We start from the raw sequence: 288358 nt of genomic DNA on the forward strand, positions 1-288358 counted from the left end.
TAATTTTTCTCTGGTTTGTTTGAAGAACCTCTGCAAGGGTCACTGTTTGATCCTCGGTAACTAACCCCCTCAAACACTCAATCTTCGTGTGAGAGGGGACTGCAGTTTGCCAGCACCCAGGGTGTGAGTCAGTAGACTGCTTAATCCTATATGAGTGGGACTTTCTTCCTTCCATCTACACCAAGCACTCCAAGGGCTGACACCTAGGCATCACCAATCATTACTCATGATAACTGATCATTACTCATCGCCTTTAGCACCCTCAATGCTTCCCTATAGCGTTCTCAGGAAAACCGTCAGGCCAAATGGGGCCTGAAACAACTGGTGAGATGGTGATGATCTTAGTGATGTTGGAGGCTGAGAAAACTGAGAAAAATCTTCTTTTGCATGGAAGCGTGGGGTTTGAACTGAGGACTTGGAGCTTGTACGGTGGGCAAGTTCCCACCATAATTTAAAAAATTAAAATACATATTTACTTTACAAAACTAGATAATTCCAGTAAAAGATTTCTAAAATCTCTGACAGTTCCATTACTAAGAGATAACAATTATTAATATTTTGGCATTATTCTTTTTACATATATATTACATGTGTCTGAATATCCAAATATCACCAAATATAAAGCAGTTATCACTTTCTCAATAAAAGATTAAAGTAAAATTTTTGGGCCAATTTGATTATTTGAGGGATGTAGTATAGATAATCAATGCCTAAGAGTGATTTTTAATTTATAATTTAGTTAAGATATGTGTTTAACTCTTCTAAAATAACATACTGATTAAGAAACATTGCTTTTTTGAGTATATAGTCCATAAAATAGTTTAACTGAACTGTTGTCTTAGCTCCAGCTGCTGCTATAACAAATTACTATAGACTGAGTAGCTTAGACAAGAAACATTTATATCTCAGAGTTCTGGAGTCTCGGAAGACCAAGATCAAAGTGCTGGCCAATTTGGTTCCTGGTGAGAACCCTCTTCCTGTTTGTAGACGGCCTTCACCTTTTATCTTCACATGGCAGGGAGAGAGAGAAAAGAAGTAAGCTCTCTCTAGTATCTTCTTATAAGGGCACTAATCCTATCATGAGAACTCCACCCTTAGGACATAATTACCTCCCAAAGGCCTCATCTCCAAATACTGTCACATTGGGGATTTAGAGTTTCAACATATAATTTTTTTCCCAGCTTTATTGAGATATCATTGACACATGAGTTAAGTTGATTTGATCATTTATAAGTTGCAAAATGATTACCACCATAGTATTAGCTACCACCTCCATCCCGTCACATAGTTACCATTTCCTTTTTGTGGTGAGAACCTTTAAGATCTACTCTCTTAGCAACATTCAAGTATATGATACAGTATTATTAGCTATAATCACCATGCTGTACATTAGATCCCAAAACTTATTAATCTTATACCTGGAAGTTTGTACCCTTTGACTCGACATGGTATCTACATACAGTGGAATATTATTCAGCCATGAGAAAGAAGGAAATCCTGCCATTTGGGACAACTTGGACAGATGTTCAGGGCATTAGGCTAAGTGAAATAAGCCAGGCAGAGAAGGACAAATACTGTGTGATATCACTTATATGTGGGATCTAAAAAAACAAACTTAAAGTAACAGAGTGGCGGTCAATATAAATTTTGAAGGTCTCACTCAGTTCATAGCAACTGTCATTGAAATTTTCATTTCCAGATCCACTTTCTGTGTTACCTAACACAATTTCTGGAGCACATAATTTTGCTTTCTAAGTAGTTCTAGGTATGAGACTTTTTAAAGTTCTATCCGATATCATCACTGAAAATTTCATCCTAACTGCATGTATTCATTCAAGTAACATTAAAGTTGCCATTCTGTCTTCAATTGTCCAATAGGTATATATTTGGGATTTGTACAATATACCCTTGTATACAATACAACTTGATTCTAGTTTTTCAATTTATATTTTAAAATAAAATGTCTATTCTGTTAATATCAGGTAGGGTAAATTGCAGAAATGCAACAGATTCTTCTCATCTTTGAATTTACTCAATTTTTCAATGTAATTTTGTAGCTCCTCCCTGAAGAGGTAGAGTTTATTTCTCCATTCTTAGAAGCTGGACTTGCTATGTGGCTTATTTTGGCTGATGTGTCATTAGCAGATAGCACACAAGAAAAGGCTTGAAATTGGGGTTTGCTCTGTTACTGCTCTTGGAAGCCCTGTGGCTACCACTATGTAAACAAGCCCAGGCGAGCCTGCCAGATGAGGAGGGCCAGAGGGCCAGCTGCCTCCATTGACCAGCCTGACAGCCAGCCAACTGCCAAATGCACGTGTGAAGCCATCCAGTGTCAGCTGACCACAAACACGTGAACGAACCCAGCTGGCACCATATGGAGCAGAGATAAAACATCCCGTCTAAGCTCAGACGAAATTGTCACCCCACAAATTCTTGAGCAAATAAAATCTTTCTTGTTCTAAGCCACTAACATTTGCAGTAGTTTGTTATGCAGCAAAAAGTAACAGATTTGTCAACTTTAGACACTGTTTATTGACTTCCTTTTATGTTGATGGGGATTTGGCTCTCTCATACTCCGATCTCTCCTATAGCTTCACCTCTCCACTGTCCTCTCAGTTCATTTATATTACATCTCTTGGTTAATCTGAAGTCAGTGATCATACTGTTATGACTTTTAAATATTGTTTACATTAGCACTAAATCATCTGTCAGAACAATGCTTCCTTTTGAATTTTTCCTGGGGAGAATTATTGTCTATCTGTTTAAAATTTACTTAGCTTTCTATGTACCTTTTCTTTTTTCAAAACTCTCCTTCTGATCCATTGACAACAAACAAATATTCTTTTATCAACGACGAACGTATCAGATAATTTATCATTTTGGTTTTATTATTGTCTTGGAGCCTCTTTGCTGGAGTAGACTGTCCTCTTGATTTTGTCTGGTCTGGTTGCTCCCCAGTCTGGCAATGTAGTTGACACTGCCACTCTTCAATGCTGGATCCTCTGATTCTTGTATTTTGATGTCTGTCTCTTCTTTGGTTATCTCCATCCAGCTCCTTCAAGTACTTTCTCGTTGACCTTGAGCAAATCACTTTACTTTTCTCATTCTCGGTTTCTTCACCAGTGAAATGAAAACAATGCCTTCCGCGCTTTCTCTCATAAAATTTCTTTGTGAAGGGCAATAAGATAATGTGTATGGTTGCACTTTGTAACTTGTGAAGTTGAGTATAAAGTAATGTTATTATGTAAGAAAATTAGAAACCTACATCAGGAATGAGAAGCTGTTACAATGAATTCAAATCTACTTAAAATTTAAGGCCCAAGTCAGACTTCTGGGTGGGGAGCAGAGCAATGGAGGTCAGGGAGAACTAAACTGAATCTGGAGAACTGAGTCTTAGTCCTGGATTTACCTCTAATATAGTCGTGTGACTTTGGATAAGCCACTAAGCCTCTGTGGGTTTAGATTTGCTCATCTGTGAAATGGGAAATGAAGGGGGATCTCTATATATCTTCCAGCATTAAAATTCTATGAGGTCAGCCACCTCTAATTCAAAAGAGGGCATTGTGTATTTTAGACTGAATGTACAATACAGAGTTTGCCAGGGTGGAGAGATGGTTAAATGAGTCTGTGATAACAAAGTCAAGTAACACTCAGTAATAGAACTCTCTGACTTCCTTTTCTTCCCGAGTCCTCTGAAATGCTGTCCCTCCTGAACACGACGGTAGACCTGCATTGTCACTCCTTGCCTGGCTGCCTCTTGGAAGTGATGTCCAGACACGTTGGCCTCTAGACAGTAAGCTTCCCCTTGTGCCCGAGTTTGGGGCCACCTGCAGCACGTCTGCTCACCTCATCCCCCACGGCACTTGCTAGAGCAGAGAAGATTAACTTTCCAAAAATGAAAAGGACAGAGAGAAGACGATCTGCTTATCAAATATGCACATTTCAGATGGAACTTCACACTCAGTAGAAAGATGTTAGATTGCTGTTAGCTCTCTGGAGCGCTCCTGACAATGTGTTATCAGGTCATGTTTGCATGACAGAGGCAGCCCAAGCAGGAAACATTAAGTCATATGACTTCTAAGACGGAATCAATCAAGTGAGCAGTACAGCTCCTGAAAACTAATTTCACCTTCATGAGGTCTGGTTATCTGTGCGGCAGACATGAGGTTTGTCAGCCCCATTTCAGTCTGACCAGGTTCAGCACAGCATCAAGAATTTTAATGAACCGACACTGTAATATGTATGAAAGATGACACTGAGATGAATTCGTGAAAAGCCAAGTCCCCATGAAATATGAACAATTACTTGCAGGCTCCTCTGCCTACTTAGCTCATTTGAAATGTCCATTTCAAAAGCCTTTGTCTTTCTGTGGTTCATTTGCAAGTTTGTGCACAGATTTTCATCATATTTAACCAGTTTAAAAATCAAAGAAGCTACTCACAATCAACGGTTCAGTGAGCTCTGGTTTGATGGGCAGAGCCAAGGCCAGCCAGAGCTGAAATCTTCATTTGGCTACAGATTCACAGATGTCCTGTGTGGGGAGGAAAGGACTTGAAAAGACTGAATGTTTGTTCGGACTTGGTCGTAGGCATTCAGTGTGGTCCTAAGCAAGGTCTTAATTTTTGATCCTAATGACATCATATTCTCTCTGGTAGTAATAACTTTTATTAGTTTTCAGCTTCAAAACAGCACTATCAGGGTTAACCTTATTTGGGAAACTTTTTAAATTTGTCGCTAGATACGTGTTGAAATTACAAATAGCCTTTTCCAAAAAATTTTGGCTTTTTTTGTACATGGCATCGCAATCCACTCTCCAGATCCTGTACCCTTTTTGTGAATTCTACTGCTGCCATAGATATGCATTTTGTATGCTGCTCTATATAACTTAGGATGTTTCATATACATTAACCACAGTTCTTACCTTGCTCTCAGAGGCTATGGGCCGTGTATTACCATACTCACTTGGCCACACTTCCACTTCAAGCTCTTCCTACCTTGCAGACATTGCTCCCCATTTTACAGATGCTCTGTACTCCCCTAGTTCAAGGACAAGGTAAATCCCTTTCTTGTATCTTTTTTTCTATTTCTTTATCTTAAATATATTTCAAACATACAGAAAATACAGAACATTCATATATTTGCTATCCATGCAACTATAATAAATTTCAGTATTTTGTCATCTTTGACTCAGATCTTTTATTTAAATAAACAAAAACATCTATGATATGTACAGTGGAAGAGTTCCCTGTTGTCTCCAATCTTTTCTTACCTCTCCCAACAAAGGTAATTACTAGCCTGAACCTGGTAAATAAAACCCCTGTGCATGCTTTGTTACCAATAAAATGTTTATGTGTTTCATTAAACAGTATGTAGCATTGTTTTCATGTTATGTAAGGGGTATCATGATGGATACACACTTTTGTAACATGATTTTTTTCTTACTATTGTACTTATGATAATCCATGTTGTTGCATATAGCTTTATTTCATTCATCTTTATTATTACACAGTACTCCACGAATATTCTATAATTATTTAACTGATTCCTTTTTGAAGAGAATTAAGAGTTTTTATTTAAAATATTCATTAGGGGGGCCAGCCCGATGGTGCAAGTGGTTTAGTGTGTGCACTCCGCTGCGGCGGCCCAGGGTTCGCCGGTTCGGATCCCGGGGGCGCATTGATGCACTGCTTGTTAAGCCATGCTGTGGCGGTGTCCCATATAAAGTAGAGGAAGATGGGTATGGATGTTAGCCCAGGGCCAGTCTTCTTCAACAAAAAAAAAAAAAAAAGAGGAGGAATGGCAGATGTTAGCACAGGCTGATCTCCTCACAAAAAAAATTAAAATAATATAAATAAAATATTCATTAAGGACAATGTTGCAGTGAATATTCTTCAACATATGCAGAAGAATATCATCAAGGTGTGTAACTAGAAGTGGATGAACTCGGTTGAATGGCATGCACAACTTCCAATTTCATTAGAATATTCTCTAATGTAATTGCATCAATTTTTAGATTATTTGAGTAAAAGAGAAATTTGTTTTCTCCACGCTTACCAGTATCGAGTATTTATTTAATCATTTAAGGAATATTTATTGAGTGGCTTCCATGCGCCGGGTACTGTTCTAGGTGCTGAAGGTGCAGCAAGGAAAACACAAAGATTGCTGGCCTCATGGGGTAGTTTCATTAGATTTTAATTTTTTTGCTATTTTGATAAGTGAAACAGTAGCTCTTAATTGTTTTAACTTGTATTTCCCAGATTATTTGTGAGGTTAAATATCTTTTCATGGTTTTTGGTCCATTCTGTGAATTGCTTATTTGTAGCTTTGACCAATTTTCAAATATTGGTAGTCATTTTCTTATTGATATGTAAATTTATTTATTCTGTATTCTAAACCTTGAAATCAGTTATATACTTTGCAAATATTTTCTCCCAGTCAATAACTCACCTTAAACTTTATTTATGGTGCTATTATTGAATAGAAAAATTTGATATTCATTTAGTTGAGTTTATCAGCCTAGTCTTTTAAGGTTTGTGCTTACTGTGTTTAAGAAATTCTTCAAAGGAGTAGCTTTTGGTGAGTGAACTATTTGTTTTTTGTTTTCAATTTTTATTAATTTCTGCTCTTATCTCAATTTTTTTCATTCTTTTTATATTACTTAGGTTTAGTTTTTAAGTTGAATTTCTAACCAACTGAGTTGAGCAATCAACTCATTCACTTTTAATCTCTCTAACTTTTCAAATAAATGTATTCATCTGTAAGGTCTTTCCATCTTAGCTCTGCTTCAGTTGCATCTACAAGCTTTATAAACATTTAGAAATTTTCGCTGTAATTTCCCCACTAAAATTATAAGTCATTTAGGAATTCATTTTATTTATGAACCGTATAGGGTATTTTCAACTATGTGTTTATTCTTATTTACATTGCCTTATGATTGATGACAATGTTTTCTACAAAATCCATTCTACGAAATCTATTAAAACTTCCTTTGTGACCTAGCATATGGTAATTTTTTTCAATGTTGTAAGTATATATGAAAACAATATATTTTTATTTGTATTTCTACTTTATAATTCTTAGTCTTTGTGTATCTTAAAGTCTCTTTCTTGTGTCTTTATTCATGAAAGAAAGTGTACTTTGGTATAAAATTCTAAGCTATTGTTTTTTCCCCTCTGCACTTGGAAGCAATTACTCTATTAATTTCAGACATCTATTGCTGCTGTTAAGTTGCTGTTAGTTTATCAATCCTTCATGGGAAATGTGCCTTCTTTCTAGTAGCTTTTAATATTGTCTTTTTATGCTTCATGTTTATTATACAATATATCTAGAAGTAGAGTTATATTTGTTCATTTTTCTTGATTCTCAGGATACACTATTGATCTGAAAACAATTTTTGTTGTTTCAAATTGGAAAATTCTCAGTTTTTACCTTTTCAAATACAGCTTCTTTATATTCTCTTGCTAGAATTTCTATTAGTTGTATATTTGAGCCTCACGATTTCTCCTCCATTTTGCTTTTTTCCATATATGTAAATTTTTTCTTTAGTGTTCTCTCATTAGCTTCATTATTATTTTTATCTGTTCATTTATTTTTCCATCTTTTTATCAATTATTTTGAACATATTAGTCATACCTACTTTAAAATCCTTATCCACTAATCTGGATTATGTTTGGTCTAGATTATCCATCATTTGGGTTATCTGTTGGTCTGCCTCTATTGTCTATTTTTTCTTTTGGTTATTAATCATGTGGTTATGTATTTTTGTATGTCTAGTAATATTTTTCTTATATATTAGGCATTGTGTATAAAAGAAACAGAGAATCTATATAAAGTTGTCTTCCATTAGTGAGGATTCGCCTTTTCTCTATTAGGCAGGTAGAGTTCAGGCTGATCACCTTAATTCAATCAGAGATTAAGCTGGGTCTGGAATGAGTCACAGTTTTGGTAAGACTCAGTATACCTCTCTTTAGCCCATATTCCTAGTGCATGGCACTCCAGAGCTTTCAACTGAGAGCCTGATGGGTCTTTGTCTCCTAGACCCTTGAAGATGGAGAAGGATAAGAAGATTCAGCTCTGCCCTCCAGAGGTTTTCAGTTTAGTGCTTTAACTTCCTGCCCCTCGACATTTTTGAGGGAGAAACTAGCCACATGTGAAGCCCTTGAAGTCTCCTATTTTGTCATTCCTGACCTTCATGAATGATAATCTTTGGGCTGGCTTTTCTGTCTCTCAGTAACACACTTCTGGCAGGTACCAACCTGAATTCTGAAAAACTCCCATAATCCCTTTACAATGATTTTTTTCTCAACTACAAATAATTTTCATCATCATCAAACAATTGCTGATAATTTTTAAAAGCTTATTATATGTTGTGCTCCAAGCTAAATTCTATATTTATACTGTCTCATTTAATCCTAACGACTGTTGTGAGAATTAGGTACTATTATTCCCATTCTGTATTTGAGGAAAAATGAGTTAAATGATTTCCCCAAGTCTTACCTACTAAGACATAGAGCTAGGATTTGAAACAATGAATGTCCGATTCCCAATTATGTATCATGTAGTCTTGGTATCTCCAGTGATTTTTTAAGTACTATTACATCCTTGACTCTTACCCCATGTTTTACTGTGTTATTTCAGGTACTTCTTGAAAAAGTTACTTATATTTGCTATTACAATTGACTACTGTCTTACTCTTCATGATGTGCTTCCATTCATGTCATTCTATTGAACTAGTCTCAAAAAAGCTCACCCATAGCTTCTTCTTTTGTTTTGTTTTTGTGCTATATATTTAAAAAGTTTTTTAATTGAAGTATAATGCACTAAAGCATTATACTTCAAAGCATGCAAAACAAACATAAATATTCAATTCAATGAATTGTTGCAAATTAAACACCCCTGTGAATACCACTGCATTCAAGAAATAGAATATTTTCACCTCCTGAGAGGTTCCCCTCATGCTCCTTCCCAAACTCTACCTCTACTTTTCTTCCTGACATTTATCACTGTTGTAACTCAGTGTAGATTAATTTGCCTGCTCTTAAACTTCATATTAAATGAAATCAAACTCTCTGTATTTTTTATTGTCTGGCTTTTTTTACCTAGTGCTTTAAGACTCATTTATATTGCCACATAGAGCTGTAATTTGTTTATTTTCATTTCTGTTTAATGTTCTATTGTACGAATATACACAATTTAATTATTTCAATAGGTTTTTTAGGGCATAATTGACACACTATGAACGGTACATGTTTTAAGTATACAATTTGGTGTGTTAACATTAATTCATAAAACTGTCACCACAGTCAAGATTATGAACATATTCACCACCCCAAAAAGTTTCCTAGTGTGCCTTTATAATTCTCTCCTTCCATCCTGCCTCCTTTATCCCCAAACAACTGCTGATCTGCTTTCTATTACTAAGTTTTCATTAAAATTTTTTAAATTTAAGTGGGATCACACAGCAAGTTTACTTTTTGGACCTGGCTTCCGTCCCAACATAATTATTTTAAGATACATTCAACAAATGAACAAAAAAGTTCATTCCTTTTTATTTTTGAGTTACATTTCAGATCATGGATATATCAGATGTATCTATTCATCTGCTGATGAACATTTTAGTGGTTTCCAGCTGTTGGCTAGTACAAGTAAAGTTACTATAAGCATTTATGTATAAGATTTTGTAAGGAAATGAAATTTTATTTCTCTTGGGTAAATACCAAGGAGGAGAATGGCTAGGGCACATGGTAGGTATATATTTAACTATTTAAGAAACTGCAAACTTCTTTCCATAGTGGTTACATGGTGTTCACATTCTCACCAGTAATGTATGAAAGTTCCAGTTGTTCAACTGGACCAACACTTGGCGTGGTCAATTGTTCCAATTTCAGACATTTTAACAGGTGTACACACTTTATTTTTATCCAGTTTCTATAGCTGGTGGACAGCTGTATTCCAAGTAGATTTTGTGAATATCAAAACAATAAAGCTTCTAAAAACAATATGCAAGAATTTCTTCATGAACTTGAGGGATGGAAAGATTTCTTCAACAGAACACAAAATCCATTATCTGTAAAGAAAGATTGGTACATTGGACTACATTAAAACTAAGATTCTGTTCGTGAAAAGAAATTCTGTTCATCAAAATTGAAGTATGTTAAAACTAAGAAAATCTGTCATTATGTGGGGCCAGCCTGGTGGTGTGGTGGTGAAGTTTGCATGCTCCACTTAGGTGGCCTGGAGTTTGCAGGTTCGAATCCAGGGTGTGGACCTATGCACTGCTCATCAAGCCATGCTGTGGTGGCATTCCACATACAAAATAGAGGAAGATGGGCACAGAAGTCAGCTCATGGCCAATCTTCCTCAGCAAAAAGAGGAAGATTGGCAAGGGATGTTGGCTCAAGGCTGATCTTCCTCAACATAAAAAAAAAAAAGACAGCATTATGTAAGGAATATTTGTGGGGTGATAGAACTATTCTGTATCTTGATTATGGTGGTTCCTAAGTGTGTATATAACTGTCAAAATTCATCAAAATGTATCTTCTAACTAGACCTGGTTTTTGTATGTAAATTATCCTTCAATAAAATTGATTAAAGAAAAACAAAAATAAATCAATAATGACACCAGTAGGAGAATGAAAAGACCTTTTAATTGCTGAATTTAGCAGTCTTTCTCTAGTCTTCATTTTTCTTGCAGTCTCTGTGGCATTGGATGCTATTGACTACCTTTTGTTTGAGGCTCTCTTGGTTGCTGTGATGCTACTCCATGATTTTTATCATTGTCCTAATAGTTTTTCAAAGTATCATTGGTTTTCAAATATAACTAGACCCTTACAATGTGTTTGGCACCATCCTAGGTGCTGGGAGTAGAAGAATGAGAAATAAAGGTTTTGCTTTGTGATCACATTCACTGGCTCTGACTTTGATATGATGGGTAAAGGATTTCCCAAGGTTTTGTGAAGATTATTTTCCTTCTTGTTTTAAGTTCTAACCCTCAATGATCTTTGTACGCCCCCAAAACAGGCTAGTAGACAAACACAGGGACAAATCCTGCCTTTTCAGCTTACTAAATACAAAACTTTGAGTAAGTTATTTGTTAACCTATTGAGGCTTTAGTTATCTTATCTATAAACTGCAGATTATAATAATGCCTTCTTTCTCCGACTCTTATGAACAGAAAATGAAGCAATTCATGTAGAGTGTCTAGTTCAGTGTCTTCCATGTATAATATACTCAAAAAATTTTAATTGTCTCCCCTCCTTCTCTTCCCAGCCCTCTCCACCATTCTTCTCCCCTTTCCATCCTTCTCCTTCATGTCCTTTTACTTAACCTCCTCTTTTTTCTTCCCTCTTCTCTTCCCTACTCCTACTCTCTCTCTTCCCTCTTTTACTCCTTTGTCTCCTCTTCATATAGGATTAAATTAGACTACACAAGTAAGGTTGTTGTATATATAATTCCTTTCTATAATGCAGCCCCACCTTATAGTACTCACTTACCCAAATCTTTTTTCTTTTTTTTTTTTTCTGGGTCTTGCATCATTTTATTTTATTTTAATTTTTGTTTATTGCAGTAACATTGGTTTATAACATTGTATAAATTTCAAGTGTACATCATTATACTTCTATTTCTGCATTGGAGGAAGATCGGCCCTGCACTAACATCGGTTACCAATCTTCCTCTTTTTTCTTTTTTTTCTGCCCAAAGCCCCAGTACATAGTTGTGGGAGTTGTAGCTCTTCTATATGGGACACTGCCTCAGCATGGCTTGATGAACAGTGAGTAGGTACGTGCCCAGGATCCAAACTGGTAAACTCTGGGACGCCGAAGTGGAACTTGCAAACTTAACTGCTATGCCACCAGGCCGGCCCCTCCAAATCTTGACCATACAATCTCAACTTCAATTCCATCACTTCTATGAGTATAGCTGGATGCGATTGCTCATCTCTAAAATTGTTTGGCATTTTGTTTGTGGTTTATCCTATACTATCTAGTAGTATTGTGCTTTGACTATATAGCTCTCATTTTTAAATGTAAGCCATTTGAGGTCTGGACCATGTTTTAATCAGCACTTAGCATAGGCCTTGATTCTGTAATTCTTTAGTAAATATAATTAAATGAGTTAATAGACAATGTGTATGTATATACAACAATTACGTTCATAACAAATGTCAGCCTATTCCTTTGTTCACTATCTTAATCAGATTAAAATTTTCTCAAAGACAAAATAAGATCTTTAATAATTATTTTTCTTCTTCAAACTTTGGACCAGTGCTAAGCATAAAAACAGTGAGCTCCAAGAAGGCGTGGATCTTTGCCTGGTTTGTGCACTGATGTATCTCAAGCACCTATAGTAGTACCTGGTATATAAAAAATGATCAATAAATGTTTGTTGCCTGAATAAAAATATAGGAAGTGGTTTCATATTTATAGCTATATTTTTGCATAGGAAATGTCCCTATTAGTTGACAACGAGGAGGTATATGAGAAACAGAGATAGAAAGATACAAAATTCCTTGCAAGTATAACATAACTACTGTAGAGCTGTGAAGAATGCCTTTGACATGGCTGTAGTGTCCTCGAATTAACTAATGGTATTGTCCTAAAAACACATTGCTTTAATCACAATGAACCATTACAAAATGAAATTAAGAGAATAATTCCACCTACAATAACAATAAAATAATACGATATTTAGGAATAAATTTAACAAATAGGTGCAAGACTTGTATACTGAAAACTACAAAACATCACTGAGAGAAATTAAAGAAGACCTAATAAATGGAAAGACTTCTTATATTCATGGATTGGAGGACTTATATTAAGATGACAATACTCCCCAAATTGTAATACAGAGTTAATGCAACCCCTATCTAAATCTCAGCTGTGATTTTTGCAAAGATTGACAAGTTGATCCCAAAATTCATATGGAAATGCAAGGGACCCAGAATAGCCAAAACAATCTTGAAAAAGAACAAACTTGGAGGACTCACATTTCCCTATTCAAAACTTACCACAAAGCTAGTGTAATCAACACAGTGTGGTACTGGCATAAGGATATACATATTCATCAATGGAACAGAATTGAGAGTCCAGAAATAAACCCGTATACTTATGCTCAACTGATTTTTGATAAAGGTGCCAAGACAATTCAACAGTAAAGAATAGTATTTTCAACAAGTCGTGCTGAGACAAGTGGATATCCACATGCAAAAGATTGACATTGGACCCCTACTTCATATCATATACAAAAATTAACTAAAAATGGATCATAGACCTAAATATAAGAGCTAAAGCTATGAAGTTTTTAAAGAAAACATAGGCAGAAATTGTTACGACTTTAGATTAGTCAATGGTTTCTTACACAAGACACCAAAAGTACAAGCAACAAAAGAAAAATATAGATAAATTGGACATCTTCAAAGTTAAAAACTTTTGTGCATTAAAAAATAAAAAAGCAATTCACAGAATGGGAGAAAATATTTTCAAATCATATTTATCTGATAAGGGACTTATATCCAGAATATATAGAACTCATACAGTTCAACAATAAAAAGACAAATAACACAATTAACAAATGGGCAAAGGATTGGGATAGGCATTTATCCAAAGAAGATATACAAACAGACAATAAGCACATGAAAATATGTTCAACATCATTAGTAATTAGGGAAACATAAATTAAAACCATAATGGGGTAATAATTCATACCCTCTAGAATATCTAGAAAGAAGATAGATAATAACAAGTGTTAGTGAGGGCCAGCCCCGTGGCTTGGCGGTTAAGTGAGCGGACTCCGCTACTGGAAGCCTGGGTTCGGATCCCTGGCACGCACTGACGCACCGCCTCTCTGGCCGTGCTGAGGCCGCGTCCCACATACAGCAACTAGAGGGATGTGCAGCTATGACATACAACTATCTACTGGGGCTTTGGGGGGAAAAAAAAGGAGGAGGATTGGCAATAGATGTTAGCTCAGAGCCGGTCTTCCTCAGCCAAAAGAGGAGGATTAGCACGGATGTTAGCTCAGGGCTGATCTTCCTCACACACACACAAAAAAAACCAAAAAGAAAACAAGTGTTAGTGAGTATACGGAGAAATTGGAAAACTTATACATTGTTGGTCAGATTTTAAAATGATGCAACTACTTTGGAAAACAATTTTGTAGTTCCTCAAAATGTTAAACATGGAATTACGATATGGTCCAACAAGTGAAAACATAGATCCACACAAAAACTTGTACAAGAATGTTTCTAGCAGGATTATTCATCATAGCCAAAAAGTAGAAACAACCCAAATGTCCATCAACTGATGAATAGATAAACAAAAGGTGGTATATCCATACAATGGGACATTATTTGGTCTTAGGATGGAATAAAGTACTGATTATGCTATGGCATAGACGAAAATATTATACTTGAAAATATATACTAAGAAGTCAGACACAAAAAGCCACATATTTTATGATTTCATTTATATGAAATATCCAGAATAGGCAAATCCATAAAGATAGAAAGTAAATTAGAGGTTGCCAGGGGCTGGGAGGAGGAGGGAATGGGGAGTGACTGCTAACGGGTACAGGGTTTCTTTATGATGCAAATGTTCTAAAATTAGACAGTGGTGATGATCGCACAACTCTGTGGATATACTAAACACTACTGAATTTTACACTTTGAAAAGGTGAATTTTATTTTATGATATTTTAACTATATCTCAATAAAGGTGTTATTAAAAAGCAGATGCTTTTACTATAAAACAAAACAAAACACACACACATTATTTATAAAGGGATCAGTTATTTAGGTCGTAGGTAAAAAGCAAATAGACCACAGCAAGCTCCCCCTACCCCCTAAATTCTTCTGTGAAGCACGAAGTGATGACAAGTGACAGGCAGCCTTCTGGGCTGAACCTACATAAACACTTAGGTTTTTGTGACAACTCTATTAGGGATGCTTCATGTTCAGTAATATGGCTTACCTTTAAGGCAATTTAATTGTACTTAATTTTTTTATTTTTATTTTTTTAATATTCTCAAATATTTCATATACATAATTATAGCTACAGTATATCAAACACTTACAAAGTGTAACACATTCTACTAGGCACTTTTAGATATAATGTCTAATTTAATCTTCATGACAATCCATCAGATGAGAATTGCAATAATAAAGTTATTTATTAGTTCTTAAAGTTTAAAAAAAAAAATTAATTGTACTTTTAAATGACAGTCTATCCGTGGTTTCAGCTTCACAAAGATTGCTGTAACATCTTAATCTGCAGGAACACTCATTAAATGAAAACACACAGTTGTGTGCCTTCGCGTGTTTGTCAATATCAGGCTGCCTCTTGGGGTCTCTGTGTGGGAGTCTGATGGAGATATCCCTTTTAACAAAGCAGCATCCACTGTGTGAGTTGAAACCTTATCCTTTCTGTGACTTTCACAAATGTGATGTGGGCTGATGCAAAATTGCGTTTTTCTCTCCCTCCCTTTGTCTGTGAATGACACCATTCTGGAGAGTACAATCATTTACACCCTCAGTCTAGTGGATGCTTCCAACAAAACAAAATTCCGGCAATCGGCTTCATGAAGTGTCTATTCAGACTTTTTAAAATAAGAAACTTGATGGTTTGAGTGGAAACAGGCTCCTTTCATGGAAGAACATACACTGACAGAGCATATGGGTACTCTTGGCGGAACTCTGGTTCTATTAAAAAATCTTTCTTCACCTCAATGTCTTTAAATACTAGGTATGTCCGGTTAATATTGAATCTTGTATCTAAAGGTTTGCCAGAGAAACACTAATATTGTGCCAAAACCTCAACGATGTATCTCCATAACATCTGGAATGAAAAATATAAGGGTGAAAAGTCTTACATATGCAACGCTCACACGTTTTCTTTCCAGCTGTATTATTTTTCTATTGCTGCATAACAAATTACTATAAACTTAGTGTCACAAACAACAGAAATTTGTTGTCTCACATCTTTTGTAGGTCAAGTATCTGGCACGGTATGACTGGATTTCCTGCTTGGGTTCTCACCGGGCTAATATTAGGGTGTCAGCCAGGTCAACAGTTTCTATCTGGGCTTAGAATCTTCTTCCAAAATTACCGTTTAGAGGCAGAATTTATTTCTTGTGATTGCAGGACTCTAGGTACCCATTTTCCTTCTAGCTGTTGGCTGGGGACCCCTCTCAGCGGCTAGACACCATCTGCAGTTCTTTCCCGTGTGGCCCCCATGTACAGTTCACATGTGGATGTTGGCCTTCATCCGGCCAGTGGGAACACATCTCTCTGACCTCCTTTCCTGTGACAGCTGGAGAAGAATCTTATCTTTTAAAGGGCTCATGTGATTGGGTCAGGCCCACCTGCATAATCTCTTTATTTTAACATAATTAATTATGGGGTAAAAATCCATCATACTCACAGTCTAGGGATTATGCAAACCATATATACCAGGAAGGTGGGAAATCTTGCAGGCCATTTTAGAATTCTGCCTACCATATCATGCTTCTAGTTTTGAAGAAATGAGACTTCTTATTATTTAACAGCAAGCAAAGGCTCTGGGGTGATGCTCAAATGAAGGACTGTGTTTTGTGTGTAATAAAAGTCCTAAAGGTTGGGGCCAGGAAAGGGTGGGTTAGGTGAAAGATGAGAGAGACAGAGTAGCCCTGCTTTAATCACATGTAATCTTAGGTCCAGTTCTATCTGTATCTGTCTTTAAGGAATCTGAATCTTCGTGACATTTCTGGAATAAGGAAGATCATAGGCACTTGATTATCTTGCCTTTAAAAGGATACATATATATTTTCATGACTGACAGTCATTGAATCAGATCACTCGGAATTTAGGTAACTTCTTTATCCATGAAAGTTTTATTTACTTTCTTCCTTTTGAACAGTCTTTAAAAGTATGTGCTAAGAAGAAGATCGGAAACTGGTGTGGGATTCAACCTACATTCTCCAAAATAACACATCAGCGATGAATTATGGAATCTACATACCACTATAAACACTGAATACACGAGAGGACAGAGACGATTTTCCCCCTCGGTATCTTTTTGTCAGTCAAAGAGGGTGACTGGTATATTTTGAAGACTTTAGTGAGTTCGGATCCCTGGAACTCTTTACTTTCATGATTAGAATTTAAATTCAGAACAGCTAGGAAGCTGAGGCACTTTTCTGCTAGAAATAAAGGAGAGGTGTTGTGCAGAGAAAAGGAAAGGGTTGAGAAAAGGAACAAGAACAGGGTCTCTTCCTTGGAGAATTTTAAAGCTGTTTTTAGAAAAATAACAAATGTGAAAATAAATTATACTAATCTATCCATTAATTCCTTAAATTGAGAGCCCATTAAAACATGCCTCAAAGAACGCTTGGGATGACCTGTTCTGCCCAATTAATTTTGAAGTATTGGAAATCAATTAGTTACAATAAACAGATCCGTTCTCATTATTTTAAGCAGCTTGCCATTAGCTCCATAGAAAGATGGTTACAGTCAGGGCTTTAAATGTACAGACATGCTGGCATTGACAAAGAGTACCGTGTACCCCTTCTTTCTAAAACTACATCTCTTTTGTCCTACCAAAACCAACTTCTGATAGGGAATTCAAACTTTTACCAAGTGTTCTGCTTTTTATAGAACTGATTTAAATATTGAAACATTGGATTTTTCCTTCACAGTATGTGCAACAGAAACTGAAATTCTTCTGTGAATGTACACATAACATGGCACCAGTTTTTGTTTGCTATGCTTTCAGGCTGCAAGCAGCATAGAATGAAGTGTGTTTAAACCTTTTCTCATTCCTTTTAGCCACCAAGACACTTGGCTTGCCAAGGTACCCTTCTAACCACAGCCAAAAAGGACTCACCCTTCCTAACTCATTAAATGCAGTAGATCTGCTTGATAGGATCTGTTTGCTTGCCTGCCTATCTGTCTGGTGTGCTATTTTGCATCTGCAGTTTTCCAGGTATTCATTTGCGCACCAGAAAAAAATGATGAGGGAAACAGCACGATCTGCACATTTCCTATGTTAGTACATTGATTCATTACGTCATTTCTAAAAGAGGGACAATATTATGACTCATGAGAATGGAGGGAAAAAAATGGAACATTTTATTTCTTTGTTGGTTCAATAAGCGCACATTTGGTAGTGACACGAACTAATTGCATAGTTACCATCAAATAACATGTTTTATTTTTCTGTAATAATGTAGTAACTACACAGTAACTTCTTAGGAAACAATGGTAATTATATGGTAAGGCGATAATAGTGCTGTTTTATTTTTCTCAACAACTATGCAATTAACTGTACATAAAGTACAAAATACACTATTTGTGAACTAATGTGCACACGTGCCTGAAGGATTTCTTCCTTGGTTTTCTGGCTTCCAACTGCTTCTCTCCTGCGTCAAGCCCCTTACATTATTTAAAAGTCTAAACCTAAATGCTTTTCACAATCTCTCTTCTTCAAACCCAACAAGATATTCATCCTTTAGAGTTCTACCACGAGGTTTAGAACTGAAGCATAAAATGGAAATACTGTATAGGGCTTTATGTTAAGTAACGCAGAAGTCACTTAGAATGGCAAAAATAGCAAAGCCAGAGGATGGCTTCAGGAGACTGGCTCCAGACTAACTGACTATGGTGAAGATCTGAGACCCTCCCGGGAGGATCACACTGGGCTAAGCCAAGTCTGAAGGAAGGGCATACATGTGGCTTCCAGGGTGAAGAGGTGGAGAAAGCACTGGTCTCCCTTCCTCTGCTGGATGATCCATGAAATACATGCATAGCTTTGGAGAGAGGGGAGGAAAAAGAGCTTCTCCTAGTCTCAGAAGGCAGAGGGGGTTGCAGGCCTCTCCAGCAACAGCATCTCTATAAAAAAGGAATATATTAAAATGGAATTGCTGTAAACACTGTTCAAAGAGAGAAAGAGTGTCTGTTATGGGAACAAAGAAAGATTCACGTAGTAAAAGAGACTTAGATATGTGGCCAAAAAAAGACAGACAGGAATAAAGAAAGGCAGAGAGACACAGAAGCATACAGACCAAGAGACAGCAAGAGAACAAGAGAATGAACAGGACAAGAGAAAGTAAGTGACAAAGAGAGATACAGAGAAGGAGGCATAGACAAAATCAGAGAAAACAAGATAAAGTAACAGAGAGCAGAGACAAAACAGAGACAGAGAGAAAGGGAGTGAGAAGCAGAAAAAATGATACAAAGAGACAAAGAGAGACCAGAGATGGAGAGAGTCAGAGGGAGAGAGGGAGGGGGGAAGAGACAGAGATAGAGAGAGAGAAATAGAGAGAGAATTATATATATATATATGTGTGTGTGTGTGTATATATATGCATAAGACCCTTCTGATTTTTGGTCAGCCTTGTTCTGACTATTTTTGGAGTTGTATGAGGGCCAGAGGCAATGCTTCTGTTCATTATAAAATTGCATTGCATTTTCAACTTTTCTGGTTTGGTACCAAGAAATGAATCATACAGCCTCAGAGGAGTACTGTAATTTTTCTCTGTGGTCTAATTTAAATTCTCTATCAAATACCATTGCAACAGTGACTTTTAACATTTTGCATGATTTATACTGTTAATGAGCAAAGAACCAGAGCAGGCTGGGGTGTTCTCTATAAAGGGAATGGAGTAAAATAAAATTCTTCACACAAGCCTTGCAGAGGTATACCAATTTTGATGAGTCTCATCCAAACTGATCACTTGAAACATTTGCTCTTACTTATTGCAAATGAAATGGTATTTCTCAGTGACTAGGGCACCTAGATAAAATTCTTGCCCACAGAAGAGAACTAACTGAATGGAGAAGAAATACTCCAAAGGTAGAGGAAAGCCACAACGTCATCTGAATGACGCTAAAAGACAAACATGCTAGTCCAAAGGAAGACAGGGGATATATGAAAAGCTTCAAATATATGGGTTCATTGAAGCTAGTGCACTGGATTTGATAGTCTAGAGGTCTAAATTATAGACTGCAAGTTCTGAATTTTCTAAACTATGTCTTGGATTATTTGAAAAGTATATTGCCATGTGTTGAAAGAGTACTTTGCAATGGATTAAGAAAGACAAGTCCCTCAAATTAACCATGTGATCCTGTGTAATATGTTTTGACCTGAGCTGTGTCACTTATAACCCTAGACTTCTCTTCATCACTCCATCCTACTTTTCTCTTTGGATATAGGGATCCTGATTCTAAACTTATTTTCCATGTGAAATGTTAATAAAGTAACATTGACAGTTGATTCAAGGAGAATTTGAAAGACAATGGAGAGGTGGTTCAAAATGTGCTGGGTAGGGAGCATGGTTGCATGTGACACAGTGTGCTCACAGTTCTTCACTACGGGTTGGAGCTTTATCAGTGTTATTGGCTGAGTTATGTCCTTCCCAATTTTGTATGTTGAAGCCCTAACCCCTAGTACTTCAAAAAATGACTATATTTGGAGATAGAATCTTTAAAGAGGTAATTAAATAAAAGTGAAGTCATTAGTCTGGGCCCTAATCCAATATGACTGGTGTCCTTCTAAGAAGAGGAGATTAGGATATAGACATGTACATGTGAAGATACAGAGAGAAGACAACCATTTACAAGCCAAAGAGAGCAGTCTCAGAAGAAACCAGCCCTGCTGACACCTTCATCTAGCCAGTAGAACGATGAGAAAATAAATTTCTGTTGTATAAGCTATCTAGTCTGTGGTACTTTGCTATGGCAGAACTAGCAAATGAATATAATCAGTTATCATCATCTATACCAAGAATCATTTTCAGAGTGTAGGTATTCCTTAACTAACGAAAACTATACTTGTGCAGTGATAAAAGTCTTTAGTATGATATCTGAGTATAAATTCTAGGGGCTGGCCCCGTGGCGTAGCGGTTAAGTGCGCACGCTCCGCCGCTGGCGGCCTGGCTTCGGATCCCGGGCGCGCACCGACGCACTGCTTGTCAGGTCATGCTGTGGCGGCGTCTCACATAAAGTAGAGGAAGATGGGCACGGATGTTAGCCCAGGGCCAATCTTCCTCAGCAAAAAGGGAAGCATTGGCATAGATGTTAGCTCAAGGCTGATCTTCCTCACCAAAAAAAATAAATAAATAAAATTATATTAACAAATCACCTTGAAATTGACATTTAGAACAATAGTTTACTCTAAAAATATACTTTGTAGCCTTCTCAATAGTCCTCAAATTTTCCCTTACCAACTCATCCTGAAGGGGAGAGGCCCTTCTTTCCAGTCTGCACTAGCCACTTTGGGTAATAGTCAAAGGCCCAGGTACCCTCTCTCCCAGCAATGACATCCTCTCTCCTGTTCCATCTGCATGCTCCCTACACGAGCAGAGAGTCTATTGTCCCTCTCCTCTGTCTCTCCTTCAGTGTCCTCTCTCTGTCCCTTTCTCCTAATGACATTACTTCCTTTGTAACATCCTTCTATGGAAGCTGTGTCTTCCCTCCTGCCTAGGCGTTGATGTCCTTTGCTCTCTACTGAGCACTCTGCTTGTCCTTTCAGACTTTTGTTGACGATCTCTTTTCTTTTCGAGGTTAAACCAGTCCTATACAACACGCGTTCCCCAGAACTGTTTGTTACTAGCTTTATCAGCCCACGAGAAGATAAGGAGCCTTCAACAGAACTCACAGTTTAGTGTGGCTATTATATTATTCAGTATATATTGTTATTATTTAAATAGTAGGAGTAGCAGTAATAGCAAAACTTTCTCAAAGAAGGAAACAGTGTACTGATTTACATTCTGGCACAAGCTACTTATCTCGTCGAGGTGTGTACTTGGAGCAGCAGTGACTACACCTTCTCTTGACGTCCTTTATCCTGTGACTTTGCCTTACCTTTGGAACTCCCATAATCTTATTTCCTTTGTTTTGCTTTGTTTCTCGCAGTTCCTAAATAGGTGTTTCCTTGGTTTCTTCATTTAACTTTGTCCCTGTGAGCATCTCCTCCACTCTCTTGAATCCTTTTCCAACTTGGAACATTATTCTGCATATTGATGGCTGCCCATGAAACACTGTTTGGTGGTCCCATAATTTACCCTGGAAGAGATGCTGTGTTGAGCCTTTTGCTAGGTATAGCTTTTACTGCTCTTAAAACATGTAGTAGATGATCAAATTCTTCTCCCCCTCAGTAATTCGATTTCACATTTTACTCCCTGGGACTTGCCTGAACTTGTTCACTGCTGTCACTAAAATGGTAAGCATATTGCACTATGCTACTATATGTCTTTTCATAATGTTTTAATTTGTAAAAAAATTTTAAAAAGATGGAAAGAGTGCTTGGGTATCAGCATCTCCAATCGAAAAAACAGAGTTATTTCTGTTGTTTTCTGAATCCTTATGGAGTTCTTTCTAGAATTCCATGACCAACATCCATACGTGGATTAGAAAATAATATTGATAACTTAGCATGCAGGTATTTGAGAAAGAGCATCCTTGGACTCACTCCCTACCTGTGCCTACATCTATAGTCAAGTGGCTACTTGCTTCTCCCTGAGAGTGATCTTTGCAGGGAAATGTCTAAACTTATTTCTCAGCCTGAAATAACCTGGATGCTTTATGATATGCTGACAGTCAATTTCTTACTGCTTTTTCAATTCTAGTTAATGTTGGATAATGTCTCATTAATTTTATAATACTTCACTGTTGTTAAGCAGAGGATCTTACCCTGGAGTCTAGGGCCGTTGAGCACAGGAACTCAGGACTTGGGCTTTAAAGCAGAACGAATTGCATTCTAAATCCTGCTTTACTACACATGAGCTGTGTGGACAAAGGCAAGTTATTCAGCCTCTCTGGGCTTTGCTTCTCATTATATCAAATGGGGATAATAATGTCTTCTTTCAGGGTTCTAAGGACCCAAACTCTACAAATAAACCAGTTTCTGAACTTTCTGCTGGAAAAAAGAATAGCTTCAGGAATATATTTGGTGTGGTTCCAAAGAAAGCCAGGTTATATGGTAGACACAGAAATCATTTTGGGAAACTTTGGGGGAAATACAGACTCAGCCAGTCTTTCTCCAGAGCAGCTGTTACTGAGATTCAGTGAACAGGCCTATCGGACTCCCTGTAGAGAGAAATACGTTATATATATTAAGGTGGTGGGAGCAATGAAAAAAAATCAGTAATTTAAAATAGAAGCCCTAAATTAAAGATACAATGGCAGCCACTCCTACTTTCAAGGTACTTGTTTGTGCTTGAGTAGCTTGTCACAAGAGCAATTTTAAGTGACTTCCTCAAGAGTGAGTGGCCTAGAGCTTTTAATTTAATGATTCATCCCAGTAGGGCTGAAGAGGCCGGGCTAGATGGCATGACATCTCTAAGGTATTAGCACGGTGTCCAGCATATAGAAAATGCTCAAAAAAATAATAGCTATGATTACGATTAATAATGTAAGGGCTTCAAGGAATCCATGAATCCCGTCTGAAACTGCATGCTGATTTTTATGCATCATATGCATTTTTCTAAGCGTTACACCACATATTTACTCATATTCTTACATGGTTCACAATCATTAAATGTGTAGAGATATTTTGGCTTCTGTCTTAAATGTGGAAGCAACCCAGAGTCTCTGTTTATCTTTGAAGGTGTCTTGGGACTCATATTAAACCCATGGAACTTCATTTCAGATTCAGAGTAAAGAAAGGTCGGATACATGTTGTGATAAATCATTGTAAAAATCCAGAAACTGGCCTGGAACTGAAGAGATGTTTAGGTGTGAAGACGTGATACATCTGCTAGCTTTGGGTCCACCTAATATGCTCCTCCTTGTGCATCAAGAAACCCATTAAATTGTTCTGTGGACTAAGTCCAGGTTCTTTCCTTCCTTGATGATCCTTGAAGTTGCCCTCAGAGAGATGCTGGCAATTGCCAATGGTGACATGGTGAGACTTATAACTTTCTTGGTGTCCTCCCATACCATAAATCAATGCTTTGGGACATTGTATAATGACTCCAGGATGCGGGACCTTCCTTATCTTTAAAAGCTCAAATTATAGTTCATTTATCAGTGGCCATGGCCATGCCCACACTGCCAGATGGCTTCATTTCATCAGACAAATATGTATCTGGCACTTTGTACTATAACACTATTTCTGAATGGTGATGTTTATTTCCTACAGTGGTTAAACGCTTTTTTTTTCTCTAAAAGTCAGTTAACTTCAGAATTATATTTTCTACTCTGTTGAGCACAGGCCTCACTAAACCGTCTGACTGGTTGGGTTTTTGAACAGTGTTGCAGTCCAAGAGTTTTGTTTTTTACTCATTTCCTCTTTTTTCATCTTTCACCAGTAATTTTGTGACATGACACATTTGCTGGCGCCTTGGCTAACTATGTTCATGCATTCCTTTACACCTTCTAAAAGTGTAAATGTAATCCAACACACGGCTGTTGGAGGGAGCCCGGGCAGTGGGATACTGCAAATCAGAGGTGTGATAGGGGAGATGAGTGTGCGCAGCAGATAACTGTACTTGATTAGCTAGATTTAAATAGTGTCGGATGAATTTGCCAGGTGAAAATAAAAATTGTCAGTTCAGTTTAATTTCATGGTGAATCAAACAAGGAAATTAGATTCTGCTACTCTGTCAGTTTGACATCCCCAGCAAGTGACAATTAGACATGATGAGAGAACTTATATTTACTTTGAAACTCTTGATTTTCTGATAAGCATGTAACTTTTATTTACCCTTGCATTGCAGAAAAATGTGGCATAACAGTAGTATTAGTAGAGGTGGCTAGAACATTCAGGATAGGCTGAAGAGGCAGAAGGGGCAGGTAGAGAGGCCAGAGCTCACTTCCACAGCGTGGCATAATCAGATTGAGAGGTACGCTGGAGAAGGAGAGCCCCTGTGCTGTTAGGCCAGAGGAGTTTAGAGCTGAAATGCAGATGATAACACAGTGGTCACACCTCTTGCTTCAGCAGACAAGATTACATTAGAGCAAGCCAAGGCTGGAAGGCAAGGAATGAAAGTGACTCTGACTTGTGCTGTGGCAGCCAGGCCGCTCAAGTTGATTTTCATTTTCTTCATAAGCACACAATCAAAGCATTGAGGAACTTGGAGGGCTCACATTTAAACACAAACACATTTCCAGACATTCTCCCCCAGCACTCCTAGTACAAGAAAGTAGAATCTCAATTCCAAATTAGGGTTCAAAGAGCACAGAAAATTCGGTAGAACTGAAGCATGAAATGATCACATGGAAAGTTGCTTTCTTGAATTGCAGCAAAAGTTCTTGGCAAGAGGTAGGTCTCAATAGCATGAGGAAATCATTTCCACCTGAATTTGCTTCCAAAGAAAGAGTTTCAGGGTTGACTGACTGTCTTTGGATAGCAAAGACAGCATTGGGAGATATAAACAGAATGAGAGGCAAAATATGTTTTGATTCAAGGAGAGTGATAGAAACTAAGATTTTCTTATCTTTGATTTAATGGATTTATAGTCATTTTTAAAGCATCCTACATCTTGGGGGTACAAAGGTCACAAGAGGGCCTGGATAAGTTAACTCACACCTTTCTCCAAAACTTCTCATGGGTCTGGACATTCTTAGATCTCACTCCCTAAAAGGGCTCCTCTCCTTTTTTCTTTCTAGTTGGTTAAGGAGGCACACAATTCTGACTCCAACTAGATATTTATTTTCCAGCCAGAACAATGTGTCAGCATTTAGTACAAGTTTCTTATTTGCCTTTTCCCGTAGTAACCTAGAAATTTTTATTATAGTATAACCAGCACATACTAAAATGATGGTAGGAGAGTCAATGAATAAAAGTGCATGAATGGATACTTTTGTATTCTAATATTTTGGAACTGGGACACCTACCTGGGAGGTTTACAAACGGAAAACTAAAATCTCGGATTAAGAAAGTTTGGTAGCCACATGGAGCGTATCTTTATAGTCACTGGTGATTTTGAATTTATTTCTTTAATCTAGCATGATCAAATTTGGGCTTAAAAGGAGAAAAAAGAATCATGCATAATGTGAAGTTGACGATTTCAACTGCTAATCAAATAGGACATATGAGACTGTATCCTAATTATTTGGAAATGTGATAATTCATGCAGGTTGAAGAGTGGAGAAATGAAAATGAATCAATTATTTCTTATCTATTTCCCACCTTTCCTGGTACAAATTTAAAACCAGAAATGGGAGCAATGTGCATTTCCTCAGCTACATAAAATTCTCAACAATTTGATTAGTGCTTATACCAGAATTCTAGTATAAGTGGAGTACATTCATTGTAGGGTGCTTGTTACATATAAATTCGAAAAGCATCTATTTAAAACCGTCTTCAACCTTTTAAAAATGAGGTATCATAATGGTAAACAACTTGAACTAGAAATGAATTAGCAGCACACAGCTCTACAGCCTTACATAAATCCTCACATTTCTACAGCTTGTCTTTTACTGGGAGGCTAATTGATGCTTGAGTGTATCATCTGAATCATACAAGCAGGATACATATTTATAAGTGAAAAATTGTGTAACATTTGAGAAATCCAGAAAGTGACTCCCTTACTTGGTCTTAATCCTCACTGTATTCGTTAACCACTCAACAGCTACTGCCTACTTATGCAAAGTGTAAGGTTATTTATCTCCACCTCTCTTTTCTTTTCCTTTCACTTCATTTCATTTTATTTCTTTTTCTTTTTTGCCAAAGTTTCTTTAGGCCAGTTAAATCCTTAGCAGACCATAACCTGCAGCTCTATTTTATTGATGGCAATTACTTGAAACTGAAATTTAATATATATTCTTTAGTTAATATTTTTGAGGAGTCCCTGAAGGAAAATACAGCCATAAGGCTATATGAGCTGCCTTTAAAGAGTTACTCACTATAAAATACTAGAGGGCATTTATCTTTGATGCTATCCTGTCCCCCCTTGAAATCCTTTGTGAAGATCTATTGGCAAAATATGATATAAATAGGATCTATCTGTGATTTATTAAAAAGTTTCAAATTATGATTCCAACTTTCCCTAAAATAAATTCATTTCACTGCTAGCATATTAATTGCCAATTGGAACATTCTCTAGCTTGACTATAACACAATGCCATGGTTCATTACCTGCAGATACTCCATTCAGAGAGCCACTGGTTACATGCAGATATTCCAAATGACTTCATAAACACAGGAGCACATACTGTTAAGCAGTGATTAATTCCTACAAGACCATGTGATGTCCTGTAATTCTCTAATGATGCCAAAGTGATCTATAGCATGAGTGCATACTTTGGCTAGCTCAGCAAATGCCCAGGGGAAGCATCAGGAACATCTCTCCTTGCAGGCATTTTGTGGGGATTTTATTCACCTTGAAAAAGGACCTACAGCTTGCACAGAAAAGATGCTTTAAGAAACTTGCACGTGCAGTTTCTCAGGGGGAATAAAAGGACATTTATTTCCTCTTAAAGATATATTATTCTTTTATGGAGTCCACATGATCATTACATCCAACAAAAGAAAGTGGGATAGCTGTCCTTTCTCTGTTTCTTTGGCACCATTGCTGGCAGAGACAGTGGGCCCTTTTCATATATTTTGAGATTTTTTATTCATTATACAAAAAGGTTCCTCTAAGGATACACACCAGTAGCCAGTTCCATCAACAGCAGAGCATGAACAGAATGCATTTAGAAACCAGCGAGGTTACAACAGCAATCAACGATTTTCAGCCATGCACTCCCATTTTAAATGAGAATTCTGGTGACTCTGTGATGTCAGACAGCGTATTTTGATTAAAACATTTCTTGATTGAATTTTTTATGGGCCCATTACTAGAGTCCCTGGGTACGTATAAACATTTTTCAGGACAATGCAATCCAGCAGAGAGGTGGGACTGGGCCTGGAGTTGTAAAAGAGGAAACATTAAACCCAATAGCTGGGGAGTGCACAGTGCCCTAAACATCGGTGACCCAGACTCTCCCTCAGGCCCAAGCCACTCACTGAAGTAAATTAGGTGCTTAGGGAAGAATATGAATAATTGTGGGCACTGAAGACGTAGTTAGCACTGGGAGGGTCTTATTTCTAAATACCATTTAATAGTTGAAGCAAGCAAACTTGTCCACACTTGTTTATGTAGAAGGAGTGGACTCGGCCAAGCCCTGGATTGGAGGCAGACATCCCAGGTTTCAGTCCTTGTTGAACGCTTACTCTCTAGGTGATTTTGACGAATCAACTGAAATATCTGAGGTTCAGAAGCCTTTGTAGATGAAGAGATAACAGTATCTGCTGGGCCCGCGCATATCCCCCAAGGTCAATCAAATGAGGGGAAAAAGTGTATCTAGAAAGCCCTCTATAAGCCTAAAAGTGCATAGCGAGAAATTGTCATTTTTTATTTGATGATGAGGACTTCGTAAGAGGCCTTCAAAATCTTTAAAAAGAAAACTCAAAATCCAAGGCTTTAGAAAACTACCCCTTTCTAAGCTGAGCCGTTTGTTTAAAGGCCTAGCTGCCCTTTACCTTACTTGAATCGGTTCTGGAAGTGAGGAAATGGGCTTGGGAGAAATTCCCCAAAACGTACGCTCTCCTGCTAAGTTGGGGGCTTGTTGGGCCCTGGAGTCATGGCTTGGTGGTGAGAGCTGGGGGTGTTCTTTGTGCTATTTCTCTAGGCTCTAACTTGGGAAAGTTGCTCACAATGAACATAGTTGTAAATGCAGAGTTACACGCAGTTCATGTTTTATAGGAGAGGAAATCATAACTTTCATCTTTTTTTTGGTTTATTGAGATGATTTAGATGGTTTTAAAGATGTGGGATGGCACTAAAGCCAAATAACTCATGTGAATTTTGAAGGAATCTCAGCTATCTTACTTTAGAATAGCTCCTATTTCTGTGTGATGTGTGAGTGTGTGTGTGCGTGCTTTATGGTTTAGATGGAAATGGGTAATTCTGGAACAAGACTACATAAAGGATCCAAAGTAATGAGAAATCCTAAAGATAAAATAGATGGTTTGCCCGAGTCATCAACTGTTCAGGAAAATATACTTAGCTGATATTAACTCTTCAGCATTCAAGGGCAAGATTCTCATAAATAGTGAAGGGGTAGATGCCATCTCAGATCATAAAATATTGTTTTAAAATCACCACAATTTCTAAAGTGGTTGTTAAAGATGATTGGAATTGATACTGATGTGTTCTGTAGTTCTTTAGTAAGGTATGGTGGCTAAGATGTGGAACTTTTCCATATGCAGAAGCACACACACATAAATGGGTATATAACATTTTTTTCTGAAGTGACTTCTAATTGGAGGAGGTTATGATCTTCCTGATAAACAAACCCATTGGCATTCAGTCTTTTCACACTTTAAAGGATTAAAAGGCTATCCTGAATTGAATTTGAAGAAGAAAATCCGTGCTCACATATTACATATCCTTATTATTGAATCGGCAGGCATTTTAGATGTTTATTCCAATTCACAACCTAAATCATAAAACAAATTGAGAAGTTTGACTTCATTGTATAAATTGAGCCAGAAAGATTTATTCATTCTCAGGAAGATTTTTTTTCTGTGTTTCATTTAAAAAGCCAATAAACTTTTGGTTAACACTTATTGTGGTTCTGGCTAGGAATGAAAGTTGAAGGAAATGCGGTTCTTACTTTCAAGTTGCGTAGAGTGGGAGGAGAAAAACTTTAACTCTGCAATGACCAAGTTGAGGGATCGGGACTTGGAAAGAAGTGGGCTGCAGCATTAATGTGGAGACCACCCCACATGCTGGAGGGACCAGGAGATGCTTGGTGAGATGCATTGCTATGATTCTGAGATCCGTTATTAATACAGAAAAAAGAAAAAGAAAGAATGGGTGAAAATGAAGAAAAGTTGTGGATGGCCAAGCAGGTAGCCGAAGGAACTTGACTTGAAAATATTTAGAGTATTGCGTGCGTGACGAATCTTGTGTCTTCAAGCACAGGCAGTTATAATGTTGAGGTGCTTTTCAGTTTTTTAGATGTTTTCATTTCCAATTTTTACTTCCATTCTTGACTCCTCTCAAGTCAGGCAGACAAAGTTTGTTTTTTTGTATCAGTCAAGCTTTGCATCAACATACTGAAATAGCCCCAACTTCTCTCAGACTGAAGACGTTTGGTGATCTAATTTATTTGGGACATGGGACCACTGCTGTGTTTGGTTGTCTAGGCTATTTGAAAATAAAATGCATAAAGTATCCTTTGTTAGCTGTGTTAATAGGTGGCCAGGATAAGTATCTTGCAATCCTTGAATACTGACCAGTCACTTACTGCTACATTAGGTGCTGCAAATGTATGAGCACAATTCAGAAAGAGCACCCTCTGTGTTATTTGCTTTGCTCCAAATATTTATAGGCTGTCTGACTCAAATGAGCTTAGAAGACTCCTCCAGCCTGTTTAGTACAAGGCTTAGAGGTGTAATCAGCCTAGTTCTTGCCTCCTTGTCCCTGGGCTGCAACTTGCTGGCTGTTGGCCTTCTATGGGTATAGTTGTCTCCTCTCATGATGGAAGGTTTCCCCAGCCTATTTCACATTATTTGGCTGCCTTAGATGATAGACAGACAGATAGATGATAGATAGATGGATGAATAGATAGATAGATCGATAGATAGATAGATAGATAGATAGATAGATAGATAGATAGAATACACTATCGTATGGTAGAATACAGTATATCATATGGTAGACAGAAAGACATGGTCTACCCAGTTCAATTCCACAAACCCCTTTGTTTCCTCCTAGACCTCCAATCCCAATTAAGTTGGCTTAACTGTGTGGTTTTAAATACTCCATTGGATCCTTAATCCAAAAGAGCTAACCTTTGTCAGTCTAGAGATGGCTTTTCTGATGGAGACTATTCTCAGGGGGATTTAGAGTTTTAGAGGTCCTTGGTAGTATCCTAGTGCCTCATGGCCAAATGTCCATTGCTTAATCAATTCAAGCCTACTAGAGGACTCTTCCATTTTTCTGTCATACATTTCTTAGTGTCACTCTAATGACAAATGGGCAAATGACCATATCTTTGGGAAACATTTTCTTTAAACTTCATTTTAAAAATCTAACATTACGCTGTTACTCTATAAGATTGGGAGTAAGGGAGAGGGAGGAGGTGTGCTGTTGCCAAGTTCAGTGTGTAAAGGTCTTTCGTTGAAGCTCCTTTGCAATGTAGTAGTTTGAACAGCGTTTTGGTATATAAGGTCTAAGAAACAATGATGCAGGGATTCACTGGGGTAACTGTAAAGCATCAAATTACTTTCAATGTGTTAGGCTATTTTGCTTTGAAAAACTTCTTTTTTGGTGTGTTATTGTACTTCGTTTTTCTTACATGGCAGAGTTCCTTTCAGTACTGAATGTTTTGAAATAACATGAAGATTGAGGAAAATTTGCTCTTTTTTCCCACAGGAAATAATAGAACAGAAACCCCTTTTTCACTAATTGTATCTGTCATACAACTTTAGAACTCATGCAGAATTGTTTTCTTTAGAATGTCGATGCATGAATACCTATGATTCACAGTGTTTTTTTTTTGGGGTTTTGGAATGATGAGCTAACAAACAAAAGAAAAGAATGTACTGTGTCAGCTCATCCTGTCTCATTATACAATTAACTATGTGCAATTAATGTGATGGGGAGGCAGAAACAACCATTTTTTTTCTTCTGTCTGGTCTCTTTATATGGACATACAATAGCAAAGGTACAACACAACTTCTTATGGATAGATGAAAATTTTCCCCAAATATTAAGAAAGAAATAGCATAGAAGCTCTTAATCCTTCTTTTGATATAGATTTTGAAAAGTCCTGGTGTAATTCTCTCCCTAGCTGAGTAAAATTTTGAGGTTAGTGCCTGAAGGAGTGTATAATTCCCTTTCCTCACATCAGTGTTAGAAAAGGATTTAGTTTGACTGTAAGGGCCTGTGTAATTTAATTGTACCTGTTTTAAGATTTTAGTCTGTATAATATAACTAACTTTATAATGACCAAGAAAACTGCAAGAGACCCTGAGCTTTAAAATTTCATTTTTTTTTTTTTTTTCTTTTAAGTGTGCTATTTAGTTTTGAGATGGCTTTATCAGTTTTGGTCTTCTCCATAAGATGGGAGTGCCAGCGCTGAACCACTGCTATTTTTCCTGGAATTGAGCCTTTGAAACTGAAACCACACAACTCCAGTTGTGTGAGTCATGATTTTTCCACTTAACCAACCACGTTGACCAAATCATGTAAACGCAAAGAATATCCTTTATTTACATTTTAGAATATCTCTCAGGCTATATTTACCTCTCTCTCTCTCTCTCTCCCTCCCATATCTCTAGCTCTATCTTTATTTCTTTATCACAGCCAAAAAAGAGATCTTTTTTTATGTAATTGTACGTGGAATAGAAGTGGTATAACATCCATTCTGTCGCCTTCACGTTTTCTCTGAAAAGTGTAGCATAGATCACTTTTACTTTTAGAAAAACATAAGAAACCAAACTCACCAAATTGTATATATTAATTAAGGCCGATATTTTGTATACCAATTATACCTCATTAAAGCTAGAAAAACAGGAAACCTTAAGAAAGACAAAATGCATATTTTTTTTCAGAATTTATAATTCTCAATCCATAAATTAAAATAATTTATTTTTTTCTTCTAATTATATCTAAGAAATACATGTTAATCATTACCCAAGATTATATACTGGCTTTTAGTATTTTATAAAATAAGTTGATTAAATGGTAGCAGAATCCTTGAGGATTATTACAGAAAAGTCCCCTGGCCTGTACAGATTTCACTTGTATTCAGTTTTCACCAGACACTTCTCTGCGAATAGTGTCTTAAAGATTATACATCTGATGGCAGAGAAAGCCATAATCTAAAAAAATAGTGCTGTGGATAGTGTTCAGATTTGTATTTTAATTCTCACTTTCAGGAAGCCAAATTAAAAATAAAATTAAAAATAACTTAATTCTAAATCTTTGGCCACTGGGTCCATAATAATTTATCTATACTGTTTCTTCTGAGAAGAAAGAATGACCAGTTAATTGTCACTTCCAGTTTGCACTATTTAAGGCATTTCCTTTCTCTTTGTCATTATTCAAGTTATCTGTTGCTGTATAACAAATCACTCCCAAATATATTGGTTTAAAACATGTTTATTATTAACATCTCTCCTTGTGGGTTGACCGGGAGGGTTTTGCACATGTTCTCTCATGAGGCTGCAGTCATCCGAATGGCCAAGATGGCCATTCACATGGCAGGCAGTTGATGCTGGCTGCAGCTGGACCTCATCTGGACTGCTCATCAGATCACCCACACATGTTTCTTCCTGTATAGAAATCTATGGAAAGTTCTTACTCTTTGTGGCTACTGCCTTTCTGAGCTCACATCTAAGTGGTGGTGATAGGCTTGGGGTCACTATTGATTATTATGGCCAACAGGAAGGAAAGCTGATTGCTGAGTAGGAAAGAAAGACAAATTAGAACCCACGAGTACATTGATAGAGATATCCTTGCCTCCAACCAAGATTGATATCCAGTGTATAATGGCTGTTATTTCACTTCAGCTCTCAAATCTCATGCAACTTCACCTTTAGCCAACTCTAAGCTGAAACCATACAGAGCAGGGGATTCTGGGAAACTATGCTTCCAATGTAAACAAATTGATGAAAGAATGATCAAGCACATTCCATTCCTTGTCAACTTGGTATCTATCCACAGTTCTTTTCATCATATTTAAGTTTCCAATATAGACAGTAAAATCATGCTTCTAATATGGATCTGTCTCCTTTACAACTGAAAATGTGCTTTCTCCCTAATTGAGGATTTACAAAGCCCCACTACATTTATTTTATTTATGATTGATGTTTATTCCTTCCCCAAGGCTAAGCTTATAAAAACTGCCTTCTCCTAAACTTCTCCTCTAAAAACAATAACAATTATAAAGAGCTTAGAATATAGAGGGAAATTGTTCATAATCCCATTATTAAAACTACACAGCTTTGTAAATTCTGTATACTCCTTTCCAATAATTTCTCAGTGTGATATATTGTCATATATCATGAATTAATAATAGGCATGCAATTTTAATTTACCATTCAATTTGTTACTAAACTATCACTATGTTTTCAGGTTGTAACATAGCCTTCATAATAATGGCTACATAATATTCTACTCAGTGATTGTGGCATCAATTAATTTGCTCCCATTCTACTGATGCATATTTAGATTGCTTACAATTTTTCATAGATACAAATAGTTTTATGTAGTCAAATATAATGCACTCTCAGACAGGTCTATGAAAGTGAAAAGCATGAAATTTGTACAATATACTTACAAGTTATAAGAAAAATTTCATTCCCCAAAGCTAAAAAATTTATGAAATCCATAACTATTCTTCTTTTAAGACAATGTTTCCAACAGTTATTCACAGAAAACTTTTGTTCTTTTATTCACAGATCAGCACTGTTGAATAGTTTAATTCTAGTGAGTGACTGACTGAAGCTAAACATTTCCTGATTTCTTCTTTTTTTGCAATTTTATTACATTTGCAGAACCAATGTTTTTATTTGTATCAGCAATTTAATTTTTATCCTTTCTGCTAATGTTTACATTATTTATAAAATAAATAGAACATTCAATAATATATCAAAATAATTGCACAAACATTGCTGAAGAGAAAAAATGATGGCAACACTGCCAAATCTGAATGTTTCCAAGAGGGAAACTATAGGGTAAAATGTTAATTCTTCAGCTGTCGTACAGAGGTAAAAAAATTGAGGTAATGAAGTGATTTGGGTTGTTCTTGTATGATGAGTATAGAAGTCTGACAGAAGTTGAATGTATGAAAAATTGGATGTTTTCCTAGAATATGCCAATGACATTTCATGCTTGTCACCTTTCCCATATTGTGGAACTTTTTAGGATAAATAAATGGATTGAATGGTATGAACATTTTATGACTCTTGACAAATGGAAATACAGTGGGAGGGCGTATAAATCAGACTGTGATTAGAGGGACAGAGAAATGTATTCTGGAAAATGTGATGTATGAGCTGAATTTTGGAAAGAAAAAAGAAATTAACTATCTAAAGGTAATCGAGATAAGGAATAAATTACATTCCAGGCAGTTTGAAAGACAGAAACCACATGATAAGCTTGGGGAATTTTTAGTAGCTCAGCATGGCTAGAGTGAAGGTTGCATATTGCTAAAGAGTAGGTGGGTAGAAGCATGAGTCAGCAAAGTGGCTAGAAGCAAAGATCATGAAAGGTCGTTTGAACTGAGCGAATGGTTGCTCTTGATCCTGAAAGCTCTGGCAAGTTCTTCATGGAGGCACAGGATCAACATGACTAGATTTGTTTTCAGAAATATTTTTGGGCAGCTATGAGCAGTAGAAATTGGAGAAACTAAAGAGAAACCAGTTAAAAAAATATTACCATAACCTAGGAAAGATAAAACAAAAGGGATGAGGAAGGCAGTGGCAGTAGGGATCTAGAGGACGGTGATAGACAATATTATGGAGGTTAAATCTACCAGAACTGTGGCCTGTGTATTTAGATGTGGAGGGTGGGCAATGAGTAGGAAGAGTCTAAAATGACTTCTAGACTTTCTCCTTGGGTAACTGAATTCATGGTGATGTCATTCTCTATGAGAGGGAGAACAGATGATGAAGCAGTTTTATTGGTATGTATGGTGGCTTCAGTTTTACCCGTAGAGTTAGACCCACCTATATGATATCTAAGAAGAAATATTTAGTAGATAGTTGGAGATATGAATATATGGATATAATTGGAGAAATAAACTTGGATAGTGTTGATAATAAGGAAATTAATCCTGAAAAGAATATTTGGAAGAGATAGAGATAAAATGTAAAGAAGAGCAGAAGGCTTAGGGCAAATCCTTGGTGGTGCATAGACATTGTGTGGCCATGAAAGGAGTAGAAAATATCAAAGAAGGCAGAGAAAAAGCATGAGAGCTGTAAAACCCCTTAAGTGTTTTAGATAATTTATGTGAGAAGGCTTTCTAGCTCTGAGTCAGATAGTCTGCGGTCCTGTCCTGTTTCTAGGTCTGTGGCCTTGGCTATACCACTTAACATCACTGAATTTTTATTTTATTTTCTCAAGATAAAGCTATGGCTCCTGCTGCCTGGCTTATAGATTTACATCAGATGAGGTGATAGATGCGAAAACAACTTGGGAACACTCCCAAGCACTATATAAATGTAAAATTTTACTATTATTTTCTAATCAATGAATTCTCTTAACTACTTTTGCCCTTTCTTTCCTCATTTCCACTAACTGAAATATTAGGTGGGCTTATATTTTCAGCCTTCTGTTATTGTGTCATCCTTGCATTGAAAGAAAAATTACTAAAAAATTTAGAAGACTGCCAGAGAGTCTAGGGCGAGACCCTCTAAAATATAGAACGGAGGACACACTACATTTTTAAAGATTTACTATAATATACACTAAAGATCAGGCTGACACTGGACTAGTACTAAGAAATTCAGTCTTTGGAAATTTGGTTATGTGTTTGGTATCACTATAAATGCAAGCGGAGGGAAATGAAGTTTCTAATTCAAATTGGATGGCTGAGTATAACTATAGTCTTAAAAGTATGTCCCAGTGTCAAGCATGCCTGAAGGCAAATTTAAACAGTTAGTGGAATTTGTCTTACTACCTGCTTCTACTTTTTACAGATTTTCCTATTTCAGTCTTGTCTACCACATTTTCCCTACTTACCTTCATTCTAAAGAATTTTTCTGAACCTGGGGAATATAATATCATTCATTCACTCATTTTCAAGTATTAGAATATGAATATATTATTTCTTAAAGGCAGTGTTTCTCAAAGCGTGGATTGTGAACCACCCAGACTAACTGAGTCAGATGATTTTGACTCCTAATCCCATTTGAGAAACACTGCTTTAAGCATATCTGTCTCTTTAAACAGAAGTGTAAGAAGGATTTGATATTATTACAAAAGAAATGAATGAAATATTATTATAGGTTAATGGGAATAGTGCTTGGAATAAAAAAAACCTTGATTTTTTTTCCTCACTAACTAGATGTGCAGTGTTCTTAGCTAAGTCATTTAACATCTTTGAAATTCCATTTGGCCATCTTTACAATGGATACAATAGTTATAATAAAACCAGTAACTAAAAAAAAAAAACCTACTCAATCTCACAGAGTGGTTTTGAGCATGGAGAGAGGGAGAGAGGTTGTTGATGAAAGTAGTTTAACAACTCTGCAGTAATGTACCCATTGATCATTATCTTTATTTTAGCTAACAATGAAATATTTTGAGAGACACATTTTAACACTTTTTATATTAAATTATGTATTATAGTAATTCTCAGAAAGCCTGACCCATAGATATCTGGAACATATAAGCGCAAGTGCAAACATAACATATTAATTACACATAGCTGAAACTATTTAGAGATTTAGGTTTTCATTATAATGGGTATATTTCAAGAAAAAGCTTAATATTGTGTCAGAATTCCTGGGTTGGTGCTCACTAAATATTTATTGAATGGGCAAATGCATTTGGAATAGATTTACTTTATATTGTTAGCACAGAGCTATTTCTTTTTATTATATTTTCTAAAAATTTCTCATAAGAGAAAATATGAAAACTTTGTTAATACTTTATTGATGTAACATTGTGCAAGAGTATTAATATCAGTGTGACAGGATATCAATAGTAATATGACTAATGTGGAGAAATTCTGCCTTGAGGTTCATGCAAGAATCCACTAAGCTTTATTCTTATGATTGAAAGGGTCATTACCTATCAATTCAATTATAATTTTATTTCAACGAAATGAGCATATGTCTGTCAATAACATTGTTTATTAATTCTCTTAAACAAACTCATAATATACTTAAGGAGACTAGATCTATAACCATTACATTCCCAAGGGAACAGTTATTTTTCACTCCTACAATTGATGTTTTATTTAAATGTTTTCTAAAATATAAGAGTTACTAAATATGGTTTTGCATTAAGGAGTGAGTTTTCACATGTTTGGTTTCTAGTATTGAATATTAGCTAGTCTCTCAGTTTAGACTTGAAATTATCTGCCAATGAATATTAGAAAATCTTTTTGTTCCTGATTCCCTCCGTCTTTCTCTCCTTCTTACCTTTTCTTCCTTCCTTTCACCCATTCTTCATTCCTGTCACAATTGTCATAAGTTGATTGTTTTCTATGTGCTATGGAGTATATCAGGTGACAGAATGGACTTAAAATCCATGGTTCTCAACCGAGGGTGATTTTGCATCACAGGGGACATTTGACAATATCTGAAGACATTTTTGCTTGTCACAACTGGGGTAATGTTTATGGCATCTACTGCGTAAAGCTAGGGATGCTGTTAAGCATCCTGCAATAAAAAGAACAGCTCCCCACAACAGAATTATGTGTTCCAAAATCTCAGGAGTGCTATGGTGGAGAAACCCCACCTTAGATAATTTCTAGCTTTACTGCTTACTCAGTGTTGGCATTTTCTCTACAACGTCCCTGCCAGCTGCTTTCTGCCTGATCCCTCATGACTTCTAATGTGGAATTTAAGATGATAAGTATGCACAATCTCCCTCCATATGTAGGAAGCATTGGAGTTTTTGTATTACCGCTTGGAAGTTTCTATTTCTTCTGAGGTCATCTTAACCATCTTGTGACAAAACATTGTTTTCTCTGCGTGTGATTATTGCTATTTATTAACCACACTACTACAGCCACACTTTGTATTATACATGAACACAAACAGGATGTCTTATATTTCTTTTCAGTAAGTGTGATCTTATGAGAGGAGTGAGATGGCTGGTTTGGACTCTGCAATGTTGTTTGAGAAGTATTGTGGATAGTGACTGAGAGCACACAAACTTGGAATCCATACTCTCTGGGTTTGAAAACTGGCACTGATGCTTATTTGCTGTGTGAACGTGGGTAAGAGTATTAACATCTCTGTAAACCGGGGATTTTAAACGGATTGTATAGACACTTATATTGATCTAAGTACTGAATGAATTACTACTATATTTCATCAATACAAAGATGTTCTTGATTTAAAGGCTCAGCGTTATTTTATGTACAATAAGAAAGAGAAAATGCCACCAATTAAATTATTATATACCATCATGTATAAGGCATGTAAGTTGTTAAAATGTGAAAAAAAATTGCATGTTAGAATCAATGAAATACAGTGTATATAAAGCATTTAGAACCGTGCCTGACACCGAGTGTGATCTAAATATCCATTAGCACTTAAATCAATATATGTATAATAAACTTTCAGTATGAAAACAAACAATAGTGTTCGGAAAACACTCCAGAACTGCAGCACTGCCGATATTCTTCAGGAAGAGGATTTTTGCTTTTCTTTTTTTTACTAACAATACTTCCATTCGTACGTGTTTTAAACAGCCATTAATGATTTAAACAAGAATACTGATTACGCTATTAGGTAAAGAACCCATTGAAAAAATAACTGCAGCCAAGTAACTGTAAACATTTAATAGAATAAGGAATTTGGGTTTGGAATGTTCTTTATCTACTTTTCTAACTGATTTTGTTCCACGTTCTGCGTCCTAGCCTGGTACACTGTCTTGACCACCCTGTGTAAGAGTGAATCCTTCTCTTGGGCTTTTACACCATTCTCTGTGAACATCTGTTTATGTTCCTCTCTTTAGACTATATCTCAGTTTTTCTGGTATGCCTTCTCCATATTAATACCAACACCCAGAGGATGGGGACCAGGTGTTAACTGTCCCTAGATACCTAGTATCCGGCACGATTTCAGGTACAGACTGTGTGTAAATTTATACTCTCCATCTTGCGAGCCTCTTTTGTGCCGTAAGATGTAGAAAGCATAGATGTGCCAGGACTAGAGAGTAGACTAAGTCAATTGGTGAAATAGCCTCTAAAAGACTTATGTGAGGTCAGAGTTCAGTGTGTCACTTTGGAGCACAGAAAGCATCCCTGTTCAGAAAGAGTAAGAATTGTCGACAATATTTCCATTAGTCCCATATTCTTATAAACTATCGAGTCTAGAGGAAACCTTAGCATTTGACTCTTCCTTTGCTCCAGCGTGGAGCTGGCTCCTGGCTTGTCCTTTTTCTTTCCCTTCTATGTCTCATTTTGACATGCCTGACGAAACTGGAGGACGAAGACAATGTCAGAGGCCTAAGAGTTTTGTCAGAGATGGTGATTAGATGTGTAAGCCTACCAGGGGTGCGCTTAGAGTCATGTCTGTGGAATATAAGATTATGTCCTGGGTTCTGCGGCAGACCGACAACAGCACAGGTGGGAGATAACAGGTAGGACTCTGCTTCCCGATGATCAAGCCCAGAAGGAAGAACCATGCATTCCAAGAACAGCATGTTCAACCAAGGGATTTGAAAACAAACCAAACCAACCTGTTCTGGTGTTTGGGGAATGTAAAAATGCACTCCTGAAATGGAGCTTAAACCATTGTATATAAGCTTTGGTCTCCTTTTACCTATGAGAGGTGAGACTAATGTCCACAGTCACAAAAGTCTTATGAGATGTGCTATTAGACTGGATGAAGCTCTTTCCCCATATCGGGTCACATGTCAAGGACAATAGCAGGCTGCTAGTTGCCATGTGGCTTATTGAACCCAATATACTATCAAACATAATCTAGGAGTATAGCTCATGGGTTCAGTGTTTTCCTGTTTATGCTAGTAGCTTTCAGAAACTTGGGCCTCTACCTGGAAACAGTAGTAAGAAAGCCAAAATATAACCGTAGTAGAAGAAAAGATTTTATTAAGCTAGTTATCGAATTTTGGAAAAGGGCTCAGGAGTTTTACATCCTAATTTATCTCCCTCTCTGAAAGGATACTTATTTTAATACCTCCTGATCCCAGTTTTTATTTAGGCAGATGATGGGAACATTAAGATAATATATTAACAGCAGATGCACACTTTTCCCTGGACTTCACGGTGGGGAGACTGCTGTCTCAAGAAATCATTAATAGAATTTAAAGACTCTCACTTTCAGGTCATAGGTTTGAAAAATGCTGCCTTTGCTGTATCCAAAAATCATTACTATCTGATTGTGTCATCATCATCAACTTAGTTCAGATATCACATTGGTATTAATAAGTAACAATTGTAAGCAGGCAGGAAGTGACTTCTTTTTAAAAGTTGCCACTTGAATTACTATTCTGGGTGATGTTTGAAGTCACCCATAGACAGAGGCAGTGTGATTTTGACTGAGGTTAACCAAATTCCTTGGAGATCTATATCATCTTCCACAAACATTTCTTTTGAGACAGGGAAAAATACATAGCTTCAGTAATAATTAGTTTTCCAATGATTAGTTTACTTTTAAGTATGCCTTTCAAATGTTATTTGATGCTCAGCAACACCTTGACTAGAAAGAAAGAATTTGAAGTATGGAAGAACTTGATGCATGGATTATATTCTTGCATTCTGAAAGGTTACCTGCCTAGAAAATATTATTAATGGAAGATTTTGGGGGCTTGGGGAGAAATACAGTGTAAAGCCATTTCTTAAAGTTCTTTTTTAAGACTATCTAAAGTTGCTCGAGGGAGAACAATAAAGCTGATGTTTGATTGTGTTGGGGGCATCTTGTTTTGAAAAGTGATTTTAATTACTCCCACAATTTCCTACACGTATACTTAAAAATATTATAATAGAGTGAAATTAATATTTTGGTGGGCAATCTAGGAATTTTAATGTATATATTTGTATTACCACCATCACAATCAGAATACAGATGATCCCATCACCCCTAAAACCTCCCTTGTGTTACCACTTTATAGCCACATCGTCCCCCTATTCCCAAGCCCTGGCAACTACTAATCTGTTTTCTGTCACTACAGTTTTATCTTTTTGGGAAGGTCTTATGAATAGAATTATACAGTGTGTAATCTTTTGAGAGTGGCTTCTTTTACTCAGCAGAATGACTTTGAGATCTACCCAAGTTTGTTGTGAGGATCTATAGTTTGTTCCTTTTGTCTTGCTGAGTATTTTCCATTGTATAAATGTAACACAGTTTGTTTATTCATTCATTCATTGAAGGTCACTCGAGTTATGCCTAGATTTTTTGGCAATTATGGATAAGGATGCTATAAACATTCATGTACAGATTTTTGTGTGAACATAAGTTTTAAATTCTCTAGGGTAAATAACTAGGAGCAGGATTGCTGGGTCATGCGGTAGGTGTACACTTAACTTTACAAGAGAGGCTTTGCCATTTTGCATTGCCATCACTGCTTTGTATGTGAGTTCCAGTTGCTCTGCTTCCTTGTCAGCACTTGGTATTGTTCATAAGTTTTTATTTTAGCCTTTCTGATAGGGGCGTGGTAATAGCACATCGTTGTTTTAATTTGCATTTAATGGCTAATGATGTTTAACATCTTTACATAGGCTCATTTGCCATCTGTTTATCTTCTTTGGTGAAGTGTCTGTTCAAGATTTTTGCCCAATTTTTCACCGGGTTGTTTGTTTTCCTTTTTTATGAGGAAGATTAGCCCTGAGCTAACACCTGTTTCCAATCCTCTTCTTTTTTGCTGAGGAAGATTGGCTCTGGGCTAACATCTGTGCCCATCTTCCTCTACTTTATATGGGACGCCACCACAGCATCGCTTGACAAGAAGTGCGTTGGTCTGTGCCTGGGATTGAAACCTATGAACCCCAGGCCACCAAAGCAGAGCACTGGAACTTAAGTGCTATGCCACTAGGCCAGCAGGGTTGTTTGTTTTCTTACTGTTGAGTTTTGAAGTTCAGAATCCAAAGGATTTGTAATTGACTTTTTGCAGTCTGTAGCTTCTCTTTACGTTCCCTTAGTAGTATCTTTCACGGAATAAAGGGTTTTGTTTTTTGTGCTGAGGAAGATTCACCCTGAGCTAACATCTGTTGCCAATCCTCCCCCTTTTTTGCTTGAGGAAGATTAGCCCTGAGCTAACATCTGCGCCAGTCTCCCTCAATTTTGTATGTGGGTTGCCACCACAGCATGGCTGACAAGTGGTGTAGGTCTGTACCCGGGATCTGAACCTGTGAACCTGGGCCACCAAAGTGGAGCATGCTGAACTTTAACCACTATGCCATGGGGCAGGCTCCTAAAGGTTTTTAGTTTTGATGAAGGTCAGCTTATCAATTTTTTTCTTTTATGGATGATGCTTTTGGTGTTATATCTAAGAAGTATTTGCTCAATCTTAGATAATAAAGATTTTCTCCTAAAAGTTTTATAGTTTAACATTTTTCATTTAAATCTATGACCCATCTTGAGTTAATTTTTGTGGAAGGCCTGAAGGTTAGGTTGAGATCCATTTTATTGCATATGGGTGTCTCAACACCATTTGTTGTAAGGCCATCCTTTCTCCATTGAATTGCTTCTGCATTTTTGTCAGAAATTAATTGGCATGTTTGTGTGGGTCTATTTCTGGACTTTCTTTTCTGTTCCATTGATTTATGTGTCTATCCCATTACTAACACCACAATGTTTTAGTCATTGAAGTTTTATAATAAGTCTTAAAATTGAGAAGTATCAGTCCTCCAACTCACTTCTCTTCCAGAACTGTTTTGTCTATTCGAGTTTCTTTGCCATTGCAGATACCTTGTAGAATAAGTTTGTCTAAAACTACAAAAAACAATCCAGCTGGGATTTTGATTGGAATTGTATTAAATCAACATATCAATTTGGGGAGCATTGATATTTTTACTGTGTTGAATCTTCCAATGCATTAACACAATGTCCCTCCAAATATTTTGGTCTCCTTTGAGTTTATCACTATTTTTTAGTTTTCAGCATATAGATACTATATATGTTTTGTTAGGTTTATACCTAAATGTGTCAATTTTTGCAGCTGTTTAAAAATATTCGTATATATCATTATAAATATAATCGTATTTATGTATATAGTGTAATTCAGTTTTCAATTGTTCATTGCTAGTAAATAGAGTGCAGTTGATCTATGTGTGCTGACCTCACTACTCAGTTATTTGTTCTAGAAGTTGAGATATTCTCCATAAACAGTCATGTTGTCTGTAAATAGAGACAGTATTATTTTTTCTTTCCAATATGTATTCCTCTTATTTTTTTGGCCTTATTTCACCAGCGGGGACTTCTATTCGAGTGTTGAATAGGTGAGGTGAGAGTAGACATCCCTGCCCTGTGTCTAGTCTTAGGTAAAAAGCATTCAGTCTTTTGCCTTTATTCTATTTTTTTTTTTTTAATGGGGAATTCTTTCTTTCTTTCTTTCTTTTTTGTGAGGAAGATCAGCCCTGAGCTAATATCCATGCTAATCTTCCTCTTTTTGCTGAGGAAGACCGGCTCTGAGCTAACATCTATTGCCAATCTTCCTCCTTTTTTTTTTTTCCCAAAGCCCCAGTAGATAGTTGTATGTCATACTTGCACATCCTTCTAGTTGCTGTATGTGGGACTCGGCCTCAGCATGGCCGGAGAGGCCGTGCGTTGGTGTGCGCCCAGGATCTGAACCCGGCGCCAGGAGCAGAGCACGTGCACTTAACTGCTAAGCCACGGGGCCGGCCTCAGTCTTTTGCTTTTAAATAACATGTATTATACAGGGGTTTTGTGTATGCCCTTTATCAGGCCGAGCAAATTCTTTCTATCCTAGTTTGCTTAGAGTTTTTAACTTAAACAGATGTTTAATTTTGTCAAATCATTTCTCTGCATCCATTGATATAATCCTGTGTTTTTTCTTCTTTAGACTATTAGACTTCTAGATACTGGTGGATTACTTTGATTGTTTTTTGAATATTAAACTAATTTTACATACCCAAGAGAAACCCCACTTGGTCCTGCTGTGCTCATCTTTTTGTATATTGCTGGATTTGATTTGCTATTTTATTGAGGATCTTTGCATCTATGTTCACGTTCATATTGGTCTATAGTTTTCTCTCTCTCTCTCTCTCTCTCTGTCTGTCTTTCCCTCTGTCTCTGTCTCTCTCTCTCTCCTTCCATACTGTCTTTGTTTCATTTCTGTATCAGGATAAACGGTAGCCTCATACAATTAGTTGAGAAGTATTCCTTCTTCTTTTTTTTCCGCCTCAGGATATTGCATAGAATTAGTATTATTTCTTATTCACATGTTTCCTAGAATTCTCCAGGGAAATCATCTGGGCCTGAAGATTTTAAGGGGGAACGTTTTAAGTACAAATTCAATTTCTTTCATAGTTATGGAATTATTCATATCATCTATTTCATCTTGGGTGAGTTTTGTTAGTTTGTGGCACCAAACTTAAAGTTGTTCACAGTAGAACTTTATTATTCTTTTAATATCTGAAGTCCTGATATTGTCTTAAATCCCTTTTTTCGTCAGTCTTGTTAGAGGATTATTCATTTTCTCAGGCTTTTCGGAAAACCAGGTTTTGTTTTCCTTTATTTTCTTCTTGTTTCCATTTCATCTATATCTCTTCTTACTTTTATTATTTGATTTCTTGTGCTTGCTTCAGGTTTATTTTGCACTTATTTCTCTAGTTTCTTAAGCATGAAGATTAGACTACTGATTTGAAATTTGTTTTATTTTGTAATGAATATTTACTGCTATAAATTTCCGTCTAAGCACACTTTTAGCAGTATCTTACAAATTTTGATATGCTGTATTTTCATTTTATTTAATTTAAATATTTTATACTTCCCTTCAGAATCCCTATGAATCCCTATTTGATTCATGTGTTATTTGGAGTCATGTTTAAATTCCAAATGTTTGGGAGATCTTTCTACTAATTTTCTGTTATTGATTTGTACTATACTTCTTTTATGGCCAGGGAACCTACTTTGCATGATTTTATTTCAGATTTTTTAAACTTTGTTTTATGGCACAGGATATGGTCTATCTTGTTTAGCATTCTATACATACTTGAAAAAAAATGTATTCTGCTGTTTTGGGATGAAATGCTCTATGGATGTCAGTTAGAGTTGGTTGATAATGTTGTTCAGTTCTATTTCTTTGCTGATTTTCTGTCTACTTATTCTACCTACTACTGAAAGAGCAGAGTTGAAGTCTGCAACTAGAATTGAGTATTGGTCTATTTCTCCACTCAGATCAGTCAATTTTGGTTTGTGTTTTTTGAATCTGTGTTGTTAGAAACATTATAGTTAGAACTGTTATATCTTCTTGGTGAATTGACTCTTTTATCATTAGGTAATATACATCTTTTACTCTGTCAATATTCTTTACCCTAAAGTTTAGCTTGTCTGACAGTAATAAAGTCATGTCAGATTTCTTTTGATTAGTGTCTGCATTAAATATCTTTTTCCATCCTTTTACTTTTCTCTTACCTATATCACTTTAATTGAAGTGAGATTCTTGTAAACAGGATATAGTTGGTTCATGTTTTTTATCTCTTCTGAGAATGTCTTTTGTTTAATTGGCACATTTACACCATTTGTATGTAGTGTAATTACATAGTGACATGCTTGGATTTAGGTCTACCATTTAAATACTTGTTTTCTGTTAGTTCTTCCTTTTTCTATACTTCAGTGTCCCCCTTCCTGCCTTCTCTTGTGATATTTGAATATTTTTTACTATTCCATTTTAATTTATCAATTGTGTTTTTCTCCATATACTTCGGTATAGTTTTTTTCCTAGTTGTTTTAGAGATTACAAAATACATATTTAACCTTTCACAATCTACTTAAAATCAGTATTTTCCATTTTATTTGGCATATAGAAACCTTACCATCTGTTGCTGAGGTTGGATAATTCCTATTGTTCGTCTTCAACTTTATTGACTTTCTTCTACCCTCTCCATTCTGCTGTCCAGCTCATTTAGTGAGCGGTTTTTTTTTTGAGTTTATTACACTTTTAGTCCTAAAATTTCTATTTGGTTCTTATTTATATCTTCTATTTCTTTGTTGAGAATTTCTATCTTTCTATTCAAGTGCTTATCTTTATTTTTTTATGTATATACATATTTTTAAAACACAATTCACTGCCTATTTTTAAACCCTGGGTCATTTATATTCAGGATGCATACAATAATTTTTGTTTTGTTTTTAATTTAAATTGTACAATGGATCAGAAATCACTTTTAACTAATTAGCTTAAATTGGCTAGAAAAATATGTTGATTCCTAATTATTGAGTCTTCTTAAGTAAGATAAATGAACTAGCTAATGAAGATAGCCTGTTTCTCTCCTCAACATCACTAAATGATAAAATTGACCAGAGAGGAGAGACCAAGGAGAAACTCTCCTTGCCCAAACAAACAAGGGTTTGGAAAAGGAGGAGCATTTACTTCTTTTTTTTTTTTTTTTTTTTTTGCGTTTTCAAATGATTTTAGATTTTATTTTTTCACTGGGTAAAAATGTTTACATTTATTTTTCTTCACCACTTTTTTTTTTTTAATTTTTTGTTTATTGCAGTAACATTGGTTTATAACACTGTAAAAATTTCAGGTGTACGTCATTGTACTTCTATTTCTGCATGACTACATCATGTTCACCACCAAAATACTAATTACAACCCATCACCACACACATGTACCGAATTATCTCTTTCACCCTCCTCCCTCCCACCACCGCTCTGGTAACCACAAATCCAATCTCTGTCCCTATGTGTTTGTTTATTGTTGTTATTGTCTACTACTTAATGAAGGAAATCATACGGTATTTGACCTTCTCCCTCTGACTTATTTCACTTTGCATTATATCCTCAATGTCCATCCATGTTGTCACAAATGCCTGGATTTCATTGTTTCTTATGGCTGAGTAGTATTCCATTGTGTATATATACCACAGCTTCTTTATCCATTCGTCCCTTGATGGGGACTTAGGTTGCTTCCAAGTCTTGGCTATTGTGAATAACGCTGCAATGAACACAGGGGTGCATGTACCTTTGCAAATTGGTGTTTTCAAGTTCTTTGGATAAATACCCAGCAGTGGAATAGCTGGATCATATGGTAGTTCTATCCTTGATTTTTTGGGGACTCTCCATACTGTTTTCCATAGTGGCTGCACCAGTTTGCACTCCCACCAGCAGTGTATGAGAGTTCCCTTTTCTCCACATCCTCTCCAACACATATTGTTTCCTGTCTTGTTAATTATAGCCATTCTGACTGGCGTGAGGTGATATCTCATTGTAGTTTTGATTTGCATTTCCCTGATAGTTAGTGATTTTGAACATCTTTTCATGTGTCTGTTGGCCATCTGTATATCTTCTTTGGAGAAATGTCTGTTCAGGTCTTTTGCCCATTTTTTAATTGGGTTGATAGTTTTTTTGTTGTTGAGATGCATGAGTTCTTTGTATATTTTGGAGATTAAGCCCTTATCAGATGTATGGTTTGCAAATATCTTCTCCCAATTGTTAGGTTGTCTTTTCGCTTTGTTGATGGTTTCCTTTGCTGTGCAGAAGCTTTTTAGTTTGATGTAGTCCCATTTGTTTATTTTTTCTATTGTTTCTCTTGCCTGGTCAGATGTGGTGTTTGAAAAGATGTTGCTAAGACCGATGTGGAAGAGCGAACTGCCTATGTTTTCTTCTAGAAGTTTCATAGTTTCAGGTCTTACATTCAAGTCTTTAATCCATTTGGAGTTAATTTTTGTGTATGGTGTAAGGTAAGGGTCTACTGTCATTTTTTTGCATGTGGCTATCCAGTTTTCACAACACCATTTGTTGAAGAGACTTTCTTTTCCCCATTGTATGTTCTTGGCTCCTTTGTCAAAGATTAGCTGTCCATAGATGTGTGGGTTTATTTCTGGGCTTTTGATTCTATTCCATTGATCTGTGTGTCTGTTTTTGTGCCAGTACCATCCTGTTTTGGTTACTATAGCTTTGTAGTATATTTTAAAATCAGGGAGTGTGATACCTCCAGCTTTGTTCTTTTTTCTCAGGATTCCTTTAGCTATTCGGGGTCTTTTGTTGTTCCATATAAATTTTAGGATTCTTTGTTCTATTTCTGTGAAAAATGTTGTTGGAACTTTGATAGGGATTGCATTGAATCTATAGATGGCTTTAGGAAGTATGGACATCTTAACTATGTTAATTCTTCCAATCCAAGAGCACGGAATATCTTTCCATTTCTTTGTGTCTTCTTCAATTTCTTTCAGCAATGTTTTATAATTTTCAGTGTACAGATCTTTCACCTCTTTGGTTAAGTTTATTCCTAGGTATTTTATTCTTTTTGTTGCAATTGTAAATGGGATGGTATTCTTAATTTCTCTTTCTGCTACTTCGTTGTTAGTGTACAGAAATGCAACTGATTTTTGTATGTTGATTTTGTATCCTGCAACTTTACCATATTCGTTTATTACTTCTAAAAGTTTTCTGGTGGATTCTTTAGGGTTTTCTATATATAAAATCATGTCATCTGCAAATAGTGACAGTTTCACTTGTTCCTTTCCAATTTGGATCCCTTTTATTTTTTTCTCTTGCCTGATTGCTCTGGCTAGGACTTCCAGTACTATGTTAAATAGGAGTGGTGACAGTGGGCATCCTTGTCTGGTTCCTGTTCTTAGAGGGATAGCTTTCAGTTTTTCACCATTGAGGATGGTATTAGCTGTGGGTTTCTCATATATGGTCTTTATTATGTTGAGGTACTTTCCTTCTATACCCATTTTCTTCAGAGTTTTTATCATAAATGGATGCTGTATCTTGTCAAATGCTTTCTCTGCATCTATTGAGATGATCATGTGATTTTTGTTCTTCATTTTATTAATGTGGTGTATCACGTTGATTGATTTGCGAATGTTAAACCATCCCTGTATACCTGGAATAAATCCCACTTGATCATGGTGTATAATCTTTTTAACGTATTGTTGTATGCGATTTGCTAGTATTTTGTTGAGGATTATCGCATCGATGTTCATCAGTGATATTGGCGTGTAATTTTCTTTTTTTTTTTGTGTTGTCCTTGTCTGGTTTTGGTATCAGGGTAATGTGAGCTTTGTAGAATGAGTTAGGGAGCTTCCCCCCCTCCTCAATTTTTTGGAAGAGTTTGAGAAAGATAGGTATTAAGTCTTCTTTGAATGTTTGGTAGAATTCACCAGGGAAGCCGTCTGGTCCTGGACTTTTATTTTTTGGGAGGTTTTTGATTACTGTTTCGATCTCCTTAATGGTGATTGGTCTATTCAAATTCTCTACTTCTTCTTGATCCAGTTTTGGAAGGTTGTATGATTCTAAGAATTTATCCATTTCTTCCAGATTGTCAAATTTGTTGGCATATAGCTTTTCATAGTATTCTCTTATAATCTTTTGTATTTCTGAGGTGTCTGTTGTAACCTCTCCTCTTTCATTTCTGATTTTACTTATTTGTGCCTTCTCTCTTTTTTTCTTGGTGAGTCTAGCTAAAGGTTTGTCTATTTTGTTGATCTTTTCAAAGAACCAGCTCTTGGTTTTATTAATTTTTTCTATGTTTTTTTTTGGTCTCTATTTCATTTATTTCTGCTCTGATTTTTATTATTTCCCTTCTTCTACTGATTTTGGGCTTTGTTTGTTCTTCTTTTTCCAGTTCCTTTAGGTGCATTGTTAGATTGTTTATTTGAGATTTTTCTTGTTTGTTGAGATAGGCCTGTATCGCTATAAACTTCCCTCTTAGAACCGCTTTTGCTGTATCCCATAAATTCTGGCATGTCATATTTTCATTTTCCTTTGTCTCCAGGCATTTTTTGATTTCTTCTTTGATTTCTTCATTAACCCAGTCGTTGTTCAGTAGCATTTTGTTTAATCTCCATGTATTTGTGGCTTTTCTGATTTTCTTCCTATAGTTGATTTCTAGTGTCATACCGTTGTGGTCAGAAAAGATGCTTGGTATTATTTCAATCTTCTTAAATTTATGGAGACTTGTTTTGTGGCCTAATATGTGATCAATCCTGGAGAATGTTCCATGTGCATTTGAAAAGAACGTGTATTCTTCGGTTTTTGGATGGAATGCTCTGTATATATCTACTAGGTCCATCTGTTCTAGTGTGTCGTTTAAGGCCAATGTTTCCTTATTGATCTTCTGTTTGGATGATCTATCTGTTGGTGTAAGTGGAGTGTTAAAGTCCCCTACTATTATTGTGTTACTGTCTATTTCTGTTTTTATGTCTGTTAATAATTGCTTTATATATTTAGGTGCACCTACATTGGGTGCATAGATATTTACAAGTGTTATATCCTCTTGTTGGATTGATCCCTTGATCATTATGTAATGCCCTTCTTTGTCTCTTTTTACAGTTTTTGTTTTAAAGTCTATTTTGTCTGATATGAGTACTGCTACCCCAGCTTTCTTTTCATTGCCATTTGCGTGGAGTATCTTTTTCCATCGCTTCACTTTCAGTTTGTGAGTGTCTTTAGGTCTGAAGTGTGTCTCTTGTATGCAGCATATATATGGGTCTTGTTTTTTTATCCAGTCAGCCACCCTATGCCTTTCAATTGGAGCATTTAGTCCATTGACGTTTAAAGTAGCTATCGATAAGTATGTACTTACTGCCATTTTTTAACTTTTTTTTTTTTTTCTCAGTGTTTTAGTAGTCCTTCTCTGTTCCTTACTTCTTCTATACAGAATTGATGGTCACCTTAGTTTGACCTCTGTCTGAAAGCTGTACTCTTAACTCCCCTCCTCCCTCCTTTTATGTTTTTGATATCATATCTAACCTCTTTTTTGTGCATTTGTATCCATTACGTTCTAATCATGGAAATAGATAATTTTTCCTATTTGTGGCCTTCTCTTTTCCCCTTAAATCAGTCCCTTTAACATTTCTTGTAGCACTGGTTTCTTGGTGACAAACTCCTTTAATTTTTGCTTATCTGGGAAAATTTTGATCTCTCCCCTTCCATTTTGAATGATAACCTTGCTGTGTAGAGTATTCTTGGCTGTAAGTTTTTTCCTTTTAGCACTTTAAATATATCGTGCCATTCTCTTCTAGCCTGTAAAGTTTCTGCTGAGAAGTCAGCTGATAGCCTTATGGGGTTTCCTTTGTATGTAACTTTACATTCTCTTGCGGCTTTTAGGATTCTCTCTTTATCTTTAATTCTGGACATTTTGATTATGACGTGTCTTGGTGTGGGCCTCTTTGGGTTCATCTTGTTTGGGGCTCTCTGTGCTTCCTATACCTGGATGTCTGTTTCCTTCCTTAGGTTAGGGAAGTTTTCATCTATTATTTCTTGAAATAGATTCTCTGCCCCCTTGTCTCGCTCTTCTCCTTCCGGGACACCTATAACACGGATGTTAGTGCGCTTGATGTTGTCCCAGAGGTCCCTTAGACTGTCCTCACTCTTTTTAATCCTTTTCTCTTTTACCTGTTCACCTTGGGTAATTTCTTCTAGTCTTTCTTCCAGCTCACAGATCCGTTCTTCTTTATCATCTACTCTGCTTTTGAGTCCCTCTAATGAATTTTTCATTTCCAGTATTGTATTCGTCATTTCTGATTGGTTCTTTTTTATATCTTCCATTTCTTTGTTGACATTCTCACTGAGTTCATCTATTCTTCTCCCCAGATCAGTGAGCATCCTTAACACTCTTAGTTTGAACTCTCTGTCGGGTAGGTTGCTCATTTCTGTTTCACTTAGTTCCTTTTCTGGGGTTTTGTCCTGTTCCCTTACTTGGAATGTATTCTTTTGCCTCCTCATTTTGTCTCTTTCCCTGTGCTTGTGTCTAGGTATTAGGTAGGTCAGCTACGTCTCCTGCTCTTGGATAGGTGACCTTATGTAAGTGATGCCTTAGGAGGCTTCCAGTGTGCTTCCCTCAGTTCTCAATGTTCCAGGGGTGGCCCCTATGTGGGCTACGTGTGTCCTTCTATTGTGGCCTGTTAGCTCTCCCTATAGGTGCCCAGGGAGGCTGAGTTATGCTCCTGGCCAGCTGTTGTAATGCTCAGCTGCTTGTAGTTGTTGTGGGCCCTTCAGTCTCTTTATCAGGTGTGGGGAGCCCCAGCACAGTTGGCTGTAAGTTCTAATACCACATTTGTGTTGCAGTATTTCTTTTAACTGAGTAGGCCCCCAGCTTGGCAGGTTGTTAGGCTCAGGGCCTTACAATTGCTGTAAGCCTCTAGCCTATTAGGTCTCTTGTCAGCTCTCTGAGGATTGCAGCTGGGTGGGGCTGGCCTCAGGCACAGGAGCACCCAATTGTTTCAGGCTTTGGAAGGTGGGGCAAACCTCCTATGTGGGTCTTTGAGAAGCACAAGTCTTCTGCAGCTGACAAGCCCTGTTGCCCACAGGTCCACACACACAGTCAACACAGTCCTGCCCCATGTGAGCGCCCCGACCTCTCCAAGCAGACCCAGTCTCACCACGGTGGGAGCCCCACACGCTCCGCCACTGCCCCACACTCTCCATCCACTCCTTGTGCACACCCTGCCCGCTCAAGTTGGCTCAGTTGGCTCAGTTGCCAGGCTGCAGAGAATCCAGTCACCAATCTATGCAGGCCCACACATTGCCTGAGGGCTTGTTGTTGGGTGGGGCCAGTCTCTAGGGTGGGCTGCCTGCTCTGGCTGAGCTGGATTAAATCGGTGCTCTAGCGGGTGGAGCAGACCCTGGGCTAGCAGGCCTCAGGGAGAACTCCAATGGCGTCTGTGTCAGCACGCTCACACCAGGCCCCAACAATGGCCGCCGCCAATGTCCCAGTCCCTGGAGAGGTCTCACCCCTCACCGAGATGCACTCAGGGCCTATTAGGTGAGTCTCTTGTCACCAAAGCACTGTGCACCTTACTTTCTGGTGATTTTAGGATGCTTTCTGGAACGGGTGAGTTTGTGCGCGGGCCCTTTAAGAGACAGTTTTAGTTTCTTTTTGAACCGGGTTTTCTGGGGGTACTCCCCAATGCTTTAGTAGCAGGCAAAGTCAGATATTATGCCGCTGGTGTAGATTGTGCTGGGTCCACAAAATGCCCACAGCGGGGGCGCTCCCCGGGTCAGGGCCCCGCGCCTCCAGGGAGGCTGCGTACCTGTGAGCTGCTCCCGGCGGCCGTGACGCTGGCGGCTTGTGAAGGCCGCATTTTTCCTCTCCGGATGGGGGTCTCTGCCTCTTCTACCCCAGTTAGGATTGTCCGTTGTTGCAGGAGTTCCTCTTATCCAGTTTTCAGTTCTGTCTCAGGGGTAATTTTCCCACGAGTAGTTGTAAATTGGCTGTGTCCACGGGAGGAGGTGAGTTCCGAGTCTGCCTACGCCGCCATCTTGACTCCGCCTCGCTACTCTTCACTCAGGAGCATTTACTTCTAAGGTAGCTGAGCAGCAGTCTAACCTTGGGCTGCTGAGGTTTACAACTTGCTCGTTCAGATGATGATTTCAGTTGCCTCCCTCTTGAAGTTCTTTGATGTAACAAGCAAAACAACTTAGTGGGCACTCAGCAGTGTGCAAGTCTTAGTTTAAGAGTGCTAAGTAAATAGCATCATATACACGAGGGAAACACCAAGATCATAAGATTTTTCTACCTTGGCACTAGAAATTGGAAATTATTAGTGGAATAATGGTATGATAAGAGCTATCATAGTATTTTCCCTTTTATTTGCCATGTCCAATAAACAGGCCTGTTTCCTTTAGTGGTACCTGGTTCTAAAGTGTGCTTAATTTGATTGAAATGTGGCCTGGGCAAGGAAGGCTTGAAATAGGATGAATTTGTTAGCTCAGTAGTCATTTCGGGACATACTGGCAAGATGAGAATGTCAGCAGGATAGGGTTAGGAAGGTGTTTGTGAGAATAAAACTGGAATGTAGTAACTACTATATCTGTGATGTACCAGCCATCTCTTATGCCCCATTTCTGATCCTCTCAGCTTCACCCATCTGTGGATCAGCTGCTGCTGTGGGCTCTGATGAACTTTGCACAGATGCAGTCTAACTGTCTCACCTCACGCTATATAGCTCTCACCTCTGCTTTGAGGCTTCCCTGTTCACCGAACATGGGGCACTGCGGGGTTCTGCAAGTCAGCAAGAGTTAATGACTTTTGCAGCAAAAACTTTGATTGGTGGAAGTTGGTAGCAAATTATTTCCCTTTCCCCTTGCTCTGTGCACTCAACAAATGTAGTTTGTATGGTTTCAAAGGGGAAGGGCTCAGGAAATCAGACAATCAATTGCATTTATTGGCAGCCACCTGATAACACATATTCTTATTAGCTCTCCCTCCATCCCTGTTTCACTCTCTTTGTGTCTCTCTCCTGCTCCCCGCACTGTAGTCCCTAATCACACATTAGCACTTAAAGCTTTGTCTAATGTTCTATTTTCTGGGGAACATTGGCTAAGACACATAATAACATTATTACTTAATTAAGAGGCCCATGTGAAGTATAATAAAATATGAGATAAGCATTTCCAGTTGAATATGGATATTAAATAATTATGTTTAGTTTACCGCAATGAAATTTGTTTGCTTCAATTTTCAAATTTAATTTCCACTTCCTCTTTCCACTGCTGCGCACTCAGGGGGACTCTGGTCTTCAGCCTTTTAACAGGTGTGTGCTGGGGAATCTGTGCTCAATAAATAGTTGTTAATGACTTTTGAGTTGTTTTAATAGAAACTTAAGCAATACATAATATGAGGGTAAAACTGATTTTTATATCCCCTCAGAATTACATAACACACTACGCACAGGTTTATAATATCTTTGGGTCTTTAAAATAGTCATGTGAGGTAAGCAGGGAAGCAGGTTTATATATCTTGTATAGGACTGTAACTGGGGTTCAGGGAGATATAGAGACTTACCTTAGGTCGCAGAGGAGATATTGTCAGAACCAGAGTCACAGGTTTACCAAAGTTTTGTTTTTCTCCCTTGATCACTTTTACATCAGGAGTTTACAATCATTGGGTCTTGTAAATGAATATCTTGAATGCATCTATTGGCGACATCTGTAATACAGTCTGAGCTTTCAGTTGATGTTGATAAAAAGTTTTCTAGTTTATATAATGTAATAGAAAATATACATAGTCACGCGCCACATGATGTTTCGGTCAACCATGGACCGCTAAGATTAGTACCATGTAGCCCAGGCGTGCAGTAGGCTATACCATCTAGGTTTGTGTAAGTACATTCTATGATGTTCGCACAATGACAAAATCACCCAACAACGCATTTCTGAGGATGTATCCCCGTCTTTAAGTGACGCATGACTGTAATATGTGACAATGTGAACTTGAAATAAGTTAATCAATTCTATAAAAGAAGCAAGTTGCATTTTACCTAGACTTCATCTTGACAGATCAAATAATTTATAATGATTATTATCCTAAATATATTTCATTTGTTTATTTTAAACTATACATTTTTCAAAGCTCAATCCTTACACATCCTCATTAAAGTTCTCATTGGAACAAACTGTAAGATTGGCTATTTCTGCAAAGAAGAGGAGAGATTTCTGTTCTGTTTATTGAGTGTAGTCTTATAAAGCTATAGGGGAATTTATATCCATAGCTCTAGTATATACTAATAAAATACATAAGCATAAATAATCAATATTTGAAAGCAAATACATTATATCCAAAGTGTGTAATATGCATAATGTGCTATAAATAACTACATAGTTTATTTTTTATATATCTGGACTAATCTTTGTACTATAAAAATTAAATAGTATTTTTAAATATAAAATATTTTGAAAGATTTTTGACCATCAAACTAAATTAAATGAAGGTACACTATTTCTTTACTACATATTTTTTCTCTTTTGATAGGTTGTGTCTGTTTTTCACTGTGCGATTTCTCAAAGGATGGTTGAGGCATAAAATGTGTAATAATTAGTTACTGCTTAGATATCAACAAATCCTACTTCAGTACTTTCTGTATGTACAGTAAAGGGGAAACCGAAATATTTTTTTCTATGTGTCAACATTCTCACTCCTCGTACTTCATTAAATCAAGATGATAAAAATCCCTGAAGACTGAAGTACAAATTTTAGAGCTGTATTGATTTAACCTTCCCTTTGTAAATATTTCATAGTTCTATGATGTGCAAATGCAGCCACACACAGAACAAAGGATTTCACTTTTCTGTTAGTATGCAGAGGGGGTAACTGACAGCTTTTATTATTCCATTTAGAAAATAATACATATGAAAATGTGTAAGGATATTTTGTCATTATTTTGGATGTCAAGAAGAATTGATGAAACATGGTTTTTAAAGCAAAAGTTTTGTAGAGAATATTTAAAATGTGTCATTTTTCAAAGGTAAATCCATTTACCTTTTATAATTTAAAATTATTTCTCTTATTATTTTATTTATTGTTTTTTTTCAAATAGGAGGCTTTTTTGTTGTCGTTGTTGGTCTTTTATCTCTCCTTCATTGACACTGTGAGGAAACTCAGGATTTAAATATGTGATATTATGGAAGCTTCCATATCAACACACTGTGCTGTGAAGTCACACACGACTGTGAAGTCATGGGTAAAAATAAATATATTTCCTTGAAAGATCAATCAAGGAAGAAGTAACCTTTCTCATCTAAGGGTTGGGAGTAAGGCTGTAAAAATGACAAATATGTTATACTCTGTTTAATGTTTTCTCTTTTTAAGCTTTATATAAAAATAAAGCCATAGTCAGCCTACAAGATTTTTGCGAATGCTGATATATTAAGACATAACAAAATTAGTTTTCTTCTCATAGAAATGACATCAAAAAGGGGATGATTATTTGTTATTTCAATACTTACTTTGCTAAGAGGGAGGCAGAGAAAATGGATATGGATCTATGGTGAATGATAAGAGACTAGTATCATGAAATATCAGTGTGACCTACTTCATTAAACAAAAAGTTTGGTAATTATGTACACACACGTACACAAACACTTTAGGGAAAGACTATTACAGACTCATAAACTAGCAACTTCGGTGCACTGAAACAAAAATTCAATCCACACCAAGGCAAATTGCATTCAGAATTCTAGGAATACAGTGATGAAGTTCACCTATAAAGACAGAATTTCTGCAAACAGGGGCCGGGGCCTTTCACTAGAGGGCAAACTTTAATCAGTACAGATAGATGTTTCAGTATTTCATCTGTGCTGAATTTTCTTATAAAATTTTCCCATGAAAATACAATAAATACAGATATACAAAAGGAAGGCTAATTATATTCAATTTCTTGTACTAATTCTTTATGACTGGATGGCTCGTTTTTATTACAAGATCACTAGGCTGTGTGAGTATGTGTTGTGTGTGTGTGTGCAAGTTTTCACTCGTTATGTGTAAGTGTGTGGTATTCTACCATGTGGTCTCACTTAAAGTGAGTTTTATTTTCTTGAAGACAGTTTAGACTTTCTTGATTTTAACATTTCTGATTATTCCCTGATAGTGTTTTCTCTAGAAGATGTCTAGATTTCTCATCACACATTCAAGTTAAAGCAAAGGGAAAGTATGGGTCTTTCTCTCCAAGCCTGCTCTGTTATCATTGAATATATACATACGACATCTTGTTATTTGGGAATCGTAGCCATTTTTTGATCTCAAAGGCTACTGTGTCTTCGTTATTTTCAACTCCTTTCCCTGTACATATTTCCAGGTCAAAATTGGCCATTTTTCTCCCATTGTATTGTAATAACTGAAATATGGTTACTTATTTCATTCAGCAAGTATTTATTGATCACTTACCATGTACTAGATATATCCCTTCAATGTAAATTTGAGTGTAGAAAGACCTGTATCTTTAGGACAATCTGTTTTACTTATCTGCCCCATTCTTAAGTTTTAAAAAGTGTCCAGGCATGATGCAGTCACTTCTTGGATGTAAATGACCTGGGCTGGTGTCTGGCTGCACGCCCAGTTGTAGCAACAGTGCGGGATAGGTTATGGAGAGACCAAAGAAAATATTGAGAGACGGCCTATGAGCCGTAAAGGTTTACTGGGTCTTGAATGTCCAGGAGCGGCCAGCTGGACGGTGGTATGCACCTGCACCCGCCACAGTGCACAGGGACGGGCGTTGCTTATACTGGTGGGAACAAAGGCTACGTGCTTGCCAAGAGGGACTGTCCTTGGTACACAGTGTTCCCGGGAACAGTAGCTCACGTGCAAGGGCTCTGTGTTCCCTCAGGATGTGATGTTCTTTGACAGAAACAGCTACGATACCGGATGGTTGGCGTCCTGTCCAGAAGGACCCATGGTTGTTATAGGGCACATAGACTAGTGCCCCCACACCTGGAGTATAAAAATAAATATTTCATGGAAGGGTCCATCAAGGAAGAAGCAACCTTTCCCATGTAAGGATTGTGAGGTTTTCTTTTTCTTTTTTAGGTGAGCCACCCCCCCACTCTCATGCGTGTTGCTGGGCTTGTTGTGCCCCTGCTCGCTCCAGGGCCAGTCTCCAAAGGCCTTTTAGGCTTTTGTCTAGTACCCTTTTAGGCTCACGCCTGCCCGGCAGCTTTCGGGAAGGGCCTGGTTCTTCTAGCCACAGCGTCCCATAGTGGCCCCAGCAGAGACACAGCTGGGCAGGCAGGGGGATCTCGCTTGGGGGCTGCAGGGCGGGGCAGCACCTGACTCCCATAGGCCGGGGTGTGCTCTGAGTGCTGGGTGCTAATGAGGAGCCGTAGGGGGTGGGGGAAGGAGGGGGTGACTTCTGTGCCTGAAAGACCCTCTGGCTGCTGTGAGCATGGATGGGGTGGAGATGGCTTTAACCCCAGTTAAAGGTGAGGAAACAGGCTCAGAGAAAGGACTAGTGTGGTCTGGGGTGGGGCCCTTCAACAAAGAAGCTGACTTCCTGGGACAATGCCACCTGCTCCTCTCGATGCCCCCTAGGCCAAGTTCACAGGCAGACCCCCCTCCAGAACCTCTAGCTTCACCCTGGGGGACACTCGCCAACCCCCAAACTCCTCAGGCTTTCTCCCAGCCCCCTCTAGTGGATAGGAATTGTTCTGGTCCCTCATCCCTCAGCAAGCACCCTGAGAAGCACGTTCAGGCGGCACCAGCCTCCTGGAGCAACGCCCAGAATACAGGATCTCAGGGCCCCATTGTTCCTTTTGGAGTGGAGGGGAGACTGGTCTGCCTGAATCCGGAAAGGCTGTTTCACGGGTTGACCCCCATCTGGGCCAGCCCCCCAGGCAAGCCCCACTTGGAAAATGTGTCTATGATGCGAGGGAGACAAAGTAAGTAAAGGGAACAGAAAATGCATATTGCATCTGTTTATTTATTTCGTTTGTTCAATATTAAAATGAATGTAAACAAATGTTTATTGAACACCTTCTACGTCCCAGGCAATTTGTAGCCATATGAGAACTGTGAAGAATGAACAAAACAGACAATACGCCCCAAGGAGCTTACATGCTGCTGGGGGAAGTAGACAGCAAACAATAAACATATAAATAAGTAAGTAATTTATATGATATAGTTAGAAGGTTAGAAGTCCTACGGGGAAGAAAGAAAAATCAGATTAGGGTAAAGGTGATCAGGAGTGCTAGTGGGCAGTGGCATCATGGGATGATAAGGATAGGCCTCCTTGGAAAGATAAGGTGTGAACTGAGAGTTCAAAGGGGGGAGAAAACTAGCCAAGCAGATCTTTGGGAAAGGACCCTTCAGTCAGGACAAACACCCAGGGCAAATTGGAAGAAGGCCAGTGTGATTATGGAGCAGCTGAGTGAAGTAAGGGAGGAAATACATTATATAGGGCTGATGAGTGACCTGATTTATGGTTGAAAAGAAGCATCTGGCTGTTGTGCTGAGAATAGACCATCAAGGGGGAAGGGCAGAAGCAGCACAGCAGGAAGGAGGCTTGAAGGCATCCAAGTGGGAGATGAAGGTGACTCAGACTTGGGGGGTAGCAGTGCAGGTAGTAGGAAGTGAACAAATTCTAGATGTTTTGAACACATTAAAGTTCTAGATAATGGGATATGAAAGAAAATGAGAAGTCAAAGATGATGCCACAGTTTGCGCTTAAACATTCACGGAGATGGAGTTGCCATCAAAAAAATTGTAGGAGAATGCAGGGGTGTAGGTTTGGGTGAGGTAAGATCAGATGTTCTGTTTTAGACAACCAAGTGGGCAAGTAAAGAAGTCAGCTGCATGAGTCTAGATTTCCAGAGAGAGGTCTAGACTAGGGATATCAACTTAAGAGTCATTAGTATATAGAAAATATTGAAAACCAGTTGGTTGGATGAGATCTCTGGTGGGAGTGGGTGTTGATAGAGACAAGAAGAGGTACATGAAATGTTGGCTTACCCTAACATTAGGAGGCTGAGAGGAGACTTCTCTTCTCCCAAGAAGATGGAGAAGGTGAAGTACGTGAAAAACAAAGATAGTGTTTTGTCCTGGAGGCAAATTAAGAAGTATGTCAAGGAGGAAGGAATGATCCACTATGGTAAATGCTGCTGATAGGTCGAGGAGGGAGAGGATTGGGAAGTAACATTTCAGAAAATGTGGGGGGTTCAAATAAAAAACTTTAATTCCTTTTCTTTGCAAGATAAATACCAGAATCTTCAAGAGGCCATAACTCTATAGTCATTAAAAACACATTTTCAGAGTCAGATAGATCTTGGCTTGAGTCTCAGCTCTGTCCGCCATTAGTTTGTGACTTTGGGATAGTAACTTAACCTTCATGAACCTCAATTGCCTCATTTGTAAAAAAGTAGTAATAATATTTGCATCACAAGGTGGTTGGGGAATTAAATATTTAAGTGCTGGTCTTCTTGGCGCTTGATGAGTGCTAATAAATGGAAGTTGTTATGATTGTCATAATTATAGTTATAATAATTATTAAGCCTTATAGTCGAGGCTGCCTCAAATGTGGTCCTAATACCTCTCTGGCCTGCTTGCTCACTATGGCCCAATATGGTCTTTCTGGTCAAAGTAGCTGCTCACCATCCCTGGAATGTTCTTTGTGTTTTCTCTCTCCCATTGTTAGTCCATGTGTTTTCCTCAGGTTAGAATACCTTCCACCTCTCCCTGCCTATCAGAATCCTTCCAGTCTGCTTCCTTGCTCAGGTCCTATTCTATTCTGGGCAGCTTCCTTCATCATCCCAGCCAGACATAGCTTTAATATCCTCGGAACTCATCTAACACTAATAACTGCACTATCAATCTGTCTCCAGTATATACTGTATCAAGATGACTAATCTGTTTACGTGTTTCGTCTCTCTCAACTACAGTGTGAGTTCTAAGAGGTTAGAGATTTCTGCGCCTCTTCAAAGGCATGACCATCATGGTAATTTGTACTGTCCCTCAGGGTTGATTGATGGATGATGATGTTACTTCTTGGGAGTTGGTTTCATACCTGGACTCCTGTCTGCTTTTGAGGGCTAGACTTTAGATATTTTTACCATGGTTAGACAAAGATCCCTTGAAAATTTAGAAGTTTTTTTGTTTTGTTTTGTTTTTTGGTGAGGAAGATTGTCCCTGAGCTAACATCTGTGCCAATCTTCCTCTATTTTGTACGTGGGATGCTGCCACAGCATGACTTGATGAGCGGTATGTAGGTCTGGGCCTAGGATCCAAACCCACAAACTCCAGGCTGCTGAAGCAAAGTGTGCGAACTTAACCACTACGCCACCAGGCTGGCCCCAAGAAGTTTTTAAAGATGTTCAGATGGTAAAAGAAAGGCTGTGAGACCTTGAGTGAGTAACTGTACTTCTCAAGATAATAAAAGGGTGACCTTTAGGACTAAATGAGAAAGTGATGTAAAATGCCTAAAAGATACTCAGCACAGAGAAACACTAAAAGTAATTATTTGCTGTTATTAATCATTAAAGCACATTTTTGTATAAAACTTTGTGTTTCTGCAATGTGGATATTTCACATTTAAGTAAACTTTATTAGGGTCCTTTTATGGGCTAGGTACTGTGTTGGGTGCTTTCTTAGTTGTTACTACATTTAATTCCTAAAACAATCTTACAACTCTGGAAAAAGGTTTTTTTAAATAAATGAGTGATTTGAGTTTCAGAGTGGTTAAGCAACTTGTCTAACGTCACACATTTAATGTCTCCAGATTCCAAGTTTAATGTTCTTTCATATGTATTAACAACAATTATAATATCAATCTTTATTAAGAACTGAATTTGTATAGGGCATTATACTCAGTCACATATTTACATCATTTCATCCTCACAATACGCCTATGAGGAAGCTGCCAAAGACCCAGCTGAGATTCAAGGAAGTCAAACCATTTGCCCAAGATCATGCAGGTAGGGATTGTAGAGCAAGGATTTAAATCCAACTGGAAGCAACCTAAGTGCCCATCAAGGGATGAATGGATAAAGAAGATGTGGTATATACACACAATGGAATACTCCTCAGCCATAAGAAACGATGAAATCCAGCCATTTGTGACAACATGGATGGACATTGAGGGTATTATGCAAAATGAAATAAGTCAGAGGAAGAAGGTCAAATACCGTATGATTTCCCTCATTAAGTAGTAGATAACAATAACAAGAAACAAACACATAGAGACAGAGATTGGATTGGTGGTTACCAGAGGGGAAGGGGGGAGGGAGGAGGGCGAAAAGGATAATTCGGCACAAGTGTGTGGTGATGGGTTGTAATTAGTATTTGGGTGGTGAACATGATGTAATCTATGCAGAAATAGAAGTATAATGATGTACACCTGAAATTTATACAATGTTACTGCAATAAACCAAAAAAAAGAGAGGAAAAAAAAAATCCAACTCCGTCTGATTCTGAAGTCAGTGGTTGTCCTACTCTTTACAACACCCATCATTTCAGAGGCTTATTCCTATTAGATGAGAATCTATTTGATCGGGGTAAAACAGGTGTTTTGCCTCAATGTGACAACACTGTAGACTGTCACAGGCCGGGATACACTGGTCTGAGACCTCTTGCTTGGTTTTTACTTGAACTGCTCATGGAACTCCTGAAACGCCGTCAGCATCTTGAACTCCATGTCATGCCTCTCCTTCTTTGCTTGAGAAACTCCCACGCATTCCTCAAACCTTAGAATAGCTGATCCCTCTTCTGAGAAGCCTTTCCTTCTACTTCTAGTCTCTATAGAAGCTGTATTTCTGATGTGTTCTCAAAAAGTTTGTTGAATGAGCAAATAAATAAAAATTAATTCTCCTCAATGTCTTTTGCTATTTCCCTATGCTCAGTGATTCATTCTTCAGCAAAACAATTTCTTTTCTCAACTGTTGAGACTGTGCTTCTCTAGTTCCCACTCTGAAGTGGTTCCCCTCTTCCTATATGTTGGGAGCAAGAACTTTATTTTATTTAAGGAGGTTGTACTAGATCATTCCGGATTTTACATATCATTTCTTTGTTCATAAGCCACCATTACCTCTGCTCTTTCCAGCTTTGGCGAGTGAGGTTTTCTCTGAAGCTGAGTTTTGCTCCTTTTTGTTCTTGTCTGAATTCCTGCCCGCTTTTGTCTTTGGGTAGTCTGTATTTAAAAAAAAATAGTTTCTTGATGAGCTAAAAACCATGTCCCAAACAATCATGAATGAAATATTATATAGATAGAAAATCACAAACATTAATGCTGTGACCATCCAAATTTCCTCTGACTCAGAGGATGAGGGAAGAGGTGTGGTCAGAATGACTTCTGCCTTATACATCCCTACCTTATGGGCTTCTCTTTAGCGATTCTGGGCGAGGCTGTCTTAACTGGCCAAAAGCTAGTGTCTCCTCTGGGTGAATAGGGAATAACTCTTACTGGAGTAGTTTCCATCATCTTACCGCACTCTTTCCTCCCTTGATTAGATGCTACAGAAACCAGGGTTGGAATTAGCTACTGGAGGCAGCCATCACAATAAAGGGCCTAGTAGAGACTTGAGACATGGCACATTTCTTTAGAGAGGAGCTTTACATTACACTACATTAGACTACATTATTAACATAAATAATGCTACAGAAATAACACTACATTATTATTACTAGAAGCATGTAAGTGGCATTATAGCCTATATTGGCAATTGATCAGGCTGTGCTCTCTGTCAGATCCAGGTTCAAATCCTATTTCTGCAGTTTCTTAGAAGCCATCATCTTAGACAAATTATTTAACTTCTTTGAGGTCCGGTTTACTCATCTTTAAGTATATAATCATAGCTCATTAAAATTTGACAGTATATGTATGATGTGACAGTGTCTGCATATAATAGGCACTCAATAAATAGTGGATTTTACATGTTATATAGCAGTTTATAAAGCATGTTTACATAAAACAAATTCATGGGAAAGATGGTCCCTATCTCCACCACATGCACTAGGAATTTTAATTTCTCTGTCTCCTCTTTAGACCTTTTGCTATCCAGGGCAAGAGATAGCTTTATATTCATATTTTTATCCCATGGGTCTAGTACAGTCCATGGAATGTAGTAAACATTCTTTAATATTTTTTAAATTGAGCTTTGGAGACATTCAGTAACTTCTTCCAGGTCTCTCAGCTAGAAAGTTGCTGATCAATATGGGATGCACATAAGTCATCAGGTCCAATGAGCTTTCCACTCTAGTTTTCCAATGGTTGCGTGTCTAGTAACAATACTACATCCACTCGTGGTCCAGACCTTTAAATAAATTGTTCATTGTTAGGTATGATTTTACTTTAACTAAAAATTCCATCCTTTTATCTCTGTAAGTCTAATTAAATATGCAGTCTTACTATGAAGAATGAGAAATCAGGGCAAAGGCATTAAAGGATGTAGAATCTGCAGTGCCTTCGTAGAGGCCATTCCTTCTTCAGAGTGAAGGCTACAGCTGGAGTGGCATTTAGCTTAAGGCCTTCATAGTTCATTTTTGAGCTCATAGTTAAACATTTCTAAGGCATAAATACTGAGTTGGACACTCTCCTTACATTGGCTATGACAGGGAAAATGTTTGCAAGCCTTTCATTTATATGGTTTGAGGTCAGAATGAAGTTCTATAGATTTCATTGTGATGTTTCTTATCTCTAGACAGATCCTTTCAATTAACTGGTATATACTTTCCCTCAGTGAATATCCGTTGAGAAAAGTAGATGCTAAATGACTCACTTTCATCCCAGAGAACATCTCCCACATTTTAGAATGAAATGTCATAAATAATGATCAACAGCTTTTTGCTTGTTTCGTAGTGGATAGTCAAAGCCAGACTTTTAGTAACTTGACATTCTTGAAAACCACCACATTCCTGAATGAGTCTATTCTCAAACTCCCCAATTAACATGAAGGCATTAAAAAGACCTACTGAGACTATTGTGGTTCAAAATGAGAGAACCTGAAGCATAAAATAGGGTGAAATCTAAATAAAGACTCTTAAGTGCTTGAAAGATACAATATTACAAACTACTATCAGCCGTCAAAAATGATTGTTAACATGGGGTGTATGTGCAGCTAGGGAAGACCAATGAAGAATTCTGAAATCATGGTTTAGTCAAATGATGGCAAATAGGTTTTCACTTGTGGTTCAACCTAACGAAAAATACCGAGGAGCATTGTTTTTTTAAAGACCTTAAAGCTACTTCTCTCTTAGCAGAAAGAGTGCTATGGGTAAGCAGCAATGTGTATACACTGAGTACAAGAAGGAGGGCAACGTCATACATAGTACCAGCTCACCGCTGTGGACCTGGACGAAGCCTCAGGTTGGTTCTGGAGAGAATGTGAATGCATTTCATTACTTCCAGAACTTAATTAAATATATTCTGGATGTCTTCTTAGCAGCTCCCAGATAATTTATCTTAACTCTCTTCTTTTTCAGATTAAATCTGAGGTAGATATCTACAGTATGTCAGTAAATGGGGAGTAGATTATAGGCACTTCAAGTTCTTGGGTTGTTATCTCTTCTAGGACTTGCTGACAACAGGAGCACACTTGGGCAGGTTTCTATATCTCTCTCTTAAAGGGACCCCTTTGGCATCTGGTGAAACATGGCTCTTTGTGCTTTTTGGGCATCTCCAAATGAAAAACCAAGTGCAGATATTACAAGGCCATTGATCAGAGTATCTGTTTTGGAGGATCACTGGCCTTGAGCTACCATAAATAAATAATTTTTTTTAGCATAATTTCCCTCAGGTTATGTTTAACTGTAGTTTAAGCAGGAAGGCAAGAAATGGGTCTCTTGTCTTTCACTGCTCTTCTGTGGTCAGTCTGTAAGAGGCTTTCTATCTAATAATTGTGTATAGTTGCTTCAAGGGAATCTTTCCAGAATCTGCTCCCAAAACTTAATGACTGAGACTACAACAAAAGGCAAAGCTCTAAAACTCATTTCCTTAGGAGGTTGGCTCCTCAGAGGTTGGTATGTTGTGGACCAAAGCATTAAATTATCAAGTTCTTTGATAAAATGTGTATTCATATAATCATAGATCAATCAATGTTTGCATTCCTAATTTCCCTGTGTGACTTACAGTAAATCCCCAAACACGTCCCAAGTCAGTCTTTTCTTCCTTCTTTCCTACTTCCTTCCTTCCTTTATCAATTAGTCACTTAATGAAGGAATGTATAATAAATATTTATCACTTGGTTTAAAATGGTGAATAAAGAATAGACATTACCTGCCCTCTAAGAACTTACTCCCCAGTTGAGGGACTATTGCCTGAATAATATAATGAATTTATAAAGCACTGGCAATGGATGTACATTATTTCAAAATGATACGTATGAAGCCTTATTAAGTGGTCTTGAGGGTGTTTTCAGGAAAGCATCTGTGATCCATTCTTGCTTCTTGCCTGGTTTTTGCCTGTACAGCTAATAACATGAAGAAAAAAATGAATGCCAGGAAACACTCTCCCACATTTTTGTAATGGTTTTCTTCTTCTTTGGTTCTTTTGATTCATCAAGTTAATCTCAAAATCGTTATAGTGGTCAGTTTCAGATAAAGATCTGCTGACGTGCAACAGACAAATGGACACAGCAGATGAAGTGAAACCTGACTCAGAGAAGAGGAAATTGTTTTAAACACATCCTCACTCCCTGTGACACGTACGCCAGCCTCCTGGTAATTTTGAAGATGAACTCAGCTGAATGTACTAGATGAAGAGATTTCTCCCTCTCTTTTCCAGGATTAAAGTATTTGGTTTTAACAAGGACTTCAGACTTAATCTTCGTGTGCTTCCTTATCTTTTCTTGCTCTACTGAGCTTTTTAAACATAAATGCCCTGGAGCAGCGCACCACTCATCCTAAAACACTGGCGGCTCAGAACATGACAATCACAGGGCTCTTTCCCACCAACTATTAGAAACAAATCACAGGCCTCTGTCTCTTCCTTGCACTCAGTGGGGAAAAACCAGCCCCTCAGCCCTCTCCAGCCTCCATGCCTGCGCTGACTGAATCTCCACATCTTGCATTGTGTTCAGGTTGTAACATCTAGTTGTTAACCAGGAAAAGCTTGACTTATTCTAGTTGCTTGGGGGCAAAACAAACAAACAAAAACCTTCCACAAAAGCAGACCCCTGTACTAGGAATGAAAAAATCCAGGGGAGGTGCTCAGAGAAAAGAATTCATTCCCATTTTTCACCCTGTAGCAGAAAGCAATGATGCTATGGTATATAATCTGGTTTTACAAAGTTCTAGAAAGCGAAGAGTGACTTCACCCCCACCCTTGCCCAACACACACACATGTTAAAGTAAAAAGAATGTCCAGTTAGATACTAATACATATAAATCAGACAGTATAAAGTAATAGGGCCATTTTGGAAGAGGAGTGTTTTTGAAGAATAATTGCCTAATGATAAAATGTGTTATATGACTCATCTATGTGATAAAAAGCTCTCAGCAGTTCTCAGGGCTCCTGGGTCTCTCTGTGCTCCACAAGATCAGAGAGAAAAGGCAGGAATAAAAAATGATGGAGAGATGTCCTGTGTGTTCCCCTGCTCTCCTCTCTGCTCCTCATCCCTCACACCCCCTTGGAGTTCTCACAGACCTGCTGACCTTTTCCTTACTGCCCTGTGTGCAGTACAGTTTCCAGTAATCAGAAAAGGGAGGTTCTTTCAGTATCCGCTAAAGCTGGGCACAGGGTGTTTGGTAATACGAAGGAGGAGAGAGGAACTTTGACTTTACCTTGACAGCTCGGTAGCATCTGGTCCAGCCGCCCCCTGCTCTGCAGATTGGGTCACTTACTTGTTTGTCCAGCCACATCCCACGATCTGAAAGCAATCCAGGTCCCGGGGAAGTGGGTGTATGGCAAGCCTTGGGTCGGTAACTTAGTGACTCAGTCCTGAGTCATGTTTGATGCTAATTCTGCTCTGAGCTTGGACACCTGGGCTCCTGGCTCCTGGACCATTGACTTCTTTCTGACTGAGTCTTTCAGTAACTAGCCCCCAACCTTGTCCCCTCACTACTCTGCAATGGGATCCCTGACTTGGTCCCTAGTTACTCATGGTCATACAGGAAGTGCCTCCATGATCTCTCCTAACTTTTAGGACTAGGTTTCTTCATTCTGAATTGCAATTTCGCCAAGCTTGAATCTTTGATAACTCCACCCAGAGTTTCCCAACAAGACCCATTCACTTGCCTGGACTTTAACCAGTTAGGCACTGCTTCCTTTTGCATTGATGCCTTTTTTTCTTCTTCTTCTTCTTTTCTGTATGTACTTGAAGAGCATTCCAAGGTCATAGAAATTTGCAAAAAAGTGTTAAGGTTTGACCATCCTGTCCTAATGCTAATATGAAATTAACATTAAACTGTGTCCCTGAATGCCCTTTCTCCAATAAGGGATCTTTGTTCTGGCTTCTAAGTTCATAGAATCTAATAACTGTAGCCTGTGAGCAGGCTCCTAATCTCAATTTTCCCATTTCCCTGTGTGGTAGGCAGAATTCCAAAAAATGCTCCACAAGATTTTACACTCTAATTCCTAGAAGCTGTGAGTATGGTGAGAGATCACTCCTATGATTATGTTATGTTCAATGGCACATTTGACCTTGAGAGAGGGAGATTATCAAGGTAGACCTCATCTTATCATGTAGAATCCTTTTAAAAAGCAGAGTTTTCTCCAGCTGGTAGGAGGAAGAAAAGTCAGGAGATTTGATGCTCTCTTGCTGTTTTGAAGATGGAGGGGCCACATGCCAATGAATGCAAACAGCCGTTAGGAGCTGAGAGTGCCCCCACCCCCTTCCTTGGGTGATGGCCAGCTAGGAAAGGGACACCTAGTCTGACACCTGAAAAGGAACTGAATTCTACTAATCACTTTAATGAGCTTGGAAGTAAATATTTTTCTAGGGTCTCCAGGTAAGAATCCATCCGGATGACACCTTGATTTTGGCCTTGTGAGACCCTAAGGATAGACCCAGTTTCCTCTACCTGGATTTCTGACCTACAAAGCTGTGAGCTAACAAATGGTTATTTTAAGCTGCTAAATTTGTGATAATTTGTTACAGCATCACAAGAAATATACTCATCTTCCTTACCATCACCCAAGCCTTGGTGGAAATAAGCTGGAGCTGAAATACGAGAATTTTAAGTCTGAGCAAAATGTTTTTTTTCTGTGTGTGTGTGAGGAAGATCAGCCCTGAGCTAATATCCAATGCCAATCCTCCTCTTTTTTTTTTTTTTTAACTGGGGAAGATTGGCCCTGGGCTAACATCCATGCCCATCTTCCTCTACTTTATATGGGACACCGCCACAGCATGGCTTGACAAGTGGTGCATCAGTGTGCACCTGGGATCCGAACCTGTGACCCCCTGGCCGCCAAAGCGGAGCGTGCACACTTAACCGCATGTACCACAAGGCCAGCCCCCTGAGCAAAATGTTTTATGTACTTGGAAACATTTTTTTCCTTTAGATGCTTGAGTTTGATTGAAGAAAGTTCTGAAATTAACATATGCAAGCTATTATAGTGTCTTGTTAATGACGGTCCATCACTGTCGTATCAAACATGCAAATGTAAATTCAATAACTTTTAAGTAGAATAATAGAAGCTTTTATATCCTGAGTTGAAAAAGGAACTCCATCTCATAAACACAATGTGCTCCTCTTTATGGCTAATAGAAACTGACAGGAATGAGCGAATTAGACTGTCAACCTTAGCGAAACTGAAGTATTAAAAAGAAAACATCACAGCCATCTATTTATCAACATTAGAGATTATTAACACATTTAGAAGAATTTAGTTTTATGATGATAAACTTTGCTACATCACTTAATATTTGATTCACTTGCATTTATCTTTAAGGAAATAATGAAATATTTAGCATAAATTCTAACTTTACTATACGATAAAATGTGAATGTTTTATGGAAGCACTCCCAGTAAAATAAGCTTCATTGAATGGGTTCATTTAAGGTCAGCAGTAGAAGAAAGGGATGCGTAATGACCACATAAAATCTTGGTAAGAATATAAATTTAGATTCTATTTTAATCTGGGAATGGATTTTATTTAGTATTTAATTTATAAATGTGAATAATTAGCCTTGTTTATGGGTTTTTATATGTACATATATAAAAGTTTTTGTACAAGGCCCTGAAAAATGAAACTTGCCTGACTAATGAATTTTTAGAGAATATATTCTGACTAATTGAATTTTCTGTTTGTGATTTTTTATTTTCCCTGTGATAATTGAACATCTTTCTCAAGTATGCTATTCTACTTTTTTGCCTTAATAAATATATGCAAATGAACGTATTTTGACCCTCTTACAGGATCAAAGTTATTATTAACTCAAGGGTTAATGTCAATAGCTTGAAACCATTCATATATTAAGATGTTTATTTTTAAAATACATTCATATGTATTTATCTGAACTTTTTTCTTTTTTTTTTTTTTTTTGCTGAGGAAAATTAGCCCTGAGCTAACAACACTTGCCAAGCTTCCTCTTTTTTGGCTTGAGGAAGATTACCCTTGAGCTAACATCTGTGCCAGTCTCTCCTACTTTTTGTATGTGGGTTGTCGCCACAGCATGGCTTGATGAGTGGTGTAGGTCTGTGCCCAGGATCTGATCCCGTGAACCCAGGCCACCAAAGCGTAGTGTGCAGAACTTTAACCACTTGGCTGTGGGGCTGCCCCCATATGAACTTTTTTATGTATTGCCAGAATTTTTCTCTTAAAGTAAAATGCAGAGTAATAAAGAGTTGTGTGCAAGTTCCTTTGATTTTGGTTCCAGGTAACTGAAGGGCGTGTGTGAGTGTGTCTATATATAATTATGTTTACAATCCATAAAACTGTAGAAAAATAGAAAAACAGAGGAAAATATAAAAATCATGCATAATCTCACCTCACTGTTCATCTCTTAGGACATATTCCTTGAGTTTTTTTCTAGTCATGCAATAATATTAATTAAATAGAATATATTATATTAAATATTAATTTAAAACAATTAATTATATAAATTATAATTATATTATATATAATATAATATTAAATAATAAGTATAGAATGCTTATGCCAATATCTGAATTTAAAGAAAAATTTGAAATGTGAGCCACACATAGGAGAGAGAAGAAATCAGTCTTTACGAAAGAAAGGGTAGTGTTAGAACTTCAAACGTAAATATCGGCTACCTCTCTGTAATGGAAGAGAGAAGGGGCACAGAAGCATGGGTAATTTACAAGGTGTTTATATTAGTCTTGGAATGTCGTCAGAGAGACAAATATACACGCATACTCAGACACATGTATATCCCCCCCAGGACCTGGGTGGGTGGTAGTAAGGAAACACTGGGTTACTGAGAGTAAACCACAAAGAATTCCATCATTGATGAGTAATTGAGGGTGACTCTCTTCTCAAAAATGCACAATCTGGGGCCGGCCCGGTGGCGCAGGCGGTTGAGTGCGCGCGCTCCGCTGCGGCGGCCCGGGGTTCGCTGGTTCGGATCCCGGGCGCGCACCGACGCACTGCTTGGTGGGCCATGCTGTGGCGGCGTCCCATGTGAAGTGGAGGAAGATGGGCACCGATGTTGGCCCAGGGCCGTCTTCCTCAGCAAAAAAAGAGGAGGATTGGCGGATGTTAGCTCAGGGCTGATCTCCTCACAAAAAAAAAAAAAAAAAAAAAAAAAAAAAAAAAAAAAAAAAAAAAAAAATGCACAGTCTGTTCAAGTCTTTGACATTCAAAGAAACCAGTGTTACTGCACAGGGAAGGAAATTTTCTAGTGTACCGAGGGATGTCTTTTCTTTCCCTATAGGTTAAATCATACAATTTTAGAACTGGAAGCAATCTTAGAAATATTTTGATACTACATCATTTAATGAAGGAGGATATTAAAATCCAGGGAGGTACTGTGACATGCTGAGAGTCATTAAACCTTTCTAATAATGGTCAAGAACTCCTATCCTTAATTTCTAGTCCACCACCTTTCTCCGTGATACAATGAAATCGATTAATAAATATTTACTGGGGAACCTCTATGTTCAGGAAGATATTTAAATGTGTATATTTAAATTAATAAAGAAATAAGATGTTTCTGTCTTCAAGGCATTTGCATGTATGAATCAATTAGAAAACAAAACCACATATTATTAAGCTAATACTCATGTGGATTAGACTGAGAGCACTATCAGATACCAGCAGTAAGAAGATAGTGGGCTGGAGACATTAGAAAATGTTTTTTGGAGAAGTAGTATGGGTTTTGGAAGTAAATAGAAATAATTCTCAGGGTTTGGAATAGAACTATTGCCTTTGGAAATATCTATCACAACAATTTTTAATTTTCAAAGTGCTATGTTTGTTACTGTTTAAAATTTTGTTACTAATTTTGAATTTTATTTCCCTCTTTATTAGAGAATACAGTTTATACAATTGATACTGTAAAGTTTTTATTAGGATTTTTGTTTTGCTGCATTTGACACATACTTCAAAAAAGTCTACCCTGATATATTATTTAAATCTTTATTTGTTCTTTTCTGTAATTCACTATACTTTTATTACTTCACTTTTCTATAAGAACTATGGTTCTATTAATATTTTCTTATATTTCTATTAATTTTTACTTCATTTATTTTAATAGTATGTTATAAGCACATAAATGTTACTGACTTTTGTATCTTCATGGTAGTTTGTACCTACTTAGTTAATATCAAATGGCCTTGTTTAATTCACTTAATGACTTTTTTCCTTAAATTTCTCTTTACCTGAAATTAATATGCTCACATTCCTTTTATTTGCCCGCTGATCTTTGCTCAATCTTTTTCTGTCTTTTCAGCTTAGGTATATTTTTTCAAAGTAGCTCATAGTTTTAACATATTTTCTGGTATTGAGATATAGTTCATATACCTTACAATTCACTCATCTAAATATAAATTTAATGATTTTTAGTATATTCACAGAGTTGTGCAACCATCACCACAATTTTAGAACACTTTCATCACCTTCAAAACAAAATCCTGTACCCTTTAGTCATCATCCCCCAATCACTCATCTCCCACCTCCACCTTATGTGATCACTAATTTACTTTCTGTCTCTATAGATGTGTCTATTCTGGACAGTTCTTATAAATAGAATAATACAATGTGTGGCCTTTTGTGTCTGGCTTCTTTTCATTTAGCATAACATTTTCAAGATTTATCCATGTTGCAGCATGTATCAGTACTTCATTCTCTTTTATGGTTGAATAATATTCCACTGTATGTATATACCACATTTCTTTTATACATTCATCAATTGATGGACGTTTGGGTTGTTTCCTTTTTTATCTATTATAAATAATGCTGCTATGAACCTTTGGGTACAAGATTTTGTGTGGACATGTGTTTTCATTTCTCTTGGATATATGCCTTGGAGTGGGATTGTTGGGTAAATGGTAAATCTATGTTCAACTTTTTGAGGTATTGTGAGAGTGTTTTCCAAAGTGGATGCACCATTTTACATTCCTACCAGCAGTGTACGAGGGTTTCAATTTCTCCACACCCTTGTCAACGCTTTTTATTATCTATCTTTTTTATTGTAGCCATCCTAGTGGGTAGGAAGCAGTATCTCATTGTGGTGTTGATTTGCATTTCCCTGATGATTAATGATGATGAACATCTTTTCATGTGCTTGTTGGCTTGTCTTTCTATATCATCTTTGGGGAAATGTATGTTGGGTTTTGTTTTTAATACAGTATGAGGTGATGGAGCTATTTATATTCATCGACTAAAGCAATATTTGTTTTTTTAATCATTTTATGTTTTCTATTTTTTGATATTTTACTATATGATCTTTATTTATTTTAACTTTTCTAAATTATTTTGTTATGAATACTATTTGCAATCATTCTGATGGTTATTTAAAATTTGTCAAATCTTTTCTTACACATCTCTGGTTATTAAAATGAGACAAAAATTCAACTATATCTCCTGAGTTCTACTCAGGTGATATGAGGCATTTACTAAACTTTTACTTCCACTTTTCACTCTATTCCCAGATTTTGTATATAGAAGCTTGGATATGAGGGCCAGATTATTGTTATTAGATTATCATGTAATAATGTTACAGACATCTTACTTTTAGGATTATTTTGCATTCAGTTTACATTTAGTAAGACTCAACTCTGTATTTAATTGGTTTCAATGTGTATTTGAAGTTTTTTAAATTTAATTGTTCTTTATTACAATATCATTTTCGGTTTATCACTTGGTCAATTGTTGTGTGTTGTTGTATAAAATATAAATTTTTTAAAGAAAGGCATAAATTCATATGCAGGAACCCTGGGATATCTGGAAAAAAATTTATGACAAATTAGACAGCAACAAACGTTTGGCTCTATGACCTTTTGCTTCAACGATAAATACTTATTGACATGTATAAAGCTTGATGATTAAACACTGTGATTTTTTCATTTTTAGATTTTTTTCTTCCCATATGTTTGAAGATATTTTTATAATTCTTATATTCAATATTTTTCAGAGTATGTTTACATATAGATTTCTTTTTTGTCATTTTGATCCTTCTTTTCAGTAAAATTTTTGTTCCTTGTTTTTACAGTTCCTAAAAGTATTTTTAATTATGTCATTGATTTGTTTTTATGTCAAAATTGCCTTTTTGTCCCCCTTAAGTACAGTCATATATCGCTTAATGATGGGGATATGTTCAGAGAAATGTATTATTAGGCAATTTTGTCATTGTGCAAACATCATAGAGTGTACTTACACAAACCTAGAAGGTATAGCCTGCTACACACCTAGGCTATACGGTACTAATCTTATGGGACCATCATCACATATGCAGTTTATCATCTTCAAAACATCATTATGTGGCGCATGACTATATTATGTTTTAAACTGGTTCTTTGTTCTCTTTCAATTTAATCTAATTCAATTTTATTAAATTATGTTCAACCAATATCTGCTGAGCATCGTCATATACTGAGCTGTGCTGAGCATGGATGATAGACACAGCCTTGCTCTCCTGGAACTTATAGTATAGTCGACAAACACATTAGAGTTTGAAGAAGCACATGCTGCTACATAGGAAATGAGGAATCTTATTTTATGAGTGAGGTAAGGGAAGGCCTTCCAGAGAAAGTAAAAAGTAAGGTGAAACTTAAGGATGAATAGTATTAAATGAGTCAAGGTCACAGTGATATCAGCAGTGGTGGTGGTTATGGAGTGGTAAGGGTCACAGAGATTATTCAGGCTACCTGAAAAAAAGCAAAGCAAAACAAAATTGTGACATGCTGTAGAGCAGAGGTTACCAAACTATAGGATATCTTTTGATTTTATAAATAAATTTTCGTTGGATGATAGTTATGCCCATTTGTTTACATATCGTCTATGGCTGCTTCCATGTGCTAATGGCAGAGCTGAATAGCTGCAGAAAGACCTCACGGCCTGTGAAACCTAAAATATTATTATCTGACTCTACACAGAAAAAGTTCATCAACTCCTGCTGCAGAGGGATAAAAATCCAGTTTCACTCTGTCTGAATGTCTATATGTCTTTCTATCTGCCTGTCTGTCTATAATAGTTAGAACACTATTCTGATCTGTCTATAATAGTTAGAACACCACAAGATTCTGAGCCAGCAGGCATATTTTGTGGGAAGGTTAATTTATATTCTTACTATCTTTGAGCCACGTGTACGAAGCATGGGTAAAATACCTATCTTCCACCCCAATATTACCCATGGATTTGTAGTTTATGGAAATCCTCAGATCTTGTCAATAACTAGTTGACCAGTTTTTGTTTTTTCTGTATATTGGGGTTTTAGAGAGAAATTATGAGAGACCATGACAGGAAAGTCTATACAGATATAATTGTAAAACTGAATTATGTGTGTCACTTGAGATCTTAATAACAGAGTAATATATCTTTGTTTGGTTAGGAATGGATGACCTGGCCTAATTTTTACCCCCTGGGCTGCTCTAATCTGGTTATTGATACCATTATTCCTTTAATTATCTTGTCTTAAAATACTCCAGTGAACCTTGACACTCTCCTCTCATTCTATCCATAGTTCCCTTCCTTTCTGCTGGGAACAAAATAATCCAAGCTCTTATGCGTTGACATTGATGTGCTTCTTATTCTCCTTTTCTCCAGTTGCTCTTCTGCAGATATCTGTCTGTGTACTTTGCCAGGTTAAGACTCAGAGCGCTAATTGTCACTGATGTGCCAATCCCTACTCTGTTCAGAAAACTCCCATGGTGCTGCATTACATGTAGCAGGGTTTGGCAAACTATGGCCTGTGAGACAAATCTGACCCACTGCCTGCTTTTGTATGGCCTGTGAGCCGAGAATGATTCTTACATTTTTATTGGTTGCAAAAAATGAATCAAAAGAATAATACTATTTCCTGATGTGTGAAAATTATATGAAATTCAAATTTAAGTATCTATAAATACAACTTTATTGGGAAACAGACACGTTCATTCATTAATATATTGTCTATGGCTACTTTCGCCTACAATGGCAGAGTTGAGTCGTTGTAATAGAGATGATGTGGCCCACAAAATCTAAAACATTTACTATCTGGCCCTTTACAGTAAAAGTTTGCCAATCTCTGGTCTATAGGATTAGTTCCAACTCCAACTCCTTGGCCTCTCATCATGTGTTTTATATGATCTGACCCCTAATAATTTTCCAACCCTGGATCACCCTACACAAGTCTTTATCTAAGCTGATTTTTTATCCATTTGAAAATGTGAGCATTTCTGCTGTTATTTTGCTCATATTGTGGCTCCTGTCTGTAACTCCTGGTTTCTTGTTTCTACTTAAGTACTGCCTTTCCTTCATTATCAATTAAAATGTAACCTCACTTATAAATTCTTCCCTGATTTATCCCACCTTCAGTGCTTGACACATAATAGTTGCTTCTTTAGTCGAGAGAATTAATTCCCAAATATCAGTCGTTTAACTCAGTAATGATATATTTCTCAACTAAGCCATACTTTGATTGAGTGTTTGGCAGGCAGCATTCCATGTGGTAATGTCTCCTTCCATCTTGTGGTGCTGTTAGCTTCTACACCTTCAATGGAGTACTTTGCTGGAACCCTGGCATTCAATAAGAAATACAGAGAGTGAAAAAGATTAGAAAGGCTGTTTTATGGCCTGTCTGGAAGTGGCATACACAATTTCTACTTACATTGCTTTGAGCAGTATCCAGTTACATGACATCAAACTAAATGCAAGGGAAGCTGGAAAATGTGGTCTTTCTTCACATCCTGGTGGAGGAAATGGAAGTGGTGGACATCTGGCTGGGTTCTACCACATTACCAAACAGATGTTAACTATTCTGTAACTCTTTGAGGCAAAGAACCATTCTCTTACTTGTACCCCCAGCCGTATAACACAGTGTCTTGTGCATTGTAGCAGTTAAGTAAATATATCATAACGAGGCTTATGCTGACTCCATGTCCATTTTAAGTTGTCTTCTTTTTAAGTTGTTGGCTCATTTGAGATGTCAGGCTAATTTCAGTCACTGTTGCATACACTGAAGCAATATCTTATTTTAGTGACTTGAAAAAAGCTATCATACTAGGTGATACCTACTAACAGAAATGCCTTAGGAGGGTTTTTGCCACAGAGCTTCAATCGTCATTGTAGGGTCACATAATTATCAGAGTGGCTAGATTGTACTCATTTAGCCAAGTATCTCGTGGATTCTAATATGTGATTAAGATTGTATCAGAGAGCATTTTGCGAAAAGGGAAGAGTAGGAAGCACCAGGAATCTGTATCCCTACCTAGAAAACAATTGCACTGGCAGAATCTGTATGATGTAACTATTTTGGAAATCCAGACTCGATTGAAGGCTTGCAACTACTAAGGGAAGGCTTGGACAGGTAAACTGTGGATTAATTTCTGTTAATTTCAGCTCTTAGCTCAGCAGGGGCTTCCCATAACCCACATTCCTGACGGAGGCAGGCAGCCATGCTTATGTCCTTGCTGCAACTTGCATGCAGTTTGTGGGATCTCAGGTGGGCAATGAAGACTTTGTCCTCCAAGTATCAAAGATTTCTATTCTGATTGCTGAGTGTTGCTTCTGATCATGGAGATGCAGACACTGAGGCCTCCCCTCACTGTGGCAAGCACCTCTCCCTCCAGCTAAAGTGAATTCTAGGGGATTTAAAGGGCTGGTCTTCTTTTTATCCTTCTTCATTTTTCTCCTTTTACTTATTTAGGAGACAGACATTAAAGACTAAAACATTCAAAAGCAACTGCATATATGGAGAATATTAGAAAGTGACCACATATGCCCAGGGAAAGGCAAAGGATCAGAAAAGACCCAAGAAGACCTAATTTTACACCTCAGGCTGATCCATGGCACAGAGACAGCCTACAGCGATAAAAAGTAATAATAATAAACAAACAAAATAACAAAAAACAGCAAACCATAGAGAAGGGGGGGGTTATGATTTCCAGAGTTACCATGTTATTAGATTCCAATGTCCCATTTTAAATAAAATAACCAGAATACATACAAAGAAACAGGGAAGTGTGGCCCATTCAAAGGAAGAAAATAAATCAACAGAAATTGTCCTTGAAAATGACCTGATGGAAAATCTATTAGACAAAGACTTTAAAACAATTGTCATAAAGATACTCAAAGAACTAGAGGAATATGTGGAGAAAGTCAAGAAAACGATGTAGAACAAAATGGAAATATCAATAAAGAGATATAAAATCTGAAAAGAAACCAAACAGAAATTCTGGAGCTTAAAATTTTAATAACTGAGATGACAAATTTACTACAGGAATTAAAAGGCAGATTTGAGTAAGCTGAAGAAAAAAATCAGCAAACTTGAAGACAGGACAGTTGAAAATTATGTAGTCAGAAGAACAGAAATAAAAAAATATTGAAGACAAGCTAACAGAGTCTAAGGGACCTGTAGGACACCATCAACAGACAAGTATATCATCATGGGAGTCTCAAGGAGAAGAGAGAAAGGGGCAGAGAGAATATTCAAAGAAATAATGGCTGAAAATTTCCCAAATTTGAGGAAAGACATGCATATAAACATCCAAGGAGCTCAACAAATTCTAAGTAAGATGAACTCAGAGACTCACACCGAGACACATTACGTGTCATCATGCATTGCTTAGTGATGGGAATATATTCAGAGAAATGCACCGTTAGGCAATTTTGTTGTTGTGTAAACATTATAGAGTGTACTTACACAAACCTAGATTGTATTGCCTACCATACACCTAGACTATATGGTGCTAATATTATGGGATCATCATTGTATACGGAGTCCATCACTGACCAAAATGTCATTATGCAAGACACATGACTGTATAATCAAACTTATAAAAGCAGAAGACAACAGAGAATATTGAAAGCAACAAGAGAGAAATGACTTGTCACATATAAGAGATCCTCAATAAGATTATCAGCAGATAGCTCATCAGAAATTTGGAGGCCAGAAGGCAGTGAGCCTATATATTCAAAGTGCTGAAAGAAGAAAACTGTGAACCAAGAATCCTATATCCAGCAAAACTATCCTTAGAAGTGAGGACGAAATTAAGACATTCCCAGATAAACAAAAAGCTGAGGGAGTCAGTACCACTAGACTTGCCCTACAAGAAATGCTCAAGGAAGTACTATAGGGTGAAATGAAAGGACACTAGGCAGTAACTTGAAACCATATGAAGAAATATAGATCTAAACAAAGGTAAATACAGGGACAGTTATAAAAGCTAGTATTATCGTAACAACGGTTTATAACTCTGCTTTTTGTTTTCTGTATAATTTAAGAGGATAATACATTAAAAAAACATAATTATTAATCTAAAAACTAGTATTGAGACTTTGATTTGTAACTCCACATTTTATTTTCTACATAAATTAAAAGACTAATGCAATTAAAAGAATTATTGCTTAATATTTGGGGTCATGCAATGCATAAGATGTAATTTTGTGACATCAACAACTAAATTGAGGTAGGGATGAAGCTGTTAAAGGAGCAGAGTTTTTGCTTGTTATTGAAGTTAAACTGGTGTAAATTTAAATTAGAATGTTATAACTTTACAAGGTTAAATGTAATACCCATGGTAACCACAAAGAAAATAACTACAGAATATACATGAAAGGACATGAGAAAGAGATTTAAACGTTTCTCTATAAAAAAATCAACTAAACACTAGAGAAGACAGTAATGTAGGAAAAGAGGAACAGAAACCCATAAAGCGTATAGAAAACGATGAGCACAATGACAGAAGTAAGTCCCTCTTTATCAGCAAATACTTGAAATGGAAATAAACTCTCCACTCAAAAGACAGTGACTGGCAGAGTGGATAAAAAATATGATCTGACTATATACTGTCTACAAGAGACTCACTGCAGATCCAGGGACGTAAATAGATTGAAAGTGAAAGAATGGAAAAAGATATTCCATGCAAATAGTAACCAAACAGAGCAGAGACGGCTATATTAATATCTGAGAAAATAAACTTTAATACAAAAGAGGTTTTAAAGGACAAAGGACAGTATATATTAACAAAGGTTTTGATACAGAAAGAATATATAACATTATAAACATTTACACACCTGACAGCCCATCAAAATACATAAGCAAAACTGACAGAATTGAAAAGAGAGATAGTTCCACAATAATAGTTGGAGACTTCAAGACCTCACTCTCAATAATGGATAGAACAACCAGACAGAAGATAAGTAAGGAAATAGAGAACTTAAACAATAGAATAAACCAACTGGGTCTAATACACATATACAGAACACTCTATCTAGCAACAGCCATATACACATTCTTCTCAAGTGCACAGGGGACATTTTCTATGATAGACCATATGTTAGGCTACAAATTAAGTTTCAATAGATTTTTAAAGATAGATTTCATATAAAGTATCTTCCCTGACCAAAGAGAATGAAGATAAAAATAAATAACAGAAGTGAAACTGGAAAACTAACAAATTTGTGAAAATTAACACACTTTAAGCAACCAGAGGATTAAACAAGAAATTACAAGGGAAATTGAAAGATACTTAGAGACTAATGAAAATAAAAACACAACATACCAAAACTTATGGGATACAGCAAAAGCAGTGCTAAGGGGAAAATTTATAGCTCTAACTGCTTACATTAAAAAACAAGAAAGTTCTCAAATCAATAACAACTTTAAGAATTAAGGAACTAAAAAAAGAGGCACAAACTAAATCTAAGGCTAGCAATAAGAAGGATATAATGAATATTAGAGCAGAGAAAAATGAAATAGAGAACAGAAAAACAAAGAAAAATTCAATGAAACCATAAGATCAACAAAACTGACAAATTTAACTAGATGGACTAAGAAAAAAACTGTGAAGACTCAAATTACTAAAATCAGAAATAAAATTAGGGACATTAATACTGACTCATTCTACAGAAATATAAAAGATTGTAAGAGAGTACTGTGAACAATTGTACACCAACAAATTGAATAATAATGAAATGAACAAGTTGCTTGAAACCTAAAATCTACCAAGACTAATTATAAAAAAATAGAAAATCTGAATAGACCTATAAGTAGCACAGAGATTAAATCAGTAGTCAAAAATCTCCTGCCAAAGAAAAACCCTGGACCTGATGGCTTCACTGGTGAATCCTACCAAACATTTAAAGAAGAACTAGCATCAGTCTTTCTCAAAATTTTCCAAAACCTGAAAAGGAGGAGATAGTTTCTAACTCATTCTATGAGGCCACTATTACCCTGATACAAAAGCCAGACAAAGACACTACAAAAAAAGGAAACCACAGACCAATATCCCCTCATGAATGCTGATGCCAAAATCCTCAAGAAAATACTAGCAAAATGAATCCAGCAGCACATTAAGAAGATTATACACCATGACCAAGTGGGATTTATTCCTGGAGTGCAAGGATGTTTCAACATATGAAAATCAACCAATGTAATATATTAACATTGAGAGGATTAAGGGAAAAATGATTACCTCATTTGACACACAAAAAGCATTTGACAAAACTCAACATCCTTTTCTGATAAAAGCACTCAAAAAATTAGGAATAGCAGGAAACTACTTCAGCATAATAAAGCCATATATGAAAAACCCACAGCAAACATAATACTCAATGGTGAAAGACTGAAAGCTTTTCCTTTAAAATAAGGAACAAGGCAAGGATGACACTTTCACCAATTCTATTCAACATAGTATTGGAAGTCCTAGTCAGAGCAATTAGACAAGAAAAAGAAACAACAAAACAACAAAAAGAAATATCCTTTCCCAATGGGAAAGGAAGAAGTACAATTATTTCTGCTCATAAATGATATGATCTTATATATAGAAAACCCTAAAGATTCCATAAAAACTGTTAGAACTAATAAATGAATTCAGCAAAGTAGCAGGATATAGTCAACACTCAAAAATAAGTTGCATTTCTGATCACTAATAATGAACAATTTGAAAAGGAAATTATGAAAACAATTCCATTTACAATAGCATAAAAAAGAATAAAATACTTAGGAAGTAATTTTAACCAAGCAGGTGAAAGACTTGTGCATGTAAACTATAAAACACTGCTGAAAGAAATTAAAGACATAAATAAATGGACATGCATCTCATGTATTGGAAGACTTAATATTGTTAAAATGTCAATAATACCATAAGTGATCTAAGGATTCAATGCAAAACTATCAAAACCCCAATGATTTTTTGGCAGAAATAGAAAAGCCCATCCCAAAATACATATGGAATCTCAAGGGACTAAGAAAAGTCAAAACAATCTTGAAAAAGAAGAACAAAGTTAGAGGACTCACACTTCCCAATTTTAAAACACTACAAGGCTACAGTAGTCAAAATAGTGTGTACTGGCATAAAGACAGACAAACAGACCAATGGAATAGAAGAGAGAGCCCCCAAATAAATCCTTGCATACATGGTCAAATGATTTTTGACAGGGTTGCCAAGACCTTTCAAGAGGAAAGACAGTCTTTTCAACAAATGATGCTGGGAAATTGGATATCTACATGCAAAAGAATGAAGTTGGATAATACATAACATCATGTACAAAAAATTAATTCAAAACAGATCAAAGATTTAAACTATAAAACTCTTGGAAGAAAATGTAGGGCAAGGGCTTTACAACACATGATCTGGCAATGATTTCCTGAGTATGACACCAAAGGCACAGGCAACAAATGACAAAATAGACAAATTGGACTTCATGAAAATTAAAAAAAAATATGCATCAAAAGACCATCAATAGAATTAAAAGGCATCCACAGAATTGGAGAAAATATCTTCAAATTACATATCTGATAAGGGATTACATTCAGAGTATATAGCGAACTTCTAAAACTCAACAAAAAACTGCATTTAAAAATGGGCAAAGACTTGAATAGACATTTCTATAAAGAAGATATACATATGACCAGTAAGCACATGAAAAGATGCTCAACGTCGGTAATCATTAGGGAAATGCAAATCAAAACTACAAGGAGATACCATCTTACACCCATTAGAGAGGTTACTATCAAAAATTAGAAACTAAAAAGTGTTGGCAAGAACATGGAGAAATTAGAACCCTTGTGTACTATTGGTGGGACTATAAAATGGTGCAGCTGCCATGGAAAACAGTATGATAGTTCCCTCAAAAATTAAAAATAGAATTACCATATGATCCAGTAATTCTACTTCTAGGTATATGCTTACAAGACTTGAAAGCAGAGTCTTGAATAGATATTTGTACACCATGTTCATAGCAGCGTTATTCATAATAACGAAAACATGGAAACAACCCAAGTGTCCATTAACAGGATGAAAGGATAAGCAAAATGTGGTATATACATGTAATGAAATATTATTCAGCCTTAAAAAGGAGAGAAACTCTGAAATACACTACAACATGGATGAATCTTGAGGATAAGTGAAATAAGCCAGTCACAAAAAGACAAATACTGTATGATTCTACCTATATGAGGTACTTAGAATAGTCAAAATCATAGAGACAGAAAGTAGAATGGCCTCTTGCCAGAAGTTGGGGGGGGTGTTGTGGAATGGGAAGTTATTGTTTAAAGGATATAGAGTTTCAATGTTACAAGATGAAAAGAATTATGGAAATAAATGGTGGTGCTGGTTTCACAATATTCAGAATGTATTTAATACCTTTGAATTGTACACTTAAAAATAGTTAAGGTGATAACTTCTATGTTACGTGTATTTTACCACAATATAAAAAAATGGGGGGGATAGAAAGAGTCTTGAGAAGGCATCCATTCATCCAATGCTGTTGGAGAACATGGCAGAGACAATGGAAGAAGGAGGTTATACCTGCCAGCTGTTTCCTTTTTTATTCCACTACTATTTAAATTTAATCACTGGAATTTAGAACTTCTTAGAAAATACAATTGCCTAAAAGGTATAAAGATATGGAAATGAACTAACACTAATTAAATGTTATAATAATTAGATCATGTGATTTCAATAGGATGGAATATTATTTTTTAAAATTATGATAACTAACAAGAAACCAGAAAAGTATTTATTACGTGTTGCCAAGAGCAAATAGAATTATCACAGACATTGTGATTGTAACCATGTAAAATATATACAACACGCAAAAATGAAATTGTAGTTAGGTAGATTTAATTATGGGTCATTGATAAAAGTTTTTCATTTATTCTTGTTATATTTTCTCTTATATTTAAAATAAGGAAAATAATCCCCCTAAGAAGCTAAACTGTCTACAGTCTCAGGAAGGCTGCACTCACCAAATTTATGACTCAACATTTTGAGTGTTTATCTTCACAATTTACCACTTCTCTAATGCTCCCATATACGGAATCTCATTTGATCTGCCTAATTACTCCTTCTATGAGACCTTGGCTTTTGAATGAAGTCAATTCCTGGGTTCTTCATCACTGTTCTCCTCCCAGCTCATCTTAGAGACACGTGAGACCCTGTTTACTTCCTTGTGTCAAATTGTCCACCTCACTCTGTTCATTATGCACCTGCTGTGTATTGCAATAAAGATGGCAGAAGCTATAAAAAAAAGATTGTATTAGACAGTCTTTAAGTTACACAAAAAATCCAATGACAAGAACAAATTCTGAATTTGCTTGGGATGTAAGCTTTTCACCGCAATGACAAAATTGGCTAAGTCTGAACAATAATAACAAGTGTCTCTCTTACTCAGATGAACACTGTGTGGCATTTTCCTTGCACATAGGAGCAATTGCTTTCTCCCTACACTCAAGATTGGCTCATCATTATTGTTTAGTTCCTATTGAACACTGATAAAATATTCAGTGGGGCCTGAAATTTTTATCTTTTTCTTAAAGGAGTTTTGAAATGATGCTCTTGAGTGTATGACTAAAGGTATTCTATAATAAAAGTACATAAAAATGGGTCAACAAAATGAAAGTATCAATAAAAATAGTCTCTATGATGACTTCTAAAGGATGCCTGCTGCTGACCTGGCTTTTATTTCTTCTTTAAATATTAATTGTTGATTTCCTGGTTTGAAAGCTTAGCTTTGAGTAGAGATAGGTCTATAGCTACAAATTTCTGATTTTTTTTATTTGAAAGAGAAAACTGGATTCTACTACTCCCGTGAGGAGTGTTGGGGTTTGTGTGCTAGTTCCATCTGTGTGTAATATGCAGTTACTACACTTGCTGAGTCTCCATGTCTTGTTTTAATATATTGTATTGCTAGAGATGTTGGTGAAGAAATTTGCCCATGAAAAACAGCCGAGCAATAAAAAGGAAAAAATAAAGAGCAAACGCAGCACTTTCCCTTCTGAATCTGTTTCTTCCTACTCCTGTCTCAACTCCTCACACATCCCAAGGAGGTAGTTCCATATAATGAAAATGATAAACTTTGGTGTGTAACCATTTTTGGCCCTGCAATTTAAAAACGACATGATTTTCAGGAAGATTCTTCATCTATAAAATTGAGGATAATATCTATCTTGCAAGGATTTTGTGAGAGTTAAGTTTGATAATGTGATCAAAACAGGTACCAGCCATTAAAGCATGTATTTTGTGTACTCATAAATCCTCTGGCTTCACCTCAATTTTCCTACCCTTATGTACTTCTGACTATTCGCCTATGTATTTGTTTTTATGTTGCTAAAGGACATGCTTCTTTGAAAACTGCCTTAAATACTCTTGGGAAAAGTTGGAGTGGACCAGTGATTAATTTATCGCTTCTAGCACCAAACCCACACTTCTTTGTCCTACTTTGTGCTGCTGGAGTTGGACTCAACGAACATTTATTCTTTGCTGGTGGCTTAGTGTTAGGCTCTGCCAAGGTCGAGCACAGAGGGAGGTTGCGGGGCTGGAGGAAGAAGAAAGGATTTGCTCCTTCATGGTTTTTGCTTTTCACTTGGTGGCGAGTGGCTCAGTTTGTGGCAGGCAGTAGGTTTCACTACACAGGTGGATGAGGAGTCCTTAACCACAGCCCTCACATCTTCTCAGAGGGCTGACTCTCCCTCTCATTATCTGTATGTTTCTCCTTATTTACGTTTCTCTCAACTCCTAGGGGAGGCAGCCTCTCTCTGCATTTGCTACTTCTATTTACCTTAGAATTCTCTTCTACCCCGTCAGCTGTTAGCCACATTTTGCCATGATTAAACACCATAGTTAACCGTTCTTTATTCCCTGTACAAATTACTAGTGTGGCTTCCATGTCCTGACCAGACCCTGACATACACACAGAGAATAAGTATCACTGACAATACTGATTAAACTCAAAGTGACATTTTTATTTAATAAATTTGAGCCAGGTATTTCACTGGGAGTATAAAAATGAGTAAGACAAAGTCCCTCCTCTCAAGGAACTCAGAGCATAGTTGATTTGTTTTGTATCATAGAATCATATTGTAGAAAGAATGTTTAAAGATGTGTTTAATTTTCCAATTTATTTCCAACTTGCTTCTAAAACAACTGTGGTGGGTCACCTCTCAGTTTGGGCTTCAACACTTTCATGAGAGATGACAGCATTTTTGCCTTCACAGATTATAATCCTGTTCTTCTTAACATTAAAATAAAATCTACTGCCTTGTAATTTTCTTTGTTGAAACAAATTCTACCTTCTGGTATGGATTTATTCAATAAATATTTACTAATATTAGATGTCTTCTTAAAAAATGGGGTAAATGAATGTAGTTGAAAAACATCTCTCAAAAATTATAATACTCATGAGACACAGCTTCTTAAAAAAATTAGTAGTAAAGCCTACCCGCTGTAGCAAAAAAGTGAAAAAAGTCTAGGATGCCACACTGATTGTAGCTATGGGGAACCTGGATTTTCTACAAGTGTTAGGGAGGCAGTGATATTACCAGAGACTATGGACACATTTGTGACCAATCATAGCATGTAGAATACTGCTTGAGTTTTCTCAGAATTTTTTCTGTTATATTTGGTTATAACCTAATCATAAAAATTTTGTTTACTTTGAAGAACTTCTGTTTCCTGTCTGCAAGAATAGTTCTTTGTTTTTGCCAAAGTCTCTAGACAAGAAGACAATTATTCCTGAAGTGTCACTGTCTTTGAAAGTTGAAGATGGTATGAACACTTTCAAAATGTGGAAGTGAGAATAAGGCATTCAAGTGGGGTTTAAAGTGGGAAGAGTATTATAGATCTGGCTAGGTGTCTACCCAATGAACGTTCTCCCCCTAATACTTACTACCAAGACTGTAAGTTTGCTTGGGACAGCAGTGTGCCCAGATTAGAAAAGACTAGCTTTGCAGCTGCCTCATGGCGATGGGTAATTATGAGACCTAGACTTAGTCAGTGAGACATAGACACAAGTCAATTGAATTAGGATTCTGGAAATGCTATTGCTTTCCTGTTTTAAAAATGTTTTAAAGACAGCTTGTGCTGGCATGTATTCTTTTTATGTCTTTGCCTTTTATTTCTTAGAATGTGAATTTAAGGCTGAAACACCTTCTTGTGACCATGGGTCAATGAGTCAAAGAGGAAAGCCACATGATAAGGCTAGTGGAGTAGACAGAGAGGTTGTGTGGATATTATCGGCATAATGAAACTGCTGAACAGTCTGGGGCAACTATCTTTGGACTACTTGTTCTGGAAGCAAAATTAAACCATATTATAATAGGGTTTTCTTTACATGTAGATGAATACAATCCTAACTGGTTGAGAAATCTGACCACCAATGTGAATAAATTTAACTTGATGTTTTACAGGAAATCTCTTTTACGAAGTCAGCAATATCGGATTAAACAGAGCCAAGTAAATGTCTAAGATGGCTTATTTGATCATTTAAACAAAACTTTCAAATAAATGTCTTCAAGGAAAATGTATCATTTCTATTTCTGTGGATTCCTCACAGGAGGTCAAAATTATTGGTTGAATTTAATCCTTACTGAATACCACATTTCATATTGAGTGAAAGGGTACAAATAGACCTCTACTGTGGCTTTTAATTTAGCTTTGCATATATACTTACACACATATACTTACACACATACATACACACACACACACAGAAAAATACATTAGGCATTTCCTACAAAACGATTCCCTGAAATAAAATGTTGTCTCTTCTTTCTTTCTTCCAAATCTTTCCAATGCAAGTAGGGTTATGGACTTTTGGCTGCTTGCCTACCTTTTAGTGCAAATTACCTTTAAGATGGGGGCCCTTAATCATAATGAGTTTAGCCTGCTCTACTATACAATGCTGACAACCCATGTCTTATTAATGAGTATTTCAAGCATCCATTTCTATATATCTTATTTGTATGACAGGAAAACATATCAATAAATCTTTTCTCCTCCGTTCATCACAGATTTTGACAACAGGAGTACGAGCAAAGACAAAAAGGCACGAAGCTTAAGTAGATGTTGCTGCAACTCCACAACTTACATCACAGAAAGCCTCCTACCTTGAAATCACAGGTAACTGTCTGTCTTACCATTGCTCAACAGCAATACTGATTTATTTAAATTGCCAGTGTGGTCAACATCTATTAATTCTACTACACAAAGCATGAGTAGATCTGATCCAAATCCATGTTTCATAAGGTCTTACTACAAAGGCAAATGGTTTAGACACTGTTCTGTATTAAGAATCTTCCATCATCGATGATAGAATAAGTCTCTATAAGCCTTTTAAATTCCATAAAAAACTTTAAAATAGTTACAATCTATTATTTTTAGTGAGATTACTAGCAATGTTTATTGATTCCTAGCAATATGAATATCTATAATACCCATGGATATTTTTTTCTAGTACAATAGTGGTATATTGATGATTGCTGAAGATTTTTTTGCTAAGCCAGAATCTTGAGGGATCAACTGGTCTCCTCTTATCTGTCACTTCTTCCCACCCACCCTTTAAAAAAATCTCTCTCTTTCTTTCTCTCTCTGTCCTCCTCTCATAGTATTTTGAGTTTTCCAATTCCACTCCGTCCTCATCGCTCTTGCCTTGTTTCGAACCACCACCATCATCCTCTAACTTAACCTTAGTAGCTTTCTAATTGGTCTCCTTGCCTTTATTCTTGGTGGTTCTTCAATTTTTTCCAACACACGCTAATCTTGCTTTTTGATTAACAGACTGTTTTTTTTTTAAGAGTTTTAAATTTACAGAACGAATGAGCAGATATAGAATTCCCACATACTCTCCCTCCCCACATACACAAATAGTTTCCACAATTATGAACATCTGGCATTGGTGTGGTACAATTGTTACACTTACAATATTGGAACAGTATTATTAACTGAAGTCAATAGTTTACATTGTTTCACTCACTGTGTTGTAAAATTCTACAGGTTTTCACAAATGTATTCACCATTATAGTATTATTCAGAGAGTTTTACTGCCCTATAAGTTCCCAACGCTTCACCTATTTATGCCCCACCCCATCCTGAGCCCCTGGCAACCACCAATCTTTTTATTGTATTTATAATTTTGCCTTTTCTAGAATGTCATATAGTTGGAATCAAACAGAATGTTGACCTTTCGGAATGTCTTCTTTTATTTAGCAATACTATGCATTTAAGACGCCTCCACGTCTTTTAGTGGCTTGATAGCTCATTTCTTTTTATCACTGAATAATGTTCAGTTGTATGCATGTTGAACAGTTTGTTTATCCATTCACCTACTGAAGGATATCTTTATTGCTTCCAGTTTTTGTTTAATTCAAAATATTTTAAAATTTCTAAGACATCCTCTTTCACTCATGTATTATTTAGAACAATGTTGTGTAATATCCAAATATTTTGGGGTTTTCCTGCTATCTTTCTTTTACTGATTTCTGATTTAACTCCATTGTGGTCTGAGAGTGTGCGTTGTATGAGTCCCATTCTTTTAAATTTGTTAAAGTGTATTTAAGGGTCCAGAATGTGGTCTATCTTAGTGAATGTTCCATGTGAGCTTGAGAAGACTGCATATTCTGCTGTTATTGGATGATATATTCTGTAATATTGAATAGATCAATTTGATTGATGGTGCTTTTCAGATCAACTCCATCCTTACTCACTTTCTAACTGCTAGATCTATCAATTACTGATAGAAAGGTGTTGAAGTCTCCAATTATCATAGCGGATTCATCCATTTCTCCTTGAGGTTCTATCAATTTTTGCCTTATGTATCTTGATGCCCTGTTGTTAAGTGCATACACATTAAGGACTGTTATGTCTTAGAGAATTGACCTCTTTATCATTATATAATGTCTCTTTTTATCCCTGTTGATTTTCTTCACTTCGAAGTCTGCTTTGTCTGAGATTAATTACTCTAGCTTTCTTTTAATTAGTGTTAGCACGGTATATCTTTCTCGATCTCTTTACTTTTAATCTATCTATGTCTTCATGTTTAAAATGAGTTTCTTCTAGACAACATATACTTGAGTTTTTTTAATTCACTCTAATAGGCTCTTTTAATTGGGCTATTCAGACCACTAAAATATAAAGTGATTATTGATATAGTTGTGGTAACATCTGCCATGTCTGATTCTGTTTTCTGTTCGTTGCATGTGTTTCTTTTTATTTTAATCTTCCCTCCTTTTCTGCCTTCTACGATTTTAACTGAACATTTTATGTTTCTATTTTATTTTCTCTTAGCATGTGAATTTCACTTCTTTTTAAATTTTTTTCAGTGGCTGCACTAGAATTTGCAATATGCAATTACAACTAATCTAAGTCTACTAGCAAATAACACTGCCCACTTCATGGGGAGTACAGTTACCTTGTAACAGAGAATTCCCAATTCCTCCCTCTTGATCCTTGTGACACTGTCGTCATTCATTGCACTTATCTATATGCTATAATCATTCAATACACTGTTGTTGATTTTGCTTTGAACAGTTAACTGTTAGATCAATTAGCAATAAGAAAAAAAACAGATTTTATTTTACCTTCATTTATTCCTTCTCTCACACTTTTCCTCTCTTTACGTGGATCCAAGTTTCAGACCTGTATCATTTTCTCTTTCTATGAGGATTTTAACGTTTTATTACAGGGCAGGTCTGCTGGTGACATATTCTCTCAGCTTTTGTTTGTCTGGGAAAGTCTTTATTTTTCTTTCACTTTTGAGGGATAATTTCATTGGATACAGATTTCCAGGTTGATGGTTTTTCTTTCAACATGGTAAATATTTTCAGTCTGCTCTCTTCTTGCTCTCATGGTTTCTGACAAAAAGTCCAATGTAATTCTTTTCTTTGTTCCTCCATAGGTAAAAGTTTTTAAAAAATTTTTTTTGACTCCTCTTGCTTCTTTCAACATATGCTATTTGTCTTTGGTTTTTGCAATTTGGATATGACCTCTTTAGGTGTAGCTTTTTTTTGTTATTTATCCTGCTTGGTGTTTTCTGAGCACCTGGATCTGTGGTTTGGTGTATATCATTAACTATAGAAAATTCTCAGCCATCATTACTTAAATATTTTTTCTGCTCATTTCTCTCTCCTTCTCCTCCTATTCCCATTACATATATGTTTCACCTTTTGTAATTGTCCCACAATTCTTGGATATTCTGTTTCTTTTTTTAAAATTCTTTTTGCACTTTGATTTTCATTTTGGAAAAGCACTATTGTTATATCTTCAATTTCACTGATTCTTTCCTTGGTTGTGTCCAATATGTTGAAACAGTCATGTCTTACAGTGTTTTTAATTCCTTGCATTTCCTTTTGATTCTTTCTTAGAGTTTCAAGTTTTCTACCTATATTAGTCATCTGTTTTTTCACATTGTCTGTTCGTTTCATTAGAATCCTTAGCGTATTTATCATAGTTTTAAAAAATTCCTTGTCTGATAATTCCAAAATCTGTTTTATAGCTGATTATGGTTCTGATGCTTGCTTTGTCTGCTCAGACACTACTTTTCTTGCCTTTTAGCAGGGCTTGTAATTTTCTGTGGAAAGCTGGACGTAAAATGTATCAGGTAATAGGCACTAAGGTAAATAGACCTTTAGTGTGAAGTTTTATGTTAATCTGGCCAGGAGTTAGGCTATGTTTAATACTACTTGTAGATGAATGTGACAGAGGATTGTTTCCTTGTTTGTTTCCTCCCCCATTGTGTTTGTGTTTCTCTAAGAATTTAAATAGAGCCTGTGTCTTGCAGATATCTTGATTTTAATTCACTGTCATTATTGATTATATCTCTGTTTTTAGTGGGCCTCAGTCCCTGGACTGTGACCTTCAAAAACATTTCTTGGTCTTTTTTTCCCTACCTCTCTAGCCAGGAAGGCTAGTGTGAGCGGTTGTTGGATATCTGTGCTTCCCTCAGGTCCCATAAGGCTCTGGTATAGTACTTTTCCCTGGAGGTCAGGCCTTTGTTTTAGGGAATCTCTGAATGTGTTTCAAAATGGTTACGTTTGCCCTTCTCCTTCCCCTGCCTGCCACAGGAGGTAGCTTTACTCAGATCTTCACTTTGAAGACCTGTTGTAGTTCCTGGAGGTAAAACCCACAAATGCATGGAGATCCACACAAAGACTGGGCCCCCAGAATTTTTTTAAAAAAATTTTAAGAACATTTGATCAATTAGGAAACATATTTGCAACGTGTATAGTACAGGAATTAATATATAAAGAACACTAACAAAATAACAATTTCAATGAAAATTAGGACAAAAGACATGTATAAGAAATTCACCAAAGAAGATGTATTTCTAAATATATTTTAAAAGTTCACTCTTGCCAAAATTTTTTTTTATTGTGGTAAGAGCAGTTAACATGAGATCTACCCTCTTGACAGATTTTTAATTGTGCAATACAGTACTGTTAACTGTAAGCACATGTTGTACAGCAAATCTCTAGAATCTATTCATCTTGCATCACTGAAACTTTAACCCATTGATTAGCAACTTCCCATTTTCCCCATCCCCCCAGAGGCAGTAACTGATAGGAACATGTAAAGGATAATTTTGATGAATTGCTGAAGCCTGAGTATGGACTAGTTTGAGAGTTAAAAATTTCAGAAGATACTCCTGGAAGTTCTAACTCTCAAGCTAGTCCATACTCAGCCTTCAACAATTCATCAAAATTACAGTTAAGCGTTACTGTCTTCAGGGGCTTCTGTACCTGATTAGTTGATGTTGGCTGTGATTCTCTATAGTCTCCTGTCTCCCCAGATTTTGGCATAGTGGTTTGCCCTGTGACATCAATTTTCTGGTGGATCTGAGAAAAGTCATTGATTTTCAGTTTGTTCACTGTTTTTTGTTGTGAGGATGGGGGTGATGACTTCCCAGCTCTTTACATGTTGAAGATGAAAGCAGAAGTCCTAATTTTTTAATGGCTTTATTGAGATATAATTCACATACCGTATAATTCAATCATTTGTAGTGTACAATTTAATCGTTTTTCATATTTATTCATAGATATGTACAACCATCACTACAATCCATTTTAGAACATTTTCATCAGCTCAGAAAGAAAACTCATACCATTTAGTTATCACACTACCACCATCTCCCAAACCTAAACAGCTACTAATCTACTTTCTGTCTTTGTAGATTTGCCTACACTGGACATTTCATATAAATGGAATTATATATGTGGTCTTTTGCAACTATCTTCTTTTATTTAATGTTTTCAAGATTTAGCCATGTTGTAACATGCACAGGCCTTTATTCTTTTTATGGATAATAAAATAAAAATATACAAAAATATGGAATAATATTACATTGTATGGATATGCCACATTTTGTTTATTCATTCATCAGTTGATGGGCATTTGAATTATCACTTTTTGAATAACATTTCTATAAATATTTGTGTGCAAGTTTTTGTGTGGACATATATTTTCATTTCTCTTAGGTATATACCTTGGAGTGGAATTTTTGGGTCATATGGTAACTCTGTTTGTAACTTTTTGAGGAAATCCAGAGTGTTATCCTAAATGGTTGTACCATTTTCCATTCCCACCAGCAGTCTATGAAGGTTCAAATTTCTCCACATCCTTACCAACACTTGTTATTATCTGACTTTTTTGATTATAGTAATCCTAGTAGGTATGAAATGGTATCTTATTGTGGTTTTTATTTGTGTTTCACTTATTACTAATTTTACATTGAGCATCTTTTCTTATATGTATTGGCCATTTGCATATTTTCTTTGAAGAGACGTCTATTCATATTATTTGTCCATTTTTAATTGAATTATTTGCCTTTTTATTATTAAATTCTAATAGTTTTCTATATAGTTTAGATAAAAGTTCCTTACAAGATACATGATTTATAAATATTTTCATCCATTCTGTGGGTTGTTTTCTAATTTTTTTTTGATAATGTCTTTTATAGTTCCATTTACAATAGCATCAAGAAAAATAAAATATCTAGGAATAAATTTAGAAAAAAAAGTGCAAAATGTATGCTCTGAAAACTATGAAACAGTGTTGAAACATTAAATGGAAAAGTATCACATATTCATGAATTGGGCTTCTTAATATTGCCAAGATGGGAACACTCCCCAAACTCATCTACAGACTCTACACAATCTCTATCAGAATCCCAGCTGGCTTTTTGTAGAAATTGACATGCTGATTCTAAAATTTATCTAGAATTCCAAGAGACGTACAATAGCCAAAACGATCTTGAAAAAAAAGGAATGAAGTTGGAGGACTCACACATCATGATTTCAAAATTTACTTTAGTGAAACAGTAGTCAAGACAGTGTGGTACTGGCATAAGAACACACATATAGACCAAGGAAATAGAACAAAGAATCCAAAATAAACCCATGAGTCTGTGGTCACCTGATTATTGGCAAGGGTGCCAAGACCATTCAATGGGGGAAAGAACAGTCTTTTCAACAAATGATGCTAGAATAACTGGATAGCTACATGTAAAACAATGAAATTGGACTCTTACTTCATACAATATACAAAAATTAACTCAAAATGGATCAAAGAGCTAAATGTAAGAGATAACACTATAGAACTCTTAGAAGAAAACAAGGGTAAATCTGTGACCTTAGATTTGTCAATGGATTCTTAGATGGACACCAAAATCACAAGCAACAGAAGTCTCAATCTTTTTAAAAAGACAATGTGATAAGGTAACTCTCTAGCTTAATTTTTTTCAATAGATCCCTATTGCCTTGAGATTAGAGCTCAAACTGCTAAGCGTATCATATACACTTTTTCATTTAAAAATGCCATTGGAAGAATTAAATATATTTTAATGTAAATTAATATCTGTCTATCTTTCTAGATATCTGTTTACATATTGATGTCTATTTCTCTAGTGTGTATGGGTAGTTTTTTGGGCATGCTTTAAATTGTTATTTACTTATATACTTATGAAAATATATGTTACTCACAAAGTTTACTTATATATTCAATCACAAAAGTTAATGTTGTCTTCAAATTATGTAAATAATATAATAATAGCTGTATAATCATTTTTCTTCCTCACAAGCTTACATTATACTGCTTGTTCCATTGATCAGACATTAGTCTTGTAGACTGGATTTTTTTGAGAGCTGTGTTTCATACTTTAAATTCCACTTTTATAAAGTCCCTGACTCAGGAAATATTTAGTATTTGCCATAGGAAGCTCAAACACAGAGAAAAGCTGTGAGCGTACTCCTGGGATTATCACTGAAGTAAGCAGTCTGAATCTGTAAACCCACCCCCCTTTAAGCTAACTCTTACTAGATCAAAGCAATAACATGAGAGAGAGAGAGGCAAGGAGAAGATGTAACCACGTATCTGTGATTTGACAGTGGTTATGTCATACTGTTATTCACTGATCAAATGCTTGACTAATTTATTTTTCATCTTTTTAAGGATTACGGTATATCCAGCATTGTAACTATCATTCTGTATAAAAAAATACACATCTTCTTTCTCGGAGCTTACAGTCTAGTAGAAGGAGAGAAAGACAGGAAAGTAAGCGACTATAATAGAGTTCAATAAGTACTCTAGTAAAACAAGAAGCAGACACTTTGAGAACACGTGCAGGAACACCTACTTGGACTGTAAGGGGAGTGAGGAAATGTGTGCTGATGGAACATGCATCCAAAGTAACATCTGAATTGGCCAAGAGCTGACAGGCAAAGAAGAGGGAAGGTTGATGTTGGGGTTGCCATGAGAAACCACCCAGATCTTCCTTTTAGGACTTGTTCTGTGGCCGCTGGAGCACTGCTGACGAATAGCCTTCAGCTGTCAGGCCTCTCAGGACATTTCCCTTGGCAATTTGCACTTGCCTAAGGTCATGCCCTATTCCCAAGGGCAACCTACCTTCGTTGAGTGGTCTCTGCAAGACATAAAGGCCTAGCTCACTCCTCACAATAGGTGACAACTCTCAAGTGCCTTCCTAGCTTCAGAGCCCCCTAGGGGGTCAGGAGAGGCCTCTGTTGAGACTACATCACAACCCAATTTTTCAATCTGCTCAGTCCCTTCCTCTTTCATTCCACAGCTCCTTATCCTAAGAGAAATCCCTAAAAAATTCCCTGTACTCTAATCTATGTCTCACAAATCTTCTTCCTGGAGAACCCAAACTTGATCGGTTGGTACTGGGACTGGTGTGAGAAAATAGATGCTAAAACGAGAGGCAGGATCTGTATCACATATCAGTTAGTTAGCAACAATGACTCCATCATTGAATGGAATATGAATATATTCCATTCCTATATGAATATGAATTACCCCTGGCACAAAGAAGATTTATAATAGATAAAATTTTTATCAGTGGTGAATTGGGAAGACTATACTTGTCATTTCTATTGCTATGTAACAAACCATTCCAAAATTTAGTGTGCTAAAATAGAGTTTTGTGGGTTAGCTAGGCTTAGCTGGGGAGTTATCATTTAGGGGCTTCCATATTGTTCTCTGATGTCTAATGGAGCTGCAACCATCAGAAAGCTCAATTGGGCTAGATGTTTAAGGTGGCTCACTCACCCGGCTGCAGTTGATGCTGTCTGTCGGCTGGGAGCTCAGCTTGGGCTGTGGACAAGTACACCTACATGTGGACTACGCATGTGGTTTGGATTTCTCATGACTTGTAGTCTAAGATCAGGAAGGATGTAGCCTAAGAGAAAGTGTTCCAAGAGACCTTGGCAGAAGGTGAAGTTGTCTTATAGCCTAAGTTCTGAAGCTATGCAGCATCACTCTCACTGTATTAAATTGGTCAAAAGCAAGCCACGGGGCCAATCTTTTGTGTCTAGCTACCACATCAGGGTCAATCTATCAAGTATTGGAGAAGTGTGTGTGTGTGTGTGTGTGTGTGTGCATAGTGAGGGATAATTATAAAGACAGTTTAATTGGGTGGCTGTCACTAAGCATGATTGATATTTTGGGAAAAGATATAAAAATCAGGGAGTGTTTAATTAGCAATTAAACTCTGAATATAAACGTCATAGGGCCTGCTTAGTAGCATGTAAAGAGGCTCTCATCACAGCTAGAGGAAAGAAAAATCATACAATATTTTATCCCAAAGACATAAAGATATAAAGACTAAAGGATACAGGGGCAGTGGGCCTCCTCATATCCTCATTTATTCTTCTTGTCTGGCCCATTTAAAATCCAGATGAACTCTGGAGAATAACAGAAGAAGTCTGTAAACTCAACAACGGACTACTAATACTAACGAGATATGATATCTTACTAGAGTAGATTAACATGGACATTGATCAGACTAATGCTTGTTTTACTATCTTATCAAGAAAGAGGATCAGAAGCAGTTCACATTCACTTGGAAGAGTGGAGTATACACTTATGGTCCTGCCTCGGGGCTCTATTAACTCGCCCACCCACTGTCGTAATGTAGTGTGAAGAGACCTGGACTGTCTGGGTGCCTCAAAAGATGTGACACTGGTGCCTATATTGACGACATCGTGTTAATTGGACCATATGATCAAGAAGTAGCCAGTATACTGGGGGCATTGTTAAGATACATATGCTCTAGAAGGTGAGAGATAAACTCTGTGAAGGTTAAGTGGCTTCACCACAGTAAAATATTTAGGGATCTGTTAGTCTGAGACATTTCATGACATTCTCTCCAAAGTAAAGTACAAGTCATTCCATCTCACATCTCCGTGTATGAAGGAGGCCCAGTGGGCCTCTTTGGGTGACAGAGGCAGATGATTCAACTCTTGGGTTTATACTATCTTCCATATATTGAGTGACACGAAAAGCTGCCAACCTTGAGTGGAGACAAGAGCAGTAAAATAGTCTGCAGTCTTCCAGGTTGCAGCTCAAGAGGCCCTGCTGTTTGGGCCATGTGATCAAGAAAATGTAATATCGGTGGTGTTCATGGTGAGAAAAGATGCCATCTGGAGTTACGGCAAGCCCTAACAGGAGAGCCATTATGATTTTGGTGCAAGACTTTGCCATTGGTAGTGAAGAATCATACATCTTTTGAAAAACAGTTTCCACAGTGATAATGGGTTCTGATAAAGGTGGATGACCTGGCTATGGGTTCTCAAGTGATCCTGAGCCACAACTGTCCATCATAAGCTGGGCTCTGTCCTACTCATCAAATCATAAGGTGTGGCAAACCCAGCAATAATCCACAGTAAAATGAAAGTGGTACATTCAGGATTGGGCATGAAAAGGGCTGGAGAAAATAAATGAGCTGCATGAGTTGGTGACTCAGATTCTCACATCACCCACCTCTCTTGTACCTATGCCTCTCCCTTACATCATACCTATGTGTAACCCCATAGGAGATCCTTGTAACCAGCTGACTGAGAACAAGAAAAGCCAAATGTGGTTCATGGATGAGTTAGCTTGGTATGCTGGTAAGTTAAAAGTCGACAGTTCTCTGAAACATCCCTTGCTTTGAAAGACAGCAATTTAGATAAATCATCACAATGGGCAGAGCTTTAGGCAGAGTGGAAAGAGAAGTGGCCCATGGTTGCAGTATATACTAACTAATGGGCAGTGGCAAATGGCTTGAATGATTGAACCAGAATGAAAACACTGAGAAGATTGAGGACAAGGAGATCTGGAGTAAAGGCTTGTGGATGGACTCATAGGAGGAAGCATATTTTGGTATGAAGATATTCAAATCACATCTTAATCCTCACCAGAGAGCATCCACTGTAGAAGTACTAAATAACTGAGAGGGCAATAGAGCTCAACCAGTTGGTGTCAGCCAGCCTTGGTCATCAGCCATCCCAGTGTTGACATAGTGATCATATGAATTCAATAGGCATGGTGGTAGAGATGGAGGATATAAATGGGGCAATAGCAAATGCTCTTATCACCAATACTGAGCAAGCTATTGTCAATCTCAAGTGTCTAATCTGCCAGTGACTGTGATCAATGATGAGTTTCTAGCATGGCACCATCCCTTGAGGAGACTAATCAGCCACTTGGTGGCAAGTTGTCTATGTAGACCGTTTCCATCCTGGAAGGAACAGCACACAGAAGCTTTTGGATTGACAGTGATAGGACCTATTGAAGACAAAGCTGAAGCATCAGCTTTGAGAAGATTCCTTGTGAGTGTGGTGTGCTGTCCTCTAGGAGGTTGTGTACACTCTCAGTCAGTGATACTTATTTGATGCCGTGTCCTCAATATGGATCTTAGAATCAATGGTTGACAACAGAAGTTTATCTGCTTACCATCACTCCAAGTGACCCTCATTGGGAATTTGTGTTTCCTATTCCCACAACTCTGGGCTCTGTGGATTTAGAGGCCCTGGTCCCTTAAGAGGAAATATTTCCACTATTGGATACTGCAAGGACCCCGTGGAACCATAAGCTACCAGTTTCTGCCTGCTCGTTGTGTCAAAAGAAAAGTAGACAAGAAGAGGAGTTATCACCCTAATAGAAGTAATTGACCCTGACCATCAGGATGGAACAGGACTGCTGTTAAACAGTGGGGGCAGAGAGCAATATGTTTATCATTAAGATGATCCATTTGGGAGCTTCTTGAAATTCCCTTACCCAGTCTTGATAGTAAATGAACAAGTGAGGTAGTCATGGACACAGAAGGTTATGATGACCAGGGACTCAGTTCCTCAGGGATATAAGTCTAGGTTACCACCAGGTAGGCCACCAAGACTAGACGAGGTTCTAGATGAGGGTGAAGAGAATCTAGAATAGATAGTAGAGAAGGGAGACAAATATTAGTCATGGTCTCAAGACCACATCACTGGGGCCTTATACTTCATCTCACTAACTTTATAGGTTTTCTCTAGTAAAAGAAACCTATCAGGATTTTATATGAAGAAATGTATCTGAGGGTACAAAGGGTTGGGCCGTAGTAGAAACTTGGATGAACCTTCAGGACTGATGGATTAACTCTGAGAGTTCAGCTGATATCTCTCAGTCATCATCCCTTTCCAGAAATTGCCCTCATTTAGAGAGAGAGATGCCATGCCCAAGATCATGTCCTCTTCTCTGGTGTAGCCTTTATCCAGTGGCTGAACTATGTGGGAGTAGAAGGGCTTGCCTCCTCTCCACAGTGGGGACAACTTGGAAGGGCCATCGTAGTTTTAGAAATCCCTATGGATTGGCTGAGACCTTCGTCTACATTGCATAGAAACCTGGCTTCTTCCTCCGCCTAATTTTGCTTCCTTCCCTTCCCTTTCCTTTCCTTCCCCAGGTATTAATCCTGAGAGCACTCTCTAATAAATTTTATGCACCCAACCTCCATCTTAGAGCTTGTTTCCCAGTGCACCCAATGCGAACAGCTGGGTTTCAAGCAAGAGGAAACCCTTTAAAGACATGATTGAGCAAGATGCATTCAGTTTTTCTAGAACTCGAAAGGGTAATTTAGTAGGAAGAGATGAAATTAGAGAACTAATCAGGGGCGTTGAAGACCATTTTAATACAGTTTGACTTTATGTTAAGTATAGTATGTAGCAATTAAAATGCTTTAAGTGAAGGAGAGAGAAAGACTCATATTTTGGAAAAATGACTGATGGCATGGTAAAGAAAAGAGCAAGACTGGAGGCAGGTGTGCCGGTTAGGAGACCTTTCATAGTATTATATAAGGGAAAGGAGACGTTCACTGCCTCAACTAGGGAATTGACATTGAGGAGGAAGAGCAATGGATTTGAGTTTTTTAAGAGTTAGAATTGGGTGACACTCTGTTTCCCTGCTTGAGTGATCGGGTGGATAATGTTCTATTCACAGTGATGGAGAACACCGAAGAAACATCAGATTTGTAGGGAGAAAATAATGAGTTTAATTTAGATATGACAAGTTTGAGATGTCTGTGGGACATCTAGATGTAGATATCCAAAAAGATGTTGGATATTCAAATCTATAACATAGGACAGAGTTCCCGTTTAAATATAGATTTAAATACTATCAGCCTAAAGTGGTTGAAGCCAGGGGAATGGGTGAGCGAATGTGTAGAGGATAAGATCACAAGGTATAGGACAAACCTTGAGGAGTAGAAGATTTAAATAATTTGCGGAGGAAAAGGGGCTTCAGAGAGGTAGGATGAATAAGTGGTAAAATGTAATACCGTGGAAGGCAAGGGAAGAAAACACGTCAGAAAATGGAAGGAGAAGCAGGAGAAGGAATAGGAGTGGGAAGGGCATCAATGACGGGCCCTACTAAGTATTTAACCAAATTAAGTACTGAAAAGTATCTGCTGAGTTTAGCAACAAGTAGAGGACTGGCTCTCAGGTGTTAATATTCTGGAGAAATCTAACATTATTTTGACAGTGGTTGGACTCAGTGACCTTTAAGTTCCCTTCCAACCCTTAAATGCTATGAAATTGTTTGACTTGTGTGCTATCATCTCAGCAAAGAGTTCAGCCTAAGAAATCAATAAATTGGACTCAAACAAATATTGCTCTGGATATAACCAGGGTAATCCCCAGGCTTGTCAACAGCCAGAGCAGCAAGTAGCTCTAGGCAGCCAGGAATTTGAGGCTAAATAGTTTTACCCATAGTCACAATTTTTTTTTTTTTTTGCTTATGTCATTCAAGTTCCAAAAATAAAGTTAAGCCTGAAATCCATATCACAGCTAATAGATGCACTCTGGAAACGCTTGGAATACTGCTACATTATTTTATTTACAAAGTAATTAATGTTTGCTGACCTTTGAGAAGAGTTGGAAAAAACATTCTATGAGACAAATCATAACTAAATTTGCTTAAACAAGACTGGATTCAAATCAAAACACCATGGGCAATAGAAAAATATATGGAAGAGGAAAATATCCACAAATAAAATTTTTGCACTGAGGGTTGATTTGGAAGAAGCATATATTGTGTCATTACTTGAGCTAATTTGTTGCTTAATTTGTTAGAATTTCTACTCCATTACATTGTACACCTTCACTAAATCTGTAGCTAAAATGTTCTGCCTGCAAATGTTCTTACAGTAAATATCCATGCCTTCAGCTGTGGTATAGTACTAAGAATAGATTAATAAGTCTGTTATATTTTTAAATTTTATTTGCTTTTAAAAATCAGATCTATTTCTCAATTCCATATCATAAATTGAGTCAAATTGGCTCCATTATCTGCCCTAGACATTATCATCAACATTCTTTTTCCTCTTTCTCATGGTGTAATATGGTTGGAAAACAAACTTAAAATGTTGAAAAGTTGCTATTCACATGAAGTACCTGTTTAACACAAAAAGTGTAAGAATCATATATCTGTGATGTCAATAACAGAACTGAAAAATTGGACTCACATGTTTATTTTTTTGAGATAGTGCTATACAAACTCACCAATTTTTAAATATCCTACTGCTTTACTATGACTAGAGAAACTTAATACACTAGACGGAATAGAAAGATATTATTTTGTATTTCTCTAGTGATTTGAAGATCCCAATTACTCTATAAACCTTGTGTAATGAATTAGAAATTTCAGAACACTTTTTTGAATTGTTAGAATCTATTAAGAGCAAAACTAAAACAATGTAGTAAAATTTCAGTTATCCAGAATGCTTAGGGATTGAATTATTCAGTGTAGCTCTTTTCTGAAAATTTGCCTCCTTTCTGTACCAAACATATTAATTTCAATAGTATTGGTTGAAATTTTTTTCTATAATGCAATACAAACTTTCCAGGGTTTTAAATAATTGTTTTATTTTTATAAAAGTAATGCAAGTACAGAGCTTAAAAATTCAAAGAGCATCTCAAAATTCATAATAAAAATCAGCAGACTCCTGTCTCCTCCCAAAACCAGACATAACTACCTACAAATATTTAGGCTATTTCTTCTGATGTTTACCTCCATCTATTTAAATAGTGTGGCTATCCTGTTATTTCTTGGTTTATCAAGTTTAGACCATATATATTGGCCTCTTATTGTACAAGAGTATAATTTATCTCATTTACACTGCCATACACATAAATTCTCCATTTCCACTTCCTCTTAATATAGTTATTTGATAATTTGATGAATAAATATTTATTTTTAAATTATTATTGTGATTACATAAGTGTTATTCACAACAAAGCCATGTAGCATATACCAGAATTATATTTCCTGTCTTGATCAAATGGTTTTCCTGTAGTTAGTCATCGCTTTATATTTTCTTACTTAGTGTTTTAGTAATTCAGTCCCAACCTTTCAAAAGCTCTCAATATGATCAAATTTATTATCATATTTTATTATTTTCTGTTTTTGCTTGTATTTTTAACAACTTTATTGAGGAATAATTTAAATACAATAAACTGTAAAATTTAAAGCATAGAATTTGATAAATTTCTACATATGTATATATCTGTGAAATAGTCACAACAATCAAGATAAGGAACATCTTCATTCTGTTCTTTTGTAAACTCTCCTTCCTACTGTTACCTAAATCCCTGCCCCTTCTCAAAACCAACACTGATCTTTTTTCTGTCACTGCAGATTAGTTTGCCTTCTAAAAATTTTTATATAAATGGAATAATATAGTATATACACTTATTTTGTGCAGCTTATTTTACTTGGAAAAATTATTTTGATATTTATGCATGTTGTAATGTATATCAATAGTTCATTCTTTTTTACTGCCAAATAGAATTTTGTAGAATGGATGTAAACAGTTTGTTGATCCATTCACCTGTTGATGGGCACTGGATTATTTCCAGTTTTTGGCTATTACAAATAAAGGGGCTATGAACATTTCATATAAAATCTTTGTGTGGATATGTACTGTCATTTCTCTAAGGTAAATATCTAAGAGCAGAATGATTGGATCCTATGGGAGGTGTATGATTAATTTTTAAAGTAACTACCAAACTATTTTTCCAAGTACCTGTACCATTTTAAATTCCCACCAGCTGTTGTATGAAAGTTCTAGTCCTTCATATCCTCACCAACTTCCTATGATATTGTCACTCTTTCAAATTTTATCTATTCTGGTAGGTGTGTAGTGCTATCTCATTGTAGTTTTAATTTGAATTTTTCTAATGACAAATTATATTCAGCATTTTTCCATGTGTTTATTTGGCATCCATATGTCTTGTTGGTGAAGTGTTCATTCAAACATTTTGCCCATTTTTATTGGGTTATGTGTTTTCTTATTATTAAGTTTTGACGGGCCTTTATTCTGAATACATGTCCATTATCAGACATATGATTTGCAAATATTTTCTTACAGTGTGTGGTTTATCTTTTAATGACCTTCACAATGTCTTTAGAATGGTAGAAGTTTGTGATTTTGATTAGTCCAATTTATCATTTTTTCATATATGGATCATGATTTTGTTGTAGCTGAAAAATCTTTGCCCAACCCAAGGATTCAAGATTTTCTTCTATGCTTTCTTTTGGATATTTTATAGTTTTAAATTTACATTCACATTTTTTAACTATATGAGGTGAAGTATGTGTTAATTAACTTCTTTGTGATATTCATTTTACAGTGTATACACATATTAAATCATCATGTTGTATACCTTAAATAAAATCTGTTGGAATTTACCTTGCTAGATTTTGAACTTGCTTGATACTCTTCACCATTTTTCTCTTTCCAATGTATATCTTTCAGAATGGGAATGCTATTGTATGCCTGTCCCACTGTTGTACTTCGAAAGTACATAAATTGTCTGGTTTTACAGGTTCACAGCTGGAGAAGAAATTTCCCAGGATGAATAATACCTCAAGTTTCACCCATACCTGATTTAGATAATATTTAGATGTGATTTTGGACTTTAGAGTTGTTTCTAGAATGAGTTTAGACTTTTGGGGCTGTTGAGATGGAATTAATGTATTTTGCATGTGAGAAAGACATGGATTTTAGGGGGTCACGGGTGGAATGTCATGGACTGAATGTATATTCCCCCCAAAATTCATATGTTGAAGCCCTAATCCCCAGTGTGGCTATATGTGTAATAAGGAGGTAATTAAGATTAAATGAAGTCGTAAGGTTGGGGCCTTTAGCACAGGATTAGTGTCCTTTTAAGAAGAGACACCAGAAAGCTTGCTCTCTCTCCACATGTACATAAAGAAGTCATGTGAGCAGATAGTGAGATGGGAAGAGGCCTCAGAATGAAACCTATCTTCCAGTCACCTTGATCTTGGACTTCGCAGACTCCAGAGCTGTGGGAAAATAAATTTCTGTTGGTTAAGTCATTCAGTCTGTGGTATTTTGTTATGGCAGACAGAGCAGACTAATATAAATAGATTGAATGCTGGCACCCAAAAGACACGTCCAACCAGAATCTGAATATGACCTTATTGGAAAAAGAGTCTTTGCAGATGTAACTAAGTTAAGAATCTAGAAAAGAGATTAACCTGGATTAAGGTAGGCCTTAAATCCAATGATAAGTGTCCTTTTAAGAGGAGAAGACAGAGAGAAGATGGGAGGACAGAGGCAAAGATTAGAATGATACATCTGTAAGTCAAGACTGTCAAGGACTTCCAGCAGTAGGAAATTAATTCAGATTTGGTTCTGTTGGCAATTCTGGGTCTTTTACCTTTCCATATAAACTTTAGAATGAGTTTGTTGATATCCACAAAATAACTTGCTGGGATTTTAGTTGGGATTGTGTTGAATCTATAGATCAAGTTAGGAAGAACTGACATCTTGAAAATATTGATCTTCCCATCCGTGAACATAAAACATCTCTCCATTTACTTAGTTATTCTTTGGTTTCTTTTATCAGAATTTGGTAGTTTTCCTCATATAGATCTTGTACCTGCTTTGTTAGATTTATATGTATTTCATTTTTAGGAGTGCTAATATAAGTGGTATTATGTTTCTAATTTCAAATTCTACTTGTTTACTGCTGGTATACAGGCATACCTCATTTCATTGTGTTTCATTTTATTGTGCTTTGCAGACATTGCGTTTTTTACAAATTGAAGGTTTGTGCAACTCTACACTGAACAAGTCTATCAGTGCAATTTTTCCAAAAGCATTTGTTCAGTTTGTGTCTCTGTGTCACATTTTGGTAATTCTCTCGATATTTTCATTATTATTACATTTGTTATGGTGATCTGGTGATCACTGACTATTGTAACTGTTTTGGGTGCCACGAACCATGCCCATAAAAAACGGTGAACTTAATTGATAAATGTGTGTGTTCTGACTGCGCCACTGACAGGCCATTCCCCCATCTCTCTCATTCTCCTTGAGCCTCCCTATTCTCTGAGACACAACAATATTGAAATTAGGCCAATTAATAACCCTACAATGGCCTCCAAGTGTTCAAATGAAAGGAAGAGTCACACATCTCTCACTTTAAATCAAAAGCTAGAAATGAGGGGCCGGCCCCGTGGCACAGTGGTTTAAGTTCGGCACACTCTGCTTTGGTGGCCTAGGTTTGCAGGTTCAGATTCTGGGCGTGGACCTAAACCGCTCATCAAGCCATGCTGTGGTGGTGACCCACATGCAGAATAGACTGGCACAGATGTTAGCTCAGGACCAATCTTCCTTAAGCAAAAAGAGGAAGATTGGCAATGGATGTTAGCTCACGACCAATCTTGCACACCCAAAAAAAAAAAAAGCTAGAAATGATTAAGCTTAGCGAGGAAGGCATGTGAAAAGCTGAAACTGGTCGAAAGCTAAGCCTGTTGTACCAAACAGTTAGCCAAGTTGTGAATGCAAAGGAAGAGTTCTTGAGGGAAATTAACAGTGCTACTCCAAAGTGAACACATGAATGAAAAGAAAGCAAAACAGCCCTATTGCTGATATGGAGAAAGTTTTAGTGGTCTGGATAGAAGATCAAACCAGCCACTACATTCCTGTAAGCTAAAACCTAAACCAGAGCAAGTTTTCTTCAATTCTGTGAAGGCTGAGAGAGGTGAGGAAGCTGCAAAAGAAAAGCTTGAAGCTAGCAGAGGTTGGTTCATCAGGTTTAAGGAAAGAAGCCATCTCCATAACATAAAAGTGCAAGGGGAAGCAGCAAGTGCTGATGTAGAAGCTGCAGCAAGTTATCCAGAAGGTCTAGCCAAGATAATTAATGAAGGTGGCTACACTAAACAAGAAATTTTCAGTGTAGACAAAGCAACCTTATATTGGAAGAAGATGCCATCTAGGACTTTTCCAGCTAGAAAGGAGAAGTCAATGCCTAGCTTCAAAGTTTCAAAGGATAGGCTGATTCTCTTTTAGGGGCTAATACAGCTGGTGACTTTAAGTTGAAGCCAACGCTCATTTACGATTCTGAAAATCCTAGGGCCCTTAAGAGTTATGCCAAATCTACTCTGCCTGTGCTGTATAAATGGAACAACAAAGCCTGGATGACAGCACAACTGTTTACCACAAGGTTTACTGAATATTTTAAGCTCACTATTGAGACCTACTGCTCAGAAAAAAAGATTCCTTTCAAAATATTAGTTCTCATTGACAATGAGAGTGCAAAATGGTACAGCCACCTTGTAGGACAGTTTGGCAATTTTTTACAAAACAAAACATAGGCTTATAATATGATCCAGCCATTGTGCTGCTCCTTGGTATTTACCCAAAGAAATGAAAACTTATATCCACATAAAAACCTTCGTGTGGATGTTTATAGCAGTTCTAGTCACAATTGCCAAAACTTGGAAGCAACCAATGTGTCCTTCAGTAGGTAAATGGATAAATAAACAGTACCACAGATGATGGAATATTATTGAGTGCTAAAAGGAAATGAGCTTTCAGGCCATGAAAGGACTTGGAGGAAACTTAAAGGCATATTACTAAATGAAGCCAATTTGAAGAGGCTACCTAGTGTATGATTTCAACTATATGACATCTGGAAAAGGCAAAATTATGGAGCCAGTGAAAATATCAGTGGTTGCTAGGGATTGAGGGGAAGAGAGGGATGAATCGGTGAAGCCCGGAGGACATTTTGCACAGTGAGACTCTTCTGTATGATACTGTAATGGTGGATACACATCTTTATACATTTGTCAAAACCCATGGAACATACAACATGAAGAGTGAACTTTAAGTAAACCATGGACTTTGGGTGATAATGATGTCTCCATGTAAGTTCATCAATTATAAGGAATGCACCACACTGGTGGGGGATTTTGATAATGGGGGGGGCTGTGCATTTGTGGCGCTAGGAGGTATATGGGAACTCTCTGTACTTTCTGCTCAGTTTTGCTGTGAACCTAAAACTACTCTAAAAAATAGTTTACTTAAAAGAACAAAATTACATTATGCTTGAAAGGAGGCTTTCATTTTATATGACAGGTCTAGAAAAGATGTGTTTTCTGCAGATATTTCAAGAAAGCTTTTGGTTCAGGTCATGACTAATCATATTTGGAGTTATCTCGTTTATAAAACTAGCAGGAGCAGAATTCAGTTGGGCCTCTAGAACCAGGGATACAAATCTAGAAGAGTTGGCATTTATTGATATGTTGGGTCTGAGAGAAAAATAATATGAAATGTAAGGAAGTGGTATCAGAGACTGTATTTTGATAATGACATATCTGCCTTGAACAGTAAAAGTGGGGATCCAATTGCAATGTAAATCAGATCATCTGAAATGTCTTCTGTCACACCAAACAATAGGAAAAAATATGATGGTCTGATAACTCTGGGAATGATTTTAACACTTGGCTTAATTGTGGGATTAGGAGAAGTCTTGGTAAGGAGGAAATCTCTTTTTAAATATCCCATGAATGTTTCCTAGATGGGTGAATAGTATCTTTGACTTCTCTGTTTTTGGGCCATTAAATATCCTCATGTCAGCAGTTGAGTGGTAATACGTGAACAGATCTCAGGTTGGTAAATGATTAGAAGAAGTGAAATATTGAATGTATATTTGTGTGTGAGAGAGAGATTTGAGAGGGAACATCTTTGCTGCAGCCACAAACAATTTTACTATTTGCTGATATATTGATTTGAAGAAGATTTTACTTACCAGAATTCAACATGTGTAATTCAATATGGTTTGCATAAAGATAATAATAACTCAAATACATGGGATGCATGATGGTGAGGAAGGAGGGACGAGATATCAAAAGTTTGGGCAAGTAATTGAAAGATGTTTACTAAACTCCTGTTAAGGCTTTGGGGCACTTGAAGACTTTTTGATACGGGTTTGTGCATCCACATTGGATTTTAGGAATTGATGCTGAACATTGCTCAGAAAATTAGAGGGCAAAGGAATTTGAAGTTGGGTATGATAAAAGACTTTAAGAAGGAGAATTGATGCTGGACACTGAGTGAGGGATCAGAACCTTAATCATAATGTCACTAGGTTTTTTCTTCCAGGAATTGACAAGGTGATTCTAAAATTGGTATGAATCCTTGAATATCAAAAGGACTCTGGAAGTAGAAAAATGAAGTTGAAGCACTTGTACTCTCTGACTTCAAGACTTACTATAAATCTATAGTAATCAAGACTGTGTGTAATTTGAATAAATATTAACAAATAGATCAATGGAACACAACAGAGAACCCAGAAGTTGACTGATGTTTGATTTTCAGTTAAGAATTCACAGAAATTAAATGCAGAAAGGGACATCTTTTAAATAAATGATGTTGCAACAACTGGATATCCATATGGAAAAAATTGAACCTAAAACAATACATCATATCATGTCAAAAATTAATTTGAGATGACTCGTAGACCTAAACAAAACAGTCAAAATATAAAACTTCTAATAGAAAACATAGGTGAATATCTTTAGGAATTGCTGATAACAAAGTTTTCTTGGACAGGATAGAGAACGCAATAACCATAAAAGAAATTTGATAATCTAGATGTCATCAAAATTTAAAATTCTTCTTGTCAAAAGATACCATTAAGAGAATGAATTAGAAATCCACAGACTGGGAAAATGTATTTCCAACACATGTATCTGACCTTTGTCCTTTGACTGGTATCCAGGATATAAAAAGATATTCTACAACTCAATAATAAAGACAACCTACTTAAAAGTGTGCAAAAGATTTGAACATATATTTACAAAAGAAGATTACAAATTAGCACGTGAATAAGTGCTCAGCATCACAATGAGATACCACTGGATATCCAGCAAACCTCATTGAATGGTACTCTTAAGATTCGTGCATTTCTTTGCAGGTACATTTTACTTCAAAATAAAATAACTGTGAATAAATATTAAACTCTAGTCAATGGTGTGTATCCTGAGGTATTTAGCAAGCGGTGTAGTGAGGACTGCAACTCACTTAGACATCTATCAAATAATAAAATGTATAGATAGTTAGAGGGGCCGAAATTTAAATATGTGATAAAACAAGTTTAGTCAAATGTTACTTGTAGAATCTATGTGGTAGATATATAATTATTCACTGTAAAATTCTTTCGCTTTGCTATGTATTTGAATATTTTCATAGTAAAATGTTGGAATGTTATTTCAGATTGAATTGATGTAATGCAAGAATGACTGAAGAGCATCAAAGAGGATACATTTGTGGATAAATCTTCTAAATTAAATATGAACTTCTTCAAACAATAATAATGTGTTGTGGGTTTTAAATGGATGCAGAATTACAATATATGAAAAGAAGAGTGCAAAAGGAGGAAGGGAGATCAATGGAGGTAAGGGTTCTAAGATCTTGCATTGTCTGGAAAGTGTAAAAAGTTTACATTTAAGATAGGCACTAATAAATCTGGAATATAAGTTCTAATCATCAAGGTCAGTGACAAAATATGAATTAAAGAATGTATGAATAAAAAGCTAATGGAAGGAAAAATGAAATAACAAAAAGAATGATTACTCCACCAAAAGGCAAGAAAGGAAAAACAGACAAACAGAAAAACAAATAAGGAAAAAAAAAGATGCAGATGGGTGGAAAAAAACCCAAATACTACAATTGTAGATATAAACCCATATATATTAGTAATTATGGTAAATGTAAATAGATTCAATACTGTAATTAAAAGATAAATATTATTAGGTTTGATTAAACAACAAAATTTAACTATATGCTACTTACAAGAGACTCACCGAAAATACAAGGATGCATAGAATTTGGAAGCAAAAGGATATTAAAAAGATATACCATACATACACTAACCAAAACGTGTCAGTGAAGTTATCCTAATATTAGTCAAAGTAAATTTTAAGGGAAGAGATAATGGTAGAAACAAAAGCAGGCATTACATAATTTTGGGGTGAATACATCAAGATGAAATAATAAGCCTAAATTTATATACATCACCCAATTTCATAATTGGGTGAATTCATCAGGAAGAAATAATAAGTCTAAATTTATATAACAACTAATATCATAGCCTTGAAATATGCAAAGCAAAATCTAACAGAAATAAAAAAATAAATAAATAAATCCACAATTATAGTAGGAGATTTTTAACACATCTCTTTCAAAAACTGGTAAAACAAACAGACAAAAAAAGAATCATTAAAGACAGAAGATTTGAATTTAAGAGGTACTAGCAAACCTTAAGTCCTGTATAAGTACATAAGCCAAGAATATTTGATAATAGCTGTATCAACAAAGCTAAGATGTGTTACTGAGAATCCGAATTTTCTCTAATTGTTTGTGAGATTCCTTTGCTTATGGAATTTCTTTATCAAAGATCCTACATTTACAAATGACTAGGTTAATATGTTCTCAAAAGGTCTGTTGAATACTGCACAGCAGTCTTCTGCAAGGGACGGGATTTGGCTCCATTCTAAGCCATTTTTTAGATCTATAGTCAAGTACCTTAATTTTTGTTTTCCATCAATACAATTTCACTGCAATGAAATTTGCAGATATTATGGCAACTAAATTATGTAATGGAGGCTCCTTTTTCATGCTGTGAGTCAAGGATGGCTTGGGCACAAAGCCTTATATAATCTGCCCAATCTTACCTGCCAATATTTCCCACAGTAACTTCATTACTTCTAAAAATAATAAGAAAATTAAAAATGTATTAACAACCTCCATGTGGCAGATACCATGCTAGTGGGCACCAGAAGGGATAAATAATCTCTAATAGCCATTCAGACTTTAAAGGAGAGTACAGCTTTTAGCAGAATATTCATAATTGGCACTCGGTAAAAGTACATTGATTGAATAAATTGCTGCTTATTAGAGGATGCTTTATAAACGCTAGTTGAATAAAATTGTATTGGACAAAATCAAGAATGCTGGTACTATGTTTACGGTTTACAAAGATGAGTATACCTTAGCAGAAGATGACACTTTGGCCCAGACATGAAAGTTCCTGAAGCCCTAGGAGGCAAAATACCTAGTGAAAGTCTTTTGTGCCTTTTTGATTGATTAATTGATTGATTTTTTTCTTTATTCAGAAAATATTTGTTTATTGTGTATTGTGTATTAGGAACTGTGTTAATAATTGGGAGATCACTGACTAAGATTGGCAAAGCCCCACCCCCCTAGCTTTCACAGTTCACCTTTTAGTTTGGGAGGCCAATATTTTTTAAAAGCCCTTTCAACTTAAAACAATTAATCACTTAATCGTGATTGTTATAAGTGCTATAAACAAGTATGGGGGGTATAAGGTATTATAACAAAGGATCCTGACCTAGTCTTGATGGTGGTGGCAGGAAGTGTGGTGTGTGTGTCACAGAATATTTATTAAAAACAATATGTTTGAACCATGCCCCAGTGATAAATTTGGTGAAATAGAAGGGCACGGCCATGTATCCCGACTGAGAGAACAGTCTATGTGCAAAAGACTTATGCCTTCCACACACATACAGTATACTTAATAAATGAGGCCAAATGTGACCAGAGTGAAGTGGCGGGGTGGAAAGGACTGTAGCCAGATCTTGCAAAGCTTTTAGGAAATGTCAAGGATTTTCTTCTTTATCCCTAGAGAAGAGAAAGCCTTCAAAGGAATTTAAACAAGCGAGTGAAATAACTTTTGAAAGATTATTATGGATTGACTCAAGGCAAGATTATATGTAGGGAGGCCATTGACAGAAACTAACCATAGTGCATGAAAAGCTCCCTAATGACCTGGACCAGCATGGTAAACGTGGAAATAGAGAAAACTGGTTTCATTCAAGGAGTATTGAGTGTGCAGAACAGAAAAACACCTGGTCCTTGATTGGACATGAGGGGTGAGGAGAGGGAGAGGTCATGGCTAGGTCTCTAGTCTATCCATTACAGGTGGTGGTGCTCTTCTTTGAGATTCTAAACAATGGAAGCAGAGCAGGCTGTGGGAGGAAGCTGTTCAGTGTAAGCTGCCTGTGAGACGTCCCAGCAGAGATGTCGGCAGTTATATGTGTTCATCTAAAAGTCAAAGGAAAGATGTGGGCAAGAAATAAGAAGTTCATAATCAGATGGCATTGCCTAGGAGTAAATACAGAAGTAAAGCAAGTTTAATTATGAACTTTGAGGAACTCTTATTTAATGCCCACATAGAAAGGATGAGCAGGTAGGCACAGAATGAAAGTGATATTTGTAAGAGGAAAATCTCTGGGTATGGTGTCATCCAAAGCAAGAGGAGAGTGTTTTGAGAATAAGGGAGTGATGAATGCTATTCCTCAGAATGAAATCTTCTCATTATATTTGAAGGTTTGCTTAGTGTTCTCTTTGAAATACTAATGTTACCTGACTCTGCTTAGAGTGATGGTCTAGTTACTGCAGGTGACAAGAAATAAAATCCTTGAGAACTGGTGACTTCATATTGCTAAGAGTGCTTGGTGCCAAATCTATTCTAGAATAACATTCATCTCTTGAATGGTATAATTTAAGATGTCTTCATTTAATTCACTGCTAATGTTGTATTAGAAGTTAATATGACTTGTCAGTGTATTATTGTATTCATGTTGAAAAGAATTCTTTCTGACATTAAATGTGAGCATCTGAAAGTCTGAATGTGTTTGAAATCATGCACAAATACAAGTATTACATGATCAGTTACTTACATAGGAAATTCTCATTCACTCTCCCATTCAGCAAGCATTTCTTAATTGCCTAATATATGCCAGCAGTTACTAAATGCTGAGGATGTAAAAAAAATCTTGAAACACAGCTCTTGTAAACCATCACACTCTTGGGCAAAATATATACGTGATGGAGAGGAGGGGTTGAACCAGGAAGATTGGTCAGAGCTGGATTGTGAAGTATTTTCAGTATAAAGCTTAAAACTAGTTTAAGGTAACCAAATAATTAGTGAGGACAATTTCTTTTTTATAGACAATTTCTAGCTAATAAATAAAAAAGAAATGATAAAATATCACAATTTGCTTGTAATACCTCGTGAACTAATAGATCTAGGCAAAGATTGGTAACATAAAAAAGAGACCAGCCATTCTTATGTACCTCTTGATGCAAGTATATGAGACAACCTACGAAATTTATGTGCCTAAAATATTGAATCTAAAACAGATCAATCCTCTAGATGTACCACCCATTTACAAGAAATACATAGTGAACAAATGAACATGTTAAATGATGCCATGGAAATGCAATCAGAAAAACCCAGACAGAACAAACAACCCATTTTCTTCAACAACTACCACAACAACAATGAAAGAAAGAAAGAAAAAGAGGAGTGGACATCCAAAGAGTAAGAGACTTAAAAGACATAGTAGGAAGAGCTGCAATTTATGGTCCCTCTCTAGACTCTGATTTAAATTGTAAAATAAAAATGTATAAGACAATCAGGGAATTATGAAAACTGCTGGATTTGTTGCCATTAAGGAATTATAGTTAATTTTAGGTATGATAATGTTTTATAATTAGGTTTTTAGAAAAGAGTTTCTTTCTTGTATCTTCAGAATTAAAATGATAGGATACCTGGGATTTGCTTTGGTATAATCAGGGATGGGATATAGATGAAAATCAGTCATGAATTATGAACTGTTGAAACTGGTTGATGGATACATGGGTTTATTTTTTTCGTTACTTTTCTATAGGTTTGAGAATTTCCATAGTAAAAAGTGAAAAATAAAAGTTCTTAATCATAGGGAAAGGAAGAAAGGAAAAGGGTAACAATTTCTGATGGCAGGAAGCTGAAACTATTTAAGAGGCTATTGTGAAAATGTGGACAAGAGATGATGAGGGATTAAGCCAAGGTTTTGATGATGGAGATGGTGATGAGAAAGAGTTCGTGATGCTTTCAATTAGAATCACTTCGAGGAGGTGAAAGAACTCTAAAGTTTGAATCTTGGGCAATTTGATGATGAGATTAATCCAACAGTTTGCAGAGACGCAAATGTCCCAGGGCACATAATGAATCCTTTTTACTAAAGTAATAAGTTTGATTCTGGTAGGATATCCAGGGAGAGCTTTCCAACAGGAAGTTGTTGATATAAAACCAAAACTGAGGAGAGTCATGGGAGCTAGAAAGTATTCAAATTAAAAAAAAGTTCACCAAGTTGATTTGGAAGGGTAAACCCAGCTCTACTAGCACCCCTACCCCTCACCCCCACCCCTTCTCTACCACCAACCCATCACCAATGCCTTCCCTCAAACCTATGACCATATGGAGCAAAATGCTACCTATTGAATAGTTGCTAGTTGTTTTCGTTTCCTTTTCTTCCTGGAGCTATTAGGTTTGTTTGTTTTATTATGTGAAGTGATTCTATAAGACGAGAGGATTTAGGGGACAGTTTGGGAAGATTAGAGTGAGAGAAGATAGAGAAAGAATCAGTTTTATTAGGAGTAACCATGAGGAGAAATGTTTTGAGGAAAAGGGGGGAAAGCTGCGGCAGTTGTTGAAGGAAGGGAAACTTCAGGATAAGCTGGAGATGATTTTAAAGGGAATTTTTTTTAATAAAATGGAAGCCATAATTTCTTCTGCTCTCTCTTCATCAAAACAGCAAACAAACAAGCAAAAATCTGTTACTCATCAATGCTTTGGGGTTAGATTTGTGTCTGATGTTTTTATGCTGGGTTGTGCTGAGACAGGCTTTAAGGGCAGAGCAGAGTGGCATTAGGATTCTCTTTTACAGTGGGGTTCCATACTGGGTGCTTTCTGGGGGAAGTGCTGGAGAGAGAGAGAGATGCATTTGTAGAAAGAGTGTTTTATGCTGGATTTTAGCCTTCCACTTTTCATTACTATTTTTATTTGCTATAAAGAGGAAGACTGAAGTTCTACCACATTTTATACATAAAAAAAATCAAAAAAGCATGTGGAACAATTGTAAGCTAATGAATGTGGTTGGGGTACAACATTTCCAGCAGGAACACAGCAATATCTTTTGAAGATGCCACGGAGGCATCAGATTGGAGACTAGTATGGATAGAGAATTGTGTTCTAGAGACTAGACTCATGCAAAAAAAAATATGATATGTAGTTGACCATGTTTGCAACAACAATTATGAAACATATTATGCCCCTTTGTAGACCAAAATAAAAATGAGGGGGTGTTTACATAAATATTTGATATTGTCATTGATAGATATGATTATCATCATCATCACTGTCATTGTCACCTTTGTCATACATCATGAAAACCAAGTTGAGAGAAAAAAGTAGACACAAGGAAACACCATATGGACAGCAGCAGCTTCAGTGGCTGAAGCTTGCTGTGCTACATTAGAATGTTCCAACACACTGGGTAGGATGCACTGCTCTTTCGGTCACCTTCCCTAGGATTAGCAGCTGTAGCTCCTACCTCCTGCAATTAGATGCTTTCAGTTATCTCCAGTGGGGCTGAGGGAACAGGAAGACCCATGTACTATTGACAGAAATGATCTTTAAAAAGAGCAATTTATGGCAGTAGGACAAATAATCTGGCATGCAAGGAGAAACGAGACATCAGCCGTCAAATATATTAAGTCAGGGCAGAGGAAGGCTCCAAGAATGGGGAGAGTGTACTTGAGCCTGAATTGGGTATGATTAATTCTGAAGAGGCACAGCCCTCTCACTCAGGGGGCATGGTTCTTTGAGATAGACTCAGGTGATAGCCAGGAAAGAGAACATTACTGAAATTGATTTCATAATTAAAATATGGGAAGATTGGCACATTTCTACAGGGAAAAAGAGGTCGGGGTTTCACATTAGATTGTCATAAAACAGCTAATACAAATGTTGTCCAGGCTTATTCTTAGAATAACATTTTCGGTTACAATGGAGCATATTTTAGCACAGATAATCTCAAGATTGTAACCTACGTGGAGGTGGGAAACACTGGTTTTCTTTTTCTATTTCTCCAATATTTCCAATACAGGCAGGAATACAATGGAGAGTCAAAGATTTTAAAATTAATGAAGCAAAATGGTGACCTGAAAGGACATTAGATTGGAATCTCCTTTAGATATGGCTCTGTCACAAACCAGCCTTTTGACATGGGCAAAGTTTCTTTATTAGTAAAATGAGCTTATTGGGCCAGATCTTTTCTAAGTTCTCCTTTGTGATTCTAAGAGGAATTAGTTTTAAGTTAGATATAAATAGAGTCTGCTGTACACACAAACAACAACAAAACAAAACACCAAACATAGAATACATTTTTACTGTGAAAATGAGCCACTGTAAATAAAATGTTGAACTGTAACAGTAAGGCAAAGAAGTCTGTGTCATGAACAATGTATTTTCTCCGGTGGATGCTCCATGGCTTTGCCCAGATCCTTTCTTCTGGCTGATGCACCCATCCCCTAGTTGCTGACAGCTCCCAGTTGCCTCTCTCACCGGGCATTGCCCTTGGCTGTAGGAATTGACTCACTTAAGGTTATGCCACCTCATAGGCAGCTGCCCAACGCCTCAAAACGGCTGCTATGGGGATAAAAGCCAGAAATCTTGCTTCATATGGCACAACTCTTAGGGGTCATTCCATCTTTGGAGCTCACCAGGATGGGTGGATGCCCCAGCTGCAGCTACACTGCAGGTCAGCTTCTCCCACCGCCCAGTTCCCCCGTCGTCCCTTCCTTACAGGTGCAGCTCTCAAGAGTGCTCCCCTGGTTAACCTTCTGCATGCAATTCTCCATCTCAGTATTTGTTTCCAGAGACGTAGTCTAAGACATAATGTAATACAATGTACCTGTTTATCCACTTAAACAGTATATATCTGCAAATGGATTTCAGGCTCTTTCTTGGATTCTCAAATTTCCGTGTATATGTGTCATTCTTTGTGTCAGCAGAGACCATAGTTTCAGTATGAGCCTTGAACCATCTCAGATGAGACAATACTTAAATGAACTATAGCCTTCAGCCTGGGGTTGGTGAAAATGAAGTTCAAGTCCTTTCCTTTTAGACCAAGTGTGTAGTCATTTACATGGGATAAAGCTGGGGTTTGAGAACTTCGTGATGAGATGCTTCCCTCTACTAGGATAATTGAGAGAGGAGTGCTTCAACAGAAGGTTCCCTTAATTCCCACATATGATGGAAAATTGTAAATAAAACCTAAATGCCTAGAAGCTTTATTTCATATATGAGAGAAGAGACAGACAGAAACTTCTTAAAAACATATGACAGAGAGAAAGAAAAATTTCCAGAGCTAAAAAACAAAACAAAACAACTGATCTCAACTTTCTCTTTGGTAATAGACGGAATCCCTTTCTCTCACAAATGATCTGGGGGAAAATATCATCATAATAGGTTTCACTCATTTGTTTGCTCTAATTTAATTTTTACTTCTTTTAAAATGAAAAGTTTTCTTAACTATAAAGTAAGAGAGAAGAAGGAAAAACAAAAGGAAATTTTGTCCCTAAAAAGGGGATCATGTGCAGCACTTATGTTTAAAAATGTTTTGATATAACGTTTTTCTATATGGATATTTCATAATAGATGCAACAGCATCTATGGTACAAGTTTTTAGGTTAAGTTGTAAGAAATTGGAGTAGAATATGGTTGAATGTGAAGAAACATTCTGAGAGCCACAATGAATTGCACTGTCAAAGTAAGAGCCTTTTACCATGGCCATGAAGGCAAGTGAGAAAACAGTTTCTTCTAATTTTGTTTATTATCCAAACTCTATTTTCTATTTTGGTCATTTAGAGCAAAAACAGATCTACTCACTGTTTTTAACTCTTTGTTTCTAAATGTTACTATGAACTTCAAAACTTTTGCAACTTCCAATTACTCCTCTATCGCAATCATAAAGCTACTCTAATCAAGGGATGGCTAACTCCTTAGTGATTAAAAAACACCTTCAAGAGTGTGGAGACTGGGGCAGAGAACTGGTTAGCAGGCACTCTTCTGGCCTCCTTGCCCAACGCCTCTCTATTTTCCCCAGGACCAAGTTAATTCAACTTACCCCTTCCTCTTTTCATTTTGATCCCATTGCTTTTCCCTATTAGCTGTATTTCTTCTCTGCTGGGTGAAAAAAGGAAAAGTTGTTATTATAGCCACCTTCTCTTGTGCAGGATTTTGTGTAGAATGGAGCCTCAGCAGCACCCAGGACAAGTAGATTAAAGAATCATGAGTATACAGCCAGAATTCACGTCTAATGCTATATTGCTGGGAAACTGGCTAATTAATTGCTCCATTTCTTTGTGTCCTTTGAAACAGTTAGTGGTGCTTTCCTTCATCTGAACAAGTGATTTTCCTTTCTACATTATACAGAAGATTTGAGTTTTCTTCCCACATTCCCAAAGGCTTGCTGATCAAGCTAGCCGAAAGTTAAGGGCAGGTCTGGCTATATTCAACTCAGGACATCAAGGAGCTCCTTCCAGGGCTCAATCCTATTGCCATCATGCCCTACTGAAGATGGAACAAGTTTTCGGTGAGATTCCTTGTGTCTTTTGAGTTTATACCCTAAGGTACAAGGCGAAATTGACCTGGCAAAATAAACCATATTGTCCATGCCTGACGCGGTGAAAATCTTGGTTTAGGGTTACTTATTTGGTTGTGAAATAACATCACACACAAAATCATATGAAAATACACTTTTCATTAAAAAGTCCCAGAGTGCTCTAATTACTAGGCAGTAATTTACTCATTCCATATATGTTTGTCGTATATGTTTGTTCCAGTCAGGCAAGACCAGGGCTCAATTCCAAGCTACACAGTAGGAGGTGGAAGGCAGGAGGCTAATCTGCTATTTTAAGTGGTATGTCTATAAAAGTTCTATTTTGACCCAATGTTGCTTTAGGGATCTTTATATTTGCTGCCTCCTAACCAAATCTTCTGTCTCTGGTGCATAGTGTGATATTAAGAGAGAGCAGCTTTGAACAACCTCACTGCATTATAAATAACCAAGGGTATTCCGTGCACAAAAAGCTATTAAGGGTGACTACCTCATCTAGACAGCAGAAGATCAGTGGATGGGACCAATGCTAAAACACTCCACCAATTCACTAGATGGACAGGGTGCATTTGTAACCTTACTGATCAAATTCAGGAAGTAAAGTGACATTTCCTGCAAAATATGTCTTACTCTTTCTTGTGATTCTAAATTATAAGAGCAGCAACCACACCCTAGAGGATTCCAGCAAATTGCACTATTTGTGCACAAAAAGCTGCTTAGAATGAAGGGTTAGCCTTTTCTGTCATAAAAACATTTTATGTGATTGGCAAATCAGAAAGTGGTCAATCAGCAGACAGTTATAGAGATGTTTTTCATCTCTGGTAACAGCAGGATGCTAACAGGAGAGTTAAGATGAAAAAGCAAAAAAAATACATTGATTTGTTGACAGAGGCCTAGCAGCTGTCACAGTAAAACATGGTTCTCTTGCACTTAATCAATGTCAGTCTCCAACCCAATCGTTTTGTAGCCCAGATGAGAAGCAATCAAGAGGAACACCTTCATAAGCATGAAGCTTGCTAGATGGGGTTCAATGAAGTGTGTCTTTAAGCTTAGGCACTCAAAATGTGATGCATGACCCAAAGCTAATCAGAAATGTTTAACCCTTTGAAAGGAGGCAGCAATTACTTGCCTGTTTCATTTTTTTTAAAAAAATAGAAAATACATTTCCCACTCCATCTACAATTTTTAAGATACTTTGTGTCTGTTTTGATGCACAGTTCTTTTTCTTGCTGAATAAGGTGAAGCACCATCATTAACCATGGTTTCCATCTTAAAGTGTAGGGTGCTATTTTAAATGCATCTCGTTTCTCAGAAAGACAATGCAGAAACAGTGACTCATTTCACTACCGATTTTTCACGGTTTCTTTCAGTGTGAATATCTACTTTATCAAACGGTGCTTTTATTATTAGTGCCTCTGGCCCAAGGATAACGGCTTGGGGGAATTCTGTCCCTGCAAATCAAGACCAGCTAAAGGACCTAAATCATGTTTCCTGTAGAATGAGATTTAATTTCATGTAAGTTTCCTTTTCTGCCGACCAATGGTGAAGATGCTCTGAGAAACAGAATGCCAGCAATGGGCTCACTCAAATGGAGAGAAATGCCGAGCAATGCTCCGCTCTCTCAGCTTGGAGGAGATACCAGCGTTCCTGGGCCACTACACACCTCTTCACAGCATTGCTTTGGCAGTTCCCAGACAAGCCTAGTCATCAGGATTTATATTTCTTCCTAGTTCTCAAAGAAAGAGGATTCACAAGTGGTGGTGGAGGGAGCTGGTTGGGAGTGGGCTGTGCACTATCTGGGGAAAAATAAAACCACAAAATCCTACTTCCTCGCTTAATGTGAAATACCAAAGACAGGAAAATGTATTGTCTATCTTTTGTATCATTTTTCACTTTAGCTGCTTTCAGAAATAACCTAAGGGCGGGAGAGAGAGAAAGACAGAGACAGAGAGAGAGAGAGAGAGAGAATAAAAGGCCTTGATAGGCAGTGTGGGATGAGACAAAAAGTGTTCAATAGAGATTAAAAATCATAAAACTCCTACATAGTAATTTATGCTTGACGTTGCCAGGAAAAAATTTAAATAAAAAGTGGGCAAGAAATTAAAATGAGCTTTTATCCATAAGACAATTGTATATTCCTAGGCTTTTTGTTAACAAATTTATTTTAATTTCCAAATTTGAGTACAATCTGTTTAATGCATAGAATCTGGAGGTTTTATATCAGATTTCCCACTGGTCAGATATGCCACTAGAACTTGTAGGGGAGGAAGAAATATTACTCCGCTCTTCTAGGTTCTTCTGGCTGGTTTAAGAATTAAATTGACATGATACAGAATAACAGGAGAAAATCAAACAAGTTTAATAAGATGTATTCATGGGAGAAACCAAGGAAAACTGTGTAACTGGCCAAAATGGCTGAAGCCATCACCTTAAGTACCATCTTCAGCTAAAGACAAAGGAGGGTGTTGGGGGTAGTGGTTTGGGACTTTAAAGGGGAGGAAGGCAATTCACATGGCGATGGAAAAGCAAATGTTTGGTAAACAAATGTTTGCCAGGCCTTGCAAGATAATGAGACTTGGAGAGGACTTTGATCAAATGGGCCTTGCTAGGTTCCTCCCTGTCTACCACACCTAGTTCATATTGTACTATAGTTATCTATGGTATTAGCTCCTTCCTGAAACAGGCCTTCTATCTTAAATTCTTTTAGACATTTAGGAGGAAGCTCAAAGTTTCTTCTTGTGTCTTTTGTTCTTAAAAATAATCAAGCCAAAGAGACACATTTTGGGGTAGCAAGTTCTGTTCCCCTACAGAATCAGTGCTTTCATTAATGAGAATTCAATTATTCCTCTTGTTAAAAGACAAACTGAGGTATATTAAAAATTTTAAGTTTGAGCAAAAATCGATTCAAATCTGGCACTGCCAAATCAGAAGTGGTTAGGATCATTCCACCTACAGGAGCTAGAGGAAAGACTTTTTTAGAGAAGATGTGGAAGCAAAGCAAGGAAATTATCTGATTGGCTGTGGCTTAGGTGTTTGCCTTATTTGGGACAGCCAAGGTGGGTGTTTATGATTAGTGGTCCTTAGGTTTCGATTTCCTGACCTTGAGGCATTACCAGCGTAGGTTTTGGTTTGCTTAAACAGGCTACTAAGGTATTACAGCGAACTCAGTCTAATGGCCTCTTTGCTTAATTAATTTAACATTCCCCAACTCAAATTAATATCCTTTCCACATTTGTGAGAGTTTGAGGTCTAATGTACAGAAATCGCAATTTACTCTGACTAGTAAAACAGAACCAAAACAAAACCAAAACAAAACAAAATTCAAAAATAGGATGGGGGATCAAACATTTTGTATGTCTTTGCATGTGGATAGTACTGCATCAAAGCAGAACAAATACGTGATCATCCTCAGGGGGAAAGAATAGTCTCAAGTTTCTTAGTAAGCTAGGGATAGATCATGGAAATGTATTGTTTAGTAACCACTTTTTACAAATTCAAGATATGTAAAAAGCCATCGATGTTTTCTTTATGTGTGTGCTGTCATTGTATTCTCGTTCTGGTTTTGTTGTTATTATTGCATATATAAACAATGTTTTAAACATTTTCACAGGTTTGCTGATGACCCCTGTCCCTCTAACCCATGTTTACTTCATAAATTCTTCAATTACTCACAGTAGCAAATTCTTCTGTAACAAATATGTTTAGCAGCATAACTATAGAGATTGTGGAGAGAGACTATCCCGATAATTTCTTAATGCCCTCTTTCCTCACCAAGAGTTTGACCACCTTCTCCTCCTCAAAATGTCCAAATCCAAAGGAGTTATCATCCACCCAGTTGATGGAGATGGAGAGGGCGAGTGCGCATGTGCTGTTCTCACCATCCTTACCCCACATATTCCTTTAGCCTAGTCGTGCATTTGCATCTTATTGAGGTGATAGGGCTTTTATTTTGCATATCTGATACTTCGTTAATGCTGGAGCTTTTGTCTCAAAAAGCCTTTGTGGAAAATCTTTCTTTGCCTTCATCAGCACTACATCAATATTTGTCAGATCCGAGGTGTTAGATTCTCTTCATTATCAATTAGTCAAGGCCTAGTATCAACATACATTGATTGATAGCTACTGAAATGCCACTACAGAGACTGGAAGTTCAACTTGGATAAAGTTATTTACATTGTCTGAACACAATTAGGTAAGCATCTTTAAGTGCTTTTTCCTAATAAGGAGATGAGTTAGACACCTGAGGTAATGGCAAAGCCCACTGCATAAATGAAGGAGGCAAGCATTTCACATGCAGTTGCCATTGAGTAGCGGGGATCTCTAACGAAATGGGAGCCACTGGCCTCATGTTCTTGAATGCATACATGTGTGATCTTTGATCATGTAAATTTTCAAACATATACAAAAGTAGAGAGAATAGCAAAATGAACAAGCAGACACCCATCCTCTAGATTTAACAGTGGTTACTATCTGGCCATAGTTGCCTTATACATCACACACACACGGATATACTTTTTGTTAAAATATTTTAAGATAAATTACAGGACATATGTATTTTGAAATCGCTACAGCATTGTGACTGTTGTATGTTCATTTAGCTATTTTCATTCGAGTTATGTGAGAGACATCTGAAGTTTCTCAAACAATACACCAGATGAATGTTAAGAATCTTAAATATCATTTTTGTTGTGGTGATAGCCTTTGTTTTTCATTGGAAGATATAATTTCATATTTATATTAGTTGTTAGTGGAAAATATGGTTGAAAATGCAAACGTTCTATACAAATTGGAATATTTCTGACAAGTCCTTGGGTAGGTGTATTCCTGTTAAAATTACCTTTTTAAATTTATGGAATATAAAGATGTTAGGATAGTATTTGATGAATGAAAACCAATGCTTGGACTCTTTAGCTACAAGGGGGGTTTTCAAAAACTCCAGGAGGAAGACTTAGATATATCTGGAAAGGGTACAGCATCTTCTTGCCTCCTGAAGGACACAGGTTCTAGAATTAGAATTTAGACTTTAAATTGTCCTAGACATTTAAGAATAGAAACAATATGCAAGCAAGGTCACACTGGGAGATATTTGGCTAAAAGTCTTTACTTTCTTCAAATACTGATTAGAACTATTAATTCCCATGGAGTTATCAGTTGAATTTGCATCTGATTTGGTGACTATGCTTATCTTTGTCTTAATCTTTCCTAGGTTTCAGATCCTGCTCTACCTTCCTTTCTACTTGATTTGACATCCCGATGTTATCCTTGTCTATGACCAAGACTGCAGACCATAGTCTTATTCCCTCTAGTATTTACAGCCCTCATCTGCATATCCGCACTCAAGTCTGCTCTTTCCTAGAATGAATCCCAGTGGTAAAGATAACATTTTCTTACATTTACCCACTAATTTTTGATTTAAAAAATATTTTCCCTTGTAGTCTGCTTACCTGTTGGTTCAACTCTAAGACTTGCCCATTGACCAACCCATCTTATTGAGCCCGTTTGCTGGAGGTATCATGGGGTAGGAAAAAGATGATGCACAAGGGTGTTGGCTATCTGGCTGTACATTCAGTCTACACCCTTTAGCAGTGGGCTGGCACAAATGCTGAGCGGAGGTTTCTCCAAGGACAATGTTGTTATTATAATTGAGTTAATTGAGGTAAAGCCCCTAGCACAGAGCTTACCTAGCACGTAATAAGTGTTCTATACATGCCAATTTTCCATCTTCCCTCTGCCAGAGATGGAAGGAGAAGGAAGGAGGAAAGGAGAGAGAGAATCTAATGTGTTTCTTAAGAGATCTTTCAGATTTAATTTAGAAGACAGCATGTCCCACAGCTGTCCGTATTCTCTCACTGAATTCAGCTCATGCCTTAAGCTGTACTTACCTGTGGAGGGGAATGTGGCGGACAGCTGCCTTCAGCAGTTTGCTCAGAGCTAGATTTAGATGTGTGATTGCTGTGCCATAGAGGTCCTACAAACTTTTGGTAGGGCTACCGCATCCTCAGTTTGCTCACATCTCTAAACGAGGCTCTGGAACTTGAAAAAGGAAAATCCACACATCCATTACAATCAATAAATACTTTCTGAACACCTTCAGTTGACACATAGCTAGGCTCTGAGAGGGTTGCAAAAGTGACTCACATATAGACCGTATATTTTTTTCCATTCAATACACACACTCACACTTTAAAGGCAGCCACTTTCTGGAAGGATGGCAGTCTAAGTTCTGATTTACGAAATCTGATCTGCTCACTTCTAAGGTGGTGTATTTCCCTGGGACTGACTATGCAAGCAACATACTAAAAAATCTTCTTACATAATAGTCACATTATTGGCTCCTAGTTCTTTTTATATTTTTACTTAAGAGAAGGCAAGGCAAATGGCTCCCAAATGTTCTCAATCGACAGCAATTTTGTCCATTTACACATGAAAGCATGTGGAATGAGAGTGGTGTGCAGGCTCATCCAGCCAGCAGAGAGCATGGTCTCCATGCTAATGGAGAAATTATAAGAAATCAGGTTTAACAAATCTTTTCTCAAATGTATTATTAAAAGGAAGCCTCACAGATGTTTAGTTATTTGGTCACCTCTATATGCAAAGCATTTGGAAAGTAATTCTGGATATTATTTGATCAATGGAAAGCGATGAATCATCACATTTCAATAATACCGTATGTACAGGAATGATAAATGAGAGAGTGATTGGTGTCCGAGTAATGAAAGGAAATGCAAGGGATGCAGATGTTGCTCAGCTCTGGACGTGAAAATTACCCGGGAAGGCACATTTGCCAGAAAATTCTCACTCAGAGTTTTATTTATTTCCCCTTTCTTCCTTCATCATCTACCTTTTCTTAATGCCTAATTAAGCTATGTTTAGGTAGTTCAGATGAAGTGTAAAGAAAAATAAGGGTAACAACTTTCTCTCTGTGTTTCATTTTAATTTTTGTAAAGTGTTTTACTACTTTCTATGCCATTTTATGCTTAGTTCTGATTTAAAATTTCTTTTACTTGAATGTGAAAATTCTTTACATTTAGCATTGAGTATCATACAGTCTTAGTTTGGGGTTTAATTTATAATTACTATGTAACAAAATTAGAACTCTGAATGATTTCAGAATAAATGTCGGATTTCCAAATCCACTCTTGCCAAATGAAAATTCATTTGTGAGTTACTTATTTTATCATAGCGAAAGAGAAGAGATTAATGGGAGATGTCTTCCACCTGAAAAGAATGAAAAACAAGGGTCCAATCAGTGTACATCCTGTGTAAAATATAATGAAAGTATATTTCTGGAATTATTTGGAGAATGATTCCCTTGAAAATCAAGCACATTGTGTTTGAAAAATCAGAAATTCTTTGTGATGTGTTTTTTCCTTTTGTGTTTGATATAGCTCACGGTAGACAAGAAAACAAAAATGTACTGTGTCTTTCCTAGAGCAAGCTTACAGGCGTATGAGCAGGATAATAATCTTGAATCAATTTGGTTTGCCCTTTCTCTCTCCCCTACCCCAGATCAAGTCCTTAAAATATACAAAGCAATTGGTCTGTAGTCCATTGAGGATTTATTATATATCAACTATGCACACCCCCTGTCACTATAGGGTGAGGAAACCTTACTGCAAATTAGAATATGTGGCTTTCTTCGCTTCCTGTGGTTGCTGTAACAAATCATGACAAACTTGGTGGCTTAAAACACAGAAATTTATTCTCTAACTGCTCTGGAGGCCAGAGTCTGAAATTAAAGTGTGTCAGCAGGGCCATGCTTCCTCTGAAGACTCTAGCAGAGAATCCTTCTTTGCCTCTTCCATCGTCTGGTGGCTCCAGGTGTTCCTTGGCTTGTGGCTGCATCACTCCAATCTCTGCCTCCATCTTCCCATGACCTTCTCCTCTTTTCCCTGTGTGTCTCTCCTCTGTGTCTCTTATAAGGACACTTGTCATTGGATTTAGGTCCCACCTGGATAAACCAGGATGATCTCATCTCGAGATCCTTAACTTAATTACATCTTCAAGATTCTTTATCCAAATGAGGTAACATTCAAGGTTCCAGGGGATAGGGCATGGACATATCTTCTGTGGGGTGCCAGCATTCAACTCTCTATGATGGTTTAGGTGGAGGCTGCTGAAAAACATTCAGAGCTGAGATTTGATGTAGTAGAACCGCAGTTTTCCGCTTTGTGGAAACTTCTTGAGATTTTAATTTGGCCATTTTATTTCAGTACTACTCTTTCCCCACTTGTCTGCAAACTCTTACCATGCCAGTAAAGCTTTGCCCTGCAGCTAGAATAGTGCCTACTACATAGTAAGTATGTGATGAATAGTTGCTAAATGAATGAGTAAATGAGCTCTCCCTTCTATAGGTTTTATGATGGAAGCACTATGTGGTTTATGAAAGTTTTCCAAATATGATTTGGAATTATATATTGAAATTGCTTTTGGGGGCATACATACCCCCAATACTCAGTCATTTCTCCTAGTGTGATATGCCCCACCAAATGAGGGTCCTTTCTGTAGAAAATATGAAATCAATGAATCTTTTGGATCAAAAGAGGGGCAAGCTAAAACCACATGTAAAGATTGCACCATGAGAAAGATCTAGCATTCAGAGCATCCTAAAGTTAGCTACAATGGTGGTGCACAAGAAGGGTTTTAGAAACATCAGTCAGGAAGGCCGTGTGAACTTGGTAAGAGTTCTGCTTGTAGAAAGCTGATGATTTGATTCCAGAGAGCATGATGATCAGATGGATTATATCGTTTAGCTTCCTTTTCATGAAAATAGGTTACTTTTTTTTTCTCTTTCATTATAAAGATATTAATAAAATATCTTTATATACAGAAATATAAGGACAAAACTAATTCCAATATCTCCACTACCCAGAAATAAACTTGTACATACATAGGTGGACAGTTTGTAAGGGCAGATGAAGGTCTTTGACCTAGAGGGAAAGTTGCATTCATGATGAAGGAGAGAACTGAGTCTTCCTTAAGCTGCATAAGCAGGGCTAACCATAAACGTTAGTGAGTTGAGATGAATCCTGAAGTCAAAAGCCAGAGAAAGTAGAAAGAAACCAAGGAACTGCGTCGCAAAATGAGGTAGGACAAGTGGTCTAGGATGTGTGCTCTTGGATAATTGCCATAATTACAGACCTGATGGGTCAGGGGAACTGGAAAATACCAGATAGCATAAGATTCAAGGAGGTGACTAGTAGGGGAGTTGGGGGAAGATTCCCTAATGTGAAAAAACTGTTAAAACAATAATTTAATCATGCCAAGATTAACATGGCAATAAATTGTCACAATAATTATTCCTATACTATGATTTTCTTTTCACTTTATGATTTATAATATGTCCACTGCTGAAAAAGTTTGAAGTAGTTTCTAAACTAGAATCATGTATGCACTGCACCTGTTTTTTGTCATGTTGGCCTAGGCTGGCCTCAGTATCTAAGGCAGTATCTCTGATTCTGAGGGGATGGAATTGAATTTCAAGCTGATTCCATACACACCCAGGGTTAAGAGTGACTACTCCAGGATGGCTGATTCTAAGCGACTTGGTGGCACTTTGAGTGTTGGCAGTTCTTGAAGACAGGAGTATGGATTGATCTGAGAGTCAGGCTCTAATCCTGTGAGAAGTTGTTGGCAGAAACAGCCCAAGTTATCAAGGTTAGGCTTCCGTTTGAGGGAGCCGCATTGGCGATCTGGACTCAGAACCCCTGGTATTGGGCTAGTCAAACAAACCAGCCACACACAATGGAGGACGGGCATAGTGGCGCCCTTTAAGCTGCCACGAGAGCATCAGAGGACAAAATTTACCCCAGACATAGGACATTGCTTCTAGGCTTAGAGTGCTCGTGGGTCAGAAACCGCCACCCATGGCCAGGTGGGATTCTCCCGGTACAGGAGCTACAGGGCCAGATTTGTTGATGGCAGAACTTTGGCACCTGCATCTGGGTAGCACAGGAGCTGGCAGGGAGAGGCACGTCTGGACTTGGGACTCATTCAGCTCTTCTTTTTGTCTGGAGGATTAATGGAGAAGGTGATGTGTTAGCTCAAGAAAGTCAGCCAGTGCCTGAGTTAGTTATCCTTTGCTGGGCAGAATGTCTGCTGATCACATAACAAGAATGGACGCATTTTCAGAGAAATAAAGCTGAAACCACCTTCTTAATCCCTAGGCCTAGAATCTTTGGCATTATCTTCAGCCCCAACTACTTCAAATCCTACCTCTAGTCAGGTATTTGGTAAACCAGACTCACTCATTTTAGAACATATGGGAATAAAAGGTTTCCATTTGGATTACTACTGTGTGTGTGTGTGTGTGTGTGTGAGTGTGAGTGTGTTGAGGGAGGTGATGAAAGGGTGAAGAGTTTTTGGGAAAATAGCAAACTGCTCAGCAGACACCAACAACAAAACCACTGCACCGTTATCAGTTAAAACACAAATAGGAGTTTGGTGAAACTAATCTATTAAGAGATGATTTCATGTTTAAAATTAAAGATAATTTACATTAAGGGTACATTCAAGAAATACTAAGATAAATTAGCTAATTCCGAGTCAAGGATTTTTTCTGAGGTGGGAACCACATACTAAAAGGGAATTTGGAAATTGAGGAAAGCAAATCTCTTTAAAGAACAGATTTTAAGGGATGATAGCATATTTCAAGTTCTGAGGAATGAGGGACAATATGGTGTGGCTCTGGCACTCACGTGTGCTCTTTGCAGTGGCGAAAAGTAGACGATGACAGGCCTTTAGCGGTAATTATTGCTGATGGGTGAGGCTCCGGTATTCAGAGCAGGCCAGGTCTCTGGCAAGACTTTCTGCTCACTGACTTTCAATCCTCACAGGTCTGCTTGGCCTGATCGGTCATCTTCAACTCAGTGTAATAGTGGTAATTTTCATGTTATTCATTTCTGCTTCTTGGCTGGAGATTCTTTAGCACATCACTTAGTGAAGGTGTTGGCCAGTTGCTGTCAGCTTTTGATGAAAAGAAGACTTTGATCGTGGCTAGTATTTTAAGCTTTCATATCTGCCTGTGACTCAATAAGCTATTTTCTGGGTTATTTTACATGTGACATATTGGAATAGATGATTCTTTTTTTTTCTTAACCTTTTCTCTGTCACGAAGTTTTCCTACCATGTAATACCATAATTAGGGGAAAATAAATTATGACCTGTTGGGAAAATATCAGCTGCCTCTTCCTTTACGTGGTGATGTTCTAAAGCTGAGTATGTACTTTCCATGGAAAATCTGAAAAATTAAAAAGCCTGTGGCCCACGATCAGTTCGGTCTCCATAAAATCTTTTCAGTCTTACAGATGTATGTGGGTGAGTCTGGCCTCACAGGAACTCCCTCCTAATTGATTCACAAATTTCTCCAAGCAAATTCCCCAGACCTTAGCAACAATAGACTCATAAAGTTTTATGGAAAATGTATCTTAAGAATACATTATAGAAAAGAACTTTCCAAATGATGAGCAATGATAAAATCACGCTAAAATATCTTCCCTACATACCCCTTTGTAGGGCACCATCTTTCAGGTTCACCATCTTCTGGGTCACCAGCCTTGGCAACTCTGGTGCAAACGTGGGTCAATCTGCCTCAAAACAGGCACTCCAATGGTGTGATACTGCCTTTGAAATGGCTCTTATCACTGGATCCTCTGTCTATTCTTATTGCCACTGTTCTGCTTATAGTCTCTGTCATCTGTTGCAGACACAGTTCAGTACTCCCAATCTCTCTTCTTTGCCGTCTCTACTTTCCACCGTCACCATAGATATCTTTCTAAGACTTCAATTGGATCATTGCGCTTTGTTCTTCAAAACAGTGAATAACTCCCAGTGCCGAAGTCAGGAATAAAAGTTAATTTGTACAACATGGAATGTGAGATCCCCTCAGGATTCTGAGAGTAACTGGAATTTTTTAAAGCAGATTTAAAGAAATAATGTAGGCTGAACATGCATATTTTAAATTGATACAGAGAGCAAACATAATGAAAAATCCATACCTATTTGGTTTAACTTAATTTGAATATATATGAATAAGTTTATCCAACAGATTAAATATATTTTAATCATCCAAAGTAATTGACAGAAAATATTACTTGGTCACTTGACAAAGCCTATGTTGTTTAGAAAATCGAATATGAACATATTGTAAATATTCTATAGTTATATTATAATTATGGAATTTAAAAAATCAGTAAACTTCTCCAAATGGTCAATGCTTCAGAGTTTTATAAAATATGAAAATTCACTTTTTATAAACTTAGTAATATTAATGCTAATAAACATACATAACCACAGTGAAATTATCAAAATTAGGAAGTTCACATTAATATAATATTATTTTTATATACTTTATTTAAATTTTGTCAATTGTCTCATAAATATCCCTTTTTTGGTCCAGGATCCAAACCAGGATTACAAGTTGCATTTAGTTGACATATCTCTTTAGTATCCTTTACTCTATCAGTCATTTATTTTGGGACCACAGCAAATAAGATTGTCACAGCCATTATGCTTCATCCCCCTACCCAAAGCTCCCGAACCCTGAAGTCATAAGAGGCTAAACTCAGATTCGAGAAGCCAATACAAAATATATCTTACCTAAATCTTGGACTTCCCAGAACAACATCAAATTTCCCAGAGATTTTGCTCTCCTTCATGCAACTCATGAAAAATGGATTTTGGATCTCTTGAGGCTTCCCAGACCTCTAACTGGAATGCCAGTAGGAAATGAGCAGATTTGCTGATCATGGTGCTATTACCTGCCACCTTTTTCATTACTACTCTAGCTAGTGATCCTGCCAGACTCAGAGTCAGGATACAGCGTTTGCCCCTCTGCTGAACAGTCAGGCAGTATTTGAGGAAAATCACCTCTGTAATATGCCAGGTCAAATAGCTGAGGAAGGATCTTGGACACAAAGAAACGGGATGTAGAGGTAACTAAATCAAATCACCTGTAAGGAGAGAACATTGGAATTGTTCCCAAACTGTCATATCTTAAGAATCAAAACAAAAAATTCAGAGGACAGCAAGTGTTTCAATCCTAAAGTAACTTTTGCCTCCACAAATTAGCATCTTGTTCTTAGCTTTAGGACATTAACAACGGCTAGTCAAACATGCATTCAGTTAACATCCATTTATTGAACACCTTCATTTTCTATGTAATTGATATTTAAATACAGCAATTAGTAAAACATGATCCTTATTCTCCAGATGCTCATAGTCTAGGGTGGCATTGTCAAATAGAAATATAATACTAGCCACATTCGTCATTTTAATTTTTCGAATAGCTACATTAAAAAATAGAAACAGGTGAAATAAATTTTAACAATTTATTTTACCTATCTCCAAATATTGTCACTATATCAGTATAATATAAAACATTATTAATTACTTTTTTCTTTTTTTTGAGGAAGGTTGGCCCTGAGCTAACATCTGTTGTCAATCTTCCTCCTTTTTTCCTTTTTTTTTCTCCAAAGCCCCAGTAGATAGTTATATGTCATAGTTGTACATCCTTCTAGTTGCTCTATGTGGGACGCTGCCTCAGCACGGCTTGATGAGCCGTGGGTAGGTCTGCGCCCAGGATCTGAAGCGGTGAACTCCAGGCCACCAAGGCGGAATGTGAGATCTTAACTGCTATGCCACCAGGCCAGCCCCTAATTACATATTTTATATATTGTTTTTACATCCTAAGTCTTTAAAATTTGGTGTGTATACAGCATGTCTCAATTTGGACTGGTCACATATCAAGTGGTGAATAGCCTCATGTGGCTACCATATAGGGCAGTGCAGGTCTGGAGGAAGACAGAGGTGAAGATAAAACTACATTACAAATGAAAAAATGGGGGCCAGCCCGGTGGCACAAGCAGTTAAATGCGCGCGTTCCGCTTCGGTGGGCACGCACCGCTTGGTAAGCCATGCTATGGCGGTGTCCCATATAAAGTAGAGGAAGATGGGCACAGATGTTAGCTCAGGGCCACTCTTCCTCAAGAAAAAAGGGGAGGATTGGCATCGGATGTTAGCTCAGGGCTAGCCCTCCTCAGAAAAAAAACAAGTGAAAAAATGTATGATTCTAGTATATCCAAGGGTTCTGGGAAGAACAGAGTTAAATGTCTTGCTCCTTAGAACAAGGACGATATCTTGTATTCCAGTGCATACAACAGCACTTATGTACTCCATACACATATATTTTTAATCCATTCACTTTTTAAAATAAATGAGTAGAGGCAGAGTCAAAAAAATAATCACTAAGATATTTGAGCCAGGCCTTGAGGGACACGTTGGTGTCTACCTGGTAGCAAAGAAGGCAAGTGGAAAAGAGAAAAATATGGCCAGGCAGAAAGAAGAGGATGCAAAAAGCCCTGAGATGCTGCAGGTTTACTTCAAAAGAATCTGTCTTTACTGTAATCACAAGATCTGCTTTCATTTAAAATTTGAAATGATCTATTGAGCTTGCTCATACTTTTTTGATCGCACACAATTTTGGAGGAGAATGCTGCCAAAATAAAGTATAGAATTATTAAGGTAGTTTGTGCCAGAGTTAATCAATCTGGAAAATTCAGGTCAAAAATTTTTTGGGGGGGCCAGCCCGGTAGCGCAGAGGTTAAGTGCGCATGCTCTACTTTGGCGGCCCGGGTTCCGCAGGTTCAGATAGCAGGCTCACACCGATGCACCGCATGTCAGACCACTGCTGTGGCAGTGTCCCCTATAAAGCAGAGGAAGATGGGCACAGATGTTAGCCCAGGGCCAGTCTTCCTCAGCGAAAAGAGGAGGATTGGCAACAGATGTTAGCTCAGGGCTGATCTTCCTCACCAAAAAAAAAAAAAATTTTTTTTGCAGCCTCATTTTTTCCAGGTCGTTTCCATAAAAAAGAACTTATAAATATATGTCGTTTATATTGCCTAAGATTAGTGTAGAAGGGTTCCGAATTCTGTCCAGTCTGGTGTTATGAACATGAGTTTTAGCTTTTTAAAAAAATCAAAGGAGAAGGGCCAGCCCAGTGGCATAGTGGTTAAGTTTGCACGCTCCCCCTCAGCGGCCCGGGGTTTGCTGGTTTGCATCCTGGATGTGGACCTACACATCACTCATCAAGCCATGCTGTGGTGGCGTCCCATATATAAAACAGAGGAGGATTGGCATAGATGTTAGCTCAGGGCCAATCACCTCACCAAAAAAAAAAAAAAAAAATCAAATGAATATCTACAACACTTTCATGTTAATGTTTGAAAGATGCTTCACAGCGTTGAATGAACTGAGTACAGAGAAACATTTCTAAAATCCACTTGACCAATACCAGATCTTTGTGAGGAAAACAGATTGTTCCCTCTCAGTGGAAAGAATCCCAGGGGGGTCAGAGTATGTCAGCAACTCTTTCCCCTTTCAAGTCTGGTTCAAACTTCTCAAAAGCTAATATAAGGTGATTTCTTCCAGTCTGATTTTGTTCTGTAGATAAATGAGGAATTTATGTATCTAATGTTCCAGCAACCATTCACACAGCACCTAAGCTAAGTAAAGAAAGAAAAAAAATAAGGGAAGATAAGTTTATTTGAAAAATGCAGGAGTTGAATATAACACCCATTTATCTCCGAGTTTAAGTACGCAGAGCTTTCTTTCATAAAGGAAGGTGGGAGTGGGGGAACTGAACAATCTTAGAATTGGAAAGCACACCAGCCTCATAGAATTGCTGGTTTTCCTCAGGAAATAGCAAGAAAGGTGAAAATGAAGACCTCGTCCAAATGCAAACCCACTCAAATGAAGTGTGAACGCCAAGCAATTTTAGCGGTGGTCTGGCAGCCTCGGTTCAGAACAGCAAGTTGAGACAGCAAGCGCCTGAGCGGTACTTGCCAGCTCTGTTCTGCGTGCTCGCCTAGCCTGGCCGTGGGAGGCAGTTGGTGCACAAATGGAGCAAAAGGCCCGTCTTGTATCCGTAATGGGAGGCAGATTCTGCACTAATTATTCTGGCAGCAAGCTTGTGCAAAAGTGACATGCAGCATTTTGCTGAGGTCTGTTTGCTATTGATATACTCCTTCTCCAATTCGTGATCCACGTGTAGGCAGCAGGTGGAAAATGCGAAAATTAATGGTTAAGTGAAAAATGCCTACATGGAAAGCAACCTTTTTATTTATATTAGATTCATTCAACTTTTAATTTAGAGGCCAATTTCTCTTAATATTTCTTTTTCTGGAAAGATTGACCTAAAGTCTTTGTGTATGCAATTTTTATTAAATGCCATACATGACAGATTATAATTTTTTTTACCAAACATCACAGGAAACTTTCAAAAAGTGGAGTTACATTTATAACAGTTAATACTGTAAACAAATCCACTCAGATTTAACAAGTTTTATTCATTCTAATCCAGAACAAGACATTTTAGAAAAATCTCTGCAAAGTCAACAAACATCACATCATAATGTAATACTGTTCTATTAATAAAATGTTTCAATGTTGAAAGGGGAAAAAATGTTAACAGATATGCTTTTAAGTTTTCATGAAAAGCAGAAATTAAATCCGTTGTGAAGCCCACGTCAGTCTGAATAAAATTCAAAATTCACAAAACATTTGAAGTAAATTTGTAGGGGTAGCACCTTCCACTATTATTTGGCTAAGCTTCAAGGATGAGGAAAAAAAGTGGAGACCATGTCACAACAGGGGTAACACAAAATACAATGGAAACCACATTTCGAATAACCTCCATCAAGTATTAGCAGAATTTAAATAATCCAAATCTTGAACATCCCAAGTCTTCTTTTGTAAAACCCAAACATGATCAAACAACTGGAAGAAAATACGTTCTGGGAAATTTTTTACTTTAAAAATAATACCATCTTTATCTGTAAGTCAGACATGCAGTAACATCAATGACCCTAGACAGACACGTGATACCAGAGTAAAAGAAACGAGGAAAAACTATAACAAAGCTCATGAACTTGGTTTTCATAAGAGTTATTCCTAAACTATATAGTTGTTGAAAGTAACGTGGTAGATTAAAAACAGGTGGAAAAACACAAAGAAAAGAAAAAAGAAGCACAGAGAAAACCATCATCCACAATAAATCCTTACCAAAAGGAAGGACAAAAACTTTACCCATTCGAAAGCCCCTGAAAGCGTCTCTGTCCGTATTGAGGTTGACGCTCCTGGTTGGCTGTTCCAGTAGGGATTATCAGACCCAGTCACGTTTGTCACTTTCCACCATAAAGGCTGGAAAAGCTAATTACTCATTTTCTCAGCTTTCTTGCAGCAAGAAGTGACCATGTGACACAGTTCATGCCAGTGAAACATTAACAAATATCTATCGGGAAATTTCCGGAAAGATTTTTGCATTCTTGATAAAAGGGATAGAAGTAGATGACATACATGTCTGTCTTCTTTCATTTTTTATGCCTTGAATGTGACTATGATGTTTGAAGCTGGGCTTACATCTCGTGACCTTACAGGGAAGGTAAAATTGGATCCTTGGGACATCATCCCTGATATCTTCGAGCTGCTGAATCATTGCCACTTGTCACATACTTCTATAGTATCATGTATACAAGGAAAATATTCAACTCTTATTCATTTAAACCATTGAGATGGCTTTTCTGATACTTATAGCAAAAAATATGTTACTAACTGATCAATATAACAAAATCATTTTCCTGGAATTATCAGAAAAAGATAAATTATGTTCCATATCATTGGGGTTTAGGGGGCTAATAAATAACAACCCTATTCCCTAAGTTTGGAACCAACTGAAAGCCACAGTATTTATACAGAAACCAACATATTAACATTATTACATTTTTATGTTGGAGAGTGTGGTTTTGGGCTGGAGGGAAATGTTGTTGCTAATATGTACCCTATAATTAGATAGATTTACTGACTTAAATCCAGGCAGTTGGACAGTAACTGGCCTCAACATATAAAGCTCACATTGTGGAAGAGCTCAGAATATGCCTCCTTCACAAGGATCTGAAGGAATTCCCAAAAAAGGAGAGGAGAGCTGAGGCACGAGGATTTAGTTTCTCCTTCTAGACGCACTGATCAGCAAAGAGCAGCAATCTGTCATTACAGTCCAGCCTCCTTTCACCTTTATGATGCTTAGACCAACACCTTTCCTTTTTTAGATTCTCTTGGGTCCACTGATGGGCATATCAGATTTGTCCCAAGAAAACCCTAAAGTAGATCAAAACAATACACAATTACATTAATTCCAAGACATTATTATGACCAAAGACCAATTTATGTCCAGCCAGATTATCTTAGAATGCTCATTCAAACTACTATACTAAGATTAAAAAGCAACATAAATAAAACCCAACAATCTGGAGATATTCCAAATTTTAGTACGAATTTTTATTATCAAAATCAATGGTGAAAATAACAAAGATTAAATTCTCTTGCTAGTCAAAGTCCCATACCAAATAATTTATAATCTACAATCAAATCTTCTTAGCCCTTCTGAGTTAAAAGTTCAAAGTCTAGAGAAATTAGTATCCTTTTAAATTTCATATTTTCCTACTCATCAGAAGTCTTCCTAACACTTGAAATCCTTTACAAACTTCTAGTTTCTGCTGTTTTCTCAGGGACTCAGAAACTGCATTACTTTAATGCAAGTTTCTCATGTGCTTCCTGTTTAAAGACTTCAAAAGCTAATAAGATGTATGAGATTTTCATACTAGTGCCCCTTACGCCCATGAAGTTTAACTGCAAGGAACCCCTACTCCTAAAGCAGTAATCCTGGTCAAAATTGATTCTAGAACCCAGTGTTGCCAAAGACCATAGTAAAGACTCAGTGTTATCTGAGGGAAAGAAAACAGATGAAGAAAAACACCAAAGTTTCTGTGTTGCAAAGAGAACAGTCTAGACCAAAGGGTCTGACTTGTGAACTTAAAAAAATCAAGAGGAGAGATTTTGGTGTAGAAGGTTGAAAATTATTTTTGGGGGGGAAGTAGAGAGGGGATCCACTTATGCACTTTTCTCCTCTCTCTACAAGAGTGACCTTCGGGATATTCTTTCCTTATTGCAAAATTTAGGTGCTTGCACTAATGGCGTCCCATCGGGTCTTATTTTGGCTGCATTTTCTTCCCACCCAGTACATTAAAAACCTTTAAATTTCCCATTATTCTTTGTTCCCTGTGTTTCTATGCTTCCTTAGCTGAATGAGGTCTGAGCTCTGCCTACGATAGAGCCTCCACCATATCTTAGCATCAGGCATTTCTGGAACCTCAGTCAGGGTTCTCTTACATCCCCTCATTTAGTCTCCAGTACACTTTGCACACACTCCTGGGAAGCTGCTCTTGAAAATTTTTGCCTCAGCCACATTCTCCTTTCCCATAGCCTTGCCCTTCTCTCTCCCTGTCAGTTTGTAACATGTTCACTCCTTACTTTGGTCTCTTTTCTTCTCTACCATCTCTAAGGTTGGCACTCTAGTCTCTTTGTCCCTTTCTTCTTCTTTTGCGCCCAGTCATTTGCTGTCCTAACACACCCTTCCGGGTTTCATCATGATGAGAAACTGGTGAGTTACAGGAATGCTTAGCAAATCTTCGTCCACCCTCCCCTCGTTTAGTTGGTTGCCCAGGATACACTGTCCTTCAAGATAACATCTAACTGAGGACTGGCTTATTAACATGACTCACTCATCTTTTTGGTACATTTCCTGCATTCCACATTTCTTAGACGTAGTTCCTCAGGACACAGGTGATAAGTGTGTCTCTACCTACAATTAATGCATCTTTTTGAAATTCTCTTGGAACTCATTGAGGATTTTACTTGACTTTCCAGGTCTCAAATCTGCCCAAATTGCTGTAACCAACTTGCCAAGTTTTCTCTACTTTCAAAAGGTAGTTTCCCAATAGTTCTTATTGGGGTTTAAATATGTATCTTGACAAGGGATGATCTTGATATTTTCCTGAAATCTAGTTTTTACTGTGTAATTTTCACCTACTTTCTGAGATCTTAGCTGTCTTCTTCTGTTAGAGTTCTTTAGGCTCCACTACGTTTTTTGATCTGCTATTATTAACTAAAATATTTCCCCCTTTTCTAATACCTACTTTGAGCGCAATTAGATTCAAGTTTACCATGTTTATTTCTTTAAATATATAAAAAGGGAAATCTCTTTCTTTCATTGGTTTAGTCAATATCTGACTTCCTTTATTTTAGTTATTTCTCTGCCTCTGTTTTGACAGTAAGAAGTACATTTTCCAAACCATTCTATTTCAGGCATTTAAACCACTTAATTCCTGAGTAAACTTTGTAGAGAAACTATTTCAAAGATGTATCTTTTTAAATTGCTTTCTTGGCAATGCTATTTTTACTTTCTTTGACACGTGCTGGTAGAAAATCCTTTAATAAGAATCCTTTTCGTTTGTTTTTTAATAAGATAGCCCTCCAAGGTTGGGTTTTTAGGTCTAGAACCATGGTCAGAGCTTTTGCATTAACAAATCCAGAACCAATTTAAGACTATGTGGTATCCAGTTTTAAAAAAAATAAATGAAGAGCAGAATTTGAGTTAGCTGATTCAATATTTCTACCCTCTTGTAGCTACAATAATTTATGGCCCAGAATATGGTCCATCTTGATGAATGTTCCATATAAGCTTGAGAAGAGTGGGTATTCTTCTGTTGTTGGAGGAATTATTCTATAAATGCCAATTAGAGTTGATTGATACTATTATTCATGTCAACTCTGTCCTTACTGATTTTCTAACTGCTTGATCTATCAATTACTTAAAGAGGAGTATTAAAGTCAATGATTATAATGAGCATTTCTCTGTTTCTCCTTGCAGTTCTATCAGTTTTGCCTCATGTAGTTTGATGCTCTGTTGTTAGGTCTATAAACATTAAGCCTTGTTATATGTTCTTGAAGAATTGACTTTATCATTCTGCATTGTCCCTTTTTATCACTTCCTTGTTCTGATATCTGTTTTGTCTGCAATTAATAAAGCTACTCCAACTTTCTTTCGATTATTAGCATATCTTTCTCCATCTCTTTACTTTTTAACTATCTGAGTCTTTATATTTAAGTGGTTTTCTTGTAGACAACATATAATTGGTTCTTGTTTTTTCTATTCACTGACAAAATTTGTTGTTTAATTGACATTTATACAATTCACAATTAAAGTGATGACTGATATAGCTGGATTAATATCTACCATCTTTGTAATTCTTTTCTCTTCATTGCACTTGTTCTTTGTTCCTTTTTAAAATCTTCTCTCTTCTTCTCTCTTCTTTTATTTTAATTGAGGATTTTATATGATTTCATTTTATCTCCTCTCTTAGCATATACATTATGCTTCTGCTGTGGATTGAATTGTGTTCCCCTCAAATTCCTGTGTTAAAACCCTAACCCCCAGTGAGACTGTATCTGGACATAGGGCCTTTAGGAGGTAATTAATGTTAAATGAAGTCATAAGAATGGGACCTTAATCCAATAGGTCTGTGGCCTTACAATTGGAGGGAGAGAGAGAAAGAGAGAGAGAAATCTTTTTACTAGATATTTACTGCCTAAATAAGTGATTTTCCAGCTGAAGCCTATTCATTTAAGTATTTCATTTTATAATTTTACTAATTGGGATATAAAAAATTATGAGATGCTTTGATACTTTCCTTCTTTCTTTCCTCTTAAGGAGAGAACACATATTCCCCATTCTTTGAGTTTTCACATGTAGGCATTTCCCTACACACTTCCGGCATCTTGCTCAATCTCTTACTCTTCCTTGTGGATTTGGAATGAGTTAACTGTTTAGTAGATGTCAATGTTTCTCAATTGAATTGAGCTAATATTTAAAAAGTACTTAAGAATGAGACACTTGGATTTTCTGCCCTCTCTACCACAAAAAAGTAGGAGATAGTGATTCTAGGTAACTACATCTGCTATTTCCCATAGGTAGGCTCTATCAATGTCTAAATTAAGGAGCAGTAGCAATATCAATCCACTTATCTATCAGACTTTCCCCATGTCCTTCAATATAGCTACATTAGTCACATAGGTGATATTTACATCTCCGTCTATCTAACTCCTTTGCCAATATCTCAATTGTTTCTGAATCTTGGCAGGGTAGAGGAGTATTATTGGTTAGACCATATCAAAACCCACCACCCAGTCCACTGGCCAGTAACACTGAGAAACAGATAATGAGTAGAGTTTGAGGAGGCAAAATCATGCTCAGCGTCTGAGGCTTGTCATGTGATGAAGGTAGGATATGAAACTTTACACCTTGGACTTTTGCAAGTATGAATCATGAAGGTTCTTGAGCTTACCATTGTAGTAGTTTATATTGTGCCATGCAGCCAGTTATTAAAATGGTGTAGTTGGCTTTTTAACTGTCATGGTTCGAAAAGACAGCTTTAGGATTGGTTTTAGCAAGCACAGGTAACATATAATTTTTACTTTTGTGGATCACTGTAGCTTATTATGACTTTGTCCATATCAGTGGCTATTTATGGGCAGGAAAATGACTGTTCCAGAGTAGCACAATCTCTTTAGGAGCAGACACACCTAATGGGAATATATCACTATAGGAAAAAAGAGAGTGTAATCTAAAGACTTTTAAAAATTGTAACGTGTTGAAATGTTTCTTTTTTCATTTTACTGTTTCTTGGGTCAGTTCTGCAAGGTGGAAGACTAGGAACTTTAATCTGTAGAGAGCTGAGTGCTCTGATCTCTAGAAGGCACTAGCGATATTGTAGCTTTGAATGATTAGTTTTCTGGTTTCGCTTGCAACCCCTGCAGTTTCAGCTCCAACGTGCAAAGAGCTTTGCAGTTTTCACTTTCATCTTTATAACAAGGAGGAAAGCTCAACAAAATGAAAAGAGATGACTTTTCCTGGATCCCTCATAGAAGTTGCAGGGCAACAACCACAATGAAATCTAGAGAGACAGGCAGGACGAATAGAGTCACAGCCAAGATCTGCTGCCCCAGAGTGAAAGCTGCGAGAGCTGTAAACTGGTAGGAACACTGAAACGGTAGTTCAGACAAATTGCTGGAGGCTGAGTGTGGACCAGCATGAAAGGGAAAAAATCTTGGGGCCACAGTCTTAAGGGTGCCCTCACACTTCAGTGGGTTTTAGCTCCAGGAACCCCACTGGATTCTCACACTGAAGGGCCAAAAAAGATTCCCTCCCAGTTAGGGCAACAGAGGGTGTAAGTTACCATTGTGAAATACATCAAAAGCATTCTCCAGGAAAAGAAAGAAGAGCCTACTGTATTAACCGTTTATTTTTCTGTATTCTAATGTTTTGACCTCTTGGGACCTTGCCAACCCTGGAGGGACTGCCCCTCCCAGGGTTAGCCAATTCCTAGAGATAGTAGACAGTTCTCCTGAGAATGCAATTTTCAAATGCAAGTCAATCAATCCAGAGCCCACACCCCAATCACCTCCTTTGTCAGGCTCTCACACTCTTGGCCAGTATCCACCTGCCCTCATTACCCAGATCCAGGTACAAGGGAACCAGGGACAGCCCCTATGCCCTGGCATCCACTGAAATTATTCAAGCTAATCAATACTAAGACTATTTACCCTGCTTCATCCATTCCTTCCCATGGAAACCATAATAAAGACACTTGCCCACAGTTCCTCCTTCTCCCTCTGCCTCCTTGTGTGGCCTCCCCAGGACATGGCATGTCCCCTCCTCTTGGAAACTGTGAGTAGTAAACCACCTTTTCAACGGTAATCATCTCCAGGTCTATACCTCAATTTTTTTGTTAATATGCTATATTTTAGAACTCCTATTCCGTAGGGGAAAGACTTAGTAGAGTCTCGAGCAACTACCCAACTCCAGTTCTTATTAGCCTTTCTGTCTCACATAAGGGGTGAGTGAGTAGGGGGACATAAGCCAGGAAATATTTGTGAAGATCGCAGCCCTGGAACACAGGCCAACTAAAAGACTGAGATCTAGTCATAAGATAATAAAACACTTCCCCTTCTCAGCAATTTACCATCACATCAACAGAATTCCTGTGTAATGACGGTAGATTACTGCTAAAAGAGCTGCAAGGTATAGATTCTATTTAAAGAGGAGTTCTTAAAGAAGTGCAAATAAAGCCAGACAGATAAAATCAAAGACACTAGAGGAATTTGAAGCCTCTGGCGCTTTCAGCTACAGCAAACATAAAACATAGCCCAACTTCTAGTTAGATTAACATAAAACCTCACACTAAGGGCTGATATACTTGAGTTCCTATTATATCATATCATATTATATCATATCCAGTATATCATATCTGACTTGCAACAAAAAATCATAAGGCAAGCTGAAAGGCAAGAATACATATAGTCTGAAGGGACAAAGGAAGCATCAGAACCAGGCTCATATATAACCCAGATTTTAGGATTATCAGACAGGGAATGTATAATAACTATGATTAATATGTTAAAAAGCCTAATGGAAAAAGTAGATGACATTCAAGAATAGACAGATAATACAAGCAGAGAGATAGAAACTCTAAGAACAAATCAAAAGGAAGTGCCAAAAATGAAAAACACAGAAACAGAAATGAAAAATGTTTTTGATGGGCTCCTGAATAGATTGGACACAGCTGAAGAAAGAATCAGTGAGCTTAAAGATACATCGATATAAACTTTTAAAACTGAAGAGAAAAAAAGGATGAAAAATAAAAGACAGAATATCCAAGAACAATAGTACAATTTCAAAAGGTGTAACATACACATGAGAGGAATACAAGAACAAAGAGAGAAAGGAGCAGAAGAAAAATTTGGAGTACTAACCACTGAGAACGTTCCATAACTAATAACAGACACCAAACTACAGATTCAGGAATCTCAGAGAACATCAAGCATTTTTTAAAAATCATATTCAAACTGCAGAAAACCAAAAGCAAAGAAAATCTTGAAAGAAACCACAGAATAAAAAACCTTACCTATAGAGAAATAAGGATAAGAATTATACTGGACTTCTCGTCAGAACCCACGCAAGCGAGAAGAGAATGGGGTGAAATATTTAACATGCTGAAAGAAAAAAAAAAAACACCAATCTAGAATTCTATATCCAATGACCTCATCTTCTAAAGTGAAGAAGAAATAGTTTCTCAAATGAATAAAAACTAAGAAAATTCATTCAAGAAGACCTGCCCCACAAGATGTGTTAAAAGAAGCTCTTCAAAGAGAATAAAAATGATGTAGGTCCAAAACTTAGATTTACACAAAGGAAGGAGGAGTGTCAGAGATGGAATAAATGAAGATAAAATAAAATCTTTTATTTTTCTTATTCTTAATTGAAAGGATAAATTTTATTTAAAACAGTAATAGCAACAATGTGTAGGATGATTTTAGCACATGAGTAAGTTAAATGAATGACAGCAATGTTATAAGGGATTGGAGGTATAAGGTACCTATATAACCCATAAGCTGGTATAGTATTATTTGAAGGTGGACTTATATTAGTTATCAATGTTATTGCAAACTCTAGGGAAACCACTAAACAAAAATTAAAAAGAACCTGTTCTATTCAGCTCAGGCTGTCATAACAAAATGCCATAGGCTAGGTAGATTAAAAGAAATTTATTTTGTCACAGTTCCAGAAGCTGGAAGTTCTGGAGCCTGAGAGCCCTCTTCTGGCTTCCAGATGGCCACACTCCCATTGTGTCCTCATATGGTGGAGAGATAGAGAAAGAGAGAGATTTATAAAACGGAATACTTAAATGAATAGGCTTCAGTTGGCTGGAAAATCACTTATTTAGGCAGTAAATATCTAGTAAAAAGAAAGCAAGGGGAAATTTATGATTGCCTGAGACTCTTGAAGCTAAAGATTAGTGTAAGTTCTTTCATATCATTCTAAGAATCAAAAAAATGCTGTTTTTTGTATTGTACACAAAACCAAAAACTTCATGAGCTCTTAGCTATGCACTTGAAATACATTGTAAAAAATTTAAAGACATATGTTAATTTTTTAACCTAAATGATTCTTCAATTATATATTAACATCTATACTTCAATATTCTTTACCTCATTATATTCTGTCTTCAACTGTCTTCATACATGTGCCCAATTATATTTAAGCAAAAAAGTCCTTTAAAATTATTTTTCTACATTACCATTTCAAATAATAGAGTATCCTGGACATATTCAACTAAAAATTGAGAAAGTATTTTTATGTCATTGTTTGTAAAAATAAATCATATCATCTTTATCTAATCTTGTTTTTTTTTTTGTCCATTAGCTATGTGATTTGGGTATATCACTTAACAAATGATGGAGTACTTACCTTCCCTCATTCAAGTATGTATGCTAAGAAACAAAGTAGCAGAGAACTCACATTCTAATGTTCTTCAATGAAACTGCTTTGAATTTTGTATATTTCACAGATATTTTAAAGTATATTTTTATTATCTGTTTCATATTAATATGTTTGAAGCTTGATTATTTTATTGACTTCTATTTCTAATTATCTTTTGAAAAATTCACCAAAGGTTGTTATGGGCTAAATTTTGTCCCCCTCAAACATTCATAGGTTGAAGTTCAAACCCTCAGTACCTCAGAATGTGACTGTATAGAGATAGGATCTTGAAAGAGGTAATTAAGTTAAAATGAGGTCATTAGAGTTGGCCCTAACTCAATAAGACCGGTGTTAATATAAGAAGAGGAATATAGGACACAGACACACACAGAGGAAACACCATGTAAAGACACAGGGAGAAGATGGCTACCTATAAGCCCAGCAGAGAAGCCTCAGAAGAAACCAGCCCCACCAACATGTTGATCTTAGACTTCTAGCCTTCGAAATGTAAGAAAATAAATTTCTCTGAAACATGAGAAAATACAGTTCTGTTGTTTAAGCCATCCAGTCTGTGGTACTTTGTTAGGACAAACCCTGGAAAATTAATACAAAGATATATAAGCATTTTATTAAAACTCTTTCTGGATGAGTTTGTAAAGGTGACAGTCATTGGAGGTGTATTAAATAAATTGGTAAGTAGAACTGATAGTCTTTTTCTTCCAGCCTTATGGAGATATAATTGACATACAACACAGTGTAAGTTTAAAATGTACACACTGTTGATTTGATACACTTACATATTGCAAAATGACCACCACCATAGCATTAGCTAACACCTCCATCATATCATGCAATTACCATTTCTTTTTGGTGGTGAGAACATTTAAGATCCACTGGCTTAGCAACTTTCAAGTATATGAAACAGTATTATTAACTATAATCACCATGTTGTACAATAGATCTCAGAACTTATTCATCTTATACCTGGAGCTTTGTACTCTTGGACCAACATCTCTCCATTTCCCCCACTTCACTATCACCTGGTAACCACCATTCTATTCCCTGTTTCTATGAATTCAGCTTTTTTAGATTCCATGAATAAGTAATAGCATACTATATTTGTCTTTATCTATCTGACTTATTTGACTTAGCATAATGCCCTTAAGTTCTATCCATGTTGTTGTGAATGGCAGAATTTCCTTTTTTCTCATGACTGAATAATATTCAATTGTATATATACATCACATCTTCTTTATCCATTCATCCCTTGACCAACACTTAGGTTGTTTCCATATCTCGGCTGTTGTGAATAAAGCTGCAGTGAAACTGGGAATGCAGATATCTCTTCAAGATTCTGTTTTTATTTCCTTTGGATATATGCCAAAAATTGGGATTGTGGGATCATATCATAGTTCTATTTTTAATTTTTTGAGAAACCTCTGTACTATTTTTAAAGTGGCTATACCAATTTACAATCAAGCGTTCCCTTTGCGCTCATCCTCACCAACACCTGTTTCTTGTCTTTTTGATGAGAGCCATCCTAACAGGTGTAAGGTGACATCTTATTATGGTTTTGATTTGCATTTTCCTGATGGTTAGTGATGCTGAGCATCTTTTCATGTACCTTTTGGCCACTTGAATGTCTTCTTTGGAAAACTGTCTATTCAATTCCTCTGCCCATTTTTAGTTGGATTATTTGTTTTTTTTGCTATTGAGTTGTACGAGTTTTTAAATATATTTTAGATATTAACCCTTTATCGGATATATGATTTTCAAATATTTTCTCCCATTCTGTAGGTTGCCTTTTACTTTTGTTGATTGTTTCTTTTGCTGTGCAAAACATTTTGGTTTAAAGTAATCCCACTTATTAACTTTTGTTTTTGTTACTTGTACTCTTGATGTCATATCCAAAACATCATTGCCAAGACAAATGTCAAGGAGCTTTTTCCTAGTATGTTTTCTACTAGGAGTTTTACAACTTCAGTTGTTATGTTTAAATCTAATTTGTTTCAAGTTAATTTTTGTGAGTGATGTAAGATAGGAGCCTAATTTTATTCTTATGCATGTGATTATTCAGTTTTTTCAACATCATTTATTGAAGAGACTATGCTTTCTTCACTGAGTATCCTTAGCTCCCTTGTAAAATATTAGTTGACCATATACACAAGGGTGTATTTCTGGGCTCTCAATCCTGTTCCATTGGTCTATGTGTCTGTTTTTATGCTAATACCATAGTGTTTTGATTACTATAGCTTTGTAGTATAGTTTGAAATCAGGAAGTGTGATATCTCCAGCTTTGTTCTTCTTTCTCAGGATTTCTTCGGCTTTTTGGGGTCTTTTGTGGTTCCATATGGATTTTAGGATCATTTTTGTTATTTCTGTAAAAAATGCCATTGGAATTTTGGTTGGATTGCATTGAATCTATTGATGGCTTTGGGCAGTATGGAAATTTTAATATTGATTCTTCCAATCCATGAATGTGGGATATATCTCCATTTGTTTGTATCTTCATCAATTTCTTTCATCAAAGTTTTGTAATTTTGGTGTAAAGATCATTCACCTCCTTGATTAAATTTATTCCTAAGTATTTTCTTGTTTTTGGTTCTATTGGGAATGGGATTATTTTCCTAATTTTTTTTCAGATATTTTGTTGTAAGCGTATGGAAATGCAACTGATTTCTACATGTTGATTTTGTATCCTGCAACTTGACTGAATTCATTGATTAGTTCTAACAGTTTTTTCGTGAAATATTTATTTTTTTATTTTTCATTTTTTGTGAGGAGGACTAGCCCTGGGCTAACATCCAATGCCAATCCTCCCCCTTTTTTCTTGAGGAAGAGTGGCCCTGAGCTAACATCCGTGCCCATCTTCCTCTACTTTTATGGGACGCCGCCACAGCATGGCTTACCAAGTGGTGCATTGGTGCGCACCTGGGATCTGAATCTGCAAACCCTGGGCTGCCGAAGTGGAGCATGCACATTTAACCTCTTGCACCACCAGGCTGGCCCCCTGGTAAAATATTTAGAGTTTTCTACATATAAAATCATGTTATCTGCAAACAAAGACAATTTTACTTCTTCTTTTTTGATTTGCATGCCTTTTATTTCTTTTTCTTATGTGATTGTTCTGGCTAGGTCTTCCAGTACTATGTTGAATAGGAGTGTTTTGAGAATGGCCATCCTTGTCTTGTTCTTGATCTCAGAGGGAAAGCTTTCAATCTTTCACCATAGAGTATGATGTTAGCTGTGAGCTTGTCATATATGGCTGTTATTATGTTGAGGTATGTTCCTTCTATACCCAATTTGTTGAGAGTTTGTCAAATGCTTTTTCTGCATCTATTGAGATGATCATGTGATTTTTATCTTTTATCCTATTAATGTGGTGTATCACATTTATTGATTTGCGTATGTTCAACCATCCTTACATCCCAGGAATAAATCCCACTTGATCATGGTGTATGATCCTTCTAATGTACTGTTGAAATCAGTTTGTTAATATGTTGTTGTGAATTTTTGCATCTATATTCATCAATAATATTGGTCTATAGTTTTATTTTCTTGTATTATCTTTATCTGGCTTTGGAATCCAGGTAATGTTGATCTCATTAAATGAGTTTGGGAGTGTTCGTTCCTCTTCAATTTTTTGGAAGATTTTGAGAAGGATTGGGGTTAATTTTTTAAATGTTTGGTAGAATTCACCAGTGAAACTATCTGCTCCTAGGGTTTTCTTTGTTGGGCGGTTTTTGAGCACTGATTCAATCTCCTTTCTCATTATTAGTCTTTTCAGACTTTTTATTTATTCATGATTTAGTCTTGGTAGGTTGTATGTTTCTAGGAATATATCCATTTCTTCTAGGTTATCCAATTTGTTAGTGTGTAATTGTTCATAGTAGTTTCTTATAATCCTTTGTATTTCTGTGATATCAGTTGTGGTGTCACCTCTTTCATCTCTGATTTTTTTTTTTTTTGATAAGGAAGATTGGCCCTGAGCTAACTCCTGTTGCCAATCTTCCCCTTTTTGCTTGAGGAAGATTGCCACTGAGTTAACATCTGTGCCAGTCTTCCTCTATTTCGTATGTGGGACACTGCCATAGCGTGGCTTGATGAGTGGTGTGTAGGTCCACGCCTGGGATCTGAACCCACGAACCCAGTGAGGCCAAAGCAGAGGGTGTGAACTTAACCACTACTCCACCAGGCTGGCTCCTCATTTCTGATTTTATTTATTTGAGTCTTCATTTTTCTTTTCTCAGTTAGTCTAAGTAAAATTTTATCAATTTTGTTTTTCAAAAAAACAACTCTTAGTTTCGTTGATTTTTTTCTATTGTTTTTCTAGTATCCATTTCGTTTATTTCTACCTTGATTTTTGTTATTTCCTCCCTTCTTTAATTTTGGGCTTAGTTTGTTCTTCTTTTTCTAGTTCCTTGAGATGTAACATTAGGTTGTTGATTTTGAGGGTTTTTGTTCTGCTTTGTTGCTGAAGTTTCTTATGTGGACTCTTAAGCTCTTTCAGAGCTGTTTTTGTTCATCGATAACTGTGTAATTGTTGATTGTTCTTGGGCGACAGAGGCTCAAGTCTCCTACACCGACATCTTGTGAAATCACCCCTGATAATTAGTCTTAATAATGTTGAGGCTGTATGAGGTTTTGGGCCTGTGAATGCTCATGGAAGCCGAAAGTGTGAGATGAGGGTCCTGGGAGGAGAGTGGCTGGATGTAGTGGTAAACTGCATGGCATTATAAATGATCTTTTGATCTTTTTGAGGAAAGCCCTCTCAAAGTTTCAGGAGATTTATAACAATAGCTAATTATATTTATAGGTGTATGTATGTGTGTTTGTGTGTCTGTGTATCTGTGTGTTTATATATGTTATGTGTATATAATAAGAACCATGACATACATATAACATTTATCTTAAATAATATAATAAAATCAAAATGGATCTCTTAAATTTATGTAGCTTGATTTTATTTTTATACCTTCAATATTTGTCTTCTAATTATCCTTTTCTTATCAATTTTTCCTTTAATTAGTAAAAGTGGAATAACTATACATTCTCAGCTACTGTTAAAAACTCTCCATAATATTCTTAAACATCTTATTTCTCCCTTGTCCAAAAATATAATTAAAAATTGGAAAAGTTTCTATGGTTAAAGAAGCAGATTGCAATACTCAGAAGTTGCGGGAAGTAAAGATTTTATTTTTCTAGTGCTAAAGAATGTTTTTCCCTTTAGTTCTCGGGTTTTCACTCTCTCACATCTATTTTCAGGAAAATTAACATCATTTCCTTTTTTACCTATAGACCAGAACTTGAATTGGAGAGAGAAAAGACACATAGGGAAAGTGTGGCATGTGAGCAATGTGTTCTCACATGATGAGAGACTCTCACAAGAAGGGAAAGGTCTTGTTCATCCTAAAAAATTGTATCTAATTATAATGTAGTGTTTGCAGTAACTTAGGTACTTACTTTAGTAATAGCTCTGCTATAATTTTTTAAAAATCAAATAACGCTTTATTCAAGCAGGATAAACATGTCAATAGACATTCTTAAAACTTCTGAGAAACACGGGGGTTTAATTTGACTTAACACAATCCTATGCTACTCTTTACCCCCTCTCTAAGGAGAGGAACATAATAGAAGCTATTTAAATTGATTATTTTGATCTTTTAAAATATAGATAAAAATAAATAACCAGCTCTGTATATTATGTTAAGGCCTGTGAAATTAACTTTGAGAAATTCTTAAGAAGTATGTTTAAACTGTTTCCTAACTCAAGAAACACACACTTTTAATGGAATGTCTGTCATTCATTTTCCAAATATATAAAGGAAGTTTTCTTTGATATTATAATAGAGCCAAAAGTTTAATTATAAGCTGCAGTCACAGAACCATTTCCAATTTCTTTTTCTCACCTTTCATTATTTATTTATTCTTATTTGAGTAAGTCTGAAGAGAAGTGAGTGTTAGTGGTCATGTCAACAAGTGACCATTAGAGAAGACATATATAACTAGCAAAACAGAAGAGAGAGCCAGAGATACCCATTTATTAGTTCAAGGACTTTTAGTGAATATATACCAAGCATTTACCATGTGTTGAGCAGTGTACCTGGCCATTTAGTGTCAAATGAGGAGACAATTTCCTATACCGTTGGAGCTTATATTTCAGTGGGAGTAAGGCAGATAATAAATGTACACAGGTAAATAAGTAAATAGATATTCAAGTAGTGGTCATTGCCTTGGGGTGATGATAGGGAGTGACTGAAGGATATGTAACATTGGTTGGACATAGAAGGCCTCTCCAGAGAGATGACATTTAAAATGAGACCTGATGGCCAGGAGGCAGGCATGTGAAAAATGGAAATGTAAACATTCTGGGAAGATAACATAGGTTCTACAAAGGCCTTAAGGTGGGAATGAGCTTAGTATCTTTGAAGAGGAGGAAGATGAGTGTGGGGTGAGGGGAGAGATGGAAGAGGAGATTGGTAACATATGAGTTTTGATAGTTTGGTAGGGATGGATCGTGTAGGACCCTTAGACATGCCTAAGGAATTGGAGTTTTAATCTAGTGCATTTGAAAACCATCGGAGGGCTTCCATAGATGTGAAGTAATCTCAATTATGTTTTAAAGATTATGTGTAGAAAATTGGATAGCAGAGGAAGAGAGTGAAAGAGAGAGGTGAGTTTTAAGGCCGTTTGATTGATCCAGGCAAGAGATGATGTCTGGTAGCAGAAGGCATGGAGAGAAGTAGAGAGATTATAAGAGCCTTAGGCAGTAGAATCAAAAGAATTAGCAGATGGATTGTCCATAGGGAATGAAAGAATGAGAGGAATCAATAAGTTTTTGGTTTAAGCAACTGAGTGGGTGGCAGTGCCATTGATAGTGACTGGGAGAGGAGCAGGTTTGGGATCTGAGAAGCAAGCTGTCTGTCTTCACATGTTAACTTTGAAACATCTGTTATATATCCAGGTAGAGACAGTCAGATAGGTAATTGAACACATGAATCTGGAGTTCAGAGAAGAGGTCTGGGATGGAGAAATAAATTTGTGATGTAGCAGTAGATGGGCAACTTGTGAAGCCATGGGACTGAATAAAATTTCCAGGGAGAAATTATCCTGAGAGCAAAGGGAGTCACACGGCCTAGGGCACAGTTAGAGGTTCAGCAGAAAAGGGACCCAAAGGAAGAGATTCATTACCCATGCTCAGTTCCTGGCATGATTCTTCTTCTAGTTTTGATGCTACAATGCTATTAATCCATTATTTTCTTTGGGACAGATCTAGAAGAGTACAATTGAGATTTAAGTTAACCATAATTTGTTTTCTCTTTCAAAAATGTTGTAGAACTAACTATAAAGAAATGAATGGAACATTAAGTAGCCCTTGTAAGCCAAAAGAGACAGATCAATCCTCCAACCAACTCCAAGATGGCCCCATCATAGTGGAGTCAAGAGATACGCTTGCCTACGCCCTTAGGTATTTTCCCCCTACTGAGGCTTCTTTGCCAAATGACAATGTTTTTATAGCTACTGGTGTCCTGATTCAGCTATTCCTTACAGTATTGTGGCCAAAGTCTTTTATCTTTTAACCACTTTCTTGATATTCCAGACTTCCTACAATACCTTGGGTCAAATTTACTTCCACAGGTTTCTGGATCCCAAGTACCTCTTGCTTCTTAAACAGGTCACAGTTTCCTGTAGGGTTTAATAGCTCATGCTAGCCTTCTCATTTCTTCTGAAAGGTTGCACTGAACATCATCCTTGATAAACTGTTGGCATCTGTGGTCTGCACAATTCTTTCCAGGGCAAGTTGTTTCAAAGGGACAGCTCGAGCTCCTCTAGAGTTACATTAGAGAACAAAGATGGAATGAGAAGCAACAGATGTCCTCTCATTTCTGTTTTCAAAGTCCCTTCTGCTGAACAGCACACAGCACAAAGCCCAGGTTCTGTACTTCTTCCTTATAGGTAATAAATAAATGAAAAGCAATAGCATATGTTGGAGTATATGAGGAAGCCATTTGGTTTAAAACTAATTCAGCCTGACCTTGTTTTTCCAAAAAGGCCTGACGTGGCCTGTTGAGCATGCATTGTACATCTGCTTTAAATATTTACAATGTCCCAAAGAGAAGAATGATGCCCTTGAAGACAGGGATGCAACTTCCCCCCCATATTGACGTTTCCTTAAAGATAAGCATTTCTTTCTAGAAACTAAGGATTAATTACCAACCTGCTGTGCTCACCTCGTGACCACTGACCTGCTATGCTAGCTGAGCAATCTTGTGACTATTGTAAAAGTGATATTCCTGTCATATGTGATGTATGCTCTTTGTTCCAAGATGATATATAACCACTGTGTACACCTCACTTCTTTGGTGTGCTTCCTTCTTTAGGTAAGAAAGCCCCCTGGGCTATAGTCCTCAGACCTAGCTCATAATATACTCATCCCAAATTTTGATTTATAGATCAATTATGGATTATTTGCATTGACATTGGGAACTGTTTATTCTTTACCACCAGAGGAAGTCCTTAGCATGTTGGAAATAGCAATCAGCACAGAGTAGGGATCAAAATATGTTTGAGACCTTGCTCTACAACTTTTTTTTCCATAAGAGTTACATAGGTGAGTGTTCCTCTACTCCCCATAATATGTTTTCCAGCATATGGAATGGATCAGATGCCATGTAGCAGTTCATGTTCTTGAATTTGGGGTTCATATAAATTGGACTGTGTTCAAGGTTCCCAAACTTTCTGGATTCCTGACACCTTTGGTGTCACAGTAATTTTTTCATGGCACTCCTAATCCATAAGAATTACCTAACCAGTCTATTTTTTAAATAGTTAGGTCCAAACAATTTAATACTATTAGTTTGTATGGTGTTGGACAGCTGGATTTCCCCCTTTAAAATTTAAACTATCCTGCAGCACCAGTGTGGGTTTGCTGCAGCAGCCAGGGTGTCTTGGTGCTCAGTTGGGATCCCTGGGGCCACGTGACTAGCTAAAACAGTGTTAAGCCTGGCACTCCTAAAGCATCCCCCATGGAAGAGGATGTTATATCTATAAGTCTCCTGCATTCCTTAATAGGAATCTGGGCTTTGAATCTTTGGGAAATGGTATATGATGACCTTAGGAGTTGCCAATCTCCAGCAAATATAAAACAAATGGCAGCAAAGTTAATCCTTTCCACAAGGACCGGAGGAATTAGTCCAACCATTCACTGTTTATTATTAGTAGCAGTAGTGTGCAAAATAAGGCATGCTTATGTGAATGTGAATGCTCTTCCAACTCAATGTCAATCTAAAAGTTTATAAAATGTAATAAAAAGCTATTCCCTGGCTGGTAGTGGACAACACGTGTTTAGCATTTGTTGCCTTCTTCTTATCCATTCTAAATGTGAAAGTCTGCCTGCATTTGATCAGGTTCTTCCATCATTAACAGCCTATAAAAAGGCACAAGATGATGGAAAAAATATTTCTGCGTATTTAAAGAAAAAAGTGATGAATGATGCATTTCCCCCAGAATTCAGGTGTTCTTCCTCCACAGTCTGCCTGTGAACATTTAACTGCTGGGTTTAACGGCCAAGTTTCAGCAGGCAAAACAAGATGTTCCTTTCCTTTCTATCAGGGGATATAACATGTTTGCATTTTCTTGACTGCATTTAATATTACTACTAAGCCTATAAGATGGGTAGAGATATACGGGTCAGAATCTGTGACAAAAGGCAAAATTATGCTTCATTGCTGTCATATTTTTAAATTCTTTTTTGTTCCTTACATGTGGCCATTTTACACTTTCCCAGATCTGTGTGGAATATAATCTATATGTTGCTGTGCTGAATTGCCCTGTCATGGAGATTCAAAGAATGTCTGAGTGTAATTAGTTAATTGGCTGCTTGGCACTTTGAAAAGTGTGAGCTGGGTGTTTCCTGCCCTGGAGTCTAACGTTACTCAGGACGACCACCCACAGTCTGCTCCACACAGGAGTTTGGGGACAAATCCATTTATTTATTTATTTATTTGAGAAGCAGTTAAAATATGTGTGCCAGATGAGCTTCCTGCCAGAAAATACATTTTAATTAGAAATGATGGGTCAAGCATTTGCTGAGACACAGGAGAAAGAGAGAAGGATGCAAGGGGACTGGCCCAGACTGAATGTTTCAACCCAACATTGCACAAGTTTGAGTGCATCCATGCATATCTTGGAGTTTGCCTTTCTGATTTTGTTTTGACCTTGTACAAGACTACAGGGGAATGGGGCCAAATCTATTATTTCTTTTATGTCTAGGACACGGGCATGTACCCCGTATTGCCTGAGGACACCACTCAGCATGTGTTGGCCATTCAGTAAAGTTTACTGATTCCAACCATGAAAGCATTTCCACTCACTTCCTCTCTGGAGCAGGTCTTTCCAGACAGGCAAGTGGCTAATGATGGAGGCTGGGTTCTCCTAGGGCTGGGAATTGCTTCCAACAACTTAGGAATACTGGGAAACAAAGATCAAAACCAAAGGACCATTGCGGAAAACCCAGGGTGAAAACCACACCTAAATAACCGAACCTGGATTCCGTACTCTGCTTGGCAACATATCAAGAAAGCAACCCAAGAAAAAACAAGGCAGCAGGAGATAGTCTTAGGTAGCTTTTATGTATACTTCCTTCTGTTTGGTTGTAGGGGAGGCAGTAGAAGAAATGTAATTTCTAGATGACAACTACCGTTTGCCCATCTTTTCCAATTCCCATCATTGTCTATAGGCTACTTTTCCTTATTACCTATTTGCTTCAGTCAGAAACATTTTTTATATTAACATGATTTGTTGAAATTTAAGAATTTAAAGTGTGAGAATTGTACATGGTACTAAGCACAAAGGCATAATAATAACTATTATTTATTGAGTGAATACTATGTGCAGAGCACTGGGCAAATTTAATGTTTTGACAATTCAACAAGATATTATTATTATCATTATGATTGTTATCCTCTTTTCAGAAATGAGGAAACTGAGTCTTTAGAGATTTTTAGTATCTTGGCCAAGGGTACAAAATCAGTAAGAGGCAGAAGCCAAAATTCTAGCCTAGGCTGTCAGCTATTAGAACTAACATTCATCCAACCTCCCTTGGCAGCCCACCTTGGAGACGCATAACCCAAATACAGACACACAGCATGATCATGTGACAAGTAACATTTCCAGCACAGCATTTGAGTGAGTAGAAACGGACATGGTGCAGAGAGAGGAAAGGAGTGATGAGAGCCCTTGAAGATTTTGAAAGTCATGGCAAAAACATGAGGAGGATAAAAATAAAACAAATAACTTCCTTTTCAGAGGTAATAAATAAAAATAGTGACACTGAATATTAAGTTAGGAATTTAATTTCAATTATTTTGAATAAGCAAAGCACCTGATTCAAAATCCAACAGACACAAAACTATCTAAGTAAATTTCCCTCCAATCCTGCTTCAAGCCCCTCAGTTTCCCAGCACAGAGGTAGCTGCTGTCACCATTTTTATGGGTATCCTTGTGTTATCTATCCAAATTTATTTTCTCTTGATTGGGGTGATCAGAGAGTCATTTAAGATACTGATTTTGGAACGTAGATGTAGTGGTTGTTCACAAACCCTCTCTCAGATCTGCCTTAGTTCCTGTAAGATCTGCTAATCAGGTCTCACACGTTTGAAATTTGTGATGAACAAATTTAGACCAAGTACATTCTATTTAAATTTTCTAAAGAAAACAAGAGTGCAAACAAGATTAAAAGGATGAATTTCTCACCTTCCATTGAAAAGAAATTGCTCTCAAGCACTTTAGAAGAATTCAATTTTGTAAATCATTCTTAGTTTATCATCAAAATAACCTTTCAAAGGATCACAAATTCTCAACTGCCTACTTTCCAGGGCTTGCTTTGCCCAGATATATACACATACACATATGCTTGTGTGCATGTGTCATATTCTTTGAAGTAGTAATTCTTTGAAGACTATAGAATTTGAACTTTTCACTCTCTCAGATTCTCCTGGTCTCCCTTGTGTTGACTTGCTGAGATTTGTGACAGCGTTAGCATCATCTCTATATTACGATAGAGATGAGAGAGACAGCTCTGTCCCTGGGAGCAGTGGAGTGTTAGCCACTGCCTAGTGGAGAGAGTTGAGAGTGAAAACAAAAAAGCAGCCCCTCTTTCTCTTTTAGGGTGGCCAGGGCCCCACAACTACACACTGGGCAAACCAACACCCCTACAATGCGGTCACCTGTATTGAAGTACCACATATAATTCTGCACATCAGTTGGCAAGGATACATTGCAACACTTCCAAGGAATCCCTGTAAACTGGACACACAATAAAGTGCTAAAATTCTGTAACTGGTCTTGATCCTGCTGAGTCTTTGCAGGGCACGGCAGCTTACAAATCAAAGCTTTGGGGTTTTGAGGCATGTGCCAAGGACACGTCTGGAGAGAATGCAGGCCCTGTTCATGCCACGTTAGAGGGTTATTCATCCTCTATGAACAAAGAGAATGGGAAGGGTTTTCTCCTGAAAACTTGGCTCTGAAGGAAGAGGGCTTCTCCCCATAGAGGTGTGTAGTGGGCTAGCAATCGTTTTGGAACAAACAGAGAGAAGTCCAAATCCCTTCTTTGCTACTATTAAATCTACTACTTGAGACAGTTTCCTTGGTTTCAGCCTAAACCTCCTCATCCATGAAATAGGGAAAATCCTCATATAGTAATGCCAACTTTGCAGTGTGATGACAATGCTATGAAGTAATGTGTTCACAGTACCTAGCCCAAAGTTGGCATTCAATCAATGTCAGTTTCCAGGTATCTGCATTAGACAGGGGGCACTGATGCTTGCAGAAAATTCAAAGCCCTACCCTGCCCCCTTTCTCACCCAAGAGCAGCTTCAGCTTCTGGCCAAGTTGCTGAGGGAAGCAGAGATTAGAGATGGTCTGGGATCTGTTATCTTGAATTCCTCCTCACCTTGCTTTTCTCATTTTCCTCTTAGAGAGCAGAATTGCGGGAATTGGCTCTTGGGACACAGATGTACAAAATGCTCAGTCTCTTGGGATGAGAGGGACGATCTGCTCAGCTAAGTTGCCCTAAACTTCCCAAACTATTTTCTCATCAAAATACTTATCTTGCAGGATTCTTATCCCAACATAAAAAATGGGTAGGGATGTGGTATATATGAGAAGAAATAACCCTACCCCAATCCCTGCAAGGGTCTGTCCCAGTGTCCAATGTCCTCTATGAACCAAAAGAATGAATGGGGCCAGCTTTGATTCACAAAGAACTCATCAACATCTCTCAGCATCTACCAGTAGCATATTCCTATTACACTGCTACAAAATTCGAGTATAATTGACTTCTCTTGTCTGTTATTGTTATTTTTTTTCATTTTATGTGCAATTATTCATTATACAAAATTGGTACCTTGGTAATGTCACTGTCTAGCAGAACATGCATACCTCTCCCTCAAACACATACACACGATGAGAAAATGTTGTCTTGTGGAATTTAGAATCTCTTTGAGACTCTGAGCTTTAGTGTCTGTAATCACTTGGTGATTGAGTTTTTATGTTCTTGACATTTTTCTAAATGAATTCTTCTCTGATAAACCTGGAATAGCTTGTCTTTCAATGTGTTGGGTTAAATGTTAAGGGGAGAACATCATCCAGGAAAATCCCTTTGGTGTTGTGGCAAATCCTAGGAAATAGTATGCAGGCAATTGTGAGTGGGCTGCCAGACATGGCCAGGACCCTGAGGATAATCTGATCACTGTGAACTGTTCAAATCACCCCATATGTGACATTCAGGCTGATTCAACCATTCTCCATGGCCACCCAGGCAGCTTCCTTGGGTATATTTTTAAAAAACGATCCAGACAGCAGCTGCAGAAAATTTGGGGACCCTTTTCCCTTTGAGTGAGTGTTTCCAGAAAGTAAAATAAATAAAATGTCAGGGTTCGTTCATCTGGTTGGCAAGGCAAGCTCTCCCTCTTCCATGGAGGAGGCTGAGCTGAGGAATGTTGTGGTTTCTGGAATTCAAAGCTGGAGACACAGCACACCACACACCTTATTTGCGAGCGATTCACATCATACATTTTCATAAGGCATGGACCAGAAAGCAAGCTTTGTTTTCAAAATGTGTTTCCTTGGCACTAGTTACAGTAATCTGGTGTGTGGTTCATTGTCAAAATGCTGTGGGTGGCAAAAGCAGTCGACTAAAGGTGCACGAAATATTTAAATTGGGGTGGTTTGCTCAGGCCATTTACTCTACCCCGACACCTGTATTCCAGCGACGACAATTAAGCCTTTTGTGGGGTAATAATCTATATCATAGGATGTCAGAGCTGGCAGAACCCTACTGAACAAACTTTTCCCAGAAAGAAAATATTTTAGGCTTCACAGGCCATAGAGTTTCTGTCTCAACTACTCACCTCTATTCAACTCTGCCATGGGAGAAGAAAGCAGCCACGGGTGGTACAAAAACAAGTGGGTGTGGCTGTGTTCCAGTAAAGCATTATTTATAAAAACAGTCGGTGGCTGGATTTGGCCCACTGGTTGCAGTTTGCTGGCCCCGGTTTAGATCGTTGCTTCATTTTTACATATGAGGAAACAAAAACCCCAAGAGGTTAAAAGAATTTGTCACTGTCACAGGCCAGTCAGTGGCAGGGCACAACATATCAAAATCCTGTGTTAGGTTCTTTCGTTTTTTTTTTAACATGTAGTTTTCTCTGACCCTAAAAACAGTCCCTCTCTTGCCTCAGAAGCCTCAGGAAGAAAGAGACAACCTTCTCCTCTCTGTTTTGACATTTCATTAGCTGAAGTAAATGTCTGAATCTGAGAACGCTACTGTCCTTTGAACATTTAATGTAGAAAAAACTATAATGAAATAGACAGATGTGACTATGTTTGTGGAAAACAAAAGTGTGCATCTTAAATACAGAATTTGTTACTTAAAGCCATAGGGAGAAAACTATTTCTAATCGGGGAGCAAAAGATTTGGATGCAGAGAGCCTGTCTCTCTGCTCAGAATGTGGCATCTTGGTTCTCCAGAACCCCCGTTCCTATTCTCTCTTTATTCTAGTTTGACCATCTGTTCAAGCTTCCCTGTGAGGCCTCTGTGTTCTTTGAAGTCCCACCCCCCAGTGACCTCACCTGCCACAGAATTTATTTCACACTTTTCTTTGTAATGTGGTATTCCTTTGGTGGTGTCATAGCCCACTTAACTTTGTTATTTACACTTTTGTTAATTTTTGGTAACGGTTAATAAAGAAGAAATAGGCAGTGGGAGGAGAAAAAGAAGATAAAGCAGATTATTTTCAATGCTGTGGAGAGAGAGAGCAAGTGAGAGAGAGAGAAAGAGAGAGTGAGAGCGAGTTTGATGGAGATGTCACCCATAGCTCCCTCCCTGTTACGGAAAGAGGATTAAGAAGTGGGTGAGAGAAGAGATGGGACCAGGTCACAGTGTTAGGCTCTGGATGAGTTCTAGTTCAAGATCATCTTAGGCAAGGCTGACACTTTTATGAAAATCCTAAGTCTGCTGGGGTGAAGGGGTATCAGCAAAGACAGTGCACGTGCACATGGGCGTTTCTCCCTTAGGCTTGCCCAGCCACGCCCAGCCACGCCCAGCCACAACCAACTGGCTCAGCAAGTTCACCCAAAGGCCATTCTCCCACAGCAGACAATATGGATCATTAATTCTGATACATATGAGCATGGGTTACATGAATAAAAGTGTTCTTTATCCAAATAAATTTGGGAAATGGTAGATTAAACATGGTTCTATAGGTTTCTTACCTCAAATTTCTCAAAGCCTTGAATGTGCCAATGTGCATTAGGAATCTCTAAGGCAAGAGTATAGTTTGCAATGTTTTCCTAATATATTGGATCATTGGATTATTTTATCACAGAACACATAATAGGATGAACACCACCCTCAGAACACATCTGGGAAACGCTGATTTCAGTCATCATTCTGCGTTGGCGGAGTCTCGCTTTCTCCAGTGGCGGATCCACGTGTATGTCCTTCTCCAAGGTGAGCTTGGGAGCTCCCATGAGCAGGGCGGTGTGACACTTAGTGAGTGTTCAATGGATAATTATTGATGGGCCAGCAGGCCAACATGTACTGTGACAGTTTGAATGCATGTACCTTATTTACTTTCACATTTCTTTCCCCAAATAGTCTATTCCTCCCAAATGTTTCTTCTTCTGTATAATGTCTCCTTACTCCTTGCTCCATCCACCTCTTTGTGCACACACCTGCACAATGAGGGGCCCTGGTTACCGAGGGATCCACAGACATCCTCTGCTTCCCTCTGGCCTTTTTGGTTGTGAAAAATTAGCTACTGGACAAAGCTCCAGCCACTTTCTCCTCCTCGTCCTGTTCCTGCGGGAGGGCCTTTGTCTCGCTGTCCCCTCCCGCCTCTTTCTCTCCCACACCTGGCACTCCTGGTCCCACTTATCCTGCTCCAATTTTTCTTTCTTCTTACCACTTATTAGCGTGTAAAACGTACCATTCAATATCCTATGCCGATCAGCTTATTTAATAAATTTTATATTTTGACAATGGCATGTATAATTTCTCAATTCTCTATTTGGTTTTTTTTCATGTCAGCTTCGTCTTGTTTCATGAATATAACATTTTTTTTGGAAATCCCCTGTTTGTCTCTGATCCACTTCCCTTACAAACTAGTTGCTCTTTTTGCCTCTTACGTGAAACTTTATCTGAAGAACTGTGCTCTCAATCCTAGCCCGGCGTGCTTCCTGGCCATCTCCCCAGGGGGCTGGGCGAGCTCAGAGTGCACTCATTTAAAAGTTCTGACATGGGCACGATGATACAGCCATCCAATCTCCCTGTTGCGATACATACTAGGTGGGTTCTGGTGTGGCAAAGCTAGACCGTGAAGACCACCTTGATTTGGAACATATCTGGCTGGACGGTTCTATCTTGCTTCAGATTCTGCTAAATCCTCTGCAATGGACTTTGCCGTCCAAGAAATTTGTGTGTGCTTCGAGACAGCCTTGTGGTTAGGGGACTGGCAGACTATGCACGAGTAGAATCCAGAACTATTTTTGCTTTCCCAGGAACTTCACAATTCCACAAAGCCACATATTTGCCTCTAATTGTATTTCAGGAGCCTTGATGTGGGTAGTTCAGTCGAAGCATACTCTATTTCCTGTGATCGCACCTGCTCGCTCCATTTAGACACCTTGTGCTCCCTGCTGTTTTTCCAACATCCCAAGCACAATCCAGTCTCAGAGCATCTGCATTAGCTGTTTTCTATGCCTGAAACTCTCTTTCCCCCAATATCCATATGGGCCCCTCGCTCCCTTCTTTTGTGTGAGGGCTTCTAACTCATCACTCTATTTAAAATGAAAATAACCCACTCCACTCAGGCACTCTCTAACCATCATTTGTTTTATTTTTTACCATACCACTTTAATATACTATATATATATATTTTTTCATTTTTTGGTTTCAATTTTGTTTTGTTTGTTTCTTTTTCCTTCTTTTACCGCTGTATCCCTAGCATCTAGAATAGTGCCTGGCATATGGGAGGTTCTCCAAGAATATTTTTGAATCAATGACTCTGGAAAGCAGGATTTAGAACAGCAGGCGATACCTCAGTGGTGCTGGTAAATTGCAGTCACTGTGATGACTTAGCCTGGGACTTGGAGAAAAGGCGAGAGAGTACGGTAGTCCCCCCTTATCCACGGTTTCACTTTCCCCAGTTTCAGTTACCCGCAGTCAACCACAGTCCAAAATATTAAATGGAAAATTCCAGGAACAAACAATTCGCAAGTTTTAAATTGCACACCATTGTGAGTAGTGTGATGAAATCTCACACCATCCTGCTCCAGCCTGCCTGGGATGTTAACCATCACTTTGTCCAGTGCATCCACTGTGTCTATGCTACTTGCCTGTAGTAGCCATCTCAGTTATCTGATCAACTGTGGCAGTAAAGCAGTGCTTGTGTTCAAGTAACCCTTATTTTACTTAATAATGGCCCCAAAGTGCAAGAGTAGTGATGCTGGCAATTCGGATATGCCAAAGAGAAGCCATAAAGTGCTTCCTTTAAGTGAATGGGTAAAAGTTCTCAGCTTAATAAGGAAAGAAAAAAGGTTGTATGCAGAGATTGCTGAGATCTACAGTAACTTTTATTACCATGTATTGCTATAATTGTTCTATTTTTTTATTAGTTATTGTTGTTAATCTCTTACTGTGCCTAATTTATAAATTAAACTTTATCTTGGTGTGTATATATAGGAAAAAACATAGAAATATGAAGGATTTGGTACTACCTGAAATTTCAGGCATCCACTGGAGGTCTTGGAACGTATCCCCCCAGGATAAGGGGCTATGACTGTAAAGGATCATTTCTGCAGATAGTAACAGAAGTCACCTGGAACAGAGACTTGTGTTTAAGTTACCTTAGTTGGGGGTTCATTGGAGGGGACTGAAGATAGCAATCCCAGTGATTTTTTAAAAAATATGTTAGATAATGTCACTCTTCTGCTTAAAACCTTCCAATGCCTTTCCATCCCGTTCAAGTAAAACCCACAGTCCTTATCATGGTCTTCAAGGCTCTGCATGGTCTCCTTCCTCCTCTAGCCATAGTGTTTCTCATCCAGCACTATCCAATAGTAATATATTGTGAGCCACATATGTAATTTTGAAATTTAGAAACATTAAGAAATAAAAAGAAATAACTGAAATTAATTTCAGTAACATACTTTAACCCAGTATACTCTGAATATTATCAATTCAACAGGCAATCACTGTAAAAACTATTAACGAGAGGTATTTCACCTTCAATTTCATGCTAAGTCTTTGACATTCAGGCTGTATTTTAGAATCACAGCACATCTGTGTGTTGACCAGCCACATTTCATGTGCTCAACAGCCACCTGTGGCTCTTGACTACCGCACAAGACAGTCTCTTCAACTTCTCTCTGACAGATCACTCTGTTTTAGCTGCCTTGGCCTCTTGCTCAGCCTCCTTGCTGTGCTTCTAATAAGGCAAACACATTTTTCACCTCAGTAAGGTTGCCAGATTGAGAAATTTAAAATGCAAACACCCATTTTAATTTGTATTTCAGTTAAATATTAAATCAGTTTTCAGTGTAAGTATGTTCCAAATATTACAAGGGGCATACCGGCAACACACAGGGATATATTGACATGACATGGAACATACTACTATTTTATCTGGCTGCCCTGCACCTCAGGCCATCTGCATCTCCTCTTCTGTCTGCCCAGAATGCTCTCTCCCAGTCACCACGCTTCCCTCAGTTCATTCAGGTATCAACTCCAAGCCCTTAGGGAGGCCTTTTCTCATGACCCTATTGGAAATATGTCCGTGTCCCCACATCATTACTTATTATTTCTTTGTTCTACATTGTTTTTATTACTACTTTATCTTTTTTAAATCTATTTTTATTTGTGTATTTTGCCCTCCCCCATTAGAGTATAGCTTCTATGAAAGCAGAACATTTACTTTGTTCCCTATGGTCTCCCCAGTGTCAAGAAAAATGCCTGAAACATGGTAGGCATTCAATAAATATGTGTTCAATAAAAAAAGGAAGAAAGAAATAGGGGAAAGATATATATATCACTTTTTTCATAATAGTGGAAAAATATTTTTTCCATAATAGTGGAATATTATTCCATAATATTTTTCCATAATATATATATGAAAGCATGTATTTTTGAGTTGGACATTCATAGAATAGAATCTTGACTCTGCTCCTTACCATGTGTCTGACTCTTAAGTTCTTAAAATGGGGTTTTATTGTGCATCTAAAATACTATTGTGATGGTTTAGAAAGCGTTTAATAAACCACTAGCAAAATGTCTGCCACATGATAAGCAGTAATAGTGGTGGTATGAACAACAGTAATAGTAATAATAGTAAATAATAGCAATAACTTTTGTTTTTCAGATTGACAATTCCTTAAGTGTCATTCCAGATTCTAAAAATTTCTAACAATTGAGTCTTTTTTCAGAAGTTTGAGACATCTCATTTGGAGACAAAACCCATCTTGTGGTCACATGAGGCTATTAAGGATCTGTATTTCTATAACTTAGTGTGACTTTATATATATCATGGCAGAAATGTTCATGTGTTTGATTACAGGATGCTATCTCAGACCATCTGTGAATAGTTATATATTATAAAGCAAATGTGCCATAAACTTTCTTACATTTGAAAAATTATCTAAATTCTCAAATACATCTGGCCCCAAGATTTTAGTAAAGGAGACTAGACCTCTATTAGGTAGTTGCCAACCTCGAAGCTTTGCCAAATAGAACTTCAAAGAACAGCATACTGTTATGCCTGTCAAGTCTTGCTGTCCATTAGGTAGCTAGGTTTCCCAGAAGATATGAGTCTACATTTTTCTTTTCCCTAATAATCTTAGTGTATCTAGAAAAATTTTTAAAAATCATTTGAGAAAACTCTGCTTTAACATGTCTATCATTTTCCCAATCCATTGGAAAAGAGCCAGATAATGCCAATTAAAGCCATTCCCATCACCCATTCGTAAATGAGTGGCCTTTTGAGTGGAGATGGATCTCTGAAATTACTAGCCCTTCCATTTTAAGAAATGCTTTCTTTCTCAGAAAAAATCCTGATAGAAAGGAATTTATATCCACTCATATCTAAAATGATGAGTCTATAGATAGACTCTTGCATCCCCTTATCTTATTCTCTTGGGGTCAAATCTCTCTGCTGTCAAAAAGGAGCATAAGTGCAATGAAGAGAGCAGTTGTAAGGCAGACAGTATGTTTATGGTGAAGATATAGCTGGTGAAGAATATAACTGAGAACTTGTTGATTTTGCATGCTTTTATCCACAAATGCTTTTCCATATGGCTTCAGTCTTGTGTTCTGCACACGTTTTGAAAACTTCTCTGCAGTTCCTCATTCTTTCCAGTCCCAGGCATACATAACTACATAGTTTTACCTTTTATGTTATGAATAACTTACAAGATACATATAATAAACATATTACCTAACCTATTTTCTCTATTTTAATGCAATATACTACCATTCTTATCAGTACTTTAATTACTGTTCCACTTGAAAATAATACAAACAATAGATTCCTTAAAGCATTATTGCTATGGTCTGAATGTTTGTGTCCCCTCAAAATTCATATACTGAAATGCCAACCCCCAATGGGATGGTATTGGGAGATGGAGACTTTGGGAGGTGATTAGGTCATGAGAGCAGAGCCCTCATGAATGGAATTAGTGTCATGGAATTAGTGTCCTTATAAAAGAGACCCCAGAGAGATTCCTTGCCCATTCCACCACATGAGGACACAGGGAGAAGGTGCCATCTATGAGGAAGTGGACTCTCACCAGACACTAAATCTGCCAGTGCCGTGATCTTGAACTTTCTAGCCTCCAGGACTGTGAGAAATAAATATAACCACCATTTATGGCAATCTGTTACAGCAGCCTGAACAGACTAAGACAATTGTTCTAAATCTATCTTCTCTAGACCTTTCTACATTTTGTCATGGATAACTCAGGTGTTGATTATAATTGTAGTTTTGGATATACCTAATTTGAAAAATAAATACTTTAAATTGATAAAAACATAACATTTTCCTGTAAACACTAGTGGAAACTCATATACACACTTAATGCTACCTATGCCCATTTTTGTACAGATCTGGACTTACAGCTCTTTTAACTTACCGTTTTCCAATGGACAATAACATCATCAATTTATTTAAGCATTTTGAGACATATCATGACTGGGCTTTGAAGTGGACTTTGAGATGAGATCTTTGATGGTTACCTTTATAAGCATCCTTACTTTGACCACAAAATGTTGCAGGTGATATCGTTCTTATCTAGCCCAATGGTATGGTTCATTGTCACTGAAAACAGTGGTTCCTTCAGATGGAATAAAGCACAAAGATGTGTTGCCTGGTTCATTCATTCCTTGACAATTGTATGCCAAGTGATCACAGAAGTGGCATGTAATATTTTAGTGACATGTCACAGGACCTCCTCATTGTTATGAGTCCATGTAGATATTTTAAAACTAATTCTAACTCAATTATATCTTTTTATATCTTGTTCCAATTTAAAAGAATCCCAATTCATAAGCTTTTTAAAAAATTAAGCTGCTAAGTGTACTTTTTATATGCAACACCCATCCACCAATACTATGTATTTTCACATCAAACTGTGTGAATTATAATTACTGAATTATCAAACTCTAAAAATTTTTTTCTTTGATAAGCTCAGATTTCTTTCAAGAATGCCAAAAATCAGCAATCCTGGTGCATTCATTATTATGTTGTCACATTTTGTATTTAGAAAAGAAATCAAACGCACAGCACACATAGCTGTGATCTGGCCATTTTACACTGTTCCTGATCCATCTTCTGTCTGCTTTAGATCAGCGATTCCCAAACTTTGGCAGACGTCAAAATCACCTGGAGGGCTTGCTAAACCTGACTGCTGGGCTCCACTCCAGAGCTTCTGACTCGGTAGCATTTCTGACAAATTCCCTGGAGAGGTTGATGCCATTGGTCTGGGGGCCTCACTTTAATAACCTCCAGTTTCTGTGGTACTCCTTGTCAGCTTCTTCTTAACCCAGCATTGCCTGTATCAAAAGAGAAAGAAGCACAACCACCACCACCCCGGGGAGCACTGGGAAATTCGAGGCCATTTGATAACACAAAAGCACTGTTTATTCTCAACGGGCAATAATAATAAAAGACAGAACCCAGACAAATGCAAGTTTTGACTAAAATGCTTCCATTCTTTTTTGTTTCTGTTTCTGGTAAAACAGAGACTTTGCTTCTCAAGCTGACCTGTGTCACACATTTTTCCTTATTATGGTTATTTTCTTTCTTGGTGATGTTGTTAAGTCTTTTGTTTTGCTTCACAAGTTTAATTTAGAACATTTCTCAGAGCTCTGGGCTAAATTCACAGAATTATTTTTGATTATCATGTCATTCTTCTACTATCCCCTAATTTACAAAGACCAGTTAAAAAGGACAAAAAATAAAAATTATTATAAAAGTATAAGAACATACATTAAGTGTTGTAAAATTCAAAACACCATTCAGGAAATTCACAAAGGCAGATTTTCTATTGGTCCAGGTAACATAATACTCTCAGAATTCCTAAAACCATCGCAAATAAGCCACTAGCTCAATTTTTTAAACATAAAAATAAACATAAGCCTATAGCTGTAATTTTGCATTCTTTGATAATTGCACTATCACTGTGAAGAATAAACACCTAGTCTCCACTAAAAGTAATCTAATTCACCAAAATGTTTTCTCCCATTGTACAATAGTCTCCCCTTATCCGCAGTTTCGCTGTCCGCGGTTCTCATTACCTGGGGTCAACCACGGTCCAAAAATATTAACTGAAAAATTCCAGAAATAAACAATTCATAAGTTTTAAATTGTGTGCCATTCTGAGTAGCATGACGAAATCTCATGCTATCCTGTTCTGTCCCTCCCAGGACGTGAATCATCCCTTTGTCCAGCACATCCACGCTGTATCCACTACTGTCGTGATATCACACTGCTTGTGTTCAAGGAACTCTTATTTTACTTAATAATGGCCCCAAAGTGCAAGAGTAGTGATGCTGGCAATTTGGATATGCCAAAGAGAAGCTGTAAAGTGCTTCCTTTAAGCGAATGGGTGAAAGTTCTCAGGTTAATGAGGAAAGAAAAAAGTTGTTTGCTGAGGTTGCCAAGATCTACAGTAACTTTTATGACCATGTATTGCTGTAATTGCGCTATTTTTTATTAGTTATTGTTGTTAATCTCTTACTGTGCCTAATTTATAAATTAAACTTTATCTTGGTGTGTATGTACAGGAAAAAATATAGTACAGATAGGTTTCGGTACTACCTGCTGTTTCAGGCATCCACTGAGGATCTTGGAAGATTTCCCCTCTGGATAACGGGGGACTACTGTAATTAGGAACATCACATAATGAATTTCCTGAAATGATGATAAGTAAGGCCCCCAGGCTTCTATTCCAACGTAGGAATCCTTCCTTTCTCACCATGGGCCATTTCCCTTGCTTTAATTCTGGGATTGTTGATACAAGAGTTGGTCCAGGAGGTAGAGGGAACCTCTGCCCTGTGGTTGTATTGCAGGGCCGGTTAAGGGAGGATGACTAGCAGAGGTTCTTTTCAATGAGGTGACTATCAATAGAAGACTCTTTGAGAACAAAGAACAAGAATTTAAGTAGATTCTGATGAGAGCTTGATAAGAGTCTCCCAAAGTGGACAGGAATTGAACTTGTTCCAGTGCAGTGGATTTTTTTTGTTCTGGTTTCCAGGACATCTTATTGTTCCTATTTCCCTTTTGGCCAAGCGTAATTGATTAATTTTTTTGTCTGCCCCCAATCTTCTTGTAATACCTGTCAGGAGAATGAATATATAATGCTTTTCTTTTCTCATTACTGTCCTGATAGTGTCACTAGAAATAACTAACGTGCCATTCTGTATTATTACGAGATTTGTTACACAAGCGATAAAGAACTAACATTTCTTATCTCATTCTATAGTCCCATTTTGCTTGCAAAGGAGCTGGCTCAGATAAAAATTAGCTTTGTGCTCAGGTTGAATTCATTCTGTGAAGTGATACTATTCCAAATGCATTATAGGAGGATTCCCCTGTTCTAAGTTCTGATGTGAGAGGATTTGTCTAACGTAAAAAAAAAAAAAAATTGCTAAAGAAATACAAATGGAAATTTCAATGCATTTAAAAGAATGAGATAGGCTTTGTAATGCAAGCCCTCTTTTGTACATAACAGGGACGAGAAAAATAGGATGAAAAATCTCCACCATAAATTAAAGATAAAATCATTGGGAAGTTTGGTCTGTGAATATGTGTGTGTATGCATGCTTGCACACGTATTTTGTATCCTTTACAAAATAGCAGATCTGCTAGATTTAGGAAACCATGATAAGGCTATGTTAAAAGAATATATTATTACATACTGTAGATTCTACTGTTTACATGTAATATAAGTTAGAATGTGAGGATTGTAGAAGATAACCTCTAAAATTTTTTTTAAATCTTGCTCACTTGAAGAATCCCCTTTGACTTCAAAACAGGAGATTCATATTTAGATCAGCAAGCAGATCTTTGCAAATATTTATTAAACACGCTTCGTGTGTACCACTCAGTAAGAGCAAGGTCAACTGAATGCTGCTGTGTGTCTAGAAGAGTTCAGAGGTGTTGCCACAGAGACGTTTTGGAAAAGGACTTGTGTGTGTGTGTGTATGTTTGTTCATTGCTACTTTAAAAGAATAACAAGGGCAACCATATGCTGACTGCTTACTAGAGACCCTGATCTCTTTCAGTCATGACGTGTATATGGGGTCTCCTTACAAACCATGTTAGGTAGAATTCTACATCGCTATTTTACAGATGAGAAAAAGGACTCGGCACAGTTAAGACACTCCCTCAATGTCACATAGTCACTAAGTGGCAGATGTATAATTGAAACTTCTATTTTGCTCCAAAGTCAACGCATTTTCTCCACTATTCTCTGTCGCCTCGGGTTGCAGCCTCTTCTGGAGTCTTCACTGCAGCAAGTCCTCCAAGAGGGAATCGTGTTGTACCATGGGCCAAGTCAGAGCACAACTGATTGTAGATGAATAAAAATTTGCATTTTCTTAACTAACGATGCGTAAGGTATATTTTCTTAGGTTGTAAATTGCTACAATTTGCAATTAGAATTATTGCACATCAAATATCCTATGTGTTTGGCACCTAATACAATATACGCAAATAGATGCTTTGAAGGTGTTGCTGTTACTGTTAATAAATTATACACATTCATATAAAGACCCATTCACTTTTGTAGGCTTTTGGTGAAATAGCCTCAGAGTTTAAAAAAAACAAACCCTGTCAGAGCAGGTAACTATGCCCTGTAAAACCCTAATGTTACAAGAGTATGGGATCCAGGATCACTGTGTAGGTTACCATAATTCCTGGGAGGTTTGTGTGGACGCCAGATGCAGACTTTAGCAACTCTAAGATAATGGATAATACTTCTCATTTTAGAGAACTAAGTTCACTCAACAGCCATTAAAAGAAACTAAAATTTCCAGCCAGAGCTATGACCAATGATATTGGATCATCTGGATGTTTCAGCACCAAACTTTAGGGCCACCAACCTTGACTTTTAGTTAGTTGTAGAAACTAGTGCCCAATTAAAATGTTCCTTGGCAAGCAACTTTGTAAAGCAAGGCAGACTAATTACTGTAGGGAATGAGAAGAGAGCCATGCTTTAAATCATGCTGTCTAACCTCAGAAGGAGGAACAGGTCACTGCCAAGAATACAGCTGCAGAGGGGAATGAATAAGAAGGAATAAAATTTTCACTGATTTTAAATCTTACCCACCTGAAAGGGAATTGAATGATGCTATACCTTATTCTTGGGTTTATTTGATAACTGTCAGAATGTTGAATGTGTATGAAATGTTTTACAAATTCATGCACTAACATTTAAATTCTTACCCTATGCATATTTTAAAGTTACTGTTGTACTGGAACTGGTGTTACTATCATCGTGTACAATAAATAACGGCTTCAAGAGGTTTTTCAGCTAATGAGGGTGAATGTGGCTTGCCTTCTTTGATGTTTTGTTCTCCTTTTATCTTCTATATTCTACTGTGGTATGATCACAAGCAAGAAATAAGCAAGAGAATCTCGATGTTTTCTTGAGCATAATAAGGGATGACATCGTCTGATGTACTTTTTAATGATTTACATCTTGAGAAGAACCTATGTATAATGGTCTTCTCATCACTGCCAAAAAAACCCTCAATAGATTTATAGTCTCTTCCTGAAAGTTTGACCTGATTCTCAGTTCAACCAAAGCAAAGGTGGGCGATGTATTCACAATCTGTAGGGAAATCTATGTGATTGTAAGGTATAACACACACACATAAATAAGTGCACACACGTGCGCGTGTGCACACACACACACTTGCACATACACAAACACACAGAAATAAGCCTCACCAGAGTTCTATAAAGGGTGGAAAGGCTTTGACTTGGTTTTCTACTCTAAAAACAAGAATTTTGACTCCTATAGACAAGTAGATTGCATTCAATCCAGGCTTTTTTAGATGATAATAACTAGATATTCTTTAACTAAAGAGTGTTTGAAGATTGGAAAAAGAGGTATTTTGAAAATGAAAGAACCCAATCCACAAAATTAGAGCTTTACAAATATTATATCTCCCCCTAAATAAAAAAGTGTGATAGAGTTGGCCCTCCGTATCCGCGGGTTCTGCATCCGTGGATTCAGCCAACCACGGATTGAAAGGCTGGGGATGATTGTGTCCGTACTGAACACGTAGACTTTTTTTCTTGTCATTATTTCCTGAACAATACAGTGTAACAACTATTTATATAGCATTTACTTTGTATCAGGTATTATAAGTAGTTTAGAGATGATTTAAAGTATACTGGAGAATGTGTGTAGGTTATATGCAAATACTACACCATTTAAAATAATGGACTTGAGCATCTGTGGATTTAGATATCCATGGGGGTCCTGGAACCAATCCCTCGTGGAGCCCAAGGGATGACCATATATATATATATATATATATATATATATATATGTGTGTGTGTGTGTGTGTGTATATATATATATATATATATACATATGTTTGTTTTTAATATCAACTTGCCATCTTTGCTTATTAAGAAAAAGGTGATGAACCTTCAACCACATAACTTAAAAAAATACTGGTGGATCTCTTTATTGTATTCTATATGCTGTTTGTTCCCAGGGATGTCATCTACTTTTCTGTGACCACTTCTTTCTTTAGGGGTCTATTAATAAATCCTATGTACATATGTATGTATGTATTTCTTATGTACTTGCTAAAAGTATTGTTCTCAACTAATGAGTCTTAATTTATTTATGTTTATGCATGATTTAGCTTCTCTCCAATAAGCTCTGCATGATGATGGCTATAGTTGAGCAATGTTTCAGCTCTTGTTCTCTTTGGCAACTGCATTATTTCTGTTCAATATGTGTTGCCCTTGCTCTGGTGATTATATGGAGCTTTGAACTACTTTTCATCTGAAGAGTTGCTGCCTACTTGAGATGCAAGCAAAAACTAATCTTCCATCTTTGGAGCACTATGAATTTTCTGCTTTAGCATCATTAAACATTCCTTTGGGAGTCATAATTCAGAAGTGGCGTGGGGGCATTATTGCTTTAACACTTTCCACCGAATATTATGGAAAATCCATTGTCCTATTGCTGAAGGCCCTCTGTGTAGTAAGACTTAAGTCTTCCTGGTCAGAGCTATGTGGAGAAGAATTTGAAATGTTGTAACACTTTTCTTGAATTTCTTCTTGTTGAGTGATGAATGAGGACTATTTGTAATCTGTAGAGCAGTACTGTCCAATAGAACTTTCTATGAAGATGGAAGTGTTCTATATCTGTGCTGTCCAATATGTTAGCCACTTATTACATGTGCTATGGAGCGCTTGAAATGTAGCTAGTATGAATAAGGAAATGAATTTTAAATTTTATTTAACGTGTGGCTGGTAGCTACAGTATTGGATAGTGCAGCCTTAGAGACTAACTAGAATATTTATCTAGAAATTTGGTTTAGGATCTATCCATGTAGCCCTGCTTTATATTTGGGGCTCTACCATTGATTTTCAACCATTTAGTTATTAGGAAAAAAAAAACTTTTATATGTACTTATAAGTATATCTCTGTATACTATGTAGACACACAAGTGTGTATATATCTATATATATATACACACACACACACACACACAGATCTATATCTCAGGAAGCCATCAACGTTGATAGAGACATGAGCACATAATACAATTAGAGAATGTCTGTATATTAGGATGTGTTCAACAGGCCCAATTCTTTTGATCTTCTTGAGTCAGTTGGAGAAAGAAGAAATTAATGAAGTGTTATCGTTTGCTTAGTTTTTAATTTAAGTATCATTCTCACATCCACTCATTCTTATTGGTGCTATATAAAAAGATTGCGTCATGTTAATGGAAATTTAGAAGACAAGATCATGGAGATTCCTTTGCTAGGTAAGAAGTTGTACCCGAGCTTCCCTACCTCATAGAGCTTCTGGTACCCTGCAGATATAGTTGTATTCTAAGAACCTGCCATTTAAATAGATGGATTAGAGGCTACATGGTAATACCTTGGCTGCATTACAAACAAGAATTTAAAATGTGTTTGATGAGATTATGTTCTAGACTCAGCACTGTACTTCACTAAAATTATCAAATCAACTTTTGGATTTGGTTATAGAACAGATTGCAGCAATATAATGCCACCATTTGAACACTGGGTAAAATTCGGTCTTTTCGGCACTTGACATATGAAAGATAATGTTAGTCATTAGGAACTGTGCAAATCCTCTTGCCCACTTAGGTAGTTAGTAAAAATTTATTGAATGTTATTATTGATTGAATTTGTTATTGGAAGGAATGTTCAAATCACATGTCACTATATTCATAGGTGAATATGAATTTCTTTCATTGAGTTAGAGAAAGTTTATTTTACTTGTCCCTAATAATTTTTCTTCTCTTTAGAAATTTTTGTTGGTTTCCATAATAATGTAATATATGATTACAATAGGTTTAAAAAAACAGAGAAAAGGAGAAATCAGAAAATTTTATCAAACATTCAATAAAATACAGTCATTTGTTACTGTTAAAAATTCTAATAAACTGAAGATAAGAACATAGAAACATTCACTATAAAATCAAGAATAAACGACATTTTAAAAATTTTTTAATGTTTTTATTTTTATTTTTTTTATTTTTCCGGTGGTACTGGCAAATGCAATAAGAAGAAATGACAATATTAGCTAGTTAGTGAATAAGAGGGTAGGAACAATTTGCCATTTGCAGACAATATATTTTTTTCCATAGAGAATTTTAGAAAAAAAACTAAAAATACTAGCAAGTTTTACAATTTAATACATTTACTGTGTTCCGTAACTGTAATGTATTGATTGAGGTTGCAAACACAGAAATTAGACTGGCTGATTTCAATTACCACAAGGATGTGTAATTTTGGGTAAGTCACTTACTTGCTCTGTGACTTACTTCCCTGAGCTATCAAATGCAGATAATAAAAGTATTTACCTTATAGAGTTATATGTATTAAATGGCATGATTCATATAAATGAACAAAGTATCTGGCACATAGTAGATGTTCAATAAATGTTAGTTTGTTAGTAAATTAATTATCATCTTTGATGCTTAATAGATATAACAGAGGCAAATGATTCCACTCACAGTAGCAAAAATATGAAAGTATGAAAACATTAGTTCAAAAGGGGATAGTGATAAATTGGGAATTTTAAGGTTTTTCTTTTTTTTTACCAGACATGAAAAAAGACAGTAGATGATGTATATTGTAAACCCTATAGCAACTGTTGACTTAAAATAAGTATAAATAATGAGCCAAGGATGGAGATAAAATGGAATAATAAAAAATATTCATTTAATAAAAAAGAAGGCAGAAAAAGAGGAATGAAAGAAACAAAGAAAATAGAAACAATCTAAAGATGGTAGACTTATACCCAACCATATCAATAAATATAAATTATCTAACCATGCAATTAAAATGCTGAACTTGTCAAATTGGGTAAAATGCAAGACCCAACTATAGAAGGTCTAAAAGAAAAACACTTTAAATATAAAAACATACACATGTTAAAAGTAAATATATGATAAAGATGTACTATGCAAAGATTAACCAAAAGAAAGATATAGGAGTTATAGTAATATAATGCAAACTACAATTCTCCACAAAGAATATTACCAGGAATAAAGACAGACATTAAATACCAACAAAGTGGTCAAATAACTAAGAAAACATGACAATACTAAATGAGTTTGTACCTAACGAGAGAGCTTTTACACAAAACAAAAAATGATCAAACTGAAAAGGGAAATGGACAAATTCACAACCATAGTTAGAGAATTCTCAATAATCAATAAAGTAGAAAAAAATTAGTGAGAATGTGGAAGACCTCAACATAACTATCAACCTTAATAAACTATCAACCAACCTAACCTAATTGACATTTACGTCAAACAACACCAGAAGAATACACATTCATTTCAAGTATACGTGGAACATTCACCAAGATAAACTACATTCTGAGCCATAAAAATATCTCAATAAATTTATAGAAATTAAAATCATACATAGTATGATATTTGATCATAAGGGAATTATATTAAAATTCACTAACAAAATAATATCTGGAAAATCCCCAAATACGTGAAAATTAATGAACACACTTCTAAATAACTCATTGTCCAAAGAGTAAGTCACAAGGGAACTTAGAAAATATTTTGAATTGAATGAAAATAAAATTACACATATCAAAATTTGTGGGATGCATCTACAGCAGTGAGTAAAGGGAAATTTACAGCATAAAAAAAAAAAAATCTAAAGTGAGTAACCTAAGCTTCCACCATAAGAAACTAGAGAAATCAGAGCAAATTAAACCCAAAAAAGCCAAAATAAATAAACAAAAGAGCAGGCATTGATACAACTGAGAGAGAAAGACTCAAATCAATAAAACCAAAGCTGGTTCTTTAAAAAAAAAATCAATAAATTAATAAAACTCTCCCCAGGCTTACCAAGAAGAAAGAGAGAAGACACAAATTATCAATATCAGGGGTGAAAATGTAGCGATCACAGCAGACCCTACAGATATTAAAAAAGATGATAAGGGTGTATTATGAAAACTTTTATGACAATAAATTCAACAATTTATGTGACATAGATAAATTCCTTACAAGGCACAAATTACCAAAGCTCAGTCCTTAATAGTTCTACATCTGTTAAAGAAATTAAATCTGTAGTTTTAATTCTTCCAAAAAGAAAATTCATGTCTAGAGGGCTTCACTGGCAAATTCTACCAAGCATTCAAGGGAGAAATAGCACAGATTTTACACAGACTTTTGTGAAAGTAGAAGAAGAAATATTTTATGAAGCTAGTATTACTCTTTTATCAAAACTAACATAAAGGCTTTGTCAGAAAAGAAAAGTATAGACCAATATCCCCTGTGAAAAGACATACAAAAATCCTCAAGAAACTATTAACAAATTGAAATGATCACTATGTAAAAAGATAATACATTATGAACAAGTGATCTTTTCCTGGGAATGCAAAGCTGGTTTGATATTTGTAAATCAATCAATGCAATTCACTCTATCAAGAGAGAAAACATACATATAATTATCTTAATAGATAGAGAAAAAACTTTTGACAAAATTCAACATCAATTTATCAGAAAAATCCTTAGTAAACTAGGAAAAAAGGGAACTTTGTCAATCTGATGAAAGACCTCTACAAAATGCCTACAATTAACATCATACTTAATGGTGAAAATGGAATGCTTTCTCCCTAAGACTGGGAACAAGGTAAGGACGTCTGGTCTCATTACATCTATTCAACATTGTACTGGAGATTCTATACAGTGCAATAAACAAGAAAAAGAAAGGAAAGAAAAATGAATTGAAAAGGAAGAAATAAAACTGTCTCTATTCACAGGTAACATGATTGTCTACATAATAAATCCTAAATAATCTACAAAAAAAGATATTAGAACCAAATATAAGACTTCAGCAAGGTTGCAGGATACAAAGTCAATATACAAAAATTATATATCTTTTCATACAGTTTCAAGGAACAATTTGAAATTAATTTTTTAAAGTACAATTTATACTAGCACTGTAAAAGATACTATACTTAATTATAAACCTAACAAAATACATGCATGATCTGAATAGTGAAAACAATAAGATATTGATGAAAGTAAGTGAAGAAGATTTACCTAAATGGAGTGATACATTATGTTCTTGAATTTGAAGGCTAAAATTTTTAAGGTGACTTATTCTTACAAACTGATCTATAGATATTAACAGCCAATCCTGGCATTTTTCTAGAAATCAACAATTTGATTCTAAAATTTATACCGAAAGGTGAGGGAACTAGATTAGCCAAATCAATACTGAAAAAGAATAAAGTTGGAGAATGCAGACAGGGTAAATGATTTCAATATTTACTACAAAGCAATCATAAGCAAGACTGTGTTATTGATGAGCAAATATCACAGGCAGCCCACAAACAGACCCACACATGTGGTCAATTGATCTTGATGTACGTGCTAAGAAAATTTACTGGAAAAAGGATAGTCTTTTCAATAAATTGTAATGGAACAACTGGCTAACCACATGCAAAAAACAAAAACAAACAAACAAAATCCACCTCAAACCATACCTCACATAATATACAAAATTTAACTCAATGAATCACAGACCTAAAGTAAAACCCGGAACTGTAAAATTTTTAAAAGAAAACATTGGGCAACTCTTTGTGACCTTGCATTAAGCAAATCTTTCTTAGATATGATCCATAAAGGAAAAAAAATGATAAATTGGATTTCCTCAAAATTAAAATCATCTACTTTTTGAGAAGAACTGTTAAGTAAAAAGACAATACACAGCGTGGGAGGAAATAGTTGCAAATACATAATTGATAGAGGACTTACCTCCTGAATGTATAAAGAACTCTCAAAATGCAATAATTAAAAAACATACAACCCAATTTTTTAAAAATGGGTAAAACATTTTAACAAACCACCAATAAAAATCTATGTAAGTAAAATAAGTACATAAAGAGATACTCAACATCATTAGTAATTAGTGTAATATAAATTAAACCACAATGTGATAACACTATGTACACCAGTTACAGAGGCTAAAGTAACAATAAGAACAACATCAAACTGACAGTGCCGAATGCTGATAAGGTTGTGAAACAACTGGAATTCTCAGAAATGCTTGTGAGAATGCAAAATGGTATAGCCATTTTGGAAAAAAGTGTAATAGTTTCTTATATAGTTAAACATACACTTTTCACGTTACCTAACAATCCCACTCATATTTATTTACCCAAGAGCAATAAAAACTTATGTTCACACAAAAACCTGTATGTGAATGTTTGTGTGTGGCTTTCTTCATAATCACCAAAAAATGGAAGCAATCCAAATGTTCTTTAACTGATGAATAGGTTAACAACTGTGGTACATCCATAAAATGAAACAGTCTACTGATGCACACAACAATGCAGATGTGTTAGGCTCTGGGAAGGAGCCACACTCAAAAGGCTTCGAGCTATATGATTCCATGGTCCAGAGTGTGGTCTATTTTGGTGAATTTTCCACGTAAGCTTGAGAAGGTATATTCTGCTGTTGTTGGGTGAGGTATTCTACAAATGTCAGTTACATCCAGTTGATCGATGGTGCTGTTGAGTTCAACTATGTCCTTATTATTTTTCTGCTTGCTGGATCAGTCGATTACTGATAGAGCAATGTTGAAGTCTCTGGCTGTAATAGTGGATTCATCTGTATCTCCATGCAGTTCTATCAATTTTGCTTAACCTATTTTAATGCTCTGTTTCTAGGTGCATACACATTAAGGATTGTTATATATCATCTTAGGGAACTTGCTTGCCTTTCTCAGTATATCAGTTATACTTCTCATTTTCTCTTTTAATGATTGCTCTCAAGTTTGCAATATACATTAACGGCTACTCCAATTCCACTTTCAAATAACATGATATAGCTACATGGGTAGTGGACATATCTGATAACAAAGTGTTCCTAGTTCCTCTGTCCTGTCCCTTATATCATGGCTGTCATTCAATTCATTTATTCGTAAGCTATAATTAGCTTATGAATACATTGAATACATGGTTGCTGTTATTTTTTAAACAAACTGTTATCTTTTATATCAATTAAGCATAAGAAAAATAAAAGTTTTTTATTTTGTTTTCTCTTATTCCTTCTTTTTGTTCTGAAATTTTAATATGATATTCCTAGGAGTAGATTTTTCCTGCTTGGTACTCTCTGGGCTTCCTAAATCTTTTGTTCTTTTTGCCTTTTTTCCTGCATAGTACTCTCTGGGCTTCCTAGATCTGTGTTTTGGTGTCAACATTAATTTGGGGAAATTCTCAGTCATTATTGCTTTAAATATATCTTCTGTTTTTTTATCTTTCTTTTTCTTCTGGTGTATTCCCATTGCACATATATCACAGCTGTGTGTAATTATCCCACAGTTCTTGGACATTCTGTGCTGTTGTTTTCAGTCATTTTTCTTTGTGCTTTTCAGTTTGGGAAGTTTCTATTGACTTATTTTCAAGCTCACTGACTCTTGCCTCAACCTCTGAAATTTACCAATGAACCCATCAAAGCCATTCTTCATTTTCGTTGCAGTGTTTTTTATTTCCAGTATTTCTTTTTGATTCTTAGGATTTCCATCTCTCTGCTTATGTTACCCATTTGTTCTTGCATGTTGTCTTCTTTTTCCATTAGAACTCTTAGCGTATTATTCATAGTTATATTAAATTCCCAGTCTGATAATTCCAACATCTCTGTCATATTAAAGGCTGAATCTGATGCTTGCTCTTTCTTCCAACTGTGTTTTGTTCCCTTTTAGTATGACTTACCATTTTTTATTTAAAGCCAGACATGATTTACTGGATAAAAGGCACTGGGTTAAGTAGGTCTTTAGTGATGTGTTGTTGAGGTATGGGGGAGGGGAAACATTCTATAGTTCCATGATTTTGTCTCAGTCTTATAGTGCACCTGTGCCCCTGGGCTGTGATCTTTACTAGTGGTTCTTAGTCTTCCACACTCCTTAACCCCCACCTCCACTTAGATAAGACAGGAAGCCTAGATGAAGCAGGAGTTTCTCTATTCCACATGGAAGGCTAGAGGAGGCTAAAGTTGAGTATTTCTCTTCCTCCACGTGGAAAGCCAGCTCATACTGCAGTTAGATATTTCCCTTCCCCTAGGTGGGTTAGGCTTTGGTACAAGTCTAGTCTGGTAGGCTCTGGTGAAATTCCTTTTGAGGGCAGGCCTTGTTAAAACAGAATAGAATACTCTGGTTATATTTCAAAATAGCTACTTTCCCCCTCCCTCTGCCAGATGCACGAGAGGATTTTTCTCTGATCCTCACTGTGAGAACTTGGATGGTTCCCAGAGGTAAAACTCACAAAAGTGTGGGAGTTTCCCTAAGACTGGACACCTGGAGTTTTTAATGGAAACTTGTCCACATTGAGCCTGCAGGATTTCGTCAATTACAGTTTAGAGATTCTTACCCTGGTTCTGGCTCCCTGGAGATTTCTGCTCATGTGTTTTCTGCTCTGGTAAGTTGTGATTCTCTGTATCCGCCTGCCTGCCTCTCCAAATTTTGGGGCACCAATTTACCTTGTTATTTCAGTTCTCTGATGGATCTAAGAAAAGTTGTTTTCCAGTTTGTTCAGATTTTTTCTTGTTGTATGGATGGGAGTGACAACTTCCAAACTCCTTCAAAGTACCAGACCAGAAATCAGAAGTTGTTCTTTTTTATTTTTTAAACCAAAGTAAAATAAAGGTTTTGTACAGGCTGTGCTATGTTTGTTTCTCAGATCATATAACACTGACGTGTGAGGTATAAGGGTGATTTCTGAAGGTGCCCAGAGGGATAAGAAAAGAGCTGGAGAATGGTGCTCTCTTCCTTCTGCATATATCATATTCTTATGACCGTTAAAATAGTCATTTCCCTCATCCTACCTGACTTCACATCTAATCGGACTTGGAGACAATGCATGAGTAATTGAGTGTGGTTGTCAATAAGGGGAGAAATTAGAGTTGTGGAACTAGTTGAAGAAGAAATGATTGTACCCTTTCTAAGGTGGAGAGAGTTCCATAGAAGGGGAAGTTAAATGTGGGAAACATGGAAGATTCTAAAGAAATTTGTGCATGACATTTTGTGGTAAATTAAAGGAGTCCATTTTCCCCTCAGAATTTGAGACGGGTTACTAGAAGAAAGATGAGAACTTGGACAGTTTTAAATGGCAAAAGTGATCCCTTAGTTCCCGTTGGATATCATAATACTTAAGCATCAATAAATTTGTTGGACCATATCTTTCAATCTCACACTCTTAACCATGTTTATGTAAAAAGCTTAGTTATATTCTGTAATGGATTACTTTTAAATTCAAATATCCAAACTCTCAGCAAAGAAGCCATTACGTAACTTTTATATTTCTCTAACAACTTGAATATTGCCCATGAGTCAAACTACTTTTAGGTATTGGCTCTCTTTTGTATATTGATGACTTGCATTGGTATGCCCTTTGGGATATTTTATAATTGTGTATAATTGTGTGCTTCATTTATGTAGGCAAAGACTTTCTCATTGTTCTCCAAGTACTTGATTAGTTGTAAAGAGCTGTTTTGCCAATTACCACATGTGCTGTTGAACTGATCCGAGCAAGAAGTTCTAAAATAAACCGTAGGTAATGAATGATTTCTAGTTTAATAACTCAACAAAAAAAAGCAACTGACACTGACTGAGTGCAAAGTGTTGTGCCATGTAATGAAGATATATGTAGTAATTTGGTTCAGTTTATCTCATGTTTGGGGAATGCTAAGTACTAGAGATTTAAGGGTAAATACAATGCAGGGTCAGCTTTGGGAGCTTTTAGTTTAGTGAGAGAGATAGATACATAAAAAGTATCTTACACTGGTGTAAGTGCAAGGATGGACTTTGATAAAGGTGTTGAGGAAGCACAGAGGAATGTTATCTAGCCCAGAATGTTATTCTAAAAATGCTAATAATCCAGATGGAAAATAACTAAAACACTGAAAATGCAGTGGTGGTGATAATAAATATCATTTATTTCTAGCTTAATTTGTTACTTTTAGCAGTCCTCCTACGAAAGGAAAGAATTTTCCTTTTCATTTTACTAACAAGGAGAGTAAAGATTGGTAAGGTTAAGTGATTTGCTCAACAGAAAAGAAATGCTACATGGCAAATTAGAGGCTAGAAACATGATCACCTGATCTAATATAGGGCCTTTCCCGTAGCAACGCAGGAGGAAATTAAATTTGTAACAGAGTAGGATGTATATAAATGCCAAATGCAGAAATCTGACTTATAGGAATGTAGAGCAGTAAAGAAATTAGAGAGAGCTGAAGCATTCTGGAAAGGCTTCACTGAGAATAGGGATGGCAAAAATCGAGATCAGCAGAGAAATGGTGAAAGGCAAGCCCTGAATGAGGAATGATGTAAACAGTAGGATCACAAACTCTCCAGATATTTTCAGGAAACAACAAATACACATTTTGATGAAGTGGAGATTTTACAAGGATAAAGGTGAAAAATGTAGCAGAGATTGTGTCCATTAATTGGAATGAAAATTGCATTGCCTATCAAGAATGAGCCTAATTATAGCAAAGGAGTGGCTTAAACATTCAATTTGACTCTAATTGTTCAAATACACCTGCCATAATTTATTCATGCTGCCGTTAATAGACTAGGTGTCATGGTGAAGTCATCTGTACCCAGAAACACATCTCTGTCTACCTGTAATGATTTAGTAGCCTTTAGTCTTTCTGGGACCACTTGCTTTGCAAATAAATATTCCCATAATGAAGGAAAGTTTGTCTTCTCTGCAACCACCTGCGCAAAAGCAGACATATTTGTCTTTTTAGTTCCAGGGAGACTGTCTTTAACCAAAGAAACCCTTTTTGCCATCTCTGAAAGAAAGATATAACAGAGAAAGCCCAGCTGTTAAGAATACAACAATGAAATCTGACTTCCATTTCTGGAGCCTCCTTTCAGTCAACCAATAAACCATTTTTGTGCCCCTATTCTGGGTTTCTTTTGTTACTTGTTTTGTGTGAGACATCCCTTGATCAGACAATAGGAAAATCTATGGTTTATAGCTGCTCTTTTTATTTCTTCCTTATTCCTCACGTTGACCACAGACATTAGAAATCCTCTTTCTCTCTATTAACGTCTATGGTCCAGGTATTGATCGTGTAGTCAAGAAATACTGGCCTATGTGCTACTTAATCAGTAACAGATTTCAGCACTTGAAATGGGGCATATTCTTAGGAATGGATAGGTGGCCCCATGCCTTTCTTCTTTATCAAAACAGAGAAACTTTTGGAGCAGAACTAACATGGCTCATAAGATTCAAAGAAGAAGCCTAGCCTTGATCATCTTTACACTTATGGAATGATTTGAAATTGAATTTCAACTTTTTGTTTAAGCCAATTACTACCCCTTCCCATTGTTCCACTGAGGAAAAGGAGGTTGAGGTGACTGTTTTCATTTTCATAAATCTTCAGTGGAAGAAATCTCACTCACACCATTTTGGGTGGATGGAAATAACCCTCTTCTCTATCAACTGCAAGCCAGGGCCTGTGTGAAGGACCTGTGTACTTCTGGGAGTGTTTTGCCTTAGTCATGAGCTGGGGGCAGGAGTAAAAGTAACCGCTCAGCAGCTACTGAGAAACAAACCCTGTGCTCCACTGGGCAAGAAACTCTTGCCTCGTGTCTTTGATGTATCTTAGTGGATAAGCTGTATATATGTAAGCAGAGACCTATTCTACCTCTCACCTGGGAACCTGGACAAGCTTCACAAAATGGCCATCAAAACACTTTCTATGTCTTGAGAAGAAACCTGTAGAGATCTCTGACACATAAGCTCATGTGAGGACCCTATGGATTCTAGGCTGTTGACTTGTAAATCAATTGGTGCTGAGATTATATCCAAGTCTGAGAAGTCCTTGGAAGGCCTGAAATGTGGTTCTTAGGCCAGATCAAGTACAACTGAGTGCTAGTGACTTTCTTGCCTTGAATAACATGGCAAGGCTCTCATACTAGTCGATAAATTCTATAAATGAACCTAAAAGATTTGGTTAAGTCTGTAGAGAGATTGTCCAACAGGCTGTTCTACTGAATTGATTGAGTGATTCAGTCAAAGCTCTCAGTTGGGATGCTCTATATTGGTGCAGCACCATTTGAAGGAATATGAAGATTTTAGGTAAAAGCTGCATCTTTTTATTTCTAATGTAGCAACAGTAGATATACTCAACTTAGAGCCAAATCCAGATTGCCTATATGTGCATATGAAAATCAATATTTAAATTGCTTCTAACTTTTACTTTTTAGCATTAAAAATGCGAATATAGACTATGATATTTCCACTCTGAAAATTAGATAAAATGAATTTAATATTTTATTGTGTCCTGAATTAGAGTATTTTTGTGTGTGTATGCAAAATTTCCAAAAGATGAAATGAGAAAGAAAGAAAGTTTTGTTGTGTTCTCATAAGTAAAATCCAGCTGATCCGACGTTATACATTTATGGAGAAAAATATTTCCTCCTGCTTTGAACAATTTTAATTCAAAAGATGAATTTTTCATTATGTACCCAAAGTTGCAAATCAGGAATGATAATTTAAACACATTTTACTGTTTAAGTGTAACATTTGCCTATGTGAGTTCTGTGATGTGATAAGAATAAATGTCAAGGCATGTAACAGTTAATTAGGGGTTCAAGTCCCCCATCATCTAAATTGTTCTCTGCAGTTATTTACTAAGCTACATTAATGTATTCCAACTACTATGCCATTTAGAAACTTTGGCTGAACTTTAAATTTATTATGGAAATGAATATGATCCTTTTTAGAGAAATCTAGTACGGAAGTGGCTTAATCAAATAAGCTAGTATTTAGTATGTTTTATGTCATGACCTCTTTTGAAAATCTTATCTTCTCCCTAGGGGAGAAAAACATACATATAGATGACATTTTGCATTTAATTTCAAGATGTTCAAAGGTCCCTGAAGCTCTTGGCTCCAGGTTAAGAACTCTTAATCAAATGAATAGAATATTTGATTATAAATCAGCAAACTTAGATTCTTAACTGACTTTAATCCTGATGACCTCTGATAAGTTATGTATTTTTGTGCATTAAAATCTTCATCTATAAACATGATTGCTAATACTGGTGATAATTTATTCCTTAATATAAAGGAGAATTTCTGGCTCTCTGGAGGCATATCACCATATAAATCCAAGACGATATTATTAAAAGTAACAATTAATAATGCCAATTTCATATATCCAAATATGTATTTGTTTTCTTCTTTTCTATATTAAAAGAATAAGCCTCAAACTAATTTTGTGTCTAAGTTTTCCATTCTTCTTGAGGCCTCCCTATGACTATCTAATTTTTTAAAAAAAATCTATTTTAGTATTGAACTGATATATAGGTGATTAGTACCATCCACACTTGATTAGCATTAATTGCCTCCTAAGTCTTGGTTTTAGACAAAATAAAATGCTGTGAAACTTTCACTAAATTGCCCTATGGTACTTCAATCAAAGGTTTCTTTTGGATCATTAAAAATGATAGACCTTGTTTAAAACTGAAATCATGTGATTATATTTAAGGAATTTCAAACTGATGGCAGACATTAGCATGACTTGAAATCATTTCATCTGAAATGCAGCCCTGCTGCGTTTGGTCTCAATTTTCTCATCTGTCTGATTTCAGACATGGGATGGCCATGGCCTTTCATGGTCTTGTGTGTAATTTAACATCTCCCTGGGATCATTCCATGTTGTCCACATCTTAGAAGACAGCTTTCTTGCTAAATTCACCACCTTAGCTACGTATCTTTATTGACTAAATCAGAGCAAGTAAAGATGAAAATTGGACCTTTTAATGCAACAATCATTAAGAATAATGAAAACCAGAAAAAGTTAGTGGAAATGGAGATCCTTTGTGGTAAGATGTGAATCAAGATTTGGCTGGGCTAACTGATCATTTTGGGGCAGTGAAATATCAACAATTGTAAATGGGAGGTTCAAATGTTGAAATCATCTTAATGAGCTATTAACAAATCCCCAGTGTTATAAAAATTGTTGGTAGATATGAAACTGTGGTTTAAGGGTGTGTGGGAATGACTCATTCTTCCTTTGTGGTTCTTGAAATGCTTCAGGCTCAATGGCAAACTGCCTGATTATTGTTGGACCTTTCTATATTTCATTTCAAATAAGGATAATAAACCACAAAGTAAAGACCATATTCTATAAACTTCCTCTGAATGAAAAACTGCCAACATATACTTTCCACTGCCATAACTACCCTGAAGTATATTAACAGTATTATTCTTTTTTATTGTGGAAAAAAAGGCAAAAGACAGTCTCATAATTTTTTCCTGATTTTTAATATGTTTATCAAACTTCAAACTATCTACTGTTTGAAACATAATGTCTTCAGAAAAGGAGAGTGGTACACTTGTCTAGTAGTATCAATATTTGGAATCACATGATTTATTAAAGAAATTATTTTGTTAAAAATTTCACAATATGAGAATGGGCATGTAGTCTCATATAATGTACAGCATGCTCATAATTCTAAGTTAGGTGAAGTAGACTATGTTTTTTCCTCATAACATTGATTATACCTATAACGTAATAGCTACTTGTGTTATAATTTGTTTAATATCTATTTCTTTCTCTTGTTAGTAAGATAAATGAAGATGTGATCATGTCCATTTCAACCTTGAATTTTCTAGAACTTAGTGTCAATCAAAAAGGAAATCAACAAGTATTTGTTGACTGTTACATGGATGAATGTTGAATTTTTCAAACTTTTCAGGTAAATTTCCATGGTACTAAGATTAAATGTAGTCTTTTAAAAAATTATATTAAAAAAATTAGTTAATCATATGGATCAAATTTATCCTTCTCAACAGTGTGCTCTGCCTACATAATCTTAACATGATATTAACATGTATACTGTCTATGAGATTTTCCTAGTGGACCTTGACCTTTTTAAGACTGTGCTCCTGATGTGGAGGGAAGTGTGTAAGTGACCTGTTGAAAAGCAGCCCTTTGCAGAGAGTCAGCATTCATTTGATGCATCTTATAAAATCTCCACTTTTACTGATGACTAGCTTTACTCTTGTGAAGACTGTTTCTGATGCTCCTCCTTCAACATTTTCAGCATTTACTGCTCTTTAATCTGTCGTAGTCTCTTACACGTTGATATCTATTTCACTGTGTATTGTCTTATCACTTTTGGGCTTTCTCTTCCTTCTATCAATATTGTTTGAACTGTCCACTAAGTTGGCTTATAGGGGCTCCTCATAGGGCTGAACTGAACTCTGACATAACCACACCCCAAAGGCTTTTCCAAGTGACTTCACTTTTTGTTATGTCCTGTGCTTCTTCTCACATGAATTGGCCTCTTGGACACCCCAGGCAGGCCTACTGTGGCATCACTCCACTCCATCTGGGCATGGACCCCAGGCATTTTTTAAACTTCATTTTTCATCAGGGGCAGTTGCCTCAATTTTCTTGAAACCCTTTTTTTTTTGTGAGGAAGATCAGCCCTGAGTTAACATCCATGCCAATCTTCCTCTTTTCGCTGAGGAAGACCGGCCCTGAGCTAACATCTATTGCCAATCCTTCTCCTTTTTTTTTTTTAACTTTTTCTCCCCAAGGCCCTGGTAGATAGTTGTACGTCATAGTTTCACATCCTTCTAGTTGCTGTATGTGGGACGCAGCCTCAGCATGGCCGGAGAAGCGGTGCGTCCGTGCGCGCCAGGGGTTCCGAACCCAGGCCGCCAGTAGGGGAGCCCGCGCACTTAACCGCTAAGCCACAGGGCCGGCCCCCCTTGAAACCCTTTTAATGTACCTTCCCCATTTAGTCCAGTGAGAATGATTTCTCCCCCTTTTCCAAATCCACCTTAATTTTAAAACATTTTCAAGTATAATGAATGTAAAAACGTTCACAAGTGGGGCTTGATAAAGACAGGGAGTTTTTCTTTTCCTGTGGTTTTTACACAATTATAAGAACAATGTTGTTTTATGAGTTCAAATTCTTAAGAACATAAAGACCGAAGATGAAGTAGTAATCGCCAACTAGTAAGTGATAGATTAAAAGCATATGAGAGGTTCTAAAGTGCCTTCACGGAAGTATAAAATAATGAACTATGGTGTTAGTGTAAAAAAAGTAAATTGCTGAAATTACGCTATTTTAATTCTGCCTTAGAAAGAGCTATCACAGTGAATCAGTAATGTTATGTTTCTTTTTTGTCTTTAGATGAATATGATGTTGTTTTTTTCAAAACCTTTCAGATGGTATAACAAAGAGGTTCATCCAACAGAAATTATCTGTAACTTTTTATCTGCAAAAGCAACAGAAAAGTGTAGTCTTTGGGGTAAAGAAATGCATCAAAAACTCCACTCGTATGTAGAAATGCAAGTCTTTCTGCAGAGAACATAATTGGAAGAGAGAGGTTGAGAGAGTAGAGAAACCATATCTATAAGAGGGTTCATCTTTCTGTCTTCCTTAGCTACCTTTTAGACTGATTTTTGAAGGTCCAAGATCTCTTTTAGCTAAGGAACTCCTTTTGAATGTCAGGACAAGCCTGAAGTTAGATGGGAATACCTCATGCCCTTTGGCAGTTCTGTCAACAGTGACCCCAATTTTTTGTACTAAAGTAATGTAAGGGCTATAATTTTAAATAACATCCTTATTTCTGACATTTAATGAAGCCAATACAAGCAATGTGTACAAATTACTTCGTGCCACGAATAATTTATTCTTCTCCTAAAATTGGATTAAGGACAGTCATAACTATATCTACATTAAATTTATTGTCTTTCCTGTTAGAGTGTATGATAGAAAGAGAACTTTTGAAATCTTGGGATATTAGAGTCCCTGATGTAGTCTCCTATCTCTGAGGTAGAGATCAAAGGAAATTTAAGAGGTCTTAATTTCCCACAATTTAAAATGGCATCATATCAGAGCATCTGTGAGAACTTTCATAAGCATCAATTTTGTAAGCTCTCCCCTCTCACTCCATACCTTTCCTTCATTCAAGGATCACATCCATACAACGGAATGACACTAGCTCTTCGCCTAATTACCTATTTAAGGAAAGAACACTCCTGATAAATCATTTCCTGCAATGATCTAGAGTTCTTTAAAAATATGTTGGTATTGAAGAAATTGGCTCAAAATTTTTTCATTTGCTCATATCATAGCATGACTTGAAATGTCCATAATTAATTTTCTCCACTAAGCATTTATTAAGCACTGACTATGTATCTAGTAATATGCTAAGGGAAAATTACAAAGGTGACCAGATACACTCTGGTTTAGAAGTTAGTGTATCAACTATGTCTAGTCATATTTCATTATAATTGTTATTAACTTGCTTTGAAATATTTGGAGTTTTATTCTCATACTTTTAATATTTACTTTTCAGTCTTCTTTCCCTAAGAAGTAACATTCCGTTAGTTATTGCAGAATAACTTTCACTTACATAATTTATATACATATTTAAAAAAAAATTTGCACAAGAAAGAATGTGTATGATATTATAGAGCAGCACAAGGGAAGAGACAGGAAGATTCTAGTGAATTATTTATTTCAACAAAACAACTCTTGCTAATATCCTCAGTTATGGTTAAAAGGTAAACACACGAATAAAAATATACAAATCTACACTACCCTTGACATGCATAAAAACCCCCTCCCTTCTTAGCTAATGTAATCTTAATCACCAATCATGTATTATTTTTAAAGTATTTATTCATATAATTTTGTTGAATGTAAAAATAACAAGTGATCCCAAATCACCAGTTGTGTTGGACATGAAAGAATTACTATTTTACCATATTGTCATTCAGATGAATCCTCTGAGATATTATTGATTTCTCATATCCAGTTGGCTCCATAAAATAGGTGCATCTAAATGTTCTATGTTGTCACATCACCTTGAAGGACTCCTTCACTCTTTACGAGCCTGAGGGTACCATATCACCTATCTACACTCGCTGGTTATTAGCCAGACTAAATGGAGAATTTGGTTTGTGATGATTGCTTTGAGAGACAAAAATATGATATTCCAGTACGTAATGTATATAAGCAAACAGAAAATGAGACAGGTTAAGCTGCAACTAGAAACATGCCATTTGGTTTGAAGGTATTCCATTAAATTTAGATAGTATGGTTGAGGGCAGGACTAGATTCATCTTTTAAGGCATTTAACTTCTGAGAAATTTGGCAAATCCAAATGTTGCAATTATCGGTTTCAGAACAATATCAATCTATCCTACTACCTTATTATCCTGGCCTTCATGAGGCTTAGGAAGTGCAAGATGTACATCTTACAAGCTTCTTAAGATAAGTTAAGGTAAATTTAGATTTTTTATCACAAATAACAATATCTGGAAATCAGTGTGATGCAAACAATTATGAATAAAATGTCAAAGTATTTTTAGAGAGGTTTCTTACAAGCGAATTCATTCTCTGGAAGTAAAATTTCTTCTAAGAAATTTATTCCCTTTGGTTATAGGAATTAGATATCTAAAATTATATCTGGCAAATTCCTATTTTTAACTGTAGAAAGCATGGTTTCTAAGAAAAAAATGCTTTATGATGAGTTATGATTACTTGTGGTTTTTTAGTGATATTATGAGCAATCTTCTGTTGATAAGTTTGGTCCAGGTCAAGTTTGGAAAACACATATTCCCACAAGAACAGCAAGGAGTTGATAGATTCTAAGCACTAAATATGATTATTGATGTCATGTTGGGATTTATTCATCTCACTTGAGTTTAGGGGATTTGTGGTGAGGAACTACATTTAAAAAAAGAAAATCCAAGAAGTCCTCTTTTAATTGTTGAAGGTACTGCCTGGCTTTATATAATTTAAATAAATAGCAACCGTGTTTATTTATTCTTTGATTGTATGCTCCACAACAATGTTCACAAAATCCTTTACTCCCTTTTGGTACGTATAACTGATTCAAGAGAATAGTGTATATATAGTTGCTGAGCCTCTTTATATTTCCCTTTTGATTTTAGAGCAAAATTTACATTTCTTGCTTTAGGGTAAATTGAGGCAACCGCTGGATCTGTATACAGTCCAGTTCTTTGGAGAATGTCTCAGTGACTTAGTCAACATTTTCCTCTAGTTGGGCGAGTCTAATGGTAGGTGTACAGACTTTTTCCATGAACTCCAAAATATCTTACCAAAAATGTTTCATGTTGCACTTTGCAAGGGTAAATGGAAGCTTTGCTGTGAAGGAACCATGCTCCTTGTTCATAGTAGGGTTTCCAAGAACGTTGTCATAATTTGAGAGGATTAACAATTTAAGGGAAATTTTTAGATAAAAAGAAAATATTATGAAATATGTCTTAGTTGATTATTGATTTTATACGGAAAACTATGGCACATAAAGCCATGTGCAACATATTATTGCAAAACACTTTGGGATGCAGAGGCATCATTCCAGAAATCTTCTGAATATAAGTAATTTTGCTAGGAGATAATCAATATCACTGGATGTTTCTGGGATTCATTCAAAGGACTCAAACTGACATACTCTTGAATCTTCACTCTGCATCTTCTAGGCTGTAGTGCAAGGAATTGATGGTTCTATGCTGAAAGGCAGAAGGACGGAGAATACATACCCAGTATTCTCCTGACTCATTGTCAAAAGCCAATGCTATATGGGTAATTATAATTAGAAAAATTTCCCCTTAATCTTTGAGCCACATAGTTGTTGTTCTTATACAAGATGAGTTTTGGGGAAGAAGCAATAAATGACAAATATAATAGGATTGAAGAACATCAGTGGAGGGCTTCATCTTAAGCTACTTAGTCAAGATTATCAGGTTGATTATTAGAATTCCACAAAAGAAGAATGTTATGAATGGATGGTGTAACTCTACCATACAAGAACAATGAGTTTTTTGTGAAATTTTATCTCTAAACAGTGAATTTTATTCTAGTGAGCTAGGCTTTTCTTTTTCCCGAACAATCATAAAATCTCATCAAAATCTTAGTTTTATGTTCAGTAGATGATAAGAGATAATTTTACAATGTTTGTCCTCTCAGATATATGGCACACTTTCCTTCTCAGTATCGTGTATTATTTTGTTTTCTACATTCTTATCTTTTTAGATTGGAAGTTATTTATGATATCAATTCTGATAAACTAGTTGACCTCAAAGTTTTCACATGATCCCAACTAATAATTTTAAATGTAGAGACCTCTCAGGTTCCAGATTGTGGGCTATAGAAAGTAATTACATACCAATGTTTCATTGTTTATTTCACTTTTCAAGTATTTTCTTTTTCTCTCATGTTTATCAATTTCTATTCTTATGGTAAAAAAAATTCACTTTAGAAAGTATAGGAAAATGCCATTCAGGGAAAAATCACTCTTTTTCTTCTTTAGCAAATTTTTTAAAATTTGTTTTACTGTTTCCTTTTCATTCTTTTTTTCCCCAAAGATGAACTGCTTTATTTTTGTTAACTGTGTTTTATTTATGTGGGCTTCATACATAAAGAATAGTTTTGCTGGGTCACCATCTTTCCTCCACAGCCCTTGTTCAATAAAGGGTTTAGCACTTGAACTGCTATCTTCCTCACTCCTCCTAACTGGGCCTTATTCTGGGTGATGTAAAGGATCTTGGAATTACTCATCTCTAGTGAATGTCACCTCTACTCTGCTTTAGCCTTGTACTTCTGCGGTCACACGTATGTCATCACCTCAATCTGCTCTAACGCTGAAATGTTATATAATTTAAGAATAACAATAATAAACCACTCTAGGGCCATAGCTTTCTTCTCTCATTCTCTTTCTTTCTCTCTCATTCATATTCCTCTCTTGTCCATTCACATTCTCTCCCTTTCTCTTTCACTCTTTCCCTCCCCTTATATTCTTCTTCTCACCTTTTCTCCCTCTTTCCCTCTCTCCATTGATATACTTCTGCTCTGTAACCTCATTGGGCACTCTGTACATTGGTCCTCTAATTTCGCCCTGTAAGCCCTCCTCTTCCTCCCCTTGACTTCCAAATCAATTTATATTTTATAACCCAAGAAAATTCTTTGTTGTTAGGGGCTGTTCTGTGCCTTGTAGGATGTTTAGAAGCATCCCTAACTTTTACCCACCAGATTCCATTAGTGGCCCCCTCTCAAGTTGTGACAATCAAAAAGGTCTCCAGACATAGTCAAATGTCCCTTGGGGAGCAAAATGACTTCTTATGAAAACTCATAACATCAATCATATTTTCTTGCCAATATCTTTATGTCTATCTACCCCTTGTCCATCTGTCATAATTGTCTGGAGACACACCAATCTGGAACAACCCAACAGTCTCTCATCTTTATTCCTATTGCTGGGTTTCAGAGTACTGCTTAAGAAAATCACACAGTGGTTTCCCACATCATTGCGGCCTAGCCGTCTTCCTTTGTTTCTCTAAGTTTCACTCTTCCATTCTCTATGGCACCCATTTCAATAGTTGTCGACTCTTTTTAGGATTCCCATTGTGCCTCTTTTGGCCCACCTTCTAATCTATGGGGAAAATAAAGCCTTCAGCAAATAGATCTCTCAAATTTCTGTCCCTGAACTTTAAAACATACTTGCCCATCATTTTATCTTTCTCTCCTGTTATAGAGGAAGAAGGATCCTTCCTCTTGCCCACTGATAGTTTCTCCATATGCCAACTCCAACCCTGACTCATCTCAAGACCCTTATGCTATGAATTACATAGTCAAAAACATTTAAGCAGTTTCAAACATCTCTGCACAACACAACTTCTCTTTCCGATTATTTACCTATTTCTGCCTGCTTCTTAATAGCTTAATTTATTTTGAAAAATTAAACTTTGTTATCACTATTTCAGTAATGTCCAGTCATTCCTCAAACAGCCTTAGTCTAGCTTGTACCTTAAGCTACTTCATATGAACCTCTTTAGCCAGTATCTTATTATTTTATACTTGATATCTTAGCAACATTTTGCTATTGTTAAATTGCTCAAAAGAATATTTGATATTTCTGCTCTTTCTTAAAGCACCATTTTCTACTTTTTTGACACAACAAATTCCTTGGTTTTCTTCCAATTCTCTAGACATTCTTTCTTAAAATCCTTTTAAGACTCTTCTTCCTTTACATGTTCATCTTCCTCAGGGTTCTACCTCCAGCTCTGCTCTCTTCTCACTGTGTATCATCTCCTTGGTAACCCTGTCCATTCCAACAGCTTAAGTTTTCATATAAATCTGCTGTCCAGACTTCTATCTTACATTTCAAAATCATATTTACACTTATATGCCCAGAACTGAACTAATCATCTTCCAACAAAAAGTGCTCAATATATTTAGAAAGTGTCTGTTATTTTCATGCACTGCATTAGGCACTGATACTATAATGGCAAATTTTTTTTTTTTTTAAAGGATAACTAGTGGGTCTAATGGAGAAAGAGACAATAAATTGAATAAATAAATCAGAAACAATAGAGATTATTATCATACCTTTAGTTATTTAATTTCACTTTTCCAATGCTGCACCAAAGTATAGGGTGAAACCTCTCAATCCTCATATTCGAATATTTAATCACTCCACCTACCAGTTCTTCACCCTGAATTCAGCTTGAGTGGGTCTGTTCCCATCTGCCCTGCTAACACTCTACTCCATGGGGGCTTCCTCTCTTTTCTGGATTGTTGTGTAGCAGCTTCTTAACTATTCCTTTCATTTCCAGTTTTACGCGCCTCTGAATCCGACTCCTCGCGCAGCCAGCATAGCAATTTGCTGAGCATTTACTATGTGTCAGGCATTTTGAAAGATTTTTCATTTGATCCTCACGACAACTTTATTTTTTAAGTATTGTTATTATCTGTGCTATATGGATAAGGAAACTGAGAAATAGAGGAAATATATTTCATGCCTAAGGCAAATCGTAGAGCTAGGATTTGAACCATAGAAGGACTGTAATGAAAATTTCTCACAGATCTCTCTTCTGCTTAAAAGCTGTCAACAACCATTCTTGCTATAAGGATAAAATATAAATTCCTTATCTATCATATAAGCATTTGCAGGATCCTGACCACACTTATGTCTCCACTTTTTGTCTTGAACCTGCCTTGATTAAAATCTGTAATTCAATCACAATGAACTTATTTCACATTGGAGTATGTGATAATTTTTCTCATTCAGGGAGTTCTGCTTTCGTTTGCTGGAAAAACCCCATTTTCCCTCAACCTGTACCATCCTGCTTTCATGCCCTGCTGCAGCATTCTTTCCTAGTCTTTATCTGACTCACTTCAACTCACTCTTCCAGAATCAACAATTTCAGACAAGCTCTCCAAACTCATACCGAGACTGCTCCCCCCCTTATTTTCCCCCTTCCCAGTACTTACTCATTGCCATGTCCTTGTCTGTTTAACTGTCTGAATCCCACATCTGAGTAAGTTTCCTGAGGGCAGACACCATGTACTTAATGTCAAAACTCTTGAAACAGTAACCACTCTGAAAACATTAGTTGGATTAATGGTTAACTTTTTCTACCCTTTGTTTTATCCTTGATGCACGTGAGATTTCTCATTTATTTATAATTTAATTTTGTGCATGTGGCAATCTAGCTCTAGGAGCAGATTTCTTCTTTATTTCAGATTTTTGGAATATAAGTAAAACTCTATGTTTTCATAAGTATATGGAAGTCTTATTGCAGCTCTTCAAATTTTACCTGATGATGTCCTTGACTTTTTTTGTTCCTATTTTAACATGTTTCATTTTTACTACACAAATTTTTGTAATACTTGAATAAGGTTACCATTCTTTGTCCTTCACATCTGTCAATTTTTCTCTCATTGTTTTTATCTCTTTCATTGTGTTAGCTGCATCCATATCTTCAATCCCACAGGTCTAATTTGATTTACACAGTTTCAATTGTATTCCATAAGTTCTCTTGTTCAGATTTAAATTTTTCTGTTAGAATTTAATTATTTAAATTCATATTTAAATCCAGATTTTGACACCCATCTTTCATTGCATTCTGGTGTCTTTTTACCTCAGTCTATTTTCTTCCTATTACTTTCGCCAAAAAGCAATATGAATATTTTCATGTTTCAGCAAGGTTAGGGCCCTCTGACCAAAGAGAACTAGAACTTGGGTTAATGGATAAGCCTTGGAAGTTAAAGATATCTGAAAAGATAGTGAAAACTCTGGGGAGATTTACCTCCCCAAAGTGTATAGTCCAAAGAGGGACAAAACCAGGAGACTTGGATAGATTCCAGGGGATGTAAAGTTGGAGACCTTTGTCTTGTAGTTCATCTAGAGATATTTATTTACATACCAAAGGGTAAGAATGCCGGGATCTTCCCCTTCTCTACCCAAGGAGAATTTGTTTATATTAGGGGGATTAGTTTCTCGTCTTTTCTCAGGAGGGAAGGATGTCAGCTGGACAGCATTATATTTACTCCCTGATTCCTCATTTCAGGTCTCTTCTCCTGTCGTGTGATGCCCATACATGCTAGCCTGTTCATATGGCTCTCACTGCATCACCCCAGAAGAGGGAGAGAAATTGGGGTGTAGGGAACTGATGCAGTTACTACTGTAAGTAATAATAAACTGCCTTGATCCAGAACCTCATGTTTGAATTCAAGATAATATAAATAAATATAGATATTAAAAACTTACCAACTCTCTGCTTCTTTCTCCTAGAGGTTAAATCAACTTGGATACTACTGAGGATGGTAAATAATTTTCTTACACTTTCTTTTGCTCTGTTTTTTCTGGCATCATTCTTCATACATGTAGAAAAGGGACATTTGAAAGGAGGGCAAACTGATTGGACTACTACATGAGTTCCAGCTACTGCAGGCTTTTCCTGGTTACCCTGAGAGCTGAGAATAAATTTCAGCCACTTGTAGTCTGTCTGCAACATCCAGGTGTGCCACTGTACACTGGTTGGTAATCTTGGCTGTAGAAAATTATTTCAGATATGTAATATTTATTTTTCCTTGTTTTGCAGAAATTTTATAGCCCATTTCATTGCTGTTATTGCTGTTTTTTTTGTTTGTTTGTTTGTTTGTTTTGCTCAGGAAGATTAGCCCTGAGCTAACATCTGTGCCAATCTTCCTTTATTTTATGTGCCACCACAGCGCGGCTGGTAAGTGGTATAGATCTGTGCCTGGGATCCAAACCTGCAAACCTGAGCTGCCGAAGCAGACCACACTGAACTTAACCACTAGGCCATGTGGCTGGCCCCATGTTATTGCTGTTTTTGTTTATGACAACAGATTATTGAAGAGATCCACCCAGACCAAGTGCTTGACCATGGACAGAATTATGCGTTCTCAGTCTACTGTCTACTATCCCTAGCTATAGTGCTGTACTGTGGATACATCTCCCAGAATGTACTGTACCACTAGTGGTCATCTCATTCTCCCTTGAATTTCTTCCTTTCTTATTTCTGTTATTTTCCTCCTTCCTTTCTTCCTCCTTCTTTCCTCCCTTCCCTCTTTTTATCCTCTGTCTCTGTTTTTCTCTGTGTGTGTCTCTGTCTCTCTCTTTCTTTCTTATTTCTTGTAGGGAAATATGAAGTTGAAGCTTATAAGGTTGGATGTTGAAGGAGAGACATTCAAGTTTGAGACAGGCAAGGATAGGACTCCATCTCCTTCAAAATCTGAGCATCTTACAAAAGGATGACTCTCCTGTATTTTAGATGAAATAGACTGAATGTTTCTAAGCTAGGCAAGAGAAAGTGGGGAGGCACATAGTAATTTTCCTCCTTTCATTCAGTTTTTTAACATTAGTAGAAAATAAAAACACAGAAAAGACATGTATATGTAGTTCTTCAAACATTCTTTTATTCCAGCAAAATTATCCTTCTATGAGTAATTGCCCTATTTATGGTTGTCCTCTATTCAAAATTACTTGCACCAGAAGGATACAGATGGACCTAAGTCCCACTAATATGGAGCTACAGGTTCTTAACATCTCAGTGTTTCAGATAATCCAAATTTTGGACATATTTAGGCTATATTGCCTGTCTAAGTACTTTGGTGGATAAATATTTCAAATTGGACATTCTACTTTGCCTAAAATTAAATAAAGACTGCTCTGATGCTTTGTGCAGCAAAGTTCTTGAGAGGTTTTAAAGAATTTCAAATTTGTCACAATTTATTTTGAAAGAACTCCAAATTGCACTTGAATTGTATCATAATTTTAAAAGTATTAAATGGAGTATTTAAAAATCAAAATGCAGTCTCATTACTTTTAAAATCTGTCATCATAAGATTAAGAGTAGAGACTTAAATGATTTTGCTTTGTGTTCCATTTAAATTTTATGAAGGTTTTAAATATCTTATTAGAATTGGGGAGGATAATCTATTAACAGAAAAAAAGAAGTTGCAATTACTTTATGGTGAGCATTCATTCCGACATGTTTATTAAGCACTCCTCTGGGAAAGGCAGTGTGCTAGTTATTCTGGTATATCAAAATAAACATGTAAAGTCAGAAAAGAAATATAATCTCAAAATTTTTATTATAAAACAACTTTGTACATATGTCTTTTTCTTAGTCTTAAAGTTTATTTGAGGAGACTAGACAAAGACACAGGAAGAATTTCTAACCATGGAAAGTCAAGTAGGAAATTCCAAGGCAGGATTTTGGCTGCTTTATAACTCATAATGAATTAATTGTTACGGGAAGAAGAGACCACTGTGGACCAAAGGTGTCAATGAAAGTTTTCCCGGAAGGGAATAGAAGAGAATTAGATTTGAATGGGCCGAGGGTGGAGGCAATCCAAAGAGGGAGTGAGACTGATGTGAGAAGAAGAGGATTGCTGTGGGTGTAGGAATAGGAGTGGGAATTGGGGCACAAATTGACCATGAATGAATGGATCTTGTTGGAAGTGACTAATGGATAGTGTTGGGTTCATGAAGCTGCCTCTGTTTTTACAGAAGATGAGCCCACGTTCCAAAGAAAGGAAAATATGAACTGGATGCATCTACCGTCTTCAGGGATCATGACTGCTGGAAAAAGGAAATTAAATTTTGCATTTGAACTTTTCTTCCATTTTCTACTTTAATGTGATGTTTATAAATCTCTCATCTTCTATTTGATTCTCTTGTCTGAAGTGTTTTCCTACTGAGTATATTCTTTTAATATTGAATCAATGAACCATTCCCAAAACCAGTTAAAAGTAAAAAAATAAAATTATAATCGAGGAGGAATGATTGGTTGAAGGGAGAATTAATAAGAGTATGTTAAATAATCCCAGAAAAGAGGGATTATAGAGGCCAAAAATATCTGAACAGCCTGAAATTCATAAACACTATTTCAGCATTTTGGTTTTTGTCGGTTTAAAATGTCTTTTGTAGATATTTGTCTCTAATTTTCCTGAAGTGTTAAATCTTTTTTTGTCATAGATATCTCTCCTTACTTTGTTTTTATATTTCATTATTTCATTCATCCCTCAATGCCTTAGTTTCTATTACCATAGCTTTTATTTTCTGAATTAGAAAAAAAATTAGTATTATCTACTGCTATAATTTCCTCCTATTTCCCCTTTGAATTCCTTGCGTATAAAGTATTTCGTAAACTTCTTTTTCTCTTATCATTTTATTTGCAATTTTTAAATGTTTATTCCTGGTGATTTTTTCCCATGGAGGAGTCAATTAAGTGAATATCTTTCTCTTAAAGGAAATTCTCTTATTTAACCTGAAAAAAAACTGTCTTCTAAAATACACAAATACATTAGAAAATTGTAAATATTATTGTACACATTCTCTTAATACTAAGAATGTGAGTATTATAATGAGAAGAGTTATGCACAGTCATATCTTATACATCTATTCTAGCAAATGCATATGTATTTGACTAATCCATTTCTCTCTTATCTTAAGCTTTTAGTCTCATGATTCTCAACTGAGGGCAAGGCCTGTTGCAAACAAGTATCCCCTTTTTAATAAATTAATGCTAAGCCCTCTTAGCTCTTGGGGGATGTAGTTTTATCAGAAAGGAAATTGGCCTTGTTTATTGCCTTTCTTTCTTTTGCTGCCGATTTCCATGCTTGTGAAAATGAGATACGGTAGGGACCAGGATTAAAACAAGGAGGACATTGGGCCCATTTCCTTCTCTGACTCTGCCAGGCTGATTGCACTCTTATAAGTAACCCTCCTGCTCTTCCAGACTTGAGCCTCTCCTGTGCAGAAAATTAGGACAACATCTGAGGAGGTCTAGGACAAGGACAACCGTCCACCAGGGACCAAGCTAAGACTGGTAAACCAATTTTCACTTGTGAACAATGCCAGAATTCAACCCATATGTCTCCCATGGTGAAGCACTGTAGTGCATCATTAACCCACTGTGCCACTTAGCAGCTTCTCTCTGCTTGCTGTCTTGTGAATTAACATCTCAGCTGCCACCACACCAGACCCTGGGTTTGTTTCTGCAAGGAGTGCTGCTGAATGAATAGCAGTTCTCTGTAACAAGTGTTCAGGGCGCAGCACTTGCAAAACTTCAACTGAAAGCAATAGCAATTTGCCATTCAGTCCCATCTTACCATCATCATTAGGTTGGGAAATCACAATTTGAAGGCTCATTGCAATGTGCTGTCAACCTGATATCTTGTAATTTTAATATGTCTGTGGTTAATAATTAATCGCTTTAACTCAGTAGGTGGGATCTGAATTCGGCTCCAAAAAAGAAATCTCTCTGAGCTGAAATATTCTTTGAGACTCCAACATCTTACGAAGTTCCCCCTCAATCAGCCTCCTTGCCTTCTTATTTAAATGATCTGCTATATAATGAAATCCGGATCAAAAGCTCCAACTTAAAATATACAACAAAAAGCTGCTTCTGGGTGAAGAGTTTGGATCCAAATCAAAACGTTTCTGCGCTCTGGCCATTATCACATGCGGTTAACTGCTGGGAAATACCGATGTTCAAAAGATATGGGGGGAAAAAGGGACCTGCTTTCTCACGCTGGTGTATGTGTGTCGACTTGATAAAAATGCAAGGCAGCATATGCAGAAATTGTGCGGAAACACCATTCACATGGTAATTCCTTTGTATTTGAATAATTTCTTTTCAGGTGGGGGATTGAATGCCAGACGCTGGGAGGATTTGAGCATCTCCCTGCCTGAAGTTCTTCCAGGACCATATTTTAGTGTCTGGTTCATTTTTTGATCAAAGAAAACCACTTTGTCAGGTCTTCAGAATGAAGGTGCTGCCCCTTGATTCTCTTGGATCACAAGCCACGATGTGGAAAAGTTTCTCACATTTTCTCTGGTGAATATTACTAACAATATAGCCAGGGTATGAACTCTCTATTTCTTCCTCTCAGCCAAAAGCTTTGGTTTAACACATTTAAGAAGTAGAAGGATATCTGGGTAGACTCCAGGACACCTACCATAAATCAAGCCAATGATAAATTTGAGTGATACCTGCCCTGGCAAGCTCCAACTATACTGGGCATTTCCATAATATTAGGTGCACTGTTGCTTGTTTTCACAATCTGTGCCTGCCTGGTGTTGAAATTCAGGAACTCGGAGCATTATTCTTTCAAGAAAAGCTTAACATTTATCAAGTCATTCTGGGAGTATACAAAATTCTTTAGAAAACCTGAAGCATATGGAAAACAAACAAAAAAAATGTATATGTAAAAGTCTGTGAGATATTACACCAAAGATGGCTTGAGGGCTTAGTCTCATATTCAGTTATGATCAGGTACTAGTGACTTGCTTGGAGCTCCAAATTGAGAAGGATGAAGAGGCTGTGATCAACCTCTGAAGATATAAATTCTTTGATAAATCAAAAATCTTTGGGCCTGCCCCGTGGCTTAGCGGTTGAGTGCACACCATCCGCTACTGGCAGCCGGGTTCGGATCCTGGGCGCACACCGACACACCGCTTCTCCCACCATACTGAGGCCGCGTCCCACATACAGCAACTAGAAGGATGTGCAACTATGACATACAACTATCTACTGGGGCTTTGGGGGAAAAAAGGAGGAGAATTGGCAATAGATGTTAGCTCGGAGCCAGTCTTCCTCAGCAAAAAGAGGAGGATTAGCATGGACGTTAGCTCAGGGCTGATCTTCTTCACAAAAAAAAAAAAAAAAGATTAGCAAAAAATAAAAAATAAAAATCTGCTTCTCAATTAAAAAAAGAAAATCTTTGTCATTTGGGCAGAAGGTAGGAATATCACATGTATGCCCTGCAGTCTCCACTCTGATCTTAGGAAACCACATATGATTGGACCTATGTTGAAGTGCATTTTACCAGTGCAGCTGGTAAAAACAACATTTCAAAGTTTAAATACATGTTAGTTTTTCTTAAATTCATCAATACCTCTTTTCAAACAAGTTTTCTCAGGTCCCAAAGACCCTTTAGGTGTAGCCGAATTGTTCTTTTTCTACAAGAAGTATCTTTATCACTATAGTCTTAAAGTGTAATCATACTAAAGTATTTGGATTTTTAAATGTTTCTATGTAAGGCTTTGAGGCTATTAATCGGGGGCTAACTTGCCAGCCAATAAAATATGCTACCAATAGGGCAATGGATATGTCTCCACTAGGGGCTCAAAATCAAAACTGTATTCTTCAACTGAAGACATGGTTAGTGGGATATAAGTGGTGAACTGGAGCTGGTTTATCCCAGCTTGTGAGAGCTAATTGTTAAATTCTCAGTACTCTTGTGAGCTGGTTGTTAAACAAAGCCTTTATTAAAAATTGAAATGCATAAACTTATAACTAAATAATTTTAAAATTCACCAATTCCTAATTATTTCACTACATTTTGTTATTATCTATGCTGTTGAAGTTATTTATGCCATTCATATCTATATGGTGAAAATAGTATAAAATAGTATGTTAAGGTGCATTTCTTTCCACCTCTGCACTCAATGATATCGCCTTGGTGGCTTGTTATTTGCATAGTGGGATGTCTACATCACAGAAATTGCAAACACTAAAGTAAGGGCATTATTTATTATGTTGATTGTCTAGACAATGGATCAACAAACTTTTCTGTAAAAGGTCATATAGTAAATATTTAAGGCTTGTCAGCTACATAGTTGGTCTCTGTTGCAACTACTCTACCTTGCCGTGGTGTGTGCTCATACACAATACATGAATAAGTGTGGCTGTGTTCCAATAAAACTATATTTACAAAACCAGGTGATCAGCCCACTGGCCATAGTTTGATCTAGACTAAATAAAGTAACAGAAGAGTGTTAATCATGAAGACGAAACTTTAAAATGGGCCATTTTTGTAGCCATTACATAGTGAATAGCACAAAATTTTGAGAAATTATTCTTTTAATATTCGAAAACTATTATCTCATTCAGTAAAGACACAAGTCAAAAAGACTCCAAAACAAATTGGAATAGCCTAACACTAGTAAAAGAAAAGAAATTTAGGAATCTTTAAATCTTTAAAAATAATGCAACAGATTGAAATGCATCAGATTTCTTTACATCAATGAGTTTGTAACAATATTAACATAAACATTGGTAGGCGACCTATGAGGATGCTAGCCAACCAATTCCTTATTTTGAAAACTTCCAAATAATAGAAAATAATCATGATTTTTTTTCCTAATCTTTTCTTCAGGGTGAGAAATTAGTTTATAAGGTGACATTTTACTCTATGGGATTATTTCAGCTAATAAATGAAAAAGAAATGGTAAAATTTCAAGATTTTTTGGCTCCTATTATATTAGTGGATCTAGGCAATTATTACAGAGGGCTGAAAACATAACAAAGAGAGAGACAGTTGATATTATGTAACTTCTGATTTGATTATATAATACCGCCTATGAGAACAAATTCCCCAATCAGACCTGAATATGATCAAACTACTAGATCTAGCTTTCAATTTATAAAAAATAAGAGGGACAGAAGAACATATTAAACTCACCATGATTATGCAACTAGCAAAATCCAGAGTATGGCAAACTCTATGAGATGAACAATATGGTTTCTTCAACAATAATAACCAAAGAAATTGTGAAGAAATATAATCAGATGGATAGAAAAACTATAGAATCAAAGATATTTGAAAAACAAGTCATTCAATTGCAAAGTTATGATCTTAATTGGATCCCAATTCAAGCAAACAAGTTGGGGAAATGTGAATGATGAGTGGATATTCAACGATGAAGAATTATTACTCCTATATTTTTGGTACAAGGATGGCATGTTTAAAAAACAAGTGTCTGTCATCTAGAGATATTGAAATGTTTAATGATTAAATAAAATGATATAGAGGGTGTAATATTTTATATATACATATCAATATATGTGTTGTTTTAAAATACTCAAAGAGAAGGAGCGCGTATAGTTAAATAATGGACAGTGATTGACCTTATATTGATAATTATTATAACTGGGTGACAGAGGCATAAGCATTTATTACACTATCTCCTCTACATTGTATATGTTTGAAATGTTCTATAATAAAACAGAAATAAATAGAACGCAGACTCTAATGCAATAGTTGAGCTAGGTTTCTTACAGTTCTCTGATCTTGAGAATAGATTTTCTTAAACTAGTGGCAACTTTTTCAATAATGTTCAAACCAGGTTGTTAGGCAGTCACGACACGTTTCTAGCTCATTCATTCTTCTACTTTCTTTAAAAACTATTTAATACCTTACCCTCTTGCCTCAAAACCTCCTTTCCCATGCTCACGCTCTACTTATAACATTTAGATCAATACAAAGAGAATTTCTATTGGTATCCATCACCATATCCCCCACCTACCAGACCCTGTATCCACACGCTCTTCCTTCCATGCTTCTATTTAAATACACTCCCTCAACTTGTGGACAAGACATCAACCACCTTATGTCTATTCAAGAGACACTTTTCCACCAATTCTCTCCTATATTGTTATTTCGCTTCTCTTCTCGACTATTTTTGTGCTATTATTTCTCTCATCTGAAACAAGAATTTTTCTTAACCATACTTCTGCTGCCAGCTACCATCACATTTCTTTGCTCTCCTTTACAGTCAAATTCTTCAGAAAAGATATCTCTATGTGGTGTCCCCAATTTCCACTTTTCCCATAGTTTCTTAAGTCTACTCAAGTTGGGCTTTTGCCCCCCCTACTCCACCAAAAAATGATATTGTTGAGCTTACCCATGACCTTCACACTACTAGACTAATGGTCAGTTTTTGGTTCTCATATTACTTGACCTCATGGTACAATTGGATAGTATTGATCACTCTATCTTCCTTGATCTCATGGCCTCGTTTGGCTTCTAAGTCATCACACAGTCTGCTTTTTCCTCTCACATCGCTCATTACTCTTCTCTAGTCTCCTTTGCTGGTTTCTCCTCATCTCTTTGATGCTCATTGCTGTGCTCCTGGGCTCAATCCTTGATGTTCTTATTCTTTACTTACATTCACTCCCTTGAAGATCTCATCCAAGTACATGGCTTAAATACTGCCCACACACTGATAACACCCAAATTTATATCTTTAGCCCAATCTCTATAGAAAACTCCAGAAGACTTTATCCAGCTGTTTGCCTCAAATTTGTTCTAGGATGTCAAATAGAATCTCAAATTTAGTATGTCCAATAATGAACTCCCATTATCTGTGCCTTCTGAACTGCACCACACACTGCATTCTCCAACACGGATGATGACAACTACATTCTAGTTGTTCAATTCAAAACCCATGAAGTCATCTCACAGCCCACATCTAATCCATCAGGAAATTCTGTTGTGTCTGCCTTTAATATATATCCTGGATAGGACCGTTTCCCACCACCTCCATGGCTATCTCTGTGGTTTGAGTTGCTAGTATTTCTCATCTGAATTACTGCAATACTTCCCTCAACTAGGTTCCCTGCTTCCACTCTTCTTCGCCAGCAGTCTCTTCTCAACACAACAGCCCAAGTGCTCTTTTGAAAATGTGAGTCATATCATACCACTCCTCTGCTCTACATCCAGCAATGGCTCCCATTTTACTTAGACAAAAAGTCGGAGTTCTTAAATATGCTTAATGGCCCTGTGTGATATGCCCTGCAAACACCACTGTAACCACTCTGACCTCATCCCCTACTTGTTTTTCACTCACTCAGCAGTCCCAAGAACCCCTAACCTCCTTGTAATTGCTATTTTCATTTCCATTCTTCTATTATCCTAGCTATTCCTTCCACCTGAGAAGTTCTTTCCCTAAATATGTTCATTTGGATAACTTCAGCGTGTCTTTAAAATCTTTGCATAAATTTCACTTTTTCCATAAAGTCTGGCCTGCCCCCTCTGTTTTACACTGCAACCTGCATCCTGCTTTTCCAAACCTACACTCTTGATCTCCCATTCTCTGTTTTCCTTTTTCGTGTACACAGCATTTATCATTTCCTTGCCTGTTCTACAGCTTCTGATTATGTTTATTGTTTCTGTTTCCCCACTAAAATATGGCAAAAAATCCCTTTTTGTCTGTTTTCTTGCCTTATTTATCCTAAAAGCCTAAAGTGTCCCACACACAGTAGATAATCCACAATCATCTGTTGGATTGAGTTTTAAAGTAGAAATATCCAATCACAATTCAATAGTTGTGTCCTTTTCATGTAGTCATCTTTATAGCAGTCATCCAAATAAGAAGATAATTAAAAAATTAATCTAAATTTCGTTGAGGAATTTGTTATGCCTTTTCCTAGCAAAATTAAGTTTCTAAAGTAAGAATTTATTCATTTATTAAAAATTTGTATTTCCTGTGTACATAGTGGTTGGGAGTCAGGAAATTATTAAATTGTTGGGGAAGATTTGACTACAGAAAAATTATTTGTTGCAGGTATTTGAGAAGCAACAATAATGGAGAATATCTTTATGATGTTCTTCAAAATAAGAGAGTTAGAGACTGAACTAGAGAAACAAGGACAGAACGAATCTCTAAAGTCATTTCATCTGTCATCTCCACGTTTTCTTGAGAAACCTCTGATTGCAATAGTCTTCAATGACTCAAGGGTTAGAAGTTCTAACACTTTTTCCTGTAAGATTATGTTATATTTATAGAAAGTCATTAATGTAGTTTGAAAGCTCTCTTTAAACTCTTTACATTAGTTATCTGGAAAATCCTATTTATTCCTTGATTACCTATTGCAAAAAGAATAAGATCTCACTGGGAAATGTTTTTTGACTCTAAATAGGATTGCATTAAACTTACATGCAGGAGTTATTTGCTATTCTAAATGATGAGTGAAGTTGATTGTTTCAAGGTACTATCTCTCCATATCTGAAAATGGAGGCTGATAATAGTACTTTAAAAATTTTAATAAAAATTCTTCTACTTGTATTTCTTTAGTGGGATATTTTCCCTTTAGCCTCCTGGTAAAATATGGGATTATCATCAACATTTGCTATCTCTTTGGAATACTGGTCAGACAAGTTCTAAACAGGATAACCATGTTTAACCATGTATAATTAAATCTTATGCACTGTGAAAGATTTGTTGGATACCAAGCTACTTAGCAAGCATGTGGTTAGCCAAGTTGAGTCATAAGTGAAGATGCTGTTTGGTAACCACTGGGGCATTGCGGTCTGGGGATGGTGGTTCTGGCTTTGGCTCTCCATTCCTAATCTCTTGGAGAAGAAGTGTTTACATTCCATGATTATACTTTCAGCTCTACACCAAGTTGTGGCTTACATTTTAAATTTCAATGTCTTCTGGAATACTGTTGGTTTATCTTTTTCAAGATTTGCCTTGAGAGCCCTGGGTTTTATTGCCAATTAGATAGATTTCTTAAACCATAGTCTGAAGGGAAAGAAAAAATTCTAAAAACATTAACCATAACAAATAGGTTTTATAAAAGTTTTAAATCCCACTATAGTTAATCAGTTTGAACAAGACATTTAGGCTGTAGATAGCATTTAAAAGTAAACAGAGCTTTATACAAAGTGACAGAATTGCATTTTCTGCTTTTGAGTGTGAGAAAATTAATGTACCAAAAAAGTGCCTACTATTTAAAGACATCTTGCTCCAGACATATTTAACAACTGAGATTTGCAGTGGGTAGACCACTGAAGTGTCTCGTCATTAAATTATGTACCGTACATTAGAAACAGATGTACTCCTGGAAGTCTTGCATAACAACATTGTTTTGCAATTTTCCAATTAAGACATTGCTAAAACTGAAAACAGAACTGAACTAAGAGGTCAACTATCTTACGTTAATCATGGAGAAGGAGGGTGGTGAGTTTCGAGAAGGCCTTGTGGTTTTCATTGGCAGTGTGATATAAATTTGAAATGCTAATCCTTTACCGTGTTTTCTTTTAATATCTAAGGAATTCACAAAATTATTCATTTTCAATATCACTCAAGCTTTAAAGTATTTAGATTTTAAGGAATCAACGTCATAAGCCACTTTTGCATATTGAGTCACAAGAGAAATCTTACAAAATAAATAAAAAAATAGCAGTGGAAAAAAGTTATACCCATTCTTTCTAATCAGTGGAAAAAGTAGCTATATAACTCTCTGGAAATGAACTGTGGAAAACAATATTTAAAAGAAAGTGAAATTTCAATGACGCATATTTATTGAGAGGGGATTGAACAAAATAAGTGTATAAAAAGAGAAAAGGTTATTGCCCTGGGTGCTATGGTTGTGGTTCACATTAGACCTGAGGTGCTGTTATTATAAATTCTATTTTATTAACCATAAAAATAGTCTGCTGGTATTTTGCAAAAAATAGTTGAATAAAATTTTAATTTACTATTGAGCTGCTTCATCTCTGTAACTTCCTTATTGAGAAATTTTATATTCTGATTACTTCAGGAAAAATGGATATTCAGGGGGCCGGCCCAGTGCCACAAGTGGTTAAGTGCACGCGCTCCACTGCGGTGGCCTGGGGTTCACTGGTTCTGATTCCGGGCGCGCACTGATGCACCACTTGTTAAGCCTTGCTGTGGCAGCATCCCGTATAAAGTAGAGGAAGATGGGCATGGATGTTAGCCCTGGGCCAGTCTTCCTCAGCAAAAAAGAGGAGGATTGGCAACAGATGTTAGCTCAGGGCTGGTTTTCCTCACAAAAACAAAACAAAACAAAACAAAATGGATACTCAGCTGCTGACCAGGATGTAGAACGTGACTTAGTATTGTGTGGAGCTAAAAAGTCATCAAAGCTGCAGTTTAAAATTCATGGACCACTTCTTCTGGAAGAATTTTAAAATAGAAGGGAGACCAAAGCTATAAACATGCATCAACATATTCCTTCACATGATATATTTTCCATGGAAATTAATTTGGGAAAGGTTCTCAAATTCCGGTGATATGCATGGGAATTCTTTGTTGAAGACTTACTGCCCTCAAAAACATTGGTAGTCACAACTTATTAAAAGAGTCAGACTTTGCTAGACAAATAAAATTGAAAAAAATTTTTGCAAATTTTATTTGACAAAATATTATGCACTGGAGGCTTCTACATGAAATGAAATGTGTTTTAAAAATTAACAAACCAAGCAAACATTTTCCTGAATCAAGGGGAATAAAAGCTGCAAATTGTCCTCATCTCTGGTTGCCATTCTCAAATAGAAAACAAGAAAAATCATTTTTTCCTATTTTTTCAACCATGGGCCACATGGCCTTTCCCTGCCATCTGTTTATTTTCATATGAATTTCTTCACTAGGAATTTTCTATTAACAAAAACAAATCTTCTGCAATTGTTCTATACCCAAAGTTAAGGTTCTCATGCCTAGATATGTGCATTTGCATTCTAAAGAGATAAATACACAAAGACACCACTTTTCACTACAAGGTTGATAATTTTCAAAGTGGCCCCAGATGACTGAGTCTTCCTTAGCTACTGTTCAATTGTAAACCTTTGAGCAAGAAAGATTTCCTTCACTAACTTCTTCTTCCTTACAAACACAGGTTAGAACAGTGTAAGCCTAGTGAAAATCTCCCAGATTATATTTCACTAATCTTAGCTTTGAAATAATGTCAAATGAAAAAGTTTATCCATTCAGTTAGTTTAAATTTTTAGTTTATAGTTTGTAATTGTCTCAGTTTGTTTGGATGACTGCAGTTTTATAAGGTAGAAATACTGTTATACATGAGTTGAGGTTTTATGGGAGGAAAAACATACATAATAATATGAAAGACAGACACGTGTTTAAAGTATTGTCATTTGTTTTACATGAATTAGAGAAGGATGATACAACTTCATGTTTTGAAGTCATCAGTCTTATGAATTATTTTATAAATAATATAGTTGAAATAATACCTTAGACTTATTTTTCCAGTACTTTCTTCCCTGCGATCTTTAAATGCAGGCATATATTAGGGGAAACCAAATTTTTAAATTTTCAAGTTATATAGACTTCATGCACCAGAAAGAGATTTGTAGGGATTTTTTTTTTCTTTTTTTGTTTCCACAAATCTTTTGAGTATTTATTTATATCTTTGTTTGTTTAGAGAGAGCTCTAAGCCCATATTTTTTTGTAGAAACTGGAAATTGTGGTTTGATAAGTGTAAACAACATCAAAAACTAAAGTATGTTCTGGATTTGGATCAAATCCCCAAGCCCACGAGACTGAGTAGCTTCTCACATTGGCAAAATGTGTTCCCATTGAACAAAGATGAAAAACAGGCCAACAAGTAGTTTTAAAATTTTGCCAGATATTTACATATGAATCAAACACAATCTCTCTTTAAATTGTACTTAATATAGGAAGCATAGCCATGTTTGATTTCAAACTTAATTGGTATTTGATGCAATCTTTGGCTGTTCATGATTAAAATCTTACAGAAAGCCCACCTTTGATGAGCAATCTAATATTTGTGGTCTTAGTTGGTAAACTATGCCAATTCCATGAAAATCATATTATCATAGTTAGATCTAGGCTAACTACATAGAGCTCTTTCTTTACCTATAATTACATAATTAGATTATTTTTATCTTAAAGCATACTTTAAGGAACATTTTCTCTATGGTATATTATTAAAGAATCATGTCTTCTTAAAGTCTCTTTGTAAGCCAAGAAATCCACATGTTATGCATTATAGAAAAAAAGTTTTCGTGAAATTTCTGCCCAGCTTTGAACCAAGGTCCGGGAACTGAATTACAGACTGTCAGTGATATTTAGAGAGTGAAGGGAACACAGTTGCAAAGCAAACTTTACTAAGATAATTGATAGACAAGATAATGGATGTTAAAAAAATGTTATTACTCTCAATGCCAATCCTGTCTCTCTCAAGAGATAAAGAATTAAACATTTGAGATAAGATTAAAAAACTATGCTCTCTATACAGGGACTCCATCTGCTATGGTGGGCTGAGGACAGGAGGCGGTCTTGATCTGTAATAAGTCTATTTTGTCTCTCTATTTGGTTATTAATACGTATGTTATCTTTCATCCTCGTCCTCTATTTTATGTATGCCAAAGAGGTAGTGTAAATACATGAATAACAAACAAAGTAGGAATACAGGGTTTGGTAGCTATGACTAAAAATTCTGGTAAATTGCTTATATTTCTCTGTTTTTCCTTCATTATACTAGAAATGTCAATTTGCCTACCTCATGCTTGATACAGTAAAAATGAGTAACAAAGCTATGGCTCATAGTAAGGTCAGAATGCCTAGGGAAACAGAAACATGTGATATGCTAACCCCACTCAACCAAAGGGACAACATTAATGAATGGCAAATGGTAAATGGTTTTGATAACATTTATTTTATTTTCTGTGGACCTGGTAGATAAAAATTGAGCTTGAAAAAAGAAAGCTACTCTTAAGGCTGAAAGATACAAAGAATCAAACATGGAAGAATGCTTATTTCAAGTCTTTTCTGAATCTACCTGAGTCTGAATTTCTTAGCTGTTTTTTACCACATGCTACCTTATGCAGATCTGCAATGGATCCTTGAACTGAGAAGAGTGTTATTTGTCCTTTCACTCTTCCCAGTATCCAAACCCATTGACAACACAGCTGAGAGTAAGGTATTAAATTTGTTTTTAGTTCTGGCTGCAATGTTACAGCTCTTTGGAATTTCTTACAAGGCTCTTCTTCAGGTTGGGATTCTACTCTGAGCAAGGATAAATTGCAATAAGTTTCAGTTCCCTATATCTAAAGTACAAGATCACTGTTTTGTCACTGTTGTATCTTGACATGATACATTATATCATTGATACGATGTTTTTCTACCATTAGTAAATTACCTTTTGCCAGCTTTATTGTTTTTCCATGATACTGAACACTGAGCAGACATTCAGTTACACAACAAAAGCATCCTAGGCAAACTGGATTTGGTTATTAGTCTTTTAAGGTTTGTGGGTTCATGATGGAAATTTGCCTATCCCCATTCCAACAACGTAGAGCTGTATATCAATTATTAAAAAAATTAGTTCTCATCACTGAACTAAAAATTTTGAAGAAGACACAGTACCTGTTTTTAAATAGTTTACTATGCATTATACTTCATTTGGGATTGTATAAACCTTGGCATAGGTACTGGATATGGAAGCGGAGGTGTGGTGATGTGCTTCAATAATAGTTCTCCGCAGTCATTATGTATGTGCCAGCTAATAGATAGAAAAAAATCCTGAAATGCTCTGAATCTTACACATACACATTTTTCTGTGTGCAATAACTGATATAAAATGGAATAGTTTAGGTGTTTTTGCTTTTATATTTTTCCTCATAGCATTGAATAGGAAGCCTAAAAAATGAATAGTACCTTCTATTTGCTTTCAGGGAAAGGGATGACTTGGTGAAATTTGGCCTATTCCATAAACTTTTAAACAAAAAAAGAGATATCCCAAAATGGGAAATAGATAAATTTGTATTTTAAAAAAGAAAGAAAGGCATATATATTTCTAGGATTCTCCAATTTCTAAGAAAAACAAGGAGAAATGCTCTAATTGTTGATAGGTAGCTAACTCTGGAGTTCTTCTACTATGTACAAATCATATAAAACAGATTAATATTGGATAATTATTTTGATAATTTCATCGAGAAAGACAAACATTATTGATATTTGGACAGTAAATAAAAATGGTTTGGAAACAAGGATTATCTTTATTTATTTATTTTTTTTTTTTGTGAGGAGGACTAGCCCTGAGCTAACATCTGATGCCAATCCTCCCCTTTTTTCTTGAGGAAGAGTGGCTCTGGGCTAACATCCATGCCCATCTTCCTCTACTTTATATGTCACCCTGCCACAGCATGGCTTAGCAAGCAGTGTGTCGGTGCTCACCCGGGCCACCGAAGCAGAGCATGCACACTTAACAGCTTGTGCCACTGGGCCGGCCCCTCTTTATCGTTAATAACAATTACCAGACAATTCCAGTTTCCAAATAACGTTTTCTTAAATTGATAGAATGGACACACATCTAGATGTTTATTATGAATGAGGTCAGAGATACCTTCCTAGGCCCATGGAAAACTAACTGCTGTAGGAATAGGCCATACCTAGAAACCAGAAGAAAATATATGCCATAAGAGTGTTCAGACATTGCACTTCTGACAGCACAGGATGGTGATCCCTAAGAGAAGAAAATACATGAAGTGGCCACTACCATTACCCCAGATTAATGATTGGTGGCACAGCACAGGGATGGGAAACCCAAACAGAGCCATGTGGTCATACAGAGTTAGGGAAGTAGAGAGGAGAGCTCTGGAAGGCTGTAGTGGAATGAACTTGTGGGGCAGAATATGAGAGTGGAGGGAGCTGCATAATGAGAAAGGTCCAAACAACTGTAGAAGAGTCACTTTGAGTCTTTGGCTGAGTACTGATCTACACAAAGATTGGGTGAAATTCCATGAAGTTGGAGAAAGAATACAGGAACGCCAAGGGGTAAAGAATTTTTGGAGTTCACATGGGATGGGAATAAGTTATATTCTTAAAAGCCAGGGGGGAGAGACCTGATGATACATGAGGGAATTGGGTAGAATACTTAGAGACATCAGTCCTTAGTAATTAAGGCATATTAGTCTTAAAGTCAAGGTTCCTCTGGACACATTAACAAAATTTACAAGGAAGACTTGAAAGGATCAATATGACCCACATGTAACTTAAGTGTCTGCCAGATCAAAGCACAATGCTCTTTAAAGGAATGCAAAAAAATCCTTCACTGAACAATAAGAAACGCACAGTGTTCAGCATCCCGTCAAAAATTACTAGGCAAGCAAGCATAAAAACATAAACTTTCATCAGGAGAAAAATAACGCAATAGAAACAAATGCATAAATAAAACACATAAAGGAATTAACAGACAAAAACCTTAAAAAAGTTGCAATCACTTTCAGTTTCTGGTCTAACATGTAAAAATCTTGAAAGTTGTCATTCAGTCTTCACAAAAAGAAAAAAAAAAAAGATGAATAAACGAAAAATCAAAAATTCTTTTTAGATACATCAGAGAATTGAGGTCATAGGGCAAAACAAACTGCTACCCCAATAACTGGAGAGAGAGTCATATACCAAAAATCACAGCTTTTTTTAAAACCAGGAGCAAAAGTCCAAGAATAGAAGCCTGCTGCTGAAGCCAGCACTGGTGGGAACACTCAAACTGAAATTGGTAGGTTGCTGAAGGCTCAGTTTGGACTAGCTTGCGAGTTAGAAACTCCATGTGGGCCCAGGCTTACAAGGTACCCCCCGCTCATGAGAATTTTACCTCTGGTAGTCCCACCAGGTTCTCAGGATAAAAATCAGAGAAAAATTCCCTCATGACCCCCACGGTGGGAGGGGAAAGTAAGCATTTTGAAATATTTCCAGAGCATTCTATTCTCCTTAACAAAGGAACGCTCTCAAAAGAAACCATTTTACCAGAGCCTAACTGACTTGGGTTTCACTAGAGCCTTACTGACTTAGGGGAAAGGAAACATCAAACTCTAGCCCCATCCAGCCTTTGATGTGAAGAAAGGGAAATACCCAACTTCAGAACTCCCTAGCCATTCTGTCTCACCCAAGATGAAGAAAATAGAAAAAGAGCAAATTAAACCCAAAGTAAGAAGAAGAAAAGTAACAATAAAAATTAAAGTAGAAATCAATGAAATTTAAAACATGAAATCAATAGAGAAAACCAACAAAACCAAAGGCTGACTCTTTGAAAATATCAATAAAATTGATAAACTTCTAGCCACGTTAACTAAGAAAAATAGTGAAAACACACATTTACTAATATCAGAAAAAAAAAGAGGTCATCACAGGGGCTGGCCCAGTGCCGTAGTGGTTAAGTTCATGCATTCCACTTTGGCGGCCTGAGGTTTGCAGGTTCGGACCCTGGGTGCAGACCTACATACCACACATCAAGCCATGCTGTGGCAGCATCCCACATACAAAATAGAGGAAGATGGGCACAGATGTTAGCTCAGGGCTAATCTTCCTTAAGCAAAAAGAGATGGGCAATGGATGTTAGCTTAGGGCCAATCTTCTTCATAAAAGAAAAAAAGAGGCCATCACTATGTATCTCATGTACTGTTGAAAAGATAATAAAGGAACACTATAAACAACTTGTTGTTCACAAATTTGGTAACCTAGATAAAATGGACCAATTCTTTGGAAGACACCATGTACCAAAATTCATGCATGGAGAAATAGATCATCTGAATAGGCTTGTACCTACTAAAGAAATTGAATCATTATTAATAAACTACCAAAGCAGGAAACACCAAGCCCAGATGACTTCACTGGTGAATTCTACCAAATATTTAAGAAAGAAATTTTATCACTTCTCTAAAATATCTTCCAGAAAATAGAAGCAGTGGGAATATTCCCTAACTCATTCTATGAAACCAGCAATACCTTAATACCAAAACCAGGCAAAGATGTTACAAGAAAGGAATAAAAATCAGACAAAAATCTCTCATAAACATATATGTAAAAACACTAAAAAAAAAAAATAGCAAATCAAATCCAACAATGTATAGAAATAATTATGAACATAACCAAGTGGGAATTGTTCCTGATATGCATGACTAGTTCAACATTAAAAAATAAATTAATGTGATCCATCACGTCAACAAGCTAAAAAAGGCAAATTATATTATTATATCAAAAGATGTGAAAAAGCATTTGACAAAATCTAACACTCATTCTTGATAAAAACTCTCAACAAACTAGGAGTAGAGGAAAACTTCCTCAACTTAATACAGATCATCTACATAAAACCTACAGCTAACATCATACTCAATAGAGAGAAACTAGAATCATTCCTGCTAATTTCAGGAAAAAGACAAAGATATCCCCCCTCACCACTCCTATTCAGTATCATACTGGAAGTCATTGCTAGTGAAATAACACAAGAAAAGCAAATAAATAGTATACAGATAGGAAAAGAAGAAATAAAACTGTCTTTGTTCACAGAAAACATTGTTGTCTATGTAGAAAATCCCCAAGAATTGACAAAAATACTCCAGGAACTAAAATGTGACTATAGCAAGATTGCAGGATACAAGATTAATATACAAAAGTCTATTGTTTTCTTATTTAGCAACAATGAATAAATGTAATTTGAAATTAAAAACAAGGTACCATTTAAATTAGCAACTAAAAATGAAATACTTAGATATAAATCTAAAGTAAGTATAAGATCTATAGAAGGAAGACAACAAAACTCTGATGAAGAAAATCAAAGAATAACTAAATAAATGCAGAGATAGTCCATGTTAATTAATGGGAATACTCAATACTGTCAAAACGTCACTCCTTCCCAACTTGATCTATAGATTCAGTGCAATCCCAACCAAAATCCCTAAAAATTATTTTGCCAATATTGACAAACTGATCTAAAGTTTATATGGGGAGGCAGAAGACCCAGAATAGCCAACACAATATTGAAGGAGAACAAAGTTGGAGGAATGATGCTGCCCAACTTCAAGACTTACTAGAAAGCTACACTAATCAAGACCATGGTATTGGTGAAAGAATAGAAAATTGATCAGTGGACCAGCATAGAGCACCTGGAAATAGGCCCACATAAATATAGTCAACTTATCTTTGACAAAGGGACAAAGACAATATAAAGGAACAAAGATAGTCTTTCAACAAACAGTGCTGAAGCAACTGGACAACCACATGGTGGGAAAAAAAAGAATCAAAATGAAAGTAGATTTCCTGTCAGAAACTATAAAGACAATGGCATAAGATCTTTAAGATGCTAAAAGAAAAAATAATTCTCAACCTAAAATTATACACTTACCACAAAACCTTTAAAAAAAGAAGGCAAAATATGTTTTTAAAGATTTTATTTACCTATTTTTTCCCCCCAAAGCCCCAGCAGATAGTTGCGTGTCACAGCTGCACATCCCTCCAGCCGCCGCATGTGGGACGCGGCCCCAGCATGGCCAGAGAAGCAGCGCGTCGGTGCGAGCCCGGGATCCGAACCCGGGTCGCCAGCAGCGGAGCGCACCCACTCAACCACTAAGCCACGAGGCCGGCCCCAAAATATGTTTTTAGACCAACAAAATTTGTGAGAATTCAAAATATTCACCCTAAAAGTAATGCTTAAAGAAAATTTTCAGACAGAAATTTTTTGGTCCCACATGTATATTTGAATCTGCAAAAGAAGTAAGCATGCTGAAAACAGAAAATATGTGGGTAAATGTAAAAGACATGTTTTCTCACTTTTAAAACTTTCTGTAGAAGATAATTTCCTTTTCAACATTAATAAATACACTTAATATTTATTATTAAAAAATAGTAATGCATGGTGATGTTTATAGCAGTAGTAGAAGTAAAATGTATGACAACAGCACAAAGAGGAAAAGTGGATATGGAGATAAACTCTTATAAGGTTCTTACACTATATTTGAAGGGATAATATCTTAACCTAGACTCTGATAAGTTACACGTTTATGGTAAATTCTAGAGCAACCGGTAAGAATAAAACAATGAAGTATAGCTAACAGTAAAGATACAGTAGAATTGGGGCCAGCCCAGTGGCGTAGCGGTTAAGTTCACACATTCTGCTTTGGCAGCCCAGGTTCACCGATTTGGATCCTGGGCACGGACTACTCACTGCTCATCAAGCCATGCTGAGGTGGCATTCCATATAGAAGAACTAGAATGATCTACAGTTAGGATATACAACTGTGTACTGGGGCTTTGGGGAGAAAAAAGAAAAAGAGGAAGATTGGTAACAGATGTTAGCTCAGGGCCAATCTTCCTCAAAAAAAAAAAAAAGATACAATAAAATCATAAAATTAATCTTCCTAACATGTTAATATAAAAAATGCAGAAATATTGGAGAAAAGTAAACAAAGAACAGATGGAACAAATAGAAAACAGCAAGATGATTGATTTAACTTCAACATTATTGATAGCCACATTGAATATATTGTGCTGACCGATATTATAGTCACATTTGGTTATTAGGCACATGATAAGTGGCTAGGCCAAACTGAAATGTGATGTAAGTATATAACACACTGGATTTCAAAGACTTAGTATCAGTAAAAATAATGCAAAACATTTCACTAATATATTTTTCCATTGATTGTATGTTTAAATAATAATATTTTGGATATATATGGATAAATAAAATAATGTATGGAAATAATACTTCAGCCATTTTTTTCCAATTTCACTGATAAATAATTGACATTCATTACTGTATAAATTTAAAGCATACAGCATGATGGTTTGATTTACATATATTGTGAAATGATTACCACAGTAGGTTCAGCTAACATCCATCTTCTCATATAGATACAATATAAAGAAAAGAAAGAAAAAAATACAAAAGATTTTCTCCTTGTATTGAGAATTTATGGGATTTACTTTTTTAATAACTTTCTTATATGTCATACAGCAGTGTTAGTTACAGTCGTCGTTGTACGTCTCCAGTATTATTTACCTTATAACTGGAAGATTTGTTCATTTTGACCACCTTCCTCCACCCACCCTCCACCTCTGGTACCACAAGTCTAATCTCTTTTTCTATGAGTTTTTTTGTTGTTCTTGTTGTTTTTTTTAGGTTCCACATACAAGTGAGATCATACAGTATCATACTTTCTCTGTCTGACTTATTTCACTTAGCACAATACCTTCAAGGTCCATCCATGTTATTGCAAGTGGTAGGATTACCTCGTTTTTAATGGCAATAATATTTCATTGTATATATACATACCACAACTTCTTTATCCATTCATCCATTGATGACACTTAGGTTGTCTCCATGTCCTGGCTATTGTAAATAATGCTGCTATGAACATGGGGTGTCTTTTCCAGTTAGTGTTTTTGTTTCCTTTGGATATATTCCCAGAAGCGGAATTTCTGGATCATATGGTAGTTCTACTTTTAATTTTTTTAAGATCTTCTATACTGTTTTCCATAGTGGCTGAATCAATTTACAATCCCACCAACCATGCACAAGGGTTCCCTTTTCTCCACATCCACACCAGCATTTGTTATCTCTTGTCTTTTTGACAATGGCCATTCTAATAGGCATGAGGTAATATCTCATTGTGGTTTTAACTCACATGTCTTTAGTGATTAGTGATATTGAGCACATTTTCATGTAACTTTTGGTCTTTCATATGTCTTCTTTGGAGAATTATCTATTCAATTCTTTTGCCCATTTTTTAACTGGGTTGTTTTTTCACTATTGTTTTGTTCTTTATATGTTTTGAACTATTGAGTTCTTTACATATTTTAGATGTTAACCCCTTATCAGATATATAGTTTACTTATCAGATATATAGTTTGCAAATATTTTTTCCCATTCTGTAGGCTGTTTTTTCACTTTGTTGATGGTTTCTTTTGCTGTGCAGAAGCTTTTTAGTTTGATGTAGTCTCATTTGTTTATTTTTTTTCTTGTTTTTGCTTTAGGTGTCATATCCAAAAAACCATTACCAAGACCCATGTCAAGGAGATTTATTCCTGTTTTCCTCTAGGAGTTTCATGGTTTCAGGTCTTACATTTAAGTCTTTAATCTACTTTCAGTTAATTTTTGTGAGTGGTGTAAGATATGGGTCCAGTTTCATTCTTTTACATGATTTCACCCATTTTTTTGTGTGTCTGCTAAAAATTTTACAAATTACATGTAACATATTTGTGGCTCACATTTTATTTTTATTGGATAGCACCGATCCAAACTCTCTGATTAAAAGTAAATATTGACAGATTGGATGAAAACCAAGACCTATATACATGTTGTCTGCAGGAAGCCCACTTTAAGTATAAAGACATTAGTTAAAAGTTAAAGAATGGAAAAAGTTATAACATCAAAACACTACTTAAGTAAAAGTTGGAGTGCTCACATTATATCAAAGTAGACTTCAGAACAAGGAAAAATGCCAGGACCAAGACCAAGAAAGACATTATATAATAATAAAGAGGTCAATTCATCGAGAAGCTATAATAATTCTAAATGCAACCAATAAGAGAACTTTGAAATATGTGAATAAAAATTAACAGCAGACTGGCATCTTAAGAAATGCTAAATCAAGCTAAAATAATTTATTCAGGGCCGGCCCCGTGGCTTAGCGGTTAAGTACGCACCCTCCGCTACTGGCGGCCCGGGTTCGGATCCTGGGCCGGCACTGACGCACCGCTTCTCTGGCCATGCTGAGGCTGCATCCCACATACAGCAACTAGAAGGATGTGCAGCTATGACATACTAGGGGCTTTGGGGGAAAAATAAATAAATAAAAATTAAAAATAAATAAATAAAATAAAATAAAATAATTTATTCAGGCTGAAGGGAAATGATACCAGATACAAACTTGATCCTGAGGAAGAAATGCTAAATATCTGAGTACAAAAAAACACTGTTTCTCTTTTCTAATTAAAAAAAAATACATATATATATAATGTATATAGTTTAAAGCAAAATATATATATTTTTTGTAAAGTCTGTTTAAAGAAAAATTATAACATCTTATTGGATTTATAACCTGTGTAGATACAATATGAAAATTTTGGCTGAATGATGGGGGCCTTGGTAAATGGGCCTATATAATTGCACTCTTCCTATAATTTATTTTAGCTTTACATTGGTTATGAAAAGCTAAATATGTACACTCTGATTCCTAGAGTAAAAGAAAACTGCATAAAGCTATAGTTAATGAGTCAATAGATAAAATTAAGTTAAATTTAAAAAATATTCAAATAATCCAAAAAAGCAAGGAAAGAAGGAGTAAAGTAACAAAAAAATAATAAAAGGGACAAATAAAAAACTACAATAAAATGGCAGATCTAAATTAAGCCATATCAAGAATTACATTAAATATTAAGAAACTAAACATCCAATTTAAAAACTCTGCCCAAATGGATAAAAATGAGACCCATTGATTTGCTATCTAACAGAGATGTAGTTTAAGTAAAAATATAGAAAAACACAGAGATTCTAAGATAAAGAAGCCTGACCCTATTAACAAGAGATGTACTTAAAACTTAAAGACACAGATAAATTCAAAGTAAAGGATGAAGATGAGAAATATATACCATGTAAATAGTAAGCAAAGGAAGGCTGGACTGGCTATATCAGTAATAGATAAAATCAACTTTAATACACAGAATATTACTAAAGATAAAGAGAGATTTCATAATGATAAAAGACATTTCATTAGAAAGACATAATTATCATAACAGGATGTGCTTAAGAATACAGTTTCAAAAATATATGAAGCAAAAATTGACAGAATTAAATGAAGAAATAAATAACTGGAAAATAAAAATAGATTTTGATAAAGAGAGATTTTTCTCCTCTTTTGGAAATTGATAGAGAAACTGGATTTAAAAAATCAGCAAAGCTATAGATGATCTGAACAATACTAGCAACCACCTTGACCTAATTGACATGGATAGAACACTACAGCCAACAGTTATCGAAAACCCAGTCTGTAAAGTGTTCATGATGCATTCACCAAGATAGATCATGTTCTGGGCCACAAAATAAATTTAAAAGGATTGAAATTGTATCAGACAAATATATCACATATTAAACCTCTTTTAAAGTAAGACAAACACCCCTTTTTCTTGTTATGTTCTCTGACCACAATAAAATTAAATTGGAAATCAATAACAACTAAATGTCTAGGAAATCCCTGAACATTTGGAAATCAAACAAACCCCTTCCAAATAATCTATGGGTCAGAGAAGAAATAACAAAAAGTCAGGACATATTTTGATACTGGTTTCCTTTCTCTTTCTCCAACTCCAACCCACTGGGCACACTCTCATCTCGGGGCCTTTGAACTGGCATTTGAGCTGGCCCTCTGCCTGGGACACTCTTCCAGCAGAGGTCCACATAGCTTTGCCCTCTCACTTCCTTAGGGGTCTACTCAACTCTCTCAATTAAACTTTATCCGGTGATTCTATTTAAAATTGAACCCCCACTATTTTCTACCCCTTTTCCCAGTGTCATTACTCTGTAGCACTTACGACTATCTAACATACTATATATTGTTTTTATTTCACTTTTTGCTTGGTTTGTCCTATTAAGTTTCATAGGGGCAGGGATTTTGTATGTTTCCTTTTCTGATGTGTTCTTTGACTCCTAGTAGACATTTAATAAGTGATTAAATATAGAGTTATACACAAAATATACACCAAAATATGAAGAGACTATCATTGGGTGCTGGGAGTACATGCAATTTAATTTTTTTTCTTTCTGCTTATCTGCATTTTCTAATTCTTCTATAATGTGCATGAATCTCTTGTGCAATTTTTAAAAAAGAAAAATCTTGTCCAGAAATACCTAGCAACATATTTCCCAGAGCTGTACTTTGAAATATTTTATGTATCTTAGCACTTAATGTGCAGGAGGGAGGGGAGCAGAAGGCATAAACTTCCAGAAAATATTAACTTTCAAGATACAATGTAATCATTTTTGTCCCCAAGAAAAACTTTTTCTACACATGATGTGAGGTCTATATTAAATGGATAAATATTAGAGTCCATAATTTGTTAATAAGTGATATACAAAATATTTTATTTTAGTTTCCAATTATACCATCCATTTTGTTTGCCTTACAAATGAATTTATCTTACAACGTCCAAGCCTGTATGATCATTACTTTGTCTCTAACTTTCTTTTGTTCAGACCACCTTATTTTTTGTTAGTTGAAAGTGATTGGACAGTATCCATAGCATTGTAGTCACCCTCTTACACCATAACTTTGTAACTTTTAAACTTGTGTCCTTGTATTATGTAGGATCATCAGTATGCCTGACCTTCCGCTCAACTTCAAAATTTAACCTCAAAACCAATTCAGCTTATAAGAGGATGAAATATAAAATAAATCAATATAAGCACATGGAGATGTACATATGGAAATGGAAATGAAAATTAATCCTCAAAAAAATTGGCTCTCATGGCAGGCCCGGTGGTGTCAACGGTTAAGTGTGCATGCTCCGCTTTGGCGGCCCAGAGTTCCCAGGTTTGGATCCAGAGCACGCACCTACTCACCGTTTGTCAAGCCGCGCTGTGGTGGCATCCCATATAAAGTAGAGGAAAATGGGCATGGATGTTAGCCGAAGGCCAGTCTTCCTCAGCAAAAAGAGGAGGATTGGCAACAGATGTTAGATCAGGGCTGATCTTCCTCACAAAAAAAAAAAAAAAATTTGGCTCTCAATTTTCTATGTTGCATATCAGAAGATAAGACAATACCTCTTTTATATAAAATTTCAAGAATTAGATTTACTTTCTTTTATTTTGAACTCTTTGTAATAAGTTGTTTTCTATTTTGATTATCTTTGAAAATAAATGTTCAGAATAAAGGCAAAATACATAGCAAATATGTGACATTGTATTAAGCCTCATTGTAAACTAAGTCAACACCACATTTGCTTCACCATCTCATTTAAAAGTCACTGGCAAAAAAAAATCAATGGCTAAAACTGCCAGTATTTTTTGAAAATGAAAATTACCAAAAAGCACTCCAAATTCAGAATCTTTCAGGCATAGAAAATATAACTTTGTTTTATGTCTTGTAGTCCAACTGGAGTGTTTGCTTTCTCCTGCTTAAGTTTAGAATATATCTGGTAGTTGCAATGCATCATGAACATTTTATATGGAAAACATGGTTCTTGTACAATGGTCAGTATTGTATGGCGTTTGAATAGACAGAAAGTGGTAAAAATGTATTTCTCAAAACATCATCAATCCATCAAAACACCAAAGATTGATGTAACTGAGGAGGCAATCTGTGTTAATTAGGTCTAACACTTCTGCAGTTTTCTAGCAATCTGATTTCTTTTTCTCTTAGCTCTGTGATTGATATGAATGTGCCCTCTCTTTTCCTCCTCCAACCACTTCTCTTTCTTTTGCCCCTTGAGAATTGACGTCCTTGGTGGAAGGTTTTCTAGAGTTTTCCTGTTGCCAGTCCAGGATCTGGCATTATTTCTGACAGTCATTTTAACTGAATTCAACCCAAACATGTTAAAGGACTGAAGTAAATTAATTGTGTTGTCTATTTCAATAAAAGAGCCTCCACAGCCAAGCCAACATAAACAGGCTATAACAGTAATGGCCAATTTAAAGGTTCATTAACAAATACCAGTGGTAGCACTGTAATCCCCAACCTTTCATCACTCAAATATTAAACAGGCATTAAAGACACCAGAGAAGAGACTATATGATACGAAACAGACTGAAGTTGATCAGATTATTTACTTACCATTATAAACATGCAAATATGAATTAAGTTCTAGCAGCCTTGTGTATTTCCAGATTTAACTGTGCCCCCAAAATGATGACCATATTTTGGGTTTTCTTTTTTGTCAGCTTCTTTTCTCCTTTTATCTTCTCTGGCAAACACTCCCCTTTCTGATGATCTCCCTTCCTTCACTGGGACTCTTTCTTTACTTGTTTAAGTGTGTGACACAGTTTAAAGTAGATTTGGAACCTCAACTTTTACTTCATTTGTTCACAGGGTAGTGGCTGAAAGATGCAGAAGAAATGACAGTGGCAAGAGTGTACTAGAATCTGGGCATGGTTTCTGCCTCTCCTCCCGAGCAGAAGAGAAGCCACAGCTGCTTTGATCTCTACCTTAGAAACATGCCTGGGTGTAACTTGTGTACAAAAGAACAAACAAATAAAAGTTAAAATGACAAATTGGGAAAAATATTCACAAAACTCTATAGATTAATAATATTAATCATCGATCTACTAGAGTTTTCTGAATAACTTTTCTCAATTTGGTTAATAATATCAATCATTCACATACTAAAGAGCTTTAACCTTTCAAGTAGTAACACTAATACCCTAAAGAAATACAAAAGTGAGCAAAGTTTATAAAAAATTATAGAGGAAGAAACACAAATGACTGATAAGCGTAGGAACAAATGTTCACTCTCATCTGTCTTCATTTGTAATGATAATCAAAAAAAGAACAAGACCCAATCATTCACTCATCTTTTCAGTAATGAGATTTGAGTGATAGTACTTGGTGCTGTTGAGGGTGGAGAGAGACAGGACAAGTAAGGACAGATGGCACTCAGGGCCCCTGGTATATTTATGTGCCCACTCTCTTGACACTCTGCTGCAGGGAGCTAGACTTCGTAAAACTGCAATGAGATAATCACATGTATAAACAATAGCTTGAAGTATAAATAGTAAGTACAACATTTTGGAAATCAGTTTGGTAATGTGCTTCATAATTTTAAAAAATATTTGAACCAACTCTTATACTTTATTGTGAGGAAGCAATCACATCTGTAGACAAAAACTTAACTACTAATTGGTTTATAACATAATAATATCTAGTAGTGAAAAATCAGATATAGTCTATATACCCAAAAGTATGGCCTAAAAGAGCATGACAATCTTTAGGATGGGATATCATACAACCAGTAAAAGCATATTTTCAGAGAGTAATTATTAACATGAGAAAATGGCTACATTGATTGTTGGTTGGGAAAATCAAGAGGCAAAATGATGTATCAGCATGACTTTATTGAAAGTTATGTGTAACATAATATATACATTTCATATATGTATATATTATACATTTTTATATTATATATTTATATAATTATATAATAAATATATTCATGTTCATATACTTATTTTTATATATATTCATATTTAAGGCCAAAAGAAAATGACAATCTCTATCTCCTTATATTAGTCTTCTCAGGCTGCTATAACAAAATAGCATAGACGGGGTGGATTTGAACACCAGGAATTTATTTCTCACAGTTCTGGAGGCTGGCAAGCTGAGATCAGGGTGCTAGAAGGGCAGGTATCTGGTGAGAGCTCTCTCTTTGGATGGCAGATGGTCTCCTTCTTGCCTTGTCTTCACATGGAGGAGACAGAGAGATCTGGTTTCCCTTCATCTTCTTATAAGCACACTAATTCCATCATGGGAGTCTCACCAGCATAACCTCATCCAAATCTAGTTACCTCCCAATGGCCACACGTCCCAAATATCATCAGGTTGGGGTTTAGGGCTTCAATGTATGAATTTTGGTGAGACACACTCAGTCAATACACTGAGTGATTATTTCACAGGTAACTTATAATTTCTCCTTTAAACAAAGCACTTACTACTAAGCGTTTTCCAAGAATTCTAAACAGATAAATTTTATAGTCAAATAACATTAATAATTTTAAAAACTAAGATTCTAAAAGGGACTGCGATGAATCTGGTTTCATTGTACACTTTTGAGCATTTCACAAACCTTCCCTTGATCACCTCTCTCATATTCAGGAGCTCTTTGAGATATAAATGGGACAATAACTATGAATCCTATTCTTAGATAAGCGCATCAGTACTCCAAACAAGAGTAGTAATCCAATCAGGGTACACAGTTACTCTGGAGAAAAATTGTGAAATGAAGAATATTTTTAGATTCCTAATGTTGTACACACTCTAGCAGTCCACACTGCCATTAAATAGTTACATTCCCATTAAAATACCTTGGAAGAAAATCAACAGCGAAGAAAGATCAGGCTTTTCCTTCATACATTAATTAATTTAGTAAGAAAGTGCTAATGAGAAAACAGTGCCAACCATAGGTACCACATAGAGACAAGAATGAGGTTGCCAGGAACCCCTTCTTAAAACCTTATATCCCAATTATATTTTTCCTAATGTATTGCAGACAAAATCTACAAAAAAAAAAAAAAAAGCATAGAAAGAAATAGAGAAAACAAGTGATATCAAGCTTAGCTCACAATCCAAAAGTCTGTCCTATTAGGGGAAGAACTATATAAAACAAATTTCACTGGTTGAATGTCTCATTTAACTAAATACAAAATTGTATGAGAACATGCTTTAGACTCATTTAGCTTTTTTGTTTGTTTGTTTATTCGTCAGCTTAATGAACATCCTTTGGAAAGAGAAAGTACATTTAAAACCCTGCACACCTTTACACTCTCCAGTACACTCTACCCACTTTCATCTCGAGTGGCAAAAGCTGTTGGTGCCTAAGCACTTGTCCCACACTCAGGGCAGACAGTATCCTTGAGGGGAAACATCATAGCCTGCTTGAAAGTGGGGTTGTTGGGAACAGCAAGCTCCTGGTATCTATATCACAAGCACTTACTTTTCCTCCCTCTTTTGATCACTCTGGGAACTACTTTTTAAAAAATCAATTGTGTCGATGCATAATTTTTATAAAATAAATACTCCCATTTTAAGTGTACAGCTTGATGAGTTTTATCAGTTGTAATCACCCATGTAGCTACCACCACAAACAATATGTAAAATATTTACATCACCTCAAAACTATCCCTTATGCCTCTTCCCAGTCAATCCCTCCCATCTCCAACACCAGGCAATTCCTAATTTGCTTTCTGTTACTATAAATTAGATTTGCCTTTTACAGTGTTTCATATTTAGTCTGTACTCTTGTGTGCCTGGCTTTTTATGATCAGAATAATATTTTTTGAGATTCATTCGTATGGTTGCATATATCGCTAGTTTATTTCTTTATATTGCTTAGTAGATAGAGTTTTACCACTCTTTTCTATACAATCGCTATGCTTTCTATTTCTTTTTCTTGTCTTATTGCATTAGGCCCTTAGTCAGATGCTGAATGTAAGAGGTAAGAGTGAACATCCTTGCCTTGTCCCCAGTTTTAGGCAGAAAGCGTTAATTCTTCCATCACTAAATAATGTTAGGTGTAGTATTTTTATGGATGCTCTTTATCAGGCTGAGGAATTTCCTTTCTATTCTTAGTTGGCAGAGAGTGTTAACAGGTTTTGGTGTTCAAGTGTTTCCAAAATTTTTTTACATCTATTGAAGTGATCATACAATTTTTCTCTTTAAGTCTATTAATAAGGTGAACAAAATTAATTTTTGAATGATAAATCAACATCACAATCCTGTTAGAAACTCCACTTGCTCATTGTACATATTGCTGGATTCAATTTTTGTTATATTTTAAGGACTTTTGTGTCTATGTTTATGAAGGATATTGCTCTGTACTTTATTTACTTATAATGTCTTTGTCTTGGTTTGATACAGTAATACAGGCCTCATAAAGTTAGTTAGGAAGTGTTTCTTTCACTTCTATTTTCCAAAATATTTTGTTCAGGATTGTTGCTATTTCTTCCTTAAAGTTTGATAGAATTCACCAGAGAAATCATGTAGTCTAGAATTTTATTTGTAGAGAGATTTTTAAACAAAAAATCAATTTCTTTAATAGTTAAAACTCTAATTAGAGTTTTACAAAGAATTTGGCACGTCATGTAGTTTGCCAAATGTACTTGTCTAAAGATTTTATGACATTCCTTATTATCAGATTAATGTCTGTGGGTTCTGTAGTTATATTCTTTCCATTTCATTCCTGATACATGAAATTCGTGATTTTTCCATTTTTTTCTTGAGAAATCTAGCTAGATATTTTCAAATTTATTCTTTTTTTTCTTTTTTCAAAGAACCAATTCATAGTTCTATTAATTTTCTCTACCTTTGGTTATTTAGTATTCTATTGTCTTATACTCTTATCCTTTTTACTTTCTTCCTTCTACTTAATTTTGGTTTACCTTATGCTTCATTTTTTGGCTTCTTAAGGTAGAACCTCAAGATAATTGATTTTAGAACTTTCTTTTCAATATAAACATATGAAATCTATAAATTCTTTGTAAGAAATATTTTAGCTGCATCCCACAAATTTTATAATGTTTTCTCATTTTCTTTAAGTTTAAACTATTTTCTAATTTCTCTTGTGATTTTTTCATTTGACTCATGGATTATTATGAAGCATTTTGCTTAATGTCCAGATTTTGGAATATCCTTTCATATTCCTACTAACGTCCTTTTTTCTGGTCCCTGATATAACCCAGGTTCTCTCATTTCAATTAGTCGTCATGTCTCTGTGTCTTCTGACAGTTCCTCAGTCTTACTCAGACACATTTGAAAAAATACTAGGCAGTTATTTTGTAGAATGTCTCTCAATTTCAATTTGTCTGATGGTTTCTCATGATTAGATTGAAGTTATACATTTTTAGTAAGAATACCACAGAATTAATGTTATGCCATACTTAGTGCATCATATAACAAGTTACACGATGTTGACATATTTAATTAGTAGTGATGTTAAATTTTGTCACTTGGCTAAGGTGGCATCTCCCCTGTAAAGTTACCATCTTATAATGCTATATCTTGTGGGGAGATGCTTTGACACTATGCAAATATCTAGTTTCTCAATATACCTTCACCACTAATTTTAGCATCCCTCAAAGTGTCTTCCTCGCAACAATTGGCAAATGGTGATTTTATATTTTCTTTACTCCTTCTATATCTAATAATAAAAATTTTACTGTAAGGAAGAGCTGTCCCTTCTACTTCTGTTTATTTATTCAATTATTTATTAATATCAGTACATACTCAAGGATATTGTACCTTCTTCTCTAGGTTATAAATCTGTCACCTATCTTTATTATATTGGTCAAATTTTCCCAGATTTGGCTATGAGAACTCCTTCACATTGGGTTCTGTGTCCTTTCCACACATCTCCATCATTTTTTTGAGTACTTCTTTACTTTCTGGCACCACAGAATGTTCCCAGCTCATCTTGTATTTTCCCTGCCCTATCCTAATGTCAAACATTTCTCCAAGGAGCCTTGGTTCCTTTAATTGGAGAATGGTATTCTCATTGCTACTGGGGTGTCATAGCTTCTAGGCCTTTTTGCTAGAGGAGCTAGCAGATTCATACACATCTATGTTTCTACATTTATCCTTCTGTCTACGGACTAAAAACAATGACCATACCAACGCTTTTTATTCCAATCCAACACTATAGTATTCACTCCAACCTTCCCCTTTCCCTTCTTTGCAACTCCATTCTCTGACTGTAGAAAACTAGACTTTCGTTATCCACAATATATTTACTTTTTGCTCAATCCTAGCATACACATAGAGTAATTCCAAATTTGCAAACTCATACACTTGTGAAAAACACACTTATAAACTGAGATATAATACTTGTGCCTAGTTCTTTTTGTCTTTAGCCTTACAGATGGAGTCAAACAGCATTTTGGTGTTTTTTAAAGTTATGTTGGTTAGCTCTTTTCCTCCCCAGTCCTTCAGTGTGGTTGTATTTATCATTAGTAACTGAGTTAAGTTCATTTTTACTTTTTGTATTCCACTTTGTATTCCCCATATCCTGGTAAAGTTTAATTATTTACTTATTTTGGATATATGTGTGACATTATCATGGCTCTAAGTCAGAGCTCAAAACTGCTCTGCAGAGGGTCCTTCCTCCCTCTTTTCTATATGGTTTCCATTTCCCCACTCCCATCCACCTTCTGTAAGTAAACAATATCATTAGTTTCCGGGTTATTTTTACTGTATTTCTTTTGTGAAAAAGAACATACATACCTATTTTCTTAAATCCCATTCTTTCTTACACAAAATGTAGCACATTCTAGAATCTCTTTTGCACTTTGCTTTTTCACATACTGGTTTATCATGCTCAATTTAAAAATAGTCCTGCATAATTGTAAGAGCTCTAATAACATCTTTATTTCCTAGTTTCATGATCTCTCTCTTTTTTGATTTTGTTTCTATCGTCTGATTTACTCCTGATTGTGGTTCACATTTTCTTGCCTCTTGGCGTGTTTAATACTTTTTTTTGCTGGAATTTTGAGTGTTTGCCTTGTTGTTGTTTTCCTTAAAGAGCGCTGTGCTTTCATCTGGCAGGCAGTTTAAGTTACTTGCAGGTCAGTTTGATCTCTTTAAGGCCTCTTTTTAAGCTTTGTTATGGTTGGCCTCGAATAGGCTCCACTCCAGGTATGGTTTAGCTCGACTGGTATGGCATGACCTCGGGGGCTGTCACCAGGGACTCAGTGGCCAGATCAAATGTCTTTCTACTTTCTGTGAACTCTGGGAATAGTTTGGCTTACAACTTCCTAATTATCCTTCGTTCAGCCTCATGGCCGTGAACTCTACACATGCACCAATTAGTTCTCAGCAAAAATGCAAGGATACCCCAACTACATGTCTGGAGCTTTCTCTCTTCATACTTCTCTCCTTTTTGGAACTCTGCTGTGCAACCTCAGCACTCTCCCCACAGTTTCCATATCCTCAACTCAGCAAGACTTTGAGGACGTTCCTGGACTCCCTCCTCCTGTGCCCATTGCAGCCAAGCAGAAAACTGAGGTGATCAAATGGCTGATCTTATTTCCTTTCTCTCAAGATTCACTGCTTTGTTCTAGTGTACAATGCCTGAAACCAACTGGTACGTATATTTTGTTCAATTATCTAATTGTTTGCCTCAAAAAAGCAAGTTTCGTCTTTGATATTCCATCAGGCCTGAGGGCAGAAGTTTGGTCATTTTTAGTTTTTGATATCAAATTATAGGCAGCATCCACTAGCCAGGATGCCACCTTTGTGCAACATAGGAACAGTTATCCGTTCTTTAGAGTGTGTAGTTATCATCCACAAATTGTGGCAATAAATAATATGCCAGTCTATGATGACTGTCAGGTGAATAGTGCCCCTGGAGCTGTGCAAAGTATAACTTACACAAGCCTGAACTGTGGACCTGGAAGAATTCTAGAAATAGAGAGAAAAATCGCTGCTGCCACAGCATGTCGAATTCTGTTTGCAGAATAGAATGGGTGTAGTGATCTAACTTTTTCCTTGGAGGCTACAATGGCTCCAGCGGATTCTTAAGACAGATTAGGAACCTATTGACTGCTAAAAGAAATAGAAATATAATTTAAGTATAAGAAGCTAGTAAATATATATATATTGAGAAGATCATTGTAGAAAACTAGTCAAATGGTTGGATGCTGGAAACTAAACTATAGGGTGTGATGCAATGAAGAAATTAGGAATCCTCAGGATGTATCTAATTATACATTATATATGTACACATATATTATGTATATTTATATCATGTAACTTCAGAATCACACATAATAGCTCCTCCTTGGGTCTTCTTTAGTTAGGAGAAATCAATTTAAATAAGCAACAGAAAGACTGCCTTAACTTGAAAAAAAGGCAAAAATTGTATATGACAGTATGGAGACTGTGTCCCTCTTGGTGCTCTTGGAGATGGTTGACTGGTGAGCTATGGGGCTGAGACCTCTTTTACGTTCAACAGCAGAGCTAAATGAGTCTCTGTCTTTAGCAACTTCTTGATTTCCTGCCTAGGCACTTACAGTGTGGAAGTTCTCTAACCTCATCCAACAGTTCTTGACCACCTACCAGGCATCATGATATACAGCACCATGACAAATAAGATAAATAGGACATGGTCCTTGTCCTGGGCATTTTATAGTACGACAAGAGGGATAGACACAAGAAAAATAATTTCAATAGATGTGATAATTCTCCAAAGAGAAACATGTATGAAAGATGGAACTTTAAGGGGTATTAGTTGGACAGAAGCATTCTCCCAAATCATTACACTCTATAGACCTCTCTTGCTATGTATATATCTCCATACACCCACATATATACACACTTCAATTTATGTGTTTATTTAGAGCAAAGATGTTTATGAGTCTTTGTATATTATTAATGAAACAGAAGTTGCATTAAAGTTTTTCCTTTGAATTAAATTTCTTTCATCATCAAATGTAGATGCTCATTTTGTTCTGACAAGTATAATTTAATTTTAGTAATTACCATGTTTCATGCAACATTATCACACACATCAGGCTTTATTTGGTGAGACTAATACAGTTGCAGTTATGTGAGAATTTCCTGCCGTGTGGGGCTGTAATGTCTTTGCAGTGGCACTCAGTGAGTGTGCTACTGTTCCCACTGAACTTTAGCAGACTAATTGCAAAGCTAAATGAAGATTATTGAGGTCCAGTGGAATACTGGATCCAAAGGATTGAAACAATGGCTTCTTGAGGAGTGATAGAGTTTTTGCTATGGCCTGTCTCATGCTATTGCTAATAGAAAAAGAGCAATGTTTTCAAATGAGTCACATCCATGGTTCCTGTGAGCACCCCACATTGATGCCCTACTTCTCTCTTTCTGTTTCATTGTAGGAAAAATGTGGTAGCTTGTTACATTGAGAAATAGAAGGGCAAACCTTGCAGTGTAATATCAGTGGAGTAGTCTTAGGACTACATTAGAATATAATTTCCTAAAAGGATAGTTAGCCCATTATATTAGTTTCCTATTGCTGCTGGAACAAATTAATACAATCTTAGTGGCTTAAAACAACAATAGTGTATTATTTTACTGTTCTAAAGTTTAGACGTCTGAAATGGGCTGTATGTGGCTAAAAACAAAGTATCAGCAGGGTTTTCTGAAGGTTTTAGGGAAGAGTTCAGTTCCTTGCCTTTTCTAGCTTCTAGATGTTGCCACATCTGTTGCTCATTAAACTGGGACAAGAAACCATTTAATATTCAAGGTAATAAATTTAACTAATTGTAGACAGTCTCTCTGAGATGATACAATAACTTCCAATGTTGAATTTGTTGCTGGAAATGCTTGGCAGTGAGGAGGCCTTGCATATTTAAAGTACTTGAATTATATTTTTGTAAAAGAATATGTCTGAAAAAGTACTTGGCTCTCTTTCTAGTCCTGGTGCAGTGTCCGTTCACTGATCATAGCTTAGCATGGCGCCTACCCCACAGCATTTGCTCAAAAACTCCTTGTCTTTCTGTTATAGAACTTAATTGATTCTCTCTGCTGAACAGAGAGAATCAAGTAGTTTTCTGAGGACACAGAATTATTTAGCTCTGACAATAGGTCTTAAAAAAAAGGCCTAAGCCACATATCCTACCTTCAAAATATCTCCTAGGCATCAGAAGATGTATGTACAAGTAGCCATTTTTCCTAACTGAAATGAAGTGTTTAAATCAAAATAGTCTAGGGTTTTAGTGTGGGGTTTTTTTACTGGAATGTTTCTACTAGCAAAGAGTCCTCGTCTGACCTTGAGAAGAAACCCAGAGTCTCTTGAGCTCACCTCCGTTGGAGTCTTGTTTCCCCTCCTTGGCTCCCTTCAGCATTGACCTGGAAGTTGGAGAGGTAAATGTGTGTTGTGTTGTGCATTGTGCTAACATCCTCCCCATCACTGGATGATGTGAGACTGAGTGGTGTGGATGTTAGGAATATTGAACATACTTTCTCGAAGATTCATCTTTCCATGTGAACTATTATATTACGGTGTTGTCTCATTAAGGAGCAGTATGACAGGGTTTTGAAAAAGAAGATAATCATGCTTTAATTTTTGTTTTCTGGAAGGAATCTTAAAGCATTGGATGATTATAACCAAACAATGTATACAGACACTTTTATTTTAAATGATCATGAGAAAAGTTATTGTAAGCCAGCTCACTCCAGGGGTTTCTATGCTTGTTAATAAGTGATTCAATCATTTAATAAATACTTCTTATTTATACTTTTCTAGGGACTAGTAGAGGCATATCACGAAGAGAATAGAAATACAATTTGAAAATGGTAAATATACTAGATAATTTTTAAAATTTTTCTTCTTTATATCAGCAAACATAATAAAGAGGTTTGGTGGCAGTGGGTTAAGTGGTTATAGAGCATCTTTATCTCATGTAAAACAATTGCATCTCAATCTGCAATTGAAACTTCATTCTTCTGTTAACTTGGTTATTGGTTTTAAAAGTAGCTGAAAACTGTTAGGAATATAATGACATGTTCTAGTGTTCTAAATGGAGGACTGCGTACCTATCAGATGCTGAATTAAGTGAATATCTCCCAAGAATTTCTCCAAAAAGTGGAGAGCAAAGTATAATCCCTGGAACCTGTGAATATGTTACTGTACTTGGAAAAGGAGATTTGGCAGATGTGATTATGTTAAGGACATCAAGATCAGGAGATTATCCTGGATTATCCAGGCAGGCCCAATATACTCACAAGGATCCTTAAAAGTGGAAGAAAGACTCACAAGAGAGTCAGAGGGAAATGTGACTGCAGAAGAGGGTTTGAATTGATGTGGTGTAAGAAAGACTCAACTCGTTGCTCATTTGAAGATGGAGTAAAGGGGCGATGAGCCAAAGAATGTGGGAGGCCTCTAGAAGCTGGAAAAGACAGGGAAATGGATTTTTCCCTAGAGCCTCCAGAAGGAACGCAGCCCTGCTGACACCTGATTCTATCTCATAAGAACCATTTTTGACTTCTGACCTCCAGAACTGTAAGATAATAAATTTGTATATTTTTAAGCCACTAACTTTGTGGTGATTTGTTACAGCAGCAATGAAAAACTACTACACATGAACCAGAGTATATTAGAATTGTCAATATTTTATTTGCGTGCTGGGAGCAGGTAAAATCATCTGTAGTTGAAAGTGAATCACAGAACTGTCTCTTTGCTCCAAGAGAAAAATGAAGAACTCTAAAACTTAGTAGCTTTACTTTTTTTCTAAATTTTCAGCGAATTAGGAGACTCATGCAAGCCAAGTTTTGAAACTAATTTAAATTTAGAAAGTTATGAATTTCTAACAGCATGCAAATATTTTGAAACTTCAACTCAGTTGTTTCTTGCAAATGGGACTTACTGCTGTGAAGACAGTCATGTTACCAAATCTTCACATACAATTTTACAAACTTATTTTGCAGCTTTTATTTACTTTTTTTATTATTATTATTTTTTTTGTGTGAGGAAGATCAGCCCTGAGCTAACATCCATGCCAATCCTCCTCTTTTTGCTGAGGAAGACTGGCCCTGGGCTAACATCTGTGCCTATCTTCCTCCACTTTATATGGGACGCCGCCACAGCATGGCCTGACGAGCGGTGCATTGGTGCGCGCCTGGGATCCGAACCCAGGCCACCAGCAGCAGAGCACGCGCACTTAACCGCTTCGCCACGGGGCCGGCCCCTATTTTGAAGCTTTTAAATAAGTCAAAGCTGATCGATGAAATTTCTTTGACAATAAACCATACTGTGTATATATTTTTTAAAGATTCAGCCTAGAAAGTTCATTCTGCACCTGCTCCTTTAAATTTCGACTTGAGAAGCCTTCTTGAAGATACTTTGTGAGAACGAAAATTTCAAGTACTCTTTTGTCTGGCTCATTTGTTGGTTTACATATACGTATTTTCACTTACTGGACTTACCATCACTATGAGAGGGTAAGTCTTTTCTTTGAAAGTATTGTATCCTTGTAATGGAGAAGAAATGTAAAGAATTGCTAGGAAACTTGATTTCAAGGACAGTACTGTAGTTCCAAGTATACTGTAAAAACAAATAAATAAATAAATGTGTCCTTTCAAATGAATAGAGTGTATTTGATGGCCTGAGTCTCATTTTACCCTCTCGATCTGGCTTATGAGAAATACATGGCTTTCAAGTTCCCACCATCACAACTCTCTGATTTTATACCCCACCTGTGGGTTAGAAATAAGGGACAGTACTTGTATACTATAGGGATAGAAAACCAGGGGGTTGTCATAAATCTTTATCATGTTCAAGGCTTTCCAGGTGTTCTCAAAGTCAAGCCATATGCAGACTTTATGTTTTCGTTTATTTCTTTATCCTTCTTATGCTTTCAAGTTGTTCATATACTTAGAGGGTCATTGGCATAGGACAGATAGTAATGTTAGGTAATTGATTACCTTGAAGTTTGATCATGAGATGATTAGGGTCTTTTTTCATTCAGAGTTGATCCATTTCAGGCTCAAGTGTTTCCTGTTGTGCAGCCTTTCTTTCCTGCACATATTCCAGAGTGAGTAACCATATCTGGATTCACTAGCTGTTCTAAGGCAATAACTCACATCATCTACTTAGTCTGTCATCATAATGAGTAAGAACTGAAAAGCAAAGAGATTGACTCTTCATTTCACAAATTCAGGTTCTGTGCAAGAGTATGGGGAATTGAGCCTACTTGTACTACACTACCCATTTCATGAATAAAACAATACAAGATGGAGCATTTCAATTCTTCCAATCAAAAATTCATTTCTTTTCATTAGGGTTGTGGTTATATTGCAAGTATTTTAGTTCATCTATGCAGAGGGAGTTCACTCTCTAGGGTGCAGAAAGGAAAAGTATAGTGTATTGATTCCAGTATCGTTTCAAAGGCTAGTTATCCCTACTGAGTTTATAATTAGGAAAAATTCTAAAACTTTTATTATAATCATCTGCATTGACGAATTTCCAGAAATATATCATATATATATTTATTTTGATATTTCAGCCTTGCCCTCAGAGAAAATACAATTCTCAAGTGACACATTCCATCATAAAAATATTAAGGGTTGGCAAATCAGCCAGCAAATATTTTTTCAAGCCCTTTAGGCAGTCATGAGCTATGATAAAAAGCATGGTCCATGCTGTAAAGCTGTTTGTTTTTTTTTTAATTTAAGTTAGCTGATAAGATTTCTAGTCAGAGAATAACTAATTGCTTTATTGCAAGAAACTACAATAGGTATAATAGGAGTTCATGGGAGATATCTTGGTGGGCTCGGAGAATGTCTCAGCCTAGTCTTGATGGATTAAGACAAATGATAAGAAGGGGGAAAGCATTTCAGGAGAGAGGGAAGAGCGGGAGCAAAAGTGTGAAATTAAAATGAACAGGGCATGAATAATGATATGGGTGTAGTAATAACTTTTGAACAATATGGGATAATGCTAGAAAGGGATGAGAGAATAAAGAATCTTAACTTTGGTATTAAAGACAATCAGGGCTCACTGGATGGGAAGGGCTTATCAATGATAATAGAAAATAGATTATTAAGGAGAAGAATTGCATGATCTTCTGATAGCACATCACGGTACTATCATTGTAGCCACTAAGACTGAGAGGCAAGATCTTCTATTCTAACGTGCAAAAATGATTCTAGCTGTGCAATTTCACAAATACTCAAAAAAAGATCAGGGAGCTTGTGGTCATAAATTTCCTCTACGAATCCACACCTTATAGAGACTTGCTGAGAGTTAGAAAGCTAGGGTTCTTCTCCCAATTCAAAATTTCTCTATCTAAAGCCACAACACGCACAAACTTATTGTATTGGAGGAGTAGACAGTTCAGCCAAGGAGAAAATGTTTACAAATGGAGAGAGGAGCCATGTATTTAATCTACACTGTGTACCAAGCCTTGTAATAGGCATTTGACATGCAATATCTCACTTAATCCACATAAAAATTTTTAAGTATGTAGCACTATCTCACATTGTATCAGTCATAGACCAGTCAGGGAAACGGGACCACACTAGGTACTTCAAGAGAGAGCATTTAATCTAGGCAGTTGATACATAGGTATTGGGCAGCTAATTGAGAAAAAAGGAAAAATGCAAGTAACTCAGAAGCAGCTACCATCCCTGAAGCTAAGGAAACACAGGGAAAAGCTAAGAAGTAGAGAGTAACAGGATATAGAAGCTCAAGTGATGGAAGCTGGGGAGCTGGGACTCAGACTTCTGAGGGGGAGTCACTGCCTGTCTGAGGTTGATACCCATGAAGGACCATGGGCCTGATTCTGTGAGTGCCAATAGGAGCTGAACACCGGGACCAACTGTTGCCGATGGGAGAAGAGTCAATGAGAATTGCAAGCAAAAGGGAAGAAGGAAGTTCTTTCTCCTCCTCTTCCCCTTCTTCTGGATAACCTAACAAGAAGCCAGCTGGCAACGAAGAAATGTAGTTGGCAGATCCCTATCCCCAGCCATACAAAGCAGAGTAGAGAGGGTAAATTAGGAGCTGAGATACATAGCGTACTAATCAGCACAAGCATTTTACTCAGAATCTGTGTGATACTCAGAAAAAATTTAGTTACACTCCTAGAGTCATACACCCAATACATGGCACAGTCATAATTTGAACTCCAGGTTGTCCCATCAAGGCCTATCCCTCCCATGCCTCCTTCCATTATAACAGGTAGCTTTGATGTTTGGGAGAATGTCTCATCAGAATTCTATTGTTACAGGGCTTCCAAAGCTGGTCTCAGGCCCCCATCAAGGCATCTAGCAACAACAGCCTATATGAGGTACCAGCATTGGCCAGAAACCTCCATCCAGGCACCTTATAACACCCTGGCAAGTAATAGGTACCACTGGGATCTGCAAAGCCTGTTGAGGTTGTGCTTGGATGGAGAACAGTTTAGCACTAGCTTTGAGCCTGAATCAGCGACAGAGATTTGCTCACCTCCTCTGGGATTCATCTTCCGCATTTGGAGTGGGACCTATTCATAAAACACTTCACATTCCATATAAAGTGGTCCTAAATACCACATACAAAAATGGTTTTTGAGAATGATGTCTTACTCACTTCTAAGGAAGTGCTTTGGCCAAATTGCCTCTGTAATACTAGAAGAATAGGCTGGTGTATTTTTGTTCTGTTTGTGTGAGTCCCTAAGTGCAGTTAAATGAGCACGCATTTTGCCAATGGTCTTAGAATATAAGAGCAGACAAGTTTTACCTAAGTTGCTTTTTTGTATGAAACACAACTTCAGACAACTTGGAACACCCTCATTGGATAGATGTTAATGTGAGTCCTTGACACCTAAGAATCATTCTTAAAATTTTCCCACTCTCAAGGATTCTTTTCTTTCTAAGTGCTGTTCTCAGATAGAAAATGGAAAATTCATAGTATCTGAAAGGTTAGATTACTTACTTTATCACCCTTATTATGGTAACTCTAAGAGAAATAGCAAGTGGTTTAACAATTGCCCATTTATAAATGTGAATGTTTAAAAGAAAACACAGAGTTAGGATTTCAAGTCATAGGGAAAATTTTCATAAGCAATAACATTAGTCAAAATGTGTTTGCCTTCACAGTAGGTGGAAATGTGTGTGGTAGAACATTTGAGACAAGAACATGTATTCAAGCCACATACATTGCACATTTTCAGTCAAAAGAAAAAACAGCTATAAATCAGGATGAATATTTACTGTTTTAATATCACTAGAAAGTAATTTCTCAGAAGTTATCCCAGTTGCTGCTGTACAGAAATTTTCTTAACTTTTGTTGTTGTTAGAGTCAATACCTTGATTTGTTCCAAGGAATAATATTTACTCCAGGAAAACGCTTCTTCTCTCATTTTTCCAAAACCTCTAAGTACCAAAAGCTCTTTTAGAAGCTGTTTTCTTTTGGGATTCTCACTGAGCCACCTACTCATTGGAGGAAAACTACTTCAACACCAAAACCAAATCAAGCCAATTAAGAAACGCTGTGGCTGAATGAGTGCTCTCACCGTCTGGAAGATCGTGGTTAGTCCAGTAGAGCCACTGACCTGCACACAGGGCTGAAGAAAGATACCTTTCTTTTCAATACATTGTTGATCTGACTGACCTTATGATCTAAGCACCCATCCTGAAAATTCCATGAACTACCGAGATCCACAATTTTCTTTTTAACCACCCAGGGAGCACAGTATGGATTTGTTAATTAGTATTTGCAATGTTCTTCAAGATTCCAACAGGAAATAGACTCTGGATACAAACTCCTGGAAGGGTGTTTGCATAAGAAGTTTATAAAACTGTCTCGTTTCAAGTTGTTTTCTTTTTTCTTCCTCTTCTTTTTTTTTTCTTGGCTTTGGCTATGGACAAGTTTCTTCTTCCCCTACAGGCATTTAAAAACTATCACTACTACTTTTATAATGTTACTCCACTAATTTATATTTATGTTGTGTGGTTTGTAGTTGGACCTCATGTAGTTTTGTGGAAACAAGTTCAAAATTAATCTCCTTATTTACATTACACAGTCCAAACTGCACGTAGATCAACTGAATGATGTGATGAATGGACTGAAAAGATTTTTATTTGGATCATGAAAACAGAAGATGTTTAAAAAGATGAAAATAAATTATTGAGCTGGATGTCTTTCACAGAAAAGTCTTCTATCTCAAAACAGGATTTGTGACCTCAATGCATTATATACCAATAAATAAATTTGAGCCAATTTTGCATTTTTGTAGAGCTGGAATAAAAATTGGAGACCACAAGAGCGTTTAATCATACACATACAAAGTAAGTGCTTATATACATGTATGTTCTCACATGCATACAAGTAAACACATGTGCGCGCGCACACACACACACAACACATCAAATAATTTCCAGTTAGTTAATTATCATAAAACAAGCACACCTAGTTATGGAGGAGTTGACATAGTTTTGGCCTCTTGCAATGTCAGCATTTCAAGGTCCATAAGGCATGCCAAGAAAAAGCTAAACATACATACACACACACACATACACACACCTCTGAGGTCACGGTTACCTTTTGATCATAGATTTTGCAAACTATCCAAAGCCTTGAAAGAAACCATGAAGTTTGAGAAACATTTGTAGGTTCTGACAAGCTTCCAAGCTTCCTGGTGGGAATACTTTGTGTTCTTTTCCACCCTGCCGGAGGACAGCAGTGGTTTATGGACAAGCTCCTAGGCTATTAGAATTCCATAATTCAAATTAATAACCTCATAAAACACTGCAGATTATGTACTTGGTGTTTTTAACCTATAACTAAAGTACTATTCTGATAGCGATTATGAAATTACTTGGAATTTATCCCAGCCTTGCTAAAAATAGTTGTTAAAAAAGTTCAAGACATTTGAATTAAAAAAGATTTCATTTAATGAAGAAGTTTTTTTTTTTAAATTTACAATTAGATTTTCAGATTAGTAGGACATGGAAAATATTTGCTTTCATTGGTTTTGCTTTACTGGGAAGTAGATGTTAAGGTTAAGTTTTTCTCATGCTGACCTTTTCTAAGTAGGAAAGCGGAAATGGCAGAGAAGGCGGGAACACAACTTTATTTTATCATATTCCTGTTATGCTTTATCACATTGTCTAGTGAAATGAATGAATAAATTAGGTTTTTGATTTCATGTGCTGGATTATGTGTTTTGTATATTTCCCTACTTTTAATTTTAGTAGGGCAGTCCCTTCCATTAGAAGATGGGTCTCATTAAAAGAAATGTTATTACAGAACTGTGTGCATTAGGTTTAATTTCCACTCAATTTAAAAAGAATACTTGGGAGAGTAGTGCATTGAAGCACAAGAAAATGATTAGTTGGGGTTCCTTTTAAAGACAGGAGCCAAATGTGTGAGAAGTAGTGCCTCTGGGGCAAATAAAACAATCAAATCGTAGGAAATGGGGTTGCAGGCTTCGCATAAATGACTGTCCTGCTCTATTTTCAGACCTCCTGCCTTCCTTTAATGACCGTTTCTCTCTTTCTTGAGGCAACAGTCCAAGAAGGGCTGGGGGTAGGGGGAGGAGGAGGGCTTTGGCCCAGCTAGGACAAAGACCCCTAAAGACCCCTAGAGGGATGCCTTTAAGGATTTCTTACATTCTCTCACCAAGGAAAATGTCAGGTCTGTTACTGAGGTGAGGACAGTTTGAGACTTTACCTAACCCAAAGGTACTTAAACTTCAAAGAACATCAGAATCACCTGGAGACCTTATTAAAATACAGACTGCTGGTCCCACCCCCAGGGTTTCTGATAGAGTAGGTCTGGGAGTGGGGACTGAGACTCTGCTTTTTTAACAGGTTTCCAAGTGACGCTGATCCTAGTGGTCCTGGGACCACACTTTGAGAACGGCTGAACTAAAACATGCTTAGGAAGGACCAAATGGCTCCAAATAGATTAAAGACATATACGCTTGCAAATATGAATAAATTAGGTTTTCCTTACAAATTAGTTGGGTATGTAACCACATCTGAGGACTGTAGTTCTAAATGTTTGGCTGATTCTCAGTTGGAGGAAGACATAGCCATATGCAGTTAAATCTCCTCCTTTCGTCCTATGGCCTCACTCTGGGAAGTTCTTTAGCTTTGCAAAAGTATTTCCACTCTCAGTGGGCATAATGGAGGTGAGGTTTATTGAAAGAGGCAGTAGGAGAGCCATACAGAGATGATAATTGTCTGGAAATCTTAATAATATGGTTGGTATTACCAGGATTTTTTCTCTTGGGTAACAGAAACTAACTCTGGATAACTTACATAAAAAGGGACTTTGCTGTGGCCGGCCCCGTGGCGTAGCGGTTAAGCGTGCACTTCGCTGCTGGTGGCCTGGGCTCGGATCCGGGGCACGCACTGATGTACCGCTTGTCAGGCCATGCTGTGGTGGCGTCCCATATAAAGTGGAGGAAGATGGGCACCAATGTTAGCCCAGGGCCAGTCTTCCTCAGCAAAAAGAGGAGGATTGGCGTGGATGTTAGCTCAGGGCTGATCTTCCTCACCAAAAAAAAAAGGGACTTTGCTGTTAGGCTGTAGGAGTGCTCCCAAATCTGAATGAAAGGAGGAAAAACCAAGCCTACAAAGGACAAGCACTCGAACAGTCTGAGCTCTTGGTAGCGGCAACAACTCTGGGTGAATGATTGCCAATATCATCAGTATTTTCTTACTTTGGCTAAGATGCAAATTCCAGAGAGAGAACATTCAGTTAGCTCAGCTTAGTTGAAGTGCCTCCCTCTTCAGTAGGGAGATCAGAGCACCCTGATTCATAATTCCACTGAACTGTGTATGCTGGGGGGAAAAAGAATTCTCCACCAAAGAATGAAGTGTTTTGCTAAAAAGGAGAAATAGGCCCCGGGGTGTCTATGCATATCCACCACATCACTTGTGAGCCTTCTGCTGAGTGTGCCAGCTATTTTCCAAAGGCCAACTCTAAGTGCTATCATAGAACCGCGAAGTGGACAGACAGTGGAAAATAACCTCACCAAAGATTCTCTTTTAAAAAGGTTAGTAACCAAAATAGTGGCTCCCAACCTAGTCTCTCTAAAGTAGAAGTGAGAATTCATCAGAAATTTTCAGTATTTTTGAAACTGAACCAAAATTATGTGTTTGCTCTCAGAACTAAAATGTCAAGTTTCTTTATGTGGGTACAAAAATACATCTACTCACCATAAAAACACTTTTTTTCTCACCACGTTAAGAAACTCTGATATGTAGTTGTAACTGTCTTAATTTAAAATCTGGTAAACAAGTAATTCTATTTTAAAGTACATGGTTTGGTGAGTCAAAATTTTGAAAATATGGGATGTGTGTCTGTGTGTTGGGGGTGGGGCGGGGATAATATAAGAGGTCTTTGGTAGTTAATGGTTACTTTCATAAGTTAAGCCATTTGTTATGGGCTATATTGTGCCCCCAAAATTCATGTTGAAGCTCCTAACCCCTAGTACCTTAGAATGTGGCTATATTTGGAGATGGGGTCTTTAAAGAGACAATTAAGTTAACATGAGGCCCTTAAGATGGGCCCTAATCCAACTTGACTGGTGTCTTTATAAGAAGAGGAAATTTGGATGCACAAAGAGCCTCCTCTGGGAAGAGTGCACAGAGAAAATGCCATGTGAAGACACAGTAAGAAGGTAGCCATCTGCAAGCCAAGGAGAGAAGCCTCAGAAGAAACCAAACCTGCCAACACCTTGGTCCTGGACTTCTAGCCTCCAGAACTGTGAGAAAATATATTTCTGTTGTTTGAGCCATAGTCTGTGGTATTTTGTTATGGCAGCCCTAGCAAACTAATATACCACCTCAGGAAGATGGTTGACCATTGTCTTGATATCAGAGACAAAGTTCCACAGTGTGTCCTTGTAGATCATTCCAAAGTTTGATCACGTGTTCTTTTTTATTGACAAAAATGTCTCTAAATTTATTTAAATGCATCCCGTCTTTTGAGTCTTCCATGAACGGTAAGATCAACTGGTTGGCAAATCTCTAAAAACCATTGAAATGCTTGAAGATAGCAGCTTTTTTTCCCAGACTTAACAACTCTGATATTTTTTATTGAGCCTCACAGGACATGTCTTATATTACCCTGATCATTTGTTTTTCTCTTTTTTGGGTTTTCTCAAGTTTCTCCAAGACAGGACCCCAAATGAACGAGACAGGACCTCACATGTCACACAGAAGAAAATGTGTAAAAAGCCAGCCACTGTTGACTGTCCCTGCTTCTGCTGATTCTGAATTTTCCACAGACTGTCATCTCTGCAGGTACTTTTCCTGATGATTACTAATTTAATGTTTATTACAGAATTCAAGTTTCCTCTTCTGTCTAAGGCTCTTCACGGTTTGATGGCCCCCTTGAAGCCCATTTCTATTTTACTAATGTCAGCCTGGCCCATTAACCTCAAATTTCTCAAGCTCACCTCATTTTGGAGCACTTGCAACTCTGAGATGAACTTACTCCCTCTATTTACATTGACAGTCTCAAAAAATCAACCCCAGGGGGTGATTACTTCTTCTCATCTGAGATACGAGGAAATAGAATCACAGACAGGTTAAGTAACTTGGCCAAACTCATTCATTTAGTAATCACCGAACTGTGATTTCCTCCGTAAACAATATCCAACATTTATGCTTTAAGCAAAACTGGCTATATCCAAAATGTTGTTCTTTTATTCATTAACTTTTGACTTCTAACATTCATTTAAAACTAATATTGATTTTTCTAAACATCAACATCTCATTTCAAAACCACTGTTCACAGGGGAGACTGAGAGAGCATTGGTCTCTCCTGTGGCTGGCTTAGCGGAAATACCTGGAAAACACACATTTTTCAGACGGTTAAGTAATGCCAACCTTCTCAAGATTTTCTACCAAGTAGCCCTAAAATAAGAGGGAAATATGTCCTGGGTGTTCTGGATGACTCACCGAAGATAATAGCTCTTATATTTTATCTTAATGATTCTTTCAAATTTTGCATTCTACTCAATAACATATTTGTGTTTGCTTTAATATAAATTATTTATATGTTTAAATGTCATTCCTTACACTTAGAAAAATTGTTTTCTATATTTCTTGGTTGTTGGATAATATACTATTGCACAGAGTTTATGAATTTTAAAAATGAAATGGACTAAAATGAGGAAGGCTCCATGACCTGGAAATAATTATTGGTGTTCCAATAAAATATCATCTATGTAATGGAGATATATATGTGGACTCAGATCACAACCCTATTCTTTTGCTGATTTATAAGTTATGTTTTAATAATCACTGAATGAAAATGCTGAAAATGTTGCCAAAGAGACAGCTCAAAATAGTGTATGTACATATATATCATTGTTGTTGGAAATTTTATGAATTGTTTGTACCTTTGAGGCATATGATGGGACTGAAAGTTCTCTGCTCCACTGGGCATTCTCTTTTACTATCTCTGGCATGCACTTATCAAAGGATTCTTTTCAGTGAAGAAAGATGAATGATGATGTGATTCTTATCTTTAACAAAGACATTGTAAACATCATTACTTTTAATTGAATGAAAATGCTCAAATGCCTCATCATTCCTGCAGCAATTCTCCTATTTCAGCTCTCAACATTCATTTTAATTGCAGTCATCTTGTCACAGGCAGGAACAGCCTTGAGAGTGTCTTCTTGCAATTATTGATTGAGATTATTTAGCCTTGAAAAAATATCTTCTAGATAAGCCAATTTTGTTAAACATCTTTTGAGGCCAAAAAAGAATTAATTCATTTTATCAAAGGTTGACCCTTCACTGGATGTCTTCATTCCCCTTCTCTGTGAGGAAAATAATCACTTAAGCCAGTTAGAACACTGCAGTCCTCTTGCTGCACATCTGGGTTGTGATTTTCCAGATTAAGCTAGAGTTCATTTGTGTAGTAAGATTTTCAAAGTCATTTCCTATTGTTTTTTTAAAAAAGATATTCAAATCACTGGCCTTTTTTTTTTTTTTTTAAGTAAAAGTTTCCATTTTTGCTACCCCATTGAGCACATAGAAGAAATCAGGAGGCATATTGTTTGAGGTGAGTATTCTCGGTAAATGATGCAGTGGATGCTGGGTCATTCGCAATGAATGATGTCCTTGATGTAGGTTACCACTCCCACCTTTTTTCAGCTTGGCTGCCTCTTTTTGATCCAAAATAGATTTAGCCATGCCTACAGCACGGGCTCTATCAAATATTCTCATCACGCCAGCTTCATCTTTTAAAGTATTTTTGAAAATGACCTTGAAGTTAACTTTGAAAGATATTTTATTTGCCTATTTGTGTTTTTATTGAATTGCTTCTAGCAAAGTCTTCTATTTTTTTTATTTGGAAACATTTCTAGGAATTTTTCTTCAAATTGTGCTAATTGGGTTTTAAATGATGCTACAAGAATGATAACATCAGATCATTATGTCTCAAAGTTTTCCAGCAAAAAGTTTCCCAGGTTTGTTATTCCTCTACAGTAAAAACTCATATTTTAAATAAATATCAAAATATATATTATTTTGCTGATGCTTACCACTTACAGGGTAGTGTTATGATTTTATTAAATGTCATACTTATTGTGGATCTCTGGAAAAACATCATATCTGAAACCATTTTCGAAACCATCAGATTTTTCTAATTTTTTAAAATAATCTTATTCACAGATTTCAAAGCTTCTGATTACATTTTTCTGTTTAAGCCAATAATCCATATATTCATCTCAAAATATAATTAAAAATTACAAAATATACAACATATAATTAAATTACAAAATACAAAATATAATTAAAAATTATAAATTAAAAATTAAAAAGTAAACCAAGAGTGACACTATAATAATAAAAATTAACATTTTTGGTTATTTTGTGATATTGTGGCACTCATGGTGGTGGAAATTATCACTTAATTTAATTGTGTTTGTGTAAATCTATCCAGATCACAGGTTGAAACATTTCACTTTGTGCTTTTTACTTCTTACTTGTTTGTGACTTTCCTAGTTAATGAGAGGCATTCCACATTCCCTCCAGCAGAAGCAAGTTTTTTTTTAATAGTGGCATTTAAAAGACTTCTTAGTGTTCATTTTTTAAAACATCCAGAACAGGATTTTGAGAATCTAAAGGAGACACCTGAAGGAAGCAAGTGTTAAATCTATGTCAGTGGAATTAAGAAAAAAGAAAGATCCAAGGATTCTCTCCACCTCAGAAGGTCATATGGCCTGGGGGTGATTGGGCTGAAGGGAAGAATGAGGAAAAGTCAAAGGTGGGAAAAGATCATCCCAGGGGTAACCAAGTGGACAGATTCAAGGTCAGCATTAGGAAACATCAAAATTGAGCTCCAAGAAGCCAACAATAAGGTCGCCCAGTTTCTGTAACTCATCCGTGGCCCTGTGAGGAAGTCATTGGTTTCAGCTCTGGGGTGTGCACTTTCCATTCACAGCAGCCACCACATCATTAATGGCTCATCCAACAGAGGGCTGCTCACCTGCTCTAAAACTTACTGAATCCTGATTAATCTGCCCCTGTGGATATATCTTCAGCACCCCTCTTTTTCAGCAGCTCGGATAATTTATAAACCTTCTGAAAATAGAGGATGAGCTCTTTAACAAGTAAGGAAACCAAAGTGAATATAAAAGGAAAGTGCCTGGGAGGAGCTTTTAAACTCATGAAATCCCTCCTCACTACATAAAACATTTGACTGAATGTATTTTTGGTGGGAAGAGCCAATGATCGTGTGAATGTGTGTAATCAAAAGCAACAAAGCAAAACAGTGGTTTATAGTTTATCACACTAGTCTATAAAATAAAAGGGAAGCCTAAATGGGCTGCCAGTAAGAATTTCTTTGAAATTTCTGTGTTGCAACTTATTTGGACAGATAAGAATTAGCCTTGAAGGCCAGCGACATTAGCAAAGTCTGGTCTTGTCAAAGCAGCACTCCCAGTTTGTGATGTAAATGTCATGCTGGGTTTCTAATTATCACAAAAATACTAGATTTCCTATTTAGTCCCAGCACACTAAAACATTCTGGGGCTTTCATAAAAGAACTAAAGATTAGCTGACATGGAATACACATTCTGCTGATTCTTGTGTATGTATGCAACCAACCTCTCAAAGACAATAACACAACAATAAAACCAAAAAATCCTTTGCCCCCATTTTGCAGCAAAATTAATGTTCTAGGTACACACACCATGCTTCTTCTATGGGTTGTATACCTGAAGGTGCACCCCAGGGGATACACAAGCCCCCATTTAAGAAGGACCATTCAATTTCATGTCATCAGTACTCTTTATGAAGAATACCTCAAGGTTAAGCTGAAGTTATTTTATGGGCTTCCTGAGAAGAAATATAGATTTCTGGGAGTTTTTTTTTTTTGAAAGTCAAAGTCTAAAAACATTAGACTAAATCTCATTTGAAAATGAATCTTATTGGGGCAGGGCTAATGACTGAGAATGGAAAAATAAATGGATCACATGATTTTCTAGTCCATAAGTTGTAAAGTCAATTTTCTTGTTTCTGAACCTTGGATATCTATTGCTTATTTGATTTATTTAGTCCTTGTATATATTAATTCTACTCACATTTTACTGTCTTATTAAAATGCCATCTCCACCAAAGAGGCTTCCTGGATGCCTCTGCCTGGAAGTGATTATTCCCTCCTCTATTTTTTATAGACTGATATTTGGTATTTTTCATATGGCACATTACTTTCTAATTCACATTTTACTTACTTATGGGTATGGCTGATTTGTTGTACTAGAGTGAAAGGGCTTTGAGGATAGCGACAGTATATTACCCAATTGTGTGTTCCCTAGACACAGGGGACAGCAAACGTTTTCTGCAAAGCACCTGATAGTAAATATTTTAGGTTTGGGGAGTCACTTCTGGTCTCTGTCCCCAAACTCCAGTTTTAAGTATAAAAAACATTCTTAGCTTGTGAGTTGTACGAAAACAAGTTATGGGCTAGATTTGACCTTTGGACTGTAGTTTTTCAAACCTTGCTTCAGAATAGTTAGCAGTGCATATAGTAGAAAATAAACAAATATTTGTAATGGCAATGAGTAATAATAATAAATAACTGTTAAGTAAGATACTGGATTATTCCACAACATTCCCTTTTCAATCAGCATAAGTAAAAAGAATAAAACATTTGTACCTCCATTAAACAAATTTACCGGGTCATTTTCTTTCCTTCAGAAACTGCTTAGTCATAAAACAAATAGAATTGACATTTTTTCCTACTAATTTTAGTTAATTGTTATTCTCTCTGGATGTGTAGGGTGATGGATATTCAAAAGTCCATACTCTGTGTGCAGAGGATCCATACACCACAAAACAATTTTAAAAATATGAAATAGATTATTGTAAAGGAATATAGCTTAAATTCTACAAGTCCTTAAATTATGAATCCATCACTAAATATTTATTGAGTCATTCCTCCCATGGGAGGGAAGCAATATGAATGTTTCTGCTCAGGATGTAGAAAGTCACAGGAGTAAGTCGCTCTTACCCTAACAAGGAGACAGAGCCAGGGAACCTAAGAAATTGTCACTTTTTTTGAACCCCTCAGAGACCTGAGGTCATAACACGGTGAAGGGAACCGAATTCCAAAGAGGGACAGGTTCTTCTGAGACAGATGGGAAACACGAACCATTTCACCTGTGGAAGAACAGAGGAGGAAGAGGTGGCTGCCATAGAGGTGGGTGAGAAGAAGCCAGCTAAAATATTAATGAATTTTTAAAGGCTAAGTGTGGGCTGGTGTATCACTTTAGTACCTGGGAGCTTCAAACACACATTCACTCAAAAGCTCTATTTGAGGGGCCTCCGCTGAGTGCTCTGGGGAAATACCAGAGGCTGAGCTGGAGATGGGTAAGAACCTGCTCTGTGGCTCCACATGCAGAAAGTGACTGCCTGTCACTGGGGTAGAGGTATTGTCCCAGGATCATCATCTTATAAGAAGTAAAAGACTTATGCCTCTAGGAAAGAGACAGAAAACCCAAAGCCATTATGGAATGAGAGAAACAAAATATTTTTGTCTTTTGGGGAGGACTAAAAAACCCTACTTCTTGCCCCAGAAATCAAACAAAGATCTATTGTTTTCAGTAAAAGCCTTCTGCTTCTGAGGGAGAGGCAAGAAAATTTCTTGGACCAATAATACTGCAACAATACAAAACAGATTTCTTCTATTGCTAAAGAAAGGAACTACAACTTTCTCCTGTGAGAACCTCTAGAGATGCAAGGTACAATTTGGTTGCCTTGGGGATCAAGAGACAAGAACACTGAGAAAGACCCACTCCCAAGGCCCAGGCTCAAGGACCTGCCAAATATTAAAACTAGAACAAGAAAACAGAGAGCATACCCAGCTGCTACTGTGAGCCTAGCCCAGACTAACAAGCAATTAACATCTCCCCATGCAGAAAGAGTGAGAGAGGGGTTGGCAAACTGCGGCCTCTGGGCCAGTTCCACCCCGCAAACTGTTTTTGCAAAGCCTGTGTGCTAAGAATGGTTTTTACAGTTTTAAAGGATTGTAAAATAAAAACAAAAAAGAATATGAGACAGAGACCATATGTAGCCTGAAGAGCCAAGTTATTTATTATCTTACAGAAAAAGTTTGCTGACCATTGGACAAGAGCATGGAAAGAGACTCCTCTGTAGCACAATTGTGCAAAAACTTCTAAAAATGAGAATGGAGCAAGACCGTAGTCAATAACTCTGCAGCACATCAGACTCCACATTAAGTGCTGCAATGTGACCCAATCATTGAAGGAATTTGAAGCTTGTGTACTGAGAGGAATGGTAGCAACACGAAACTCATGCCTTGCTCCCCTAGCTCACCTACCAACTAGATTGATTCAACACCTTCATATTAACAGCCTGGAAGGAAAAAAGGCATGTCCACTTCCAGGTTTAAAACTTATTTACCTCAGTATCTTTTTTGCTTCTACATATAATTTCCATATTTTAATTTTAAAAAAACCATAAGATGCAAAACATAGCAAGGAAAAATAACCTATTTTCAAGTGATAAAACAGTCAACAGAATGAGATCTGGAGATGAGCCACATGTTAGAATGATCAGAAAGTAACTTAATAATAACTGCAGTACAGACGTTAACGTATCTAGTAAAAAAAGAATGGAAGACATGCATGAAGCTGGAAAAGGCAGGGAAATGGACTCTCTCCTCATGCCTCCAGAAGGAACGCAGCCCTGCTGACACTTTGATTTTAGTCTGGTAAGACCAGTTTTGGACTCCTGACTTCCAGATGGTAAGACAATAATTTCATATTGTTTTAAGCGATTAACTTTATGGTAATTTGTTACAGCAGCAATAGGAAACTAACACGAACACAAATATAAAGTCAAAAAATATTAGCAAATCAAAACCAGTAACACAAAAGAAAGATACTACATCATGACCAAGTATATTTTATACCAGAAACGCCGTGATGGTTCAAAGTTTGATAATCAATGTAATTCATCATATAGGGTAAAAAACAGAAGAAAAAAAAAAACACATATGATCATCTCAGTAGATGCATTGTGATGATTAATTGTATGTGTCACCTAGGCTATTGTACTCAGATATTTGGTCAAACATTTCTGTGAGGGTATTTTTTAGATGAGATTAACATTTAATCAGCTTTCAGTAAAGCTGATTGCATTCCATAATGTGAGTGGCCCTCATCCAATCAGTTGAAGGTATTAAAAAAAAAAAAAGACTGACCTCTCACCTCCCCTATGAGGAAGAGGGAATTCTGCCAGCGGACTGCTTTCAGAGGTGAGCTGCAACATCAACTCTTCCCTGGTTTCCAACCTGCAGATTTTGGACTTACCAGACTCCACAATCATGTGAGTCAATTCCTTAAAATAAATCAAGATACATAGATAGATAGATACATAGATACATAGACAGATGATAGAGAGATTGATCTCCATCTAATGGACGGATACACACCTCCATATATCCATCCAATTGATTCTTTTTCTGGAGAACCCTGATACATGCAATAAAAGTATTTAACAGGGGCTGGCCCAGTGGTGCAAGTGGTTAAGTGCGTGCACTCTGCTGCAGTGGTCCGGGATTCGCCCATTGGGACCCCGGGCGCGCACCATGCACCACTTGGCGAGTCATGCCATGGCGGCATCCCATATAAAGTGGAGGAAGATGGGCAAGGATGTTAGCCCAGGGCCAATCTTCCTCAGCAAAAAAAAAAAGAGGGGGATTGGCAGATGTTAGCACAGGGCTGATCGTCCTCACACACACACAAAAAAAGGGGTTTAACAGAGTCTATCATCCATTCCTACAAACTAGGAGTAGAAAAGAACTTTCTTAACCAATAAAGAGCTTATTAGAAAAACCAACAACTAACATCATACTTAATGGTGAAAAATTTTTGTTTTCACAGTAAATGAGAACAAGTCAAGGATGTCTACTCTCAACACCTCTATTCAACACTGCATTAGAGGTCTTAACCAGTGAGGTTAGGTAAGAAAAAGAAACAAAAGATATCAATATTGAAAAGGAATAAATAAAACTGTCTTTATTTACAGATGATGCAATTGTCTACAGAGAAAATGTCCCCAAATCCACATGTAACTGTTAGAATTAATAAGAATGCTTAGAAATATTGCAGGGTACAAGATCAATATACAATTTCAAGTGTATTTCTATATAGTGGAAGTGATCAATTGGAAATTAACATTAAATTTACATTTCAAATGATATTAAATTGATATACATACAATAGCATCAAAAATGAAATACATATGGACAAATATACTAAAATAAGTGTGCAAAAATGTAAAATGTTGATGAGGGAAATTAAAGAAGACCTAAATAATTGGATGATCTACCATGATAATTGTTTGGAAGACTCAATATTGTTAAGATGCCAGTTGTATTCTAATCGATCTATAGATTCAATGCAATTGCAATCAGTTTATCAGTCTTTTTAGTAGAAATTGACAAAACTTTTTCTAAATTTGTGTAAAAAAGCAAAAGTTCTAGCAAAAGAATTTTGGATGACAAGTTAGCTGATTTCAAGGCTTCATAGAAAGCTGCAGTAATCAAGACAGTGTGGTATTCGTATAAGATAAATATTTAGATCAATGAATAAAAAGTCCAGAAGGAAAGCTATACAAAAAGAGTGAATTAATTTTTTTATAAAGTTGCCAAAGTAATCAAATATAGCAATGATAGCTTTTTCATTAAGTTCTGTTAAAATGAAACACCCAAATGCAAAAAAATGAAACTTAACTTCTATACCTCACTAATATACAAAAATTAACTCAAAATGGATTGTAGAACTAATTATAAAAACTGAAAAAAACTTCAAGGCAAAGATTTCTTAAATAGGATGCACAAATAATAAACATGAAAGAAAAAAATTGAGAAATTAGAATTCATCAAATTCATAACTTAAGGAGGAAAAAGACAGTCAACAGACTATGAGAAAATATTTACTAACACATATCTATCTGATAAAGGATTTTTATCAGAATGTGTGAAGAACTCTTACAAGTCAATACTCAGAAGCTCAATAAAATAAAATGGGCTAAATATTTGCACAGATATTTCACCACAGAAGAGATATTGATGGCAAATGCTTATATGAAAACATGCTTACCATTTTCAGTCATGAGGGAAATGCAAATTGAAAATCACAGTGAAACACCAGTACACATCTACTGGAGTGGGAAAAAAAAAGACAAGCCCACATGCTGGAGTGAATGTGGAGCTGTTAGAACTCGTATACATTTCTGGTGAGTATGCAAAATGGTACAGACACTTTGGGAAACATTTAACAATTTTCTATAAATTTAAACATACATTTACTATATGATTCAGCAATTCCACTCCTAGATGTTTACCCAAAAGAAATAAAAACATATGTCCACAAAATGTATACACAAATACACAAATGTTTATAGCAGCTTTGTTTATAATATCCCCAAACTGGAAACACCTGGATGCCCATTAGCTGCTATTCAGTAATAAAAATGAATGAACTACTGAAATGTGCAACAAGATGGGTGAATCTCAGTAGCATTATGCTAAGTAAAAGAAATCAGACCCTGCGAAAAAAATACGGCAGACTGTACAACTCCATTTGTATGACATTCTGGAGAAGGCAAAATTGTAGGGACGGAAATCAGATCACTGGTTGCCAAGGGCTGGGAACCGGGGCAGGGTTTTGACCTATAAAGGGCACAAGGGAACTTTTTGTGATGATGGAAACGTTCTAAAGCTCGATTATGGGGTTGGTTATATGACTGCATATATTTATTAAAAACTCATCAAGATGTAGATCTAAAAAGGATGAATTTTACTATATGTAAGCTAAATTTAGATAAATTTGAATTTTTAAAAGGAGACAAAAAGCATGTTAAAGAGAGTTGAAGGATTGGTTTGAGAAGTAGAGGCAATTAATTTGGATTTTTAGAACATGGGCAACATAGTGGGAGGCTTTGCAACACAAGCAGATGAAATTAAATGTTATATTATTGGAAATAAGGAATTATTAGATGTTCTTTAAAAAAAAGATGATATGACCTCAAAGGCAGAGAAATGTATCTCTGAATGGAACTTTGGGGGACATTTTGTTTGTCATCATTTTTCATATGAAATAAACTGTACATGCATCAAAATGGTTAAGTAACACCTTGAAGGTCTTGAATTTATTTATTACTCCTACTTTTCTCTGTCTTCTAATGCAATAATTTGCTTTTATCTTGATTAAATTCTTTATTTCCTTTTCTAAGTCATATTGGTTGTTCAGCTCCTAACTTCTTAATTTGGTTTAATTTACTTTGATTCTTTCATGTGTACTTATAAATTTTTCTCTAAACACTTCTTTAACCATGTCTCATAGATGTGACATGTTTCCATTGCTTCTAATTTCTAGGTATTCTGCAATTAATGTTTTAGGCTTTCCTCTTTGACTCAATAGTGATTTAACAAAATTGTGAAATATCAAGATTGTTGGGTTTCTTTTGTGTTTTTGTGTGTGTATCTAGTTTTTGTTATGGTTAGTCTTTTTATCACAGTCCAATAAAACTAGAAGTTAATAGACATTAAAGTGAGACATTAACTTTTTGGAATTCAGTTGGGTTTATTTAAGATCTCTTAATTGGTCATTTTTGGTTTTATTTTTGGTATTGTGTAGTATGAGCCCTAGAAAATAAGTTTTATTCCCATTTTTGGGGGATAGATTTTGATGTGTGTTTTTATAGCAAAAACTTTATTTCTTAATGAAAATGAGACAGTTAGTGCAATTAACGTTGTCCCAGCCTCCCCATCACGCTTACCGCCTCCCAATCCTTGCTAGGTGTGTTGTGTTTCCGTACATTTTAAGATTCAGTATTGTATCTTCTTTTGTAATTATAGCTGATATTTGGCCTTAATTCTTTTCCACTAGGGCTTTATTATTTCTAAAGCTCTTTATTTTGATTTATCTCTTAATTATTTAGATTTTATGAATAAGAATTTTTTTCATGAAACATTTATAAATCTATATTTCTTAAATCTTGATATGTCTCTTACCCTTATACCTGAAGAAGAATTTTGTTCAGTTTGAGACTACTGGGTCGCACTTTTGTTTCATGCAGAATTTTATAGATTTTTTTTAAATAATATTCTATCCTTAAATATTGCCTTGGAGAAGTCTGAAAGCACGCAAATTTTTTAAATTCTCCCCCCTTTGGGAACTTCAGGACTTTGGAACCTTTTAAAAAAATTTATTTAATGTCCAGAAGAGTTATTGTTATCTTTGAAGTCTAGTAACTTTATCAAGACTTTACTCAATGTTGACTATTCTGTTCCAGATTTTTCTGGGACACAGGGTTCATTTCTTTCTGTTATGTCTTAGCATACTTTTATATTTAATTTAGTAATTTGGCTCTACTTTGTCCTCTATTTCTATCACTGCTTCTAATCATCTTGATCTTTGTGGTTTTTTTTAAATTTATTTTGCTTGATATTCTGAAGGTTATTCTTTATGTCCTTGACTTTTATTTTTCAGTGTCTATTTATCACAAGCACTTGTAAGGGTGAGAAGCCGAGAATCTATAAGGCGATTCTTGAGATGTGGCACATGTGTTCAATACTGCTCTCTAGTGCACCCTCTTTCCACTAGACTGGGTTGATATTGCAGGTGCTTCCATGTACTCCTTCCTCACCGCTGGTGTTGTGAGGTCATACGGAGAGTCACTCAGCATAAGTAAGGTTTTAAGTAAGTTGGTCATTATTGGGAATGGTGGAAGACAGGCATGAGATGGGTCTAATGATTTCTTTTTTATTTATTTATTTATTTATTTATTTATTTATTTATTTTTTGTTTATTGCAGTAACATTGGTTTATAACATTGTATGAATTTAAGGTGTACATCATTATACTTCTATTTCTGCATAGATTACATCATGTTCACCACCCAAATACTAATTACAATCCATCACCACACACATGTGCCGAATTATCCGTTTCGCCCTCCTGCTTCCCCTCTTCCCCTCTGGTAACCACCATTCCAGTGTGGTGGTGTTTCTATGTCTCTATGTGGTTTGTTTGTTGTTGTTATTATCTACTACTTAATGAGGGAGATCATACGGTATTTGACCTTCTCCCTCTGACTTATTTGACTTTGCATAATACCCTCAATATCCATCCATGTTGTCACAAATGGCTGGATTTCATCGTTTCTTATGGCTGAGTAGTATTCCATTGTGTATATATACCACAGCTTCTTTATCCATTCGTCCCCTGATGGGCACTTAGGTTGCTTCCAAGTCTTGGCTATTGTGAATAACGCTGCAATGAACACAGGGGTGCATGTATCTTTATGCATTGGTGTTTTCAAGTTCTTTGGATAAATACCCAGCAGTGGAATAGCTAATGATTTCTATGATCCTAAATGACTTAGGGAGTGGACTTTCCTTTGCAGTAGCATCGTGAAATGAACGAAAGAGTAAAAGTTTGGGAAAAGTTTAGGAAAGTAAATCAAAGTACAAGAAGTTTCATAATAAGCAAAAAGTTCTCAGAGTTACTGATTTCAACTGTTTGCTGCAACACTGGGCTGGGCTGCCTAGATGAAAAGCTAAGATAGAAGGCTTGAGTCTCAAGATACCACAAAAACACTGTAATTTAGTGTTGACACTATGTATTTTATTTAAAAATTTTGTGAATAAATAAAACATCAATAATAAGTCAAAGATCTTACAAAATTATGATTTTGGGGGGAATCAATCATTCACTAATTTCTTGGATTTTCAAATCCATGATGACATAACTTTTTAAATACTATAACATGCATGCATAACTTCACTTAATGAAAAACCTGCAAAGACTAAATGATATAATTTTGGAAAGGAAGAAGTAAAGGAAAACAAAGATGCTTTTATAATATTTATTTATTTGTGGTGATATAACATTTGTTTAGGGTGCTAAAATTGTCTGTGAATGAATTTCATAAGATAAAGTAAGTAAACAATGCTTTGTAACTCCAATTCTATGAATAAAGGCTGTCATAGGATTCCCTGTTGCCTAACGTTCTTTGATTCTTCCTCTCCACCCTGTAGTCCTTTCGTTATTTTTTCCTAATCCTTCCAAATTTCAGACACAGATAATGAGTCTAGTTTGCCCTTCTAGAAAGTAAGATTGAGGTTTCCATGGGCTGAGACTAATAGGGATGCTTGGTTGGGCACCAGTCTAGGGCGTTTCAAATTCAGGATTTCTTGAGAACCCACAAATGATTTTCTCGGAAACATTTTCTCCTTGAAAATTCTGTGTAATCTCTGGTGAATGAAGCAAAAGAACACTGTTAATCTTAAAATTTGGTCACCCAAAATTTGCAGCATCTCCCGAAAACTCCAAATCAAAGTATTCCTCTTCTCCCCATGCTGCACTGAGCAAGCCAGAGTAAGACAGACAGGGTAAATAGGAAGTCAGAACCCCTAAGGAGAACAGCAGGTAGGGCAGCCTCATGAAACAGAGGCCGGCCTGCCATATGTGGTCATCTGGCAGCCCCACGAATCAGTCACACAGACAAGCACCTTTGATCTACGTGAAAGGCCAGACGTGAAATACAAACTTGAGTGACCTTTGCACTTTTCAGCTTGAGCGATTCGCCTTGTTCCTTGAACGTTTTTTTCCGCTAAAAGTCCATCCCTCTTGGGATGAAGCCATGTGATTTTGCTGTTTTCCTATCTCTGTTCTTGTCTATTCAGCAGCATCAGAGTGTGTGCTTTCGTTTTTGTAAAGATGGTTCTACACACTCTGATTTGAAAAGGTCGCCGGGAAGCTATGCAAAATGCCTTTTCACGGGCCTCCTAATTGCTCTCCCTGCTTCTGCCCCTGCTCTCCTTCATGGATCCTCAACACAGCAGCAGCGGAGACATCCCCTCAAAATCTCACACTGAACGCATCTCTCCTCTGCTAAATCTTTCTAATGGCTTTGCAGAAACCCTAAGGTCCCAAGACTTTACACAGACCCCGCCTTCACTACGTCTCTGACACAATTTTCTATTTCTCTCCTTCAGTCGTCCTTTTCTCATCATCTTACCCTCTTCGAGGTTCCTCAGCTGCTCTGGGCACATTTGCTTCAACACCTTTGGGTTTTCTGTCCCTCTGCCTGGTCCACTCTTCCCTGCATGTGCACATAACTTGCTCCCTCTCTTTCCTTAGATTTCAACTTAAATACTACTTTGTCAGTGAGATCTTTCCTGACTTCTCTTTTTTCGATAGCAAATCTTCCACTCCAACTCTCCTGATCTGCTTTACCATGCAGATTATTCTCGTTGGCATCTACAGATATGTACATACACACACACATGTATATACACAAATATATAAATTATATCTCTGTATCATATAATTATATATATATGAAGAAATAGATGTTTATTTATTTACTATCTCTCAAATTGTAATGTTCTATATTAGCTAGATTTTTTTTTGAGTGCTTCCCTGGTGAGCCATCTCCTAGAACAGTGCTGGGCACAAAATAGGTGCTTAATAAAATGTGTTGAATGAAGAACAACAAAAATGAATATTGTTAGAGTATACTTTACGATTAGCAAATTGTTTTAAATTAGAAGAAGAAATAAAATGAAAAGAGTAGAGATGGGTTCTAAGACAGAGATGCTCTCCTGGCAGAAATGAGTGAAGTCATTGTCAGGCTTGGCTGCAGGAAGAGATAACCGCAGCTCCTGGATGCTCTCTGCCCTCTGATCCTGTGCTATAAGTCACCACTTTTCTTGAGCTAGTTTCCAGGCATACATGTCTGTGATTGGGGGTGGCTTCTTCATTCTCAGATAACTGAACATGTTTGTGCTGGAGATTACCTCACTTCCCAAGAGGATCTGGGTCCTGTATCCCTACTGGGAGTCAGTCTGCGAGATAAACCAACATTTCTGCTGACTTTCTTCATCAGCTTTTTCTTCATTATCCTTTTCTTTCTCTGTTAGTACCACCATCAAGTATGTTAACCATCAGTATGTTAACCAGATTTTTTCTCAACTTCTCCGTGTTAGACTAACTTTGTTAAAAAAAAAAGTTCCCAATTTATCTATATTTTTATATGACTCTTTTCTTATTTAAGTTTATACTAGACCATTTCTTGAATCTCTTCCAAGCTGAAGCATTCATCTAGAATTCATAATTTTAAAGCTTGTATTTGGTCAACATGACATATAAAAGATAAACTCTATGATAGACTCAATTCTGATTGTACCAGACTCAAATGCTCTGTTTACCATTGTGCAAATAATTTAGAAAGTGCCATCCTCCAAAATCTTGGTATTAATTTAAAGTCAATTAAAGCCAAAAAGTCTCTTTTAAAACCTCAGCTTTTAAAAAGAGCTAATTAAAAATTCTCAAAACAAAATAAACACGAACCAGAGGTTACATATTCTTCTTTCTAATCAAATCAGAAAAGATATCTCCCATGTTTCTTATTAGTGCACCTTTATCTACATGTTATTATAGGAAGTTGGAGCAATCACCAGAAATAAAGTATATAAAATCTTCATAATTAAATTACCATAGTATCTTTGGACAGGTATCCACACAGGTTGTCAGTAGACAGTACACCTCCAAGACCTTGCTTCACAATTTGCTGAAGACAGAAAGCACTACCCTGATGGGGCATAGCAGAATTTGTGTGTGTGTGTGTGTGTGTGTGTGTGTGTGTCAGGGAGGGGTTAGTGCAAAATTGAAAGAGTATTCAATACATTAATATGTTCTGTAATCTGTAACAGATGTGATACATTGTTATATAACATGTGCAGTGCTTCATTTTACTTTATTTCTGGCTCTAAAATAAAGCAAAGCATGTTCGATTTACACAGCCAGTTTGCTCTATGTTATATACAACTCAGGGAAGGAATTCTTGTGACAAATAAGGAACTCAACACTTACATTGATATCATGTGAACAAAGGAGAAAACTAGAAGTTTTGTGTCTTTAAAATCAAAATTTTCTTCTCTAAAATGCTATTGATTTTATTTATTTTGTGGTTATAATATTTAATTTATTTTGAACTTTCAAGAAGAATTCAAGAAGAGCACTCAGTATTTATAGTTATTGAAAGAGGATATTGGCTTGTTAGGAAACACATGAATACAGATAATTATTCTATATAACACACTAACGCGACACTTGTGCAAGAGAAAAATATGAGAGAAGGAAAATGGCAGATGGAGACGCAAGTCATCAATCCAGGGAAGATTTATTTAACAACTACCACGTGTGAGATGCCATTTTGATTTTAGTCAAGGCTACATTCAGTTTTAATAACCATGAACACCACAGAGAGTTTAGGTCATGAGGAACAGAGGGTGAAAACTTTGAGCTGCAGATTAGGGATTGTAAGGCTGTGTTTGATCACAGGCCAGCAACTCTGCTTGTCTGATGCAAATCCATGCCTCAGTTTTTATAAATCACTACAAGTATAGGCGATCTGGGCTGGGCTGCTTGCAGATCATCAAAACCATGAATATTATATCTGTAGCTATAAGAGGCTACTACATAAAGTTGAACAAAGCGGAAGTAAGGATGTTTTGATTCCTGACTACACGACCCAGCATTGGTAACAGTGAATGTAGTGTGAGAGAGACTGGTGGGCTTCAGATGAATAAATAATGTAGTCAACTTCCATCTTGTCCCAGAGTGGTACATTTGTTATAACGGCCAAACAGACATAGACACGTCATTGCCACCCCAAGTCCATAGTTTACATTAGGGTTGACTCTTATTGTTGCATGTTCTATGGGTTTGGATAAATGGATAATAAAACGTGTATCCATTATTATGGTATCATAAAAGTATTTTCACTGCCCTAAAAATCTTCTATGCTCCAACAATGCATACCTCCCTATCCCCAAATCCTTGGCAACCATTGATCTTTTTACAGTTTCCACAGTTTTGCCTTTTCCAGAATGTTATAGAGTCAAAATCATATAGTAAGTAGTCTTTTCAAATTGGCTTCTGTCATTTAGTAATATGCATTTAAGTTTCTTCCATGTCTTTTCGTGGTTCAATAGCTGATTTCTTCCTAGTGGTGAATCATATTCCATTGTCTGTACGTACCATAGTTTATTTATCCATTCACCCACTGAAGGACATCTTGGTTGCTTACAAGTTTTGGCAGTTATGAAGAAAGCTGCTATAAACATCCATGTGTAGGTTTTCGCGTAGACATAAGTTTTCAACTCATTTGGGTAAATACCAAGGAGCTCAAGTACTCGATCATATAAGATTATGTTTAGGTTTGTAAGAAACTGACAAACTGTCTTCCAAAATGTATCATTTTGTATTCCCACCAGCAGTGAATGAGAGTTCGTGTGTCATTTTGTATTCCCACCAGCAGTGAACAAGAGTTCATGTATCATTTTGTATTCCCACCAGCAGTAAACGAGAGTTTGTGCTGATGTTTCACGTTTCATCTTATTAGCAGCCATTATTGAAGACTTTTAGATGGGAAATGATATTAATCATGGAATGATTAGGTTTCTTTTAGCAAAATAATTAACACTACTTAGAAAAATACATATATATTTATATTAATAGTAATAAGTAGATAATAAGCAAACAGGTGGTATTAACAACAGTAAAAAGCAGGATAAACATGTTTGAGGTTTCTCTTGATATAATTACCAAGGAAGATGCTGAGGTAACAGTATTTGAGGCTAGTAGGTGTAACATATATGCTTGGACTTTATCAAAGCATTCACAGTAGAGGATTATAGGTAGGATTATCAGTTAATTTTTAGTTTGATGATTCCATAACGTCACCCCCTGAGATTTTATGTAAGGGTAGAGGTGCTAAAATATTACAAAAACTTCCTCATCTGCTGCACTAGATCAAAGACCAGATACCAGCCCATTACTTTATTGTATTTTTTTCTTTGGCTTAGCTTGCATGGATAGTAATATATTTAGGAACAAAGTGACTCACTGAACCTCATTTTCAGCCTCTGGTGGTTAAAAAAGGAAAATATTATTTTATAGAGATCTCCTACCCTCAAAATTTATACTAGGCAAGTTTATGTCTAGTCAACACAAGGTGGTTTTATGGGTATAGAATATAACAAAGTCTGTTTTGAGTTCTTCGAGTTTTGAACTGTCTTGGATTAAATTAAGGATGGACCTATCTATTTTCTAGTGAATTGTAGTATATTAAGGACTAATAAATATTGTCTACATATAATCTAGACATTCAATTTATTGAAGTGAGTGTTTGAGTTCTTTAGCTCTACAGAAATATTTGCTGTTTTATTGTGCTCTCTTTCATATCCACTGTATGTCTTTATATTTGTCTCTGTAGGGGAGCTAACAAGCAGTAGTAAACTTCTAAATCTTAGAGGAAATACAGTCAATGCATCAGTCAAGGTTCAAGACTCTGTAAAAAGTTAAAACAAAGGGAATTTAGTCTAGGTGAGTGATGAAAGAGTTGGGGAGCTATACAAGGAATGGTGAGAAAACCCAGAGATTAAAGAAGTAGGAAGCAGACACCAGCCCTTGTTGGGCGGTTAATATAGAAGAGCTAAGTTAACTAGGGGCTGCCTGAAGTTCAAGGAGTCCAGGAAGACTATGGAATCATGGTAGGCTTTGTCATATGGGAGATAAAATATGGAGAACACAGCTACATTCAGAGGCTGCTAGAGGTAAAGGATATGAGGGAGAGAGAGAATGGGTCCTTCCCTGCCCATGCTCTCCATTCTCCTCGCAGTGTTACCCACTGGCTGGATCCAGGCGCAATCCAGCATTAATAGGGTCTTTGATACACAGCCTGCAGGAGTCAACATCCTTATGAAACTGAAAAGCAAGGGTGAAAACAGGGCAAACTGTCCGGGGACCAGCACAGCTAACCACTACTTGGAAATACTACAGATTTCATACTCTTTCTATACATATTGGGGCTGTAGAACATTAATTGGCCTAAGTTCTTTCCTTTAACTTATATTCATCATTGGAATAAATAAAGCGAACAATCCCACTGCCAGTACAACTATCCTTATGGGAACATTTACTTTGGGGTTTATATTTTGACATTTTTTTTAACTTAAAATTCATGAAATTTATTTCTGTCTACTTTCTATATTTAGTTAATTGTGGAATTTTGTAGGCTTTTTAGCATTTTGATAATATTAAAAAAAGGAAGCTTTAAAATGATAAAATGTTGTCTAAATATGTATTCCATAATAATTTGATTATCAAAGTAATACAAGGTGCTTTTTGGTAATTTATTCTGTAAATTTAAAATGTCACCAAATTGGAAGCATAATATATGATTCAAGCTACTGATATCCTTTAAAAGATAGCTTGACTCCAGGCCTCCTGCTTTATATTTCTTTTCCATTGATGTGAGCACAGATCTGAAGTTTCCTGCCTCCATCTGTTCAGTGGGCATTATCATTGGATACACAGAAATAAGGTTTAAAAATTTTAACTAGTTAGTCTTTCCAGACTTTAAATGTTTGATCTTTAAATTTAGTTTTTATTCCAACAAACTGCTCTTTCGTGCTCATAACACATTTTGGTACCATCGTGTATCAGTATAACAAATGGTTCCCCTCTAAATTTTTCCAAATCATTTCATTGGTTAATATAATGCAGTGCTTCTCAGACTGAGTCTGGAGCATTCTTCTCGGGGATCCTTGATTTACCAATCCAGTCTATACAGGTATATCACCTTATATTTTGACCACAAACAGTGGCTTTGGAAACTCAAAAAAACCTTGAGATCCATTTTGTGACTTACAAGGAATCTTCCAAATTGAAATATATGTTAATATATATTATAGGGTCCTTAATCAATATATGGATATGATGATAGGTCTACCCACAATACCTTGGAAATAAAAACAACTAAAGTATTTTTAGCCCTAATCAATCTTATCTCAGTGATATTAGAATAAGATAAGAATGTATTACACAAGCTGAAATTTAATGAAGTGTATCAAAACTTGTAAAATGTTAAACAACATTATTAGAAAAGAGGTAGTCAACATCTTTTCTAGAAAAATGGAGACTCTTAAACCAAATTTAATGTAGCTACAGTATTGTAAAATGGTCTATAACAGCCAACAGAACTTCTCCATTATGATTGGCATGTGGTCCACATTTAGCTTCTAAACTACCACCAGTAAGATAATATTACCTTTCCTTGCTTCAATCACCTGCTATATTAGTCTGCTCAGGCTGCCATGACAAAATACCACAGATTGGGTGGCTTAAATAACAGAAATTTATTTCTCACAATTCTGGAGGCTGGGAAGTCCAAGATCAAGGTGTTGGCAAAGTTTCATTCTGAGCCCTCTTCTCTTGGGTTGTAAGTGGCCACCATCTTATTGTGTGCTCACATGACTACTTTGTGCCTGGGTAGGGAGAGAAAGAGCAAGCTTTCTGGTGTCTCTTCTTGAAAGGACACTAATCCCATCATGAGGACCCCACCCTCATGATCTCATCTTATTCCCAAAGGCCCCATCTCTAACTACCATCACATTGTCTGGTAGGTCTTCAACATACGAATTTTGGGGGGACACAAACATTCATAACACCTCCTCAGTAGCCTTTTGATTATTATTTAGTTTGAACCACTGCCCTCACCCCACATGAGCAAGAGTTATAGAGACAGGCTTTGAGCAGAGCTTGTGATGTACCAGGAGTTCAGGTCAGTGAAGGGCAAGACAGGACAGGGCCACAGGCTCACTGTACTGAAGTTACACAGGATATTATGGAGATTTCCAAAAAATAAGCCAAGTGGGCCATCCAGCTGAGTCATCGATCTAAATGGGATGGGCTGAGAAAGAGCATCCAGGCAGGAGGGAAATTGTAAGGGCAGAACTAGCCCCAAAAGTATCCAAAAGAAGGATGGTAAATGAGCCAGGAAAAGTCTCAGAGCCTCAGGAACAAAACCACAGTCATTTTTTATGGCAGTGCAGGTGAATCTGTTAGAGGACCTATCCTACTTGGACATATATTTGGCTTGCCATTTGGACTTTACTACATGGAAAGAAAGTTTTAGCTAATATTTTCATCTGCATGGCAGCTCTATTTTTTATTTTAAATAAACATATTAAATAAATTAACCTTGCATTTTCATACATTGGCATCATGTTTACTTGGAAAATGTAAGCTCTTCTCCATGAATATGAACAACTCTGAGTACACTATAGTAAGTAAGATTTTGACAGCAAAGTTAAGGGTCAGAGCAATTAACACAAAGATAACCCCATGGAAAGTTCTGTTTGTCCTGACTGCTGCTTCTCTAAGATGTCATCTTGTATCAGTTGGGGTGTTAATTTGCAAAACACATCCAACAAATTTCACTCACTTGGAGCATAACAAAGATTCAATTCTTTATTTCAATCATAGCCTAAATCTAACTGAAGTCTTAGTTGAGAGAGAGATGGCTCTGCTCCATTCTGTCATTCAGGGATGTAGGCTCATTTCATGTAGCGGCCACCCTCTAGGGTCTCAGGTCTTTGCTGATTTTCTGTATCTGACAAAGGAAAGAGGAGAATTATGTGGAAAGTCTGTTAACATCAGGTCTAAATATGGCATATATTATTTCCACCCACATTCCACTAGAGCTCAGTCACATGAGTTATTCACATGGTCCCATATAACTGCAAATGTCTAAATGTGTGTCCAGGTGGCAGAGGGATGAGGGAATGGTGAGCACATATCTTGTCCCTGCTATAGCTCTTTATCTTCTTATCTCTTTCTATAGCCTCTTCTCCATCAATGGAAAAGCAGACTGACAACAAAAGACATTTCAAAATATGTTTATAAGTTTTAACAAATATCTTGTAATTTCTGAAATATGAATTAACAAAAATATGGACAGAGTAGCCTTTGTGCATAGAGTCAATTTCTCATGGTTTTGGGCTTCTCTCTGAACACAGCATGTTCCAGAAACAATAAGTCTGTGTTTAATATGAATTGAGAGAATTGTTGCCAGTAAATTTAAAACAAATTCTTCCGTATCCTTAGCATTAGTAGATTTGTTATTATTTGAGAGCTTTGATTACAGTTCATAGTTGTTTGTTTATCATATGAATAGTAACTTTTCTTGTAAATACACGTTTCAATAGAAGGAAGCATTTGTGCACTTGCTTCAAGAAAGAACTTGTCAGTGAACTTTCCGGAGAAAGCCTTAGTGTTATTAGCCCTGAATAATACGTCAGAGAAGAATCTTTCAGTCAAATTCTTCAGGTTAAAACTTGACCATAACCATAGCTGATATACAATGCTTGTTACTTTGTATCAGAGGGAAGAAACAACTTCTTCACTTATTTAGTTAATTTTAGAACTGTACTCTCCAATATGATGTCCATTAGCCACATGTGGCTATTCAAATGTAAATTAATTAAAATTAAATAAAATAAAAAATTTAGTTATTCATTCTAGCCACATATCCAGTGCTCAATAGCCATACGTATCTTGTGGCTACCATATTGGACAGGCAGACATGGAGCATTTCCATCAACATTGCTATTGGGTAACAGTGGTCTTGAAACATAGTTTGCCAACCCAGAGCCATGTGAGAAGAAGGAACGGAGATAAAGAACTCAGATCAGGGTGAACATTCACAGCTGGCAAGCGCCGCTTGTTTCTTACCTATTTCTTTTTTTTTTCTCATTCATGAACAAATCTGAATCTGTTCAGTACATTAAAAAAAAAAACAGGCTTATTTATTGGGTGTTTGCTTTGACGACTGGAGGATGGTGGCTAGCTCATTGGGGACTTTCATTTATTCCTTGCACTAGCATAAAGACTGTTAACGCTATTCAAAAGAGAGCCATTCTGTTTGGTATGAATGGGCATAATAAATTAAGTACAGTGCAGTCTGACCTATAATACTTAAAACAGCAAAAAATGTTGGTATACTCTTGACATGAAAGCCAATCAAAAAGGCCACTAAAGCCTTTTCTTTTCTCTCCACCCCCTCCTTTCCATCTACCCTCTCACATCCTTTTTTTTTTTTTTTTTTGGTTCCTGGAACATTCCGTTTTTTTTACAAGCTAACAAGTTTGATGTGGCCCTGTGTCTTATTCCCTTCCAGGCTTGCAGCTGTTTTGGCAACAGAAGAAAAAATCCCCATAACAAATCAAATAAAAGCCCTTTCTGTGAAGAGGAATTGAAAACAGCAGGCCTCAAAGAGGACTGCACATGAGATGCCTTGTTCTGGCTTTCAACACAGCTCAAATCAGAAACACATTACCATAATCTGAAACAGCCCACTGCTAACACAAGACAGATGGTGGGTAATAACCCATGCATCATTAATAAATAAATTCCAGCATTAAAGGCTTTACAAAGTATGACAACAATATCTGGGCACAATTACTGCCCCTCTCCCACCCCCAACATCATTTCAGTGTGTTATGGACTATGCTGGGTTATTTTTCCCCCCTCCAACTCTGTGGATCTGAAGGCAGTTTAAACACAGCACAAGTTTTAACCAGATGAAAGCTATCTCAGTGTACAGGACAGGTTTGAAACTCCATAAGGGAAAAATAAAATAGATGCCAAAGTGTAATAGCTCCCATGTTCTCCCGTTGGATCAGCCCACGGCAATTTATTGCACTGCCCTCCACGGCTAGCCTCACTCTGTCTGGTACGCCTCTGTGCCTGCATCGCACTACGCACTTCAAGCAAGAATCTTGGCATCAGATTTGCCACAAAGCTGAAAGATATATGTGTGATTTCTCAGCTTTCCTTTTGCAAACGATACCATCTGTCTCTTCTCCCCAGCTCCCCCAACCAAGGGGGGAAGAAAAAACAATCTTTGATTAGATTGAAGAAATTAAAAGAGAGAGAGGAGAGAGAGAGAGAGAATGAATTTCAACTCCATAAATGTTGGAAATTGAAAAAAAAAAAAAAGCCATTCATCAGATGCCCAAAGACACCGATTGCTTTGCTTTATTTTGTTTGTTCAAGGGGGTAATGTTATTCCAACAGCATGTGAGAAGTGTAGGAACGCAGCAGAGGACTGCGCAGGCCTTTGGGCGATGGTCTCTGGGATTCCCCAGGGTTCTGCAGTGCTTTTACAAAGCCTAGGCTGCCACTTTTTATGCATACCATCCTGAGCCAAAAAGCAAGCATGGTGCTGGCCGTAAATTCCAGAGAAACACAGGCTTTAGGGGACCAAATACCAAGTTTGATTCCTCTTATATGAAATTACATATTTCTCCTCAACAATAGGCAATATAAGCATTTTTGTCAAATGTACCAGTATTATGTCTTTAATGAAAGAGATAAACTATTGGGCATCACCTCGCTTAATGGGTAAAGAGCTAGGGACAGAAAACATAGTACATTCTAAATTGGCTAATCCCAGATTACTAGAAGGCCAAGTGAAAATGTCTCCACTGCATCAGCCAGTGACCCAGGTGGCCAGTCACGGGGACATGATTTACAGTCTCTGAGCATTGAATTGCTTCTCCTGGTCCAGGGCCATTTGGTGATTGGGCGGAGGTTGGGGGAGAAAAAGAAGTCTCTTCTTGGAACAGCTGTCCCCTTTCTTTCTGCACACACAGAGCTTTCCTTTCACTTAAAGGCACGCACACGACGGCTGCAAAGTCTGCGAGACTTTCCTGATTAACATCTAAATACTTTGCCTCTGTCTCCTCCTCTTTCCCAAACTTAAATCAATATTTTTATGTGTACATATGTATCTACTTTCTCTTAATTGACTGTGTGTTTATCTTATTTCCCCCATTAAATTGTGAGATTCCTGAGGGTAAAAACCATGTCTAATCTATGCTCTAAATTCCCCTTAGCACCCGATACAGAACACTGCACTCCAGCTGAATGAAATCACAACTCGGGAGAGCAACGCCAGGGCCCCTGGCAGTGCAGACGCAGACGAAGTCCGTGAGTTCCAGGTGAGCCTGTTCCAAGGCGGCTTTTCTTTGAATTCTCTCCAGCTTTCTCTGAGAACAGCTGCTGAGGGATGGTCAGAAGGACATAAGTTAAGCTTTAATTGGTTCCTGAGGTATGCAATTTCCTTCATGATCTGAACATGATGGAGGAAATTTTAAATGGACTCTGATATTGAATCAGTAGACAGAGAATGGAGCAAAAACCTTATTGATCAAATGTCTTTCCAAAAATGGCACATTCTGTAAAAGTCAGGATTAGTTCCAAAAAACCTTGGTCTGTTTCCGACTCTGTAATTTCTGATATCACATTTAATAGTCTCTCCTTCTTCTATCTTGTGGTAATTCCTGAGCAGGATGATTTGATAAACTGTCATTTCATCATCATCATCATTATCATCTGGGTAAAATAGTGATCAGTAAACTTCTATTTGTTCATTTTAAAGTACAGTCTATGGTTTGAAGTTGGTTAACCAGATTTAAGCCCTGTTCTCTCGAGCTTTAAGTCTAACAAATTCTGTGCATGCAAACACTATAACTGTGAAAAAAACAATATAATTGCACATTTATTGTATAGTTTGGATTGTTGTTTCTACTTTTTTTTTTTTTTTTTTGCTGAGGAAGATTGTGCCTGAGCTAACATCTGTGCCAATCTTCCTCTATTTTGTATATGGGACGCTTCCAGAGCATGGCTTGACAAGCAGTGTGTAGGTCCATGCCCAGGATCTGAACCCATGAACCTGGGCCACAGAAGCAGAGCACGCGAACTTAACCACTATGCCACCGGGCCACTCCTGTTGTTTTTACCTTTATATGTAGCAAAGAGCAAAATACATCATGAAATTTACAGAGGAAGAATAACTCCTTTTTTTTTGATAGTCAAGAAAGTCTTTTTGTAGGAAATTGAGGTGATTTATTCATTAATTAATGAATATTTATGCATGCCAAGCATTATTTGGGGTATAGGAATGAAAACATCTTGAAGTGATAGAGCAGAACAGCCGGACAAAGAAGGTAGTTGTATTTAGAGGAATCAGATGAGGAAGCAGAGGCTAGATGGACATCTTGTGAGACCAGGTAGTGGACTCAAGTGCACAGAATGGTCTTCTGCAAACCTAACTAGTCCAGTGAAAAGCCTACATAATTAGTATAGTACATCCCTAGAGATGGTCAGGGCTGGGGTTTGTCACCTCCCTGAGAAATTCCTGGCAACCTATTAGTAGCTATACATTTTTCCATGTCTGCCTTTAGAGCACATAGTTCAGTTTCCCAAATATTTGTGAAGTGTCTAGTGCTTCATTTTCCTTATCTGTAAAATGGGAGAAAATTCTTTATAACACAGGTTATTTTGAGGATCAAATGAAATGGTACATGTAAAGACATATTTTACATGTACTTAAAATGGCCCATAAAATTTATTGACCACTTAATAAATTTTAGCTGTTATTCTTACTAAAAGTCAGGCCCACAGCTAGACACACTAGGTACAAAATAGCTCATTTCCCTTGCTGTCTGGTACTTACAGTCTTGGGGTAAGATCAATGCAGGAAAATTATTTTGGTACTATATACTAAGTGATGCCTGCATTCACTCACTTGGAGACATTTGTTGTTGCCTACCCCATGCCAGGTGCTCACAGTACTATACCCTGAGTATGCCATGATGAGAAAAAGGAGATGGTCTCTGCCCTCACTGACCTTACAGTTTAGTGGGAAAAGGGGATATTAATAAAAATTTGCATAAATAAAAGCCCAATTATAATTGCATATGTGCACCATGAAGAAAAGATGTTTCAAGAAGAGTGTTCAGTTATTTCTAAGTGTGCAGAGTAGTCAAGTGAGATAAGAACTTGTTATTGAGATAAGAACTTCTTACTGTTCCTTGAATTGGTGACTTGTTAATATTTACAAATTCTTGAAAGAGCTAATTCCGAGGAGTGTAGTTGTGGAAGCTGGACTGAAGTGGGTTGAAGAAGAGGAAGAGACCAAGTAGAGACCCCAATTCTGCTTGCTATATACTTTTAAGAGATAAGCTACAGACATGGCCAGGATGTTTTGGAAACTCAGAGGAGGAAGATTTAAACCAGCTTGTGGGTTCAAGATCAGTCTCCTGCAGTAGCTGACATCTGACCTGAATCTTGAAGAATGCATTATGCATATAAAGAAAAATGAGGAAGATACTCTAAGCAGAAGAAATAAGATCACTAAATTCAGAGATGTGTGAAACAGCAATATATGTGTAGGCTGGTTCATAAAATATCTAGATTTAATCATTTTTAAGGGTCTGGCCTGTACTGTTGTCTTAAGATATCTTAAATGTAATTCTAGTTTGCTTTGCCCAGAAGACAACAAAGCTCAGGTTGGTTGTATACGTCATCTGTTGTCATAATCATGCCACCTAACTAATAACCACATAACCAATGACATAGAATGGTAAAAACATTTATTTTTCCTCTCAAGTCCATGGATTATCTTGGTCATCCTATTAACCTAGGGCTGGCTTGGCTGATCTCAGCTGGCCTTTCTCAGCATGGCTCATGCATGGCTGGTCAACTGTGAGTCGGCTGTGGATTGGCTGGTCTAATATGACTTCACTTGGATTGACTCAGGTCTTCTCCAGGTGGTCCCCCATACTCCAGCAGGCTAGTCAGAGTTTATTCTCATTGGAGTGGCAGAGTTCCAAGAAAGTAAGCAGATATGGGAAAAGCAATTGAGACTTAGGCTTGGAACTGGCATGCTGTGACTTCCATGACATCCTGTTGGCCAAAGAATGTCACATGGCCAGCCTGGAATTAAGGAGTGGGGAAGTAGATTCCACCCCTGGATGAGACTTACTTTCAAGTAATGTTTCAAAAGGGTGTGGATGTGGGAGGAGTGGAGAGTTACAGCCATTTTTTCAACCAGTTTATTTCATTGGTAGTTAATGCTTTTTGGTTGTAATGATCCCTTGGAAATCTCTCTTCAAAAGAAAATTACAACTTAAAATACTTCATATTGAGATATTTTACTTGTCAGAATTTATTTGTCAGAGTGTACTTGGCACCTTGCCTGCTAGATAGATAGATTTCTGGAGATTAACAGCCCCACACCATTCCTTGCCAATCTTTAAAATATAGATACAGAGTGGTATAAGTTGAAGAATGAACATTTTTGCCCCGTTCTAGCCAGTTACTCACATATGCTCACCTCATTTTCTAGTTTTGTCACCCACCCTGGAAAGGAGAAGTTGCTCAATTTACATGTCAGATAGTGTTTGGGCCACAAATCTATCTGGTGGGCATGGTGAAATGTCTCAAAGAATCTAAATCTAAGTTCCTTCCTGTCTTACACAGTTTCTGTTTTCCACATCCTACAGTAAATAGATCCCAGGGGTCAAGCTCATCCGTTCTTTCCCTTTCCCAATTCTGCTTTACTAAAATTGAACCATAGTTTGCACCAGACCTTGCTCTGAAACCCGACCCTTCCCTTAGGATTTAGATTTAAGAAGTGGAAAGTATGGTGGTCTAGAAGGATGAAAATGAAGCATTAATTGGACCATAAATTCAAAGTCTCTGTATAAACCAACTTTTACCAAATAGTCCAACATAAGAATCTGTGAGTTTAGGCCCAGATATTTATAACGTGGTGATTTAACTCTCCTTCTGGTAGTGTTTCTATTTGTGACACTCTCAGGAATATTGTGAAGGCACCAGAACCTCACCATAATTCCTAACAGTCTCCAGCCCCTAAGCTTCTCAGAAGTGATGTAAATAAAGTTGTCAATTGAAGGCAATAGGAAATGGTGGAGAGAGAGAAACAAAGTGGAAGGTAATGCTCGTATTAGAAAACTTTTTCATCCAAATGATAACTTGCTAATTTCAGTGTGCAGAAATTTGGCCAGAATTTTTCATCATTTCATTTTGCATGGTTTCTTGCTTTCTTACATTTCCTTTGAAGCTTCCTGGGCTTGAAAACATGTGAGCTAAAATGAAGAAAAATATGTTTCCATGAATTTCCTCTCACCGAGCCAAAACGTCTTAGGCTTGCATTGACCCTATTTGATCCTGTCTCCAGGGGATGACAGATGGCATTGCTCTCCAACCCCTGACATCTCAGTGATGTGGCTTGGGAAGTCAAAATGTTCTAGGCAAAATTCTACAAATTTCTGGTAACTGTAGTTTCAGAATAAAGGTAACATGGGCCAATTGTAATCACTAGATGAATCATATCTTAAGTTAATCTTCATTTGTGATTTTTATTCACTGTAGGAAAATAGAAAAAAAACTAAGACAAATACATTTGAAGACTGTAGGCTTCCAATATAGGATGGCGGCCAGTTGATATTCTTTTTTAACATAGGTAACTTAAGCTAAGCTGCCACAATATGAGGAATAAACAAAAATAGGAGGGTGATAAGGAAGGTTTTATAATAATTTTGTATAGCGTTCCATTATATTTGGGAGTGCCCATCGGGATAGGAGGAAAGTTATAAAGAGGTGACTTCAAAATACGATTGAGAGTGAGGGCCACTAAGCCACTAAGAATCACTGTTTTCTAACATCAGAACATTATATTAATTTCAAATGGTATAAGTAATACACAAAACCAATCTCTAGGGTAAAATTTTAGAAGATGCATTGGAATTATAAAGATGCTTAGAATAGTACCTAGCATAATGTGAAGGCTTAAAAATCATTTGTGGTAAGAAAATAGAAAAAAAATAAATAAAACAAAAAGACATTTGAAGATTGAAGGCTACCAATACAGGATGGTGGCCTGTTAAAGTCTGTTAGCAGTAAGAGGAAATTGGTGCTATTATCTGTTTGTTTTGCCTCCATATTTTTTGGCTGCCTTGTTGTCATGCAAAAGTTGGAAGAGAGAGTTTCATCTCCAAAATTAGCTAACTGTGTACAAATATATTGATCCTGAACACTTTGGGATCAGCACAGAGAAATACCTTGGAGTTAGGTTTGGTGAAGAGACAGTGTGGAGGAAGCAGAGGAGGAAAAGACATACTTTAACCACAGTACGGAACTTGGCATCGAAAATTTCTTATCTTATTTAATTACATGCAGTATCGACAAAGGAAGTTGAATAAAGGAAAAAATACAACCATACCTCAGAGATATTGCAAGTTCCATTCCAGACCACTGCAATAAAGCAAATATCACAATAAAGCAAGTCACACAAATTTTTTGGCTTCCCAGTGTATATAAAAGTTATATTTACACTACACTGTAGTCTGTTAAGTGTGCAATAGCATTAAGTGTAAAAAAACAATGTACACATGTTAATTAAAAAAGCTTTACTGTTTAAAAATGCTCACCATCTTCTGAGCCTTCAGCAAGTCATAATCTTTTTGCTGGTGGGGGGTCTTGCCTTGATGTTGACGGCTGCTGACTGATCAGGGTGGTGGTTGCTGAAGATTGGGGTAGCTGTGGCAATATCTTAGTATAAGACAACAATGAAATTTGCCGCATCGATTGACTCTTCCTTTTGCCAATGATTTCTCTGAAGTGTGCTATGCTGTTCGATAGCATTTTACGTACAGTAGAACTTCTTCCAAAATTGGAGTCAATCCTCTCAAATCCTGTCAGTGCTTTATTGACTAAGTTTATGTAATATTCTAAATCCTTTGCTGTCATTTCAACAACCTTACAGCATCTTCACCAGGAGTAGATTCCATCTCAAGAAACCAGCAATTTGTAAAAAACACAGTATCTGTGAAGCACAATAAAGTGAAGTGCAATAAAACGAGGTATGCCTGTATTATGGACACAAAATAGAATTCAATTCAACATAGTCACCTTGTGGAGAAATGAGCTTTTGTCTTCTTTTAGGAATGGACAATTAGTGAGGTTCAAGGAAGTCCAGCAATTGTACCTGATTCCTATTCTACATGATCTTTCCTTGATGGATTTAGCAGGAACTGGATAAGAATGGATTATAATTTCAATTCTCACTGCTATTTTGGAAACTAATCGGGGGAAAGAAGGCCAAAACTATTCTTTCAAGACTTGTAAAGAAAGAAAGAAAGAAAGAAAAAAAACTTGGCTACATTGAGTCCCCCAGGCAGATGTTTTGATTGGCAACTGGCTAGGCAGGAGAAAAACATATTTATTGAAGAAAACCTTCACAGATGAGAATTTTGAGCTTCTTTTGGTTATGTGTCAAGGAAACTTGTAACTTACTACTTTCATCTTTAGTAATCTAAAGTATGCCCGTGATTTCAAATATCTATTTTATAGATAATTCCCTAACCTACACTCTGCTTTTGACTGAAAGAGATTAATGGCATCAAAGGGTAGTTGATTGGGTGGAACCACCTTCCATAATCTCTATCAGCCTCACAAGCTTCCCAAAACAATCAAATTCAAATAAAAATATCATGCTTGCTATGTAAACACCCAGCTGCTCACCTCCCCGAGATAACACAGTGATGCTTCTAAGTTTAGAGCCACCACAAACTCCAAATTTCTGTTGAGTTACATATTGCCATCGACTTGTCCCTCTGACACCCCAGCCAACATATCTAGAAAATGTTCATGACCTTTCTACCTTGACTTGGCCTCTGCTGTAACTGACTTCTTTATTCTCCTACTCACCCAGGACATCTATTTCCTTGTCTTTTTGACTTTTCCCTTCCCACAACTCTTGTGGTTAATCCATCGCCTTATCTTAGAAAATTTACATTTGGAATCTTTAGCATTTTTCCTCTTCTGTCTTTGTTCACTCCCAATCCTAGATCAGAGTCAGATGAATGCTACCCTGCTCTACTGAAAAATTCTAATTCCAGATTTTCTTACCCCTACATCTTCCACACTGTAATCTATTCTACATGTCACTGTCAGACTGATTTGTCATTCCCTCATTCAAAAACTTGTAATTAGTATTTGGGTGGTGAACATGATGTAATCTATGCAGAAATAGAAGTATAATGAGGTACACCTGAAATTTATATAATGTTATAAACCAATGTTACCACAATAAAAAAAAAATGTGCTTTAAGTTAGAAATTTTAAATAAAAGTTTAATCTGTTAAAATAATAAATGGTTTATCAAAGAAAAACAAAAACTTAGTGATTTCCCTTGGAGGACAACACAGATCAGTTGGGGCCAGACAGCTCCCCTCAAATTCTGTCTCTGCCACTTTTTAGCTATGTTCTCCCAGGCAAATGACTTAATTCTCTAAACTGTAGTTTTTCCACCTTTAAAATGGAAGTAATAATTATTATTGTAAACCAGCTATGTATCAGTCAATCTGTATAAATACATTACCTATATTATCTCAAATTCTCTCAACCTCCCTGCAAGGTAAATATTGTTATTACCATTTTAAGAATGGAAAGACTATGGCTCAGAAAGTAAGTGAATTGCCTAGCATTACAAGACTAGGTGTTTCAGCTATTATCAAAAAGTATAATTTTAAATGGACCACTTCCTTTCTCCTGTCAAAAGCTAGACAAATAGAATAATTATTTGAGGATGATAACTTAGGAGATATGATAGTAATCAAACATGCTGTTTGTCTAAATTATTTGATCATACCAAGTAGCCACTAACTCATATTTACAGACGTGTTCTAGGGCGCTTCCACCACCCTAATGCCTTTCCAGGCCCAGTGCCTCTCCTCACAGACCTGTTGAAGGCTGGGCGTATGAACTCGTGCTTGGACCATATACATGTAACTCATCTACAGTTAGCTGAATAGAGATGGGCACAGGACCAGCCAGAATCATATTTATTTCTCAAGATTTTGAACTAAGAAGAAACAAAGACTTTACAGTCAATTATGGGACACCAGGTGAAGCTGAAAGGGAATAGAAGTATATGTAATGAGAAAAAGGAATCCTGAAGTCCAGAGAGAGAGAGAGAGAAAGGAGCATATATAGGTGGATCTATATGTAGAGAGGCACAGAGAGGAGGAAAGAGGAGAATGAAGCAGATATAAAAGACAGTCAGGGACAAAAGCTTGTGGGGCTCCATAGAGCAAGAGAGCAGTGTAAAGAGAAGCCTCCTTGACTCCTGATGACTTTTAAGTTCCCAGCTCCAGGGACTCTTTGGACATTCTGTGAGAATCTTCCTTGCCTTTTCAAAGAAACCAGTTCTCACTTGGGCTAGTTTAAGTGGATTTCTGATGCTTGCAACTGAAAGAAATCTACTTTATATAGCAGTTCCTCCTTATCCACAGTATCATTTTCCACGGTTTCAGTTACCCATGGTCAACCACAGTCCAAAAATATTAAATGGAAAATTCCAGAAATAAACAATTGTTTGCCATTCTGAGTAGCATGATGAAATCTCATGTCATCCTGCTCTGTCCCTTCAGGGACATGAATCATCCTTTTGTCCAAGGCATCCATGCTGCCCGCCCACTACCCGCCCACTAGTCACTTACTAGCCATCTTAGTTATCAGGTTGACTGTCTTGGTATCATAGTGCCTGTGTTCAAGTAACCCTTATTTTACTTAATAATGACCCCAAAGCACAAGAGTAGTGATGCTGGCAATTCCGATACGCCAAAGAGAAGCCATAAAGTGCTTCCTTTAAGTGAAAAGGTGAAAGTTCTTGACTTAATAAGGAAAGAAAAAAAATCGTATGCTGAGGTTGCTAATATCTACAGTAACTTTTATTACAGTATGTTGTTATAATTGTTCTATTTTATTATTAGTTATTGTTGTTAATCTCTTACTGTGCCTAGTTTATAAGTTAAAATTCATCATAGGTATGTATGTATAGGAAAAAACATACTATACATAGGGTTTGGTACTCTCTGCAGTTTCAAGTTTCCACTGAGGGTCTTGGAACATATACCCCATGGATAAGGGGGGATTACTGTATAGTTTTTCAGAAAGTTGCTTCAAGAATTACTTATCTATACTTGCCCCCCCTAATTTATTCTCTACGCATATACAGAGTGATATTTTATTTTTTTAATTAATTAATTAATTAATTTTTTGCTGAGGAAGATTAGCCCTGAGCTAACATCTGCTCCAGTCTTCCTCCACTTTATTTGTGGGTTGCTGCCACAACACGGCTGACGAGTGGTGTAGGTCTGTGCCCGGGATCCGAACCCATGAACCCAGGCCACCAAAGTGGAGTGTGCCAAACTTAACAACTATGCCACGGGGCTGGCCCCTACAGAGGGATATTTTAAAAAATAAAAATCTGAATGGTCTGTGCCCTGCTTGAACTCATGCATTAGGATTTCTTTTCTACTTGGAATAAAATTCCGGCTCCTCAGCATGGCCAGCAGGCCCCACCTGCTAGGGCCCCTACGTATCTCTGACCTCTCTCCCACCATTTTCCCATCTCAGCTCTGCACCATCCCTGCAGGCAGGGCTCCAGCTTCTCTAACAGGCCCGACTGGTTCCACTTCGGGCTTTTGCACTCTGTTTCCCTGCAACTGACATCTCCTCCCAGCTTCACTCAAAGTTGGTTCCATCTAACCACACATTTCAAAAAGTGGACTTCTTGAATCAAATATATGTTTTAGATTTTGGTAAATATAAATATTTCCAAATTCCTTTTTATAAAAACTCTAACAATATACTACCAAAATAGGAGTGTGTCATATGCCAACACAAATATCAAATGTCTAAACATTGCTGATTTGTTTCCCAAGTATTTTGATGCTTCCTTATTTTCCATCAGATAACCAGTTACTCAACCACACTCGTCTTCCTTTTAGTTTCTTATACAACCCGTGTTCTCACTTCCAGTCTTTCAGAGATTACCACTTTTTTTCTAGACTACACCTGTGTTACTCCCACCTTTCTACTCCCAGCACTTTACCTGGTTAACTCATACCCATCCTTCAATCCTCAGCTCAGGTGTCTCTCCTCTGCAAACCCTTCTCTGACACTAGGTTCTAGGTTTGAGGGCCCTCTGAGTTGCTCCCAGAGCACCGTGTACGCCATAACCATCATATACATCACATTTAGTTCTAGTGTCCATATTTAATTCTCCGAAGCCCACAGTGGCCCATATGCACTGTGAGAGCAGTAACTGTGGCTATCTTCTTCATTGCTGTTTCCCTAGCACCTAACCCAATGCCAAGTAGATTTGGGGTGTTTGGTCACTTTCTCCACTGCTACTAAACAGTTCATCTCAAGAGTCCCCACTTTCACTGCCACTGAAATCCGGAGACTGGCAAGAGAATATCAGTAACAGCTACTATTTGTTGACTGCTTTCTATGTGATAGGCATTTGTCCGATCTCTTCATACCCACCATCTCATCAGTCCTCATGACAACCCTGCAAAATATGATTCTCACTTTAGAGATGATAAACTGAGGTGTAAAGAGGCTAAGGAATTTTTACAAGTTCTCACAAACAGTAGAGGAGCTGAGAGATGAATCCAGGCAGCAAACCCATAGTTTATATTCTTTAACCATTATTTTTATGCTGTCTATGGGTGAATCAAATGCTCAATTTGTTGGAAATATATTCCAGTGATTGCTGGAGATGGGAGCTTCTCAGGGTCATACTCAGGGCTTACTGATTTGGGGCCCAAGTCTTAAATCTCAGGTTTTAAAGCATCAGTGCCACCTGCTTCTGCAAGGTGCTTTCTGCTGTAGAACATGCTTCCATCCACATCTCCCAACTACTCTGTGGCCAGAGCTTCCCTATCAGGGTATTATTATCAAACTGGTGAAAAAGTGTCTCATTTCCTCACAAGGGAAAGTTTAAAGTTTCTATGCAAGGGTACACAGGCAGCTGGAGGCCTCAGCTGAAGAGGAAAATGACCACAAACAATCCATAAGTGGTGAATACAAGCTGTCATCTAGAACATACTCAGAATCTCTCAGCCTAACACATAGTAACAGTGCAATAAATAACACTGAATGATGAAATCAATTGAGGGATTTTATAGTTCTCCCTACTTCTCAAGGTGCCGTGGTTTTGTAGAGGTTCAATTCTTTAACTTAATGTTCCATCACAGTAATTAAATTATCTTAGTTTGATATTTATGTTGCCTTTTTGATTTTTCCACTTTTATTTTACTATCATTATAGTATTGACATATTTTTGATAATCAACTGCCTTAAAATGTTTTACCAAGGGTGGGAGAAGGGAGAGAGAAAGAAACAGAGAGTCAGTTTTAGAGATCAGCACTGTTCAATAGAAATATGAGTCACATATGTAACTTTAAATTTTCTAATAGCCATATTTTTTTTTTTTTTTTTTTTTGTGAGGAGATCAGCCCTGAGCTAACATCCGCCAATCCTCCTCCTTTTTTGCTGAGGAAGACGGCCCTGGGCTAACATCGGTGCCTATCTTCCTCCACTTTATACGGGACGCCGCCACAGCATGGCTTACCAAGCAGTGCGTCGGTGCGTGCCCGGGATCTGAACCAGCGAACCCCGGGCCGCCGCAGCGGAGCGCGCGCACTTAACCGCTTGCGCCACCGGGCCGGCCCCTCTAATAGCCATATTTTAAAAGGTAAAAAGAAACAGGTGAGATTATTTTAACAATATATTTTAGTTATCCAAATATATCCAAGGTTTCAACATGTAATCAATGCAAAACTTATTAATGAGAAATATTACATTTTTTTCCTTCTTAAGCCTTCAAGATCCACTGTGTATTTTACACTTTTAGTACATGTCATTTCAATTAGAAATTCATTTCCTCAGTTGTGTTAGTCACATTTCAGATGCTCAATAACCAACTACATGTTAGCTAGTGGCTACTGTACCGGATAGTACCATCAAAAAGTGTTTGTGAAAGTAACTTTGCTCTGTGGGAGATCAAGATTTGGCCACCCTGAAATATATCTCTTTACTTTGATTGTTTTTTCTGAAGGACATTTGACCTCCCCCACTAACTGCCTAAAGAATTTGACATGGTGGCTCCTTCTTGGAACAGATCTTTTATCATGATGGCTATAAAGATAATATAAGATAGAGGTTATAATAGCAAAGGCACCAAGCCTCTTTTATCAAAAACTCTGTCTCTCCCTGACCACATTATCTATAGATGACCCCACAAAAAATTGTCCTCCTGCCCTCTGAAGTCCCAGGCCACTACCCACCCCCAACACACTCCTCGCCTTTAGCTGCAATACTTAAGCAAGCAGCTTAGACAGAGGGACAAGTTGCTCATTTCTGAGTTTCTCCCATGTATACATGTTATTAAACTTGATATTATTTTCTCCTGCTAACCTGTCTTGTTAATTATTTGGCCAGCCATAAAAACCTTAAAGAAGAGGGCGGAGGGAGAGTCTCCCTCTTCCCCAACAGTTTTGGCGTAGTCGGCAGGAGCCACACTGGCTGGCAAGTTGCCTTCTCTGGCTGGAAGACCTGCCTTCTCCCTGGACTACTGCAGATGATGAGATACGGGAACGCCTGACGAAAGCCGGCAAAAGGTAAGACTTCTTACCACGTCAGCCTCCCGGAATCTCTATCTGCGGAGTCCGGCGGAAGGAAATGGTGAGAATTTTTTCTCTTTCTAAATTTAGATTGGCAGGAGAAAATATTTGGGAAACTAGTTTCTTGGGCTTTTAGTGACTCTTGGTTTAAATTTGGTAGAGTACTCTTGATTTTGATCTTGATCCCTTTTCTTCCCAGAGTAGTCTCTGTCTTGTTCTGTGTCCTGAGAACTTGGCTTTGTGACCAGTGAGAATATTCTCCTTGGTCTCCACCATCCGGAAGGTGCATTTACCGGAGTGCACCTTGGTGGCCAGTTGAGTAGACTGGGGTTCCAAACTGTCTCTTTGTCCGGCTGTGCCAAGCTCTCAGGGGAGTTTGTCATAAAGGGCCCAGTCCATAAGGGCTTTTGTCGTCTTAACCTTTGTTGCTTGTTAGTGCTGGAAAAATCCCATTCCAGTATTGCCTGCCCGGTGTCACAGATTAGTGGGTCTGTGACTGGAGGCGTCGCACACTATTGTGGGAGACCAGAGACACCGTTTTCACTACACCATCTTACCGCCTGTGCAACAAAGTTCTTTACTTTCTCTGAATATCTTTGGGAGTGAATTCTGTGGATCATGGGGGCTACATCATCTGCGCCCTCACCAGGGATGCCTCTTGCATCCATGGTAAAGATTTATTCTAAGCGTAGAAAGTTACCTCAGGGTCTTTCCTTAAAAAGGCTTATTGGATTGAGTCACTATTGGAATAAATATACAAATGAAGATCCTACTCGTCAATGGCCAGACGATGGATCCTTTAAATTGGAATAACTTCTAAATTGGGGGAAAAAAAAAATGTTTTGAGACCTCTCACATAATTATTTATTTGGTACCTAAGAAAAGGCCAAAAAAGGAAGGGAAAAATTTGAATAGCCTTAAGACCTTGACTCAGGTTACAATTGAATTGAGAACATGTTAAGTGTTGATAAGATTATAAAAGTTAGAATGTTTGAGCTAATTTTATATAAAGAGGTTACATCAACTTTGCCTGAGTATGTTTTAAAATGTCTGACTGGGAATGCTTCCCTTGTCCAAAATTAGAAGACCAAGACCTATTGATAAAAATCTTAATGATAACTATGTTTAAAAGCATAAGAGGTGATAAAATTTACATGAAATGTTGCAGGAAAAAAACTGATGTTATTTCTATTACAGAACTGGTTAACAAAAATAATAATTTAAATGATGGCTAATTTTATCCAATGTCTTATAAAGTCTTGCAGCCAATCTAAATAATTATTGGGAATAAATAACTAAATAGTTGTAAAAAAGATAAATGTTGGATGAACTTTAAACAATAATTATGTATTATGGTGGTTACAGCTTCCAAACTCTTTTTGGTGACTTAAAACTTGAGAGTTTTGCTAAATTTTATGATAAAAATTCTCTGAGTATCATCATTTCCAAATAACATATCAGACATTGATTGCTAAATGTACATTTGTCTACTTTTGGCTTTTCATTACAGGAAAACTAAAAGGTGTTTTGGGTCTATTGATAAACATGTGCTTTATTAAAAGATTGTACTATAAAGTAACATATTTCTAAAAATTATGAAGTGTTTATAAATTTTCCAAGCCACAAGATACTAATATAAAAGAAAGTTTATAATTGTTTACTTAGTTTTTACTTAAAAATTAAGGTTTCTAAGGGTTAAAATTCCTAATTAGTATATGTGATTAAAGCTACTAAAAATTAAAAAAAATATGTCTGTGTACAGGGAAAGTAAGATATATAAAGAAGGTACAAAGAATGGAAATATTTTGTTTGGTTGATTAAAAAAGATAAATTTGTCCTCAAGTACTAGGAGGGAAAAGAAAGACATGGGACAAATTCTGAATGTAAAAAAAAAAGTTATAGGTTGTGGAAGAAGAATTCTAGAAAAGGAGTTTTTGCATGGTCAAGTTGGCTAAGATTGAAATGAATTTAACTAAGTAAATGAGTTTTAATAGCAGAAGTAAGCTGGTGCAAAATTAAAATTTGGTCTTCTGTCTCTTAAGAGGATAATTTGCTTAAACTTGATAAAGAGGTTATAAAAGATTTTTCTTTACCTTTGAATAAGTCTACCTAAAAGACAAAAAATCTATGTTTTGTTAAAATAATTTCCTGTGTTCAAAAGACTGAGGTCTCTCTATTAAGGTTTTTTAGACTGTTAATGCTCTGTTTGCTTTGACTTTTTTAATATTTTTGACAAGCTCCCCAAAATTCATATCTTAAATAAAGTGTTTTTTTTTACTTTTTTTTTTGAAAATTTTCAAAGGGCCCTGGAACTTCTCAAAAAAATTTGCTCTCTTCTTATAAAGAAAAAGATACTCAACTTATTAGGCTGATTCAATATGTTAAATTACATAAAAAACATTGTCAGACAAGTGATGATAAGCCTGCTTAGGTGGTATTTTGTGGGTTAATGTTATTGATATAGGCA

At 36.6% G+C, this 288358-nt stretch overlaps 1 long non-coding RNA gene across 1 annotated transcript; it reads left to right on the plus strand.

Moving 5' to 3' along the window:
- The first annotated feature begins 53229 nt into the window (after positions 1 to 53229).
- On the plus strand, positions 53230 to 199973 carry LOC131419968 (uncharacterized). Its single transcript, XR_009223413.1, has 5 exons — positions 53230 to 53517; positions 89784 to 89892; positions 163447 to 163571; positions 199727 to 199842; positions 199951 to 199973. It is a non-coding gene; the product is annotated as an uncharacterized LOC131419968 (long non-coding RNA).
- The last annotated feature ends 88385 nt before the right edge of the window (positions 199974 to 288358 follow it).

Source organism: Diceros bicornis, chromosome 22, assembly GCF_020826845.1.
Source record: "Diceros bicornis minor isolate mBicDic1 chromosome 22, mDicBic1.mat.cur, whole genome shotgun sequence".
In the NCBI taxonomy this organism is placed as follows: domain Eukaryota; kingdom Metazoa; phylum Chordata; class Mammalia; order Perissodactyla; family Rhinocerotidae; genus Diceros; species Diceros bicornis.